At 42.6% G+C, this 205,647-nt stretch overlaps 6 protein-coding genes and 2 pseudogenes across 10 annotated transcripts; 2 read left to right on the top strand and 6 right to left on the bottom strand.

The window, feature by feature from the left end:
* Positions 1 to 23,269: 23,269 nt before the first annotated feature.
* On the top strand, positions 23,270 to 70,891 carry LOC139368101 (leucine zipper putative tumor suppressor 2 homolog). Of its 3 annotated transcripts, XM_071106669.1 has the most exons (6): positions 23,270 to 23,474; positions 47,013 to 47,122; positions 60,875 to 61,465; positions 61,632 to 62,237; positions 62,557 to 62,826; positions 68,474 to 70,891. In XM_071106669.1, the coding sequence occupies exons 3-6, from the start codon at positions 60,908 to 60,910 to the stop codon at positions 69,224 to 69,226; spliced, it is 2,187 nt and encodes a 728-aa protein (XP_070962770.1). In that variant the 5' UTR covers positions 23,270 to 23,474; positions 47,013 to 47,122; positions 60,875 to 60,907; the 3' UTR covers positions 69,227 to 70,891. The 3 variants fall into 3 exon arrangements, with proteins under 3 accessions (XP_070962770.1, XP_070962771.1, XP_070962772.1); XM_071106670.1 differs by lacking the exons at positions 23,270 to 23,474; positions 47,013 to 47,122 and adding an exon at positions 51,626 to 51,917; XM_071106671.1 differs by lacking the exons at positions 23,270 to 23,474; positions 47,013 to 47,122 and adding an exon at positions 51,838 to 51,923 and having other exon boundaries at positions 68,474 to 69,428.
* Positions 70,892 to 70,907: 16 nt separating this feature from the next.
* LOC139368099 (PDZ domain-containing protein 7-like) lies at positions 70,908 to 85,029 on the bottom strand. 2 transcript variants are annotated; one of them, XM_071106667.1, is made up of 17 exons: positions 84,994 to 85,029; positions 84,011 to 84,132; positions 83,624 to 83,861; positions 83,145 to 83,282; positions 77,709 to 77,883; positions 76,784 to 76,966; positions 76,453 to 76,600; positions 75,614 to 75,674; positions 75,019 to 75,432; positions 74,712 to 74,876; positions 74,386 to 74,507; positions 74,192 to 74,283; positions 73,920 to 74,011; positions 73,749 to 73,820; positions 72,919 to 73,527; positions 72,581 to 72,681; positions 70,908 to 72,061 (listed from the first exon to the last, which is right to left on the bottom strand). In XM_071106667.1, exons 3-17 carry the CDS (start codon positions 83,781 to 83,783, stop codon positions 71,918 to 71,920), a joined length of 2,676 nt encoding a protein of 891 aa, XP_070962768.1. In that variant the 5' UTR covers positions 83,784 to 83,861; positions 84,011 to 84,132; positions 84,994 to 85,029; the 3' UTR covers positions 70,908 to 71,917. The 2 variants fall into 2 exon arrangements, with proteins under 2 accessions (XP_070962768.1, XP_070962769.1); XM_071106668.1 differs by lacking the exons at positions 83,624 to 83,861; positions 84,011 to 84,132; positions 84,994 to 85,029 and having other exon boundaries at positions 77,709 to 77,878; positions 83,145 to 83,230.
* A 420-nt stretch (positions 85,030 to 85,449) lies between these two features.
* On the bottom strand, positions 85,450 to 92,477 carry LOC139368100 (peroxiredoxin-like 2A; annotated as a pseudogene).
* Positions 92,478 to 92,823: 346 nt separating this feature from the next.
* Positions 92,824 to 95,767, bottom strand: LOC139368098 (peroxiredoxin-like 2A; annotated as a pseudogene).
* A 299-nt stretch (positions 95,768 to 96,066) lies between these two features.
* LOC139368097 (DPY30 domain containing 2) lies at positions 96,067 to 107,917 on the bottom strand. 2 transcript variants are annotated; one of them, XM_071106664.1, is made up of 9 exons: positions 107,899 to 107,917; positions 107,692 to 107,734; positions 107,445 to 107,595; positions 106,997 to 107,128; positions 105,682 to 105,786; positions 104,700 to 104,843; positions 104,089 to 104,232; positions 96,462 to 96,638; positions 96,067 to 96,299 (listed from the first exon to the last, which is right to left on the bottom strand). In XM_071106664.1, exons 3-9 carry the CDS (start codon positions 107,589 to 107,591, stop codon positions 96,270 to 96,272), a joined length of 879 nt encoding a protein of 292 aa, XP_070962765.1. In that variant the 5' UTR covers positions 107,592 to 107,595; positions 107,692 to 107,734; positions 107,899 to 107,917; the 3' UTR covers positions 96,067 to 96,269. The 2 variants fall into 2 exon arrangements, with proteins under 2 accessions (XP_070962765.1, XP_070962767.1); XM_071106666.1 differs by lacking the exon at positions 104,700 to 104,843.
* Positions 107,918 to 109,779: 1,862 nt separating this feature from the next.
* Positions 109,780 to 127,283, top strand: LOC139368095 (S-adenosylmethionine synthase-like). The gene is made up of 9 exons (XM_071106662.1): positions 109,780 to 110,113; positions 119,309 to 119,386; positions 120,531 to 120,653; positions 120,861 to 120,973; positions 121,063 to 121,206; positions 124,424 to 124,642; positions 125,192 to 125,374; positions 125,497 to 125,630; positions 125,890 to 127,283. Exons 1-9 carry the CDS (start codon positions 110,026 to 110,028, stop codon positions 125,990 to 125,992), a joined length of 1,185 nt encoding a protein of 394 aa, XP_070962763.1. The 5' UTR covers positions 109,780 to 110,025; the 3' UTR covers positions 125,993 to 127,283.
* Positions 126,604 to 159,139, bottom strand: LOC139368096 (transmembrane protein 150A-like). The gene is made up of 9 exons (XM_071106663.1): positions 159,104 to 159,139; positions 158,492 to 158,638; positions 158,151 to 158,379; positions 153,624 to 153,671; positions 145,260 to 145,346; positions 140,407 to 140,474; positions 137,453 to 137,580; positions 129,078 to 129,255; positions 126,604 to 128,867 (listed from the first exon to the last, which is right to left on the bottom strand). The coding sequence occupies exons 3-9, from the start codon at positions 158,213 to 158,215 to the stop codon at positions 128,620 to 128,622; spliced, it is 822 nt and encodes a 273-aa protein (XP_070962764.1). The 5' UTR covers positions 158,216 to 158,379; positions 158,492 to 158,638; positions 159,104 to 159,139; the 3' UTR covers positions 126,604 to 128,619.
* Positions 159,140 to 163,689: 4,550 nt separating this feature from the next.
* On the bottom strand, positions 163,690 to 186,214 carry LOC139367489 (very long chain fatty acid elongase 6-like). The gene is made up of 4 exons (XM_071105716.1): positions 185,895 to 186,214; positions 178,998 to 179,129; positions 167,792 to 167,943; positions 163,690 to 166,740 (listed from the first exon to the last, which is right to left on the bottom strand). Exons 1-4 carry the CDS (start codon positions 185,984 to 185,986, stop codon positions 166,304 to 166,306), a joined length of 813 nt encoding a protein of 270 aa, XP_070961817.1. The 5' UTR covers positions 185,987 to 186,214; the 3' UTR covers positions 163,690 to 166,303.
* Positions 186,215 to 205,647: the final 19,433 nt, after the last annotated feature.

Raw genomic sequence — 205,647 nt, 5'->3', positions numbered from 1 at the left:
AGCTCTGTGCTCATTCAACTTACTGACATCTGGAGAAGGAGAGGAGGATGGAACCCATCAGAGCAGCAACTTAATTATGGAGGAGGCAAAGCACGAGATCTTTGTAACCACAGGAATTTCACTTATCAAACTCAAGTGTCTTGACTGTTTCAGAATATAAGGGAAATTGGCAATAGCTCATAATCTCCTCACGCAAATCTAAAGGTTTATCTTCAGAGAGCTTATATGTTATGTACATGTACTGTGCACTTCATCTAACACAAGCATAGAGCTATGCAGATATAGCAGGAGTCTCAACAATCTCGTTTACCCCATGAAGCCTCTATACTGCTCTTTTCTAATACAAGGTTGGTGGGGATGGATATGCAGAGTTCTTCGGTCCATTAACTCATTTTGAGATCAAGGCAACTATGTGGACAAAGCTGGAGGTACAGTGCCTTACAGCCCAAATTTAAAATGGAGGACATTTTGATTTTGTGTCACTAGCCTACACACAATACCCCATAATGTCAAAGTGGAATTATGTCTTTAGAAATTCTTACAAATTAATAAAAAATGAAAAGCTGAAAAGTATTGAATAAATAAGTATTCAACCTCTTTGTTATGGCAAGCTTTAATAAGTTCAGGATTTGCTTAAAAAGTCACATAAGTTGTATGGACTCACACTGTGTGAAATAATAGTGTTTAACATGATTTTTGAATGACTACCTCATCGCTGTACCTCGCACATACATCTGTAAGGTCCCTTAGTCGAGCAGTGAATTTCAAACACAGATTCAACCACAAAGACCAGGAAGATTTTCCAATGCCTCGTGGGAAAGTGAACTTATTGGTAGATAGGTTTAAAAAAAAATGTCACTTCAAAGATACAGGCGTCCTTCCTAACTCAGTTACCGGAGAGGAAGGAAACCGCTCAGGGATTTCACCATGATGTCAATGGTTACTTTAAAACAGTTACAGAGTTTATGGCTCTGATAGGAGAAAACTGAAAATGGATCAACAACATTGTAGGAACTCCATAATATTAACCTAAATGACAGAGTGAAAAGAAGGAAGCCTGTACAGAATAAAAAATATTCCAAAACACGCATTCTGTTTGCAATAAGGCACTAAAGTAAAAGTGGAAAAAATGTGGCAAGGAAATTAACTTTGTCCTGAATACAAAGTGTTATGTTTGGGGCAAATACAACACATCACTGAGTACCACTCTTCATATTTTCAAGCATGGTGGTGGCTGCATCATGTTATGGGTATGCTTGTCATCGGCAAGGACTAGGGAGTTTTTTGGGGTGCATAGCAAGAAATGGAATAGAGCTGAGCCAAGGCAAATTCCTATTTCAGTCTGCAATCCAACAGACACTGGGAGACAAATTCATCTTTCAGCAGGACAATAACCTAAAACAAGGCCAAATATACACAGGAGCTGCTTACCAAAATGACATTGAATGTACCTAAGTAGCCTAGTTAAAGTTTTGCCTTGAAAATCTATGGAAAGACTTGAAAATGGCTGTCGAGCAATGATCAACTACCAACTTCACACCCTTTCAAGTATTTAATACAAGAATCCAGGTGTGCAATGCTCTTAGAGACTTACCCAAAAAGACTCACAGCTGTAATCGCTGCCAAAGGTGATTCTAACATGTATTGACTCAGGGGTGTGATTATTTATGTAAATAAGACATTTCTGTTCTTTCTTTGAGTTCCTTCCTTCATTACATCTAGATCTTTTATTTCTCTCTCTTTCATGATCCTTCCTTCTTCATCATGACATTAATATTTCAATTAAACAACCTGGTTTCTGCTTTACACTTCAGGGAATTTTGTTTTTGTTTCATACTGTGTGCTTCCATCTATATAATGTATATAATAAAACTTGTTTTTTGGGGGGGCATAATTACATTAGTCTATTTCTCTGTGTACTTCATGCTTAGTAAGGGCGTTATGCACCCCAAAAATCTGATGGGGCACAAGGTACGTTAGGATGGCTGGGGGATGGTCCGGAGGGGGCTATGCCCCCAATCCGTAAATTGGAGAATTTTGCACTTTTCAACACCTGAAACAGTTTTTTTCCTGCAATCTAGAGACATAATCATTATGCTTAATTCTATGTAAAAAAACATGTATATTTTTCTGCATATCTAAGCATACCACTCAAGCTGTCTGTATCCTCCTGACTGGAGGTTATTGTTTTAAAGAAACAAAATATGCTTCTCTGCATCTCTGCTAAAATCTGGGTAAAAGATTGAAAGGAATGTATCTTATTCAGTACACGTATTTCTTGTATTTCTACCAACCTTGCCAGAAGACATGCCTGCTAAGATAGTTAGACAAGCTAGCTACTCTAACTTGATTGATAGCCTGAAATGGCTTCTTGGTACCTAATTACGAAGTTGGGAGATTGGGCTAATTAAAGCCAACTTCATAAAATTGGCTAGTAGTATTACAGAATTATAATTTTTTTAATTATAATCATATATTTTAAACAGGACAAATATGTGCCCCTTATGGGCATGATGCCTCTGATGCTTAGTGTAGCATGCAGGACAGGTCTATGACTAAACTCCCTCATAGCCACATTGCAGGCTCAGATTAGATGGGGATGAAGAAATTCTCTCCTCCCCTCTACTCTCCTCTCTCCTTTGGTTGTGAAGACATCAGGGGGATAATATCTTTCCGTCTGAATAACTCGTGTGCGCTTGGCATGTTTGATCCACGTGATCCTCCATCCTGAAAGCGCTTTAGAAGAGGATACACAACCGTTCAAAAGTTTGGGGTCACTTAAATATTTTCTTGCTTTTGAAAGAAAAGCACATTTTTGGTCCATTAAAATAACATCAAATTGATCAGAAATACAGTGTGGACGTTGTTAATATTGTAAATGACTGTTGTAGCTGGAAAACGGCTGATTTTTTTATGGAATATCTACATAGGTGTACAGAGGCTCATTATCAGCAACCATCACTCCTGTGTTCCAATGGCACGTTGTGTTAGCTAATCCAAGTTTATCATTTTAAAAGGCTAATTGATCATTCGAAAACCCTTTTGCAGTTATGTTAGCACAGCTGAAAACTGTGGTGCTGATTAAAGAAGCAGTAAAACTGGCCTTCTTCAGACTAGTTGAGTATCTGGAGCATCATCCTTTGTGGGTTCAATTACAGCTCAAAATGGCCAGAAACAAAGACCTATCTTATGAAACTCTTCAGTCTATTCTTGTTCTGAGAAATGAAGGCTATTGCATGCAAGAAATTGCCAAGAAACTGAAGATCTATTTTAACGCTGTGTACTACTCCCTTCACAGAACAGTGCAAACTGGCTCTAACCTGAATAGAAAGTGGAATGGGAGGCCCCGGTGCACAACTGAGCAAGAGGACAAGTACATTAGAGTGTCTAGTTTGCGAAACAGACGCCTCACAAGACCTCAACTGGCGGCTTCATTAAATAGTACCCACATAACACCGGTCTCAACGTCAACAGTGAAGAGGCGACTCCGAGATGCTGACCTTCTAGGCAGAGTTGCAAAGAAAAAGCCATATCTCAGACTGGCCAATAAAAATAAAAGATTAAGATGGACAAAACAACACAGACACTGGCCATCATCCCGGAGTCGCCACTTCACTGTTGAAGTTGAGAAAGAAATAGCTTTTATTTTAAAAACAAGGGCATTTCTGAGTGACTCCAAACTTTTGAACGGCAGTGTATGTGTTCTCTATGTATATAATAACCATATGGAGATCCTCCCCTCTGTATTCCCGGTCAGTCCCCAACCACAGGAAGGCTCATGTTTCTGCTCATTATGTCAATTTGACATTGCTGTTTGCTGGCTGTGTGTGTGACTGTGAGATGTACAGATGTAGGATCTTAATTTGAGGCAGTTTGCTACAGCAAGAAAATTATCCTGCAACAACACGAAATGTGAATTATTATGTGGATTATAATTAATTGACTTTTTTGTAGGGGTTGACACATTTTTCGTAAGGGAAAATCAAGTCTGACATTTCAAAGTGGAAATTACAGACTTCAGAAGCCTTTTCAAAAATGACCAGTTTTACATTTCCTGCATTGCAAGAAAGTTCTCCTGCAACAAGGCATTCAAATGAAGATCCTACATCTGTAGATTAAACTGTTAATTGAATGTTGCAGAAAAATTATACTGATGTCTTATTAATTGTCACAGAGATTGTATTACAGTTCTATTGATATTAGTACTATTTTTTTAAGTTGTGCTAACTTGTATCTATTGAAACTTAAGTTTAGTTGTAACAGTTTTCTTCTGGGGAAAGAGAGGCGGACCAAAATGCAGCGTGGTTAGTTTTGTGCATCTTTAATAAAGATGAAAGTACAACAATCTACACACACAAAAAAAAAAACAGTCCTATCTGGTGCCACAAAGACAGGAACAATCACCCACTAAACCCAACACAAAACAGGCTACCTAAATATGGTTCCCAATCAGAGACAATGACTAACACCTGCCTCTGATTGAGAACCATATCAGGCCAAACATAGAAATAGACAAACCAGACACACAACATAGAATGCCCACCCAGCTCATGTCCTGACCAACACTAAAACCAGGAAAACACACACGAACGAAGGTCAGAACGTGACATTAGTCAACTCAGCTTGATCTACTGAGTTGACAAAACTTTTTTTTTTTTCTTTTTTTTGAATTTTACCCCTTTTTCTCCCCAATTTCGTAGTATCCAATTGTTGTAGTAGCTACTATCTTGTCTCATCGCTACAACTCCCGTACGGGCTCGGGAGAGACGAAGGTTGAAAGTTATGCGTCCTCCGATACACAACCAACCAAGCCGCTGCTTCTTTAACACAGCGCACATCCAACCCGGAAGCCAGCCGCACCAATGCGCCGGAGGAAACACCGTGCACCTGGCCACCTTGGTTAGCGTACACTGCGCCCAGCCCGCCACAGGAGTCGCTGGTGCGCGATGAGACAAGGACACCCCTACCGACCAAGCCCTCCCTAACCCGGGCGACGCTAGGCCAATTGTGCGTCGCCCCACGGACCTCCCGGTCGCGGCCGGTTACGACAGAGCCTGGGCGCGAACCCAGGACTCTGATGGCACAGCCCTTAACCACTGCGCCACCCGGGAGGCCCCCAAAACTTAAATATTTAAGGCAGCAGGGTAACTGATCTTTTCAAATGTAATTTCAAAACAATTTTTTTGATTCATCAGATTTTTGGGGGATTTTGTCAAGCAACTAGTTACCGACAAAAAAACACAATGATGCCATGATATCTGTGTTAATATGGAGGAATGAAATATAATATATATTTTGTATACTAGTAGTGCACAGCTAAACTGAAAATGCACACAGTAGTGCACATTGTGATTAAAGCACCAAATTTGGTGTAGATGAAGATACATGTACCCTGAAATGTACCCTGGTATATATATATATATATATATATATATATATATATATATATATATATATATATATATATATATATATATATATATATATATATATATATATAAGATATTAAAACATTACTCAAACATTTAAATACATATTTAGCTTCCAGTCAATGTCTCTATGCCAAGTTGAGAGTCTCATCTTTCAGATGCAATTGGAACAGAGTTGATAGTTCTAACTTAGGAACAATATGGGCTAAAAGTCTGATGGCACCATGTCGCCTCTACAGGGCCGGATTAACAAATCATAGGCAGTAATGTTCTGTAAACAAATCCATGCACCAAGATGCAATTCTATGCATGGTAAATTTACTGTTGAAGAAAAAGCCGATTTATAATAAGCCATAATAACATTTGTGATGTGGTATAGGCTACAGTCAGTTGATCAAAGGCATTTTTAGGATTTCCACACAAGGGGCCTTTTTTTGTTAGGGTTTGGAAAGAATCTGCCTTTTAAGAACACATTTCATGCAATTCTACCTCATTTACATGACAGAAGACATTAGCGTCTCTGTCCCTCTCTCTCGCCCTCTCCATCTCTTTTGTAACGAACAGCCATATTGTTGTCAGTCCGCTAGGTCTGCCTTCAATGACTCGATCTCGGTCTTCAAAGTTTGAAATAAATGAATAAATAATGAAACCAATTTGTGTAGTACTGAATCATAAGTAAGGCTCGGGTTTTTGCAGATGCAAGAAGGTTACAACTGTTCAGAATGATGATATGATACAAGGTTATGATTAAGAAGTTGACTGTTAATTGACGTGATAGGTCACCTTTTAGAGTTTAATTTGGGAGATGGTACCGTGGTGCGCCAGATTCCAATTAGTTATTTGTTACATTATTAATTTAATTTGGTAACAATTAAACATAGTTAGTTGATTAGATAAATAACAGTCATCAGATGGATGTTAAAGTCAAGTCACGACAACGTAGGCGGCAGGGTAGCCTAGTGGTTAGAGTGTTGGACTAGTAACCGGAAGGTTTCAAGTTCAAACCCCCTAGCTGACAAGGTACAAATCTGTCGTTCAGGCAGTTAACCCACTGTTCCTAGGCCGTCATTGAAAATAAGAATTTGTTCGTAACTGACTTGCCTCGTTAAATAAAGGTCAAATAAAAAAATAAAAATAAAACGTGTAACTGAAGAGAAATACCACAAGTGGACACAGAATAGCAACTGGGATGGATCCTGAGGAAAATGTGGCTTACCAGTGAACCTCTGAGTATTAATACTGTGTCTCAGAAGTTTCTGTCTATGACTGATGCAACCTGAAAAAGCATTAAAGACTGAATTAGGAATTAGGCACTTTAGGCTACAGTAAACAGGCTTTTTCTTCAACAGTAAATTTACCATGCATAGAATTGCATCTGGTTTTTGCCAGACTGCACAGTAGCCTATGAAACATATACATTTAAAACAGTATTTTGTTGATGCTGTGTAGTTATTTTTAGAATATAGTTCTCGGTTTACAGTAGTGATGGACAGCTGGAGGCATTTTGAAACATGTTTTTAAACAGTTGTTTTTCACAAGTGTAGCAGGTTGTGAACTCTGCAAACAACATTTCCACTCTGAGAATGAATGTTAAATGACTGTAATTAATACATTAATTCAATACATTGGAATACAAAAGAAGCCATCAACCCATGATGGGTTATTAGCAGGACAATAGGCTCTTGCCAAGAAGGACATCAAGGAGGAGGGTAGGAAAGGAGGACAGGTGGGGCATTGTATTTAAAGACACTGCACAGTAGCCTAATAAACATTTGCATTTTGAAATAGTTTGTCTTTTTATCGAATTCAATAATATATTTCTACCACGGTAGATGCTATGTTTTTGGGAATGGCGAAGCCATAAAGCCTCTGCTACATATGTTTCACATATTTTGAATGAATTTCTGAATTCAATTGCTTTAGCCGACATGTTGCGGGTTATTCATTGTTTAATTATTCAAGGTTCCTTTCTCAATAGCCTACCCGGGTGTGGTCAACTTTTTCAGCACCGTTTCGCGCTGCTTTGAGACAAGCGTGGCGATTGTCTTGATAAATCAATTGATTTGTATTTCAACTGAATCTCTCTTTGGGTATTGGTTAGCCTACAATTGGGGTGTGGAATGTTTGGATTATTTTGCTCTTCACTCGCAGTCACTTACTCTTCACTCTTCACTTGCAGTCACCTACAGTAGGCCTACTCCTGACCTGTCACGGTGTACAGCACCATATTCTCCTAACGGAAACCCTGAGGGCTACATAGGCTACTGTAAAAGGCATTTGAGTTTTAATTGGAATAGAAACACCAAAATATGAATCTAATTAATTAAACTACATTTCTAAAAATTCATCCCATATAGACTGTTCTAACAAAAAAAGGTTTTAAAGTCTTTAGTACAGTCAAAATTAAAAACAGTGAAATGCACTCCTGAATTCAATCGCTTTCGCCGATATGTTGCAGTTTATTCATTGTTTCATTATTCAAGGCTCACTTTGTTATTTCATGTTATAACTAAAATGCTTGACTGTATTTAAAAGACATGAATGACTTGTATCCTTTGCCAATAAGTATTTTACGCTAAAGCAGCTACAGTAAACAGGACTCTTAGGACTAGAGCTCCATGTCATTTCAATAACTTAGCTTGTCAAAGATGCCTTCTGGTGGGCAAACTAGCCCTAATGGCAACAATGGCTGACAGTTAAATAACATGCCCGCAAGCTGTGCTGCAGTATGACGCAACTTTTAAAGGAAGATCCACTGTAGGCTACAGTAAGCTACTGAATAACATTTCCAATGGCACACTGATTCACCTAATGATGAGTCAGGGTACTACTCATAGGGTACTACTCACGTCATGGCAATAGCCTATCTCAAGATGAGCTACTTTGAAAAACAGTGCTGCAGTTCCCAATAAACTGAGAGTTGAGGTAAAAAAAAAAATATTGGGTCGACAGACAGATTAGTCTTTTCTTTTCAGCAGTACGCATTTGCTTTCCAAACTGTATGTTTTTCCGATTGTATTTGAAATCTGCAAATGGCAAACCTACAGCTGCAACCAACCATAGTAATATAATCCGTAGATTGCAGTTCCCCTTCATGTCAGGACTGGCAGCCAATACGTCATTGTTAGTGTACCCATGAGTTTATTAACAGTCAAATTGCCAGGGTAAGAAGATCCAAAACCCTTCTATTGATTATATGACCACAACACAACAAGTTGTGTACTTGGCCCTGCATGCTGCCCAAACTGCTGCTTTCCCAACTGTAGGCATAGTATATGTTATGGTGTGGGGTGCATTGCCATGGCATGGTTTAGGGCCACTTGTAGAATCAATGCCAGGGTGCATTTAAGCTGTTCTGGCAGCTTGTGGTGGACTAAACATCCCTTTAAGATGCTTTATGTTGGTGTTTCCTTTATTTTGACAGGTACCTGTATTATTCTTTTTTAAACTATTAAACCTCTCTTGCTAAATTATACTCTCCGGTGTATTTTGAAGAAAGTGGTTGGATTTAAAAAAATATATCATACAAATAAAAGTATGTCATATATTTTTTTTGCCTACATGCTTGGGCCCAGCCCCTGATTCACAATTGACCAGACACAGTGGTGTAAAGTATTTAAGTAGTACTTTAAAGTATTTTTACTGAAGTAGTTTTTTGGGGTATCTGTACTTGACTATTTATATTTTTTACAACTTTTACTTTTACTTCAATACATTCCTAAAGAATATTATATACTTTTTACTCCATACATTTTCCCTGAAACCCAAAAGTACTCGTTACATTTTGAATGCTTAGCGGGACAGAAAATGGTCCAATTCGCACTCTTATCAAGAGAATATCCCTGGTCATCCCTACTAATCTGGCAGACTCACGAAACACAAATGCTTTGTTTTTAAATGATGTCTGAGTGTTGTAGTGTGACCCTGGCTATCCATAAATAAATAAAAACAACAAAACTGTGCTGTCTGTTTTGCTTAATATAAGGATTTTTTTTATTTTTCATACTTTTACTTTTGATACTTACGTATATTTTAGCAACTACATTTACTTTTGATACTTAAGTATATTTAAAACCAAATACTTTTAGGATTTTATTCAAGTAGTATTTTACTGGGTGACTTTCACTTTTACTTGAGTCCTTTTCTATTAAGGTATCTTTACTTTTACTCAAGTATGAGAATTGTGTACTTTTTCCGATCACTGCCCAGACTGACCAGTAATACTGGTCAGTCTGGGCAGTGATCGGAAAAAGTACACAATTCTCATTATGCAGTTTATTTTTTCAAGTATCCGTTAGCCAATCAAGGCAGGGCCCCCCAGTTACCCATGTGGGCCCCCCAGTTACCCATGTGGGCCCCCTACCTCCTCTCCTCCCCCATCTGATGATTAGCAGAGCAGCGGCAGGCAGCAGCAGGCTGTCTACTCTCATTGAGAGCGGGCTCCTGAGTCCTCCTGTGGTTGGCGGTTGCAGTAAAAAAAGACTCAATACATACAGTACTACATACTGAACAAAATTATAAACTCAACATGTAAAGTGTTGTTCCCATGTTTCATGAACTGAAGTAAAAGATCCCAGAAATGTTCCATATGCACAAAGATGCTTATTTTTCTCGCATTTTGTGCAGAGATTAGTTTACATCCCTGTACTGAGCATTTATCTTTTGCCAAGATAATCCATCCACCTGAAAGATGTGGCATATGAAGAAGCTGATTAAACAGCATGGTCATTACACAGGTGAACCTTGTACTGGTGACAATAAAAGACCACTCTTAAATGTGCCGCTTTGTCACACAACACAATGCCATAGATGTTTAAAGTTTTGAGGGCAGCGATTACAGCATTGAGTCTTCTTGGGTATGACGCTACAAGCTTGGCACACCTGTATTTGGGGAGTTTCTCCCATTTTTCTCTGCAGATCCTCTCAATCTCTGTCATGCTGGATGGGGAGCATCGCTGCACAGCTATTTTCAGGTCTTTCCAGAGATGTTCGATCAGGTTTAAGTCCAGGCTCTGGCTGGGCAACTCAAAGACATTCAGAGACTTGTCCCGAAGCCACTCCTGCATTGTCTTCGCTGTGTGCTTAGGATCGTTGTCCTGTTGGAAGTTGAACCTTCACCCCAGTCAGAGTTCCTGAGCACTCTGGAGCAGGCTTTCATCAAGGATCTCTCTGTACTTTGCACCGTTCATCTTTGCCAGGTTTCCTCCAGACTAGGCATTCAGGCCAAAGAGTTCATTCTTGGTTTTATCAGACTAGAGAATCTCTGAGAGTCCTTTAGGTGCCGTTTGACAAACTCCAAGCGGGCTGTCATGTGCCTTGTATGTACTGAGGAGGGGCTTCCGTCTGGCCACTCTACCATAAAGGCCTGATTAATGGAGTGCTACAGAGATGGTTGTCCTTCTGGAAGGTTCTCCCATCTCCTCAGAGGAACTCTAGAGCTCTGTCAGAGTGACCATCAGGTTCTTGGTCACCTCCCTGACAAAGGCCCTTCTCCCTTGATTGCGCAGTTTGGCCAGGCCTTCAGCTCTAGGAAGAGTCTTGATGGTTCCAAACATTTTCCTTTTAAGAATGATGGAGGCCACTGTGATCTTAGGGACCTTCAACGCTGCAGAACTGTTTTGGTACCCTTCCGTGCCTCTACACAATCCTGTCTCGGAGCTCTACGGACAATTCCTTCGACCTCATGGCTTGGTTTCTGCTCTGACATGCACTGTCCACTGTGGGACCTTATATAGACAGTTGTGTGCCTTTCCAAAGCATGTCCAAACAATCAAATTTACCCCAGGTGGACTCCAATCAAGTTGTAGAAACATCTCAAGGATGATCAATGGAACAGGATGCACCTGAGCTCAATTTCGAGTCTCATAGCAAAGGGTCTGAAAAGTAATGTAAATAAGGTATTTCAGTTTTTCATTTCAAATAAATTGGCAAAAATGTCTAATAACCTGTTTTTGCTTTGGTATTATTGGGTATTGTGTGTAGATTGCTGAGGGGGGAATTTTTTTTTAGAAAAAGGCTGTAACGTAACAAATTATAGAAAAATTCAAGTGGTCTGAATACTTTCCGAAGGAACTGTATATATTGCATACTTATTTTGCATACTGTAAAAAAATAAATGTTACAGCTTGACAGACAGTGTCGCTTTGCAATCATTACCAATTTCGGTTAAAAATGACCCTAGTTGACACTTTTAGGGTTAAATAAAGTAAGCTTTGAGGTCTGAGCTGTAAAGACCTTGATGTGTCACACAGGACTGGACCTGAGTGAAAGCAGCTTGATATGAGCTGGATCCCTCTGTGGATGCCTGTCCTGGTGTGTTCTCTCTGTATGTCTGTCCGTCTGTCTCTAGCTGTTACTGGAGACAAAAAGGTCATCTGACGCATGATGCTTACTTCTGCCTGCCCTACACATTTCCTTTGGTCACGTTCTACCTGCCCTACACATCCTGGTCACAAAGCCTCCCTTCCTAGCACCAATTGCCCGTGTAGATCACAGATCTTGATCTACAGTTACTTCAACTCTGTGAAGTGTACACACAGTTTACTGAAGCCTCACATGGTTTGCTGTCATAGGTTGTCAGTGCTTCATGTTCGCCTGGCCATGGACTCCCACTGACAGCGCTGTGCTCTGCACTCACATACAAACTGTACTCGACCGCCTGCATTTAGCATTTGAACACAACAGGAGGCCTTCTGGAGACAGAAAGCCAAGCGGGGCTGGGACCAGTCTTACATAATGTGAGACCCAGAGAGACTGCTAGGCTTAATGTGTGCGTGCACCTTCAGGGTGGACATGGACGCAATATAATCCCGAGCCCTGTGGGAGAGGGAGTGTGAGTGGCCCCCGCAAACTATCACAACCACTTTTCCACAGAGGTGGAAAAGGGGGTGTTTAGGAGATTTCAGGGTAGAGGGGCTGGCATTGGGCTAATAATAGGTGGGTAATTAAATGCTGCGGTCAGACCATTGGAGGCTTAGGAGTTGGGGTATGGCGAGAGGGAGGGAGGGTAAAGGGGATAATGAGTCTGGAAGCTGTGGAGTGGGGCTTTAACAAGGAGTAGAAGGGGCCACCTAACTCTGTGAGGACACACAAAAAACTTATCGGCTGGAGTGGGGGCCTCATACTACTAATAAGGGGGCATTGAAAATGACTACTGCACGCTGAATGAGTGAGGACCTCGCCAGGCCTCTTATACCTCACACCAGAAGGCTTCACAGACTGAGGGGGGAGAGAGTGCGAAAGAGAGCTGTACTCAGCTAAAAAAAGAGTAGATAATACTCCAGACCCCCCCCCCCCAAAAAAAGCAAATTGAATTCACTCTCAAATTAGGCATCTGTACAGGCACCTTCAAAGTGGGCCCTAGTAAGCCTAATCCACTATTCCTAAACACATGCGCTGCATATGCCGAGAGATCATTGGCTCTGTACATATGCTACTCACCACCATGAAAGCCCGTGTGCAGCATATGTACAGAGCCAACGATCTCTCGGCACAGCAGTTAATTGCAGCATTATCGGCATATGCCATGTCCCAGAAGCCGATTACCTAACAGTGCAGTGTCCAACCCCAATGGTCCCCATAAATATACCCACAAAATATGACAACCTGTCTATTATGTATGAGTGAGGGCAATTTTGCAATCTTTCAGTCCATTATGTCTCCTAAAGTGATGACTGTGGAGAATGACTTGGTAAGGTAGAGAGCAGTACTGTAGACTGTGTAATGCATGGAGTTTTACTATGCATCAAAGGTGGTATTTTTTCTTTCTGTTTTGAAATAATGTGTCATTCTGTATTGGATAAAATGACCAACATCCTCAGCTCATTTGATCTGAAACACAGTACAAAATGAAACGTTACAGAAAAATCCATATGGTGTTGTAGTTCAGTTACCTAAAGACTAATAAACCTGGCCTCAAAGTAAGTGCGCCATTCACTGGATGACAAAGCAATTTAACTGGCCCTCTGATTGGCTAAGCGGGAAAGTTGGCTCGGTTAGAACACCTTTGTCTCCAAGCCGGTCAAGTTTCCAGCTCCAGGCAGTAATCCCAAGACTGATGCCTGTAGAATCACCACAGATTAACAAAAAATGTCAATTATCATATCGAATGGCACATTCTGACCGTGCAATGACTTTGAAAATAACCCCTTTTACTATCCCCATTTCCCAGTTGTTGTCCCAATTGTTAATTTACAAGCACATTAGTGAATACCAAATAATACAGTTATTCAATGCTTTATTGATTAAAATGCAGGATTATGGATAATGACACAACTGAGCTTGTTTTTACTCCAAGGAAAACAGATGGAAATTTCATTTATAATCAACTTATTCTGATTAGGGACATGATCCATGCCATATGCCCTCCTTACCTCGAAAATGAATTCTAGAATATAACCACCATAACAACAACAATTTAGCAGAAGTTTTGCCATGGTTATTCACAGTATACGAAACAGCTTTCCTTCTAATTTCTCTTTTCATAACGTGATGGCAAAAATAAACAGGCATGCTTATGTCTGTAACGTCCCAGTCACATGCTGATTAACATTTGTTTTATTTTGGCACAGGGCATTTACAAATTCAAATGTAGGACAAACTATGAATACATTAGAATAACATTTCATTAAAGCTCCCTGGAAGTGTTGACAAAGCAACTTGGAGTAGTTATTTCCCTCATGGTTCAGTGTTATATAGACTAGTCTCTCATGTGAGACATTTGGACCAGAATAATGGGAACATCAGTTAAGTCCGCCTTTAGAGTGGTTAAAGAAGGATTTTTAAACCCTAGAGATTGTGTATGTGTGCCATTCAAAGGGTGAAATCAAATTCTATTGGTCACATACACATATTTAGCAGATGTTATTGCGGTTGTAGCGAAATGCTTGTGTTCCTAGCTCCAACACTGCAGTAATATCTAATTCACAACTATACACATACATCTAAAAGTAAAAGAATGGAATTAAGAAATATATAAATATTAGGACAAGCAATGTCGGAGTCCGGAGTATATATATATATATATATATATATGTATATATGATTGGAAGTATAGACATTATGGACAGTATGTGTATAGATGATTTAGTATATCTGTAGAATACGTAGGATAGACTAGTATATACACAGCAATACTTGAATAGGATGGCATTGACTAGAATACAGTATATTCATATGAAATGAGTAAAACAGTAAGTAAACATTATTAAAGTGACCAGTGATTCCATGTCTATGTATATTGGGCAGCAACCTCTAAGGTGCAGGGTTGAGTAGCCGGCTATTGACAGGGACTACGTTCAGGGCAGGGTACTGGGTGGAGGCCGGCTAGTGATGGCTATTTAACAGTCTGATGGCCTTGAGATAGAAGCTGTTTTTCAGTCTCTCAGTCCCACCTGTACTGACCTCACCATCTGGAAGATAACGGGGTGAACAGGCTGTGGCTCGGGTGGTTTATGTCCTTGATGATATTTTTGGCCATCCTGTGACATCTGGTGCTCTATAGGTGTCCTGGAGGGCAGGCAGTTTGCCCCGGATGATGCGTTGGGCAGACTGCACCACCCTCTGGAGAGCCCTGCGGTTGTGGGCGGTGCAGTTGCCGTACCAGGCGGTGATGCAGCCCGACAGGATGAGCTCAATAGCGCATCTATAATAGTCTGTAAGGGTCTTAGGGGCCAAGCCAAATTTCTGTGTGGGTGGACAATTACAGATTGTCAGTGATGTGTACGCTGAGGAACTTTGAGCTTTTCACCTTATCTACTGTGGCCCCGTCAATGTGGATGGGGCGCGCTCCCTCTGCTGTGTCCTGAAGTCCACGATCAGCTCCTTCGTTTTGTTGACATTGAGGGAGAGATAATTTTCCTGGCACCACTCCGTCAGGGCCCTCACCTCCTCCCTGTAGGCTGTCTCGTCATTGCTAGTAATCAGGCCTACTACTGTTGTGTTGTCTGCAAACTGGATGATTGTGTTGGAGGCGTGCGTGGCCACGCAGTTATGGGTGAACAGGGAGTACAGGAGGGGGCTGAGCACGCACCCTTGTGGGGCCCCTGAGTTGAGGATCAGCGTAGTGGAGGTGTTGTTTCCTACCTTCATCACCTGGGGTCGGCCAATCAGGGTTCCAACCCAGGGCCCCAAGCTTAATGATGAGCTTGGATAGAACTATGGCGTTGAAGGCTGAGCTGGAGTCAAGCATTCTTACATAGGTATTCCTCTTGTCCAGACGGGATAGGGCAGTGTGCAGTGCGATGGCGATTGCATCGTCTGTGGATCTATTGGGGCGGTGTGCAAATTGAATTGGCTCTAGGGTGGCCGGTAAGGTGGAGGTGATATGATCCTTAACTAGTCTTTCAAAGTACTTCATGATGACATAAGTAAGTGCTACGGAACGATAGTAATTTAGTTCAGTTACCTTTGCTTTCTTGGATACAGGAACAATGGTGGACATCTTGAAGCATGTGGGGACAGCAGACACTCCAGCCATCTGATCTGCGCATGCTATGAGGACGCGGCTAGGGATGCCGTCTTGACCGGCAGCCTTGCAAGGGTTGACACTCTTAAATGTGTTACTCACGTTGGCCATGGAGAATGAGACCCCACAGTCCTCGGGAACAGCCCGCGTCGGTGGCACTGTGTTATCCTCAAAGCGGGTGAAGAAGGTGTTAAGCTTGTTCGGGAGCAAGATGGTGTCCGTGATGTGGCTGGTTTTCCCTTTGTAATCCGTGATTGTCTGGAGTCCCTGCCACATAAAAATCAAATCATATGTATTGGTCACATACACATGGTTTGCAGATGTTATTGCGAGTGTTGCGAAGTGCTTGTGCTTCTAGTACCGACAGTGCAGCAATATCTAACAAGTAATATCTAACAATTCCACAACAAATACCTAATGGAATAAGGAATGGAATGTAATAAGAATATATTAATATATGGGTGAGCAATGACAGAGCGGCATAGGCTAAGATGCAATAGATAGCGTAGAAAACAGTATATACACATGAGATGAGTAATGCAAGATATGTAAATAGTATTAAAGCAGCATTATTAAAGTGACTAGTGTTCCATTGATTAAAATGGCCAATGATTTCAAGTCTGTATGTAGGCAGCAGCCTCTCTGTCCTAGTGATTGCTGTTTAACTGTCTGATAGCCTTGAGATAGAAGCTATTTTTCAGTCTCTCGGTCCCCGCTTTGATGCATTTGTACTGACCTCGCCTTCTGGTAGCGGGGTGAACAGTCAGTGGCTCGGGTGGTTGTTGTCCTTGATGATCTTTTTGGCCTTCCTGTGACATCGGGTGCTGTAGGTGTCCTGGAAGGCAGGTAGTTTACCCAGTTGATGTGTTGTGCAGACTGAACCACCCTCTGGAGAGCCCTGCGGTTGTGGAAGGTGCAGTTGCCGTACCAGGCGGTGATGCAGCCTGACAGGATGCTCTCAATAGTGAATCTGTAAAAGTTTGTGAGGGTTTTAGGTGCCAAGCCAAATTTCTTCAGACTCCTGAGGTTGAAGAGGCGCTGTTGCGCCTTCTTCAACACACTGTCTGTGTGGGTGGACCATTTCAGTTTGTCAGTGATGTGTCCACATTCTCCACTACTGTCCCATCAATGTGGATAGGGGTATGCTCCCTCTGCTGTTTCCTGAAGTCCACAATCATGTCCTTTGTTTTGTTGACATGAGAGGTTATTTTCCCTGACAGCACACTCTGAGTGCCCTCACCTCCTCCCAGTAGGCTGTCTCGTCGTTGTTGGTAATCAAGCCTACTACTGTTGTGCCGTCTGCAAACTTGATGATTGAGTTGGAGGTGTGCATGGCCACGCAGTCATGGGTGAACAGGGAGTACAGGACAGGGCTGAGTACGCACACTTGTGGGGACCCAGTGTTGAGGATCAGTGAAGTAGAGAGGGGGCGGCCTGGGGGCAGCCCGCCAGGAAGTCCAGGACCCAATTGCACAGGGCGGGGTTGAGAACCAGGGCCTCAAGCTTAATGATGAGCTTGGAGGGTACTATGGTGTTGAATGCTGAGCTACGGTATAGTCAATGAACAGAATTTTTACATCCAGTTGAAGTCTGAAGTTTACATACACCTTAGCCAAATACATTTAAACTCAGTTTTTCACAATTCGTAACATTTAATCCTAGTAAATATTCCCTGTCTTAGGTCAGTTAAAATAAAGTGGCGATCCTAAGAATGTGAAATGTCAGAATAATAGTAGAGAGAATGATTTATTTCAGCTTTTATTTATTTCATCACAGAAGTTTACAAACATGCAGTTGCAAACCGTAGTCTGGCTTTTTCATGGCGGTTTTGGAGCAGTGGCTTCTTCCTTGCCGAGCGGCCTTTCAGGTTATGTCGATATAGGACTCGTTTTACTGTGGATATAGATACTTTTGTACCTGTTTCCTCCAGCATCTTCACAAGGTCCTTTGTTGTTGTTCTGGGATTGATTTGCACTTTTTGCACCAAAGTACGTTAATCTCTAGGAGACAGAACGAGTCTCCTTCCTGAGCGGTATGACGGCTGCGTGGTCCCGTGGTGTTTATACTTGCGTACTATTGTTTGTACAGATGAACGTGGTACCTTCAGGTGTTTGGAAATTGCTCCCATGGATGAACCAGACTTGTGGAGGTCTACAATTATACTGAGGTCTTGGTTGATTTCTTTTGGTTGTCCCATGATGTCAAGCAAAGAGGCACTGAGTTTGAAGGTAGGCCTTGAAATACATCCACAGGTACACCTCCAATTGACTCAAATGATGTCGATTAGCCTATCAGAAGCATCTAAAGCACTGAGCAAGACAAATATTTAAGTGCCTTTCAAGGCGGTATGGTAGTAGGTGCCAGGCGCACTGGTTTGTGTCAAGAACTCCAACACTGCTGGGTTTTTCCACACTCAACAGTTTCCCATGTGTTTCAAGAATGGTCCACCACCCAAAGGACATCCATCCAACTTGACACTGTGAGGAAGCCCACAGTTGGAGGAGGGGGTGATCATTTTGGTATTTGATTTGGAATTTTAAGACCCCTTGAAGTATCCCAAAAATATATTTAAAAAATATATATATACTGGTATTAGCCCATACAAAAGCACTGAATTAGAGATTCACTACATGGAACAACAGAAAATCACAAAAAATAAAAAGGAAGTTTGTTCTGAAGTGTCTGTCCTGTATCTGAGAGATGTAAGAAATATCAGGAAACAGTTTATTTGAACCCCTTATTTGGGGAATTTAATAGTCTCCATATACAGCACCAGTCAAAAGTTTGGACACACCTACTCATTCAAGGGTTTTTCTTTATTTTTACTATTTTCTACATTGTAGAATAATAGTGAAGACTTAAAAACTATGAAATAACACATATGGAATAATTTAGTAACCAAAATAGTGTCAGAAAATCTAAATATATTTTAGATTTTTCAAAGTAGCCACCCTTTGACTTCATGACAGCTTTGTACACTCTTGGCATTCTCTCAACCATCTTCATGAGGAATACTTTTACAACAGTTTTGAAGGAGTTCCCACATAAGCTGAGCATTTGTTGGCTGCTTTTTCTTCACTCTGCGGTCCAACTCAACACAAAAGGTTGGGTGATTGTCGAGTCCAGGTCATCTGATGCAGCACTCCATCACTCTCCTTCTTGGTCAAATAGCCCTTACACTGCCTGGAGATGTGTTGGGTCATTGACCTGTTGAAAAACAAATGATCGTTCCACTAAGCGCAAACCAGATGGGATGGCGTATCACTGGAGAATGCTGTGGTAACCGTGCTGGTTAAGTGTGTCTTGAATTCTAAATAAATCACTGACAGTGTCACCAGCAAAGCACCCACACACCATCACACATCCTCCTCCATGCTTCACGGTGGGAACCACACATGCGGAGATCATTCGTTCACCTACTCTGAATCTCACAAAGATACGGTGGTTGGAACCAGAAATCTCAAATTTGAACTCATCAGACCAAAGGACAGATTTCTACCGGTTTAATGTCCATTGCTTGTGTTTCTTGGCCCAAGCAAGTCTCTTATTCTTAGTGGTGTCCTTTAGTAGTGGTTTCTTTGCAGCAATTTGACCATGAAGGCCAGATTCATGCAGTCTCCTCTGAACAGTTGATGTTGAGATGTGTCTGTTACTTTAACTCTGTGAAGCATTTATTTGGGCTGCAATCTGAGGTGCAGTTAACTGAACTTATCCTCTGCAGCAGAGGTAACTCTGCGTCTTCCTTTCATGTGGCGGTCCTCATGAGAGCCAGTTTCATCATAGCGCTTGATGGTTTTTGCGACTACACTTGAAGAAAATGTCAAAGTTTTTGACATTTTCCGTATTGACTGACCTTCTTGTCTTAAAGTAATGATGAACTGTCGTTTCTCTTTGCTTATTTGAGCTGTTCTTGCTGTAATATGGACTTAGGCTTTTACCAAATAGGGCTGTCTGCTGTATACCACCCCTACCTTGTCACAAGACAACTGATTGGCTCAAACGCATAACATGTACTTTTAACAAGGCACACCTGTTAATTGAAATGCATTCCAGGTGACTACCTTGTGAAGCTGGTTGATAGAATGCCAAGAGCGTGCAAAGATGTCATCAAGGCAAAGTACGGCTGCTTTGAAGAATCTCAAATATAAAATATATTTTGATTTGTTTAACACTTTTTGCTTACTACATGATTCCATATGTGTTTTTTCATAGTTTTAATGTCTTCACTACTATTCTACAATGTATAAAATATTAAAAATAAAGAAAAACCCTTGAATGAGTAGCTGTGTCCAACGTTTTCCTGGTACTGTTTTACTTCCATAAATGTTTTCAACTGGTACAGGGGGACCTTCAGACAAGTCTTGTGATTCATGTTTTGTATACTCAGTGTATGTAAGGGACGAACTATGGAGTGCTAAAGAAACCCCCCTGTCATAACATTCTAATGGTTTGAGATGGGTTTATGTAATCTTGTTTGCTCTATTTACTTTGAATAGAGAAGTATGTAAGGGATGAATTAAGGAGCGCTGAAGAAACCCACTGTCATAACATTCCAATGGTTTGACATGGGTTTATGTAATGTTGTTTGCTCTGTTTATTTTGAGTAAACAGAGCAATAGCTTGAGCTTCAGTCCTGGTTTGGTTATAACGTTGTGTCTTTCACCATGCCTGCTTGTAAATACCTTTAGGTTACTACATATTTAACCTGCCCCCACCTGAGCTGAAAATACAAAAAATATAATCTCCAATGTACTAAGATGTTCCCTATCCATTTCAGAGAGCAGGCTGGTAAGAAAAGCCACGTAAAAAACAATTTGCATTCTGTTGGAAATAGTCTCCCTAATCATATGCATGATAATAGTAATAAGCTTACATCCAAAACCACTTACAGTTACCACATTCATAATTGTATCTGGTTCATGTGGGAATGGAACCCACATAACATGCTCCAATTAACACGGGATCGCACTACATGAGCATTACACACTAGCATGTATCACTAGGGCTGGGACTTGCAGGGCCAGACAAAACAGGCTGCTAAGCTGGTAGGAGAGTAGATCACATGATAGGTGATTTTATGCTGTCCTGAGTTCCCAGCATTGTGTCAGAGTGGCCGAGCAAGGTAAAAAAGGTAGGCAGGCATTGGTTTCAGGTTTCAGGGCGTCTGCAGAGATACAGTGTTGAATGCATTGAGGGGAAAGGTCACTGATGTAACCTGGTCCCCGATCTGTTTGTGCTGTATAGCTAACTCCTATGGTCGTTGTCATGGCATGTTTGGTATGAAAATAACCATAGGAGTTGTCAAAACAGCACAAACAGATCTGGGACCAGATTGGGTGAAGCAAGTGGCCATCCTAAGTGTTCTACACACGTCATGTTATGTGATAAACAAAAGCAGCAAGAGGGTGTATGGTCAAACCCTGTATCAACATTATAGAACATCGCTGGCATGGTGTGTTTACCCTATTCAACTGATCATATCCATGTGTAAAAATTGGCTGTGTGAATCTTTGTGAGTTAATATTGCAGAAGCCACAGAGCGGCCATTTTGAGTTAAATTAGTTATTGGCCGATTACTTTAGGATGATTATTTCCATTCAGCAATTTTTGAGAGGAATAAACCCACTGGATACAGTGGAACCCATTATCACTCAAATTACAGCTTAGCAGGCTGTTTTGCAATGATAAACATCTTGAGCATGCAGCCCTGTCTAAAGTAAGTGAGAGCAGTGGAAAGACAAAAACACAAAAAGTCTCATTGCTCATACTGCAACTGAGATAGAGAAGATCCAGTGGTTTGCAGGGCCTCATTGTTAATAGATACACGTGCATACAATCTACACAATTATCAATTACTGTAACAAAACGGCTCTTCAAATTCTCCTGTGGTCAAATAAGTAGGCCTATGGTTGAATGACCTATGGTTGAATGACCCTCATACATTGATTTGTAGGGGAGAGTGGGGTAAACTGAGACCTTTTTTTTTTACATTCAGCATCGCTCCATCAATTGGAATATAGCATTCTTTCTAACAATATCTACATATATTTAAAGATGTTGTGTATCCCTGGAAATAATCTGAATTCATGTAAAGTCTACAGTTTTGAAAAATAGCTTGTCACTTTTGAAAAAAAGTGGTCTCTTGGCACAATTTACCCCGGGTTTGGGGTAACAAACACTTTGTACTTTTTTAACATAGGCCAGGCTCTATTATTACCTCACATTCCGGTGATAATGCCTTACTTTACACCTGGGAAGAAAACGTTTCAATTTGCTCAACTTACCCCGTGGCCATTGGCTCAATTTACCCCAAGGCAAACATGTTAACTATATTAGCCCACACAGCTACAAGGATGCACTTTCATGCTAGGTTTAGGACCTCATATTGAAGCTTATAGAGACCCCAACTGATGTATAGAACAATCTTGAAATTATTTACTTTGGTTTAAATTACACGCATCATGAAACCTCTAACACAATAAATTAATTTGACTTGGTTAAAATACGTTTTTTAGACCGAACTTGCTTACCACTTTTTCCAATTAGTTTCTTTACCGAACCATACACAAAATGATTAATGTATGTGTATACATGGGGCGTGGTAGGTTACTGTAATTTGGACCCGGTAAGGGGTCATGCCAAGTTCAAGAATAAAAACTTCTGCCTGTTGAAGAAAAATATCATTGCTTGCATTGAATTCAACTACTACAGTATATTGTGGCCTTGTTTCATTTTAGTGAATAAAGGATTGTCAATGTGAAGAGGGAGTTGTCAGGTATGACCAGGGGGGTATATTACAAAGCAGGATTAAGGATGATTTACACACATACCGGTATCAGAGTTTCGCTTTTTTAACATTATTTAACATTATTTCTGGTTGCTTATCAAAGTTAGCTGGCTAACTCGTTGAACCCGCTTTGCAGTGTAGGCTTAGTTTACCCCGTTTGGTTTTACATATTTAGAATAGACGGGAACCGGTTGTGCTAGAACAGGTAGGGAAAATGGGTCACTTCTCTTCAGGACAAACAATTTGGATTTTATAATGACGTCACCTGTTAATTTACTTGTGTTTTATAGTAGCCAATGGAAGTTAGAGTGACGTGCCTAGAAGTGTAATATCTTATATTGAAGGTCACTGTCGATGGTTCTGAGAGACTGTTGTTATTGTCAGGAAATCATATAAATTTCCACTTGTCTGTGTTTCACTGCACATTCAGCATCTAAAAAACAGCAGTCGTAGACAAGAGACCCATTCTTCAGTTCACTGGTCATCACATTACTTCAGCCAGTGGTGGTGAAGCTATGGTTGGCAGCCAATTGGGGGCTGGGCTCAGAGTCAGACGGAGACGGAACGGGAATTTTTCTACAAGCATCTGACCTGAACAGTGTGCTGGGGCGCTCACATCAAAAACACGCGCCATCGCTATACACAAGGAGGAAGACACGGAAATTCTACGCTCGAAAAATCGTTTTCGGCTACAAATTATAGATTAAAAATTAGAACACCGGCGCCAAACAGTTTATAAATAATTTACTTTACTGTCAACCTCCTCCTGAGCTGTGCATCGAGGCTTTTCATGGTAAGTTTTTATTTATTTAAATAACTGGTACAATGCCACAGCCAGCGTTGCTATTCTTTCTCGAGCTTGTGAAAATAACGATCAAGAGTGACTTTGTTATAACACACCAAATATGTTGTGTAATAATGTACGTTTATCGTAGTTTTTGTTCACAAAAGACAGTCCCATATGGGATTAGTCGAAACGTTGAAAGGCAGCAGCGTAGGCTCAGTCTAACTCCTTTTTATTTATTTTGACGCAGGTGTAGGCTGTCCATTTATACATTGCTTCTTTAAAAAAAGAAAGAACTTGGCTTCTCTGATAAACATACCTATGTATACTTTCATGCATGTCATTTTCATCATGGCAGGTTTGACTGACCTTTTGCCTTTATCAATCAAATGTATTTATAAAGCCCTTTTTTACATCAGAAGTTGTCACAAAGTGCTTATACAGAAATCGGGCCTACAAACCCTAAAGAGCAAAAAAAATGCAGATGTAGAAGCATGGTGGCTAGGAAAAACTCTACAAAGGCAGGACCCTAGGAAGAAACCTAGAGGAACCAGGCTCTATTCAGGGGTTGGTAATTCCAGTCCTTGAGGGCCTGATTGGTGTCACAGATTTGCCCCAGCTAACACACCTGACTCCAATAATCACCTAATCATGATCTTCAGTTTTGAATGCAATTTGATTAATCAGCTGTGTTTGCTAGGGATGAAGTGAAAGTGTGACACTAATCAGGCCCTTGAGGACTGGAGTTGCCCACCCCTGCATGTGGTGGCCAGTCCTAATCTGGCTGTGCCAGGTGGAGTGGAGATTATAAGAGTATATGCTCATTAAGGCCAGATTGTTATTCGTTCAAATGTTCATAGAGAACCAGCAGGGTCACATAATATCCTTATGCAGATAAATTAATAATGCAAAGTTCACAGTCAATAACTGTCTCTGGACAGGGATGCATAATGTTGTTAGTCAAGTTGTTTGGGATGCTTGTGTGGCACAGGGGTGGTGCTGACAGGTAGGATAGAACCTGCGGTAGACCTACCTTAAAGGTAGATTAATAGCCTATTTATTTTGGTCCTTTTGTTTTTCTCTATTTAAGACTTATATTAGCATTTATCAGACTTTACTGGTTGGGTGAGTTTTAGACTATGCAACATCCTGATCCCATGTTGCCTGTATAGCCACTTGTGGGAAAAAAAAGTTAACCATCTTTATCTTATCTTGGATCTGAACTGAGTACAGTTCCTTTGTAATTCATCCATACAGGGGTTTTGGGTACTCTTTTGTTGTCGTGTGTCAGACCTTGCTCTCCGTTAAACAAAACTGTTCTATTTGATTTATTAGGATCCCCATTAGATGCCGCCAATGGCAACAGCTAGTCTTACTGGGGTCTGACACATAACGAAAAGACATTACAGACAAAAGATTACCATTTACATACACACACGTTAATGTTTTTAAATGTATCTATCAGTTACACATACAGTGTACATACACACAACAAGTAGGTCACATGGGGGAGAGGCGTTGTGCCGTGAGGTGTTGCTTTATTTGTTTTTTGAAACCAGGTTTGCTGTTCACTTGCCCTATATAAAGTGGAAGGGAGCCTTGTATAATACTGTACATTTTCTTGAATTTGTTCTGGACCTGGGGACTCTGAAAAGACCCTGGTGGCCTGTCTGGTGGAGGAAGTGTGTGTGTGTGTCATTGCTGTGTGTATGTTGACTATGCAAACCATTTGGAATTTCCAACCCATTTAATGTTTCTTTTAAAAACAAGAAGTGACGCAGCTCTTAGCCAAGAGAGACTGGCATGCATAGTGTTAATATTAGCCCTATGATTACAATGAAGAGCAAGTCGTGCCGCTCTGTTCTGGGCCAGCTGCAGCTTAACTAGATCTTTCTTTGCAGAACTTGACCATATGACTGGACAATAATCAAGATAAGATAAAAATTAGAGCCTTCAGGACTTGCTTTGTGGAGTATGGTGTCAAAGTCTCAACTTCTTCAACAGCCACACCATTCATTACCAGATGCAGCTGAGTTCTAGAACATAGGGAATGATTTGTACCAAATACAATGCTCTTAGTTTCAGAGATGTTCAGGAACAGTTTATTACTGGCCACCCATTCCAAAACATACGGCAACTCTTTGTTAAGGGTTTCAGTGACTTCATTAGCTATGGTTGCTGATGCGTGTATGGTTAAATCATCAGCATACATGGACACACATGCTTTGTTTAATGCCTGTGGCAGGTCATTGGTAAAATTAGAAAAGAGTAGAGGGCCTAGAGAGCTGCCCTGCAGTACACCACACTTTACATGTTTAACATTAGTTAAGATTCCATTAATGAAAACACTGAGATTGCAATATCGTGGATTCAAATGAATCAGAGGTTGAAAAGCCATAACACACGTTTTCTAAACAACATTATGGTCAATAATATCAAAGGCTGCACTAAAATCTAATAGTACAGCTCTCACAATCTTATTATACATGTCTTACAACCAATTATCAGTCTGTGTATGTGGATAAGACTCTTCTCTGTGTGTGTCTGCCAGTGGAGGTTCTTCAGAGGAGGAAGGGGAGGACCATCCTCAGTGAATTTCAGAAAAATTAATAGTGAATATATTCTCCTTTTTAGATAAAACTACACTAAATATATTCATGTCATCAAATAATTGATTAAAACACACTACTGTTCTACAGTAGCCTCAACAGCACTCTGGGATAGAACCATGGTGTAGCCAGGGGTGGGCAAATCCAGTCCTCAGGGGCCTGATTGGTATCAGTCTTTCCCCAGCCCCAACTAACACACCTGACTCCAATAATCACCTAATCGTGATTTCAGTTTAGAATTACATTTGATTAATCAGCTGTGTTTGCTAGGGATGGAGAAAAAGTGTGACACCAATCAGGCCCCCGAGGACTGGAATTGCCCACCCCTGGTGTAGCTGAAGAACAGCTAGTTTCTATCCTCTGGGTACATTGACAACAACTTAGGAGGCTCATGGTTCTCACCATCTTCCATAGAATTACACAGTAGTTATGACAACTTTTGGAGGACATCCTCCAAGCTATCAGCGCTCTTGCAGTGTGAACTGACATGTTGTGGACCCAATAAAAGGATCAGAGAATGAATCTAGTACTAAAAGCATAAGCTACAGCTAGCTAGCACTGCAGTGAATAAAATGTGATGAGAGATTTTGTAAAAAAAAAAATCTTCTCACTTACCTAGCTAGCGAGTAGTTGAACCTACTCAAATACCCGGCTCAAAGACCGAGGGATGCTATGTTAGCTAGCTGGCTATGGATATCCAAAACTGGAACTCTTCTAAGTCAATGTACGTTTTGGGCTATTATTAATTTATTGCCACTGGTGCCCGCTGGTGTAACTGCTTGCTTGCTGTACACTGTACTGCATCATTGTAGCAGGTTTATTAATGTGTTAGTTCTAGTAGATGGCTATGTTGACTATATCGTTAGGTGACAACGATGTAAGCTATGTGTATCAGTTAGTGGTTATGGTGTGAAGGTTTGGCTTGGGAAGGTTTTTTCGCCTAGTCACAGACAGCTGTTGTACTGCGCACTGAAGTCCACAAGCGAAAGGAAAAGGTGAGAGGAGGAGAGCACATAGATGCATGAAGGAATTATACAACGAGAAAATCATCATGGTGTTTGTATGTGGCTGCTATGAAAGTGAACTGTGTTTGTGCTGATCAAGGGTGTATTCATTCCACTGATTCTGTTATACAATGTTCCTTGAACGAAAGCAAACGGAACGAAATTTGGATAAACGTACCTGAATTTTCCAATAGAAACTCTCATTTGCAACTGTTTTATTAATGATAACAGCCCAGATCAGCTAGATGCAGGCAAGAGTGTGCCAAGTGGTATTGGATTTGTCACTGTCTGGATTACGCAAATGTTTCTCTCTTCCTGTTGTAGCATTATCATTATGGGTATAGGGAACATTTCAGTATCGTGTCGTAGCCTAAACCAATCGATGTTACATTGAGGTGGGTGAATGGAATATGAATGACAGTCATCCAATATGCTGTAATAGAAATAAGGCCATGCTCATAAAAAGTGTCCTCCCTCATCTTGACCGCCACTAGTGTACAGTGGGGCAAAAAAGTATTTAGTCAGCCACCAATTGTGCAAGTTCTCCCACTTAAAAAGATGAGAGGCCTGTAATTTTCATCATAGGTACACTTCAACTATGACAGACAAAATTAGAAAAAAATGCAGAAAATCACATTGTAGGATTTAATGAATTTATTTGCAAATTATGGTGGAAAATAAGTATTTGGTCAATAACAAAAGTTTATCTCAATACTTTGTTATATACCCTTTGTTGGCAATGACAGAGGTCAAATGTTAACTGTAAGTCTTCACAAGGTTTTAACACACTGTTGCTGGTATTTTGGCCCACTCCTCCATGCAGATCTCCTCTAGAGCAGTGATGTTTTGGGGCTGTTGCTGGGCAACACCGACTTTCAACTCCCTCCAAAGATTGTCTATGGGGTTGAGATCTGGAGACTGGCTAGGCCACTCCAGGACCGTGATATGCTTCGTACGAAGCCACTCCTTGGTTGCCCGGGCAGTGTGTTTGGGATCATTGTCATGCTGAAAGACCCAGCCACGTTTCATCTTCAATGCCCTTGCTGATGGAAGGAGGTTTTCACTCAAAATCTCACGATACATGGCCCCATTCATTCTTTCCTTTACACGGATCAGTCGTCCTGGTCCCTTTGCAGAAAAACAGCCCCAAAGCATGATGTTTCCACCCCCATGCTTCACAGTAGGTATGGTGTTCTTTGGATGCAACTCAGCATTCTTTGTCCTCCAAACACGACGAGTTGAGTTTTTACCAAAAAGTTCTATTCTGGTTTCATCTGACCATATGACATTCTCCCAATCTTCTTCTGGATCATCCAAATGCTCTCTAGCAAACTTCAGACGGGCCTGGACATGTACTGGCTTAAGCAGGGGGACACGTCTGGCACTGCAGGATTTGAGTCCCTGGCGGCGTAGTGTGTTACTGATGGTAGGCTTTGTTGCTCTCTGCAGGTCATTCACTAGGTCCCCCCGTGTGGTTCTGGGATTTCTGCTCACCGTTCTTGTGATAATTTTGACCCCACGGGGTGAGATCTTGCGTGGAGCCCCAGATCGAGTGAGATTATCAGTGGTCTTGTATGTCTTCCATTTCCTAAATTGCTCCCACAGTTGATTTCTTCAAACCAAGCTGCTTACCTATTGCAGATTCAGTCTTCCCAGCCTGGTGCAGGTCTACAATTTTGTTTCTGGTGTCCTTTGACAGCTCTTTGGTCTTGGCCATAGTGGAGATTGGAGTGTGACTGTTTGAGGTTGTGGACAGGTGTGTCTTATACTGATAACAAGTTCAAACAGGTGCCATTAATACAGGTAATGAGTGGAGGACCAAGGAGCCTCTTTAAAGAAGAAGTTACAGGTCTGTGAGAGCCAGAAATCTTGCTTGTTTGTAGGTGACCAAATACTTATTTTCCAACATAATTTGCAAATAAATTCATAAAAAATCCTACAATGTGATTTTCTGGATTTTTTTTCTTCTCATTTTGTCTGTCATAGTTGAAGTGTATCTATGATGAAATTTGCAGGCCTCTCATCTTTTTAAGTGGGAGAACTTGCACAATTGGTGGCTGACTAAATACTTTTTTGCCCCACTATGTGGATACCACAACCCCTATTACAAAAACATGTTTTCCCCCTCATCAATCTACACACAAAGCAAAAACAGGTTTTTAGATTACATTTTTAAAAACCACCATATTTACATAAGTATTCAGACCCTTTGCTATGAGATTCAAAATTGAGCTCCGGTGCATCCTGTTTCCATTGATCATCCTTCAGCTATTTCTACAACTTGATTGGAGCCCACCTGTGGTAAATTAATTTGATTGGACATGATTTGGAAAGGCACATAACTGTCTATATAAGGTCCCACAGTTGACAGTGCATGTCTGAGCAGAAACTAAGCCATGAGGTCGAAGGAATTGTCCGTAGAGCTCCGAGACAGGATTGTGTAGAGGCAAAGATCTGGGGAAGGGTACCAAACAATTTCTGCAGCATTGAAGGTCCCCAAGAACGAAGTGGCCTCCATCATTCTTAAACGGAAGAATTTTGGAACCACCAAGGCACCTAATGGACTCTCAGGCCATGAGAAACAAGATTCTCTGGCCTGATGAAACCAAGATTGAACTCTTTGGCCTGAATGCCAAGCGTCACGTCTGGAGGAGACCTGGCATCATCCTTACGGTGAAGCGTGGTGGCAGCATTATGCTGTGTGCATGTTTTTCAGCTGCAGGGACTGGGAGATTAGTCAGGATCGAGGGGAAAGATGAACGGAGTAAAACCCGCTCAGGACCTCAACCTGAGGTGAAGGTTCACCTTTCAACAGGACAACGACCCTAAGCACACAGCCAAGACAAAGCAGGAGTGGCTTCGGGACAAGTAGCCTAGGGGCGGCAGGGTAGCATAGTGGTTAGAGCGTTGGACTAGTAACCGGAAGGTTGCAAGTTCAAACCCCCGAGCTGTCGTTCTGCCCCTGAACAGGCAGTTAACCCACTGTTCCTAGGCCGTCATTGAAAATAAGAATTTGTTCTTAACTGACTTGCCTAGTTAAACAAAGGTACAATAAAAATAAAATCAAGTCTCTGAATGTCCTTGATTGGCCTTGCCTGAGCCCGGACTTGAACCCGATCGAACATCTCTGGAGAGACCTGAAAATAGCTGTGCGCCGATGCTCCCCATCCAACCTGACAGCTTGAGAGGATCTGCAGAGAGGAATGGGAGAAACCCCCCAAATACAGGTGTGCCAAGCTTGTAGTATCATACCCAAGAAGACTGTCATTCCTGCTGTCATTCCTGCTTCAACAAAGTACTGAGTAAAGGGTCTGTATGTAAATGTGATATTTCAGTTTTTTATTTTCAATACATTTGCTAAAACGTTTTTGCTTTGTCATTATGAGGTTTCTGCTAAATTAATGATGGGGAAAAAATAATTTAATCCATTTTAGAATAAAAATGTGGAAAAAGTGAAGGGGCCTAAATACTTTCCGAATTCACTGTATGTACAACCTCTGGGGAAATGCAATGATTTATCTGAAATCTTTCCCTTTTTCCCCATTCTCCTCGCTACAGTGAGAGACAGTGTTTTAATACTTTGAAAATGTGTCCTTCCATTACACCCCCCCCCCCCTCCTCCTCCTGTATTTATTTCTCAGCAAAATCATTGACTTCTGTTGGTGCGTTTGTTTTATGGTTTAGCAGTATATGTTCTGCTTTGTATGTATGAAACACCAGGGAGCAGGCTTTAGATGTGCTTCACTGAGGCAATCATCACGCAAAAGAGGCTGCATGTCTTGTAATTAATGATGCTAAAAATATAATAACTCATCCGGGCTCAAGGACCCAAGGGAATTTGAGACTGGATCTGAGAGAACTACTGTAATTTTTTTGTACTGTGATCAAGTTCATTTGGGTAACCTGCAATACTGTACTGTATGTAGAATTTGTTTGACTATTTCACTTGCTTGAAATAGGGACCAGAACAAAGGGTGAGGTAGAGGGCATTGTCAATAATTGAAAGCAGTGTTTGTCTGTGAGCATTTTGCTGTGTCATGGAGAAATTCCCCTTGTGGGCCTGAAAGATGCTTGGGAAATATGAGGAAGAGGGTTTGTGTTGTTTATTTTAACCTGGGCCTTGTCCAGTTTCCTGTTCAGTGGATGACCTGCTTGTGTAAGGGATACTTAGGTTTTTCCCTCGAAAGACATTGAAACTGAAGGTCAAGTCCCTCTAGACTTGCCATCATTGTCTGTTTGTATAACAGGGTGAATATAGTGGCATTTTTTTTATTTCAAGGTTTGCTGTAGTTAATTTCAAAGGGAGCATCTTGTAAAGTGCTTACACAAGTCATTTTCCCTGTCTTCAGGATCTGTGAGTTGGCTAGTTTGTTTCTGTCCCACTGCCGCATCAACCTCCTGTTTCTCATTGTAATTAGTGATGTTGCATAGTTTCCTTCCCACTCACCTCACCACAATATGTTAAACAGTTTGAAACAACAACAAGGCCATGGAGGAAACTTCATGTTCTTTGTATATTTGGGTTGGGAGAAGTCTATGAAATTCCTCAATCGTTTACGAGTAAAGGGAGGTCTGAGCTGAGCTCTATCAGACTGAAAAGACGAGCACTTCAGGGAGGCTCGGCCCTTAACCTAAAGGCTAATTAAAGGTTCTGTGTGTGCCTACCGCCTACCTACTTTTATCTGTATGTGTCTGTAAAAGATCTGTCAACAGTACTACTTCCTCTACAATGGATCCCTTTTCAATGCCTGATGACACAGACCGAGGCGGGCCACCGTCTTACCCTCAGGCTTTAGTGATGTTCTCAGCATTAAGCTAAGTGAACAGCTGGGCCACACAGCTTTCTGAAGGGCACTGTGACAGGGGACAGTCAAGGGGGCCGGTTAATGAGGGTTCTCACTCCCTGGGAAAGGTTAATGATGGTATTTTGAGATCAAATGTTGGTATAAGATCCAGAAGATTTTTTTCATTAAAGGCTGACTGTCATGTATCATCTTCAGGAGGCAGGAGTTTTTCCTGGTCAGGTCACGATGTGGTTAGGATTAACTAATGGTCTTGAACAAAAAAAAGTCCATCTGAAATGTCTGGGTTGTGTAGTGTACCCCGACGCAGTGCATCTCTGCCTCATGTAAGGAGCTCTCGCACCCTCAACTTTTTCGCTCCAAGTCATCTCCCTGCGTGTCACAGACAGACAGTATACGAACCCCAATTTCTCCTAACCGTACACAATCTGTGCTCCACCACCACTGAAACCGCATTACCCTCTATCTTCCTCCAATGCTTTCTCTTCCTCTTCTCAGGCTCGACTTTAACCCGGCATCCATGTAAGCACTTTGACAAGTGGCCCAGGAACTGCTGGGCTGGAGCTGGAAATTAGATTTACAGTTTGGTAAACATTCCCGATAAGACGTCAGACTAGGCGACTAGTGGAATTTGCTACCTTATTGCATTTTTGCACTGACTGTCGATTTGTCACCAGTTTTATAATCTGTAGTGATTGAATTTGTTTCAATGGATAGTAAAATGCAATTTTAGTGATGGTCATTTCAGTACAGTTTTGTTGATTATTGCAGATATTATTACAGAAAGCCCTAGAAAGCTAGGACCCAGGGGCTGTTTGTAGTGGACAGGTTTTTTTGTTCTTCTTTGGGCCTGAGCCTTTCTTCTTATTTCCAAAATCAAAGGAATGAGGTCTGCAGATTTCAGTCAATGAGTTTTTACACTACTTAATACCCTGTCTGGGGATTTTTGTTTTTTATGTTCTGGTTACTGTAAATTCAGATGAATACAAACTGTTGAGGTTGAAAAACAAAATGGTATTTTTTGTGATCAAATGTATTTTATTTTGTAATAATAATTGTCAGCAAACATGAATACAAGATGAAGTTACACCCCTCCCCCCTTCCCACATCCTAATCCAACCCCACTCGAGACCCAAGGGATCAAATTAAATAAACATGTATAAAATAAAAAACAACAACAAAGCAACACATCACAAATTGTTTCAGCGGCAAAAAAACATTGGTTTAAAGTGTGACACAAATGTTATGTTCTTCCTGAGTGCTTTGTGATTGGGCGGTGGTAGTTTGTGTGATGACATTCACAGCTGATGTGGGATGGCCCTCATGTACTGTATTACACTCACTCCTTTTCCCCTTGCTAAAGTTTCCTGCGGTGCTGTGAAGGTATTACCTAGGCTTACGTAACCGGGGTTGTTTTTAAATATACTTTCTCATTGCTAGTGCTGAGCAATTAACCAACATTTTGGTTTTCATTCAACTAACCAGCCGACTTGACTTCGGTTAAATTCTTTCTTTGTGGGGGGTGGCTCAACACACACATTGTGTAGTTTCTCTATAGAGAAATCAGATCAAGCCCAAACTGTGCGACGTACAGTGCATTCGGAAAGTATTCAACCCCCTTGACTTTTTCCACATTTTGTTACGTTACAGCGTTATTCTAAAAAGGGTTAAATTGTTTCTTCCCCCTCATCAATCGACACACAATACCCCATAATGACAAAGCAAAAACAGGTTTGACATTTTTTTTGCAAATCTATTTAAAATAAAAAACATATTACATTTACATATGTATTCAGACCCTTTGCTCAGTACTTTGTTGAACCACCTTTGGCAGTGATTACAGCCTCAAGTCTTTTTTGGGTATGATGCTATAAGCTTGGCACACCTGTATTTAGGGAGTTTCTCGCAGTCTTCTCTGCAGACCCTCTCAAGCTCTGTCCGGTTGGAAGGGGAGCGTCGCTGCACAGCTATTTTCAGGTCTCCAGAAATGTTCGATCAGTTCAAGTCCGGACTCTGACTGGGCCACTCAAGGACATTCAGAGACTTGTCGCGAAGTCCCTCCTGCGTTGTCTTGGCTGTGTGCTTAGGGTTGTTGTCCTGTTGGAAGGTGAACCTTTTACCCAGTCTGAGCGCAATGGAGCAGGTTTTCATCAAGGATCTCGCTGTACTTTGCTCAGTTTATCTTTCCCTCGATCCTGACTAGTCTCCCTGTCCCTGCCGCTGAAAAACATTCCAACAGCATGATGCTGCCACCACCATGCTGCCACCACCATGCTTCACCTTAGGGATGGTGCCAGGTTTCCTTCAGACGTGACACTTGGCATTCAGGCCAAAGAGTTCAATCTTGGATTCATCAGACCAGAACTCTGGAGCTCTGTCAGAGTGACCATCGGGTTCTTGGTCACCCCCCTGACCAAGGCACGTCTCCTCCGATTGCTCAGTTTGACCAGGCGGTCAGCTCTAGGACGAGTCTTGGTGGTTCCAAACTTCGTCCATTTAGGAATGATGGAGGCCACTGTGTTCTTGGGGACCTTCAATGCTGCATACATTTTTTTGGTATCCTTTCCCAGATCTGTGCCTCGACACAATCCTGTCTCGGAGTTCTACTGATGATTCCTTAGACCTCATGGCTTGGTTTGTGAATGGTGGTTAATTAAGCAATAAGGCCCGAAGAGGTGTGGTATATTGGCCATACAGTATTAAATGGTTACTAACGTAAATTAGAGCAGTCAAAATGAGTGTTTTGTCTTACCTGTGGTATACGGTCTGATATCACGATTTTCAGCATTCAGGGCTCGAACCACCCAGTTTATAATAAGTGATAAGCAGTAATGGGCAGTCACTACCATCTTGGGACTTTTATTAAATTGTTTTATTCTCGCATAATGCATTGTTAAAAAAAATAATAGAAACCCGGAAGAAAGTATTTAATAATCAAACGTAAACCGAACTGACCTCCAAAAAGCACTAATTGCTCAGCACTACTCATTGATCTTGCCTGATTAGCCTCCTGCTGAAATAGAAAGTAGCATATATATATATATATACACACACACACACACACACACAAATCCCTAAATCTAACCCCTAAGCCTAAAATAGCATTTTTCCTCATGGGGACCGGCAAAAGGTCCCCACTGGTCCGAATATCCCTTGTTTTATTACCCTTGTGAGGTCTGGTACCCACAAGGATAGTTAAACAAAAACACATGCACACGCGCGTGCGTACACACAATGAAAAACAGACACTGGTCAGGTGTAAGTGACCCTTTTGAAAAGCAGAACTTAATAGCAGTTGTCCTATAGGAAGAAGCTGTTTATGAGATTAGGTTTGATGGGTGAATTGAAGCAAATCGTGTGGTAGGCAGAGGGTGATGCACAGGGCCTGTTGGAGCAGAGGGCTACATGGGGCGCAGACGTGTCATACCGAGGGGAACTGGGTCTGAAGTAATTAGTTTGGAGAGGCGGTCTGCCTACACTGCTGACACACACACACACACACACAGTTTCAGTAGCCCACTGTGCCAGGGTGGGGTGGAAACCAAGTCAGGCTTGAGTTGTTGACTACCGCCCTGTATTCTTCTGATCTCTGTGTTCTTTTCAAATCACCAAGGTAGGAAGTCCTACACTCCACATGATCCTTGATGCAGAATGTGTAGTGTTCTCATATCCCATTTATGGCTAATGTAACAGACATCCTAGTTATTCAACTACATTAAAATGAGCATGTGCTACGACTACGGGAGTATCTATGCAATTCGAAACACAGTCATTGTGTCTAATGATATTCCCTCCCTCCTCGCCAGCCACTTTAATGTACATTGGAATTGAATGGAATTTCCCCTACCCTCTGTTCTCAGGACAGGGGAAATTACTGAGGTTTTTGCTGTAATGATCCTCAATGAGGAAGGATCTCATAGAAAAATAAACTGAGATTGGGACATCTTGGTGCAGAATGCTTTTCTTCTCATGTAGACATCCCTCTTTTTCCTCATAGGATAAGCATGCCAGTGTTCTCCTGGACAGATGCCCGAATAATCTGTGTGCCATTCCTTCCATAAACAAATGCTCTCTATTGGACAGAATGACAAATGTACAGATGTAGGATCTTTAATTTGAGCAAAAATTCCTGTAGTAACAGGATGTGAACGTTTAGTCCATACTGTTGCTTGATCTGTGGTTAGGCTATTATCTGGTCAAAATGAGGCTACATGAAATGTGGAATACTGTCAATATAAGTGTAGGTTAGTGTAGGTTTTCAGTCAATTTATGTAAATCACAAAGGTCATCTGCATAAACATTTTCAGCAACAAAAGATGAATCAAATTAAGATCCTACATCTGTACAAATACTTACAGTTCAGACTTGCTCACACAACCTTGACAGGGGTACCTAGTTTGAACTGTTTGTATTGGAGCTGGTAGAAATGATCCCTAACTGCTTGTCCAGGCTCAGATTGGGAAAATCCTCCTAATGTTTTAAGGTTAGAATTTTGGGTGAAGTAACTTGATCCTAGATTGGTGGTTAGCAAAACCTCTACTACGAGTGTTTACATTACAATCATGTACCAACTGTTGTTTCATCACTTCCTTATTCCCCCTTTGTGGCCTGTGGTAAGGGTGTGGTCCCATCACTGCTTGTCTGAAGCCATTAGCCTGATCCCAGATCTCTTTGTGCTGTATAGCCAACAAACTCCTTGGCACACAGCTGTACAATAACAAACCCTTGTGGTGCGTGTGACGGCAGTGTTTGGACTCAGAGGAAGTGGTGGGCCACCGCCTCTTATCCTGTTGTAGAATGTAGACCTCCACTATGTGGAGAACCCTGGCCAAGACGACCCCCACCCCCTAATTACTTCTCTTCCTGTGCTACATCAAACTTAATTGAAAGAAAATAGCATTTAAACATCTGAAGATGCATAACAGTGAAATAGACAGAATTAGACGTATAAAAAAAAATGTTTTCAACAGGTAATTATTAGCCCACTTTGTCTCTCTAGACTTTAAGGGTGTTTTAGATCGATGGCCATGATCTAAAAAGGATTTGTAGCTTATGTATAGTGTGGAACACAGTACACGGGGAACTGAGATAGAAGGTATAATCTGACTCTGAAGGCTCTGTTTTTGGTGAATTTTGGACGATAGATTGCTGGCTGTCCTTCCTGCAGATTATAGGGCTTAATCTGTCCTCACTTTTTCTCTCCGTTCCTCTAAACCCCAAGCAGTCAATCAACGCAGTCTGTTTTTAGAAGATCTTGACATCTGGTTTTTGGAGGGCTCTTGTCACGCATTCCCACACACACACAATCTAGGTAATTGATGGTTTGCCAAAAATATGTTAATCCAATGTTTTATTAACTGAACAGTGTAAACTTTTGACCTAGAATGGAATGATTACATACACTACATGACCAAAAGTGTGTGGCAACCTGCTTGTCGAACATATCATTCCAAAATCATGGGCATTAATATGGAGTTGGTCCCCCCCTTTGCTGCTACAACAGCCTCCACTCTTCTGGGAAGGCTTTCCACTAGATGTTGGAACATTGCTGCAAGGACTTTCTTACATTCAGCCATGAGCATTATTGAGGTTGGGCACTGATGTTGGTCGATTAGGCCTGGCTCACAGTCGGCGTTCCAATTTATCCCAAAGGTGTTTGATGGGGTTGAGGTCAGGCTCTGTGCAGGCCAGACAAGTTCTTCCATACTGATCTCGACAAACCATTTATGTATGGACCTCACTTTGTGCACAGGATTTTTGTCATGCTGAAACAGGAAAGGGCCTTCCCAAACTGTTGCCACAAAGTTGGAATCACAGAATCGTCTAGAATGTCATTGTATGCTGTAGCGTTAAGATTTCCCTTCACTGGAACTAAAGGGCCCAGCACAAACCATGAAAAACAACCCCAGACCATTATTCCTCCTCTACCCAACTTTACAGTTCGCTACCTGCCCGAATGCATAGTGCTTTCTCCTGGCATCTGCCAAACCCAGATTCGTCCATCAGACTGCGATGGTGAAGGGCGATTCATCACTCCAGAGAACGCATTTCCACTGCTCCAGAGTCCATTGGCGGCGAGCTTTGCACCACTCCAGCCGACACTTGGCACTGCGCATGGTGATCCTAGGCTTGAAGCGCCAGATGAAAAGTTATTGTGCTGACTTTGCTTCCAGAGGCAATTTGGAACTCGGTAGTGAGTGTTGCACAGAGGACAGACAATTTTTACACGTTTCATCACTCTGTGGTCTCGTTCTACGAGCTTGTGTGGCCTACCACTTCGCAGCTGCCGTTCTTGCTCCTAGGCGTTTTCACTTCACAATAAGATCACTTACAGGTGACCGGGGCAGCTCTAGCAGGGCAGGAATTTAAGGAAACTGACTTGTTGGAAAGGTGGCATCCTATGACGGTGCCACGTTGAAAGCCACTGAGCTCTTCAGTAAGGCCATTCTACTGCCAATGTTTGTCTATGGAGATTTCATGGCTGTGTGCTAGATTTTTATACACCTGTCAGCAACGGGTATGGCTGAAATCCAGAAATGAAGGGATGTCCACATATATTTTCATAAGTATTTTATTACATATTTAGATTTAGATTTAGACATATTTAGTCAATTACCGTCACAGCCCTATGTAAAAGAATCAGGACATCATGGACCTGCTGTTTGTGGCAAGACCATCTGAAGCCCCTGCCTGATATGAACTAGTAATTGTAAGGTAGTAAAGTTGTAGACTTTTCTTATTCTCCCTTTGCTGTACATCACACCTTCAGTATGTTATTAGTTACGGGTCGGAAATACTATAAAGTGCATTCGGAAAGTATTCAGACCCCTTAACTTTTTCCACATTTTGTTACGATACAGCCTTATTCTAAAATTGATTAAATTGTTTTTTTCCCCTCATTAAATCTGCACACAATACCCCATAATGACAAAGCAAAAATGTTTTTTTTAGAAATGTTTGCAAGTGTATAAAAATATCACATTTTACACAAGTATTCAGACCCTTTACTCAGTACTTTGATTAAGCACCTTTGGCAGTGATTACAGCCTTGAGTCTTATTGGGTATGACGCTACAAGCTTGGCACACTTGCATTTGGGGAGTTCCTCACATTCTCTTCTGCAGATCCTCTCAAGCTCTGTCAGGTTGGATGGGGAGCGTCGCTGCACGGCGTTTTCAGGTCTCACCAGAGATGTCCGGGCTCTGGCAGGGCCACTCAAGGACATTCAGAGACTTGTCCCGATTCCACTCCTGCGTTGTCTTGGCTGTGTGCTTAGGGTTGTGGTTCTGTTGGAAGGAGAACCTTAGGACCTCAGACTGGGGCAGAGTGCTTTGGAGCAGGTTTTCATCAAGGATCTCTGTACTTTGCTCCGTTCATCTTTGCTTCGATTCTGACTAGTCTCCAAGTTCCTGCCACTGAAAAACATCCCCACGTTGCTGCCACCACCATGCTTCACTGTAGGGATGGTGCCAGGTTTCCCCCAGATATGACGCTTGGCATTCAGGCCAAAGAGTTCAATCTTGGTTTCATCAGGCCAGATAATCTTGTTTCTTTTGGCTAACTCCAAGCGGGCTGTCATGTGCCTTTTTACTGAGGATTGGCTTCCGTCTGGCCACTCTACCATAAAGGCCTTATTGGTGGAGTGAGTTGGGAGAACCTTCCAGAAGGACAACCATCTCCACAGAGGAACTCTGGTGTTCTGTCAGAGTGACCATCAGGTTCTTGGTCACCTCCCTGACCAAGGCCCTTCTCCCCCAATTGCTCATTTTGGTCTGGCGGCCAGCTCTGTGAAGAGTCTTGGTGGTTCCCAACTTCTTCTGTTTAAGAATGATGGAGGCCACTGTGTTCTTGGGGACCTTCAATGCTGCAGACATTTTTTTTGGTACCCTTCCCCAGATCTGTGCCTTGACACAATTCTGTCTCGGAGCTCTACGGACAATTCCTTCGACCTCTAATTTTGCACGCCCAATTTTTCAGTTTTTGATTTGTTAAAAAAGTTTGAAATATCCAATAAATGTCGTTCCACTTCATGATTGTGTCCCACTTGTTGTTGATTCTTCACAAAAAAATAGTTTTATATCTTTATGTTTGAAGCCTGAAATGTGGCAAAAGGTCGCAAAGTTCAAGGGGGCCGAATACTTTCGCAAGGCACTGTATGTGTAAATGTGAATTGAATGTAGGAGAATATAACACAATAGATCTGGTTTAGATAATACAATGAAAAACAAATATTCAGACAAGGGCATTAGCATGAGAAGAATTTACCAGTCCAAAACATGTCCTCTCCGTTCAAAAAATACTTGGGAATCGCTAAATTAATCGTCCTACAACCAATCTCTCTCACTTTTCCGATCAATTTCTTCTAAAATTGTGTGTACACCTGTATATCTAGACTTCGATTTAGCTTTCCCTGACTTAGTCGCCATAATGATTGATATATAAACAGCTGAATCTGCGCATTTACCAAACAATGCTGTGCGTAATATGTGTAGCTCCTTCCGGTATAAAACTTCAATAGCGAATGACTCTCTTTACTCCGGAGTTTACTACATGGGTTGGTCTTCCAACACACAACCATTGCGTATTGCCGTTTACCTCGGCTCATTGGCTATCTACCCAGCTAGGATTTCAAGACGATCAGTGGTCATTGGGTTAAAATACAGTCAATCAACGAAACAGTGGTCATATCATTGGTGCACAGTGATGTCATTACTTGTTGTCTTCAAATCGGTTTCTTTCAGTCAATACGTCCCGCGAAATGGCCCATCAGGTTTGGTTGTGTTGCAAACAAACCATTTGATTGCAATGAAACCAAACATGACTGGAAAAGTCACGTTTTGTGTGGGTATTTACCCTCGAATGTGTCGTCAAATGGAATGAGACGGAATTCATGACACAAGCGGTTCACAAAATGTTTTGTGTTAGGCTATAAAGACGGATTTGATCAAATAAAAGATCATTCATTGTGTAACAATGAGCATTGGGATTGCAAACAGACGAAGATCGTCAAAGGTAAACAATTTATTTTAATGCAGTTTTGATTTTGTTAGCCTGTGCTGGTTGAAATAGTTTTTTTTATGGTGCTCTATCCTCAGATAATCGCATCTTATTCTTTCGCAGTAAATCCTTTTTAAAAGTCTGACAATGCATTTGGATTAGCAAGATTCTAGGCTTTAGATACATGTGAGACACTTGTATTTTCATGAATGTTTAATATGACTATTTATGTAGCGATCACCGTATGTTGTGGAATTTCATTTATTTTTTTTTTTTTTTTTTTTGAATTTTACCCCTTTTCTCCCCAATTTCGTAGTATCCAATTTTTGTAGTAGCTACTATCTTGTCTCATCGCTACAACTCCCGTACGGGCTCGGGAGAGACGAAGGTTGAAAGTCATGCGTCCTCCGATACACAACCAACCAAGCCGCTGCTTCTTTAACACAGCGCACATCCAACCCGGAAGCCAGCCGCACCAATGCGCCGGAGGAAACACCGTGCACCTGGCCACCTTGGTTAGCGTACACTGTGCCCAGCCCGCCACAGGAGTCGCTGGTGCGCGATGAGACAAGGACACCCCTACCGACCAAGCCCTCCCTAACCCGGGCGACGCTAGGCCAATTGTGCGTCGCCCCACGGACCTCGCGGCCGGTTACGACAGAGCCTGGGCGCGAACCCAGGACTCTGATGGCACAGCTGATGTTGTGGAATTTCAGCCCGCTACTGGGTTCCGTGCGCAGAGAGGTTAACAGGTGTGCCTTGTTAAAAGTTTGTGTAATTTCTTTCCTTAATGCATTTTTGACAATCAGTTGTTTTATGACAAGGTAGCATTGGTATACAGAAGACAGCCCTATTAGATAAAAGACAAAGTCCATATTATGGCAACAGCTCAAATAAGCAGAGACAAACATCAGTCCATTATTTTAAGACATGAAGGTCAGTCAATTCGGAAAATGTCAAGAACTTTTGAAAGTTTTTTCAAGTGCAGTCGCAAAAACCATCAAGCACTATGATGAAACTGGCTCTCATGAGGACCACCACAGGAAAGGAAGACCCAGAGTTACCTCTGCTGCAGAGTTCATTAGAGTTACCAGCCTCAGATTGCAGCCAAAATAAAGTAAGACACATCTCAACATCAACTGTTCAGTGGGGACTGTGTGAATCAGGCCTTCATGGTCAAATTATTGCAAAGAAACCACTACTAAAGGACACAAATAATAATAAGAGAATTGCGTGAACCAAAAAACACGAGCAATGGACTTGTGGAAATCTGACCTTTTGGTCTGATGAGTCCAAATTTGAGATTTTTGGTTCCAACCGCTGTGTCTTTGAATCGCAGAGTAGGTGAACGGATGATCTCTGCATGTGTGGTTCCCACCGTGAAGCATGGAGGAGGGGGTGTGATGGTGCTTTGCTGGTGACACGGTCTGTCATTTTTTTAGAATTCAATGCACACACTTAATCAGCATGGCTCCCACAGCATTCTGCAGCAATACCCCATCCCATCGGCTTTGTTCTTAGTGGGACTATCATTTGTTTTTTCAACAGGACAATGAAATAAAAAGAGATTATTTTGTTGAAACAAAGCTACTTATTCACACTAAAGGCGCAATTGGGTACCATATTATTCATGACTTTGCAAAATAGAGCATTAACCAAATACTTCCCCTTTTTAGGTTTATAAGGCCTTGCAAACACCCTTAGTGTTTCACTAAATCAATCAATACAGCTTACGTATCCAGGTGCACCCTTGAATATGAACCTGTGAACCTCTCCCTTCAATAAGATATATTTTAACAGATTGGAGATGGTGAGAGCGATCTATCCTCCATCCTACACTCCTGACAGATCTGGGATTTGAACTCTGTTTACTAGCCCACCTCTTTAACCTCAACTACCTGCCACCCCAAGGTAGCCTGCAATAAAGGCCTGTCGGTGGTAATGGCTCACTGAACAGGTCATTGAGAGGTTAGTGTTATCGATGGCTGTCTGTGAGGGTGCCTGTTCAGCAGATTAATAATGTAATGCAATGGTAAACAGAGGGTTCGCAGTCTCTTTTTGCTCTCTCGCTCTCTGCATGAAGTTTAATCCCCCTCTATCTGGCAGCTGGTAGGGCAATAATGTGGATTACTGCTTCCAATCGATTCAGAGTAGGAGTTGAGAGAGGGCTGGCACAGCTAAGCACCTGTTAATGGTCCGTGTGGGCCAACTATAAACCTCCAGGAGTTACTATTATGTTGTCAAATCATCCAATATGTCTTGTAGCACCTCTCTCCCACACACTGTGTACCCAATGTGGTGTTACCCAACACGGGCATTATATTGCCACAGTGTGATATTTCTGAAGCCAGTATATCGTCATGTGGCTTGAGCTGCATTACGTGTGGGAAGCCACAGTCTTCTTAACACTTCCATCTGCTACCAACATATTTACTCTGCCTGGCTTAAGGAAAAAGTCAATAAATAGGCAGAAGAACAAATTGCAATATTCCTCCGCTTGTAATATAAGAATTGAGGGCTTAGTGAACATCTCTGATCCTGCAAATATCCAGGATATGCACTGAGTACAAAACATTCCGAACATCTGACATAGACTGACAAGGTGAATCCAGGTTACAGCTATGATCCCTTATTGATGTCACTTGTTAAATCCACTTCAATTGGTTTAGATGAAGGAGAGGAGACATTTTTAAGATTTTAGCCTTGCCACAATTGAGAGCAAGACAAAAGATTTATGTGCCTGTGAACGGGAGGGCTGGGCATGTTGATATCCTAACATTCCTCAACGTTATGCCCTATAATGAACTAGGGATGGATACTGTAAATTGATGAATAGAATATCCGAACGGACGTCAGTATTTGATTACTTGAGTGAGTGTTCATTTTTGGAGAACATTTTTCACACCTATTTTAACAATCAAAAAGCTTTGTCTAAATTACATTTAAATTATCATTGTGACATTGTTACGTTAGGTTCTGAAGAAACAGAGTAAAAACTCAAACGGACAACTAGAAGAAGCTTAAACCCAGTTTATTCTCCTCACTGGGTGCCTCAGTTGCAAGCACATTTTGCACACAATCAAACAGGCATTTATGTCAAGATGAGATTAGGGGTGTAACTTCTCAGAACTGCTATCTGTTGCCCAATACTGCCTGACAAAACATCGGCCACACTGATCCTCAACACGGGCCCCTCAGGGGTGCGTGCTCAGTCCCCTCCTGTACTCCCTGTTCACTCATGACTGCACGGCCTGGCACGACTCCAACCCCATCATTAAGTTTGGCGATGACACAACAGTGATCACTTACAAAGACGAGACAGCCTATAGGTAGGAGGTCAGAGACCTGGCCGTGTGGTGCACGGACAACAACCTCTCTCTCAACGTGATCAAGACAAAGGAGATGATTGTGGACTACAGGAGAAAGAGGACCGAGAACACACCCATTCTCATCGACAGGGCTGCAGTGGAGCAGGTTGAGAGCTTCAAGTTCCTTGGTGTCCACATCACCAACAAACTAACATGGGCCGAGCACACCAAGACAGTCGTGAAGAGGGCGTGACAAAACCTATTCCCCCCTCAGGAGACTGAAAATATTTGGCATGGTTTCTCAGATCATCAAAAGGCTCTACAGCTGTACCATCGAGAGCATCCTGACTTGTTGCATCACTGCCTCAACCGAGCAGTTGCCATACCAGGCAGTGATGCAAAGACTACAGCCACCCTAGTCATAGACTATTCTCTCTGCTACCGCACGGCAAGCGGTACCGGAGTGCCAAATCTAGGTCCAAGAGGCTTCTAAACAGCTTCTACCCCCAAGCCATTAGACTCCTGAATTCCTAATCAAAGGGCTACCCAGACTATTTGCAACCTGCACTGTGAATGTTTACATGGTGTGATCAATAAAGAGATGAAAAATTATAATATTTTGTGTTATGACCAATTTATGCTGAAATCCAGGTAATTCTAAAGGGTTCACATACTTTTTCTTCCCACTGTACATGCAGGTAGAGTCATTGAAGTGATTGCATATATGATAACAGAGAGTAGCAGTGGTGTAAAAGAGGGAGCAACTAACTGGTGCCCCCGCACATTGACTCCGTACCGGTACCCCTCTGTATATAGTCTCACTATTGTTATTTTACTGCTGCTATTTAATTACTTGTTACTTTTATTTCTTATCCATATTTTTTTTAACTGCATTGTTGGTTAGGGGCTCGTAAGTAAGCATTTCACTGTAAGGTCTACTATACCTGTTGAATTTGGCGCATGTGACTAATAAAGTTTGATTTAAAATGTTGCGTTGTCTACAGTAGAGCAGTTCCTGCTTATCTGGTGACTTCTCCATGATGTTTATCAGTGACCTCCTGTTCACCTTACTCAACAGACCTGGGTCATAAACTCTGTTCCCCTTTTCTCTTTCAGTAACTTTCACTAACTTTCAACACCAAGTTCCTCTTTACCCTTCCTTGACCCCTAACACATACATTCCTTGTACATGTAAAGTAATAAGTTGAACATGAATAAGTATATTTCAAGCTAGAATCCAACAGTTACCTATAAGGATATACCATAACGTTTGAAATTCTTAATTGAATAAAACAGCCTACCTTTGAATGTAGTTTTTATAATGGTGCGTTGAGCTACTGCTGGGCATTTAGCCCTCCAGTCTGTCCTGACATCGGTATGCTATTTTCCCCTCTTAAAATAGCAATTACAGGCGCGCACCTAATGGAGTTTCCACAATACCTGACACAGTTCAATGGAAAACACTCACCAGAAAACCTTTTTGTATCAGAATCCGTTCCATCATGGTGAAAATCGGACTTCTCTTTCACTGTAGCTGTAAGCCAAAATTACCTGAGAAAAATATGTCCTCTGTTTACCTCTGCCATTTGCATAATTTTGATTAGTCAAGCATTTTTTACAATATTCTTTGGGGTATATCCGAAAAAAGTTAACCATATTATTCTAAAAGTAAAATCATTTCAAATACCCTCCCTATTATGAACCTGGCACTGATTAGCACAGATAGTCAGCCAGAGCAGTGTGGTCGCAAATGGCTGCTTTCACATATGAATGCTGTGTCCAGCATAAGTTTAACCGTAAATTTGTCCCACGTTGCCGCATAAAGAAATTAAGGAATGAAGGATGCATTATCAAAGTATTGGAATGTGGCCCCAGTCCAAAAGGCTGCTGGGAGGAATCCGCTTCACGAGCAGGCTGCCATGGCAACCAGAGGGCTTTATTTCCCATTGGAAGCTCTGTTTGCCGGACTGTCTTGAGTTTCACCCATACTCTGGCACTCAGAGAAAGACAAAAGAGTAGGGGACAGAGGTGCTTTAGAAATGACTAATGAACATAGTGGAGAGGTCAAAGTTGAAGTATTACGTAAATGAGGGCAAACATAAGAAGTGTTCTCTTAAGTTGGCATGGAATTCCCCTCTGTGGTCCTCCTTTATGGGAAGGGGAAAGGGGATACCTAGTCAGTTGCACAACTGAATGCATTCAGAAATGTGTCTTCTGCATTTAACCCAACCCCTCCTGAATCAGGGTAGGCAGCAAAACGTGATGTATACACATCAAACGTCCCAATGCAAAGTTACACCTCACTTTGCCATCTTTCAAGTCATTACATAAGACAGATCAGAATGCCGTAGTCGTGTCGGAAAAGGTTTTTCAGGGCTGTGATGTAATACGGAGGACCTGGCAAGCCAGCCTATTCCCTATAATGTAAACTAACTTCAAATGAAACCAAAATTGTTTGCACTCATGACGACAGGTTTCAATAAAATGTTCAGCCAACTTGCAAGCAAATACTTTGAGAAGATAACCGGAAATTAGATATTTTTTGGTTACTACATAACTGTGTTTATACTTCTAGGTAACCAGATTGTGGTCTTTGACCACACTGTGTTGTTACATTGGTGAGGAGAAACTCATGCTTCCTACCCTTCAAGTATTAACATGATGACTGATTTTCCTTGGAAAGGCTACTTCCACCTTACATGCTGGTGTAGGTTACACACTCAGTTGTGACCTTTCAGATCTTCCAGCTCTGAGTTGGTACTGTAGCAGTTGTAGCTAAGGTCCTGTGTTTTGCTAACTTCAATTTGTCTTTCTGGTTGCTTCTGTAGTCTAGGAGTAGAGCCCCAACAGCGGCAGTGAGTCCCTGGGATGCACAGCCGACCCGTTCCCCCTAATTCTCTCAGGCCTCCAGAAGCTGAAGACCGGCTGCCATTGAGAGGTGAGCGAGCTCAAGAACCCAATGTGCTTCTAATTATATTGTCAATTTACCATTCCATTACTCAGCTGGTTTTCCTAGAAAGCGATGGCTTTCTGGCTTTCACGCATCTTCATTTTGTCCTCTACCTTGAAGTTAGACTCTGGAAACATTCTCAAATTACTACTGACTCTCAGTGGCAATGTTACTTTGGCGCTCACAGCTGCTTTGAATTGTCTTTCTGCTTTCATAACATAAACAGTTTGGAACCATTCTGTTTCTAAGGGTGCTCTCGGATAGAAGCGTTATAGAAGACACGGCAGCGTTGGGGCTATTGCGGACCTATGTATAAGACAATGTAAGGGTGTTTTATATGTTCTTATGATATTTTGTAGAATGCATTATGCCTGTGGGCTTTCAGTAAAGTGTTACCAAGTCAATTTTGAAGTCGCGCAATTGTATCCTCGCACAGGACCTAATTCCAGCTGTTTGAAGTAAGCACTAAGTCACTTAACCACCCTGTAACTGCTGTAACGCTTAAGATCGAGGCGTAACCCCTAATCTCTTTGGCACACAATACTGTAAGTCTGAGTGTGTGTGTGAGTAACTAAGGCGTCTGCTAAGTGAGTACTGTACAGATGTATTAGAGCTCTTACAATAGTGATTTACTCATTTTTATATCCACAAGGGCAACTCCGGCTAATGCCAATAGCTTTTTCTCGTCAACTTCAGTGTAAAGCGATTTAAAAGTGCAAAGCGGTCAACATCTGGCTTGGTTTATTTGTTGGCACATTTGGACTGATTGGTACATTACAAGCCATAGAATTATATTTCTATGGTACTAGCCTTGGAATTGTAACTGAATCAAGTTTATTTTCACTAGTTTTGAATTTCGAGGCTAGGTGATTGGTGACAGAGGGCTTTTTGGGAGAGGGTTGGTTGAGGCAGTTTTGAGGCAAGTTTAGCTCTGGCTCCCCCTGGGAGTGATGTCCCCATGCAGCGATAGCAGACCAGACACTGATGGATTACCTAGCTTTCTGTTGGCCACAGACAGGAGCCCTTGTTATGAAAATATAATGGAGGAACAGCCAGACGGGTACACCGGATTGGCAGGTCGCATTTGTCCTGGGTAATACCTTAAATTTTCCAAGTACAGACTGGAGTGGTGTTTGAATTTTCCTTTTTTTTAAAGGGGTAGATCAGATTTAATATTGCAGATTGTGACTTCTATCAATGTAGTTGTCTGCATCGTTTCATTACCATCAACTGCTCCCATCTATTTTTGAAGACCTTCCAGTTTTGATTTCTAGCTGCCATATGTTTCCGCTGTTTCACAAAACCATTTTTCTTGCATAAACACACAACAACAAGCGAGGTCCGTACAGAATGGAAAACAGCTTCTATCTCAAGGCCATCAGACTGTTTAACAGCCATCACTAACACCGAGAGGCTGCTGCCTACATACAGACTTGAAATCATTGGCCACTTTAATAAATGGATCACTAGTCACTTTAATAATGCCACTTTAATAATGTTTACATACCTCGCATTACTCAACTCATATGTGTATATACTGTATTTTATGCCGCTCTCATTGCTCATCCATATATTTATATATTCTTATTCCATTCCTTTACTTAGATTTGTGAGTTTTAGGTATCTGTTGTGGAATTGTTAGATATTGATGCACTGTCAGCACTAGATGCACTGTCAGCACTAGATGCACTGTCAGCACTAGATGCACAAGCATTTCGCTACGCTCGCAATAACATCTGCTTACCATGTGAAGGTGACCAATAAAATTTGATTTGGATTTGACTAGGTAAATAGATAAAATGATTCTACTATGGGGTTGTCAGATTTTTCCAGTAGGGTCTGGCTCCAGCAGAAACGTTCTCATGCAATAATGCTGTGAGACACAATGTCGAATGGTGCCAGAGAGGCTGGTGAGCAACTGGGCCCATGATTAATTGTCGCCCGGTCTGGACACTGGGGGTGGGGGGGGGGGGGGGGGGTTCTTGTTGTCCAGTCTCCTGCAGATAACTTCTTAGAGCTCTTATAGTACTGGATTGGACCAATACCAGAGGTCAGCTTTCTTTACACCCCTCTCGCAGCCTCCCTTTGGTTTCCCTCAAGGTGAGTGAAGAGCTCTACCTATTCAACACCTCGCTGTATGAAGGACACAAGCAGAACACTGAGCAGTGTGTGACCCACTTGTAGGACTTTTGAGAGAGAGAAGTATGTGCTGTAGCCTACTTCTCTAGCTACCCTACTTTAGTCCACTCTGTCAGACAGCTTAACATTGATTGAAACAGTTTTTCATTGATTGTGGCCAGATGGAGGATTTGCAGGTCAGGGCTGAGGCTGAACGCTGTCTGCCTGGAGGAGTATAGTAGAACTTCTCTGGAAACCGACAGGCTGAAAACAGGGACTGTCAGTAGGTGTTTGGATCTCACTGTCTGTCGAGGCTTCATTAAGAAACTGTAACACACTCAGTGACTGACTGAAGTGGGACCCTGCTATGAACTGTAAAGGGTTATGTTGCTTGTCTGTAGCACATTCCCCTCCCCCGGAAATGAGGCCCTTTATCTTCTTCCCCGGAGTCAGATGAACTCGTGGGTACAACTGTTATGTCTGTGTCCAGTATGAAGGAAGTTAGAGGTAGTTTCATGAGCCAATGCTAATTAGCGTTAGCACAATGACTGGATGTCTATGGGTATCTGCTAGAGTGCTAGCAGACACCATAGACTTCGTCATTATGCTAACATTAGTTAGCAATTGCACTAGTTAGCAACTTGGTTTAAACTGCACGTAGGGTCATAAAAATGGTATCAACCAGTTCATCTGACTCTGGGGAAGTAGATAAGGGGCCTCTGCCAAAATCCCGAATGATCTTGAATAAAAAGGAAACTTATTTATCTTATGAGTTGAACAGACCTTATGTCTTTTACACGTGCATTCATGGGCGCACATACTGTAGATACAGATGTACTATCTTAAAGGGGAGCTGCACTTCCTGATTTGGCCTTTTTTTTTTTTTTTCCATCAGTGCTCATTAAGAAATGCTAGCGGCCATGACTGAAGGCAAACGAGAGTTGTCTTCCGGGCGTGGTTTCATATGGGTGTTTTTTTTGTCTTTGCCATTCAACCACAACAAACAAGGACTGATACAGTTCTATGTGTGGGCTAGAGTAGAGAGGAAGAGGCAAATGGAAAGTAAAGCCAGCGCTGCCCTTGTGTTTAGCCAAGCTTAGCTTGAGGGATAGCTAGCGGCATCTGGCTAGCCTATCTAATGTTAGCTAGCTGATATTTCTCTGTCAAATCACAGTTATGCCAAAGGTAGCGAGAACCAGTGTCTGGAATGTGTTTCATGAGACACATTATCTTGCTATTCGCTAGCATTATCAAATAATGTAGCCAACTAGTGTAACCAACTCACCGTCAGCAACACCACCAGGCACAGTTTGACGGTTGGCAGCCCGCATAACTTGTAGCTAGCGTTGCATTTAATCCATATCCTGGCCATTTGATTCTTGATCAACTTTACAGAAGCCCATTTTCACTAGACTTAGTTATTTCCTGATCAATATATGTATTGCATATCAAGCTACTGCCAAAGATACACCGTGTTGTCTGGGGAATTCGGTTTGCATGGCCTGGTGTGCCAGGTAGGTGGGGTTTGCTCATTTTCAACCATTCCATTGGTCCTCCTAAGGAGAGGTCGCCGCTCGCCCGGGGCACCCGGCCATGCAAAGCGAACTCACCCAGTCTTTTCCATGAAAACACGATGCGACCATGTGTTAATAGGCAAAAGGGGGCATGAATTGACATAATTGGAGTCCAAACCAAACCCAGAAGTTGGTCATGACTCCGTTTTGGACGAGACTGACTTTATAACCAACATTATTCTATTTAAACTATGTAGTAAATTGACACTAGAATAAATGTTTGACTCGAATTGATGAGATACAGGCTGTTTTCAAAAGGAGTTTTCAAGAGCAATTGACCTTTTAATTTGACCAGTTTCCCACAGCAGGGAAAAAATCCTGCAGCAACGGGACATGTGAATTATTATGTCGATTATAATTAATGGACATTTTTATAGGGGTTGATAAATTTCTCGGTAGGGGAAATCAAGTCAGACATTTTTAAGTGGAAATTACAAACTTTTAAAAGCCTTTTTAAAACATGAATATGTGAATAAGTCAGCAAGAACAGAGTGATCAAATTAAGAACTGGCTGTACACGCAATCTGATTAGTTAGGAACGCATGTCTACAGCAACATCACAGGAGCCATAAAACTTGGAAAACTATCCAATATCAGCATGCTGGCCCAGTTTCTTTCTTTCTTTCTTCCCATCCCGATTTAGACAGACTGGAGGAGGGGAGAATTCCCCTTTGACTGGTCTCTCTCTTCCTCCTTTTTATTACTTGAGAAAGGCAGCAAGGCACACTATGCCTAGTGGAGCCTGTTTGGTCAAAGCCACACAGGAGAGAGAGAAGAGGAGAGAGGGCGAGCGAGCAAGAGAGTTGAGAGAGGGGAGGTGGTGCGGGGGAGTGTGTGAGAGAGGGAGAAGGAGGGGTAGAGGAAAAAAGGAAGAGGAGGGACCGGAGCGTCTATCCATATTGGTGGCATTTGGCCTGAGCAATAAGCCGCGTTTGGACTCAGAAGTTTCCCTCAGGACAAGAGACCGACACAGAGCAGCAGGAGGATTGGAACACATTAAAAGTGGATGCGAGTTATCTGGGAGCTGAAAGACTTTGAAGTGAACGAGAGGAGGCCCAGTGCAGAAGCAGTTATGCAAGGGTCATCTTGGGGTACGTGTGAGTAGTAACTCTGTAACGGGGAACGTTGGGGGCTTTGTGAATAGAGCACTGGGAAAAAGGTAGTTTGATGTAAAATAGAAACAGGCGAGATGGGGTTCCCAAAATTGTAGACAGAACATTTGTTGACAAAGTGTGAGCCATGAGGGTTGGCTCTTAGCCTTGATGCCTGGTGGTGTAATTAACTCCTAGAGGTGAATGTTTTTTTTTAATCTCTTTCTTCGATTTTTGTTTAGTCTCACCTACATTAGTTGAATGCATTTTAAGTCAGTTTGAATAAGAGCGTCTGCTTCATGACTAAAATGTGAAGTGATCATTCCGATGACCAGAGTCATCTGAAATGGGATAGTAGCAAGTTTACGGTAAGACAACATCGTATCTATACTATAGATGGCTATTAGCGTGGGAGAGCTTTCTCTGCTCACTGAAACACAAACGATGACAGGCAGAGAAAAGTTATCCTGGAATGTGTGTGTGTGTGTTGTATGTGCGCATGCATGTGAAAAGAGGCCTCTTTTTTTTCTCTCTCACTGGTTTCATTATTATCCGTGCTGCCTCAATTTGTTAGCCCTCAGAGGGAGAGACTGGCATTAAGTATACGTGTAAGACTCACCTCATTATCCATAGAAGCACTATGACAGTCCGTATCACGACGATGGCCTCACAATGTGGGATTTAGCATACAGACCGGGGCTGTGGAAAACAGGTCCATTTTCTTGGATAGGTAGGTTGTCTGTTGGACCAAAATAGCAATGTCACACTTTTCCTCCGTGGTCTACTTTCAGTGTTGGACACTCTCTGAATCAAGATGGAAAGGGGGAGGGAGATGGAGAAGAAGAGAGAGTGGATTAGATTGGAAGGGAGATGTAGAGTGGAGGATGGGATTTCCAGACAGTTTGTTCCCAACTGCCCATGCACACACTCTCTCTCTTATTTTTCTCACTTTCTGTGATTTTTTTTTTTCTTCTTCCCATTGTTCACTTTCTCACTCACGTGCTCTCACTCATACATCCCAAATCAGAAGTGCTGCTCCTGGTGCCTCTTTCAGTCGGCCTCGAAACCAGACAGTAAAACAGAGCTGTCCTTATTCACGGTCCTGACACATCCCCTCGTGTGTACTGTATTTTTGGGCCCAGATCCCTCTGACTGTGTTGGTGTGTGTATGTGTACAACTGACTCTGAGGAATTCACTGCAACCTCTTGGTTTGTATCAAAGCAAGTTTGCGTGATGTTGCATACAAGCCAAGCAGGGTCCGCTGGGCCTACTGTATGCGTGTGTGTGTCCATGGCGTTTCTGTGTGTAACATCCAATAAATGAGATGCGTTCGTGTTTGGTCTTCTGTGCCTGGTCCCTGTGCTTAGTTGTACACCATGCATGTTTATTTAATGTCAGTTTGAGCATTCAAAGATACGACTTACGAACGTAGCAAATAAGCAAAGTGCTGCTGTTCTGGGGGTGTGGCCTGCACCTACAGTGCCTTGCGAAAGTATTCGTCCCCCTGTAACTTTGCGACCTTTTGCCACATTTCAGGCTTCAAACATTTGTGAAGAATCAACAACAAGTGGGACACAATCATGAAGTGGAACGACATTTATTGGATATTTCAAACTTTTTTAACAAATCAAAAACGGAAAAATTGGGCGTGCAAAATTATTCAGCCCCTTTACTTTCAGTGCAGCAAACTCTCTCCAGAAGTTCAGTGAGGATCTCTGAATGATCCAATGTTGACCTAAATGACTAATGATGATAAATACAATCCACCTGTGTGTAATCAAGTCTCCATATAAATGCACCTGCACTGTGATGGTCACAGAGGTCCGTCAAAAGCGCAGAGAGCATCATGAAGAACAAGGAACACACCAGGCAGGTCCGAGATACTGTTGTGAAGAAGTTTAAAGCCGGATTTGGATACAAAAAGATTTCCCAAGCTTTAAACATCCCAAGGAGCACTGTGCAAGCGATAATTTTGAAATGGAAGGAGTATCAGACCACTGCAAATCTACCAAGACCTGGCCGTCCCTCTAAACTTTCAGCTCATACAAGGAGAAGACTGATCAGAGATGCAGCCAAGAGGCCCATGATCACTCTGGATGAACTGCAGAGATCTACAGCTGAGGTGGGAGACTCTGTCCATAGGACAACAATCAGTCGTATATTGCACAAATCTGGCCTTTATGGAAGAGTGGCAAGAAGAAAGCCATTTCTTAAAGATATCCATAAAAAGTGTCGTTTAAAGTTTGCCACAAGCCACCTGGGAGACACACCAAACATGTGTAAGAAGGTGCTCTGGTCAGATGAAACCAAAATTTAACTTTTTGGCAACAATGCAAAACGTTATGTTTGCCGTAAAAGCAACACAGCTCATCACCCTGAACACACCATCCCCACTGTCAAACATAGTGGTGGCAGCATCATGGTTTGGGCCTGCTTTTCTTCAGCAGGGACAGGGAAGATGGTTAAAATTGATGGGAAGATGGATGGAGCCAAATAAAGGACCATTCTGGAAGAGAACCTGATGGAGTCTGCAAAAGACCTGAGACTGGGACGGAGATTTGTCTTCCAACAAGACAATGATCCAAAACATAAAGCAAAATCTACAATGGAATGGTTCAAAAATAAACATATCCAGGTGTTAGAATGGCCAAGTCAAAGTCCAGACCTGAATCCAATCGAGAATCTGTGGAAAGAACTGAAGACTGCTGTTCACAAATGCTCTCCATCCAACCTCACTGAGCTCGAGCTGTTTTGCAAGGAGGAATGGGAAAAAATGTCAGTCTCTCGATGTGCAAAACTGATAGAGACATACCCCAAGCGACTTACAGCTGTAATCGCAGCAAAAGGTGGCGCTACAAAGTATTAACTTAAGGGGGCTGAATAATTTTGCACGCCCAATTTTTCAGTTTTTGATTTGTTAAAAAAGTTTGGAATATCCAATAAATATCGTTCCACTTCATGATTGTGTCCCACTTGTTGTTGATTCTTCACAAAAAAATACAGTTTTATATCTTTATGTTTGAAGCCTGAAATGTGGCAAAAGGTCGCAAAGTTCAAGGGGGCCGAATACTTTCGCAAGGCACTGTATCAGTCCAGCAGTCTATAACCCGCTGCATCTGGAGAAGGAAAGGTAAACGCTAAGGTGTTTTCACTTTTGACCAAATCTGCCAATGGGCATGTTCATTTAATTACTTGTTATGCTGTATAAAAAATACCTGAGGGGTAAGCTGCCATTACTTTATTGCCCATGACTGAGCACCCCTATAGCCATGTCATGTGACTGAGCGTTGCCATTCAGTGGTTATTAAATCACGGTGGACTGGAGCTCTTCCACCTACCGGTGATACTGAACCCACTGACCACTACCTTCTCTGACCACTTGTTTCTCTCAGGGAAACAAGTGGTTTTAGCCGATGTGCCTGCAAATGGCTATTTCTGCGGGAGTGTCTGTCTGCCTGTCTGAATACATCCTAGGCATTTCCCAGAGAGACAATTTGCTCAGAGAACGTCTTCGAAGCTGCAGGCAGCTGAGTTGAATGAGAAATATACCTGTATTTTGGTGCCAATTGCCTCCATGACAAAGCAGCACTGACTCCCATGGTTATTGGTTGAACTAGGCCTACAGTACGTGAGTCAGTGTGATCGGTCTATCTGGCCTCCTTCAGAGGCTTTGAGACACTAAGGCGTGTCTTCGTAAATTCACTCTGGAGTGTCAGAGTGCGCTCTGGGCCATTCGTAAATTCGGAGCGCTGTCAGATTGTTCGTTCGTAAATTCGGAGCGCTTAGCTCTCGGAGTCTTCAGAGTGCCACACGACCTCTGGCTGAGGAGTAGGGTTACTTCCTTGCCTAATAAATCAGAATTTGGTACCAGTTCTTGGAATACAGTCTGAAGCAAAGCACTGAAAAGCATGAACATTTTCCTTGCGAGCCAGAATGTTAAATGAAATTATACTGAACAAAAATATAAACCCAACATGCAACAATGTCAAAGATTTCACCTAGTTACAGTTCATATAAAGAAATCAGTCAATTGAAATAAATTCATTAGGCCCTAATCTATGGATTTCACATGACTGGGAATATAGATATGCATCTGTTGGTCACACAGATACATTTAAAAAAAGATAAGGGTGTGGATCAGAAAACCAGTCAGTATCTGGTGTGACCACCATTTGCCTCATGCAGCACGACATCTCCTTCTCATAGAGTTGATCAGACTGTTGATTGTGGCCTGTGGAGTGTTGTCCCACTCCTCTTCAATGGCTGTGCTGGATATCGGTGGGAACAGGAACCCGCTGTCGTACACATCGATCCAGAGCCACCCAAACATGCTCAATGGGTGACATGTCTGGTGAGTATGCAGTCTGTGGCAGAACTGGGACATTTTCAGCTTCCAGGAATTGTATACAGATCCTTGCGACATGGGGCCATTATCATGCTGAAACATGAGGTGATGGCGGCGGATGAATGGAATGATAATGGGCCTTAGGATCTCGTCACAGTATCTCTGTGCATTCAAATTGCCATCGATAAAATGCAATTGTGGTCGTTGTCTTTAGCGTATGCACTGCCCATGCTATAACCCCACCACCACCATAGGGCACTCTGTTCACAATGATGACATCAGCAAACCGCTCGTCCCACACGACGCCATACACGTGGTCCGCGGTTGTGAGGCTGGTTGAATGTACTGCCAAATTATTTAACACAACATAGGAGGTGGCTCATGGTAGAGAAATGAACATAAAGTTCTCTGGCAACAGCTCTAGTGGACATTCTTGTCAATTTATTTTTTATATATTGCGACAAAAACAACAAAGTTACACATGGGATAAACAAACGTACAGTCAATAACACAATAGAAAAATCTATATACAGTGTGTGTAAATGTAGAAAGATTAGGGAGGTAAGGCAATAAATAGGCCATAGTGGCAAAATAATTACAATTTAGCAATGACACTGGAGTGATAGATGTGCAGATGATGATGTGCAAGTAGAGATACTGGGGTGCAAAAGAGCAAAAATAAATAACAATATGGGGATGAGGTAGTTAATTGCACACTCCCTCAACTTGAGAAATCTGTGGCATTGGGTTGTTGGAGAAAACGTAACATTTTAGTGGCCTTTTGTCTCCAGCACAAGGTGCACCTGTGTAATGAGCATGGAAAAGGGCAACCAGCAAACATATATCCTAACAAATGGTGTGTTGAAGGTTTAGTGCACTACTGATTTATTTTATTTAAGCAGGGAGTCACATTGAGATGAGAATCTATTTTCAAGATATGCAGATTTCCATGCCTTTGGAATACTTCCTGATAACAATGTTAAATAAAAAAGGTTGGCTACTGAGCCAGCAATAAGGGGTGCTGCACACATAAGCAGACCAGGCTCTAAATGATCAGCCCCTGCTGATTTTTTTTGTGGCTAATGTTAACAAAGCATCCAGGACTTCTTCATCAGTGAATTTCTGAAAAGAAAACTCCTGACCAGCATTTTCAGTATCATTTCAATAGATTTTCACCATCTACATCCAAACGACTCTTTTCAAGAGCTGGCTTTGAAATACATTCAAATATAAAGCCTGCGGAGATAAAATGGTCCTTAAATGCATTAATGATATCAATTTGTCAGTAATAGGGCCAGAACCTAAATCAATTTCTTGGGGGAGAGACGAGGAGACATAACCCTTCAGTGATTTAACAGCTTTCCAGAATTTAGTTGGGTTCCCTGTACATTCAGATAGTGTGTTAACATAATAATCTGATTTGGCTTTTTTTACACTAGTTTTACACACAGATTTCTCAATCGCCTAAAAGACTGCCAGTCTGGGCCCGAGTCTGTGAATCTAGCTTTGGCCCAGGCAGCATCTCTGTTGTGTATGACTTCAGATAGCTCTGGACTGAACCAAGGGCAAGACCGATTTTTAAACATGCTCCCTTTAAAAAAACAGAGAATTATCTACAATACCATTGAAAACATATTTGAAGTGGTTCAAAGCCAACTCTGGGTCAGGTATAGATGCAATACAATCAAAGTCACCAAAATAAAGGTCACAAAGGCTAATTCTTCTTGTTGATAAAACAAGGTTTGGATCGAGGCATCTGTATATCCCTGATACATACAATGGGACAGTGGTCACTAATATCTAAAGCAAATAGCCCACTTCCAGCATATTTCTCTGGAGTTTTTGTAAATATGAGGTCAAACCAAGTTGATTTCGTAGGGTCCTGTTAAAGTTTGGACAGTGGTCTTTGTAATCAGCTGGGTCAAATTTTAAATGAGTACAAAAATATTTTAAACAGTCCGCATCCTTCGTTCCCCATGCAAGATTCAAATCTTCGGCGATCAACACCTCTGGGGTAATAACAATTGCAATTAAATCAGTGAATTCGTTTAGTACACACTTCTTGGCGGAGAGTGGAAGAGATTCCTAGAACTGTTATTTTTGGGTGTGAACCCAACTGAAGACTTAAAGCCAACAATTCAAATAGTTTAGGACTGGAGGTAGCCTTTAACAGAGACAAAAAATATTCCTTGTGTAAATAGCAACACCACCACCTTTGCCTTTCCTATCAGCCCTGAACACATTGTAACCATCCATAGAAACGTCAGAGTCCAGGGTTTCACCAGTTAACCAGGTCTCAGATACAATAAAAATATCAGGATCTGCCTGAGAGACCCAGATCTTGACATGATCCATTTCAGGTAATAAACTACGAATATTAAGATGTAAAAATGTCAAACCTTTTCTGTATTTAAAATCATACGGAGTTTCAATACAAGTCGGATTACTTTGAGATTTCAGGAGACTCAAAGATTGGATTATGCCTATTAGGAACATGAAACAAAGTAGGAATAGCAAGGACATTTCTCCGGTTAGCATCATTTGGCATGTTACCACTTTCAGATACAACATGTGGAACTCTCATAGAGACCAAAGAGGAGATGGTAAAAACTGACTTACATGTAATGCTAATATTGTCCTCGCATCAATTTAGTTGACCAAGAACCATCCCAATGTTTGATGACAACATCCAGGAGCCATTTTCACCCAGGTGAATTCTGTCTTCCACAAAGTAGTCAGGCCAATTCCAGAAGGAGTCAAAATTGTCGACGAAGGACATGCCCGGGTCCTTGGTCAGACGCATTGACCATTGTTGAAGAGACCGGCTAGGTATTAAGGCGGCTAGGTATTAAGGCGGCTAGGTATTAAGGCGGCTAGGTATTAAGGCGGCTAGGTATTAAGGCGGCTAGGTATTAAGGCGGCTAGGTATTAAGGCGGCTAGGTATTAAGGCGGCTAGGTATTAAGGCGGCTAGGTATTAAGGCGGCCGGCTAGGTATTAAGGCGGCTAGGTATTAACGCCCGGCTAGGTATTAAGGCATTTTGTTACATTACAACCTTGTTACATTACAACCTTGTTCTAAAATTGATTAAATACACATTTTTCCTCATCAATCTAAATACAACATCCCATAATGACAAAGCGAAAACAGAAATACATTATTTACAAACATATTCAGACCCTTTTGCAATGAGACTACAGTATACTGCATACTTTACTGTATGTAGTATTTCTGTTTGACATACAACTGCCCTAACTCTCAGTTATGATCGGATCAAATAAATAGGGATCACTTATTACCCCTCCACTCTGTGCTAATTAGAATGTCATAATCACAGATAAACCTTAGTGGTAGGCTGTTTGTCTTGGCAAGGTAGCATCGCCAGCAGTGCCCATCTGGTGCCAAGCTGGCTGGCTGGCTGTAATTAATGAGGAGCTGGCTGGTTGATAGACACGCCACAGTCCCATTTAATCACTGTCCTGGTCTTAACACACGTGTGTGTGTGTGTGTGGAAAATGACTTGACATAGTTTAGGGCTAGTGCAGTATCTGGATTTAGATCCTGACTTCACAGCGTTCTGACACTGAACTGTCTCCAACAGGACACATCTGTCCCTGGGACCTCGTTATGCTTTGGATGACTCCTACAGCAGTGATGATTTATTTAAAATGCACACCAGATTTTTTTTTTAAATGAGGTGGGGCCATTTCCTGCAATCTAGAGCCTTAAATGATTGAAAAGCGCCACAGCCAGTCCACAAGGTGGCACAGCGCCCCTCTTACGTTCTTTGGGGAGAACCCTGACACAGCTGGGTGGCCTGCAAAACACGAAGCGTGACCTCGCCATCATGCGCCATTTCCCGTGTACCATTGTTCTCCCCTCACCACCAGACGGTGTGCCTTGAGACTGATGATGTCACGGTCGATCTGTGTAGTGTTGCTGTTTTGGATGAGATCACCGTTTGGGAGGAGATGGTTGCCATGGTGTGCGCATACGTGTGTGTACGATGTCATTACCAATTGAATACCCTAGGATTTTGTCATTCACTCCCCCTAACATTGTTTTGAAAGGAGGTTGAAGGGATGTAGGGAGACAGACAGTCGCCTCGCTTCCCATCACGAGGACCATGTCAGGGGCTATTTGCCATGAGATGAGACTGTGCCTTTGCTGTCTCAGGCATCGAAAGCCATAGGCCTGAAGCCCATGTTTGTGCTGCTTGAAAGGGCTATGTAAATGAGTTGGCTCTGTCTGTGTGGCTACTGGATGTTTAACTGTAGGAGGAGAACATATTTTGTTTGTATTCGTGCAGTCTTTATGGTTTTACCAGGGTCACAGAAAGTTCACAGACACGCTTTCTCTGTAATGTAGAATATGTTACATGAACATAGAAGCATGTCTGTGAACATTCTTCAGGTCATCTCTAAGACATTTCTATCTGCAACGTTCAGAACTCTGAGCCCTCCTGAACACGACCCTGGATGGCTCCATAGTCCAGACAAGCTGTACATTCCTAATATTTCTACTGTTTCACTTTGTTTTTGTTTTGCTACATTGATAGTTCCCATTCATCTGACTGACTGTGTCCCTCTGTTTCTACCTCTGTCCCCCCAGATTGTGTGGCTGTCCCACTGAGCAGCAGCCACCATGGCCCTGATTCAGGCTCCACCCATGCCGGCTGAGCGTCACCACACCCCCGGCCTCAACGGATCCCCCCGCCGCCACCCCTCTGCCTCCCACACGCCCACTAACCGCCCCTCCACCTCACCCGCCTCCAACTCCCAGGAGGCCATGGGCTCCGTCAGCAGCCTCATCGCCCACCGCCCCGGCCCGTCCTACCTGGAGTGTCAATACCGGCCCGTTGATATTGGTCCCGAGCCGGGAACTTCCAGGCTCCACAGAACCACATTGGGGGCCACTTCTTGCCTGGGCTCCTCTGACACATCCCAGGATCCACTGCTCAGTAGCCTCACTCCGCCTGGCAACAGAAAGCCCTTTATGGTGATTGGCTCCAGTAAGGACAGCGGGACCAATGGGAATTACTCGTATCTGAACCAGCACTATGTGGGGGACTGGAATGACAACCATGTGGCTAACGGAAGCCCAAGGACCGGGATTGACACTGAGGGGCAGCTGGGGAGCCTCAACGGGAATGTAGGAGGAGCCCCGCCCAAACTGGTCCTCGTATCGGGGAAGCTGGAGAAGGTGAGTATGATCCTGTCCAGGCTATATGGTACAGTCATTCAGTTTCCTCTATATTTACAGTAGATCAATCTACTCTCACAGTAACAAAATTAGAAAAAATAAATGAAACATTCACTGAATATACATTATTTACAACCTCTTACCCAACAATTGTCTCACCCCTCAGAACATGGAGAAAACAGTAATCCGGCCCACCGCCTTCAAACCAGTCATCCCCAAGAGCCGCAACTCCATGCAGTACCTCTCCCCTCGCCACGACCGGGCCAGCCTATCAGACAGCCAGAACAATCTCAACCTGTTGTCACCTGGTAGCCAGACGGACATTCTGTCGCCCTGCTCGGAGAAACGCACCTCCCACAGCGGCGGGCGCCACGTGGGCGGGGGCAGTCAGACCTGCTCCATGTCTGACTCGGGCCGGAACTCCCTGTCGAGCCTGCCACCCTATGGCAGCATCCCCTACAATCTGCCGCCCGCAGACACCCCGCTTGGCAGTGGCCACCTAGAGCCCATGAAGACGGCGCCCGGCAATGTGCACGGGCACTCCAACTCGGATAGTGGGCGCTCCTCGTCCAGTAAGAGCACAGGGTCGGGGTCGCTGAGCGGGCGCGTCCAGCCTCTGTCGGACAGTGGGTCGAGCGGGCGGTCGCCAGCCCCCGTGGAGGGGGGGTACGAGGGGGTGGTGAGGGACCTGGAGGATAAGCTGAGGGAGAGAGACGTGGAGCTGCAGCAGCTCCGAGACAACCTGGACGAGAACGAGATGGCCATTTGTCAGGTACATGGCGGCGTAAATGGACCAGAGAGCATTAGACACAATCCTCTTCCTTCACATATTCTAAAACACATGAAGGCATGCAAGCGCACGTACACATGCACGCACCTGGCACGCAGACCATGATCCATCACGCACAAAATGACAAATGTCTTGACATACTTGGACACTCAAACCATTACAATCACTATACACACACGCAGGCAGGCAGGCATGCACGCACGCACACACACACAATGCAACCCTCACACAATGCCACCCTCACCTACCCAACCCTTCTACCCGGTCTCCCTCTCCCCCTGTCTCCTCTCTCCCCCCCCAGGTGTATGAGGAGAAGCAGAAGCGCTGTGAGCTGGAGCTGGAGGAGCTGCGTCAGACCTGCGCCACGCGGATGCAGACACACTCCCAGAAGGCCCAGCGTGCCCAGCAGGTGCTCCAGCTGCAGGTCTTCCAGCTGCAGCAGGAGAAGAAGAAGCTCCAGGAGGACTTCAGCCAGCTGCTGCAGGAGAGGGAGCAGCTGGAGGAGCGCTGCACCTCTTACGAGCATGAGAAGATCGACCTAGGGCCCCGGCTGGAGGAGACCAAGTGGGAGGTGAGGTGGGCCTTTAATACTGTCTGTGGCGGCCCCATTCCAAATTCACTCCTAGTCCCTACCTCCTGGGCCTTGGCACTTTAGTATATCTTGTAGACAAAGCGGATGCGGTAGAGACAGTGGATTTTACACAATCCATAAATACCACTGTAACCCCTTTTTGAGTAATTGTTGTAGTCTAGTACAAACAGTCTGCTCTGTAAGATGCTGGCGGGCAAGAGTCTGGCTCGGTGTCGCATCGTCATCAATCACATAACAAAGACTCTCTCTCTCTCTCCTTTATATATACACACTACCGTTCAAAAGTTTGGGGTCACTTAGAAATGTCCTTGTTTCTGAAAGAGAACCACATTTTTTGTGCATTTGAAATAACATCAAATTGATCAGAAAAACAGTGTAGACATTGTTATTGTTGTAAATGACTATTGTAGCTGAGAATATATATTTTTTGTTGAATATCTACATAGGCGTACATTATCAGCGCAAACTGGCTCTAACCAGAATGGAAAGAGTGGGATGCCCCGGTACGCAACTGAGCAAGAGGACAAGTACATTAGTGTCTAGTTTGAGAAACAGACGCCTCTCACAAGTCCTCAACTGGCAGGTTCATTAAATAGTACCAGCAAAACACCAGTCTCAACGTCAACAATGAAGAGGCAAGACACCGGAATGCTGACCTTCTAGGCAGAGTTCCTCTGTCCAGTGTCTGTGTTATTTTGCCCCCTTCTTAATCTTTTCTTGTTATTGGCCAGTCTGAGAGATGGCTTTTTCTTTACAACTCTGCCTAGAAGGTCAGCATCCCGGTGACGCCTCTTCACTGTTGATGTTGAGACTGGTGTTTTGCTGGTACTATTTAATGAAGCTGAAGTTGAGGACTTGTGAGGCGTCTGTTTCTCAAACACTCTAATGTACTTGTCCTCTTGTTCAGTTGTGCACCGGGGCCTCCCACTCCTCTTTATTTTCTGGTTAGAGTTAGTTTACACTGTCCTCTGAAGGGACAGCGTTGTACGAGATCTCCAGTTTCAACTTCTCACATGGAATAGTCTTCATTTCTCAGAACAAGAATACCCTGACGAGTTTCATAAGATAGGTCTTTGTTTCTGGCCATTTTGAGCCTGTAATTGAACCCACAAAGGATGATGCTCCAGATACTCAACTAGTCTGAAGAAGGCCTGTTTTTATTGCTTCTTTAATCAGGTCAACAGTTTTCAGCTGTGCTAACATAATTGCAAAATGGTTTTCTAATGATCAATTAGCTTTTTAAAATGATAAACTTGGATTTGCTATGAGACTCGAAATTGAGCTCAGGTGCATCCTGTTTTCATTGATCATCCTTGATGTTTCTACAACTTGATTGGAGTCCACCTGTGGTAAATTCAATTGATTGGACATGATTTGGAAAGGCAGACATGTGTGCTCCGAGACAGGACTGTATTGAGGCACAAATCTGGGGAAGGGTACCCAAACATTTCTGCAGCATTGAAGGTCCCCTGGGGCGGCAGGGTAGCCTAGTGGTTAGAGCGTTGGACTAGTAACCGGAAGGTTGTAAGCTCGGGGGTTTAAACTTGCAAGGTACAAATCTGTCGTTCTGCCCCTGAACAGGCAGTTAACCCACTGTTCCTAGGCCGTCATTGAAAATAAGAATTTGTTCTTAATTGACTTGCCTATTTAAATAAAGGTCAAATAAAAAAACACAGTGGCCTCATCATTCTTAAATGGAAGACGTTTGGAACCACCAAGACTTCCTAGAGCTGGCTGCCCGCCAACCTGAGCAATCGGGGGAGAACAGAGAGATCCTTGATGAAAACCTGCTCAGGACCTCTGACTTGGGTGAAGGTTCACCTTCCAACAGGACAACGACCCTAAGCACATAGCCGAGACAACGCAGGAGTGGCTTTGGGACAAGTCTCTGAATGTCCTTGAGTGGCCCAGCCAGATTCCGGACTTGAACCCGATCAAACATCTCTGGAGAGACCTGAAAATAGCTCCCCATCCAACCTGACCGAGCGATCTGCAGAGACAAATAGGAGAAACTCCCCAAATATAGGTGTGCCAAGCTTGTAGCGTCACACCCAAGAAGACTAATATTAAATCATATTAAAGACATAAAAAATATGAAATAACATCTATGGAATCATTTAGTAACCAAAAATAACCAAAATAAAAATATATATTTTTCAGATGCCTTGACAGCTTTGCACACTTTTGGCATTCTCTCAACCAGCTTCATGAGGTAGCCACCTGGAATGCATTTGAATTAACAGGTGGATTTGTTCAAAGTTAATTTGTGGAATTTCTTTCATCAATGTGTTTGAGACAATCAGTTGTGTTGTGACAAGGTAGGAGTGATATAAAGAAGATAGCCCTATTTGGTCAATAAGCAAAGAGAAAGGACAGACCATCATTACTTTAAGACATGAAGGTCAGTCAATACGCAACATTTCAAGAACTTTTCAAGTTTCTTCAAGTGCAGTCGCAAAAACCATCAAGCGCTATGATGAAACTGTCTCTCAGGAGGACCACCACAGGAATGGAAGACCCAGAGTTACCTCTGCTGCAGAGGATAAGTTCATTAGAGTTATACCAGCCTCAGAAATTGCAGCCCAAATAAATGCTTCGGAGTTCAAGTAACAAACACATCTCAACATCCAACTGTTCAGAGGAGACTGTGTGAATCAGGACTTCATGGTTGAATTGCTGCAAAGAAACCACAACTAAAGGACACCAACAAGAAGAAACTTGCTTGGGCCAAGAAACACAAGCAATGGACATTAGATTGGTGGAAATCTGTCCTTTGGTCTGATGATTTTTGGTTCTAACCGCCGTGTCTTGAGATGCAGGGTAGGTGAATGGATGATCTCCGCATGTGTGGTTCCCACTGTGAGGCATGGAGGAGGTGTGGGGGTGCTTTGCTGGTGACACTGTCAGTGATTTATTTAGGTTTCAAGGCACACTTATCCAGCACGGCTACCACCGCATTCTGCAGAGATACGCCATCCCATCTGGTTTGCACGACATTCATTTGTATTTCAGCAAGACTTTGACCCAACACACCTCCAGGCTTGTAAGGGCTAGATGACCAAAAAGGAGAGTGATGGAGTGCTGCATCAGATGACCTGTGCTCCAAAATCACCCGACTTCAACCCAATTGAGATTGTTTGGGATTAGTTGTACCGCAGAGTGAAGGAAAAGCAACCAACAAGTGCTCAGCGAATGTGGGAACTCCTTCAAGACTGTTGGAAAAGCATTCCAGATGAAGCTGGTTGAGAGAATGCCAAGAGGGTGCAAAGCTGTCATCAAGGCAAAGGGTGGCTACTTTGAAGAATCTCAAATATATGATCTATTTTGACTTGTTTAGCAATTTTTTGGGTTACTACATGATTCCATATGTTATTTCATAGTTTTAATGTCCTCACTATTATTCTACAATGTAGAAAATAGGAGAAATAAAGAAAAACCCTCGAATGGATAGGTGTCCAAACTTTTGACTGGTACTGTATGTAAACGTGATATTTCAGTTTTTTTTTATTTTTATAAATTTGCAAAAATGTCTAAACATGTTTTTTGCTTTGTCGTTATGGGGTATTGTATGCAGATTGAGGGGGGGGGGGGGAAACCATTTTAATCCATTTTAAAATAAGACTAATGTAACAAAATGTGGAAAAAGTCAAGGGGTCTGAATACTTTCCGAATGCACTTTATATTGTCATATATCTTAATATATTCATAGGACTTGGTGTGATTCCTTTATATATTAATGATGGGTCGTTCACGAACGAACGGCTCTTTTTGAACAGATCTTTTTGGTGAATGTCGGGAACCGAATCGCATTTGTGAAAGAGCCGTTCATTTCACTCCCTGATTTTACATACTGTTACAACTGCTTTTTAAGCTCACGATTTATCTGCAGATAAGTTATAAAAACATTCTGTAATTCCTCACTGCAGGAACAATCGAAAGTGAGGAGAGAGACTCTATTCTGGTCCACATGCATTTTTTTCAGTGTATTCAAATGTCTTCATATTATTTTGCGTGGCCGTCTAATTATTTGGTCAGGTAAAAATGTATTTGAACTCGGATGTCACGATCTGACACGGCAGGCAACTTTATAGGTTTAACATAAGATAGTTGCTATTTTTGTCATGGTTTTGTCATGGCATGGTACATTTCTAAGCACTAATGAACGAAGAGCCGTTTGTGAGCCAAATGGACAGTTCTTTTAGCTGAACGGAGCCAAATGATCCGGCTCACCAAAAAGACTCGGAATGCCCATCACTACTATACACTGTGTGTGTAAGAAAACATTAGGAACACCTGCTTTTTCCATGACGCAGACCAGGGATGGGCAACTCCAGTCCTCGGGGGCCGGGGTGGTGTCACACTTTTCTCCGTCCCTAGCAAACACTGCTGATTTTAAAGTAATTGCGTTCTAAACTGAAGATCGTGATTAGTTGAAAATTGAAGTCAGGTGTGTTAGCTGGGGAAAAAGCGTGACGCCAATCAGGCCCTCGAGGACTGGAGTTGCCCACCCCTGACAAACTAACCAGGTGAAAGCTATGAGCCCTTATTGATCCACTTCAATCAGTGCAGATGAAGGGGAGGAGATCGGTGAAAGAAGGATTTTTAAGCCTTGACATGGATTGTGTATGTGTGCCATTCAGAGGGTGAATGGGGGGGAAAAAATCTAAAGATTTAAGTGCCTTTGAACGGGGTATGGTAGTGCCAGGCGCACAGGTTTGAGTGTGTCGAGTGTCAAGAACTGCAACGCTGCTGTTTTTTTCACGCTGCGTATCAAGAATGGTCCATCACCCAAAGGACATCGAGCCAACTTGACACCAGCATTGGAGTCAGCATGGGCCAGCATCCCTGTGGAACGCTTTCGACACCTTGTTGTCTATGCCCTGACAGACATCTCTGTATGCCCATCGCAAGACCCACTGGTTGATGCTTTATTTATAAAACCCTCTTAGGCCTCACTCCCCCCTATCTGAGATATCTACTGCAGTTCTCATCCTCCACATACAACACCCGTTCTGCCAGTCACATTCTGTTTAAGGTCCCCAAAGTGCACATATCCCTGGGTCGCTCCTCTTTTCAGTTCGTTGCAGCTAGCGGCTGGAACGAGCTGCAACAAACACCCCCAACTGGACAGTTTTATTTCAATCTCTTCATTCAAAGACTCAATCATGGACACTGTTACTGACAGTTGTGGCTGCTTTGCGTGATGTATTGTTGTCTCTACCTTCTTGCCCATTGTGCTGTTGTCTGTGCCCAATAATGTTTACCATGTTTTGTGCTGCTACCATGTTGTGTTGCTACCATGCAGTGTTGTCATGTGTTTCTGCCTTGCTATGTTGTCTTATGTCTCTCTTTATGTAGGTGTGTGGTCTCTCTTATTGTGATGTGTTTTGTCCTATATTTATTGTGTGTGTGTAATATATTTTAATCCCAGGCCCCCGTCCCCTTTTGGTAGGCCTTTATTGTAAATAAGAATTAGTTCTTAACTGACTTGCCTAGTTAAATAAAGGGTAGATAAAATAAAAAATGTAGGCTGTTCTGAGGGCGAAAGGGGGTGCAACTCAATATTAGGAAGGTGTTCCTAATGTTGTGTACACTGTGTATATGACACTAGTTGTGTTTCCTACAGGTGTGTCAGAAGTCTGGGGAGATCTCCTTGCTGAAGCAGCAGCTGAAGGATGTCCAGGGGGAGCTGGCTCAGCGCGTGGGGGAGATTGTCTCTCTGCGTGGCCAGCTTCGGGACTCCCGTGGCGAGCTCGCCACAAGCCAGGCCCTGCTACAAGAGGCCACCTCTGCCGGCCGCCTGCGTACCCTGGAGCTGGAGGTGTGCCAGAACGAGCTGCAGCGCCGCAAGAGTGAGGCCCAGCTCCTCCGCCAGAAGGTGGGCCGTCTGGAGGAGGAGACGGCCCGCCTCCGCCCTGACGCCGCGGCCAATCAGACAAGCCCCCAGGCCCCCGCCCACAATGGTAGTGGAGGCAGGCAGTGCCAGGCCTTCCCTGAGGGGGAGGAGCCACATTTGTTGACCTATGAGAGCGACGAGGCCAAGGCCAAGCGGGCCTATGAGAGCGAGGCCCTCCAAAGCCTCCGGGTGCAGATGGAGAGTCTGAGGGCGGAGTTAGCCACAGAACGCCAGCGGGGGGAGGAGCAGGCGTGCAGCTTTGAGCAGGAGCACAGGGTCTGGCAGGAGGAAAAGGACAAGGTGATCCAGTACCAGAAACAGCTGCAGCAGAACTACGTGGGGATGTACCGGAAGAACCGGGAGCTGGAGGGAATGCTGCGGGAGCTCAGTCTAGAACTGGAGACCCGGGACGAGCTGGAGGAGCAGGACGAAGGCAGCGGCAACGAGATCAACTTTGACGAGATCACCGCTACTGAGATCTGACACCACCACCTTCTCTCTCTGTGTGTCTCCCTCTCTCTATCCGCCATATGCATGTGATCCACTAGGAGCATCTACAGGAAGCCAAGAGAGCCTCTATAATTGCTTAGTAGGTCACTTCAGAATCCTTCAGGAGGTCTCCATCAGGGTCAGTATGGTATGTAGCAGTCTTTTTATAGTTGGTCTACTCTGCCTATGTTCCTGCGCTTCCACTTCGTCTCACAAATGTCTTATTATGGTTGACTCCCTCTTGCTAATGTCGACGCACGCGCACACACACTTCCACAAAAGAATGCGCACACACACACAGCGGCTGTTTCTAGTCTATATTTCAAAATGCAGTTGGAGCATGGACATTCTAAGCAGATATGACTCATTTGGTTTGTTTCCTTACCTTTTTAAGATTAAGCTGGGCTTATTGTGTTAAATCTAATAGAAGACTAACAACATCTCTAAGACCTTGATATTAAGCACACTAACGTACCACTGCGACAAGCAGCTTTGGAGGGTTGAATTTATTGGGCCTTTCTGGAACTGGAGCAACCCAATTTCAGCCCTTATTGGCTTTAAATCGTACAAACGCAGTGTGATCTGATGTGACAGTGGGGGAGTACGCTGACCCGGGAGAGTGATGGTGGAGTCAGATGAGTCTCGTACAGCGTGGAGGAGATAAATCCTGTCTTTCTGTGGTATTCACTGAACATCATGTAACTCCTCCTATTCCCTAGAAATGTGTCCTTCCTCCTTATTCACTGTGTGTGTTCTTGGGAGGTAGAGCCTGATAACACGTTTCTTCTGAGTGTTCTCAAATACAACAGGTTCATTGGCACAAAAAAAAGAAGGGAAGCGCTTCAATGTTACGATTACCAAAGGTCTCCTCATTCCATGACATATTTGAGTATCTAAATATGGACATTAGTGATCTCGAATTTCCCTATTACACACACACACACACACACACACACACACACACAGGATGTCATTTCATTCGGAATCTGCACAGTATCTTCAGCGAGCAAAACGGACACTGTGGAAATTCAAAAGGAAACATGTCATTAAAGCACACTCCGATATGCTTTCTATTGTTGTGAAGATAATCTGCTTTCCCTTTTTGTGATCTGTCTCTCGCAGAAGTACAATAGCATGGATGGATTCATCTCTGTGGATCGTTGTTTCTCTGAAAATATTTGTATGCAGCTCTGGCCGTTTTGTGAACGTGCTTTTTGTACAGGTGAGAGGAGCTTGGTCTTTTATAAAGTCAAATTAGACTGGCCAAACTATGACTGTTATCTTTTCAAATTCTGTATAAAGAAGTACACCCCTTCACAAAAGAAAGACACTTACTGTAAATGTCCCCCATATCGCTGTTAACCCTTCATTGTAGATATCCCTAGTACTGACAAATCACATATGGGGAAATATAGATATGATCTATTTCAAAATAAACATAGCCACTGTGAATAGACCAAAGCAATGTCCCATGTCCTGTTGGGTCCTTACAGTACCATGTCTGCATATTGACGTTTGAGTGAATGCCTCTTCCATGGTTCAATATTCCATTTTTTTTAAATCCACAGTATTTGTATGAAGACATTAAATGTATATTTTCATGCTGTAAATGTATTGTACCAACTGACTGTTTTTAATAAAACCATTGATAAAAACGCATAGCTGCTTTTAAATGGCTTACTGATTTGACATCTGTTAGATGCTCTTTATTTTATGTTAAGTCCTGTTTATACAGTGTGCTAACATGTCACTCTCCTGTACCCAGATTGTGTGGCCTGTAGACATTTTCACCAAGAATTGGAGAAACTCAGGTCATGTTTACACCTGACATTAACATGTGACTTTACAATCAAGAGGAACACTATCAGTTTATGGCTCGGTGTGTCTATACATGGTAATAACATTACCATCAACTGACAGGTGGATCCAAGCCTGCCATCTTCTGGTCACAAGCAGGTGTGCTAGCCACTGCTCCACACTGGCTCAGACCATAGCCAATGATAAAGGCCTCTAGTGGCCAAAAGGCTGTAATTAGCATGAGCTGATCCCTCCTGGTGAGACTGGAGTCATGTTCAACTGAGTCATCAGGAGAGATCTGCCAATCTTGAAGAAGAAAATTGACTACTTCAAAATGGAGATTGCCTCAATGGTGCTGCCCATGCTGTCACAGGCGCTATAATGGCACATAGAGGACTCATCTTTGTCTATCTATCGCTATGGCTCGGACAGACACCATTTGTTCAGTTCACAGGGGTCCTGGAAGGCACTCGGATTACAGTTTGCATAAATTAGCCAGTGTGTTTAAATGACTTAAGTAAAGTATTGTCCTAAGAAATATGTGTATTTATTTTACATCATTTGTGAAAGTCTAATGTGATAATTAATACATTATAACAAATAATGAAAAGTGAAAGATTGTGTGAACTGGCGCTTTAGGCCAGCACACACATCACTGGCTGCTGGTTCCCATGGCAGCAGGTCTCTTAGTCCCTTCATTTGATTGACTAGATCCTTCTTGTTCACCATAGAGGAAACAGGAGTTTCCTATTAACCCACAGAATTCCTTCAGATCGTCACTTTTCACTCCTCACTCTTCTCCCCTTCTTCCAACACACTGTAGTTCTGTTTGTGTTGTTTCTAGTCTCTTTAGGTCTTGGGCCTCCAGGTCAAAGACCCAGTCTTGGGTCAAGGGCTTTTGGGGACTTTGACTATAAACACCATGGGGTCTTTGGCCTTGTTGCTGAAAGCCCTGCGAATGATCTCCACAGCGTGGGGGTGAGTCACGCCCTGCAGGGACACTCCATCCACTGACACCAGCTCAAATCCAGCCTGGGGATGCAACCAGAGGAAGGAAGGTTAGAGAGAATAAATTTGTCTTGTGCATGCTCTGTTGCTCTAGTTTGTGCACAAACACGCACACACACACATTGCCGTCTTTCAATTCAACATCACGTTACGTTGTTATTTGAGCTCAAAAACATAATTCTGATTGCATTGCTCTCTGTTCTCTTTCTATAATGTGGTGCCAGCGTCTAAATGCACCGGTTCAAAACAATCTAAACTCCCCCCTCCCTCTACTCTGCCCTCAAATAAAAGAGCTCCTCCATAAGGCTTATTATAACAAGGATCTCTTGAGATGACCTTGGGCCTCTATCTCATCACTATGTTTGATTTCATCCCTAGCTACATTCATATTTCCATTAATCAGGTCAATTCAAATTAGTTGGAAAAGATCTGAATGGAATGTGTGGTGTGATGTTTATAAGGTGAAATGCTTATTTGAATGGTGGTTTATGGGTCATGTTGCAATGAGACCGGTTGTAGCCTTAGAGTTTAGAACAGGTGTACCTTCAGGACTTCACACGTGGAGGCGGCTCCTCCTGGGAAGATCTTCTCTATCTTCACCACCGGCTGCACCTTAGACTCCATCCCACCAGAGATACTGATCCCTGGACCAGTAAAACAAAGGCATTATTACATACGTAATCAATCAAAAATGTGTTGAATTGTATGAGTGAAACATCACATTTGCATTGGCTCTGTTGTAAGAGCTACTTTGCTGACCCCTTTCTCTGTAATATGCATTTATGAATGAATTATTATAGAAGTACTGGAGGTGCAACTGTTTGGTAAACCATGAGGACGGCAAGCTGACAAAGTGACATAGGAATTTTACACAAACTCACCCAGTGACTGCTTAGTCTTGGAGATGCTGACGGTTTTGAACTCGTACTCTATGACCGAAGCGCTGCCATTGAGGCCATTCTCAGAGGAGCTGGGATGACCGTTCACCCGCTCCCTTCCCAACCCCTCTGCTGTGAAGTCAGCGTCCAGGCCAGAGCCAAACACCTGGGACAACGGGGGCCTGCTGCGTCGAGGAGCGCTCTGCAGAGTGAACACAGTTTCTTTCTCCTTTTTACCCTTGGAAGTCCCATTCCTGAAGGGAGACCTCCCCCGCTCTGAGATGGTATCTCCCTGGTCCATTGACACATCAAAGTGGACGGAGCGGACCGTACCACTGTGTCCTCGTAGCGGGGAGTGGGGGTCGGTGGTATTGCTGTGGGCCAGCAGCCAGTTGGGGAGCAGGGGGCTGACGGAGAGAGGACGGAGGGAGTTTGAGGAGGCGTAGCCATCCACTGGGACGTCCAGCAGGGGGGGGAATGCTCTGGAGGTATGGGTGTGCTGCTGCCGGGGACTCTGGGACGCAGACAGACGCAGCCGCTCTAGCTCCTCCAGCAGCTGGCTCTCCCTCTCCACCTCCTGGGCACTGTGGAGCTCAAAGCCACCCTGGAAGTCTACATGGGGATTCAGGAGTCAGTAACAACCAAGATCCTGGAGAGCAGACTTGTGTTCCAACACGACTTTAAAACCAGTTTCCATTAATCATGGTCTTCAACCTGAACCACAATTAGTTGAATCAGGTGTGACGGTGCCGGGCTGGAACAAAAGCCCGCACTTCCTCCCCAAAGAATGAATTAAAGAAACACTGCTATACTGTAGATGGGACCGTACTGACCTGGAATGGGGGTGATGAGGTGTCGCCTGGGGGCTCGTCCAGACTGGGGGGAGCGCAGAAGTGGGGATCTGACTACATGATAAAGGGGGAATTTAAAGAATGGAAACGCTTTCCTTTTAAATGTATGGGTAGTGTGTACATTACTCTATGAATATGCATGTCTTTCCTCACCAGAACGGTACTTCAAGATATCATAGGCCTCCACTTCGAATGGAACCACCATATTGTTGAAAAGCCCTAGGTCAGCTGGAGGCAGCAGCATTCTAAAGCGGGAGACAGAGTTATTAGCTTATAAAAACAACAGGATTGTTTTCATTGTCCAGTCATCAAATAATTGGATTTGTGAGTTAAGCCGAATGCTAAATCCGTCAACTGGCCGCTCCCCTTCCTATCTAAATCCTTAAAGTGAATGTTGTTACTATTATTGTTGCCTCTCTGTGTACCTGATCTCTCTCAGCAGCAGCAGCTTCTCAGGCCGGTCCAGCACGGCCAGCAGGTGGCGCACCAGGTTCTCCACCACACGCTCTGTTATGTACTGCAAGAAAATAGTGACTATAACACACAGCATGCAAAAATCCATGGAATAAGGATGATAACAGTTCATATTTTCGGTGCCCCTCCTGCCCAGGCCCCATACCCGTCGGCAGGTCTTCATGACGGAGGCCACCTCGTCCTCACTCAGCAGCCTGCGGGCCATGCCCTCCACCACCCCCAGCATCTCTGGGTCCGGCCCGCTGGGTCTGCGCCTGCGCTCCCCATCTAGGGACATAACCAACACCCAGCTGATTGTAGAATACCAACTGAACTCTATAACAAACTAACCCTGGTTTTAGCCATACTTATACTCACAGACACATTGACTCACAATGACAGAGTAAAACTCCGGTTGAAATAACAGCTAGTTGCACCATTGACTAACATTATTCTCTTATAGTCTACAGGATCATTGAAGGTACTACTAACCTCCACCTGCCCCAGATTTGGGGGGGGACTTGGAGCGCCCCTTGGAGGTGTCTCTCCTGCGACCCCTGAACAGCAGGTTGACAAAGGTCTTGGAGCGCTGTAGGGTGCTCCTCTCAGGATTCTTCCCTCCTTTCTGCTGTTTCCTCTGCTTCGTCTGCTTCACCTCTATGGCAGGACAGGAAGGAGACAGGGCCTCAACCAAACCAGACTACACTCAGTCATTTTACAAAAACAGGTTCTTCTGAGTTGTCCAATCGTTGCAGTAAACTCCCTTTCTATCTAAACCAGTCCACCACTCTGGCCTCACCTGCTACAGTGACCTGGCTCTGGGAGCGATGGATGGGCTGACTCGGTCTACTGAGGGCCATTAGGACGGCCGTTTTGGGGGACTCTCCTCTCCCCCTGCCTCCCTCCCCCCGGATGACCGAGTCCTGCAGGAGGGTGGTGGCCCCCAGGCTGTGGCTAGTGTCCGCACCCATCCTGTGAGGCGAGGGGTCGGTCTGGATGGCGGTGTCAGTGCACTGGCCAGACCCAGACATCTGGTCCTCAGTAGAGATACAGACGTCCACCATGTCCATGCCGAAGGGCAGGCTGGGGGGGAACATGACCTGAGACAGTCCGCTCAGAGAGGAGATGGGAGTCCCAGAGGACAAGGATGAGGCAGAGGAGTTGGAGTCCGAGCCCTGGGAGGAAGACTGCCGAGTCCCATTGCCACTGGCCACTGAGAGGGAGGAGACACACACATCAGCACAGATAGTGTTTGTTTTGGATTGTTTGTGCGGAAAATATATATTCAAAAATAAAAGTTACCAAAAGTCACCAGTGGCACGTTGCTTTCTTAAATAATTCAAAAACACACCTGAAACATAATATAGGCTACATGAGGTAAGATGGTTACATACACTTGTTAAGCCATCTGTATTCTGCCACCATCTCCTTGTAGGCAGGGTATCGTCCCGCTTCCTGCAAAGATGCGGCCAGAGATATGCAAATAGGTTACAGTAGAGTTCTTGACCCGTTCACAGGATCAAGAGTAACTCTAGAACCACAAAGACAGAGTCATATATAACGTAGAGAAAGAGCAGCAAAAAGGTCCACACGTCCACAACAAGCATATATTCCACCTTTGACATGCTTCGTACTGTTATTTTCCCTAGTACTGGTAATAGTGTTTCCCTTTTTAAAGAGGGGCCAAGGCGAGGTAAAGAATTGGAGAACATTAAGGTACAAAACGCGCCTGTGTGCTTTTGATCATCACCTGATCCTGGCCCGAGCTGCCTGGTGAATAATGCATGCGGCCTGGCTATTTTTCACAGGGTGAAACCCAACCCGCCACAGGTAAAGTGAGCGAGCAATATTACGACTGTACGCCAGCTGTCTGCCCTGCCACGCAACCTGCTCTCTTGGTGTGTGTACTGTAGTAACGGTGTCAGTGTGTGTGTGAGAGAGAGGGAGAGACACCGTGAGTGACTGTGTGGGCCATTTTCACTGATTATTACAATTGGGCTACACACTTTCTCAATGGAGAGTAGTCATGGTTCATTCTGGAAGGTGATACACCTTCATTACCAGGTCATCAATACACCAAGAAGCATGGATCTCCACGCGTAAATATGAACGCAGCGGTGGAAAGAAATCTACAACAGTCTCATTTGGATCTATATTGAATCTCAGGCTCTAATAGTCTGTTTTCAAAGTCTTCGAAGTTCAAGGTAGAAGGTCAAAGGTCAACCTCACTCACCTTGATGGTCAGCATGATGTGTGTGTGGCTCTTCAGCACCTCCACGGCACTGCTGTGGCTGATGTCCTCAAAGCTTACGCCGTTGGCCGCAAGGATCTGGTCGCCCATATTGATGCCGTTCCGTTCACCCAGACCGCCAGGATCCAATCTGACACAGCACACATCATAATATCACTAAACAGAGCAGGGCATAAGAGTCCGGCACAGCACAGGAAATACAGACACTGCAAACTAAGCAAGGATTTAAATTCTGAATTCAAAAAGCGAGTTCAACTTTATTTCTAATGATTTCTTTGTTTCTCAAGCCGGAAATGTTGCAGTATGAGCCTACTTGGAGACGTAGATGCCCAGGCCGAACTCCTTGCCCCCTCGGATGTTGAAGCCCAGGCAGTAGTCATCTGAGGTGGTGTAGATGTGGATGATCCTCCGCAGGGCCCCATCTGAGCTGGCCACCGAGGCGGAGGGTGTACGCCCACTCTCCTCCACCACCATCCTACCGTGGATCAGATCCACCCTGCAATGGAGATGGGGTCAAATGGGGTCAAATGTTTTCGTGACGTATACTGGCACATATGGATACACACTGCTTTATTATGAGTAATCAAACCATTGATATATACTGAGTGTACAAAACATTATGCTCTTTCCATGAGACTGACCAGGTGAATCCAGTTGAAATCTATGATCCCTTAATAATGTCACTTGTTAAATGCACTTCAAATCAGTGTAGATGAAGGGGAGGAGACGGGTTAAAGAAGGATTTTTAAGCCTTGAGACAACTGAGACATGGATTGTGTATGTGCCATTCAGAGGGTGAATGGGCAAGACAAAATATTGAAGTGCCTTTAGACGGGGTATGGTAGTAGGTGCCAGGCACACGGGTTTGAGTCTGTCAAGAACTGCAACGCTGCTGTTTTTTTTTACACTCAACACTCGGTGTATACTGGTGCATAAGGATATACACTGCAATAGAGTTATACTCACTAACATTTAGGCTAGGAGTAATCAAACCATTGATATATATATATATATATACTGTATACATGTATCAAATACATGATCAGACCTATTTAAGTACTTAGACAGAACTATGGAATTTAAGTTGCTAATTAGATAAAGCTTTATTGACAGGATTCTAACTAGACACAATCGAATCAGTAAGACAATTCAAGGGGTGAAAGGAACTCACAATTCCAAACTGTGGCTCTGAATTGACAGACAAAATGTGTAATTTATAATCGGAGGTCTGTGCTTACCAGGTTGTCTTCTCTTTGGAGTAGCGGATACCGGGTACTTTGCCCACACGTCTCACCACCATCCTCAGTCTGTTGTTCCCTGTCAGGACTTTAACTGCACTGCTCATAGTGATGCTCTCCAAGCTCACCCCATTCACTTCCACCAGCTTGTCCCCTACACACAGGCCTGCCTGCTCTGTGGACATATGCAGTGCATTCGTAAAGTATTCGGACCCCATGACTTTTTCCACATTTTGTTACGTTGCAGCCTTATTCTTCTAAAATATATATATTTTTAAATCCATAAGTATTCAGACCCTTTACTCAGTACTTTAAAGCCCCTATGGCAGCGATTACAGCCTCAAGTCTTCTTGGGTATGACGCTATAAGCTTGGCACACCTGTATTTAGGGAGTTTCTCCCATCCTTTTCTGCAGATCCTCTCAAGCTCTGTCAGGTAGGATGGGGAGCGTCGCTGCACAGCTATGCTCGATCGGGTTCAAGTCCGGACTCTGGCTGGGCCACTCAAGGACATTCAGAGATAAATTGCCATTGTAAAAATGGCGCCGGAGCAGAAGGCAGACGTTTTACGTGCCCCCAACCGATTGTGTATTTGTTCGTTTATGTGCGTTGTTTAACTTATTTTTGTACTTATTTTGTACATAATGTTGCCGCTACCATCTCTTATGACCGAAAATAACTTCTAGACATCAGGACTGCGATGACTCACCACGGACTAGCAGAATCCTTTTTCCTCTTTCACGACTCCGACGAGCCCGAGGCGGAGGATATACGGCTCCCTCTGGAACAGGCTCCGACCCCAGTGATCTGCGTGAAGAGGAGGTGGAGAAAGAGAGGCCGGAGGGCGAGCTGCCTTCTGAGGAGTAGGAGGTGATCGAATAAACCCCCACTCCCCTCAATTCTGCTCGCAAACATGCAATCTTTGAACAATAACATGGACGAGTTATTGGGAAGATTAAACTACCGACGGGACATTAAAAACTGTAACATCTTATGCTTCACGGAGTCGTGGCTGAGCGACGACAATATCAACATACAGCTGGCTGGTTATGCGATGTACCGGCAGGATAGAACAGCGGCGTCTGGTAAGACAAGGGTCGGCGGTCTATGTATTTTTGTAAACAACAGCTGGTGCACGATTATCTAAGGAAGTCTTGAGCCATTTTTTGTTTCAACTGCCCACATTACCAGAGGCGTAGCTGTTTACATACCACCACAGTCAGAGGCTGGCACTAAGCATTGCATGAGCTGTATTCCGCCATAAGCAAACAAGAAAACGCTCACCCAGAGGCGGCACTCCTAATGCAGGGACACTGAAATCAGTTTTACCTCATTTCTATCAACATGTTAAATGTGACACCAGAGGGAAAAGAACTCTGGACCACCTATACTCCACACACAGAGATGCATACAACACTCTCACTCGCCCTCCATTTGGCAAGTCTGACCATAATTCTATCCTCCTGATTCCTGCTTACAAGCTAAAATTAAAGCAGGAAGCACCAGTGACTAGATCAATAAAAAAGTGGTCAGATGAAGCAGATGCTAAGCTACAGGACTCTTTCGCTAGCACAGACTGAAATATGTTCAGGGATTCCTCCAATGGCATTGAGGAGTACACCACATCTGTCATTGACTTCATCAATAAGTGCATCGATGACGTCGTCAACCATAGTGACTGTACGTACAAGTCGGAAGTTTACATACACCTTAGCCAAATACATTTAAACTCTGTCTTGGTCAGTTAGGATCACCACTTTATTTAAAGAATGTGAAATGTTAGAATAATAGTAGAGGGTGATTTATTTCAGCTTTTATTTATTTCATCACATTCCCAGTGAGTCAGAAGTTTACAAACGCTCAATTAGTATTTGGTAGCATTGCCTTTAAATTGTTTAACTTGGGTCAAACGTTTCGGGTAGCCTTCCACAAGCTTCCCACAATAAGTTGGGTGAATTTTGGCCCATTCCTCCTGACAGAGCTGGTGTAACTGAGTCAGGTTAGTAGGCCTCCTTGCTTGGACACACTTTTTCAGTTCTGCCCACAAATGTTCTATGGGATTGAGGTCAGGGCTTTGTGATGGCCACTCCAATACCATGACTTTGTTGTCCTTAAGACATTTTGCCACAACTTTGGAAGTATGCTTGGGGGTCATTGTCCATTTGGAAGACCCGTTTGCGACCCAAACTTTAAGTTCCTGACTGATGTCTTGAGATGTTGCTTCAATATATCCACATAATTTTCCTTCCCTCATGATGCCATTTATTTTGTGAAGTGCACCAGTCCCTCCTGCAGCAAAGCACCCCAACAACATGATGCTGCCACCCCCGTGCTTCACTGTTGGGATGGTGTTCTTCAGGTTGCAAGCCTCCCCTTTTTTCCTCCAAACATAACGATGGTCATTATGGCCAAACAGTTATATTATTGTGTCATCAGACCAGAGGACATTTCTCCAAAAAGTACGATCATTGTCCCCATGTGCAGTTGCAAACCGTAGTCTGGCTTTTTTATGGCGATTTTGGAGCAGTGGCTTCTTCCTTGCTGAGCGGCCTTCCAGGTTATGTCGATATAGGACTCGTTTTACTGTGACTATAGATACTTTTGTACCTGTTTCCTCCAGCATCTTCACAAGGTCCTTTGCTGTTGTTCTGGGATTGATTTGCACTTTTTGCACCAAAGTACGTTCATCTCTAGGAGACAGAACACGTCTCCTTCCTGAGCGGTATGACGGCTGCTTGGTCCCATGGTGCTTATACTTGCGTACTATTGTTTGTAAAGATGAAAGTGGTACCTTCAAGCGTTTGGAAATTGCTCCCAATGATGAACCAGACTTGTGGAGGTCTACAAACCATTACAGACTAGAAAGGGAAGCACAGCCGAGAGCTGCCCAGTGACACGAGCCTACTGGATGAGCTAAACCACCTATGTGAGAATGCTATTCATTGATGACAGCTCAGCGTCGTGCCCTCAAAGCTCATCAATAAGCTAAGGACCCTGGGACCAAACACTTCCCTCTGCAACTGGATCATGGACTTCCTGACGGGCTGCCCCAGACATCTGCCACGCTGACCCTGACCGTGCTCAGCCCCCTCCTGGTGCTCAGCCCCCTCCTGTACTCCCTGTTCACTCATGACTGCACGGCCAGGCACGACTCAACACCATCATTAAATTTGGCAATGACACAACAGTAGGCCTGATCACCGACAACAACGAGACAGCCTATAGGGAGGAGGTCAGAGACCTGGCCGTGTGGTGCCAGGACAACAACCTCTCCCTCAATGTGATCAAGATAAAGGAGATGATTGAGGATTACAGGAAAAAGAGGACCGAGCATGCCCCCATTCTCATCGACGGGGATGCAGTGGAGCAGGTTGAGAGCTTCAAGTTCCTTGGTGTCCACATCACCAACAAACTAACATGATCCAAGCACACTATGACAGTCGTGAAGCGGTCATGACAAAACCTATTCCCCCTCAGGAGACTGAAAATATTTGGCATGGGTCCTCAGATCATCAAAAGGTTCTACAGCTGCACCATCGAGAGCATCACTGCCTGGTATGGCAACTGCTCGGCCTCCGACCGCAAGGCACTACAGAGGGTAGTGCAAACGGCCCAGTACATCACTGGGGCCAGGCTTCCTGCCATCCAGGACCTCTGTACCAGGCGGTGTCAGAGGAAGGCCCTGAAAATTGTCAAAGACTCCAGCCGCCCTAGTCATAGACTGTTCTCTCTGCTACCACATGGCAAGTGGTACTGGAGTGCCAAGTCTAGGTCCAAGAGGCTTCTAAACAGCTTCTACCCCCAAGCCATAAGACTCCTGAACATCTAGTCAAATGGCCACCCAGACTATTCACATTGCCCCCCCCCCCCTCTCCACACCACTGCCACTCTCTGTTGTCATCTATGCATAGTCAATTTAATTAACTCTGTCTACATGTACATACTACCTCAACTAACCGGTGCCCTTACACATTGACTCTGTACCGGCACATCCCTGTATATATTATTTTTTACTGCTCCTCTTTAATTACCTGTTACTTTTCTCTTATTCTTATCCATGTTTTTTTTAACCTGCACTGTCGGTTAGGGGCTCGTAAGTGTGTCTCGGCACTGTAAGGTCTACACCTGTTGATTTGTCCCAAAGTCACTCCTGCGTTGTCTTGGCTGTGTGTTTAGGGCTCTTGTCCTGTTGGAATGTGAACCTTCTCCCCAGTCTGAGGTCCTGAGCGCTCTGGAGCAGGTTTTCATCAAGGATCTCTCTGTACTTTGCTCCGTTCATCTGTCCCTCGATCCTGACTAGTCTCCCAGTCCCTGCCGCTGAATAACATACCCACAGCATGATGCTTCCACCACCATGCTTCACCGTAAGGATGGTGCCAGGTTTCCTCCAGACGTGAAGCTTGGCATTCAGGCCAAAGAGTTCAATCTTGGTTTCAACAGACCAGAGAATCTTGTTTATCATGGTCTGAGAGTCCTTTCGGTGCCTTTTGGCAAACTCCAAGCATGCTGTCATGTGCCCTTTACTGAGGAGTGGCTTCCTTCTGGCCACTCCAACATAAAGGCGTGATTGGTGGAGTGCTGCAGAGATGGTTGTCCTTCTGGAAGGTTCTTCATCAACACAAAGGAACTCTGGAGCACTGTCAGAGTCACCATCGGGTTCTTGGTCACCTCCCTGACCAAGGCCCTTCTCCCCCGATTGCTTAGTTTGACAGGGATGGCAGCTCTAGGAAGAGTCTTGGTGGTTCCAAACATCTTCCATTTAAGAATGATGGAGGCCACTGTGTTCTTGGGGACCTTCAATGCTGCAGAAATCTTTTGGTACCCTTCCCCAGATCTGTGCCTTGACACAATCCTGTCTCGAAGCTCTACAGACAATTCCTTCGACCTCTTGACTTGGTTTATGTCTAACAAAAACCGTCAACTGTGGAACCTTATATAGACAGGTGTGTGCCTTTCCAAATCATGTCCAATCAATTTAATTTATCACAGGTGGACTCCAATCAAGTTGTAGAAACATCTCAAGGATGATCAATGGAAACAGGATGCACCTGAGCTCAATTATGAGTCTCATTTCAAAGGGTCTGAATACTTAAATATTTGCATTTATTTATTTGTAAACATTTCTAAAAACCTATTTTCGCTTTGTTGTTATGGGGTAGTGTGTGTAGATTGATGATGGGAAAAAACTATTTAATACGTTACAACCTTATTCTAAAATGTAACAAAATGTGGAAGACGTCAAGGGGTCTGAATACTTTCCGAATGCACTGTACAGTACATGCATGGACACAGACATGCAGATGCTCACACACACACAGTTGGTCTCTCAATTTAAAAACAGTCAAGGTAGAACTGTGTCACTCATGTTATGTCACACCTGTCATGTGTAGACTAAATGTGTAACACAGATATATAGTTGTCTGGATGTATTGCTTACCTGCGGAGCTGTTGTCCTCTACCTTGCTGACAAAGATGCTGAGGCCGTGCTCTGAGCCTCCACGCACGCTGAAGCCCAGCCTGCCGTCCTCACTCTTATCCACTGTGACCGTATGGATGTCCTCACTGTCATCTCCACCTGACAAACACGTGATAGATCAATACAGATACTACCAGGTGAACTCCAAGAGGAAATTCTGTTGTAAGTTTGAGTGACACTTTGACAATATAAGGGATCACAAAAAGGCACCTTTTGCCTGTATGTCTTACAGAGTTAATTTTATGCCACAATTTATAATCTGTCTTCAAAGAGCTGAACACATTAATTAAGAAAACAAATGGTGCTTAACTTGTCTGTGTAGCAGTATATGGATTGTAATGAGGGGAAGCCTATATGCCAGACACTGGTCATGCCTTAGAGGGCACGATGATCTGATCTGAGCCAATCTCTGGTGTGGTGTATCAGAGAAGCAGCCTCACCGTCCACAGGAGAGTTGATGAGGATGACCCGGCCCATGGGGGAGGAAGATCGGATTCCCCGGCGCTGCTGCTGCTTCCGGAGGAGGTGGTGCGTAGCCGTGCCTGACCTCTGAGTCCCGGGGGCTGCGTCCCTGCGGGAGGGGTCTGACGAGTGAGCCATGGCCAGGAGCTGGGTCCTCTTTCACACACGCCTACCCAGTACACACTCCTCCAGGGGCTCAGCGCTGGATGAAGGAGCCTAGAACAGAAGGAGATGGAGGCTCAGGGTTGATGAAACCAGATAATAGTACAATTCAATGGCTTGAAATTGTCATAAATGCATGCACCCGAAGCCAGAACATAAACTAGCAGAATATATTGGCACGATTGAGTAGCATGGTAACTTACCAGTGCAGATGGGTGGTTTGTGACATGTTGGCATACCCTCCTCCTCCCTGGACTCACACTCTGGTCCATTCCTGGCCATGGTGAATCTCACTCCCCCGCCTAACACCATGAGAAACACAGACCTGTCCAGTGTATGCAGTAGGTCAGATATCATGCAGGGTCAGATACCTCATCCAATTTGAATAACCAACCAAATGTTATGTGCGAACTGATACGGATACATGTTGCTCAATTATTTCCAAACATGCTGCAATTTTTTAGATCATATCGACTGTAGGTTAAGCAATGATGAGCGGCTGAGCTCTTTTTTGATAACGGGTTCTTAAGCTTACTTTCATCAACATGCCTGACCCAATTACAGACACGATGTCACATGCTTTCGATGCCATGGATACCTTGGACTAAACTTAACCCAATGCGTGATAAACCCAATGCGTGATAAACCCGGTGTCGTCATGAAGGAGGATTTCCCCCATGCGCCTACGGCTTGTTGGGACCTTGGACAGCGACGTTGAACTAACTGCGTAAATATAATGCGCTGTAGGCAGCATTATGTTACTCAAGCATCCAAACTACTGGCATGTAAAGTAGGCCGGCCTTAAAGTACACTTTCCTTACTATCATATATTTTATTAGAGATGCGTTATCTGCGTAGTTCGTCAACAACAGCAACAGCCTGGGAGCTGTACAATAGCCTACAATAGCCTACCGTGGCATGTCTTGCCATTTCTATATAGCCTAATTAAAATAAATAAATAAAATAAAGCACTCCGACAAAATGAATGGTACGGCTAATAAATACATTTATAAAAACTAAAGCGTTGATATTGTGCAGATATTCACCAGCACCATTTCACCAGCAATGACTGACTACTAAGTTGCTGGAAGGTGTTAACGTTACATTTAATTCACTCGACAGCATACAGATATCCTAGGATAAACTCAGGCTATTGTTTTACCGGATGTTTAAATTTGAACATTACCTTTGTCCATGTTGTGTTGAATGACCTAGCTCACCTGGGAAAAGCGCAAAGCTATCGAAGTCCCGCCCTCTCCATCAATGTGATTGGATGTCTTCATTTTGACTGGGACACAAAACTGCTTTCAGATTGGCTGCTGAACCAGCTCATCGTTCCTCTGCGTAGGAAATACAGGTAGGCAACTCATGGCAAATAGGCATACTATATCCTAATATTATGAGCCATATTTTTATAAAAGCCATAATAATCCATTTCGATATCAAATAAAGGTATTTGATCAAATCCACTGTGTCCTGACATAAAAGCAGTCTTCATTTAGAGCGTTGGGCCAGTAACCGAAAGGTTGCCGAATCGAATCCCCGAACAGACGAGGGAAAAATCTGTCGTTCTGCCCCTGGTATCCCCCTTTCCCCATTGTTAATGTTTTTGTTATTACATTGTCTAAATGATACTCCAGGGGAAACAAAAGGCTCAGTTTATTGTCCGTGAGGGTATACAGTACAATGAAACACAATTTTATCAGCCTGCCTGGTATGAGCTGGTTGGAGTGGTGGAACTGAGTGTGATGCATCAGCTCTGGTCGCTCAACAGTTTAGACCCAGACCATCATTAACACACTCACAGAACTACAACACCTTCAGCATTGTTAGAAGACATATCTAACATAGCGAAGTGACTTGTGCAACACACCCTTACTGAACACTGAGGTCAAAATAGATCTATATACTTCCTTTATGTTTTCTTTGTATACAAATCAGACATTTTTCTTAGCTTCTGTATATTGTTGAACAACATTTTTACGCATCATGTAAAGTGTTGGTCCCATGTTTCATGAGCTGAAATAAAAGATCCCAGAAATGTTCCACATGCACGTAAAGCTTATTTCTCTCAAATATTGTGCACAAAGTTGTTTACGTCCCTGTTAGTGAGCATGTATCCTTTGGCAGTGGGGTTATGGTATGGGCAGGCATAAACTAAGAACAACGAACACAATTGCATTTTATCGATGGCAATTTGAACACAGAAAAATACCCTGACAAGATCCTGTTGCCATCATGAGGCCCATTTTTGTTTAAGGTACAGTACCAGTCAAAAGTTTGGACACACCTACTCATTCAAGGGTTTTTCTTTATTTGGACTATTTCTACATTGTAGAATAATAGTGAATACATCAAAACTATAAAATAGCACATGTTGAATCATGTAGTAACCAACAAAGTGTTAAACAAATCAAAATATAAAATATATTAGATTCTTCAAAGTAGCCACCCTTTGCCTTGATGACAGCTTTGCACACTGTTGGCATTCTCTCAACCAGCTTCACCTGGAATGCTTTTCCAACAGTCATGAAGGAGTTCCCATATATGCTGAGCACTTGTTGGCTGCTTTTCCTTCACTCTGCAGCCCAACTCATCCCAAACCATCTAAATTGGGTTGAGATCGGGTGGTTGTGGAGGCCAGGTCATCTGATGCAGCACTCCATCACTTTCCTTCTTGGTCAAATAGCTCTTACACAGCCTGGAGGTGTTGTGTCATTGTCCTGTTGAAAAACAAATGATAGTCCCACTGAGCGCAAACCAGATGGGATGGTGAATCGCTGCAGAATGCTGTGGTAGCCATGCTGGTTAAGTGTGCCTTGAATTCTAAATAAATCACAGACTGTGTCACCAGCAAATAACCATCACACCTCCTCCTCCATGCTTCACGGTGGGAACCACACAATTGGAGATCATCCACTCAAAAAGACAGAGGTTGGAACAAAAAATCTACAATTTGGACTCATTAGACCAAAGGACAGATTTCCACCGGTCTAACGTTCATTTCTCGTGTTTCTTAGCCCAAACAAGTCTCTTCTTCTTATCGGTGTCCTTAGTAGTGGTTTCTTTGCAGCAATTCAACCATGAAGGCCTGATTTCATGCAGCTCCTCTGTACAGTTGATGTTAAAATGTGTCTGTTAATTGAACTCTGTTAAGCATTTATTTGGGCTGTAATTTCTGAGGCTGGGAACTCTAATGAACTTATCCTCTGCGGCAGAGGTAACTCTGGGTCTTCCTTTCCTGTGGCATTCCTCATGAGAGCCAGTTTCATCATAGCGCTTGATGGTTTTTGCGACTGCACTTGGAGAAACTTTCAACGTTCTTGATTGACTGACCTTCATGTTTTAAAGTAATGATGGGCTGTTGTTTCTCTTTTCTTATTTGAGCTGTTCTTGTCATAATATGGATTTAGTCTTTTTTGCCTGTATACCAACCCTAACTTGTCACAACATAACTGATTGGCTCCAACACATTAAGGAAATACATTCCACAATGAACTTTTAAGAAGGAACACCTGTTCATTGAAATGCATTCCAGGTGACTACCTCATGAAGCTGGTTGAGAGAATGCCAAGAGTGTGCAAAGCTGTCATCAAGGCAAAGGGTGGCTACTTTGAAGAATCAAACATTTAAAATATATTTAGGTGTCCAAACTTTTGACTGGTACTGTATCTGTGACCAACATAGGCATATCTGTATTCCCAGTCATGTGATATTGCCTAATGAATGTATTTAAATTGATTGATTTCCTCATATGAACTGTAACTCAGTTAAATCTTTGAAATTGTTGCATTTATATTTTTGTTCAGTATACAATAATATGTCAAATTAGTTTGTGACATACAGTACATGTACACTACTTCTGAGGCCTTGACTTCACGGCCATCTTTCAATATCTTTTCTATTTCCCCTTCTTGATCTTCTTTGCCGCCTGCAGGACAGAGGGATGGTCAGCTTTGTCCCCAAACTCCTTCTCCCGGTGCTCCAGCAGAATACCCTTCAGAATAACACACAACATTTAAAATATATATGATTCACTAAAAACAAATGTAAACTCATATGATGAAACCAGTAGGGGAAATGAGGAACTTACCTGTTTCCCTGCTCCAATCACATAAACACCACCGAGGATGAAGCCCTCCCCCTTCTTGTTACCCTGGTAACCCTTCTTCCTGGCTCGAAGGAGGTTCTGCCACACCCCCAGACGAGCCAGACCAAGACCCAGTCCCATCCTCCTCGGCTTGGGACCATAGAAACATTGCTGTAAAAGACAGCTTCCTATCATTAAGTCTTTCTCACATTACCTGAATGGAGAAAAGTTCAGCGAATATAACTGACCTTCTCATCCACAAAAATCTCCCCATTGAAGTAGGGTCTGAAGTTCTGGATCTCTGTGCCGATGTCCTCCTTCACTACGGCATACAGAGAGACCCCAAGCTCCTCCAGCTGGGGCTTCAGAGAGGACAGCTCAGCGGCCTCCTGGAGAATGAGTATATGTGCACAATTCCATGAGTATACACAGCCACATATATACAGCATGCATACACACTCATACCCCTACAAATATACTGTACCTCTCTGCACAAGGATCATCCGGGGCGCCTCACAGCCATGAGTACCGCACCAGTCTTTTCCCACAGACTCCTGGCTTTAACAGTCTTATCTGCCGAGACACAACCAACAATATTGCACACAGTAGTAAGAAGCTTTCGGGTGTATACGTTACATATTTAAATTAACACTGCCACTGAATCAAAGACCACTCCACTGCTGGGAGATTATTCTAGAAGTGCTTTTCCTTTGAAAGCTAAATCAGCTGATGAAAGTTAATCAGTAAAGCTTTTGTTTTGGTCTCACTGGCTGCGGGTGTTGATTTGAGCTCCATGTTCTCCAAGTGCTCCAGAGTGGACGGGGCTAACTTGGTCAGGAACAGGTCAGTGTTGGCCAAGATAAGGCCAGACAGCCAGACAACCAGCACGCCGAGGCCCACAGACCAAACACTGAGGGACAGGGGCTCCCCCTCCAGGAGGAAAGACAGCACTGCAGGGACAGACAACTGATTAAAAAGGTCCAATGCAGACGTTTTTATCTTAACATCAAATCATTTCTGGGTAACAATTAAAGTAGCTTACTGTGATTGTTTTCAATTCAAATGGTCAAAAAGAAACAAAAAAAGCTTCGTAGCAAAGAGAAATTTCTCAAGCAAGAATCTTACTAGGACTGTCTGGAAGTGGTCTTAAGTGAGGAGGGGTAAACAGAACATTTGCTGTTGTTGGCAGAGAGGTTAACTCTTTCTTATTGGTCTATTAACTTATTTACTTCATGGTGATGTCACAATGGAAAGCCAAAACAGAGAAAAACATTGTTTTTGACTGCACTGGGCCTTCAACACACTGCCTGAACAGGGGCAGAACGACCTTGTCAGCTCAGGGGTTTGAACTTGCAATCTTCTGGTTAATAGTCCAACACTCTAACCACTAGGCTACCCTGCCGCCCTGACTGTAGGCCTATAACCACTCACATATAGTGTGCTATAGTATAAACTCCTGCAGAATTATGCATTTCTCGCAGTAAAATGATACTGCTGTTAATTTGGCTCAAGGAACAGCAGTGGAAAATATTAATTTATTCCAGCGTCTCTTGATAAAATGCAAATGTGGGTGTAATGTGTTATCGTTGACACTTACGCAAGCAGACAGGCGATTTAGACTATATACACATAAAATATGCACTCAATACAAACTTAAGTTTTACACTACATGATCAAAAGTATGTGGTAGCCTAGCAGGGTAGCCTAGTGGTTAGAGCGTTGGACTAGTAACCGGAAGGTTGCAAGTTCAAACCACTGAGCTGTCGTTCTGAACAGGCAGTTAACCCACTGTTCCTAGGCCGTCATTGAAAATAAGAATTTGTTCTTAACTGACTTGCCCTAGTTAAATAAAGGTATAAAAAAAATGTGGACATGTCGAACAGCTCATTCCAAAGTCATGGGCATTAATATGGAGTTGGTCCCGCCTTTGCTGCTATAACAGCCTCCACTGTTCTGGGAAGGTTTTCCACTCGCTGTTGGAACATTGCTGCTGGGACTTGCTTCCATTCAGCCACAGAGCATTAGTGAAGTCGAGCACAGATGTTGGGTGATTAGGCCTGGCTCACAGTCGGTGTTCCAATTTATCCCAAATGGGTTTGAGGTCAGGGCTCTGTGCAGGCCAGTCAAGTTCTTCCACACAGATCTTTGTGCACAGGGGAAATGTCATGCTGAAATAGGAAAGGGTCTTCCCGAAACTGTTGCCACAAAGTTGGAAAAACAGAATAATCTAGAATGTATGCGTTAAGATTTCCCTTCACTGGAACTAAGGGGCCTAGCCCAAACCATCAACAACCATTATTCCCCCTCCACCTAAATGTACAGTTGCCACTATGCATTGGGGCAGATAACTTTCTCCTGGTATCCACCAAACCTAGATTTGTCCATTGGGCTGCAGAGAGCTTTACACCACTCCAGCTGAAGCTTGGCATTGCGCATGGCTTAGGCTTGTGTGCGTGCGGCTGCTCGGCCATTTCATGACACTCCCACCAAACAGTTATTGTGCGGATGTTGCTTCCAGAGGCAGTTTGAAACTCGGTAGTGAGTGTCCCAACCGAGGACTGACGATTTTTACAAACTACAAGCTTCAGCACTCAGAGGTCCCGTTCTGTGAGCTTGTGTGGCCTACCACTTCACAGCTGAGCCATTGTTGCCCCTAGACATTTTCACTTCACAATAAAAGCACTGATGACATTTGGCACAGGACCAATCTCCACTGTTTTGATGCCTGCCTATACCTTAACCCCACTGCCACCATGGGGCACTCTGTTCACATCAGCAAACTGCTCGCCCACATGACAAATTCTTTAAAATGACATTATGGTAGAAAAATTAACATTAAATTATTTGGCAACAGCTCTGGTGGACATTCCTGCAGTCAGTATGCCATTTGCACACACCCTCAAAACTTGAGACATCTGTAGCATTGTGTTGTGACAAAACCACACATTTTAGAGTGGCCTTTTATTGTCCCCAGCACAAGGGGCACCTGTGTAATGATCATGCTATTTAATCAGCTTCTTGATAATCCATCCACTTGACTGGTGTGGCATATGCTGGCAAAGGAGAAAATGCTCACTAACAGGGACATAAACAAATGTGCGCAACATTTTAAATAAGCTTTTTGTGCATATGGAAAATGTTTGGGATTTTTGTATTTCAGCTCATGAAACCACCACTTTACATGGTGTTTATATTTTTGTTCAGGGGAGATTAACGCATTTATTCTATCAATGTAAAGACATTCTGGTGAGCACTACTGTATTTGGTCTTCTGGGGCAACAAGTTGGGCTATGCCAGAAAAGCTGCATGCATCTAACTATAATAGACAAATGGCCTACCAAAAGTTGGAAATTACTCACTTTTTGGACGTCTTAAGCGCAGGCATTTTATCAGGGTTTCTCAACCGTGATCCCCTTTTCGGGTAATTGTAAACTAGATTTATGCAGAAACAGAGTACTTGAATAGCCCAAATAACAGGATATCGGTGCGCATACAAGCGTGGTCAGTTGTATACACTTTCTAAATCCTCATGGATTTAAAAGGAATCGGTTGGGGCGGGGTAATATTTGTCAGCCCATTCCTCTGAGATCTATGAATGGACGTGTACAAGTTCATAAAGGTATTGGTGTACTTGAAGCCAATGAGAACCTGATTTGCTCGGGTAGAATTCCAGATGACCCCCCCTCCCGTTTCTGTAACAGTACATTTCCTAACTGAGGAGCCATGGTGTTGCCTTTGCCCTGGTTGATTCAAGGGCACATTGTGTCCCAACCATGACTCAGTTCTTCTGATAAGGCTCCATTTGTATTATCTCATGAAAGCAGTCTCTCAGAAAAAAAGGTCACGGATACAGGCCTTCAGACATGTACACTGCATCACAATCCCCTCGATTGGACACAGCTACATTTTGTAAGCTGTAGATCACATCTTATGTGACATTGCAAAATGTCATGTATACACAAAAAAAAACACCTGAATCAGGACAGGGCTATTAACCAATATATCAAAACCGGATTAATCAATTCTGAAACATTTCTGCTTAGTTATTTGGGCAGTTGCAAAACAGAGCAAGGTCCTTTTGGGAAGGGGGAGGTGACAGCCATAGTATCACTGACAAGCACACACATTGGGCGTTCACAGCATGTTAAGGAAAATGAGCCGATTACCCAAAACGTAAAATGTAGATGTACTGCTGTATCCAAGACAGTCAAAGTTGGCCAAACAAATACATGCGTTTACCACTAGTAACCCTACAGTCACTAAGCATTTAAAGAGACAATTGAGTGTGGCAGCTGATGTACAAGTGGCAGACTTAAAAGTTGAAGCGCAAGGAGTCTACCATTCTTCATACATTTACATTGTATAAAATCCCTGTATAGACAGTCACTGAGTCAACTTGTTTACCTCTAGTTCTGAAAATAAGTGCACATGCATTAATAAGTATCATATTTAAGGCCTAAGAGAAAATAATACCAACTTGTTGCTGTAGATTTCCCAGGACATAGAACAATAGACAGGACATGCAGTGTTGCTCCCTCTGCTTCAGTTTGTCGTCTGTCCAACAGTGTGAAGTCCGGATGTCACACCCTATACTCGCCACTTAAACAGGAGGCTGCCAGAGGGTCATTTGAATGATTGAGAATTCAGCCAATCACAGCCCTTACACACTATAAAAATACATTGACTGACTTTAAGGAGCCTAGAGATAGCCTAGGTCTTATTAAAACAGTCAAGACAAATGCACATCATTAAACACTGAACCTAACTAATTGTAGTTGCCAATATAACCAAAACATGAGTCACATTAACAATAAGATTTACTACATGAGCAGTCAATATGGTTAAATTAGAGACATTTCTGAAACAGACATGTGAAAAAGTGTCAAGTCAATCATTAAACTAGCCAGAGAAAAGAGATCAGAGAGGTACTAATGCATAACAAGATCTTTATTGTCAAACAGAGTTCTTTCAGGTCCTCAGGTAGCCCGTCTGCTGTGTGTCGACCAAATGGGGAGACTTGCGTGTAAAGCATCAAGTCTGGTCACTCAACAGAGTTTAGACACAGACCATCATAAACACACGCCGACAGCCCAACACAGCACCTACACATCAGCAGGACAAGCCCCTGCAGATCCCAGAGAGAACACGGCAACTACAAACAAGACGGCATCTACCTCCTAAATTGGGTGGAATTTGCTTCAGTTTCTTTCACATTACTTCTCCAAAGACAAGTTCAGTTTGTACTTTTCTGGCAGCATTCAGGACATCCAGAATGTTGACCTTATCCCCGAACTCCATCTCCCTGTGCTCCAGCAGTACACCCTGCAGACGAAAAAGATATTGGCTTTGGTGGCGCCATTTGATTAATTTAGCCAGCATTTCCCTCAAAACACTTATTTTACTACCCATGCATCAGTGAGATGGCGAAATGAATATTTCCTGAGAAGACCTACCTGCTGGCCTGCTCCAATGACGAACACCCCACCCAGCACAAAGCCTTCTCCAAACACATTTCCTAAGAAGCCGTTCTTGAAGGCTCGCAGGCCATTCATCCACACGCCCAGACGGAGAAACGCCAACAGACCCATCTTACGCTCGCGGGGCCCATAGAAACATCTCTGTGACAAAAACAGAAGGCTTTGGAGTTACAACAAATTTCTCTATTCATAGTGCAATAATCATGTCAGATTAGATAATGTGGTGTTACATAACTAGTTGAGATATGACCCACAATGGCACTGATTGGACAAGAGGATTCATTTCCTGTAAATTAGACTGAAATTCAGCCTTATGCACCTTTTCATCAATGAAGATCTCCCCATTGAAGTAGGGTCTGAAGTTCTGGATCTCTGTGCCGATGTCCTCCTTCACTACGGCATACAGAGAGACCCCAAGCTCCTCCAGCTGGGGCTTCAGAGAGGACAGCTCAGCGGCCTCCTGGAGGATTACACCACATAAGCCAATTGTCAAATGACAGACACAGGGCCTAGATCAGACCACAGCCCGGCAGAAGAAATCATGAAGTAGCCTATATTGATATGCAGCAAATGTAATGACATTGAAGTCCCAGTGTTGAGGTCAAAAGATTTGAGTTATGGCAGTGTTGATTCTAACGGGGTGATTTAAATTGACACCACCTGCGGTGAATACCTGCAGGCAACAGGTAGCCCAGTGGTTAGAGCTTTGGGCCAGTCGCTGGGTCAGATACCCAAGCTGACAATGAGCCCTTGAGCAAAGCACTTAACCCTAATTTTCTCTAGGGGCCACCATACTACTATGGCTAACCCTGTAAACCACCACATGCAGCCATCTGGTGTATGTGACAAATCAAATGAAGTATTATTTGGGTCAGTGGAATCCACGACACATTGTGTTCTTATGACTGTTGACGTTAATACGAGTGTCTCATATCCCAGCATGCTTTGATGCAGGTCGATTTTTTACAATTGTTTTTTTTATAGCTGTGTGTCTGCATACACATTGACTAAGATAATAAACAATTCTAAACTAATAAAATCGGTTTGATGAAAGCCTAATGCAACAATCATGTCTGTCACTAGAAAACATGGTACTTGTACCTCAAATTCATTCAGAACACACACCGGGAAATAAATACGCAAATAAGGATTTATATCTCAGTGTTACTGTTAACATCAAATCAATTCTGTAATAAAGTGTTTACAAACGCAGAGGTAGACAGTGACTCAAACTATACCTCTCTGCACAAAAATCATCCAGGCCGCCTTACTGCCATGATAACTGCTCCAGACTTCTCCCATAAACATTTGGCCTTCAAAGGCTTACGCGCTAAGTGAGAAAGAAGTTGCAAGGTTTAAAATTAAGCAAATTCATGTCACGGGTTGCATGGAAACCCGACGTTGTGGGGCAGAACTTAACATTTAGATCTGGACAGTTACCCCAAGAACTCTACAAGACAGAATGTTGAATAAAATTATATTTGAACACACTTTACCGGTTGTCCGTGCAGTTAGTCCTTTTGGCGGTAGGAATGGGAGACAATTATAATTTCCTGTCGATACGTTAAGTCAACCGCCAAAAGGACCAAATTCACTGACAACCCGTAAGGTATGTTAAAATAAGTTTATTAAATATTGTGGCTCGTCGAGGTCATGAGGGGAAACTGGCATGATTCAAAATGCTATTTTCTGCCCGATTTGATTCAAAAATCGGGTTCAGGCAAGGCTATTTCAATTCAGATAGGCCTATGGGGAAAATTGCAATTGTCACCAATACATTCTGTGACCATCCATTGTACACCAATACGTCAGATAACACAATACATTTTTTTTAAAGTATTTTAGAAACATACCTCCTGTCAATGGTTTGAGGTCAGTCTCCTCTAAATGTTTGAGGGTGGCTCTCGATGGCTGCGTCAAAAACAAGTCGCTGAAAGAGCGCAAACCAGTAGCGATTAAGGTAACAACTGCGCCCAATGACTGGACCACAACATCCATCGCAAAATTTGTCTTTGTATCGAAATAGGGACAGAACTTCAACACGAACCACTCTTGGCCCATAAACACGCTCAACAATGGAGGCACGCGGTCAACCCTTGGCATAGATTGGCCCCTTATGACTCACACGTTGCAGGCTGGGTTTAAATCCCCGAATAATTAAATCCAGCCCAATCGTTGTTTTGATATTTCACAAGTTATTTCGAAAGTACATAGATAAATGTCATGTGAGCTATTCAGTCGCTGTCTCGCCAGCAAAGTGATTGGATTGATGCCGCACAGGCATGGCCAATTACACTGCGTTAAAGATGCGATTTGACAGGCAGCCCAATTCTGATATTTTGTCACTTATTGGTCTTTTGCCCAATCAGATCCGCTCTGAAAATAACTGACGTGAAAAGATCTGATGTGATTGGTCAAAATACCAATGGAACATTTTCAGAATTGGGCTGCCTGTTTAAACGCAGCCTCAGAATGGCGCTATCACCATCAACCAAGTGGCACATCCATCTGTAGCGTTCAAAGAGCACATGATAAACTGATCATATCTAGTGTCCTGCCTACTGCCATAGTTTTTCTAACTAGAAGAACCAGAAAAATAATCACCACATCAATTAAACATTTGACTGCTTAAATGGCATTCAATGGCATTCATAATAAATACAATTGGAAGCACAACTTTACACAAATTTATTAAAAGCAAACTGAATAGACATTTTGTTAAATTTACATATTTATCTCCCTCTTGGGGACATCATGCATTTCATTAGGCGGCAGTCGAGCTTCTCTACTGATTTATAAGATGTAGAATGTTATAACATATTGATCTTTAGGCTATCATTGCATTTGAACTAACGTCTTCGTCCAGATAATGTAGGAAAATTATCATTCCACATCTTAGTTGTCCTCCTCTTCCTCATCTTCCTCCTGAAAAAAAAGAACTGGGTTTAGATGGAACTGATACACTGTTTATACCTGTTTTCCTTAGTCATTCACTCTTGAGAATGTCTTCTTATATGTTATGCATGCTATCATTGTAGTTGAACAGTGTAAATGTCTTTCGAAAACAAAAGCCTTCTCCATGTTAACCTTCTCCTTGGCTTGGTCATCAGGAGTTGTATGTTCAAGTGTCCCCTGTGACATCTCCGCTCCCTCCTCCACTCCCTCCTCAGATTGCGTCACATCGGGTCTGACATCATCACTCTCTGAGGCTGCCCCTTCTTGTGTGCGATCAATAGTGTCACTTGGGACAGGGTTATCGGTCTCCTATGTTGAGTTTGTCAGAGGGAAACTGGTTGAGTAATAAAACATGTTTTAAGCCTGCCTCTGACATCACATGCAATATCGCCTTCTCCTCTGATATTCTGATCCCTGTCTGTTAATTCTTGGTTGACTGAACACCTCACAACACCTTCCTCCTTCAGACTTGACTCCTCATTCTGTCTTGTCTAGGCATACAGTAACAACCAAAAGTAAAGACACACCTACTCATTCAAGGGTTTTTCTTTATTTTTTAGTATTTTCTACATTGTGGAATAATAGTGAAGACATCAAAACTATGAAATTACACATATGGAATCATGTAGTAACCAGAAAAGTGTTTAACAAATCAAAATATATTTTATAAGTAGCCACCCTTTGCCTTGATGACAGCTTTGCACAATAGGCATTCTCTCAACCATGCTTCATGAGGTAGGCACCTAGAATGCATTTCAATTAACAGGTGTGCCTTGTTAAAAGTTAATTTGTGAAATTTCTTTCCTTCTTAATGAGTTTGAGCCAATCAATTGTGCTGTGATAAGGTAGGGGTGGTATACAGAAGATAGCACTATTTAAAATCAAATCAAATTTTCTTAGTCACATGCGCCGAATACAACAGGTGTAGATCTTACAGTGAAATGCTTACTTACGAGCCACTAACTAACAGTGCTGTTTCAAAAAATACGGATAAGAATAAGATAAAAGTAACAATTAAAGAGCAGCAGTAAAAATATATACAGTGCCTTGCGAAAGTATTCGGCCCCCTTGAACTTTGCGACCTTTTGCCACATTTCAGGCTTCAAACATAAAGATATAAAACTGTATTTTTTTGTGAAGAATCAACAACAAGTGGGACACAATCATGAAGTGGAACGACATTTATTGGATATTTCAAACTTTTTTAACAAATCAAAAACTGAAAAATTGGGCGTACAAAATTATTCAGCCCCTTTACTTTCAGTGCAGCAAACTCTCTCCAGAAGTTCAGTGAGGATCTCTGAATGATCCAATGTTGACCTAAATGACTAATGATGATAAATACAATCCACCTGTGTGTAATCAAGTCTCCGTATAAATGCACCTGCACTGTGATAGTCTCAGAGGTCCGTTAAAAGCGCAGAAAGCATCATGAAGAACAAGGAACACACCAGGCAGGTCCGAGATACTGTTGTGAAGAAGTTTAAAGCCAGATTTGGATTCAAAAAGATTTCCCAAGCTTTAAACATCCCAAGGAGCACTTTGCAAGCGAAAATATTGAAATGGAAGGAGTATCAGACCACTGCAAATCTACCAAGACCTGGCCGTCCCTGTAAACTTTCAGCTCAGACAAGGAGAAGACTGATCAGAGATGCAGCCAAGAGGCCCATGATCACTCTGGATGAACTGCAGAGATCTACAGCTGAGGTGGGAGACTCTCAACAATCAGTCGTATATTGCACAAATCTGGCCTTTATGGAAGAGTGGCAAGAAGAAAGCCATTTCTTAAAGATATCCATAAAAAGTGTTGTTTAAAGTTTGCCACAAGCCACCTGGGAGACACACCAAACATGTGGAAGAAGGTGCACTGGTCAGATGAAACCAAAATTGAACTTTTTGGCAACAATGCAAAACGTTATGTTTGGCGTAAAAGCAACACAGCTGAACACACCATCCCCACTGTCAAACATGGTGGTGGCAGGGACAGGGAAGATGGTTAAAATTGATGGGAAGATGGATGGAGCCAAATACAGGAACATTCTGGAAGAAAACCTGATGGAGTCTGCAAAAGACCTGAGACTGGGACGGAGATTTGTCTTCCAACAAGACAATGATCCAAAACATAAAGCAAAATCTACAATGGAATGGTTCAAAAATAAACATATCCAGGTGTTAGAATGGCCAAGTCAAAGTCCAGACCTGAATCCAATCGAGAATCTGTGGAAAGAACTGAAAACTGCTGTTCACAAATGCTCTCCATCCAACCTCACTGAGCTCGAGCTGTTTTGCAAGGAGGAATGGGAAAAAATTTCAGTCTCTCGATGTGCAAAACTGATAGAGACATACCCCAAGCGACTTACAGCTGTAATCGCAGCAAAAGGTGGCGCTACAAAGTATTAACTTAAGGGGGCTGAATAATTTTGCACGCCCAATTTTTCAGTTTTTGATTTGTTAAAAAAGTTTGAAATATCCAATAAATGTCGTTCCACTTCATGATTGTGTCCCACTTGTGGTTGATTCTTCACAAAAAAAATACAGTTTTATATCTTTATGTTTGAAGCCTGAAATGTGGCAAAAGGTCGCAAAGTTCAAGGGGGCCGAATACTTTCGCAAGGCACTGTATATAAATACAGGGGGGTGCTGGTTAGTTGAGGTAGTATGTATGTGTAGTTAATTATAGTTAATTAAAGTGACTATGCATAGATGACAACAGAGAGTGGCAGTGGTGTGGAGAGGGGGGGAAATGCAAATAGTCTGGGTAGCCATTTGACTAGATGTTCAGGAGTCTTATGGCTTAGGGGTAGAAGCTGATTAGAAGCCTCTTGAACCTAGACTTGGCGCTCCGGTACCGCTTGCCGTGCGGTAGCAGAGAGAACAGTCTATGACTAGGGTTGCTGGAGTCTTTGACAATTTAGAGGGCTTTCCTCTGACACCGTCTGGTATAGAGGTCCTGGATGGCAGGAAGCTTGGCCCCAGTGATGTACTGGGCCGTTCGCACTACCCTCTGTAGTGCCTTGTGGTCGGAGGCCGAGCAGTTGCCATACCAGGCAGTGATGCAACCAGTCAGGATGCTCTCGATGGTGCAGCTGTAGAACCTTTTGATGATCTGAGGACCCATGCCAAATCTTTTCAGTCTCCTGAGGGGGAATAGGTTTGTCGTGCCCGCGTCACTACTGTCATGGTGTGCTTGGACCATGTTAGTTTATTGGTGATGTGGACACCAAGGAACTTGAAGCTCTCAACCTGCTCCACTGCAGCCCCGTCGATGAGAATGGAGGTGTGCTCGGTCCTGTTTGTCCTATAGTCCACAATTATCTCCTTTGTCTTGATCATATTGAGGGAGAGGTTATTGTCCTGGCACCACACGGTCACGTCTCTGACCTCATCCCTATAGGCTGTCTCGTTGTTGTCGGTGATCAGGCCTACTGCTGTGTCATCTGCAAATGTAATGATGGTGTTGGAGTTGTGCCTGGCCATGCAGTCATGAGTGAACAGGGAGTACAGGAGGGGGCTGAGCATGCACCCCTGAGGGGCCCCCTGTGTTGAGGATCAGCGTGGCGGATGTGTTGTTACCTACCCTTACTACCTGGGGCGGCCTGTCAGGAAGTCCAGGATCCAGTTACAGAGGGAGGTCTTTAGTCCCGGGGCCCTTAGCTTATTGATGAGCTTTGAGGGTACTATGGTGTTGAACGCTGAGCTGTAGTCAATGAATAGCATTCTCGCATAGGTGTTCCTTTTGTCCAGGTGGGAAAGGGCAGTGTTGAGTGCAATAGAGACAGCATCATCTGTGGATCTGTTAGGGCGGAATGCAAATTGGAGTGGGTCTAGGGTTCCTGGGATGATGGTGTTGATGTGAGCCATAACCAGCTTTTCAAAGCACTTCATGGCTACAGACGTGAGTGCTACAGGTCGGTAGACATTTAGGCAGGTTACCTTAGTGTTCTTGGGCACAGGCACTATGGTGGTCTGCTTAAAACATCTTGGTATTACAGACTCGGACAGGGAGAGGTTGAAAATGGCAGTGAAGTACTTGCTAGTTGGTCAGCGCATGCTCGCAGTACACGTCCTGGTAATCCGTCTGGCCCTGCAGCCTTGTGACTGTTGACCTGTCTAAAGGTCTTACTCACATCGGCTGCGGAGAGCGTGATCACACGGTCTTCCAGTACAGCTGGGGCTCTCATGCATGTTTCAGTGTGATTTGTCTCGAAGCGAGCATAGAAGTAGTTTAGCTCGTCCGGCAGGCTTGTGTCACTGGGCAGCCCTAGGCTGTGCTTCCCTTTGTAGACTGTAATGGTTTGCGGGCCCTGCCACATCTGCCGAGCGTCAGTGCCGGTGTAGTACGACTCGATCTCAGTCCTGTATTGACGTTTTGCCTGTTTGATGGTTCGTCGGAGGGCATAGCAGGATTTCTTATAAGCCTCCGGGTTAGAGTCCCGCTCCTTGAAAGTGGCAGCTGTAGCCTTTAGCTCAGTGCGGATGCTGCCTGTAATCCATGGCTTCTGGTTGGGGTATGTACGTACGGTCACTGTGGGGACGACGTCATCGATGCACTCCTCAATTCCATCGGAGGTATCCCGGAACATATTCCAGTCTGTGCTAGCAAAACAGTCCTGTAGCTTAGCATCTGCGTCATCTGACCACTTTTTTATTGATCTAGTCACTGGTGCTTCCTGCTTTAATTTTTGCTTGAAAGCAGGAATCAGGAGGATGGAATTATGGTCAGATTTGCCAAATGGAGGGCAAGGGAGAGCTTTGTATGCATCTCTGTGTGTGGAGTATAGATGGTCCAGAGTTATTTTCCCTCTGGTTGCACATTTAACATGCTGATAGAAATTTGGTAAAACTGATTTAAGTTTCCCTGCATTAAAATCCCCGGATATTAAGAGCGCCGCCTCTGGGTGAGCGTTTTCTTGTTTGCTTATGGCGGAATACAGCTCATTCAATGCTTAGTGCCAGCCTCTGACTGTGGTGGTATGTAAACAGCTACAAAGAATATAGATGAAAACTCTCTCGGTAGGTAGTGTGGTCTGCAGCTTATCATGAGAAACTCTACCTCAGGCGAGCAATAGCTTGAGACTTCCTTAAATATCGTGCACCAGCTGTTGTTTACAAAAATAGATAGACCGCCGCCCCTTGTCTTACCAGACGCCGCTGTTCTATCCTGCCGGTACATCGTATAACCAGCCAGCTGTATGTTGATATTGTCGTCACTCAGCCACGACTCCATGAAGCATAAAATGTTACAGTTTTTAATGTCCCGTTGGTAGTTTAATCTTCCCAATAACCCATCCATTTTATTGTCCAAAGATTGCATGTTTGCTAGCAGAATTTAGGGGAGTGGGGGTTTATTAGATCACCTCTGACTTCTCAGAAGGCAGCCCGTTCTCCGGCCTCTCTTTCTCTACCTCCTCTTCATGCAGATCACTGGGGTCGGGGCCTGTTCCAGAGGGAGCCGTATATCCTCCGCCTCGGGCTCGTCGGTGTCGTGAAAGAAGAAAAAGGATTCTGCTAGTCCATGGTGAGTAATCGCAGTCCTGATGTCTAGAAGTTATTTTCGGTCATAAGAGACGGTAGAGGCAACATTATGTACAAAAATAGTAAAGAAATAAGTTACAAACAGCGCAGATAAACAAACAAAAAAACACAATCGATTGGGGGCACGTAAAACGTCTGCCTTCTCCTGCGGCAAGAACAGCTCAAATAAGCAAAGAGGAACGACAGTCCATCATTACTTTAAGACATGAAGGTCAGTCAATGCGGAACATTTCAAGAACTTTGAATGTTTCTTCAAGTGCAGTCGAAACTGGCTCTCATGAGGACCACCACAGGAAAGAAAGACCCAGGCTGCGTTTCAAACTCATAAAAGACACACCCTCGTCCACTTACCCTCGCCTTATGCCCTTGGGGGAATCCCCGCAGACATATTTGTTGTCGGTCCAAATGATTAGCCAAGCAAGGGAAATTTGCAATGTGAGCCCCTCAGCCCTCGTTTTTAATGGAGTTTGCGAGAGTACAATTATGTTCACTTCGGTGCATGAAACGCCCCATAATTCAATTTGCGATGTTTGTACATCCACTAAGAAAAGTCTGCCAAAACTTAAACCCTCAACGTCAATATGGAGTAAATAAGTAAAAGATTGTGCTACTAATGCACATACACGTCTCGTAAAAGTAATTATGTTTTTGATTGGTTAGCTTTTGGAAATTAATTTGCTAGCTATCATACAGTAGGTATATATTAATAATGATATAGTTAATATAAGTAGACATGCAATCATAATTGACTGAATCGCATATAAAGCACCCACAAGCTGGCTGAAAGCACAATCAACGCGGGATGAACGATTGAAAAATTTCCGGGCAAGGGCGGTCCATTTAAAAATCATTCCTTCCTCCCTCGCCCTGCAAATGTATACTCGTCAGACGTCATGATACGTCATCAGAAGTGTCCACATCATTTGAGGGCTAAGGGAATAGGATGGGTCTTTTAAGTGTTTGGAATGCAGCCTCTCTGCTGCAGAGGATAAGTTCATTAGAGTTTCCAGACTCCAGAAATTGCAGGCCAAATAAATGCTTCACAGGGTTCAAGTAACAGACACATCTCAACATCAACTGTTCAGAGGAGACTGAGTGAAACAGGCCTTCATGATCGAATTGCTGCAAAGAAACCACTACTAAATGACACCAATAAGAAGAGGCTTGAGCCGAGAAACACAAGTAATGGACATTAGACTGGTGGAAATCTGTCCTTTGGTCTGACGAGTACCAAATTTGAGATTTTTGGTTCCAACCGACGTGTCTTTGTGAGACGCAGAGTAGGTGAACGGATGTTATGATCATGTGTGGTTCCAACCGTGAGGCATGGAGGGGGAGGTGTGATGTGTGGGGCTGCTTTGCTGGTGACACTGTCAGTGATTTATTTAGAATTCAAAGCACACTTAACCAGCATGCCATCCCATCTGGTTTGCACTTAGTTGGACTATCATTTATTTTTCAATAGTATAATGACCCAACACACCTCCAGGCTGTGTAAGGACTATTTGACAAATTAGGAGCGTGATCTAGTCCTGCATCAGTTGACCTGGCCTCCACCTGGCCTCCACCTGGCCTCCACCTGGCCTTCACCTGGCCTCCACCTGGCCTCCACCTGGCCTCCACAGTCAACCGAACTCAACCCAATTGAGATGGTTTGTGAGGAGTTGAGGCCGCAGAGTGAAGGAAAAGCAGCCGACAAGTGCTCAGCATATGTTGGAACTCCTTCAAGACTGTTGGAAAAGTATTCCAGGTGAAGCTGGTTGGGAGAATGTCAAGAGTGTGCAAAGCTGTCATCAAGGTAAAGGGTGGCTACTTTGAAGAATCTCAAATATAAAATATATTTAGATTTGTTTAACACTTTTTTGGTTACTACATGATTCAATATGTGTTATTTCATAGTTCTGATGTCTTCACTATTATTCTACAATGTAAAAAATAGTAAAAGTAAAGAAAAGCCCTTGAATGAGTAGGTGTGTCCAAACTTTTGACTGGTACTGTATTTTATTTTCTTCTCTGGCACTCATTTCACCGTGATCTTTCCTCTCTCTTCTCCTGGTTTGTCATCCCTTTATTTTGTCTTTCCTTCCCTGAATGAATATGATTTTGTCAATTGCTACGTCTTTGGGTAAAAACAGATGGTAGACATCCTCAGCATATCTCTAAAAACACAAATACATAATCAACCATTTTAATCTGTCTTGGGTGTGTCACATGAAGCCATCACCTTCTCTTGGTCCTGATGTTCCTGTCCCTCCTCAGACATAGTCTCATCTGGTTTGACATCATCATTCTCTGGTCCTGAGGTTGGCTCTACTTGTGTAGAATCAGCAGGTTCACTAGTTTCAGGTTTATCAGGTTCATCAGTCACCTGTTAAAAATGTTTTTGGAAGAAAAATGACTGGGTTCAGTTCACTGAATGTATTTATTCTCTCTCGTCTTCTGGTGTTGTTCGATAATAGTGTGACTGTCTGGCTAAAAATGTCCTCACTGCATCTCAAAAGGAAGATATTTTTTAAGGTTGATTATTCAGCTTTCCTGATTCTTTTATTCTTGCTCCTACCATTTTTTCATTCATTCAGTCCTGAAATCAATATTGACTGTCTCTTTCAGTCCTGAAAACAACATTGACTGTCTCCCAAGACACAATGACTTGTCTTCTTTTCAGTAATCTATGACCTTTACTGTGCACTTGTCCAATGTATCCCTTCTGTCTTGTCTGGACATTCCTCCCTCTCTTGTCTGGCACACATTTATCCATGTTCTTTCCTATCTCTTTTTCTAATTTGTTATTTCTCATGTCCCTCGTTTCAGTCTGTGTTTGGTATGAGCCATCACCTTATTTTGGTCTTGATGAAGAGGTTTGTGTTTGTCTTGTGGATCCTCAGTTTGTCCCCCTTCATCATTCTCTGGTGCTGAGGTTGACTCTACCTCTATTTGTGTACATTCATCAGGTTCACTAGTTTCAGGTTGATCAGTCACCTGGTGACCAGTTTGTGAGACAAAACAATATTAGAATCATTGCAGCCATTCATCCACATCTGTAGATTTCTAGTCCTCCTGCTCTCAGCTCTAGCCTGCACGTCTAGCCTTTCTGAATCAAATGTTTTGACCTCAGGGAGAGGGCAAGCCATGCAAAGAATGTGCTGAAGCAGTCATCATCAGCCAATGGACAGAACCGGAATAGCCCTCGGATGATACAGAGGTGCGAAAGAAATGGTTACCTAGAGAGGATAGTATAGCAGCCACCAAAGGCACACAGATTTTAGCGGAGTATTCTTGAGCTCTGGGACGGATGTCACCTCCTGTTTGGTGTTATCTTTGTCTTGAACTTCTTCAGTGACCTGCTCATTTTCAGAGTTGGAGGTGGTGGATACTTCTGATTTCAACGGCTCATTCTCCATGACACCTGGTGATATGACCCCGGTGGTCTGACTCTGACCAGACCTTGTAGGGTCCTCTTGAAATATCTGATGATGTGTTGATGAGATTAAACCCTGGACGATAAAATTCTCAACTCTCTGTTCCTAATCTATATTTCAAAATGCAGTTGAAGCTCTCTTGTGAACATCTAGTCAAAACATGGGCATTCTAAACATATATTACTAATTTGGTTTGTTTTCTTACCATTTTGAGATTACACTGGGCTTATTACGCTAAATCTAATTTAAGACGACCAACATTTATAAGACATCACAGATTCCCTGATATTAAGCATACACAAAAACATACAATCTATCAAAAATGGTTTTGAAAACAACACATGAAAACGTTATATCTGAGGAACTGAGGAAGTCTTAAAATTCTACAAAAACCATACCCCATCATCGCCCTCCTCCACTGCAGCAAGCGTTGGAGGGTTTAATTTCTTGGGCCTTTCTGAAACTGGAGCTGGCGGAGGCGTCGCAGGTATTTCCTCAACTTCCTGAAAAGATAACAACACAATTTCAACCCTCATGGGCTTTAAATCGTACACACAAACACACACACAGGGCTGGTCCTCGCCGTGCTGCCACCCTAGGCGAGACCCAAAAATGGCGCCCTCTGCAAAACTAGAATAATCCCAGTAAGCAAAATTACATTGAAAAGACGTCTAAAATACGGATTTTCCAGACGTTGAAGATAGGTTCTGAATAGGTTCTGAATAACAGGTGAAAATGTATTTTCCGTATGTTTAAAATACATATTTCCCAGGATGTTGAAAAAGCATATTTCCCAGGATGTTGAAAAAGCATATTTTCTGGATGTTGAAAAATACGTATTTTCCAGACATTGAAATATGGTTCCTTTTTTCTGAATGAAAGTTGAAAATACTTATTTTACAGATGTTGAAAATACTTATTTTACAGTTGAAAATATGTATTTTCCAGACGTTGAAAATATGTATTTTCCAGATGTTGAAATCAGGCAACAAAAAAAAATCTGAATGAAAGTTGAAAATAAGTCATTTATAAACTATGTTTGAGCCAAATCAAGGCTGGTTCAGACCGCACCAAACAGTAGTCCTGGTTCCTGTGACTAATGAATTTGGATATTTAATCTCTGAATATCAGCTACCCAACTCTATCAGGAGTTATCGTGAGCCTATTTGCAATGTGTTTACACAGTGGGAAATGCAGAAGTATTTATTTTTCACTATGACCAGCTTTTCAAAAATGTACGGATACAAACTTGAAACCACTGATAATGACAATGGGGTGAAACTCCTGGACAACAGTTGTGATTGTCCATGACATATTGTCCATTTTACTTTGACCTGTCCTGTTTTTAGGAGATGTTGTTTGTTAACATGACAGCACATTTTTTATTTGATTTATCGTCATTTAGGTTAGGCTATTTGATCGGAGAAACCTGCATGATGTAAAAAGTGTCAGTCTCATTACATTGTCATACATTTTATCTCCAGCCTGTGGGCGCTGCTTATCAGGGCAGCATCAGCACTCACCTAAAAAGCCCATATGCCACTGGTTTTGAGAAATTGTCATTGTCTTTGGGCAGAATTATGTGAGGTTTTATGTGGAGGTGCGTCTTGGTCAGTTTAGAAAATGCCGCCCTCGTCAATCTGCCGCCTAATCCTGCCTAATGAACGGGCCGGCTGTGCACACACACACACACACACACACACACACACATACTTTTGTTTCTTTGGGATCTTCTGGGACTTCCCCTGTGATTTTATATTCTTCCTCCTTCATCTGCCTCATGTGCACTGCCTCATCTATGGCTTTCTGCTGCTCCTGCTCCAGTTGCTGCTGGAGGGCCTTTTTCTGCAATGATCAGAGATATTCCAATAATATCACAATACTAGCTTAATGATTGTGTACTCAAGTGTTTTTATAGTCCCGTTATCTAGCAACATTGAATGACAGTATAGGCTCAGAAAAGTATGCATGCAGGTAGTTAATCAAATCAAACTTTATTTGTCACATGTGCCGAATACAACAGGTAAACAACAATGCAGTTTCAAGAAAAATATTTACTAAATAAACTAATGCACCAACACATACCAAAGAGCGCGTCTGAATGAGATTGCCTAGACAACATTTGGATATAGGCTGCAATAGTCTGAACATCATTACTCACTCTCTCCTCATTGTCCATGTTTTCTTTATACTTGTAAATCCACTGTGCAAGAAATTCGATCGGGTCCATGGGGCGAAGCTCGGCCACCTCGGCTAATCCTTCTATGAGACATTTTCCCATACCCCTTTTCAAGTATTCTGAGTCCATTTTCCTGTATGCAAGAAAATGCCATAATGTATGAACACAGTAGCTACAAATGTCAGCTAAGACAACAGGGGTACAAAATATGTTCTACTTAATTTTTTACCTTTAGCTCAGGCGTTATTGTTGCGTTACGCTAGCTATCGAACCTATGAAAAATAAAACAAGGTTTTCAGTGTAAAACGTTCCTATTTGACTGTAAATACTTTGTAAACAAAATGTGTCTACACAAAAGAGCATTGTTACTTTAATGTTAATATTTTATAATAGGATAAACTGACTCCAAATAGAATTGTTTTGAAACCAGACCCACCTGTCTTTTTCGTTTTAGAGCGTCCGGATATGTATTTTATCTCCATGGTAACGGTGCTACTTCATACATCTTTCCTCCAACTTTGTTGAGAAGGTTCCGTTTTGTAGTAAGAAGTAGAGCTTGCAAAGATGTACCACGTGCATTTTATTTCATAAAAAAAATATATAGACTATAATTTAATTGAAATGACATATACTGTCACCAATTACAAGGTATACCACATATTAAGCCTGTATTTCAACCCATTTATACTTCAGTAATGGTTTTATAGGCCTGTGTGAGCTAACTAATTCCATTACTAATTGAAACAAAAGGTATCTTATACCTTTTGTTCTATATGTAGTTAGGGTGCATGCTACAGTATTTACCTATTCATCTATGACCATACAGCTGTACATTACGTTAGGACAGGGAATCCATATAATTATTAGCAATTAGTAATTTAATAAGATCTGGGAGTCAGTGATTTGGGTTGCTATGAGGTTTCAGTTGCTTGTCTGCATTAAGTTTGAAACACACACACACCTTTTTCACTGCACTCAGCAGAGATACGGTTTGTGATGCTTATCAGTAATCCAATGCTCTTGTTTTGGTTGTCACATATTTTCGGGTTTAGGGTTCATGAAATCAGAGATTGTCGGTGAGGTACAGCGGGATCCAACCAACACACCCTGCAGGCAGCTGCCACATTCCCCATAATAGCTGAGGAGGAAAGGGGATCTCAGCCCTATGCACGCTGCCGCTGCTTAGCGGTCACACCAGCAATCATCTCACCAACACCTGACCCAGATCCCCAAGCACCACCACATTCCAAAGAGCACGTCTGGATGAGGACATTTGAATTGGAAAGGGACATTTGAATTGCATTAGTAATGGGAAATTGTAGGCTATTGGACACTTTATTAATATTACAATACCACTTCATTTAGACTGTTGCATCCATTACTATATTTCTAGTGTACTCCATACAGGATGGATACCATGGGACAGTTCATATTTGAGAAGCTCATGTTCAAGTTTTTCTTACTTTTCACACTTTGGAAGCTCTTGGAGGTGCAAATATTCATGTAGGCCTATACCATTTAAGTCCACGGTGTAGTGCAAAATCAAATCCCACTTTAATTGGGCTGTTGGATAACTTGTCAGACAATCTAATTATGTACACCTAGAGCGAGAGTCATTATTCTTTGGTTTGACCTCTGTCTGAACTCTGACCCCACTCTATGTTGTCATTACAGTATGGGGCCAGGGTCAGCGATGTCTTGTAGCAGATGGATTGACAAGAAAATCAACTCAAACATGAAACTCTCATATGTTTCATTTTTTAAGAAACAAGCAATGCTTTATCCTTAACACTTCTTGTCCATTCTAAAAAAAATACATGTAAATAATTTGATGGTTCATCATTTAATGCTCAACTGAATGCATTGCATCATGCTGTATAGTGCCTAGTTTCAATCAGGCATGTCTTCATTAGAAGCATGGATTCCAGCAGCTACTGCCAGGGCTGGGCTTATAACTCTACCGGGTCTGTCTCTGTGTACACAGGCACAGTGATCCCGCCAGGAAAGTGAGGGGCCCCTTGTGACAAAAAGAGAGAGAATAGGGGGGGAAAGACAGGAGAAGCCACTCCATAAAATGAATATACATTTTTCACAGTAATATAATACACCACTCCATGTGGTGACTTTCTATGAACAGGGCATTCATTGAATAAACCTCAAGTAACCTCAAGTAAGAGAGTGTTTGAATGAAAGGGTCCGCTGCTCAGCACACGAGGAGTTAAAAACAAGTTTATCCTGGAAATTGTAATCCCTCTCTCCCTCTTTCCCTCTTCTGAATGGTCTAACCCACCGGTTCACATGACCCCCACCCCCTTTCACGGAGAGTGTATGAGTGTGTGTGCATGAGTGTGTATGTTGTCCTTGCCTTATATAGAGGAAAGTTGTGGCTCCAGTAAAGTCTCCCACATTCCCTCTCTCCTCCCTCTTTCTCTCTTAGCCTCTTGCGTAGAAGGACGCAGTAGCTGGTACAGCAGCCTCTCTGCTCAACCCGTCATTTACTATAGTATTTAGGCTTTTTAGCCTACTCTAACTTCCTCTGCATCGTTGAGCTGCTCAGATCACAATGAACGGGCCAGTGGACGGATTGTATGACGCTGAGCACTATGGGTCATTCATGTTTACCTCTGAATCTGTGGGAGAAGGACACCCAGGTGAGTAGACAGCTCTAGTCTGGATACCATAACACCACTATGCCTTTGCATGGTCCCCATGAAACAGAACAGAACCATAGAATGTCATGCACTGCATCAATAGAAAGTTTGTTTTCTTCTTCGAGATCCCACCGCTGACACCAATGGGTTTTATGAATTAGTTGTACTTGTATTTGAATGGTTGCTTATGCCATGCAGGAAGAAGCGGAAGGAGGAGACACAAAGGAGCGGATTCACTAAGAGTTTGCACCATGTAAACTGAGAGGAAACATATTGAGAAAGTACAGAAGTTGTCAGTAGAATTGGATGCCTGCACAATTCAATCAAACTGGGAGCATGCTACAGAGGTGCTGTAGAGACATACCATTGACAATTTATGGATGCATGTGTTGCTGTTACTCTCCAGTTACTCCAGTAGGACGGGTCAAGCAAATGGAAGGGGACGGTGGTATAATATACTTTCACCTCTGTTGACATACAGTAGGCCTACTATATTCCTGACAGTACTTACAGTACTAACTGCTACTCTGAATGTGTAATTATGAATATAAATATTGATACATACTTGCCAAAGCACCCTCTCTCTCTTTCTTGCTCCCTTCAATATAGTATGATGTATATTCCAAACTAGAGGAGGCTGCTGAGGGAAGGATGGCTCATAATAATGGCTAGAACGGATGGAATGGCATCAAACACCTAGAAACCACCAACCTCCTGTGCTCCACACATAATTACACATACACCCGGAGCAGTGGCATGCAACTTAGGCAACATATGCCCTAACACCTGCCTCATGATGGCCAAGTACCTTCTCTGCATTTAATGTCACAATGTGTTCAGAGACAACTTGATCTGCTCACATATCAATTACTGTATCACACTTTCCCTCACTAATTATGGTATGCTCTCATGAATGTCTCACGTTAAAAACACCACTCATTACATGGTTAATACATGTTTTGATATGCATGTTTTGATATATCTGTTGGTCACAGATACCTTTTTAAAAAAAGGTAGGCGCGTGGATCAGAAAACAAGTCACTATCTGCTGTGACCACCATTTGCCTCATGCAGCGCAACATTGCATTCAAGTAGAGTTGAACAGGCTGTTGAATGTGGCCTGTGGAATGTTATCCCACTCCTTTTCAATGGCTGTGCGAAGTTGCTGGATATTGGCGGGAACTGGAACACGCTACCATTCACGTCAATCCAGAGCATCCCAAACATGCTCAAGTGGTGAGTGTGCAGGCCATGGAAGCATTGGGATATTTTCAGCTTCCAGGCATTGTGTACAGATCCTTTCGACATGGGGCCGTGCATTATCATGCTGAAACATGAGATGATGGCGGCAGAGCATTGGCACGACAATGCCCCTCTGGATCTCGTCACGGTATCTCTGTGCATTAAAATTGCCATCATTAAAATGCAATTGTGTTCATTGTCCCTAGTTTATGCCTGCCCATTCCATAACCTCACCGCCACCATGGGACACTCTGTTCACAACGTCAGCAAACTGCTCGCTCACACGATGCTATACACGTGGCCTGCGGTTGTGAGGCCGGTTGGAGGTACTAACAGATTCTCTAAAATGATGTTGGAGGCGGCTTTTGGTAGAGAAATTAACATTAAATTATTTGGCAACAGCTCTGGTGGACATTCCTGCAGTCAGCATGCCAATTGCACGCTCCCTCAACACTTAAGACATCTGTGGCATTGTGTTGTGTGACAAAACTGCACATTTTAGAGAGGCCTTTTATTCTCCCCAGGACAAGGTGCAAATTTGTGCACAATATTTGAGAGAAATAAGCTCGTATGGATGATTTCTGGGATTTTTTTATTTCAGCTCAGGAATCATGGGGCTAACACTACTTGTTGCGTTTATATTTTTGTTCAGTGTAAATGGGTGAAAACCAGAAACATAAGGGTTACAAACATAACAATTAAGCAAAATATGTATTTATTTAGATTGACGGGTGAAGACTGAATATCTCATATCTCTTTAAATGAAGGCATATCAACATCAATCAAAGAATATAACACAAATGATTGTGAATATGAAATAGTTTGAACACTCAACCTCCTTGTGAAGTTTACACAATATGTTGATATATGCACATATATGGTGGTGTATATTGACGGGTGGGGAGGAAAACACGCTACAGAGGTATGCATTAACAGAACTAAAGCTATTCCGAGGGTTGGAGCACCTAATATGAGCCAACCAAGAGTAGTACTCTGACGGAAGGGTGAAATATAATCTAGGTCTTGACTTGGCTTCTGCCATGTGCAGCAAAAGGTCAAGCCAGGAAACTACCTCATCAACTTCAGGAGGTTCATTATGGTCAGTTACAGTGTCTTCAGAAAGTATTCATGCCCATTGACTTATTCCACATTTTGTTGTGTTACAGCCTGAATTCAACATTTATTAAATATTTTTTTCTTACCCATCTACACACAATACCCCATAATGACAAAGTGAAAATGTGTTTTTAGATTTCTTTTGCAAATCTATTGAAAATCGAATAGAGAAATATTACATTTACATACCCCCAACCAAGCAAAAAGACACTAACTGCTAATTTGTTTGAAAATGAGTTAATGTCATTTTTGCTACATTAAATACATGCTTAATCATGTAGACATGTATCCTACCTCTATTGTATTGTGTTTTGGAGAAAATGGGGGTCATGTTAACTGCATAAAGTTACTGTGAGACCAAGGTAAATAAAAGCAATTTTTCTCAGTTCCATGCAATGAGCAGGTACTGCCTTTTTGCTTGGTCGGGTAGCATAAGTATTCACACCCCTGAGTCAATACTTTGTAGATGCACCTTCGGTGGTGATTAGAGCTTTGAATAATCTTGGGTATGTCTGTATCAGCTTTACACATCTGGATTTGGGGATTTTCTCCCATTCTTCCTAGCAGATATTCTCAAGCTCTGTTAGGTTAGATGGGGAGTGATGGTTAACAGCAATCTTCAAGTCTTTCATGTTTTTAGACATTTTTGCAAATGTATTGAAAATGAAATTCAGAAATATCTACTTTACATGAAGTACAACTACAATAAAACAATAAAACTACAATACCTCTCGCCATCTGGCCATCTGGCTTCCCTGTTCCACTTTACATGAAGTACAACTACAATAAAACAATAAAACTACAATACCTCTTTCGCCATCTGGCCATCTGGCTTCCCTGTTCCACTTTACATGAAGTACAACTACAATAAAACAATAAAACTACAATACCTCTTTCGCCATCTGGCCATCTGGCTTCCCTGTTCCACTTTACATGAAGTACAACTACAATAAAACAATAAAACTACAATACCTCTTTCGCCATCTGGCCATCTGGCTTCCCTGTTCCACTTTACATGAAGTACAACTACAATAAAACAATAAAACTACAATACCTCTTTCGCCATCTGGCCATCTGGCTTCCCTGTTCCATCTACTGCACCCTATGATCACTTGGCTACATAGCTGATGCCTGCTGGACTGTTCATTAATCACGGTACTCCATTTAGTTTATTTTTGTTTATATGTCGGCCCCAGCCTTGAACTCAGGCCCTGTGTGTAGTTAACCGACCCTCTCTGCCCATTCATCACCATTTTACCTGTTGTTGTCTTAACTGATTAGCTGTTGTTGTCTTACCCGTTGTTGTCTTAGCTAGCTCTGCCAATCAATACTTGTGATTGCTTCATGTCTCTCTCAAATGTCAATATTTCTTATACACTGTTGTTTAGGATAGTTATCATTGTTTTAGTTTACTGCGGAGCTACTTGTCCCACTCAACATGCCTCAGATACCTTCTTTGTCCCACCTCCCACACATGCGGTGACCTCACCCAGCATAACTAGCCCGACCAGAGATGCAACCTCTCTTATCATCACTCGGTGCCTGGGTTTACCTCCACTGTACCCGCACCCCACCATACCCCTGTCTGTACATTATGCCCTGAATCTATTTTACCACGGCCAGAAATCTGCTCCTTTTATTCTCTGTCCCCAACGCACAAGACGACCAGTTTTGACAGCCTTTAGCCGTACCATCCTACTCCTCCTCTGTTCCTCGGATGATGTGGAGGTTAACCCAGACCCTGCGTGTCCCCAGGCACTCTCATTTCTTGACTTCTGTAACCGAAAAGCCTTGGTTTCATGCATGTTAACATCAGAAGCCTCCTCACTAAGTTTGTTTTACTCAATGCTTTAGCACACTCCGCCAACCCTGATGTCCTTGCCGTGTCTGAATCCTGGTTTAGGAAACCCCCCAAAATTCTGAGATTTCCATAGCGAACTACAACATTTTCCATCAAGATAGAACTGCCAAAGGGGGAGGAGTTGCAATCTACTCCAGAGATAGCCTGCAAAGTTCTGTCATACTTTCCAGGTCTATGCCCAAACAGTTCGAGCTTCTAATTTTTAAAATTAATCTCTCCAGAAATAAGTCTCTCACTGTTGCCGCCTGTTATAGACCCCCCCTCAGCTCCCAGCTGTGCCCTGGACACCATATGTGAATTGTTTGCCCCCATCTATCTTCAGAGTTCGTTCTGTTAGGTGACCTAAACTGGGATATGCTTAACACCCCGGTAGTCCTACAATCTAAGCTAGATGCCCTCAATCTTACACAAATTATCAAGGAACCCACCAGGTACAACCCTAAATCTGTAAACATGGGCACCCTCATAGATATTATCCTGACCAACTTGCCCTCCAAATACACCTCAACCAGGATCTCAGCGATCACTGCTTCATTGCCTGCATCCTCTATGGGTCCGCGGTCAAATGACCACCCCTCCTCACAGTCAAACTCTCCCTAAAACACTTCTGCGAGCAGGCTTTTCTAATCGACCTGGCCAGGGTATCCTGGAAGGATATTGACCTCATCCCGTCAGTAGAGGATGCCTGGTCGTTCTTTAAAAGTGCTTTCCTCACCATCTAAAATAAGCATGCTCCTTTCAAAAAATGTAGAACTAAAAACAGATATATCCCTTGGTTCACTCCAGACCTGACTGCCCTCGATCAGCACAAAAACATCCTATGGCGGACTGCACTAGCATCGAATAGTCGCCGCGATATGCAACTTTTCAGGAAGTCAGGAACCAATACACGCAGTCAATCAGGAAAGCAAAGGCTAGCTTTTTCAAACAGAAATTTGCATCCTGTAGCTCTAACTCCAAAATGTTTTGGGACACTGTAAAGTCCATGAAGAATAAGATCACCTCCTCCCAGCTGCCCACTGCACTGAGGCTAGGTAACACTGTCACCACTGATAAATCCACGATAATCGAGAATTTCAATAAACATTTCTTTACGGCTGGCCATGCTTTCCTCCTGGCTACCCCAACACTGGCCAACAGCTCCGCAACCCCCTCAGCTACTTGTCCAAGCCTCCCCAGCTTCTCCTTCCCCCAAATCCAGTTAGCAGATGTTCTGAAAGAGCTGCAAAACCCGGACCCGTACAAATCAGCTGGGCTAGACAATCTGGACCCTCTCTTTCTAAAATTATCCGCCGCCATTGTTGCAACCCCTATTACCAGTCTGTTCAACCTCTCTTTCGTATCGTCCGAGATCCCTAAAGATTGGAAAGCTGCCGTCATCTCCATCTTCAAAGGGGGTGACACTCTAGACCCAAACTGTTATAGACCTATATCCATCCTGCCCTGCCTTTCAAAAGTATTCGAAAGCCAAGCTAATAAACAGATCACTGACCAATTTGAATCCCACCATACCTTCTCCACTGTGCAATCCGGTTTTCGAGCTGGTCACGGGTGCACCTCAGCCACGCTCAAGGTACTAAACGATATCATAACCGCCATCGATAAAAGACAGTACTGTGCAGCTGTCTTCATCGACCTGGCCAAGGCTTTAGACTCTGTCAATCACGTTATTCTTATCGGCAGACTCAGCAGCCTTGGTTTCTCAAATGACTGCCTCGCCTGGTTCACCAACTACTTCTCAGACAGAGTTCAGTGTGTCAAATTGGAGGGCCTGTTGTCCGGACCTCTGGCAGTCTCTATGGGGGTACCACAGGGTTCAATTCTCGGGCCGACTCTTTTCTTTGTATATATCAACGATGTCGCTCTTGCTGTGGGTGATTCCCTGATCCACCTCTATGCAGACGTCACCATTCTGTATACATCTGTCCCTTCTTTGGACACTGTGTTAACTAACCTCCAAACAAGCTTCAATGCCATACAACACTCCTTCCGTGGCCTCCAACTGCTCTTAAACGCTAGTAAAACTAAATGCATGCTTTTGAACCGTTCGCTGCCCGCACCTGCCCACCCGACTAGCATCACTACTCTATACGGTACTGAATTAGAATATGTGGATAACTACAAATACCTAGGTGTCTGGCTAGACTCTCCTTCCAGACTCATATTTAACATCTCCAATCCAAAATTAAATCTAAAATTGGCTTCCTATTTCGCAACAAAGCCTCCTTCACTCACGCCTCCAAACATACCTTCATAAAACTGACTCCTAGCGATCCTCGACTTCAGCGATGTCATTTACAAAATAGCTTCCAACACTCTACTCAACAAACTGGATGCAGTCTATCACAGTGCCATCTGTTTTGTCACCAAAGCCCCTTATATCATCCACCACTGCGACCTGTATGCTCTAAACGGCTGGTCCTCGCTACATATTCGTCGCCAGACCCACTGGCTCCAGGGCATCTATAAGTCTATGCTAGGTAAAGTTCCGCCTTATCTCTGCTCACTGGTCACGATAACAACCCCCCCGTAGTACGCGCTCCAGCTGGTATATCTCACTGGTCATCCCCAAAGCCAATACCTCCTTTGGCCGCCTTTCCTTCCAGTTCTCTGCTGCCAATGACTGTAACGAATTGCAAATATTGCTGAAGCTGGAGACTTACATTTCCCTCACTAACATTAAACATCAGCTATCTGAGCAGCTAACTGATCGCTGCAGCTGTACATAGCCCATCTTTAAATAACCACCCTGTCACGTTCTGACCTTTATTTCCTTTGTTTTGTCTTTATTTAGTATGGTCAGGGTATGAGTTAGAGTGGGCAGTCTATGTTTGTTTTTCTATGTTTGGTTTCTGTTTCGGCCTAGTATGGTTCTCAATCAGAGGCAGTTGTCTCTGATTGAGAATCATACTTAGGTAGCCTGGGTTTCACTGTTGGTTTGTGGGTGTTTGTTTCCGTGTGAGTGTTTGTCGCCACACGGTACTGTTTCGGTTTTAGTTTTCATCACATCGTTTATTGTTTTGTATTTCAGTGTTCAGTTCGTTTTTAATAAATCGTCATGAACACTTACCACGCTGCATCTTGGTCCGATCCTTACTCCTCTTCAGACGAAGATGAAATCTACCGTTACACACCCAATCTACCTACCTCATCCCCATATTTTTTTTAATGTACTTTTCTGCTCTTTTGCACACCAGTATTTCTACTTGCACATCACCATCTGCTCATCTATCACTCCAGTGTTAATTTGCTAAATTGTAATTACTTCGCTACTATGGCCTATTTATTGCCTTACCTCCTCACGCCATTTGCACACACTGTATATAGACTTTATTTTTTTCTATTGTGTTATTGACTGTGCGCTTGTTTATTCCATGTGTGCAGGGGCAAATGTTAGTTGAGGTAATTTGTACATGTAGGTAGGGGTGAAGTTACTATGCATAGATAATAAACAGCGAGTAGCAGCAGTGTACAAAGGGGGGGGGGGGTCAGCAGTCTTATGGCTTGGGGGTAGAAGCTGTTTAAGCCTTTTGGTCCTAGACCTGGTGCTCTGGTACCGCTTGCCGTGCGGTAGCAGAGAAAACAGTCTATGACTTGGGTCTATGACTCTTTGACAATTTTATGGGCTTTCCTCTGACACCGCCTTTTATATTGATCCTGGATGGCAGGACGCTTGGCCCCAGTGATGTACTGGGCCGTACGCACTACCCTCTGTAGCGCCTTACGGTCAGCTGCCGAGCAGTTGCCATACCAGGCGGTGATGCAACTGGTCAGGATGCTCTCGATGGTGCAGCTGTAGAACATTTTGAGGATCTGTGTGCCCATGCTAAATCTTTTCAGTCTCCTGGGGGGGAATAGATTTTGTTGTGCACTCTTCACGACTGTCTTTGTGTGTTTGGACTATAATAGTTTGTTGGTGATGTGGACACTAAGGAACTTGAAACTCTCAACCCACTCCACTACATCCCTGTCGATGTTAATGGGGTCCTGTTTATCTTTCCCTCGATCCTGACTAGTCTCCCAGTCCCTGCCGCTGAAAAACATCCCCACAGCATGATGCTGCCACCACAATTCTTTACCGTAGGGATGGTGCCAGGTTTCCTCCAGACGTGATGCTTGGCATTCAGGCCAAAGAGTTCAATCTTGGTTTCATCAGACCAGAGAATCTTGTTTCTCATGGTCTGAGAGTCCTTTAGGTGCTGTTTGGCAAACCAAGCGGGCTGTCATGTGCCTTTTACTGACGAGTGTCTTCCGTCTGGCCACTCTACCACGAAGACCTGATTGGAGTGCTGCAGAGATGGACAATTCCTTCGACCTCATGGATTGGTTTTTCCTCTGAAATGCACTTTCAACTGTGGGACCTTATATAGACAGGTGTGTGCCTTTCCAAATCATGTCCCATCAATTTAATTGACCACAGGTGGACTCCAATCAAGTTGTAGAAACATCAAGGATGATCAATGGAAACAGGATGCACCTGAGCTCAATTTTGACTCTCAAAGCAAAGGGGCTGAGTTCATATGTAAATAAGGTATTTCTGGTTTTTATTTTTAATACATTTGCAACAAAAAACAACAACATTTTCTTGCTTTGTCATTACGGGGTATTGTGTGTAGATTGATGATTATTCTTTAAAAAAAATCTATTTTAGAATAGGTTTGTAACGTAACAAAATGTGGAAAAAGGGAATGGGTCTGAATACTTTCCGAATGCACTGTAAGTCAAGGGGTATGAATACTTTCTGTACAACACCTACAGTAGCAACCTGATCAAGAGTTTTGGACCTCTTGGTGTAGCTGTTAAGGTGTTGGACTGACAGCCACAGTTTGACTTCCTATCAGGCTAATCCCCCAAATACACTCCCGGGTTTATTAATAATCTACATCCCGTTGCATTACCAAACAATTATGCAAACAGAGTCAAGGCTACATTGTTGACATTGACAAATTAATGACATTACAACATTTTTTTCCCAGATAAGATATGTGACCAGATTAGTGACGCTGTGCTGGATGCTCACCTGAAGCAGGATCCAGATGCCAAGGTGGCCTGTGGTGAGTTGAGGAGAACATCTCACCTCTATATAGCAGCAGAGGACAAACTTCTCAGCCTTTGATCAGGGATGTACCGATGTAGAACTTGATCACCTTTTTGCAGGAGAACCTTTCCTGCAATGCAGAACATTTAACACATGTAATGTATTTGAGGTTTAAAAAGGCTTCTGAATTTTGTAATTCCCACTTTTCAGAATTAAAAAATGTATCAACCCTCTACAAAAATTATCATTATAATCCACACAATAAGTCACATTTCCTGTTGGTGAGCGTCTCAGAGTAGGAGGAGTGCTGATCTAGGATCACCTTTGGCTAAAAGTTCACAATGATTATGAGCGCTCCTATTTTGAGACGCTTGATTCATACAGACCCAGATGCTGTTGAAGTTCTTCAGTCTTTGGCCTGAGCATGGATTATTTACTGAAACGACGGGCCGTCTTTCTCAAAATGTTATACTCTTTTCAGGAAAATGTACACTGAGTGTACAAAACATTATGAACATGACATAGACTGACCAGGTGAATCCAAGTGAAAGCTATAATCCCTTATTGATGTCACCTGTTAAATCCACTTCAATCTGTGTAGATGATGGGGAGGAGACGGGTTAAAGAATGATTTTTAAGCCTTAAGACAGTAGAGACATGGATTGTGTATGTGTGCCATTCAGAGGGTGAAGGGGCAAGACAAGGTTTAAGTGCCTTTGAATGGGGTATGGTAGTAGGTGTCAGGCGTACCGGTTTCTGTCAAGAATTGCAACGCTGCTGGGCTTTTCAGGCTCAACGGCTTCTGGTGTGTATCAAGCAGTGGCGGCTGCTGAGGGGAGGACGGCACATAATAATGGCTGGAACAGAGCTAATGGAATGGCATCAAACACATGGAAACCATTCCACTCATTCTGCTCCAGCCATTGCCACGAGCCCGTCCTCCTGTGGTATCAAGAATGGTCCACCACCCAAAGGACATCCAGCCAACTTGACACAACTGTGGGAAGCATTGGAGTCAACGTCTACACCTTGTAGAGTCCATGCTGAGGCTGTTCTGAGGACAAAAAGGGGGTGCAAAAAGGTGTCCTAATGTTTTGTACACTCGTTGTATGATCATCAGGCATATGGTCAGCATTCTAACCATTGTGTGTTGTGAACAGAGACTGTGTGTAAGACCGGCATGGTGCTACTCTGCGGGGAGATTACATCTCGGGCCAACGTGGACTACCAGACGATTGTGAGGGATACCATCAGGCAAATCGGCTATGACAACTCAGATAAAGGTAATATTGGACTAGGATAAATCATTTCCTCTACCCTAGTACAGTATATATGACATTGGCCTCCCACTACCCTTTTCTTTTCATCATGAGTTGTCATAGCCCAGGTGTGCACAACATACCCACCCCCCCACCCAGGCAGGGCCAGATTAAGTTAGTTAAATCCGGCCCACATGGCAGTTATTGCATGTCATGTTTCACTCCCCTCAGGTTTTGACTATAAGACCTGTAACGTGCTGGTGGCTCTGGAGCAGCAGTCCCCTGACATCGCCCAGGGAGTTCACATTGACCGGATGGAGAATGACATTGGAGCAGGAGACCAGGTGATTAAACAGATCCTTCAACAATTGGGGTCTGAGGCATTAGGTGTGTGAGGTGATGTTATTCTAAACTGCCTGTGCTTGGTTTGCAGGGTCTGATGTTTGGCTATGCCACTGATGAGACCGAGGAGTGCATGCCTCTCACCATCGTCCTCGCCCACAAACTCAATGCCAAGATGGCTGAATTGAGGCGGAACGGCACTGTCCCCTGGCTCCGCCCTGACTCCAAGACACAGGTATGATGATGGTTAAGCTCAAAGATGGGCAGTATTTCGGATCCATGTATTTGAAATATGCATTTCAATAACTTTTGAGTATGTTGTCAATTGTATTACCATGGGCTGAACTACACTCCAATGTATTTTGTAACAAGATACTTTCGAGAGCTGTAATTTGTATTTACAAAATACTTTTCTACACTGATTTTTTTAGAGGTTCACCATTTTGTGGCCCCCCTTTCACCCATGATTGGTATCAGAAGTTTGATAGCACTATGGTGTGATAAGACCATCTGCAAAATTAACTAAATATAAATGTGTGTGTAAAAATGGACAATTGCAAAGCATGCTGTGTATTACTTGAATGAGCTCCCCCCCCCCCGAAAAAAAACAATCTAGAAGGGATACAGCAAAACTGACTTTTCGTACCAGGTTTAAGGAGAACTTACGCAGCAGGTTAGGAAAATTAATGTAGCAGGCTAGGAGAATTAAGTTAAACTGTATCCCATCTAGATTTGACATTATAAGGCCAATAATAGTACCCAGTGTGCTTTGCAGTTCATTTTGATATATACATTTAGGTTATTTCGCAGACACTATTATACAAAGTGACTTACGGTGAGTGCATTCAACTAAGGCAGAATAACAACAACATATCACAGTCATAGCAAGTCAAAGGTTTCAGTAGACATTACTGAGAAGGTTGTTGCTGTTCTGGCCGGTTAATTGCAAATGTATTTGCGTATTTTAACATACAAATACATGTATTTTAATTAAATACATTTCAAAATACAAGTATTTTGTAGTTTATTATGATACATTGATCTTTCCGGTATTTTGTCATTTTTGACCATCCCTGGTTATGTTCTGACTGATGAGCCTGGAGCCGATCTTTGTTATCATTCCATTATACATCAGTTAGGTGTTTTCATAAATGGCCATTGAACATGAACCCTCTCAATGCAACAGGAGCTCACCTCTTTTGGAGACCCACTGTCCCTTGCTTTCCAATATCCAGTCTTTAATAAACACACACACACACACACACACACACACACACACACACACACACACACACACACACACACACACACACACACACACACACACACACACACACACACACACACACACACACACACACACACACACACACACACACACACACACACACACACACACATTCATGTGCACATCCTCACAAGTCAAGGTGATTGCCTTTAAAGTCAAATGGACTGGAAGCTATTCTTGTGTTTACACTGAACCCAGTCATAGATATTGGTTTATACCGTGACCATGATGACATTGAGAACATGGATTCCAAGGCCTGGACTCTTCCGTGGTCTGTTTTACTCTCCTCCCCCATCTTCCCATGGACAACTCTCATTGGTCTTTAGGGGAGACCGTTGTCCATCTGTCCCACAAGGGCCCTTGGGAAAAGCTTCAGCACTAAAGTGTTTTTTTTTTTGGAATCTGAGAACTGAGAACTCTCAAGTGCTATTTGGAGTTCCAGGGGTTCAGTGGCGACGAAAGTGAAGTGTGCCACATTTCATCTTGGCGCAGGAGATCTATCAAATCTAATTTTATTTGTCACTTGCTTCGTAAAACAACAGGTGCACACTCTTGGCATTTTCTCAACCAGCTTCAGCTGGAATGCTTTTCCAACAGTCTTGAAGGAGTTCCCACATATGCTGAGCACTTGTTGGCTGCTTTTCCTTCACTCTGTGGTCCAACTCATCCCAAACCATCTCAATTGATTGTGATTGTGGAGGCCAGGTCGTCTGATGCAGCACTCCACCACTCTCCTTCTTGGTAAATTTGACCATGAAGGCCTGATTCACGCAGTCTCCTCTGAACAGTTGATGTTGAGATGTGTCTGTTACTTGAACTCTGTGAAGCATTTATTTGGGCTGCAATTTCTGAGGCTGGTAACTCTAATGAAATTATCCTCTGCAGCAGAGGTAACTCTGAGTCTTCCTTTCCTGTGGCGGTCCTTGTTAGAGGCAGTTTCATCAAAGCGTTTTCAAAGTTCTTGAAATTTTCAGTATTTACTGACCTTCGTGTTTTAAAGTAATGATGGTCTGTCATTTCTCTTTGCTTATTTGAGCTGTTCTTGCCATAATACGGACTTGGTCTTTTACCAAATAGGGCTATCTTCTGTATACCACCCCTACCTGGTCACAACACAACTGATTGGCTCAAATGCTTTTAAGAAGGAAAGAAATTCCACAAATGAACTTTTAACAAGGGACACCTGTTAATTGAAATGCATTCCAGGTGACTACCTCATGAAGCTGGTTGAGAGAATGCCAAGAGTGTGCAACACTGTCATCAAGGCAAAGGGTGGCTACTTTGAAGAATCTCAAAAATAAAATAGATTTTGATTTGTTTAACACTTTTCTGATTGCTAAATGATTCCATATGTGTTACTTTATAGTTTTGATGTCTTCACTATTATTCTACGATGTAGAAAATAGTCAAAATAAAGAAAAACCCTTGAATGAGTAGGTGTGTCCAAACCTTTGACTGGTACTGTATGTGCCAAGTTGCTCTCTCAGAGTATCATAATGGACATGCAACTTTGAATTTCTCCACTTGCGCTCTGCCTTCCTGTAATTTCTCTTCAATTTATTTGTTTCCTCACTCATCCGAGGGGCTGCGTTTGGATGTGTCCTTTTTCAACTTAACTGGAACTATGGCATCAATGGTTGCCCTTAGTTTGCTATTAAAGTTATCACAAGAGGAAGGCAGAATAGGTGGAGGAGTATTGTTCATACACTCAATAAAATCTGTGGCAACTTCAGAGGTAAAATAATGTTTCTTAAGAATGCATTCAGTAATACCCTGTGCTATGGGCAACAAGGTAGTAAAAAATACAGATAAAGTAACATCAACAATAGAGGATATGTCAGTAGAAAGCCCCTTGGTAATAACCAGGTCCAGAGTATGGCCGTGGTTATGGGTGGGCCCAGCACCATGTTGGATAAAGTCCATAGAGCTCAAAATATTAATAAATTCAATGGCCTTGTAGTCAGATTCTTTGTCAACATGAATATTAAAATCCCCCAACACAATGATTTTATCGCAGTTCTCAGGCTTTTGTTCCAGCCCAACAGTAACACCTGATATAAGTAAGTATGGCTCAGAATGAAGATTAGTCATTTGATTAGATATTATTTTAAAGATGTGTTAGTGCTGGGCTGGAAAACTCTCCCCTCACGCCCCTTCTCTCTAGGTGACAGTTCACTACACCCAGGAGAACGGGGCGGTGATCCCTCGTAGAGTTCACACAGTGGTCATCTCAGTGCAGCACGACGACTACGTGAGCCTGGAAGAGCAGAAGGAGATACTGAAGGAGAAGGTCATCAAGGCCGTTGTGCCGGCCAGGTACCTGGACGACAACACCATCTATCACCTGCAGCCCAGCGGACGCTTTGTGATTGGCGGGCCCCAGGTAACCATTATCATGGTCCCATTTGTTAGGTTCTAACAATCCCGGTTGAGCTATTAGAGGCCACATAGGTTTTTTACATTTTAGTTATTTAGCAGATGCTCTTATCCAATTTAGGGTTAAATGCCTTGCTCAAGGGCACATCGGCAGATGTTTCACCTAGTCAGCTCGGGGATTCGAGCCAGCGACCGTCCGGTTACTGGCCCAACGCTCTCAACCACTAGGCTACCTGCCGCCCCCTCACCTCTTTAAGCCAAGGTGGCTGTTCCTCCCTCCACTAAGGAGATCTCCTGACCTTACTTTATCTACTTCCAGTTCACTTCAAGTTATCAGTAAGAGTTCCTTCCTCTCCAGCAGCTCAGTTACAAAGGATGGTTGGGTCTTTGTAGTGTCTGGGTGGTGATCCGTGTAGAATCCATAGCCTGTCAACACGCAAAGTATCTGCTTGAATCATTTTATTTTATTGATGACGAGTTCATCATTTCATATGTGTGAAGGATACAACCTGTCTTTGTCCGCTTTCAAACATTCATACATCTCTGTTTATGAAAGGGTGATGCTGGGGTAACCGGTAGGAAGATCATTGTGGACACATATGGTGGCTGGGGTGCCCACGGTGGCGGGGCCTTCTCTGGTAAGGACTACACCAAGGTGGACCGGTCTGCCGCCTACGCCGCACGCTGGGTCGCCAAGTCCCTGGTCAAGTCCAATCTGTGCAGGAGGGTGCTGGTGCAGGTGAGAGATTCAACCGTATACTTCTCTAAACTTTGGACACTGTCAACCGAACCGAAGTAAACAATGCCTGTCATTTCTATTGGAACTGAGGAGTTGATATCCTGTGCGTGTTTGTGATCCAGGTGTCCTATGCCATTGGAGTGGCAGCACCATTGTCTATTTCCCTGTTCACCTATGGGTCCTCCCAGAAGAGTGAGAAGGAGCTGCTGCATATTGTCAACAAGAACTTTGACCTCCGGCCTGGGGTCATTGTCAGGTGGGACAATATTCTTGTCAATTTCCCCTCAGTCATACATAAAGTTTTTCCTGATCACTCAACCAGGCCATGAGAAATTCTGGGCCTTAGTTATAAGCAACAAATAGGTTCCAGAGTTTTTCCTGATCAGGTCACATGCTAAGAAAATCTTATTGTTCTAGTCTTGTGTGCTCGTGTGTATGTAAATATTCCCTGTCGTCAACACTAAGTGGCAGCAATGGGATTTGACTGGAATACCTTGCTGGATATTTGTCCACAGAGACCTGGACCTGAAAAGGCCCATCTATCAGAAGACGGCCTGCTACGGCCACTTTGGCAGGAAGGAGTTTCCCTGGGAGGTGGCCAAGAACCTCAACTTCTAGTGTGTGGTGCGGTAGGCAACGGGCAACGGTGACATGGGCAGCTGTCTATGTTGACCAGTACACGACAGCCATGCTGGCAGCTGTTAGGGGTACAGGGGAGGGTGGGCAAGGTTGGAGTAAGGGGGAGTGTACTCTCTCTCGCTCTCTCTTTGGCTGAAAACTGAAAACCCAAACATCTCGGTCATAAGATAAGGGGCGGTGGCTATGACCTCAATGGCCATCAGATATGTGAGATGGCTGATTGGCATTTTCAAAGTATTTTTAACATATACTACACACCCCCATACATGTGGCTTGTCTCACAAACACAACCTCCTTTTTGGTGCAGTTTTCATTTTTGTTTGTTTTCAGTAATGCCTAAAACATGGATAAAAAAGAAATTGGGTTAACTACACTTGTCCTGTTGTAACCGCTAAAACCGCCTGTTGTTATTATGCAAATGACCAAATCTAAAGGTAGAATAGCCATACTTTACGTAGCAGTTACATTTACTTTAAGGCCCAATGCAGCTGTTTTTTAAAATTATCTCAATATCAAAAAGAATGTGGGTAACAATTAAACACCTTACTATAGTAGTTCAAATTAAAATGGTCAAATAGCTTTTTTTGTGAGCAAAAAACAGTGGTCTGAGTGAGGGACCTAATTGGAGGGGCCTAATGTGGAAAGGATATGCATCCTGAAAAATAACTGTTATTGGCAGAGAGTATTGTATTTTCAACAATATGATACAAAACACAGAAAACTATTTTGACTGCACTGGGTCTTTTAATACTAGTTGATACCATCAAAGAACACCTGTTAACTACACTCTATTTGACATGCTGTGATTGACATGTGAAGTGGTGTTCCTTCTTAATTCCTTTTATCCAAACTTTTTCTAACAAAATTCAGGGAAGGGTTTTCAAGTAAGGCTGATCAATTAGAGGTTCAATAGTATAGTTGAGTGCTTTGTGAAGCTTCGTTCAAATCAAGGCACTAATACACAAAATCTCTTGGAAAGAGACACACGACTTCTACATGCTTTTATGTTAGAACGCTTTTATTGTAGAGATATTACCAGAGGCAGGGCTAGCTTTTTCTGAGCGTGAAGGGTTTAGAGTAAAATGGTATGTCGCCACATTTTGGTTCAATGTAGAAAAAAACGTCTGAGAATGTTGTGTCAGTGCTGTTACCTTGTCCCGATTGCTGTAACTGCTCGGAAACCAGATGAACTCAGATCCTTCAAATACAGTTTGTCAATAGATAACAGGAAAATGTAAATAGGGTTTTGAACAATAAAACATGAACTGTATACGTCTTTTCATCAGTCTCTATAAGAGTTCATTCTCAGAAAAGGGTTTTATTCTTTGCTGGTGCATTGATAATGCCTTAAAGTAATAATCCACTCAAACTATCTATTGGTATTTGTTTCATTAGTCCACTGTTGACACAGTCCCAAAATGCCTTGCATGTCAGAAATCAAGTTTTCGAGATATGGAACTTTCAAAACGCTAATTGTCATAGCCGGTGTGATACATTTTGTATCTCTGCCTGCTTGAACAGCAATTGATCTGATTGGCATGAAACATTGACTAGATAGAAGACAGCTCAGAGATAAAAAAAAACAAACAGATTCTAGACGATAAATAGACAGATTTAGATCAAGTAAAAAATGTGTCTATATTTGCATTAATACCTGAAGAATTGAACAGCATACATAAAATAACATGTTTGTATTAACATTTCTTCTTCTTGTCATCAATTTGGTACAAGGATACACGTTCAAAGTGATTCACTTCTCTTGTTTGCTTCCTTTCTCACTGTAACACTTTCTCTGCATCGGATGACACTGCAACAAAACCATTGATCAGGGGGCCCTCTACTGGTTTCAATGTGTAACACACAACACCAAATAAAGGTTTTCAGACTCCTCACAAAATGAAACAACAAGGGTCACTGCACCTGAACCGAACCTCCCTTTACCCTATTTGCTTATATTTCATACAATACAACAATCAAACCTCTGATATAAAACAAATATCTCTGAGCACAGAAAACAACAATACCTCTTTTGTTTGACTTTAACTTCCCTTTAAGTTCCTGTTAAAAGGCACTGAACAGCTGGTGATGTAACAGATTTTCCTGAGTAGAAACAATGCGATGCAGAGTTCAGTGTCTGAATGGCCAAACATAATAACACAGGTACTGACCCAGCCATATTCTGCTTAGTCATTAAAGATTTTTCAGGCACTCAATCAAGACATTGGATCTGATTCACGGCAAGCGAACAAGTTCTCGTAATCAAGAGTGATTACGTATTGATGAAAGGAAAAGACAGGGAAGGTGTGTGTGTGTGTGTGCACCTGCCTGTGTTCCTTCCAAAAGGCACTTGTAACATATGTTTGCAATCCACCCTGTACTGTCTACTGCAACGCAGTGCAAATATGGCAATAACATGATATTAGTCTTTGGTCAATGGTTAGAAAAGCTTTGGGTGCTTTAGCTATGTGCAATACCGAGCAGGTCCATTTGGAGGGTGTGTCGTCCTCATGCCCTTTGGTGGTCTGTGATTGGTCAGTGATCCACTCTTCCCACTCCAACCCTGTTTGTGATTGGTCAGTGGGCACAGAAGCCTGCCTTTGATAGGCCTACAGCATTGCTATGCCATCTGGTTGGTAGTGGTGGTTGGGCCCTCCTGCCTCCTCGGCCTTGTGGTCACTGCTGGAAAAGCCCTGGACACCCCCTCTGGCCAGCACCATAAGGGTATCCCCGGACATGTCCCCAAACTCAAAGGCAAAGGTCCCAAAGAAGAGCATGATGATGATGCAGAAGAGCCACTCAAAGATGGCGGAGGCGTGTTGCAGGGCAAAGCTCTCCTGGACAAAGAAGACACCGCCTGGGAGGGACAGAGGGTTAAGGAGAACAACAGCACCTATCTAGACAGAGGGACTACTGAGAGATAGCATGTGGAAACACACTTTGCGTGCACACACACACACACACACACACACACTTTATCCAGCAGGGGGCCATGTAACACATACGTACTTCCTTCATGTCTCTCTGACTCTCTCTCTCTTACAGTGACGACCAGTGTAAAGGATACTGAAGACCAGGGTGATGAAGGCTAGCAAGCTCATCCCCAGTCGAAGGTGGCCCACGTTATATTCTCTCTGGGTCTTCGCCAGCCGGTAGGTCAGGGCTGACTGCAGACACACAAACAGGATACTGGTGGGAAAAGCCACCCCTGCACCCACGTAGTGAAGCACTTTGGCATAATCCACCTGGAACACAATTACATCAATGTTTATTTACGACACATAGATGGACGTACGTGTACTTCAAACGCACATACGGACACAGAAGCGCATGCACGCACACACGCATGGGTGAGCATGACCCAACAACACTACACTCTTAGAAAAGAGGGTTCCAAAACCGTTCTTTCGACTGTCCCCATTGGAGAATCCCTTTTTGGTTCCAGGGAGAATCCTTATGGCTGTGGAACGGGTTCTACATGAAACCCCAAAAGGGTTCTACCTGGAATCCCAAGGGTTCTACCTGGAACCGAAAAAGGGTTATTCAAAGGGTTCTCCTATGCGGAGAGTATAGTCACTGTCAACAGGGTATTACTCTGACACAAAAGGACTCGTTTCCAGGAAAAGAGAACAATGGATGGATCAGAATAACACTCTAAACCAGAGGAGCTTCAGTATAACCATTCAAAAAGACAGCTGCGAGCAGCAATGAACAGGGGATCACAGGATGACAGAAAGGACACCAGATCAGTTGGATAAGAAAGCGAGCACTCTATCATGTCGGAACTATCTTCCTTTATATGCCCTTAGGGAAAGCATTACCATGTTTCTCTCTCAATACCACAAGGATGACACAAATGCTGTAAGTTGGTTATCTTTGAATGCAGCGGGTAATCATTCTTAAAGTCATTACTTAATCTATTGAGCTATATATTGAATGGAGCGACAATCTCAAAAGCATTCAAGTCTGATGTAATGTGTCAAAATAGAACACATGGAGTGAATCTGACATATGGTTCATGAGGAGAAGATGATTGCGGATGATTTTGAGCATTAGCGTTACATATACAAAGTGAGTTTTTTAGATAACAGTTTTTTTAGATATCAATACCAAATTCAGTGTGGTTCATCGTAGTGAGGTCTATGATTGCTATGACAAGTTTCAAGTTGATAGGCCAATATGGAGCGGATTTACAGTGGTTTAAATGGACACAAAAAAATCTGTTTTTTGATTTGTCAATAACTCTGCCATGTGCTAATATGCATCTGCCCGATATAATGTGGCCGTCTTTGAATGCGTCAATGTTATTTTCTCAAAATATTTAGTGGCTATTGTGATTAGTCCAAAGACCAAATTTGCAGTGAATCTGACTTTTAGTCCATGAGAGATTTTGTATTATGATTTTAAGCATTAGCATTACATAGTCAAAAAGTGAATTGTTAATAGTTTCCTTAATTTTTAAGATATCAATGTCAAACTTAACTTGGTCCATCGTGGCAATAGCTTTGATGACCCTAAAAAGTTTGATGTTGTTAGGCCTTGTGGGGTGGATTTACGAAAGATTTACGAAAGACACGTAAAATCTGAAATCCTAATTTATCAATAACTCAGCCATCTCTTAATCAATCCCTTAGCTTTTATCAAACTAAGTTAAGAGATGTACCATGGGCTACAAGATGGAGGAAAATCTATCCTGGCGGACCTTATGAGTCCTTGAGGCAAATTTGTTCAGCATGAGGAAAAGCACCTACATGCAAAAGTTCAAGTCTCTAGGTCAAACAAGGTAACGGATATGAGGGTTGAAGTAAGACTACTTATAACAGCGCCATCTATAGGCCACTCTGTGCAATTATTTTTGACCAAGTTACTCATGGCCTCTAGTTCCTGTGTGCTAAATTAGAAAAAAGTGACCAATGTATGCTGTTGAAAGTTTGAAACACACCCCTGTATTGACGTATGAGAATCCTCTTTAGTATATTGATTACACAAATACAATAAGGTCAACTGTATGATAGGCTGAGGTGGTAGAGATGTTCACACTCCAAAACCACAGGGTGGGGAACCTGCACCAGGTCTAGAGTTCATGACCTTCTAGAGTTTTCTTTAGCTGGGGGACAGTCTGCCTTCACTTAACCACCTGGAATAAGATTGACAGTAGGGTTGTCCAAATTTTTGTGACATGTGAGATACTTTACAGATTCTACAGTAACCTATTCCCAGTACCAAACAGACTCCTAGCTTCTACTGTATGGCATTACGAGTATCGAATCCTCTCAAAGGTGCCTATGGCAGAAGGAGCTTGGAGTTGTTTCTCAACCGGATAACAGTCACTCTTGTAAAGGGATTCCTGCTATACATAAACTCCCCGCGTAGGTGTATCCCATCCACAAACACCGGGTGATATGTCAAAAGTGCTGAAGTAGTTCCTCACATCCACTATGGCTTTAGCCCTGTTGGCACTGTGACAAACAGTGTTCAAAAATGTTAACCTTCATGGGTACACACTGTCACCAAATAGTACACATGTACATGTACATACAGTCCTCACCATACTTATTGGGATAGTGGAGCTAAAATAAAAATGTTGTCTCTATACTCTAGAATTTTGGATTTGAGATCAAATGATAGTACAGAATGTCATATTTTATTTTAGGGTATTTTCATATATATCTGTTGTCTGTATGTCTTCCTGAAACGTAAATGAATGGTGTCTGGAGTGATTTTCTTTTTAAATGAGCAGAGAAGATGTTTCTGAACACTTCTAAATTCATTGTGATGCTGCCACGACTAAGAAAATTCCTGAACGGATTATGAATAATCATGAGTATGAAAATTACAGCGGCTACAACAACAGATTATCCTCTCATCTTTGTGCCTCTGTAATTTGCTCACTCGTCATTATTCATGATTCATTCACGATTTTTCCGAATCATGGCAGCGTCCAAATGAATGCCTTCTATCCTCACTTACAAAGTGACTCCAAAATGACACCCAACATCTTTCACCATACAGTTACTATTGAGCAATACCCAAAACACAGCCAAAACAAACGGCAAACAAGTTTGAAGAGTCGCAAGACACCAAATACTAGACCAAATACTAGACCAAATACTAGACCAAATACTAGACCAAATACTAGACCAAATACTAGACCAAATACTAGACCAAATACTAGACCAAATACAAAATGTTTGACTACTTCAATACGCTATAAGTGAATTTGTCAAAATACTTATGATTTCTTCAAATGGGGGGACCAAATACATAAAGTGCTTTCATTTCTAAATGGTTAAACAGATATGTAATGAAAAACCTCAAATAAAAGATGACATTCTTTATTTTCGACTCATATCAATCATGTTATCTAAAATCCAAAATGCTGAAGTAGAGAGACAAAATAAAAATGTTAGCTTTACTGTCCAAATGCATATGGTGAGGACTGTAATTTACACACCCCCACACACATGGTTCATTATATAAGCGAAGGGCTCCTTCATCATGGCCAGGGAGGAGAGTCTGCAGGCCAATCAGGACCCAGCAAGAAGAGGAGGAATACACACACAACCAGGGCTGGTGGGACACAGAAGTGTGAAGACAAATATGTACAGACACAGCACATTTTAGGCACTCGTACCCTACCTGGCCCCCGATGGCTTGTAAACACACGTGGATTTCCCTGTTATGCCATCACACACCCGATACACACACACACAGACACATGTATAACTCTGAGGTAATTGCGCAACAATTGGGACAGCAATTGTCCAAACTGGTAGAGGCATATAAATGACACTGAATATACAAAATATTAAGAACACCCGCTCTTTTCATGACAAAGACTGACCAGCTGAATACACCCCAAGTGTGGTGAAAAGGTGTTGATTTCACAAACATTTTTTTTTGAGAGCTGTCATTGCTGACCTGTCTGCACATGCCCACACAAAAATACTGTCACTTAAAAGGTCCAATGTAGCTGTTTTTATCGCAATAATTATTTATTTTGACTTTTCTACATTGTAGAATAATAGTGAAGACATCACAACTATGAAATAACACATATGGAATTATGTAGTAACCCCCAAAAAGTTAAACCAATCTAAAAATATTTTTGATTTTCGATTCTTCAAAGTAGCCACCCTTTGCCTTGATGACAGTTTTGCACACTTGGCATTCTCTCACCTGGAATACATTTAAACTAATAGGTGTGCTTTGTTAAAAGTTATTTCATGGAATTTCTTTCCTACTTAATTCATTTGAGCCAATCAGTTGTTGTGACAAGGTAGGGTTGATATACAGAAGATAGCCCTATTTGTTAAAAGACCAAGTCCATATTATGGCAAGAACAGCTCAAATAAGGAACTCCCGAACACTGTCGACCAGTCACTCTTCTATCCATCGCATTCAGCACATGTACAAAACCTCAGAACTCTGGGAACAGAGTGTGATTGTGATGAAAATAAACTCTCTTATCTAAATCTGCATTTAGAATGTCTGTATTACTTCATGGCCACAAAAGGCAGACATTGTGGCTTAAAAGAAGGTACAGCAGTGTACACTCTCTGGCTATTGGCCAGTAGTTTGAAAACTCCAGAAGACTATGTTCACTACAATATATGCTCCTATGTTCGGTTTCCCTAGCCACGTGGGATGGGCCTCTTTTTCCAAGGGATGGTCCTCTTCTTCAGGGCACTAGGCAGAATAAGGACAGCTCCCTCCCGTCACAAGAGCCCAAGTCCTGAGATTGACCTTCAGAAGCCTACTGAGTGTAGGAACACAGCAGCTTGCCAAAACCTCCTGTTTGCAAGACCTTACCAAAGGCCTTTCTAGAGGCCTGCCTAGAAATGATCAGGAGGGATGTTTTTGGAAGGCCTACAAAGAGATGATTGCCTGTGGGGGAGATTGAGATCAGATGCGTTGAAAGAAGACAATGTGTTACTGAACGAGACCGCACCCACAGCCAGGCTGTGGAGTACCCAGAGTGCACAGAGCTAGAGCTGCAGGAATTAGGGATCAGTGGTGGAAAAAGTACTACAACCTCATACTTGAGTAAAAGTAAATACGTTAGTAGAAAATGACTCAAGTAAAAGTGAGTCACCCAGTAAAATACTACTTGAATAAAAGTCTAAACATATTTGGTTTTAAATATACAACTATCAAAAGTAAAAGTAAAAGTATGAACAATTAAAAAATCCTTATATTAAGCAAACCAGACGACACAATGTTCCTGTTTTATTTATTTGTGGATAGCCAGGGTCACAATCCAACACTCAGACATCGTTTAAAAACAAAGCATTTGTGTTTAGGGAGTCTGCCAGATCAGAGGCAGTAGGGATGCTCTCTTGATAAGTGTGCGAATTTGACCATTTTCTGTCCTGCTAAGCATACAAAATGTAACGAGTACTTTTGGGTGTCAGGGAAAATGTATGGGGTAAAAAGTACATAATTTTCTTTAGGAATGTAGTGAAGTAAAAGTAAAAGTTGTCAAAAATATAAATAGTAAAGTAAAATAAAGCATTAATACGGCTGCAGCGTCCTTATAAGGGCAACGAAGTGGCAGAGTGATGGAGGTGCAAACCATGAATAGAAATTAATGGAATTCCACATTATTTCAATTAAATGTTTAAGGACAAAATTAAGTAACATTAAAACTTAGCTCACATAATATAAATTAAAAGTATGCATTAAGGTGTCTGTAATAGAATATCATTTTTTTTTTACATTAGTGGAGTGCCAGGATTGAGGTGCAGTGGCTTTAAAACAGTGCCCCTCTCAGTCATCTAGTGCATATAGTGCCTTCGGAAAGTATTGAGACCCCTTGACTTTTTCCACATTTTGTTACGTTACAGCCTTATTCGAAAATTGATTGACAAAAAAATTCCCTCATCAATCTACACACAATAACCCATAATAACAAAGCAAAACCGGGATTTTAGAAAAGTTTGCTAATTTATAAAAAATGTAAAAACAGAAATATGAACATTTACATAAGTATTCAGACCCTTTGCTCAGTACTTTGTTGAAGAACCTTTGGCAGCGATAATAGCATTGAGTCTTCTTGGGTTTGACGCTACAAGCTTGGCACACCTGTATTGGGGAGTTTCTCCCATTATTCTCTGCCGATCCTCTCAAGCTCTGTCAGGTTGGATGGGGAGTGGCGCTGCACAGCTATTTTCAGGTCTCTCTAGAGATTTTTGATCGGGTTCAAGACCAGGCTCTGGCTGGGCCACTCAAGGACATTCAGAGACTTGTCCCGAAACAACTCCTGCATTGTCTTGGCTGTGGGCTTAGGGTCGTTGTCGTGTTGGAAGGGTAACCTTCGCCCCAGTCTGAGGTCTTGAGCGCTCTGGAGCAGGTTTTTATCAAGGATCTCTCTGTACTTTGCACCGTTCATCTTTCCCTCGATCCTGACTAGTCACCCAGTCCCTGCCGCTGAAAAACATTCCCGCAGCATGATGCTGCCACCACCATGCTTCAACGTAGGGATGGTGCCAGGTTTCCTCCAGACTTGAACCTTGGCGTTTGGCCAATCTTGGTTTCAACAGACCAGAGAATCTTGTTTCTCATGGTCTGAGAGTCCTTTGTGTGCCTTTTGGTAAACTCCAAGTGGGCTGTCATGTGCCCTTTACTGAGGAGTGGCTTCCGTCTGGACACTCTACCATAAAAGCCTTATTGGTGGAGTGCTGCAGAGATGGCTGTCCTTCTGGAAGGTTCTCCCATCTCCACAGAGGAACTCTGTGGTTTTTGCTCTGACATGAACTGTCAACTGTGGGACCTTTAATAGACAGGTGTGTTCCTTTCCAAATCAATTCCAATCAATTTAATTTACCACATGTGGATTCCAATTAAGTTGTAAAAACATCTCTGAGCTCAATTTCAAGTCTCATAGCAAAGGGTCTGAATACTTAAGTAAATAAGGTATCTGTTTTTTATTTGTAATAATTTGCAAAACATTCTAAAAACCTGTTTTCGCTTTGTCATTATGGGGTATTGTGTGTAGATTGCTGAGATTTAAAAAACATTTTTTTGAATAAGGCTGAAACGTAACAGCCTTATTCTAATTTTTTATGCCACTAGAGATTCTGGGTTTGAGCCCAGGCTCTGTGGGCTGCGAGCTGCGCCCGGGAGACCCATGGGGTGGCGCAAAATTGGCCTAGCGTCGTCTGGGTTAGGGGAGGGTTTAACTAGCAGGGATGTCCTTGTTCCATTGCGTACTAGTGACCCCTGTGGCGGGCTGGGTGCAGTGCACGCTGACACGGGCGCCAGGTGTATGGTGTTTCCTCCGACACATTTGTGCGGGTGGCTTCTGGGTTAAGTGGGCAAAAAGAATGTGGAAAAAATCAAGGGGTCTGAATACTTTCTGAAGGCACTGTCTGTAAATATTTGGAAGATACTTGGTAGGCAGAGCATTAATTTTCTCCTCCCCTCTGTCATTCTACAATCAGTAAATCACAACTTTTTTTTTTTGTGTGTGTGTGTGTGAATTTTACCCCTTTTTTCTCCCCAATTTGTGGTATCCAATTGTTAGTAGCTACTATCTTGTCTCATCGCTACAACTCCCGTACGGGCTCGGGAGAGACGAAGGTTGAAAGTCATGCGTCCTCCGATACACAACCCAACCAAGCCGCACTGCTTCTTAACACAGCCGCACCAATGTGTCGGAGGAAACACACCTGGCAACATTGGTTAGCGCGCACTGCGCCCGGCCCGCCACAGGAGTCGCTGGTGCGCGATGAGACAAGGACATCCCTACCGGCCAAACCCTCCCAGTAAATCACAACTTGAAGGGGAATGGTTTAGTGGTGCGCTTCGCACCAGAAAGATGGGCCTTGGTTCAAAGAAAACAGATGTCTACGGATATTTGACAGAATCAGTATGTGATGTTGAAGAGAATGTTGTTTCCCTATGTTAGAAAGAGGCCAAGGAGACCTTGGTTTGCCATGGCACCCACCTACAAAACAGTGATCTCTCAGTGGTCTTTCACTTGCATCTCATCAACCTGCACTTGGATTAACTAGCTGTCAAAGTGAATGTTTTCTACAGACTACAGAGCACCCACAGAGGACAATTTCCCTGTTTTTGAGGACTTACTGGGAACATCAAACAACTAGCACCGCTTCAATAAAGTCATTGTGATTTACAATGCCCGGATGTAGTGAAAATCCCACAGGCTATGATAGTGATCAGTTATTTTAAATTTATGTAATACAGTAGTGAAATCTTATGCAATCATACAAACAATGGACTTGCTGCCTTAGTTAAGAAATGTGGAGTTGCATCTTGTTACTATCGACCACACCAGTAGCCTACACAGCCTATACAGTGGTCAAACCTGAACACAGGCCTCTAACAGTTGAGCACATTCCACCTTCATCCAACACTTCACAAGAGCCATTTAGTGACAGAGATGCTCCACTGTGTGAGTGACGTCAGTTCTGTTCTTACCTGGAAGTTGCCCACCATAATGAGTCCTGCAGCACAGATCCAGCCAGTGGAAAGGCCGGCAGTGTTAAGGACACAGTTCTGGTGCTTCTCTATGACGTGGGCATACCGCAGCAGCCCTATCAAAATCACTGAGGGCGGGAGGAGAAACAAAACAAACATTTTTATTTTCACCTATCTATCAAGCAGACAGAACCACTCATCTGGTGACGGCTCACTATCAAATCTGCCAGAGCATGGAATCAACAAGAAACAACACTCTACATGTACCTCTTGCAGAGTAGGGAGTAGTCCACTCTTGGATATTGAGTTGCAAGATGGAAAAGCAGATAGAATGTGCATAACACTATGCCAAGAAGTGCCGTCTCTGCCGAGTTGTTAAGAACTGGAAACCAAGTTGTGTGCAGATTCCTAATGGCTCTGTAAGAAACTGGCCAGTGAAGACTTTGCTGCAGCCGTACAGCACTTCCAAGAGCAGCAAACTGTTCTCCCAAAAATCCATTGGATGGAAATAGGTTCACATCTGGTGTCCATCTCACCACCAAGCGAGTGTTTAGATGTGCGTGTTGTCAATACAGTGATAATACAGCAGATAATGCGATAAAAATCCCTGTTTGCTAGTGATTCTTTGGCAAATTCACTAGTTAGGACACAGTGAGGGATCTACTTTGTGGCCGGGGTTTCAGACGTTACCATTCTTCTCATCGCAACTCCACACCAAGCGCCAGAGTTAAGTAAACGCTCTCGCAGTGTGTGTGCTCAAACAAAAACGAACCATCCCTTTGTGGCTTCTGGTGGTGTGCTTTGTTCACGTGTTTGAGTACGTGATCGCTAGCACTTTGTGCCGCATTCAACCCCCAAGCAGTGCCTCTAACCGCTCCCCGACATAAGAGAGCCCTGTTCAAACAAACTGAACCGTGGGGGGTATTAAATGCACTGTTTGATAAGACTGTTATGTAATAATCACTTCAAAACCTGTCCATTCTAACTTTGTTCTAACTTCAAACTGGTAAGGACAGTACAAATGATACAATTGCAAATACTGTACATACACCGTAATGGATCCAGATATATGATATATCCATGTTCATACTGTATGCCCTTTGGCAAACATTTTGGCACATAAATCAATCTGAAAAGAGACCATTTGAACAGGGTATAAGCTAATCATACAGGGTATAAGCTAATCATAGGTTTTTTAGGTCTCCAATGCAGTCCTTATAGGGAAAATTCCTTGACAGTTAAGGTTTCTAAGGATGAATATTCCAAAAAAGCCAATACACTCTGCGTCCATGATTGGCTTTGAAGCACAAACAAAACAACCAAAATAGCTGGTTTCAAGAGGTTTTGGCAGAGAAACAGCACTGCTGTAATTGCCCATGATCGGGCTGCAGCGGTTAGTTCATGTGGTGTCGGAGTGGGGGACACACACAGAAAGTTCTCCTTTCAGGGGGTGGAGTAAAAGGGGCGAGGGGGGGCATGGGGGGGCATAGACTTCTGTTTGTGGAACAGAGACCTTGTTAGATTCACAGCCACAGCTGGAAAAACATCGACCTGGAGCTTTTGGTATTTTTGATATTCTATTAGGATCCCCATTAGCTGTTGCAAAAGCAGCAGCTACTCTTCCTGGAGTCCATACAAAACATGAATACAGAACATTAATAGACAAGAACAGCTCAAGGACAGAACTACATCAGAACTACATTTTAAAAAGGCACACGTAGCCTACATATCAATACATAAACACAAACTATCTAGCTTTAACAACTACATTTAGGGATGCCCAGTGAAGCAAACTACTATTACTTTTACAGTGAAAGAGGATGACAGAACTACAGACATCCCTGACAGTTACGTACAGTGTATTGGGTATGACTATGAGTGAGTGGATAGCTAACAGAGTAGTCATCGATCTACATCGTAATCCAAACTCGAACAATTTGCCGCCATTTTGCCACCAAATCATTTTATCTGGTCTCAGTGCCGTCAGTGCATTAGCTTCTTATGGCTGGGGTGCAGTATTGAGCAGCTTGGATGAATAAGGTGCCCAGAGTAAACTGCCTGCTACTCATGCCCAGAAGCTAAGATATGCATATCATTAGTATATTTGGATAGAAAACACTCTGACGTTTCTAAAACCATTTGAATGATGTCTGTGAGTATAACAGAACTCATATGGCCAAATCCAACCAGGAAGTGGGAAATCTGAGGTGTGTAGGTTTTCAAGCCTTTGCTTATCCAATATACAGTGTAAAATTTGGTCCGATTGCACTTCCTAAGGCTTCCACTAGATGTCAACAGTCTTTAGAACCTTGTTTCAGGCTTCTACTGTGAAGGGGGAGCGAATAAAAGCTGTTTTGAGTCAGGTGTCTGGCAGAATGCCATGAGCTAAGTCTCGCGCGCGGCCGTTAGCACGAGCTCTGTTCCTTTTCATTTCTAAAGACAAAGGAATTGTCCGGTTGGAATATTATTGCAGATTTATGATAAAAACATCCTAAAGATTGATTCTATACATCGTTTGACATGTTTCTACGAACTGTAATGGAACTGTCGTCTGAACTAAGTGCCTGCAACTTGTGAATTTGGATTTGTGAACTAAACGAGCGAACAAAAAATAGGTATTTGGACAGAAATTATGGACTTTATCGAACAAAACAAACATTTATTGTGGAACTGGGATTCCTGGGAGTGCATTCCTATGAAGATCATCAAAGGTAAGTGAATATTTATAATGCTATTTCTGACTTCTGTTTACTCCACAACATGGCGTGTATCCGTATGGTTTGTTTTGGTCGCTGAGCGCTGTACTCAGATTATTCCATGGTGTGCTTCCGCTGTAAATATTTTTTGAAATCTGAAACGAGTTGCATTAAGATGACGACACCGCATGCTGATAATGGACCTATGATGCATCACCCTTCCTATTCAAAATAAACATGAGTTTCACTGGTACATACCCATGAAGGATCCGGTACTGCAGATGAGGCTGAAGAAGCAACTCTCAGGGGGAAGGGTGCCACACTTACTGCAATGAAAACAGAGGGAGGGAGGGATCAGTTAGTGTCTGAACTCTGCGGTACTGAAATAGACCCGGCCATGTTTCCCTTGGCAAAAGCAACAGACCAACCTCATGTAGATGGGTAACATGGTGAGCAGATTCTTTGGAAGCCAAGCTCGACCACACAGCTGGAAATATTGGCTGCATTTCAGTACGCTCAGTACTACAACTGATTCATCCCTCCTTCTGTGGCACCCTTCCATGCAATAAAGCCGCAAGTGAACATCAAATCTGGTTTCCAAAAAACATACACAACGCCTCTCCCACATGTGACCTACTTGTGGTGTGTATGTACTGACACGTATGTGTAACTGATGTAACTGATAGACACACACACACACACACACACACACACACACACACACACACACACACACACACACACACACACACACACTACATGTTAATGTTTTTAAATGTATGACATTTTAAAGTCCCCTGTAAGACTAGCTGTCTCCATTTGCTTTGGCTAATAAGGATCCTAAAGAACCAAATCAAACTCTCAAACTCGTTCCTTCTCTTCTTTCCGTAGTCTGCACTTACAGTTGAAGTCGGAAGTTTACATACAACTTAGCCAAATACATTTAAATTCAGTTTCACAATTCCTGACATTTAATCAGAGTAAAAATTCCCTGTCTTAGGCCAGTTAGGATCACCACTTTATTTTAAAAATGTGAAATGTCAGAATAATAGTAGAAAGAATTATTTATTCCAGCTTTTATTTCTTTCATCACATTCCCAGTGGGTCAGAAGTTTACATACACTCAATTAGTATTTGGTAGCATTGCCTTTAAATTGTTTAACTTGGGTCAAACGTTTTGGGTAGCCTTCCACAAGTTTCCCACAGTAAATTGGGTGAATTTTGGCCCATTCCTCCTGACAGAGCTGGTGTGACTGAGTCAGGTTTGTAGGCCTCCTTGCTCGCACACGCTTTTTCAGTTCTGCCCACAAATTTTCTTGAGGATTGAGGTCAGGGCTTTGTGATGGCCACTCCAATACCTGGACTTTGTTGTCCTTAAAGCCATTTTGCCACAACTTTGGAAGTATGCTTGGGGTCATTGTCCATTTGGAAGACCCATTTGCGACCAAGCTTTAACTTCCTGACTGATGTCTTGAGATGTTGCTTCAATATATCCACAATTTCCCTCCCTCATGATGCCATCTATTTTGTGAAGTGCACCAGTCCCTCCTGCAGCAAGGCACCCCCCACAACATGATGCTGCCACCCCCATGCTTCACGGTTGGGATGATGTTCTTCGGCTTGCAAGCCTCCCTCCTTTTCCTCCATATATAACAATGGTCATTATGGCCAAGCAGTTCTATTTTTGTTTCATCAGACCAGAGGACACTTCTCCAAAAAGTACAATCTTTGTCCCCATGTGCAGTTTCAAACCGTAGTCTGGCTTTTTTATGGCGGTTTTGGAGCAGTGGTTTCTTCCTTGCTGAGTGGCCTTTCAGGTTATGTTGATATATGACTTGTTTTACTGTGGATATAGATACTTTTGTACCTGTTTCCTCCAGCATCTTCACAAGGTCCTTTGCTGTTGTTCTGGGATTGATTTGCACTTTTCGCACCAAAGTACGTTCTTCTCTAGGAGACAGAACGCGTCTCCTTCCTGAGCGGTATGACGGCTGCATGGTCTCATGGTGTTTATACTTGCGTACTATTGTTTGTACAGATGAACGTGGTATCTTCAGGAGTTTGGAAATTGCTCCCAAGGATGAACCAGACTTGTGGAGGTCTACAATTTTTTTTCTGAGGTCTTGGCTGATTTCTATTGATTTTCTCATGATGGAATTGTGATACAGTGAATTATAAGTGAAATAATCTGTCGGTAAACAATTGTTGGAAAAATTACTTGTGTCATGCACAAAGTAGATGTGCATGACACAAGTAACCTAACCGACTTGCCAAAACTATAGTTTGCTAAAAATCAATTTGTGGAGTGGTTGAAAAACGAGTTTTAATGACTCCAACCTAAGTGTATGTAAACGTCAGACTTCAACTGTACATGTAAAAGTCCCCGTAGGTGTCCACCGCATTGCATTCACCTATCCTGTGTTTTCAGATCCGTGCAGATGAGAGGAAGGAGACTATGAGAGGTTATTGAGGAAAACATGCATGGATCAAGGAGCATGTGTAGATCATTGAGAGAATCCGAACATGGGAAAAACAATATCTCACTTTCCCACACACAGGTCAAAACCTTTCACAGTACAAAACCGTGACCAGTGCACAGAAACCCAGTCACCCACCCACAGACTAACGCCTTCATAAAAGATCAAGCATAACACTTCTTGTTGACATTTGTCTTGTCACCATTGTGACGTTTCAAAGGCTCACAGAGGATCCACTAAACAAAATGTTTCCCTTCCTGCCAGTGCCAGGCCAGTAAGTGTGTGCATATCTCGCTATCTCTCTCTCTCACGCACGCACGCACGCACGCACACACACACACATTTAACAAACACACACGCACAAACCACACAGCCAAGGACAAGCTGTGTGTTGTGTAGACATATTCCTGTTATTCTGTAGATGAAGGGGGAGAAAACTTAGCCTGGCGACCCACGTGACTCACGGCGCAGGGAGAGCTGTGAACACACTAGTCTGGAAAGGAGGCAGTTTTTTAATGCGATATTCGCTCAGAAATTGTGCGGCGGGTTTGATTGGCTCTCTTAAATATTTTAGACCTCTCGTTGTTTGAATTTTAAAATCTAACAGTTGTAATGGAAGGGGGGCGGTGCTCGAGGTCTGTGTTTTGCTTCGCATGTTTTTTTGAGGAAGACATAAACCAGTAAAAGCACAGCCCCCTTCGTCATTGACACTTTGTGCCGACAACATCAAATAGCCATCCCAGACTCTGAAGTCAGGAGGACTTTGAGAGTTAGGTGTTAGCCAGACTAGTGAAACCCAGGCTACATAAGAAGGAAAACAGAAAGGTGAAAAAATGAAAGATGAAAAAGACAATAGGGGATATTTAATGACAGCAGCAACAGGCCATGAAGACCTTGCTCTCCTTGCTGCCTGTTATGTACATTCACTTCATGTACACCATGCGCTTGCTTTGTGTACTGGTAAATGGCAGATGCATTGATCATTCGTTTAACATAATGGATGACCTCGACCTCAACCAAACAACATGCAGCTCAACTCACAGGGCAAATTGTATATAGTGTAGCATAGTTGTTTACTGGTACTGTGTACATATGCAGTGTAGGCTTCTGTTAGTGTGCGGAGGTAAATATGAATGAAACAGTACAGCAAGGTACAGACTAGAGGTCAACCGATAAATCGGAATGGCCGATTAATTAGGGCCGATTTCAAGTTTTCATAACAATCGGAAATCGGTATTTTTGAGCGCAGATTTCTGATTATTTTTAAATATTTTTTTATACCTTTTATTTAACTAGGCAAGTCAGTTAAGAACACATTCTTATTTTCAATGACGGCCTAGGAACTGTGGGTTAACTGCCTTGTTCAGGGGCAGAACGACAGATTTTCACCTTGTCAGCTCAGGGTTCCAATCTTGCAACCGCACAGTTAACTAGTCCAACGGTCTAACCATTGCACTCCACGAGTAGGCTGCCTGTTACGCGAATGCAGTAGAAGCCAAGGTAAATTGCTAGCTAGCATTAAACTTATCTTATAAAAAACAATCAATCATAATCACTAGTTATTTATAACTACTAATCCAGTTTAGCAGGCAATATTAACCAGGTGAAATTGTGTCATTTCTCTTGTGTTCATTGCACGCAGAGTCAGGGTATATGCAACAGTTTGGGCTGCCTTGCTCATTGCGAACTAATTTGCCAGAATTTTACGTCTTTATGACATACATTGAAGGTTGTGCAATGTAACAAGAATATTTAGACTTAGGGATGCCACCCATAGATAAAATACCGAACGGTTCCGTATTTCACTGAAATAATAAATGTTTTGTTTTCGAAATGATAGTTTCCGGATTCGATCATATTAATGACCAAAGGCTCGTATTTCTGTGTGTTATTATGTTATAATTAAGTCTGATTTGATAGAGCAGTCTGACTGAGCAGCAGCAGGCCCGTAATCATTCATTCAAACAGCACTTTGGTGCGTTTTGCCAGCAGCTCTTCGCAAGCACAGCGCTGTTTATGACTTCAAGCCTATCAGCCTAATGGCTGGTGTAACCAATGTGAAATGGCTAGCTAGTGTGGCTGTTGTCGATGTGTTCCTGGTTCGAGCCCAGGTAGGGGCGAGGAGGGGGACGGAAGGTATACTGTTACACTGGCAATACTATAGTGCCTATAAGAACATCCAATAGTCAAAGATATATGAAATACAAATGGTATAGAGAGAAATAGTCCTATAAATACTATATTAACTAGAACCTAAAACCTCTTACCTTGGAATATTGAAGTCTCATGTTAAAAGGAACCACCAACTTTCATATGTTCTCATGTTCTGAGCAAGGAACTTAAACGTTAGCTTTTTTACATGGCACACATTTTTACATGGCACATATTACTTTCTTCTCCAACACTTTGTTTTTGCATTATTTAAACCAAATTGAACATGTTTCATTATTTATTTGAGGCTAAATTGATTTTATTGATGTTTTATATTAAGTTAAAATAAGTGTTAATTCAGTATTGTTTTTTAATCGGCTGATTAATCGGTATCTGCCTTTTTGGTCCTCCAATAATCGGTATCGGTATTGAAAAATCATAATCGGTCGACCTCTAGTACAGACAGTGTAATACGGTACTGACCTGATGAGTGGGACATTGTCCAGGGTACAGCACAGCTCAGGACCCCTCTGTAGAGACAGCTTCTCCTCACACGACTGATTATACAGCCTGGATGAAGAAAAAAAAACATAGACCTTTACATTACACTTTTGCTATCAAATGGAACATACTTTACCCACTGGGCAAAAACTAGGTGAATCAATGTTGTTTCCATGTCATTTCCACAAAATAATACAATTTGATGAAGTTGCATCAACAAGGAAAACTGATTGGATTTTCAAAAAGTAATCAACGTAAGGGAATTTAGACTTTTTTTCACCCAACTTTTTTTGTTGATTTCACGTTAAATTCATGTTAGTTGACAACTCAACCAAATGTAAATCAAAACTAGACGTTGAACTGACATTTGTGCCCAGTGGATAACTTTTCTGAGGGAATTGTATTTCTTATTAAGGCATATTTGCAGATGGAACTATTGCATAATCCGCCTTAGACAGGTGGCTATCCTGAATGGACTGTGTGACCTTTGTGAGGTGAGATGAGAGCATAAAGTCACCCATTAGTTATGCTTCGACTCATGCAAAGTCTGGATCAGAATGCGTCCCCACCGAACACCCACCACTACTAAAGTAAACACATCTCGCATAACACTATTGTGAGGACAGACACTGGGAGACGAGAAGCAAGTGCAGGGAGTGAACATTTAATAAATTACTGAGGAGCAACAAACAAGGACAGCGTCTGGACAGGGGAAACATAACAACAATAATGCTGACACAGGGATCAAACCAAGGAACAGACAGATATAGGAAGGGCAATCAATAAAGTAATGGAGTCCAGGTGAGTCCAAAGATGCGCTGGTGCACGTAATGATGGGCAGTCTGGCGCCCTTGAGCGAGCGGGAGCAGGCGTGACAGTACCCCCCCCCCCAGTCCCACCTGGGCAAGCCTGACGGGCCGGCTGGGACATGGGAGTCTGACGAGTCGGTTGAGGCATGGGAGCCTGACGATCCCGCTGAGGTGTGGGAGCCTGACGAGCCGGCTGAGGCGTGGGAGCCTGACAAGCTGTCTGAGGCATGACTTAGGATGTGAGCGTGATGAGCCGGCTGAGGCATGGGAGCCTGACAACCCGGCTGAGGCATGACATGGGATGGGAGCCTGCCTGGCCGGCAGAAGCATGGGAGCCCGACAAGCCAGCTGAGGCATGACGTGGGATGGGAGCCTCCCACTTGATGGATGACAGTATTTGTTGATGGGTGCTTGGAAGAACATGGGTGCTTGGAAGATGCAGGTACTGAGGCAGGTACTGTTGTATTACATGTGTCTGTCTACTGATCAGAGTACACTTTATCTTGTAGGATTTCTAGAATATTTATACATCAAAAACAATTTATTTTATTTTAAATTTGACCCCTTTTTCACCCCAATTTTGTGGTATCCAATTGTTTTAGTAGTTACTATCTTGTCTCATCGCTATAACTCCTGTACGGGCTCGGGAGAGACGAAGGTTGAAAGTCATGCGTCCTCCGATACACAACCCAACCAAGCCGCACTGCTTCTTAACACAGAGCGCTTTCAACCCGGAAGCCAGCCGCACCAATGTGTCGAAGGAAACACCGTGCACCTGGCAACCTTGGTTAGCGTGCACTGCGCCCCGCCCGCCACAGGAGTCGCTGGTGCGCGATGAGACAAGGAGATCCCTACCGGCCAAACCCTCCCTAACCCGGACGACGCTAGGCCAATTGTGCATCGCCCCACGGACCTCCTGGTCGCGGCCGGTTTACGACAGAGCCTGGGCGCGAACCCAGAGTCTGTGAAGTGCACTTGAGTTTTCATCAGCTGTGGATCTGTTGACGCGGTATACAAATTGGAGTGGGTCCAAGGTGTCTGGGATGATGGTGTTTATATGTGGCATGACCAGCCTTTCAAAGCACTTCATAATTACAGGTGTGAGTGCTACAGGGCAATAGTATTTTAGGCAGGTTAGCTTGGAGTTCTTGGGAACAGGGACAATGGTGGTGAACTTGAAACATGTTGGGATTACAGACTGGGGCAAGGATATACATTTGAGTCTAGACACATGCCACTTGATCTGTGCCTGCTAGTGGCGCAGGAGATGTGATGATAAAGTGAGGTAGAATGTTTTTAAGTCTCCCCATGCGGACACAGGGGACCATTATGTTATTTCGGCCTCACATTGATTTTACCTAGAAAGTGCCACACACAGTTGTAGACTTCCACTCAAGACAATCAGAAGCAATTTCAGTAATTCTATAATCTTTATCAAAACCCCAAAATTCCTGCTGACGTATGTGCTTTAAATGTCAAACCAGCAAACTGATTTTGAACGGTTATGAACCAGCTCTTGCAAAAGGGCAAGAGAAACCGTACCTTCTCAACAAGTCTGCTTATTCAACATTAATTCGGGAGAAATTTGATAATTTATGGCTGGCTCGTTTCACAAGAGGGAATAGTCCATCTTTTCTCAGCCTACATCAACAAGGCCCCCCTCTAGACTTCCTGAGCCCGACTGCCTTATTCAAACATAGTGAGGCATGAGAGAAACAGGGTGAGGGAGAAATGGAGAGAGGATGGAGATGGAGACAAATTTGGAGAACATAGAGAGAAATAGTATGGGAGAGGGGAGAAACGAGAGCATGTGGAGAGAGAGAGAGGAGTAATGGGTTAATTATGGGAAAGCAGGGATGGGAAGCAACTTTTTGGGGAAAGGCAATAGCATGCAAATTCTTTTAGGAGTGGGAGAATTACTTCTGTGGTATGTGTGAAGTAAACAGGGATTAAACATGCCAGGGTGCTACATTAATTCCAAGCTATTCCCACAAGCAGCAGACCTGCCCAAGTAAAAACAAACAACTATTCCAAACCCATACCTGCACTATACCTGCACATTTGACTGTAAGGAGCATTCTACTGACACTCCTTAAACAGGGAATTCCAATCAAAGTTCATTGGTCGCGTACACAGTTTAGTGGATGTTATAGCGGGTGCGGTGAAATGCTTAAGTTGCTAGTTTTTAACAATCCAATAAGATGCCAAACAAGTACACAAATATTCACTTTAAAATGTTTTTGATGGGCCTCCCGGGTGGCGCAGTGGTTAAGGGCCTTGTAGCTTAGCATCTGCTTCATCGGACCACTTCCGTATTGAGGGCGTCATTGGTACTTCCTGTTTGAGTTTTCGCTTCTAAGCAGGAATCAGGAGGACAGAATAGAATAGAGGATAGTTATTGTCAGATTTGCCAAATGGAGGGCGAGAGAGAGCTTTGTACGTGTCTCTGTGGGGAGTAAAGGTGATCCATATATATATATTTTTTTATGAGATAAAACGGATTTCAGTTTTCCTGCGTTAAAGTCTCTGGCTACTAAGAGCGCCGCTTCTGGATTAGCATCTTCTTGTTTGCTTATGGTCTTCTACAACTCGTTGAGTGCTGTCTTAGTGCCAGCATCTGGTTGTGGTGGTAAATAGACCTATACAAAGAATATAGATTAAAACTCTCTTGGCAAATAGTATGGTCTACAGCTTATCAGGAGGTACACTAACTCAGGCGAGCAAAACCTTAATATTAAAGATCGTGCACCAGTTGTTGTTGACAAGAGACGCACACCACCACCTACGATCTTACCAGAGGCTGCCGTTCTGTCTTGCCGAAAGCACGGAAAACCCAGCTAACTGTATATTGTCCATGTCCTTGTTCAGCCACGACTCGGTGAAACATAGGATATTACAATTTTGAATGTCCCTTTGATAGGATAGTCTTGAACGGAGCTCATCCAGTTTATTCTCCAGCGTTCGCCTGTAGAACAGAGGCTAAAGGCAAATGAACCACTCGCCTACGCAGTCTCGCCAGGCATCAAGCTCTTCGACCTCTGTAATGGCGTCTCCTCTTCATACGAATGATGGGGATTTGGGCCTGGTCCGGGAAGAGCAGTATATCCTTCGTGTCCAACTCATTAAATAAAAAATCCTCGTCCAGTTTGAGGTGAGTTATCGCTGTTCTGATGTCCAGACGCTCTTTTCCATCATAGGAAAAGATGGCGGAAACATTATCTACAAAAAAAGTTCAAAACAGCACAAAAACACACACAAAATAGCACAATTGGTCAGGAGCCCATAAAATGGCGGCCATCCACTCCAGTACAATTATATCTTGTCCACACACAATGCACAGTCATGAAGAGGACACGACAGCGCTTCTTCCCCCCCTAAGAGGCTGAAAAGATTTGTCATGGGCCCTCAGATCCTCAAAAGTTCTACAGCTGCACCATCAAGAGCATCTTGACATACAGTATTGCATCACCGTTTGGTATTGCACCGTCCTCGACCACAAAGCGCTACAGAGGGTGGTGAGGACAGCCCAGTAAATCACTCCCTGCAATCCAGGAACTCTAGATCAGGCGGTGTCAGAGGAAGGCCCAAAAAATTGCGAAAGACTCCTGCCACCCCAGTCATAAACTGTTCACTCTGCTACTGTCCAGAAAACAATACCGGCGCATCGGCTCTCAGACCAAGACGGCTCTCTCTCCGAGACAGCTTCTACCCCCAAGCCATAAGACTGCTAAATAGTTCATTAAAAGGTTAACCAAACTATCTGCACTGACCTTATCTTGCAGTGATTCTATGCACACTCACAAGATTATATACACACTACATACACACTCACTCACACACATTACACTGACACTCCCACACAAACCCACACACATTCACTACATATGCACACATAAAACACACGCATACCGACAAAACACAAACAGACCTGCACACACACTCATCAAATGCTGCTCTTACTTTTTCCAACAGTTGTTTACAGGCAGATTATTTCACTTATAATTCACTGTATTAAAATGCCAGTGGGTGAGAAGTTTACATACACTAAGTTGACTGTGCCTTTAAAAAGCTTGGAAAATTCCAGAAAATCAGCTTCTGATAGGCGATTGACATAATTTGAGCCAATAGGAGGTGTACCCGTGAATGTATTTCAAGGCCTACCTTCAAACTCATTGCCTCTTTGCTTGACGTCATGGGAAAATCAAAAGAAATCAGCCAAGAACAAAAAAAAATTGTAGACCTACACTGGTGTGATTCATTCTTGGGAGCAATTTTCAAATGTCTGAAGGTACTGCGTTCATCTGTACAAGTATAAACACCATGGGACCACTCAGCTGTCATACCGCTCAGAAAGGAGATGCGTTCTGTCTCCTAGAGATGAACGTACTTTGGTGCGAAAAGTGCAAATCAATCCCAGAACAACAGCAAAGGACCTTGTGAAGATGCTGGAGAAAACAGGTACAAAAGTATCTATATCCACAGTAAAACGAGTTCTATATCAACATAACCTGAAAGGCCGCTCAGCGAGGAAGAAGCCACTGCTCCAAAACCGCCATAAAAAAGCCAGACTACGGTTTGCAACTGGACAAAGATCGTACTTTTTGGAGAAATGTCCTCTGGTCTGATGAAACAAAAATAGAACTGTTTGGCCATAATGACCATTGTTATGTTTGGACGAAAAAGGGGGAGGCTTGCAAGCCGAAGAACACCATCCCAACTGTGAAGCACAGGGGTGGCAGCACATTGTTGTGGGGGTGCTTTGCTGCAGGAGGGACTGGTGCACTTCACAAAATAGATGGCATCATGAGGAAGGAAAATGATGTGGATATATTGAAGCAACATCTCAAGACATCAGTCAGGAAGTTAAAACTTGGTCGCAAATGGGTTTTCCAAATGGACAAGCATACTTCCAAAGTTGTGGCAAAATGGCTTAAGGACAACAAAGTCAAGGTATTGGAGAGGCCATCACAAACCCCTGACTTCAATCCTAGAGAAAATATATGGGCAGAACTGAAAAAGTGTGTGCTAGCAAGGAGGCAAGAAGGCAATGCTACCAAATAATAATTGAGTGTATGTAAACTTCTGACCCACTGGGAATGTGATGAAATAAATAAAAGCTGAAATAAATCATTCTCTCTACTATTATTCTGACATTTCACATTCTTAAAATAAAGTGGTGTTCCTAACTGACCTAAGACAGGGAATTTTTACTAGGATTAAATGTCAGGAATTGTGAAAAACTGAGTTTAAATGTATTTGTCTAAGGTGAATTTAAACTTCCGACTTCAACTGTATCTACCTCAAATATCTCGTCCCCCTGCTCATTGATCTTGTACTGGTACTTCCTGTATATAACGCCATTCTTGTGTATTTTATTCCTCTAATGTTACTATTTTTAGTTTTATTTAATTATTCCTTTTTAACTCTGCGTCGTTGGGAAGGGGTCGTAAGGATTTCATGGTAAAGTCTGCACCCGTTGTATTCGGCGCATGTGACACATACAATTTGATTTTGATTTGATTCATGGTGTGTTTAGGACCTGCTGAACACACCATGTACCTAGTGTGATGTTTATCCACGTAGATACAAACTATGCCGTAACATCATACCCTACAGGCCTGCGAGGATAACAACAATACCTTTTCTGGGGTTATCACCTTTACAAATAAATCCATTTTCAATGACAAACCAAATCAGTGACGACACAACAGTTGAAGTTTGGGCAACCGTTATCCCACTAGGCACAAACTGATTGAATCAACGTTGTTTCAACGTAAATTGTCAACGTATTGCAACGTGGAATCTATGTGGAAAATACATTGAATTTGAAAAAAGTAATCAACTGTTGTTATGCGAGTCTTTTGAGGGTGACATTTCAACCACAGGATTATGTCATAATGGTAACCAAATTTCAACATAGACAAACCTAAAACAACGTCTGATCTTCAACGTTTGGAAAGTGGATCTATCTACAGCTACCTTTAGGTCTCCCATCCAAGGTTTAAACCAAGCCCAGCCCTGCTTAGCTACTGTATGATATTTGTCACGTACTATTAACATGGTGCTATTGTGAGAAGGATTGTTGAGAGGTCTCCAGTTATAAAGTAAATAGATTCACTGTTGATTTCAAAGGGTAGGTTTAACAGAACAAATGAAATGTGACCATACTTTATCACTCATTTCATAAATTATGCTATTTACGCCTATATAGCATTTACAAAGTCAACAACAACTATCATTTCAATTCAATCCTAGAGTTTAAAGCTCTAGTTGATTTTAAATGTAATGATATTTAGTGATATTGAATTATTTTTGGTTGTCAACGCAACCAAATATCAACGTATATCTACGTGGATAAACATCAACCCTTATCCCAGTCTGATCATCCTTATCCCAGTCTGCTGTTCCCACATGCGTCAAGAGGGCCACCATTGTTCCTGTTCCCAAGAAAGCAAAGGTAACTGAGCTAAATGACTACTGCCCCGTAGCACTCACTTCCGTCATCATGAAGTGCTTTGAGAGACTAGTCAAGGACCATATCACCTCCACCCTACCTGACACCCTAGACCCACTCCAATTTGCTTACCGCCCCAATAAGTCCACAGACGACGCAATCGCAACCACACTGCACACTGCCCTAATCCATCTGGACAAGAGGAATACCTATGTGAGAATGCTACATTAATTTACATACTCATCTCATATGTATATACTGTACTCGATACAATCTACTACATCTTGCCTATACAAATTAATAATCGATATGTTGGATTCACATCTCCATCTCAACCAAAAATAATAAAAGTTAAAGAATAGGACTAAATCAAATCAAACTTGATTGAAAGTGCATTTAAAGTTTGATTTAGTTATATTCTTTAACTTAGATGTTTGGTTGAAATGGAGACGTGAATCCAACATATCAATTTTTCATTTGTAGACAAACTGGAATAAAAACCAGACTAAGTCAGTGGCACAGTGGAACTATCCAAGCAGAAGATACACCTCCTTCAAATGTTGACATTTGTTTGCGTTGACAACCAAACACAATTCAATAGAACTTTTGAAATACAACAAATAGCCTATTAACGTGTTCACAAATGATATGTTGGATTCACGTCTCCAATTCAACCAAATAAACACAATATCTGACAATGTATTCCCATTTGAACTTTGCTGTGCTTTTAAATGGTTGGATGGAAATTCCACAGACTTTTTTTCTTTGAGTGGGTAAATAGGTTTTAATCTCATTGATCAACGTCCCAACCAAATATTACCCAATTATCCATGTTGAAATGACGTGTTGTGCCCACTGGGATCCTTCTCTATCTCTGAGCCCCAAAAAAATGACACCAACTGAAAGAGTATCAGTTCTCTTTGTTGTGGATAATGACATGTGGTGAGCTCATGCATTTCAGTTGAATGAATTCAGTTGTATAACTTACAAGGTATCCCCCTTTCCCCCTTCTGCTATAGATAATGACACTGATTATGGGTGAGTCAACATTATCATTAGAGAGTTGATTATAAAGTACAGTACCAGTTATCCACGGGGCAGACATGCTGGTTGTAGAGGGCCATGGCATATCTGAAAATAAAATAGAGACACGTTTTTATCCAAGTGTTACATAGTCAATAGAACGACAAGTTAGAGTGCTCAGAACGAGTAGAATAGCAAAGAGTTGCAGCCTGACTTCCCACTAGCTGGGAAAAATTCTAGGAGTGTATTGCACTAGCCTTAATACAAAACTAGATGTTAATCTTCGTTTCATGCAATAGCTACATCCCAACGCTATGAACCCCACAACGGTTCTGCAGACTCATCAGTTGGTGGTTCCGATGCCTTTGTCACTTAGTAACATATTAATTAACATATTAATTAGGGTCATAGTTTCGAGTTTCCAGACCCAGTTTGCTGCAGTCAAAAGATGTCCGCATGAATTAGTGCACAGCCACCTCCATGGCCAGTGGTCTAATTGTACATGTCTTGTGGACATCCTTTGACTGTAGCAAACTGGGTCTGCACTATGCATTCCTCTTTCTCTGAAGGTTATCTGTCAACGGCTAACCGGCTCCAAACAACAACGCGACCACGACTCCAGAGAGTTCAGCCCTCGGGCAGCAGTCTCTTATCTGACGGTTGACAATAGGCTACTGAAGAGAGAACATTGGGTTTCAACCACTACATATCAGGATCAGATCACGCGGTGTTCTCGTGGACACCCACTGGATATCATAATGTACGCAAAACAGAGTTGCATAATAGACTGACACTGATGGGGCACTGGGTTCTGATGAGATCACATAGAGGATCACCCCCAAAAGAACATGCTGACACAGCAACATGAAGAGACGTTTAAAAGTTTCACCATTCCGTTTGAGAACCTCTATTCAATATCTATTGGTTGCAGGGGATGATAATGCGGAAATGCTTAGGTCATGCCTATCGATACCTCCTTCGCTTAGGTGAGCAAACAAATATAGGGGGGGGGGGGGGGGGGGGGTTGACCTTCTGGAGAAAAGCAGAAATCCTGACAGAAATCCTGTCAGACGTGAGGGGGCACACCTAAAATTAATGCAACTCATTGGCTGAGGCCATGTGGCCTAACCAGTAATAACTCCCTATATAATTGGTTAGGAAAACTTGGGACCCTAATGATCACACATCACATCACATTGAATAGCATACTTCTGTTGTGCTTAACTTAGTTACTCAGATTAAATCTTTATAAGACCTTCTCTGAAGACATCTCTCCTACAGTAAATACACAACCCTTTTTGACAAAGGACTCATGCTGTGCCCAAGCTAAACATACTATAGTGTAGGTCTCTGGGTTACGTACGGCAGTAGTAGACCCATAAACCCACAGGCAGGCAGGTGTTAAGTGTCTATGAAACAGCAGGTCTGGAAACAGCCTGGCCTGGGGTTGCCAAGCAGGGTTACTATCGCAGTCTCAGACAGGAGAGACAGGGAAACTTTTGAAAATGGTTGTGAAGAGAAATTGAGCGCCCACGATACAGGGGTTCCATAAGATACAGTACAGTAGAATGTACTATGTTTTGTCACACTGGACACAGAGAGAGAGAGAGAGAGAGAGAGAGAGAGAGAGAGAGAGAGAGAGAGAGAGAGAGAGAGAGTTGAGGGTGGACATAAACAGTAACCGACCTAAAATGCGTATGAAAAAAGGGGTGTGCCTCATCTCTCATGGAAACTCATCGCAGCCTGCATACCTGAGATCTCTCTGCACCCTTTGGAATACAAGGAAGCCTTTATGCTGTACTTTTAGAAGAAGAAAAAAAGGTCCTACAGTATCTAGAAACTAAAAAGTTCCAGGTAGAAAGAACCCTTTTGAGTCCAGGTAGAATAACCCTTTTGGGTTCCATGAGGAACCCTTTCCACTGAGGGATCTCCATGGAACCCAAAAGGACTCAATCTGAAACCAAAAAGAGTTACTACTTGGAACCAAAAAGGGTTATCTAATGGTGACAGTCGAATAACCGGAACCTTTTTTTTTCTACGAGTGTGCAACACACAGTCCCCAATTCTGAGTTGATAGAAGTTGCACCTAAATGCTGGTACAGGGTCAGATATTATTTGTCCTCCAATGCTTACAGTTAGGATTTGGGCTTGGGTTATCTGATCCTAGATCTGAGAAGTGACATTCTTGACTTGGCTGGGTTGCAATGTCCATTCTATTTAGTGTGCCTGTGGACCTTGGCCTCATCCAGGGGTTTACTGTAGAGTCGCTCTCTCATTTGCAAGGACCTGAAGTCAACAGTTAGCTAGAGAGTTGTGTTATCTAGCGCTTCTGTGAAATTCCCAGAGTTTAATGACCTCAACAAAAACACTCTTTCATTTCAAGGAGCACTAGAGAGTGCTGGCCAAGCCCCACACCTCACAAGTATAACCTGATACTCCACTGGGTCCCTGGGAAAAATAACTAGAAAATTCTGTAAAGAATGTATATTTATTTGTTCAAAACTATTGTATCTATTGCCTGTGGTGTAGATGTTTGTGTCTGTGTGTTTTGGGGGGGGATTCCATCAAGTCTAACCAGTCACTCAGCACTTTTCGAGGATAACAACTTCTTATCTTAAGACGGGCAGGTGAGAGGAGATGTCCAAACACATGATCTTCCCAAGCATGGTGGCTTTGCCAGATAAGGTAGCAGACAAACATAATGTATCCTATCTATCTCAGAAGCTCTCTGAGCAGACAACTACGGTGCGTCAACTCCTGTGTGTGAGGCTACACAGCACAAATCTCTTCTGAGAGAGAGAATGTTTTTATGTGTGCTGTTTTTTTGAACAGAACATTGGACAAATGACAGCAACGTGCTGAATTATGAGTTCAACTTACATGAAATAAAAATGGTAATACAAACATAAATGCATGTTCATCGTCAAATGTTCAGCAGGCCAACCATAGCAGAGGAAAAGCTCAGTCCTGCAGTGGATCAGTTCCAGTTTAGTTGAAGAGCGGGTCTGGTGAAGTGTCTTACAGGTAGAGTTCTACTATCTTTGTGATACCAAACTATTGTATAACATCAAGCCTTTCAGCTCCGCTCAATAATGCGATAGATAAAGTGAGATGTGGGGTTACTACTGTACAGTACAATTAAAAGAGAACGTTCAAGAAAGAACCTCTAGATTAGAGCCTCTCTCGACTTCAGGAGCGGACTGGGACCAGAAATCAGTCCTGGCATTTCTGACACACTGGCCCATTTTTTTTAGTTGAGTCCCCCACACAGGCCATTTTTTTCCTTTGAGGCCATTATTAGCCAAACAATGATCATTTTGCACACAAAAAATCAGAGTTACATAGGCCCACTGGGATAAAAATGGACCAGCCCATCTGGCATTTGCCCAAAATGCCAGATGGCCAGTCCGCCCATGGTGTGCTTGTCTCATGACTATTCTGAGACTTCCCTGGAACTAATATTATGTTCAGGAGGTCTTTCTTGTAAAAGAGATTTCTAGTCTCAATGAGACTAACCTGGTAAAATAAAGGTTAAATAAGAGGTATGGGTCTCTACTGCTCTGGCCCTCTGGCGGTGCATTCCACTGTAGCAGTGATCACAGCAAGCCCAGGCATCCCCTCCGTCTGAACACCAGTCACACACAGCTGGCGCTAACACGTGGGACGGTACACAGCCTTTTTATTGATTTACCCTCCCTTTCTTTAACCTATTATCCCTTTACTTACTTACTCTTCCACTCAATCTCCAACTCAGCTGTCCCTCTCGCTCTTTTTTGGCCGTCTTCTTGGCTTTTTCATTGCCTTTTCTCACAAACTACATTTGTAATATGCAGGGGAATAGATTCTCAAGAGGCCTGATAAATCCCCAATGAATATTTCGCAATAACCATCTCTAAAATTACAGCCAAGGGAACCTGATACCATCTGACCACCTCAATCCAACCCACAGACAGATGCCAAAGGGTACATCAACCCATAATAACAGGTCTTCTAACTCATTTCATCCATACAGGCTGCCTTTATTGCCAGTTGTTTCAATGTAAAGGGTAATTAACACTTTTGTGGCAGGAGTGCAATTAAGACACTAGCTGAATAGAGGGATGGGGAGGCCCAACAGGATTTGCTTGAATTTAGATGTTTGATTCATATCAGTCAGCAAGTAATCCATGGCCATAGAGAGAAATGTTGGCTTTCCATCACCTTATTTTTCAGCTTAACTTAATTTAACTTAAGGCTTCTCAAACTCAACGAAGTTCATACTTTTTCGACACAGTCTTTCAAACAGTCTCAGGTGTAGTTCCATGTTTTTTCTTTGTCTTTACAGACAACTTGACCGAAGATCACTAAGGTTTCAGTCTTGTAGAATTGTAACTGTATCAAAGGTGACAATTTGGTACAATCTGCAGTTATGCACATTGTGGAAGACCTTGGGACAGCATACCCTACCCTCTATATATACTCACAACACAATAGGGAAATATGACTGGGGTTCCTCAAGAATACACAATACAATACTTGTCTTGTTGAGATCCGAAGAAAAAAAAACAGAACACTTTTACTTGTACTTCTTAGTTAGGTTATACTTACACAACCCATATCCCAGTGATGGTGAGGACAGGAAGGCTGATAGGTATGATCACCCAAATAGACATGTTGATCACTTTGGTCTATGTGGTCCACTAGGTACCTGTACCTCCCGAGGAAAAAATGGGATAAATCCACTTCTCTCTCCCTCTTCAAGTTCAGTGATTGAAGTCCTTCAGGCAGTCCATAACAGGCATGCCTTCCATAGCAAACATCAGGACTGATTAAGAATCTGTAATGAAACACGTGTATTATGGTTATTGCATTATAACGTAATAACATAGACGTATGGATAAAGGTAGCGTACAGTAGGAGGGCAAGGGCAGACGGAGTTTCCATCATACCTTTGCACCTTTCTAGGAAATCGTTCAAGATCTGTAGCTAGTTCTCCCAAATCCGGAAAAAGATATGTCCCAGAACATTTTCCAGAAGTGTAGATTTCTTCTCTGGTCGTTTGCTTAACGTGTTTCGAAGCAAATCATATACAATTCCTGTGTTAAAGAGAGGCGAGATCAGATTTAATGCTGCTGTTCATTCGTTCGCCTTTTTTTTTTGCTTCGGGAGATGTGTCTGTCTCCGCTGCGAAAAAAGTATGTAAAGAGAGCCAGCTGTTGCACCTAACTCCTCCCACGAAGGAGAGCTTTTTGAAGGGAAAAAAAGAATAAAATGACAAGACAATACATCCCAGTAGCTTATCAGTGATCTGCGACATATTTTGTTATTTTCTTCTCTATTTCTAAATGTGCTGTACTCTTGTTTTTTCAAATACTGCCTCACTACAATACTACAATAAAGTGTCTCTCTCCCATGCAATCTCCACATATGCCATTGTTCAAACAGATGCAGTTATTCAAACCTATCAAAAAAGTGCGATAAGATAAATAAACAAGAGTATACGTGCGTGTGGTGTGTGTGAGACAATCATCATTCTCGGACGTCAGAGAGTGGTACTCTACCTACTTGCTTGTCGTAAAGATGCAAAATGTCCGTTCATCATTAATTAAAAGCTCTGTACATGCTCTTCATAAATCACTGATATGTGGCATTGTTTATAAGCACATCTACAGATTACTCGTTGCTGTAGTGAGATGAGGTGAAGTTCTTGGATCGCCACTAGTTCTGAGAATCGTTGTCACAACTGCATTCAAGGCATTTACTTAGTCCGCAGAGCACTACAACAGACCTGCCACCCGAGAATAGCGGTTTATGTTGTTTTCTTTTCTATTCATTTTTCTTGAATGAGTTTGGTACAGTGGTGTTTCTCGGGTAAATAAAATACAGTGTGAGTGTGGGGGCTCACGCGGCAGCGGCGGTAACTCACGTGCACCGTGGTTAACTAACACGCTTGATTGAATATGGCCGCGTCGGCACCGCACTGCATTTAAACACTTTTTTAAAGAAATGAAAGAACAGAAGACAACAGAACACAACATTCAGAGTAGTCTAGCCATGAAAGAGATGACTGAAGAGTCAGAAGAAGGTTAGACATTTTACAGACAGTTTTGTGTATACACTCTTGGGGGGGGGGTATAGAAGCTTAAAGGTTTATTCGGCTGTCCCCATAGGAAAACCCTTTGATTAACCCTTTTTTGTTGCAGGGGGAGCCCAATTAGAACACTTTCTACAGAGGGTTCTACATGGACCCCAATGTCCCAACTTGTGTCCCAACCTGAAACCAAAAAGGGTTCTCCTATGGGGACAACTGAAGAACCCTTTTGGAACCCTCTTTTCTAAGTGTGTAGGCCTAAGACATGTTTTATGCAATTTTTAGTCCATGTGCCCGTTGCCTAACTTCAGGACCACCACAACTACGAGATTCTGTTGGGACATTGGAATGATTTGTACCAGGCCAAATTAATGTCCCAACAGAATCCCTTAGATGCCGTCCTGAAGCTATCCGTTGCCCAAACATTAGATCTCGTCGACATATTACGCTAAAATGACTGGCTGGGCCTACCTCTTTAGCACACTTTCCCATGTCAGAAGGTAGCCAAGGCCCTATCCCTAGGGGGCTATCCATAATCGGTGGACGGTTCCAAGCAGTGCACAAGAAGAATGTATTAGGCCTAAATCCCATTTTCAGATGCTACCCTCTACCTAAATCAAACATGGATGCCAATGCATACTGAACAAAAATATCAACTCAACATGTAACAATATAAACTTTTACTGACTTACAGTTCATATAAGGAAATCAGTCAATTGAATAAATTCATTGTGCCCTAATCTATGAATTTCAAATGACTGGGCAGGGGTGCAGCCAGAATGAGTTTTTCCCCACAAAAGGGCTTTATTACAGACAGAAACACTCCTCAGTTTCATCAGCTGTCTGGGTGGCTGGTCTCAGACGATCCCGCAGGTGAAGAAGCCGGATGTGGAGGTCCTGGGCTGGCGTGGTTACACGTGGTCTGCGGTTGTGAGGCTGGTTGGACATGCTGCCAAATTCTCTAAAACAACGTTGGAGGTGGCTTTTGGTAGAGAAATGAACATTAAATTCTCTGGCAACAGCTCGGATGGACGTTCCTGCAGTCAGCATGCCAACTGCACGCTCCCTCAAAACTTGAGACATCTGTGGCATTGTGTTATGTGACAAAACTGCACATTTTAGTGGCCTTTTATTGTCCCCAGCACAAGGTGCACCTGTGTAATGATCATGCTGTTAAATCACCTTCTTGAAATGTCACACCTGTAAAGCGGATGGATTATCTTGGCAAAGGAGAAATGCTCACTAACAGGGATGTAAACAAATTTGTGCACAAAATTGGAGAGAAATACATTTTTTGTGTGTATGGAACATTTCTGGTATCTTTTATTTCAGTTCGTGAAACATGGGACCACTACATGTTGTGTTTAAAAAAAATGTTAAAATTTTTGTTCAGTATAGTAATTTTTAAAAAATAAAATAATTATATACATTATTATTGGGATACCAATGTTGCATTCTCACTTTGCGCGCACACCTGTCTGTGGTTGACACCTGCCTTTTGTTATCTAAGGAGACCCACAAAAAGGGTGTATGCGCAGTGCTGCCACAGACAGGAAGTCAATGCCATCTTAAATTCATATTGACTCATTTTGATTTAATACTTTTTTGTGCACTGCTTGGTAATGTAGGCCTAAATGATTATTAAAATAAACTTAATTCATTCAATAAATACATGATGAATGTTGATCTAGAGTGTAGGCCTACAATAGAGTATGTCACTCTGACTCTGTGCAGCTATAGGCCTACTACCCAACTTGCTAAACTTATTGTATGGTAAGGATTCTACACAGTTTAAATCCTCCAGAAGCTTCTGTGGACTGAAATGTAATGACTAGAATGGAAAGCTGCTATTGTTTGTACTGAAAGTCATATACAGAATCTCATAATCGGATGATGTATCCACGTAATGTATCTCCTCCCTTTCATATAGTATCCTCCGATTCATCCCAAAGTCCCCCTTTGACCCCCTCCATGGTATAGACCAGACTATTATAATGGAAGACTAATCCCATTGTTTCCACAGGAGGGCAGTAACTACTCAGCTGGACTTTAATCACATCATGAATCCCATCTTCCTGTAAAGAAACTCAAATCCAAGGGTGATGGGGAATTAGACGGTTTGGATTACATGGAAGAAGCCAGAAGGTAACAGACTGAAAGTGCTGTAGGACATGTCACAGTAAACACAGGCACACAGAGGATCTGGTAGTAGTAAGCTTTTGGGGTGTCACACGAAATGTTGTTAGGTAAGCCATTGTGAGAATTCCTCAGTAAGAAACCACTGGACCTGTCTCGCTCAGAAATTGTATCTGAGTGATGTTCCCTCTGTGTCAGGGATTTGGAACAACTTCATTTGCATTTTCTGTTTTGGTAGCAGCAGATATCAGCAGCTCTGCCAGCTTGGCTACCATCTTGTTCACTCCCAAGAGGCTATCATGAGCATTAGAGAAAATAACCCCATACCTACTGTAAAATATGCTGGTGGATCTTTGATGTTATGGGGCTATTTTGCTTCCACTGGTCCTGGGGCCCTTGTTAAGAGCAACTGCACCATGAACTTTACCCAGTACCTTTACATTTTAGCCCAAAACCTGGTTGTCTCTGCCAGGAGTTTGAAACTTGGCCGCAAGTGTATCTTCCAACAAGACAATAACCCTATTACAATCCACAAAGAAATGGTTAATTGACCACCAAATCAACGTTTTGCAATGGCCATCTGTATCCGGACTTGAAAACCTGTGGTTTGAATTGAAGAGGGCAGTCCACAAGCGCAGACAAAGGATATCAAGGATCTGGAAAAATTCTGTATGGAGGAATGGTCTAAGATCCCTCCCCACGTGTTCTCCAATCTCATAAAACATTTTAGAAAAAGGCTCAGTGCCGTTATCCTCACAAGGTGAGGTATTGAAAAGTATTGAAAACAGGGGTGCAGTCAATTTAACATATTTTTGAGAGAAAAAAAGATTACTTGTTAAACAATATCTATTTTTTAGTATAAAATAATGTTTTTGAGAATACAATATACAGGTAACTGTCACATGAAGGAAACATCCAACATACTGTAGAGTGTCTTAATAGGACATTAGGTCACCATGTCACGCCTGTCGTCAGAAGGAGTGGACCAAAGCACAGCGTGGAAAGTGTTCATGATTATTTAGTTACCAAAAAACACTTGAGCAAAATAACAAAGTGAAAAAAAAACCCAAAAGAGACCAGTTCTGTCAGATAATGACACGAAACAGAAAACAACTACCCACAAAACACAGGTGGGAAAAAGGCTGCCTAAGTATGATTCCCAATCAGAGACAACGATAGACAGCTGCCTCTGATTGGGAACCACACTCGGCCAAAAACAAAGAAATAGAAAACATAGAAATAAAGAAACTAGAATGCCCACCCTAGTCACACCCTGGCCTAACCAAAATAGAGAATAAAAACCTCTCTATGGCCAGGGCGTGTAACACCATGAGCAAGAACTACTTCAATACACCTTGGCATAGAAGTGTCTGGAACTCTATTGGATGGATGCGACACCATTCTTCTACAAGAAATTCCATCATTTGGTGTTTTGTTGATGGTGGTAGAAAACGCTGTCTGTCGCCATTCCAGAATCTCCCATAAGTGTTCAATTGGGTTGAGATCTGATGACTGAGACACACACACACACACACACTTTAAACCCCCTATGCTCCTTTGTGACCCCTCTTTCAAAGTCACTGAGATCTATTCTTCTTGCCATGGGAGCCAAAATAATGGGCAACTGTGAATTTTTATACATGACCCTAAGCATGATGGGATGTTTATTGTTTAATTAACTCAGGAACCACACCTGTGTGGAAGCACCTGCTTTCAATATACTTTATATCCCTCATTTACTCAAGCGTTTCCTTTTACCTGTAGCTCAGTATTTGTAGAATTAATTTTATACCGTCTTTTTTGCTCATCTTTCTCAAAGGTGCCAATCCTTTTGGATCTGACTGTACATGTGCATATGCATCCAACAAAGACGCACAGATGTAGTTCAGATTTCAGCAAGAATGAAACAATTAATACGTCTTTCAAAACAGACATGAATTTATTGTTTTGACATTTAAAATCTGCACATTGAAACATTAAAGCCCTTAAGACATTTTTTTTTCCCCTTTGATATCAGTTACGCACTAGACAGCATACTCACAGGGATGCTGTTCTCTTACACTTTGCATCAGCAAAGACAATACACAAACAATAACTCTGCTCACATTTACTTAACAGAGTAGAAATCTGCTGAAGCTTCATTTTGGCACACGAATCAATGTATTAGAAACGGAGTTTATACCCTGTGCATTATCGTTGTGATATTTTACAACTAAAATGCAACCGTCGGCTTCAAGGTGGAGGGTGGACAACATTTATAATGTCACATCATGATCATAATATCAGCATTATTGACACAACAACAGCCAAGTGAAAGAAATGTACTTTGCAGATTTAGTACGGCCTTTAAAAAATACTCACACTTCTAAACACTGCTAAGCTCATTGGACTAGTCTATAATAATGGTAGTACAGTATGTGCCTGCTCCAGCATCAGGTGTTACAGCTGAGTCATATGATGCGTATTACATAAGGGCAGTGTAACTCCTTCATAAACACAACATTATAATAGGATTAGAAGCACTATTTCAAGGAAATTATTGAAAAAAACTTCACATTCAGCACTATCCCAACATCAACATACGTGAAAATGGCATGTTTCTATGTTTTGTAGTCAAAAAGATGAAGGAAGGTACGTTTTTCCAATGGCATCATCTGGTGTGATTTCAACCAATGATGAGTAGGCATTGCCTACTACTTAGTTAAAATCACACGATGCACACCAGATGATGCATGATGTTGGAGTAGTGCTGGAAATTATGGATATGAAGTTGAACAATTTTGAAATTCCCCTTTAAGACATTTGGCGACTACCAGTTGTGTAAAGGCTAGACTGTCTCACTTTGTGTTGGAAGCTAATAAACCCACCGATAGAGTATGAGATCTATGACACTTGAAGTCACAGCTTGGGTTATGGGGGTTATAAGTAGGGCTTATGAAGGCAAGTGTTAGGCAAGTGTTAGTGGTTACCATTACCCTTCAAAAGACTCCCTGTACTTTACGCCATGGTAACTACTCTCAGTGTGATACAAAAATACATTAAAGAACATGTGCTCACACCAGTATGGCTCTAGGATTATGGGTAGGAGGGAGATAATACAGTACAGCTCTATAATAAACATAAAGGAAGACACACACAAGCTGCCAAGGGTTAAAACTCACGAGTGGTTAGGTGTGCTTACAAGACACTCCTTTCTGCATCTACTAGATTTCTAGACAACAACAAAAACTATTTCGCTGTCTTGACCTGAGCCCCTATCCAATCTACACTGGTGGTCATATTTAAAATAGGAGGAAAGAAAAAGGAATGTGTATTTTTGTGTAACGTTATAACCTATCCTGCTATCCTTGGTTTTCATACTGGTATATAAGAATATGGATATTTTCTTCTACCATGTAGTAAAGGAATATCTATCAAATGTGAAAATCAAAAAAGTTGACCTCTTAGACTCAAATAGTTCTTACATGACAATGCAACTCTTATCACACAGACATTATGATAACCTTCGTGACCTTCCCTTTAAGAAGCAAAGATAACCTCCATGACCTTTCCCTTTAAGAAGCAATGTGGTGCCAGGGGACTTCCCTTTCTTTAATGAACAGATGTAGAAAGACTTAAAAAAACAAAAACAATATAGTGCATTGTTGTGATGTAAAGAAAACTGTTTAAAATACAAAAGTGCAAAACTCAAACTGCACAATTTAAGACAGGCAGAACTTAGTGAGTCACACTATTTCCTGGTACACTTTAAGTACCACCAGAGACTTGATATTTTAAGAAAATAAATACATTCTTAAGATATATTATTTACAATGGACACATTGTTCTGAGTGTCAATCCCTTCAGTGCTCCTCCCACCCATTCCCAGAAAATTCCCTACAACTAAAACAGAAAAATTATCCTTCGTTCATGCCTTTTTATCATCACTTCAATATACTTCCTATAAGTTAGTGAGAGAATTCTCAGTGCTGGTCTAAAAAGCACCAGATTTCAAAAGGAGTCTTTCTTTCTGTATGAATGAACACCTGCGACTGTCAAATTCAATGAACGTGCAGACTGCAAACGCGGTTGTAAACTGCCCTTGGAGACGCCTCAGGCCACATATGGTTGTTTTTCACTGGACTCTGACTGAAGCAGCCGGTCAAAGAGATTGATTAACGAAGCCAAGAAATCAAAATGAAGCGAGTAGTACATTAGTCAAACACAACCTGACCTCTCTCTCTATCTGTCTACTCCCTTTCTTTCATCCATCGATCATAGTATATTAAACTGTGTTGACCACTGGTTCCCCGGTCCACTCTCAACGACCGTTCTATTATCATGTAATCCATGGTTCTAGTTCGTTAGATAAGCTACAGCTTTACAAAGTCGTGGGTGGGGGAAAGAAATGGCTTGTCACAATTGCCGTGGACCCAGCAACCATTAAAATCAGTTGTGACTCACATCATGGCACGACGTCGATATTCTTCTCAATTAGGCACACACTCTAATATGACTTGCCCAGTGTGCAACTTGCCTCTGACGAATCCGGCCCCTACTCGGCCTTGGATCCCTTGCCAACCTTGTAAGTGGCGCCCTTGAGGTAGGACTTGTAGAAGAACGAGGCGAACAGGACCAGGTAGCTGAGGTACATGAGCGAGCCCCAGGCGATGTTGGGCATGTAGGAGGGACAGCGCACTTCGTGCATCCAGTGGTAGACCAAGCCTAAGACAGCAAGCCCCATCATCATCTGCATGATCTGGGTGGCCGTGATGACCATGGCGCAGGGTCGCGGCACCCGGTAGCCCGCAGCCCGGGCAGCGTAGTAGGTGTACATGAAGGAGTGGACCAGGTAGTTCATGGTCATGAACCAGCCGCCGCCTGCCACCTGGTCCTTGTAGGAGTACCAGGAGTAGACCAGCACTGTGATGTGGTGGTACCAATGGAGGAAGATGAGGCGCTGCTTACGGAGCACGATGAACACCGTGTCACCTGAGGGAGGGAGGGAGGGAGGGAGGGAGGGAGGGAGGGAGGGAGGGAGGGAGGGAGGGAGGGAGGGAGGGAGGGAGGGAGGGAGGGAGGGAGGGAGAAATCACTTAGTTATACTCTGACGTTTGATCACTTTCACTCTCTTTCAAGCACTAGTGACCACACACAGTAGAAGACAAACATTGTGAGGAATGGATATGTGGACCTCACTTCCAAAAATGACCTGGAAAGAAGGGATGTCTGTTTGTGGTCCTCAAAAAGTACAGTAAAGCGCTGCACACACACACACACACACACACACACACACACACACACACGCACACACACACACACACACACACACACACACACACACACACACACACACACACACACACACACGCACACACACACACACGCACACACACACACACACACACACACACACACACACACACACACACACACACACACACACACACACACACACACACCATATTAGGAAGCATACAACAACATCCTAACACACTCCAATAAACTCAAACCACACACCCTGTACAGTACAAACTATACAGGTTTAATATATTGAACATCGGTCCCATTCTAGAACGCGAGCATGACCATCCTGTCAGTCAGCATCTCTGTCCATTTACCAGCGCTTTTGCATCCCCTGTCTGACTGACAGATAGGCATAAGTGACTAGATTACTGCTCTGGGAGGGGAAATGGCATCACCTTGCAGCCACATAGCCCTTGAGGTAATAGGCTGCTGATCAATGTAGGTGCACTAGAAACTTCCAAGTGCTTCCGGAATCACATAAATAGACAAATTGTTTCAAGTTTGTTTTTTTGTCCTGCACCAGCCTCCTTCTCTCTGATTTGCCCTCTGACATAATTGACCAATTACAACCCCCTCCATCTCTCCCATTCGTGGGCCAGGGTCACAATGAGTATATAGAATTGTCTTGTATAGATCAGCTCGCATTATTCTACACTGCATGACAAAGTATGTCTGTTCCACATGACATATCTATCTGAAGCATTCAGAACGGGACCCTATTTGGGACATTCCTTACCCAGCTCTGGGGCCTTGCTCAGGACGAAGGCGTAGGCCCAGAACTTGCTGACAGGGGCGCTGTAGAAGCTGGTGTCACACACCGACTGCTTAAAACCACTTTTGTTGAGGACATGGAACATGTACCAACCGGTTCTGACCGCTCCGATGATACTGTGGAATGAAGCACATAGATTTACTAAAGAGATAGTGTCAAGTGCATCACCGCCTGGTATGGCAACTGACTATATGGCACTACAGAGGGTAGTGCGTAAGGCCCAGTACATCACTGGGGCCAAGCTTGCTGCCATCCAGGACCTACAGTTGAAGTTGGAAGTTTACATACACCTTAGCCAATTACATTTAAACTCAAGTTTTTTACAATTCCTAACATTTAACCCAAGTAACAATTCCCTGTCTTAGGTCAGTTAGGATCACTGACAGTGGGGATGGTGTGTTCAGGGTGATGAGCTGTGTTGCTTTTACGCCAAACATAACGTTTTGCATTGTTGCCAAAAAGTTTAATTTTGTTTTCATCTGACCAGAGCACCTTCTTCCACATGTTTGGTGTGTCTCCCAGGTGGCTTGTGGCAAACTTTAAACAACACTTTTTATGGATATCTTTAAGAAATGGCTTTCTTCTTGCCACTCTTCCATAATGGCCAGATTTGTGCAATATACGACTGATTGTTGTCCTATGGACAGAGTCTCCCACCTCAGCTGTAGATCTCTGCAGTTCATCCAGAGTGATCATGGGCCTCTTGGCTGCATCTCTGATCAGTCTTCTCCTTGTATGAGCTGAAAGTTTAGAGGGATGGCCAGGTCTTGGTAGATTTGCAGTGGTCTGATACTCCTTCCATTTCAATATTATCGCTTGCACAGTGCTCCTTGGGATGTTTAAAGCTTGGGAAATCTTTTTGTATCCAAATCCGGCTTTAAACTTCTTCACAACAGTATCTCGGACCTGCCTGGTGTGTTCCTTGTTCTTCATTAACAGACCTCTGAGACTATCACAGTGCAGGTGCATTTATACGGAGACTTGATTACACACAGGTGGATTGTATTTATCATCATTAGTCATTTAGGTCAACATTGGATCATTCAGAGATCCTCACTGAACTTCTGGAGAGAGTTTGCTGCACTGAAAGTAAAGGGGCTGAATAATTTTGCACGCCCAATTTTTCAGTTTTTGATTTGTTAAAAAAGTTTGAAATATCCAATAAATGTCGTTCCACTTCATGATTGTGTCCCACTTGCTGTTGATTCTTCACAAAAAAATACAGTTTTATATCTTTATGTTTGAAGCCTGAAATGTGGCAAAAGGTCGCAAAGTTCAAGGGGGCCGAATACTTTCGCAAGGCACTGTATATAGCCTCGGTATTGTTATTTTATTGTGTTACTTTTTATTTTATTTTTTACTTTAGTATATTTAATAAATATTTTCTTAACACTATTTCTTGAACTGCATTGTTGGTTAAGGGTTTCACGGTAAGGTTGTATCCGTTGTATACCTGTTGTATTCGGCGCATGGGATAAAATAAAAGTGTATTTGATTTGCTCAGTCTAACTATAGGGAATTCACAGTTGCATTCAAGTAATTGTTATAGGAAAAAACTTCAACACAAGTATAATGCCCATGGTCGATCAGAGTTGACTATAAGTAAGTATTTTTGTACACGAAAATCAGCTCATATTTCTATCTTGCTGCTATACGATACACCTGAACTGTCAGCTTTGTGGTTGTCATAACGTAATGCAAAATACATCACTCAACTATATTTTATACTGTCAGCTTTGCGGTGCCATGATGCAAAGTGATATAGCTCTCAACTATATGAACGGTCACTGTTGCGGTTGCCATGGCGCTCGAAATCTGAAACCAAGACAAACGAGATAAGACATATCAGTGGGTCACATCTCCAGCTGCATGTCCCCAGAATAAGAAATATGAAATACACAATAAAGTAAGTAGGTAAGCAGACAATATACAGGAAATATTTAAAAAGTCAGTTCCAATACCATATTTACAGTACTGTGCAAGGATACTGGAGTGATGGAGGTAGATATGTATAGGGGTAAGGTGACTAGGCAACAGGATATAAGATAAACAGAGTAGCAGCAGCTTGCATGTGAGAGGGGGTGTGAGAGGGGGTGTGCGGATGTGTAGAGTCAGTATAAATGTATGTGCATATTATGTGTGAGTGAGAAAATGATGGCGTGAGTGTTTGTGTGTGTGTTGGAGTGACAGTGTGTGTGAGTGTGCATAGAGACAGTGCAAATACTGAAATAAAAGGTCAATAAAGATACAAGGTAAACTCGGTCCGTGTAGCTATTTTGCTAGGTATTTATCAGTCGTATTGCTTGGGGATAGAAGCTGTTCAAGAGTGTGTTGGTACCTGTCAGTGTCAGTTGGTGTCAGACGTGGTAATTCATTACCTATAACTAGCTTATCAATGGTAACTACCTACCTATACATTATCTATGGTAACTACCTAACACCAACATCATCATTGGTAACTACCTACCTATACATTATCTATGGTATCTACCTAACACCAACATTGGTAACTACCTATCTATACATTATCTATGGTATCTACCTAACACCAACATCATCATTGGTAACTACCTATCTACACATTATCTATGGTAACTACCTAACACCAACATCATAATTGGTAACTACCTATCAATACATTCTCTATGGCAGGGGTGTCAAAGTCAAATGGACGGAGGGCCAAATAAAAAAATCAGCTACAAGACGAGGGCCGGACTGTTCGAATGTTCATTGAAAAATTTTTAAATGACGCATATAGTCTAGTGAACCTAATTGAACCTACTGAAAACCTAACAAATATATTACAATATGATCAGATAAATAAAGCAATATTTTCTTATGGCTCTGTCAGTAATCTTTAATTTTCAACAGACACAAAAGACAAATTTCCTTTATATAAATATCCCCATAACATGAACATTAAATGAAAGAAACCGGTATTCAAGGCACCATCAGTAGACTATATTTTCTATTTTAGCAAAAGTGGGCTAAATTTACTTCAAAGAAAAAACAATAATAGCAATTTTCTATCATCCACTCAACTGAAATATTTTTTAAATATAATTGGATTGAAATACAAAAAAATAAAGTGCAAAAATCTATTAATCAAAAACAACACTTTGTTTAAGGAGAAGTAACATGCAGTGAAAACAAATATTAAATTTTAACTTTTAAACTTGAACTGAGTAAAAACTCTAAATATGTGATTGCACAGTAATGTTCACTTGTTTGAGGTTGAGGGTGATACTTGGTGGTGTCCCATCTTTTCCACAAGTTCATCAATGTTCGGGATAAGGCTCTGAGCTGAAGAAATCCTCAGAATTGAGTGGAGGTGTTCAGCAGTAAGTCGACTTCTGTGTGATGTTTTGTTCAGGTTCATCAAAGAAAACAGTTGTTCACACAGGTATGTGCTGCCAAACATAGACAACGTTTGAGCAGCCTGGATGCGCAGCTGGGGCATTGTGCCGGGGAGGAAACGGGCGAACTCCGCAGCACCCACTGCCGCATATTTTGCCCTCAGTGCATCATTGCATTGGAGGTCAATCAACTCCATTTGGAGGTTTGGTGGTGAGCTTTCCACGTCAACAGCAAATGGGTTACCGAGCAGTTCCAACCTGCTTTTTTGTGCTTCAAAGTCAGCAAATCGGCGTCGAAAGTCAGCGGCAAGCATACCTATTTTATCAGCCAACTGTGTGCTCGGGAACGCACTGGTAGAGAGCTTCTCTTTCATGGTCTGGCAGCTGGGAAAGTGGCTCAAATTTTCTTTCCGCATCTGCGTCTCCCACAGAGTCAGTTTGGTTTTAAATGCCTTCACTGTACTGTACATATCAGAGATGACACGATCCCGACCCTGCAGCTGCAAGTTTATTGCATTCAGATGACTCGTAATGTCACACAGAAAAGCCATTTCACACAGAAACATTTCGTCTCGGAGTTGTGTTGTGTCTTTCCCTTTGCTGTCCAAGAACAGACAAATCTCCTCACGAAGCTCGAAACATCTTTGAAGCACCTTTCCCTGGCTTAGCCATCGCACCTCTGTGTGATAAGGCAAATCACCATGCTCCGTTTCTAACTCCGTCAGAAATGCCTTGAACTGGCGGTGATTCAAACCTTTGGCTCTGATAAAGTTAACTGTGCGCGTGATGATGCTCATTACATGCTCCATTTTCAAGGCTTTACCGCACAACGCTTCCTGGTGTATGATACAATGATAAGCTGTCAGCTCACCTGTCGCGTTTTCCTCTTGCATCTTTTCCCGTATCTTCGCCACCAGTCCGCTCCTGTGTCCACACATCGCAGGTGCTCCGTCGGTTGTCAAACCCACGAGTTTTTCCCAAGGCAGCTCCATCTCATTTACACATCTTGACACCTCTTCATACAAATCATGCCCCGTAGTTGTGCCATGCATAGGACGTAAAGCCAAAAACTCCTCTGTCACGCTTAGGTTGGAGTCCACTCCGCGGATGAAAATTGACAACTGGGCAATGTCAGAAATGTCGGTGCTCTCATCCACAGCCAAGGAATATGCAATAAAATCTTTTCCCTTTTTCACAAGCTGCTCTTTTAGATTGATGGACAACTGGTCTACTCTCTCGGCAATGGTGTTTCTGCTCAGACTCACATTTAAAAAGAGTTGCCTTTTTTCTGGGCAAACTTCGTCACAAACTTTAATCATGCAGTTTTTGATGAAATCCCCCTCCGTAAATGGCCGGGCTGATTTAGCGATCTCTTCTGCCAAAATAAAACTGGCCTTGACAGCAGCCTGGCCTTGTGATTTGGCTTTTTTGAACAGAGCCTGTCGAGATTTGAGGCCTCGTTTTAATTCCTCTGCCTTTTGTAGCCTTTGTTCCATGTCCATATTCTTGTTTTTGTCCGCGTGTTTCGTTTCATAATGTCGTCTCAGATTATACTCTTTCAGTACCGCCACACTTTCTCCACACAGAAGACACACAGGTTTTCCAGCTACCTTCGTGAACATATACTCCGACTCCCACCTTGTTTGAAACCCCCGGTTCTCAGTATCCACCTTCCGTTTTGCCATTTTTGATGGGTATCTGAAAGTTAATTTTACTGTGATGCTGACGACTGCTGTGCCAATAAATATTGAAATGAAGCAGCCTACTGCTCGGTGCGTCACCTTTGCATTGTGGGAAATGTAGTATTGGTGCGTGTAAAAGATCTGCGGGCTGCCGGCTTGCTGCGGGCCGGTTCTAATAATAAATCAAGATCATCCCAGGGGCCGTAAAAAACCTTCTTGCGGGCCGGATGTGGCCCGCGGGCCTTGACTCTGACATATGTGCTCTATGGTAACTAACACCAACATCATCATTGGTAACTACCTATCTACACATTATCTATGGTAACTACCTAACACCAACATCATAATTGGTAACTACCTATCAATACATTCTCTATGGTAACTAACACCAACATCATCATTGGTAACTACCTATCAATACAGTATCAATGGTAACTACCTAACACCAACATCATCATTGGTAACTACCTATCTATACATTATCTATGATAACTAACACCAACATCATCATTGGTAACTACCTATCAATACAGTATCAATGGTAACTACCTAACACCAACATCATCTTTAAGGAACTACCTATCTATTACAGGCCAGTAGCCTACTTTTAAAAACCCCATGTGGTAGAACGTTGCAGTGGTGGTGCAGTAATGAATATATGAAGTGTTTCATATGCCGAGGACACGTTATCCTGTCCAGCCAGCAGCAGTGGGATTGAGTGGGCAGGTTAAACCCACGGCTCTGTGATTAGGATTAACAGCTGGCTCAGCAGAGGGCATGGGCACAGATGATGATGATGATGCACCTCTGTGGCACACCAAAACAGCCCTGACTCCTCCTTAACTCACAGACAACATTTCGACAGTTTTGGAAACTTTAGAGTGTTTTCTATCCTAATCTGTCAATTATATGTATATTCTAGCATCTGGTCCTGAGAAATAGGCCGTTTACTTTGGGAACGTTATTTTTCCAAACATAAAAATAGTGCCCCCTAGCTTCAAGAGGCCAACAGTGCAGTTAAAAGAAGAGTTTTAAAAATATTTCCCAAGTAGACTAATATAAAAAGTCATAATTAAAAGTAACACAATAAGAATAACAATAACGAGGCTATATACAGGGGGCACCGGTACCAAGTCAGTGTGCGGGGGCACAGGTTAGTTGAGGTCATTTGTACATGTAGGTGGGGGTGAAGTGACTATGCACAGATAATAAACAGCGAGTAGCAGCAGTGTACAAAGGGGGGGGGTCAATGTAAATTGTCCAGTGGCGATTTTATTAATTGTTCAGCAGTCTTATGACAGTCGTGAAGAGGGCACGCCAAAGCCTATTCCCCCTCAGGAGACTGAAAAGATTTGGCATGGGTCCTCAGATCCTCAAAGGTTCTACAGCTGCACCATCAAGAGCATTCTGACTGGTTGCATCACTGCCTAGAATGGCAACTGCTCGGCCTCCGACCACAAGGCACTACAGAGGGTAGTGCGTACGGCCCAGTACATCACTGGGGCCAAGCTTCCTGCCATCCAGGACCTCTATACCAGGTGGTGTCAGAGGAAGGCCCTAAAAATTGTCAAAGACTCCAGCCACCCTAGTCATAGACTGTTCTCTCTGCTTCCGCACGGCAAGCAATACCGGAGTGCCAAGTCTAGGACTAAGAGGCTTCTATCCCCAAGCCATAAGACTCCTGAACAGCCAATCAAAGGGCTACCCAGACCCCTCTTTTACGCTGCTGCTACTCTCTGTTTATTATCTATGCATAGTTACTTTAACTGTACCTACATGTACATATTACCAAAATTACCTCAACTAACCGGTGCCCCCGCACATTGACTCTGTACCGGTACCCCCTGTATATAGCCTCGCTATTGTTATTTTACTGCTGCTGTTTAACTATATTATTTTCAATTTCTTTCTTAACTTTTACTTAACTTGTTGAAGCATTGTTGGTTAAGGGCTTGTAAGTAGGGATGCACAATATATCGGTGAACATATCGAAATCGGCCGATATTAGCTAAAAATGCCAACATCGGTATTGGCCCGATGTTTAGTTTAACGCCAATGTTAAAAACCAATGTCAAAGCTACAGTAACGCCACGTTAAATGTTGCACTACACGTGCAACACAGCATTCCTAACCTAGCCCACAATGTCTGCTGTGTGGATCGAGTAGTCAACAAGTTGAGCAGTCATTTGAAAGAGTAAGAACATTTCAGCAAGACATCTCAAAGGCGAAATCCATTAAAGCCAACATAATGTTATTCATTGCCCTTGACAATCAACCGTCCTCTGTCGTGGGTGATGTCGGCTTTCACCGACTGGTCGAGCACCGGTACACACTACCAAGTTCGCTATTTTTCAGATTTTGCCCTACCGGAGTTACACTGTTATGCGTCACTGCTATTAGCTTCACGACATAGATACTATGGAATGCAGTTTGGGTCTTTGCGTGTCAAAAAAGATACAGTAGCACTGTCAAAGCTGTACAAAAAAAGTCTGCAAACAAGCAAACGCCGGCCACGAACCATGTGTTTACAATACCGCATTGGTAATAAAGAAAAATTTGTTCGACCACAACTTCTGGGGTAGCTAGCTTAATCTTGGTACCTAGCTAGCACCAATACAACCAGGCTGAAAACAATGACCAGTAGAAACTGCAGTCATTTTCATTATTCTTAGCAATGATTTAGGAATCCTTGTGAGTAAGTATTAGCTAGGTTGCCACTTGTTGTTTGCCCATTGAAATTAAACTTCAGTTCATGAAAATAAATAGTTAGCCAGCTACTTAACCCTGTTGCCCAAACCTAACGTTATAAGCAGCCAGCTAGCTTCATCTGGCTAGTGATGCTCGACCGGACCGGGTTATGTGTTGTGAAGCTAGCCACAATAAGGATTAGGCAGAATAGTAAAATTTGCGGTTTGCCTTCAAAATAAAAGTATGTCATTGACAGTGATGCAAATGAATACAAATAGTAGAAGTATGCCATACTTTTATTTTGAAGGCTAACTGCAAAGTCCACTATTGTGACTAATTCTTACTGTGGCTAGCTTCACATAGATGGGTCTGACCACCATTAATCAAATAAGAACTGTCTTATAAATTAGGGTTATTTTAGATGATGACACCTAGCTATATAGTTAGCTAACTAGCTATAGCTACTGAAACAAATGTTTTTGGAGAAGAACATTGTTTGCATCCATGAGCTAGCTAGCTTTTTTTTATGACCAGCACTGTAGGTGTGCGAGACAACTTTACCAGCATCATAGCATACGCATCTATGAATCGTTGTGACATGAAATACGAGTGATAGTGTAATCAATGTTTAATAACTACGTAAAAAATGTCTGAACGTGTTAAATTATTATGTGACGTACAGTCATATTCAGGTCCTGATTAGTGTTATTTGAATTGTCAAATAGTGTTACTTGACGTAGACGTAAAATAACACTATTTGACACGTCAAATAACACTATATTTTTTCAGAACCAAAGACCCAAACGGCGTTCCATAGAAATCCTGGTTGAGAATGAAACGACTGAACAAATGAACAACGAAACAACACAGCAAGTAAGTGAAAGAAATAGGTTGTGATTATGTTTTACTGGTAATGGGGAGATACGTAAAATAACTTTTTGGTCAGTGTGGTGTGTGTGTGTAACCTTTATTTAACTAGGCAAGTCAGTTAAGAACAAATTCTTACTTACAATGACGGCCCGGACGACACTGGGCTAATTTTGCGTCGCCCTATGGGACTCCCAATCACGGCCGGATGTGATACTGGATTAGAACTAGGGACTGGAGTGACGCCTCTTGCACTGAGATGCAGTGCCTTACACCTCTGCGTCCATGTGTGTTTGTTAACTATTTAACTGTACTAGAATGCTTAAAAGGACGCAAAAAAGGTTTAATATCGGTTATCAGTATTGTTTTTTTTTGGCAAGGAAAATATCGGATATCGGCCAAAAATGTAATATCGGTGCATCACTACTTGTAAGTAAGCATTTCACTGTAAGGTCTACTACACCTGTTGTATTCGGCGCATGTGACAAATACAATTTGATTTGATTTGACAGCCACAGAATCCTTTTGGAATCCTTGTTCTAAAAGTGTAACTGTAATGATCCTAAAACTGCATTATCAGACACTAATTCTTCTTTGTGTAGTAAGTGTGTACAGATGGCATTGCCAACGAATCCGCGAAATAATGTGTTGACAGTTGACCTGAACATTCTCTCAAGTAGACACATTTCTACAGTACATTATAAACAAAATGTCCTACAAGTGTTTCTAATCTCCTGAACTTAAATGTAGATGTTTACTTTAAATCTGCACAAAGAATCTCCTTCTCCTGGATGTCCTTGGAGAAGAGGTGTTATAAAGGTGAAGTTTGGAGATATCGAGCTAGAAATCACTATTTTTACGTAGTTCATGTGTGTTTGGTTTAAACACTGTTTCGGTAAATTCTGAGAGAGAACTAGTTCCAAACACATCAAAAAAATAAACGTCAACTGCGTTTATTTTCAGCAAACTTAACATGTGTAAATATTTGAATGAACATAACAAGATTCAACAACTGAGACATAAACTGAACAAGTTCCACAGACATGTGATTAACATAAATTAAATAATGTGTCCCTGAACAAAGGGGTCAAAATCAAAAGTAACAGTCAGTATCTGGTGTGGCCACCAGCTGTATTAAGTACTGTAGTGCATCTCCTCCTCAAGGACTGCACCAGATTTGCCAGTTCTTGCTGTGAGATGTTACCCCACTCTTCCACCAAGGCACCTGCAAGTTCCCGGACATTTCTCGGGGGAATGGTCCGAGCTCTCACCCTCTGATCCAACAGGTCCCAGACGTGCTCAATGGGATTGAGATCCGGGCTCTTCGTTGACCATGCCAGAACACTGATATTCCTGTCTTGCAGAAAATCATGCACAGAACGAGCAGTATGGCTGGTGGCATTGTCATGCTGGAGGGTCAAGTCAGGATGAGCCTGCAGGAAGGGTACCACATGAGGGAGGAGGATGTCTTCCCTGTAAACACACAGTGTTGAAATTGCAGGCAATGACAACAAGCTCAGTCAGATGATGCTGTGACACACCGCCCCAGACCATGACGGACCCTCCACCTCCAAATCGATCCCGCTCCAGAGTACAGGCCTTCGTGTAACGCTCATTACTTTGACGATAAACGCAAATCCGACTATCACCCCTGGTGAGAAAAAACCGCGACTCGTCAATGAAGAGCACTTTTTGCCAGTCCTGTCTGGTCCAGCGACGGTGGGTTTGTGCCCACAGGCGACGTTGTTGCCGGTGATGTCTGGTGAGGACCTGCCTTACAACAAGCCTACAAGCCCTCAGTCCTGCCTCTCTCAGCCTACTGTGGACAGTCTGAGCACTGATGGAGGGATTGTGCGTTCCTGGTGTAACTCGGGCAGTTGTTTTCCATCCTGTACCTGTCCCGCAGGTGTGATGTTCGGATGTACCGATCCTGTGCAGGTGTGTTACACGTGGTCTGCCATTGCGAGGACGATCAGCTGTCCGTCATGTCTCCCTGTAGCGCTGTCTTAGGCGTCTCACAGTACGGACATTGCAATTTATTGCCCTGGCCACATCTGCAGTCCTCATGTCTCCTTGCAGCATGCCTAAGGCACGTTCACGCAGATGAGCAGGCACCCTGGGCATCTTTCTTTTGGGGTTTTTCAGAGTCAGTAGAAAGGCCTCTTTAGTGTCCTAAGTTTTCATAACTGTGACCTTAATTGCCTACCGTCTGTAATCTGTTAGTGTCTTAACGACCGCTCCACAGGTGTATGTTCCTTAATTGTTTATGGTTCATTGAACAAGCATGGGAAACAGTGTTTAAACCCTTTACAATTAAGATCTGTGAAGATATTTGGATTTTTACGAATTATCTTTGAAAGACAGGGTCCTGAAAAATGGAGTATATATACAAACATTTTTGTGGACAACATTTCCCTTGCTGAGGTTAGCAAGGATGAGGGAGGATAACGAGGCTAACCACCACCAACGTTCAGAAAGAGCTTCAATCACAATAATTGGTTGATTGATTGGTTTGATGATGCCTAAAAAAACACATAAAGTGATATACTGAAACACAGTGGTCAGTGTGTCACTCACCTGAAGATGGCCAGACTGAGTGACCAGAGGACGAGGGGTCGACGCAGGTTTAGCTTGGGCCTCTCTCTCATGAAGTGTTGGCCCCCGAAGATGATCGCAGCATACAGCCCACAGAACATAAAGGACTTGCTCCTATTAAGGAGAAAATATTAAAAACATGTCACCGAACCAGTTCACAAGTGATTACTGTAACTACCAGTGTCCTAGGTCAGGATTTAGATGAGAGCAGGGTGGAAATGCAAACAAGCTTTAATCTAGTTTAAACTCCAACAATGCATATACGTGATCAATGATCATTGTGAATGGATGAGTCAGTCTTTAGCAGACTTTTGGGATTGGCACTGCAGTTGACATTTCTAGTTCCTTTTGCCTGGTGGCAGTACGCTGAATGTACACAGCAAGCCACGAGGCGAGCTAAGCTAAACTCAATCATCTACAGTTGAAGTCGGAAGTTTACATACTGTACACCTTAGCCAAATACATTTCAACTCAGTTTTTCACAATTCCTGACATTTAATCAGAGTAAAAATTCCCTGTTTTAGGTCAGTTGGGATCACCACTTTATTTTAAGAATGTGAAATGTCAGAATAATTTATTTCAGCTTTCATCACATTCCCAGTGGGTCAGAAGTTTACATACACTCAATTAGTATTTGGTAGCATTGCCTTTAAATTGTTTAACTTGGCCTCCCGGGTGGAGCAGTGGTCTAAGGCCACCAGAGACCCTGGGTTCGAGCCCAGGCTCTGTTGCAGCGATGGATGCGCGCTGTGTTAAGAAGCAGTGCGGCTTGGTTGGGTTGTGTTTCGGAGGACGCGTGGCTCTCGACTTTCGTCTCTCCCGAGCCCGTACCGGAGTTGTAGCGACGAGACAAGACAGTAACTACTAACAATTTGATACCACGAAATTGGGGAGACAAAGGGGGTAAATTTTTTTTGTTTAACTTGAGTCAAATGTTTCGGGTAGCCTTCCACAAGCTTACCACATTAAGTTGGGTGAATTTTGTCCCATTCCTCCTGACAAAGCTGGTGTAACTGAGTCAGGTTTGTAGGCTCCTTGCTCGCACATGCTTTTTCAGTTCTGCCCATACATTTTCTATGGGATTGAGGTCAGGGCTTTGTGATGGCCGCTCCAATACATTTACTTTGTTGTCCTGAAGCAATTTTGCCACAACTTTGGAAGTATGCTTAGGGTCATTGTCCATTTGGAAGACCCATTTGCGACCAAGCTTTAACTTCCTGACTGATGTCTTGAGATGTTGCTTCAATATATCCACATAATTTCCCTCACTCATGATGTCATCTATTTTGTGAAGTCAACCAGTCCCTCCTGCAGCAAAGCACCCCCACAACATGATGCTACCACCTCTGTGCTTCACGGTTGGGATGGGGTTCTTTGGCTTGCAAGCCTCCCCCTTTTTCCTCCAAACACAACGATGGTCATTATGGCCAAACAGTTATATTTTTGTTTCATCAGACCAGAGGACATTTCTCCCAAAAGTACGATCTTTGTCCCCATGTGCAGTTGCAAACCGTTGTCTGGCTTTTCTTTGGTGGTTTTGGAGCAGTGGCTGAGCAGTTGCTGAGCGGCCTTTCAGGTTGTGTTGATATAGAACTTATTTTACTGTGGATATAGATATTGTACCCGTTTCCTCCAGCATCTTCACAAGGTCCTTTGCTGTTGTTCTGGGATTGATTTTCACTTTTCGCACCAAAGTACGTTCATCTCTAGGAGACAGAACGCGTCTCCTTCCTGAGCAGTAGGACAGCTGCGTGGTCCCATGGTGTTTATACTTGCATACCTTTATTTGTACAGATGAACGTGGTATCTTCAGGCGTTTGGGAATTGCTCCCAATGATGAACCAATTTTTTTTCTCATGTCTTGGCTGATTTCTTTTGATTTTCCCATGATGTCAAGCAAAGAGGCACTGAGTTTGAAGGTAGGCCTTGAAAAACATCCACAGGTACACCTCCAATTGACTCAAATTATGTCAATTAGCCTATCAGAAGCTTCTATAGCCATGACATCATTTTCTGGAATTTTCCAAGCTGTTTAAAGGCACAGTCAACTTAGTGTATGTAAACTTCTGACCCACTGGACATGTGATACAGTGAATTATAAGTGAAATAATCTGTCTGCAAACAATGGTTGGAAAAATTACTTGTGTCATGTACAAAGTAGATGTCCTCAAGAAATTTGTGGAGTGGTTGAAAATCAACTTTTAATGACTCCAACCTAAGTGTATGTAAACTTCCGACTTCAACTGTATATAAATTCATACTATTAAAAAAGATTACAGAGATCAACAGAGATCAGGATTGGGCTGGTCCACTGGGCACATGGCAGTGACATGGCCTGTAGACCACTCCAACTTCTGTCCATTCATGCCAAGGCTCTATTTTACAGTCCCCATCCCCATTCGTAGTCATGGAGCCAAGGACTACCCGAGTTGAGATGTTGACATACTGACCAGAACTTCTACTACTGCAGCCCGTGGGTAATGAGGCAATTAGATTGAGTAAACATCACTCCGGTCTAAAATCAACTGTGAGGCTATGTGAAAACAGCTGGGAGCGGGTTGCAGTAAGAATACTAGACAGATCACTGACTGGACAATTGTTTTTACCAAAAAGTTAAATTGAGGTCGAAAAGGGCTGAATACTAAAAAGCGATGATGTGTGTACTGCAGAGGGGGTTTACTTTGAGGACAGACCAGATGACCAATCCAGATTGACAGAGCATATTAGACTGGGAAGATGTTGTTGTTTGACCCAGTTTAGTAGGGCTATATACATTGCTAAATACAGTAGGGCTTCAGTGGTCATTCTCTGTCTGTCCCAAAGGGAGGATGAAACTGTCATTAGACTGATGAAGGATTCTATAGGGAGGCATTAAGAGCAATAACACCACTGTGTCTATGCATCACAGCGAGGGAATGTGTGATGGCCAATACCGAGGGAGAGAGAGATAATGAAGCGACAAGAAGCAGTCATTGTATCCTTTTGAGATGAAGGACTCAGGACAAATACAATGTGTGGGGCACCATCTTTTACTCCTCGAAAAAGAGAAAGGGGGGTCATGTGGGAGCAAATGTTCCCAGAAAGCAGAAGTCTAGCCCATTAATTACAGTCGTAGGCCTGGATGTCACATGCAATCAAAGCATTGGTTTCCCTGTGCTGCACTAGATGTGGTTTTAAGCTTCTCCGGCTCCTCCCCTTTTGATGCTTTGCTGTAGCCTACACACATCAGCTCGATCTGAGGAATGCATGGGCAGGGTGAAACAGGGTGAATTTACTTGGCCAGCACTGCACATTTACAGGAGCGTATTCACTACGGGAAACGGTTTACCGTTTAAGAATGAAACGGAAGCAGACAGAGCAAAACAAGAGTTTCTATTGGACAAATTCAGATAGGTCCTTCCCCGTTTCGTTCTGTTTTAGAGTTTTGCAGCAGCAAAACGTTTCTTGAATATACCCCTGGACTTTTACAATACACATTTGACAGCTTGCTTGCCACTGAAACTGAAACACAACACTGTCTCTCAGTCAGAAAATGCAAACAAGGAGCCAGAGTAAGTCTGTGCAAGAATGCGGTCTTACTAGGTCTCTACGTTTCCTTAGTGATATGTTAACCACAGACAAAAATGACTCCCTTTTTCCACACACATTTCCATTGGACACAAAGAGAAACACTTGAGACCTACACTAATTTGATGGGGAGAAGTGACATGCCTTTGGGTTATATTAAATATAAATATGATATTAAAACAGTTACAAAATGTAGGCCTATTGATATCCTAATGTATTTACACCTATGTATTTAACAGTAATCATCACATTTGATATTTAGTAATCATTCATTGCATGTGACTGCATGTACATGTTACACAAACTGAAGTGAACAGCAGTATGACAGGCTATACATTGAGTTTCCCGTCATATTGTAGTAACGATGGCCGCGTTCCTATGCTTAAGACTTTGCTGACGCCTGACAGATCTAACAACGCCCAGATAGTTACTCGAAAGTATCAGCTGACCACATGATATGTTATAGCAATTTCTCAGTTGATGACACAGTCGATGACGTGGCCAGAACCATAGGTTGTTGCATCACCTTGCCTTTCGCCGTGGAACTCGCCCATTGGTCGTGTTCCCCTGCTCAGACGTTGCATTCATCAACCAATGGTTACGTGCCATGTCATCGACTGTGCTTTCGGGCACCAGATTGCGATAACATATGACGTGGTTATCTGATACCTATCCAGGCGTTGTAAGATCTGGCATGTGTTAGCCATGCCGAGTCCCCAACAACTGGTTGTTATGTTTTTCATGGGAAATGAAAAGAGAGCTAGTAAAGAGACTTCTGCTTTTGGACGTTAACAAGGCGACACTCCATCGTAACTCCTCCTCCACATTTACTGGATTGGTTGAACAGTGCAGAAGGGAACCTTCTTCTCATCAAGACCAGTATGTAGGGGGATCTAGCTTATTTTCCACCTGCTACGCTAGGTTAGGCATGCATCAGCAACACCTGGGCAGAGGAAAGCGTCCAAAGGGATGGCTTCCGCATCATGCGATGGATCGAAGGTTGTTTTAACGTTCATAAAACATAGCCGGTTATCAACAAACCATGCACATGAAAACTGAAGGTAAGTTCAGACGGTCACATCCTCAATGACATCTGAAAATGGGCGGGAGAACAATAATAAGTATATCAATTTACAGTAGCAGAGCCATCTGGCAATTCTGGCAAATGCCAGGTGGGCTGGACCATTTTCTCGTTGGGTGGGCTGGTCGAAATTGACACACACAAAAAATATATACACTACCGTTCAAACATTTGAGGTCACTTAGAAATGTCCTTTGTTTTTGAAAGAAAAGCACATTTTTGGTCCATTAAAATAACATCAAATTGATCAGAAATACAGTGTAGACATGGTTAATGTTGTAAATGACTATTGTAGCTGGAAATGACAGATTTTTCATGGAAATCTACATAGGCCCATTATCAGCAACCATCACTCCTGTGTTCCAATGGCGAATTGTGTTAGCTAATCCAAGTTTATCATTTTAAAAGGCTAATTGATCATTAGAAAATACTTTTGCAATTATGTTAGCACAGCTGAAAACTGTTGTTCTAATTAAAGAAGTAATCAAACTGGCCTTCTTTAGACTAGTTGAGTATCTGGAGCATCAGCATTTGTGGGTTCAATTACAGGCTCAAAATGGCCAGAAACAAAGAACTATCTTCTGAAGTTACCCCAAACTTTTGAACGGTAGTGTACATATATGTTACTTTTTTTGGGGCATGGCCTGCAGCCCATGTTATTTTTAAAAGATTGAGCAATTTCTCTATTATATTAATCTATAATGAGCCTTTGGCTGATCAGTGGGCAACGGCCTGCACCCATACCCAGATGGGCCAGCCCGTTTTTCTGACAGGCTGAGCTGAGGTCACTCAAACTCATATTCAAAGTCAAATGTAGCATCAGCAAAGAGAACTGCTCCAACTCATCAGTTAGATAGCCAAGCTCATGGATTGTAAAACAAAAAATGGAAACATTTAGTAGAAAGAGCACATTCTACAATTTCAGCTTCCTTTTTTGGGGCGGCTAAAACGATGATTTGGTCAAACAATTATCCTCATGATTCCGGTAATGAAAGTGTCTGCCCTGCCCCTGTGCCTGTTTCACTGGGGCCTGCTGCTGTAATGAGCTAGCCACGATCCTCTTTCCTGTGCGCTAGAGAGAAAAATGTGTTCTGATCGTATAACATTTCAAAACGCAATTGTGGGGAAAACACAGCTTTGGATGCTTCGTCCCCGTGTCCCTGTCAAAGAGAGGAGGGCTTCAGCTTTCTGTAGGTATCATTGTTATTTCTAATGGATGAATACATGGCTATTAGCAGTGGGTATCATATTAATCTAGTTCATGTGTTTTGAGTTTCCATTTCCTCAGGTGTTGAACCCCAAATTAATTAGCCAATGATATTAGTTAGTGCACATAAAGATGTATGTAATTCATCTCTATTGACCACAAAAAAATCTGGAAATTAGTCATATTTTGAAAGTATAATACAACAACTATGACCTAAGTCATTAGCTTGGCTTTTATAACATATACATGTTAAGCAGAAATGGAGACAGACAGAGAACAAGAAGAAGCACAGTGACAGCAGAGAAGATGCTGAGACAGACAGACAGCACAACAGGGAGGGAAACGAAATGGCTAGAGCAGAGGCCCAGTTATAGTGGAGAGTTGTATCTCCAGTGATGTTTTTACATATTGTATTTGTTGTAAACATAAGCTGGTTAAAAAAGAGGAGGACCATGTCCCGCCAGTCACGAGAACAGAAATGGCTGAGAAACGCTGTACTGCACCGCCAATGTTATGTGTTAGCATTACTGCCTGTGTCTAAGTAGGGTTTGTAGAGACAGAGTGTAGTAGAGTGTATTTGTCGTGATGGGTTGTGTGTGCATGGTTGGTGGTGAGTTGGTGGCACACCCAGTGATGTGGTCTAGTAAAATGCCAGGGTCGAATTCTTGTCCCAGTCTCCCCCTGTACAGTATCCTCAAATATAATTATATCTGTAGTAGCCTTATGTATACATTATTGACTAAACGTTACTTTGTAGCATAATCAAAACCCACACAACACATTGTATGCACTCTTCAGTAGCCTATGAATGGAAAAAGTAAGCGACAGTTAGGAATCAAATTGACGAATGTGGGCAATAAAAAAATGTGCCTGCATGGCGTGTAGGCTAAATAATGACATTGTGTGTGGATGAGAGCTCAGCCAACATTGGCGGCGACGGGGGGATAATTCGCCGGCTTTAGACCACGTAGGCTAGGCTACTCTTTTATCCAGATGTGTTTGGTTGAATTGGTAGTCTACTTACCAGTTTTCTTGCATCCATTCGAGAGCCCCCTTTTCATCGAATTTTCTTTCGAAATCGTATTCTGCAAGTGGGATGTTCTCTGTCTCGTTCATTTTCGTAACAATGTCAGTTTCTTCCCGTTAAAACTCCTGGTCTATGTTTTCACCCTTTTAACATTTATCAAACTGCTTTAAAAAGCCCACAATTAATTTAACAAACCAACAGATTGCAACTGAATTCTCTCCGTTTCAGATGTACTTCCCGACTGTCACTCACGCACGGTGGCCGAGCGCGAGCACGTCCCGGTGACTGTATGGCCTTGTTATAATGTCTATGTGTATACGGACTGTATACGGACTGAAACGGAAAGTGATGGAAGGAGAGAAGGCGGAGCTTGAATCAGACGTCTAGTCGTGCTCTCATGGTGCTCTCGACTGGATGGTCAATCAATGACTAGGATTTGCCTCATGATTGAAACATAGGCCAAATCGTTCACATGTTTCATTCAGTTTGACTGATTCACACACAACGACCTACCTGTCTGAAAGTAGGCTACCCTATGCCAAACATATTGAGTCCCCTCTAGGGATGCGTTTTTCAGTCAGACAGGGAATAGTTATATTATCAGTTATGCACTATTAATAAACATTGAATGAACTGTCAAGAGCTGCATACACTTGGCAACTATTGTCAAAGGTAGTCCTATAGAAATTACACTGCCTACTAATTGCCCACAGAGACCAATGCATTAATTACAATGGCGACTTATCAGCAGCACCTGCAGGGTTTGTGTAATCATACTATGTCCTGCATATCCCAATTTGTATTTAGTCCTTGATTTGAGTAAAATGGTGCATAGGGATTACTGAATAATTATTACAAAATCAATATGCCCAGGCCTGTCATTTTATCACTGCATAATATAACAGAAATACACATTCAAATGTGGGGACGTTTGCCATGCCATCTGTTGATAGTTTGCACCTATGCACCAAATTGAAATTCTGTTGCATTTCAAAAGTGCGTGTACAATTCTGTTCACACCTAATCAAAGACAAATAAACCATTGAATACAATGGTGTCTTATCAGCAGCACCTGCAAGGTTTGTGTGGTCAAACTATGTCCCACATATCCCAATCTGTATGTACTCCCTGATTTGAGTAAAAGGGTGCTGAGTCATTTTTAAATATGAGTAAGAAAAAGAAAATCAGCATAGGGATCAGGGGCAGATTGGCCATCTGGCAATTCTGGTAAAAGCCAGATGGGCCGGAAATATTTTTTGGGGGAGTGGGCTGGTTGAAATTGACACACCCAAAAATATTTTGGCCTGGTCATTTTTTTTAAATATACTAATCTACGTATAAAGAGCCTTTGGCTGATCAGTGGGCAACGACTGTCCCTGCTACAAAGATGGACCATCCCGGTTTTCAAACTCACATTCAAAGTCAAACGCGGCATTAGCAAAAAGACCTGCTCCGACTCCACAGGAATATTAGACATGTAGGTACATATAAGTGTCTTATATCGGTTGATAGCTTAAATTCTTGTTAATCTAACTGCTCTGTCCGATTTACAGTAGCTATTACAGCAAAAACATGCCATGCGATTGTTTGAGGATGGTGTCCCCACATCAAAATATTTTTTACACCGGCACAGGTTTCATAAATTCTCAAATAGTGATTAAATATTCACTTCCTCTGATTTGTCATCCAAAGGGTCTCAGATATAACATGTAGTATCATTTGTTGAATAAAATCCTTCTTTATATCCCAAAAAGTCAGTTTAGTTGGCGCCATCGATTTGAGTAATCCACTCGTTCAACATGCAGAGAAAGGAATCTGAAAATAGATTTTAGCAGGTGCATCCTGTCTTCATGGCGCGTGCAAACACGAATTTCCAAGACTGTGTCCCTGGACTAAAACTGATATTTCTTATTCGTTTTTCAAGCCTGAAACCTTGAACATAGACTGCTGACACCCTGTGGAAGCCATAGGAATTGCATACAGGGCTAATTTTCAGTATGACCTTATACTTGCCATTCTAAGATGGTCTCTCAAATTTTTTTTATTCCAGTTGGTTTTTCTTTGGATTTTCTCCTACCATATCTAATGTGTTATATTCTCCTACATTATTTTAACATTTCTACAAAACTCTAAGTGTTGTCTTTCCAATGGTACCTATTATATGCATATCCTGGCTTCAGGGCCTGAGCAACAGGCAGTTTACTTTGAGCACGTCATTCAGGCGGAAATTGAGAAAAAAAGGGGCCTAGCCCGAAGTTAATTGGGGAGAACGGGCTCGTGGTAATAGCTGGAGAGAATGAGTGGAATGGTATCAAGTACATCAAACACATTGCCTATAAAAGTAGAAAGAGCACATTCTACATTGTCACCTCACTCCAAATATCCTATTTTGAGGGGGCTGCTGCTGTGATGAGAGAGAATAAATGCATTCTGAACATATAACATTTCAAAATGTAATTGCACAGCTTTGGAAGAAAAACACAGTTTTGGAAGCTTCGTCCCCTTGTCCCTGTTGAAGAGAGGAGGGTCTCAGCTTTCTGTTGGTACAATGTTTATTTCTCAACTTTCCATATTCAGCTTAATAGCAATTATTTTACAATCAACTATTTTATATGGATATGGAGCGGCACATGAGCGATATGCGAACCGGCCATTGCGAGGGCATAGGCTTATAGGTTTCATAGATAGTAGTTTACAACTGCAGTTTTTTTTTAGGACATTACATTTATTGTAGGTCGAATACATGGCTACTAGCAGTGGGTATTATATTTAGAGTTAGCAATCTAGTTAATGGGTTTTGAGTTTCCATTTATTTCGGTGTTGAACACCAAATTAATTTGGTTATGATATTAGTTAGTGCATATAAAGATGTATGCAATTCATGTCTATTGAAAATTCTGGAGTCCTATTTAGACTATATAATATAGCAACTATAGTTTAATTGTCAACCCAAAATTCATGTCAAGCACTGGATTAGGTTGAACATCCAAAATATCTTGAGTCTTGCATTCCTGCTTGGACGTGTTAGATGAAACAACTTATTTCTGTCACGGTTTTCTTCCTGGGAAGGAGAGGCGGACCAAAACGCAGCGTGGTTATAGTTCATGGTTCTTTAATAAGAAAATTCAACTATGAACAAACTACAAAACAATAAACGTGAAAACCGAAACAGCCCTATCTGGTGCAGTAAACACAAAGACAGGAAACAATCACCCACAAAATACCCAAAGAATATGGCTGCCTAAATATAGTTCCCAATCAGAGACAACAATAAACACCTGCCTCTGATTGAGAACCAATCTAGGCAACCATAGACTTACCTAGACACCTAAACTGAACACAACCCCATAAATCTACAAAAACCCCTAGACAAGATAAATCCCCCATATCACACCCTGGCCTAAACAAAATAATAAAGAAAACAAAGATAACTAAGGCCAGGGCGTGACAATTTCTTTAATACCTCAGTAGAGTTATTACTACACTTCTTAATAAATCACTATGAATGACTAAATAAGATGATTACTCCTGAATTGGGTCCAACCAAATCACCAAATCATGGACTAGTGCCCCCAACAGTAAAAGTTAGAGGCACCAGTGACACCAGGGGAAAATGTTAGTCTGGAATCCTGTAGTAATTAGCACTTAGGGTAGGTGTTGATTCAGGGAAACACACATGACACGCACTCATTTGCAATTTAGCATAAAGGCTGGTTTTACAGTCCGTCTATTGACATGTCTGTAGACGATTGTCGTAGAGACATCATGAACATTCTATTGTCGCCTGACATCAAACTTGTCGTTGTCGTTAGGAAAAGGTACACAAAACGACATCCTCTGCGTGACAACAGCTCCAAATAGCATTCTTTTCTATTTTAACACCAATAAACCCATCCGTTTAAAAATTAATTTAGCAAATGTCAACCTAGCAAGCCAGGCAACTAAAAGCAATTTTCGAAACAATCTTTTGGTTTGTTGCTACCTTGTTAGCGCGCTAGCTAGCTGGCTAGCCAGTTCAAATAATGAGTATAACTGACAACATCTTAACTTTAGTTACTTTTTATTAATTATTACAGGAAAATAAATCCACAACAACAGAATTATTAAGTTATTAAGTTAATGCAAGCTTACAGAAAATAGCTTACCGCCACAGTGCGGCAAAATAAAAGTAGATCATTCTATCAGAGAATTTTAGAACTCCTACATCATCTTGTCACAGAAGGATTTGGTCTGGTTGCTGTGGCAGTCCGATAACCATGACAACAAACCTTGCAACAGTCACAGAGACTTTCAACTTTTTTCATGTCTGTGCGACAAGGTAACCGACAGTTGCAACCACATTCTAAAAACATTCCACCGGAGAATAAATTAAATGTTGTTTTGACTAGCGACACTTGTCACATTCTAATTGTCCACAGACATGTCTTTAGACCAAATATGAACCGGCCTTAAGTAGATATCTTGACTTTTATAACTTATAAGGCTTAAGCAGGCAGACAGACAGACAGACAACAAGAAGCACAGAGTGACAGCAGAGAAGATGCTGAGACAGATAGACAGCATAACAGGGAGGTGAACATAATGGCTAGAGCAGAGGCCCAGTTATAGTGGTGAGTTGTGAGTTGTATCTCCAGCTGGTTAGAAAAGATGAGGTAGACCATGTCTCTGTTGCCAGATAATGTAATGTTAATTTCTCTACAATAAACAGCCAACATAATTTTTGAGAATTTGGCAGTATGTCCAAGCAGAACACATTTAACCACACCAGCCCAGGACCACCACATCCGGCTTCTTCATCTGCGGGATCGTCTGAGACAAGCCACCTAGACAGATGATGAAACTGAGGAGTATTTCTGTTTTGAATGAAGACTTTTGTCGGGAAAACTCATTCTGATTGGCTGCGCCTTGCTCCCCAGTCCCAGTTCCAGTCCACCATTGATAGGGATTACTGAATAATTATTTCCAGTCTAAGCTTGCATCCACTACAGCGGAACAGCAAGAGGAACTGCCCCTCCCTACCTTCAGGCTATGCTCAAACCCAACACCCCAACACCTATGGGAGGGCAGCTCCCAATCAGCCAAGTCCAAGCTCTTCTCTGTCTTGGCACCCCAATTGTGGAACGAGCTTCCCCCTGAAGCTAGGACAGCAGAGTCCTAGCCCATCTCCCGAAAACATCTGAGACCCTACCTCTTCAAAGAGTATCTTAAATAATCCCACAGCACCCCCCTCCCCCATGGCTACCCCTCTTTTGTGAACTAATACTCGCACTTAACTTTGTTCACCCTCTGACTATTCTGATAGCTACTTTATTGAAGAAAAATGTACTTACTATGACTGTGATATGTGTGTCCCACCTAGCTATCTTAAGATGAATGCACTAACTGTAAATTGCTCTGGGTGAGAGCTTCTGCTAAATCCCTAAAATTGTAATTGTAAAAGCTTTAAAGTATTCCCACACATTTGGCATAATACATGTTCGACCAGAATGATGTTAGCCAGAAGATGTGGCCAACAGTTTATCCAATAATGCTGTGGGAATTTGAGTTCGGTCACATTCACCAACCCATGTTTAGAAGACTGGCTAATAACCTACTGGTAGGAGAATGATGCCATCTTCTGGACAAAACTGAGACGTGCTAGGGCAGTGGTTCCCAACCCTTTTCAGTTATTGTACCACCAACTGAATTTATCTCTGCCCGGAGTACCCCTGAAGTACCCCCTCATGTGCATTTTACCAGTAGGACTATGGTCTCATGACTCTTCTCAAGTACCCCATGTGGATAGGCCAAGTACCCCCCAGGGCTCCTAGTACCCCTGGTTGGGTACAACTGTGTTAGGGTGTCATAGTGTGGGATAATGTGTCTGCAGATACAGTATGTTATAACTCAAGAATTAAACACATAAAACAATGCATAATAAATGCACTTGGGATAAGCCTTGTTATATCACTTACACTAACAGTACAACAACAACAGCAGACAGATGTCATCCCAAATTAATTAAAAAACATTTTAGAAGTAACCTAGATGCACAATCCACAGAGGAGTTCTCATGGAATAGAACGAATATTGTTCGTTTGAGGACAAAGTGAAGAACAGGATGTGAAAGTTAGAACAAGGCCTCATGGTGTGCTTTTTACCAGGCATGGCGCCAGGGCTGCTGGCATGAGTCTCTCCGCTCTCAACCAACCTCCCTGCCCTTTGGTTTACTTATTACATCATCCCCTGAAGCCAACGGGTGGCGGTAAGCAGTGCCACACACTGACCGAGACAGTGGGAGTTACTGCTCAGTTACCTGGGGACATGATGATCCACCAGCGCAGTGCACATTTTCTTCTATCCCAGCACTAACACACCAGTTTCAACTTGGTGTCAATTATTATATTTTTCAGTGGAATGTATTACTGTAAGTACAGCGTTTTTTTTTTCTTGACCAATTCCTTACCAGCATCGCCTTGCAAAGATGGGTCAGTCACTCATTACCAGGGAAACCAGTGAAGCAGCATTCCATTCTTTGCAGTTGCCTGTCACGTCCATAATTTCAAAAAAGGCCTATATTGAGGTGTGTGTGTGTGTGTGTGTGTGTGTGTGTGTGTGTGTGTGTGTGTGTGTGTGTGTGTGTGTGTGTGTGTGTGTGTGTGTGTGTGTGTGTGTGTGTGTGTGTGTGTGTGTGTGTGTGTGTGTGTGTGTGTGTGTGCGAGAGGTGAGACAGGCAGTACCACCATCAGTGCATATTCACCAACAGTTAGTTGTCTGAGGCTGATTTGATATTGATGATTTGTTTACTTGTATACCAAATATACCAGATATTGTTGTTGTGGTGGAGGCCAAAGGGAGGTGCTCATTTTGGAAGTGGGTTGCTCTTTTGACTTCTACATGGAGCAGACCTTTGCTGCCAAGTTGCTAAAATATTGGCGTCCCGAGTGGTGCAGCGGTCTAAGGCACTGCATCACAGTACTTGAGGTGTCACTACAGCCCCGGGTTCGTTCCCAGGCTCTGTCACAGCCGGCCGTGACCAGGAGACCCATGAGGCAGCGCACAATTAGCCCAGTACTGTCTGGGTTAGGGGAGGTTTTGGCCGGCCAGGATTTCCTTGTCCCATTGCGCTCCAGCGACTGCTTGTGGCGTGCCGGGCGCTTGCAAGCTGATTTCGGTCGGCAGTTGTACAGTGTTTCCTCTGACACATTGGTGCGGCTGGCGTCTGGGTTAAGCAAGCAGTGTGTCAAGAAGCAGTGCGACTTGGAAGGGACGTGTCTCAGAGGACGTATGGCTCTCAGCCTTCGCCTCTCCAGAGTCCGTACGGGAGTTGCAGTGATGGGACAAGACTTTAACTACCAATTGGGGTAAAAGTACAAAAATAAATCAATAAATAAAAAGTGCCATCCCATTGTGTCACACCTGCACAGCCTTGGCTATCAGTGCAAACATGTGGTGCTGACATTTGGGAGTCTCGGCCATGTACATAGGCTGACAGTAGGTGGCCTTCAGATTGCTGGCCTGCATAGGACAAAGGCAAAACAGCTAGCAAGGAACTGCTCAGTGTCAGCAGTCGATGGCAGCCTAGCTTTATGAAGAAGAAGGCGCTTTCTATATCCAAAAGTGTCCAGATATCTGTGTCCTTTGAAATGTTGGAGTCCTTCTCGACTGTAATGTCATTTGTGGGTTCAAATTAAGTATTTAAAACAAAAGAATACAGTATCTTGCCTTTCTTACTGCACCTGACTTAAATCCTAGCCTCTTGCCTGTACTACTAGCTATATCTATGAGGGGGTTCCACACTCTCATCAGGAACTTTCCATAGAAAGTTCAAATACATATTTTGCTTATCTCAGGTTTTCATCCAGGAGTATGTTGTGTAAATCAATAGAAATATGAGTAACACCTATTGTACCCATAAGCAAAATCATGTCATACATATGTAGGATCTTAATTTGAACCAGTTTGCTACAGCAGGGGAAAAAATCATGCAGCAACATGAAATGTGAATTATTGTGTGGATTATAGTTAATGTAAAAAAAACTGTAGGGGTTTATACATTTTTCGTTAGGGAAAATCAAGTCTGTCATTTTTAAGTGGAAAATACAAACTATAGAAGCCTTGTTAAACCTCAAATACACTACAATTTTGCATTACCTGTGCAGGAAAACAATTCTCAGCAATAAAAGTGTAATCAAATTAAGATCCTACATCTGTACATCAATGTGACATCCCCTTATCGGTGATTTTCGATAAAGCCTGTGAGTCCCAGAACATCCCCAGTCTCTCAGTGTCAGACAAATCTTTGCCAACAGCATTGCCATCAAATGACATCATTCTGTAGTCTAGCGAGTCTACTGTTCACTGATCCCTCCGCACAACACCTGAATAATTTGTCATACCTGCAAACTAATAACAGTCTTGGCTGCAGTGACTGAGCATAGGCTCGAGCTGGTAGGGAGGGTGTGATATGTTGTGAGCGTGATCTAGTGTGTTGTGATGTCTGGAAGGATAGATGATCCTACTGAATGTTGCAGTAGACACTCTACTGCTGGGATCGTCAACTAGATTCAACAGCGGGACAATTTTTTCTTGAGCGGATGGTCAGGGGGACGGAACTTAATTATTGACTGCAAATTGACCACAAGAAGCCCAAACAGATATAATACTTGACTAAAACGTCATCATTTCAAACCTTGCTTACATTTGTATACGATCAGACATATATATATATATATATATATATATATATATATATATCCCAGCCAGCACATAATGTTCTGAGAATCACATGTTTCTTAGAGATTGGTAAGAGCCTTGTTGGTTATTTTGCACACAACCTTCCCACAACGTTCTGAAAATGGTGCGGGATAGTTGCTTGGCTTTGGAACATTCTCACCACATTTAAGGAACTTGACAAAATAACATTATATTCTTAGTATTTCATGACGTAAAAGTTCAAACATGGTTACATACACTTATGTTGGAGTCATTAAAACTCGTTTTAACTCGTCACTCCACAAATTTCTTGTAAACAAACTATAGTTTTGGCAAGTCAGTTAGGACATCTACTTTGTGCATGACACAAGTCATTTTTCCAACAATTGTTTACAGACAGATTATTTCACTTATAATTCACTGTATCACAATTCCAGTGGTTTAGAAGTGTACATGCACTAAGTTGACTAAGTTTAAACAGCTCGGAAAATTCCAGAAAATGATGTCATGGCTTTTGAAGCTTCTGATAGGATAATTGACACCATTTGAGTCAATTGGAGGTGTACCTGTGGATGTATTTCAAGGCCAACCTTCAAACTCAGTGCCTCTTTTCTTGACATCATGGGAAAATCAAAAGAAATCAGCCAAGACCTCAGAAAAAAAATGGTGGACCTCAAAGAGTCTGGTTCATCCATGGGAGCAATTTCCAAACACCTGAAGGTACCACGTTCATCTGTACAAACAATAGTATGCAAGTATAAACACCATGGGACCACGCAGCCGTCATACCGCTCAGGAAGGAGACGCGTTCTGTCTCCTAGAGATGAACGTACTTTGGTGCGAAAAGTGCAAATCAATCCCAGAAGAACAGCAAAGGACCTTGTGAAGATGCTGGAGGAAACAGGTACAAAAGTATCTATATCCACAGTAAAACGAGTCCTATATCATCATAACCTGAAAGGCCGCTCAGCAAGGAACAAGCCACTGCTCCAAAACCGCCATAAAAAAAGCCAGACCATGGTTTGAAACTGCACATGGGGACAAAGATCGTACTTTTTGGAGAAATTTCCTCTGGTCTGATGAAACAAAAATAGAACTGTTTGGCCATAATGACCATTGTTATGTTTGGAGGAAAAAGGGGGAGGCTTGCAAGCTGAAGAACACCATCCCAACCGTGAAGCATGGGGGTGGCAGCATCATGTTGTGGGGGGTGCCTTGCTGCAGGAGGGACTGGTGCACTTCACAAAATAGATGGCATCATAAGGTAGGAAAATGATGTGAATATATTGAAGCAACATCTCAAGACATCAGTCAGGAAGTTAAAGCTTGGTCACAAATGGGTCTTCCAAATGAACAATGACCCCAAGCATACTTCCAAAGTTGTGGCAAAATGGCTTAAGGACAACAAAGTCAAGGTATTGGAGTGGCCATCACAAAGCCCTGACTTCAATCCTATAGAAAACTTGTGGGCAGAACTGAAAAAACATGTGCAAGCAAGGAGGCCTACAAACCTGACTCAGTTACACCAGCTCTGTCACGAGGAATTGGACAAAATTCACCCAACTTATTGTGGGAAGCTTGTGGAAGGCTACCCAAAACGTTTGACCCATGTTAAACAATTTAAAGGCACTGCTACCAAATACTAATCGAGTGTATGTAAACGTCTGACCCACTGGGAATGTGATGAAAGAAATAAAAGCTGAAAACAATTATTCTCTCTACTATTATTCTGACATTTCACATTCTTAAAATAAAGTGGTGATCCTAACTGACCTAAGACAGGGAATTTTTACTCTGAATAGATATCAGGGATTGTGAAAAACTGAGTTTAAATGTATTTAGCAAAGGTGTATGTAAACTTCCGACTTCAACTGTACATTCCATTCTTAGCATCAACAAAACTTTCTCTATCCTCTATCTTGTTAAGTTTGTTCAAGTGTGTACTAATTGGCCACACCTGATCTTAACAGTGTTTGTTTCCTTTGAAATGGAATCTGTTGGAATAGACTAAAATGAGCAGCTTTGTATCAGTTAAAAAAACATGGCATGGTAGCTCCATCCTGGTGGTGTGTTTGGTTATGGAATATATTTTTCACAGTGGTTTAGATGGTATAATGGTTCTCTACACTATACTTTCTTGTTTTATCACAAACTGAAATTAGGCAAACAATGAGAATTTTTGCAAACAGGAAATGGCGGAGCGATTTCTGCATAGTGCATCTTTAATAAAAACCTCCCTGGAAAACTTTTTGGGAACCATAGTAAAACAGAACAATAGAACCTCCCTGCAACCTATAAAATAATTTTCCCAGAAGAGGCAGGAATTTTCACTTTCATTTTCAGAACGTTTAAAAAACATTGAATTTTACCTGTCAGGAAACTCATGGCTTCATTCCCAGAACCAATGGGACAACAAAAACGTAAAAGGAACCAAATGTGCTAACTGGGTTATTTCCCCCAAAAAAATTTTACCCACTGGCCAAATTCGGCATGCGGGCCACCAGTTGGGGAACCCTGCTCTACCAACATCTTTCCTTCCTATTAAAAAAAACCCTGAAGGAACTGTCCATTTCAGAACCACATACCATCGCCTTTGCGTATCTATTTCAGGTAACGTCTATTTCAACCTGACGACCCCATACCTGATGGGACTCGACTTGGGAAGCTCGACGATCAGCTCGAAGATGAGCTCGTCTGTATGCGGATAACAGCGTCTGCATGCCAATAACAGCGTGTTGCCTGCAGTACGCCGGTGTAATAGGCTACCCATCGCCCATCCGTGGGCTATGCCGTCAGACCGACTCACCGATACCGTGCTGTCCTTCTGCAACGTTTAGCCTTCCAAATGTCCCGGTAAGTGTCCAGCAAGTGTCACGTTTTACACCTTCGCATGTAATTAATCAACAGGACGTCACGTTCCTGTGCAAGTCATTGTTATAGATAATAGGTGAAATATCAAATGGGAAAAGTAGCCTTCTACTCAAATTTATCAATGACTAATATCAATTAAGAATAACTTGACGCTCGGGACATTCATTGAGCCATGTTTTCGTGGTGTACCTGTAAAATGTGCAACCTCTAAAAAAGGTCGTGAAGTGTCGTCGACGTTGCTGTAATTTAACTGTATCTATCTTTCACCATTCTTTTTTTTTTATCGCATTGCATATTTTAGTCATACACATTGGTATTAAGTTTTGGTCTTAAGTGGAAAAGTTATGTGTGATTGACGACTGTGGCATATTGATTGTGAGCTAGCTACGTGAGGAGAATGTAAATGAATACTTTTACCATCAGGATGTCTGTATCAGGCAGGCCAGGCTAATTGAGAGTTTATAATATCTACTCAATATAATAGAGTATTTTGAAGCAGAAAATATTGACATTAAATATTTTGTATTAAATCTGTGTAAATACACATAATTGTTTAATTTAGTGAGAAATACCTCTGTAACATTTGACAACTGCATTTTCAGAAATTGCCACAGTGAGTGGCCGTGAGTTTCTGCGATTGTCAAATTGCTATTGTCAACATACATAAAATGACTAGTCTACATGGAATATTGAATTAGTTCTACATCAGATGAGGTCTTGCTATAACTTAGCATGTAGAGAGGCCTAGTAGATGTATGCTGATGATGATGAATTATACTGCAGAGACTGCTCACTACTGCAGCTGCCTTAGGGGAGAAGGCTACATGACCATTCCAGGACCACTGTCAAATGCCTCCTAGGAGGAGCTCTCTCCCCTACTACTACAGCCAGCTGAAAGTATCTGTCTTAATTTGTTGCACTTTATGAAGCGCTTTCACCCAGCCTGATCTCATAGACTAGACATAACATAGTGCATAAATAAATGTCAATCCAGGACACTTAAATTAGTATGATATGTTACGTTTGGTAGGGTTACATAAGACAGAAGGTTACTTTAGGCAAAAATGAAAGGACTGGATGGGTGGGCGTATATAATGCGAACGTCACAGACAACTTTAGTAACTTTGCAACTACTCAGCCTGTTAGCTAACCCTTCCCCTAACCCTAACCTTAACCCTTTTAGCTAACCCTTCAACTAACCTTAACCCTTTAAACCTAACTCGTAACCTTAACTCTAACCTTAACCCTAACCCCTAACCTAACCCCTAGCCTAGCTAACATTAGCCACCTAAGAATTGCCTGTGCTGAAAGCATCTATATTGGTCCACTAATACAGGACTAGTAAAGGCCCAGTGCACTACTTTTGTGAAAGAATTTAAACTAAATGTATTTGAGTGTTTACCAGCATTTATAACTTGAGTCTGATAATTACCTGTACAAAATAGTTAATCTGATAATACTTGTGGAATATACAAATATTTGCTTGATATATGTTTTTCAGTTTCTTTAAATATTTTGCAAATGCAACTTATCTAGAGAAACTTACAGTATTGTGTGCATACATTTTTGTACTGGTCTCCTGTGGGAATCAAACCCACAACCCTAGCATTGCAAGTACCATGCTCTACCAACTGAGCCACGTCATCTCATCACAAACCACTTGATGTATCAATGTGCTCAATTACTGTATTGTGCGTTGCTTTTTTAATGGCGATGGAAAGTCTACAGGTACAAACCTAGATGAACAACCTATGTACAATACGGTAATGTACATTTACATTAAGTGGTTTGTAAGGATGTCAAATTAATACTGCACAAAAAGTGGCTGTTTTCCATGTTATTTGATGTGGATGTTTTGTGTCTTTGCCCATAACGTAGCTCATTTTAATGTAAATGTTTGAGGACAGGGTTTTGTTCTTTTCTTACAATTCCAACTATTGAATCCTGCAAGATACTGTTCTTAATTATACAACTACCTTTTTTGCCAAAGCTGAGATGCTACAGATGTCATTATTGGTTTGCTATCCAAGTAAAGGCCCAGTGCACTCGTTTTCTGAAAAAAATAACAAAATATATTTAATATATATTGTTTTACAATTTTTTTTAAATTCAGATTTTTCAGGCTGCAGCGCCCTCAGTACTCCTACTTTCTGCGTCTATGTACCTAGCTAACGTTAGCAAAAATAAATTGGAATTCATAACATATCATAAGTTTAGAAAATTCATAACATATTGTACGAATTTGCAATTTGCAACATTTGTACGAATTGCAATTCGTAACATATCATTCAAATTGTATTCATAACATATCATACGCAATGGATGATGGACATCCACAAATTACTACATACCATACAAAACATAACATATCATACAGAATGGAGTGTCTTGGATTTACATACAGAATGATACGAAATGCTCTGAGACCAGGTTGCAACTTTCCCTGAGCTCTTGCTCTGTCACAATGCAACTGTATCACTGTATTACCAATGTTATTGTCCTCCTCACCTCCTAAATACATTGGTTGTTCCAACAATAAGGTGCCTTTTGAGTAGTGTAACTTGGTAGAAAAATGTGTTTTCTTTCAGCTTATTTTAACATTCTTTCATAATCAACAACAAAAAAATAATCCAATTTTAGGAGGTTACTAAGTGCCTATTAAGTGCCTAATAAAGTAACAGGGTTGACGACTTCATCACCTATAAATCCCCTTGTGACAGGGGGAATGGAAGCTTGTTGTGTGTGACAGGGGGAATGGCCGCTTGTTGTGTCAGCAGGGAGGGGCAATTGAATGCAAGCTCCACTAAAACATTGTTAAAACATTTCTAGCCTGTCCATATATGGTTAACCGCGTTGACATGTTATGTTCTACCAACTCAGTTTTCCACCATAAAATGGCCAAAATGAGTAGAACCAGCTCACCTGCTATAAGTTGTTTAATGTCTCTTTACATTTGTTTTTAAGCAATAGTTTCACCATATTAAAACGAGAGTTCAGTTCACGTAACAGGGTTGACCTAAACATTAGGTATAGGGTTTTTTTGACAATAAAATTAAGCACTAATAAAATAAATAATAATCTTCAGAAATGGCTTTGTCAACAGCAACAAAAAATAGCTACGGCTTTACAATGATAGCGAAAACTTGAAGAAATGCAGGGTTAAGTGGGTTTAAATATTCCTAGAAGTCACAGAGGATGCACAGAAGGACATGTTAAAATGATGAATTTTGGCACTTTAGCAAGTCCTTATTCATATTACAAATCAGATTGATTGAAATGTCCATATGGTCTATATTAATGGGCACTTCATTTAATAATACAGGCTTTTAAAATCCAATATTTGTTCACAAATTCTACTTAAAAAACATCACAGAAAAAAGGCACTTGTTTCGTGGAACGACCCACCTATAGACACAGTAGCGTGTACACACACACACATACACACACACACACACACACACAGATCTTCTTCATTAACTTTGCAGTTCTGCTTGCCATTGCATTTCCCCACAGAATAAATTGCTCAGCAGTTAACCAGTATCCATAGATTTCAGATGTACAAGAAGCCTTTCATATTATCCCTGCAAACCTGCGGCAAAAACTTAAGTTGAATGGTTATACCTCATTGAATCAAATCAAATCCAATCAAATTTTATTGGTCACATACACATGGTCAGCAGATGTTATTGCGAGTGTAGCGAAATGCTTGTGCTTCTAGTTCCGACAGTGCAGTAATATCTTACAAGTAATCTAATAATTACACAATAACTACCTAATACACACAAATCTAAGTAAAGGAAGGGAATAAGAATATATACATATAAATATATGGATGAGCAATGACCGAGCAGCATAGGCAAGATGCAATAGATGGTATAAAATACAGTATATACATATGCGATCAGTAATGCAAAATATGTAAACATTATTAAAGTGGCATTATTAAAGTGACTAGTGATCCATTTATTAATGTGGCCAATGATTTCAAGTCTGTATGTAGGCAGCAGCCTCCCTGTGTTAGTGATGGCTGTTTAACAGTCTGGTGGCCTTGAGATAGAAGCTTTTTTTCAGTCTCTCGGTCCCAGCTTTGATACACCTTGCCTTCTGGATGGTAGCGGAGTGAACAGGCAGTGGCTCAGGTGGTTGTTGTCCTTGATGATCTTTTTAGCCTTTCTGTGACATCGGGTGCTGTAGGTGTACTGGAGGGCAGGTAGTTTGCCCCCAGTGATCCGTTGTGCAGACCACACCACCCTCTGGAGAGCCCTGCGGTTATGGGCGGTGCAGTTGCCGTACCGGGTGGTGATGCAGCCCGACAGGATGCTCTCAATTGTGCATCTGTAGGGTTTTGGGTGACAAGCCAAATTTCCTCAGCCTCCTGAGGTTGAAGGGGCGCTGTTGCACCTTCTTCACCACACTGTCTGTTCGGGTGGACCATTTCAGTTTGTTCGTGATGTGTATGCCGAGAGACTTAAAACTTTCCACCTTCTCCACTGCTGTCCCGTCAATGTGGATAGGGGGTTGTTCCCTCTGCTGTTTCCTGAAGTCCATCATCATCTCCTTTGTTTTTTTGACGTTGCGTGAGAGGTTGTTTTCCTGACACCACACTCCGAGTGCCCTCACCTCCTGCCTATATAATGTCTCGTCATTGTTGGTAATCAAGCCAACTACTGTTGTTTCATCTGCAAACTTGATGATTGAGTTGGAGGCGGGCAGTCATGGGTGAACAGGGAGTACAGGAGGGGGCTGAGTACACACCTTTGTGGGGCCCCAGTGTTGAGGATCAGTGAAGCGGAGATGTTGTTTCCTACCTTCACCACCTGGGGCCGGCCCATCAGGAAGTCCAGCACCCAATTGCACAGGGCGGGGGTTGAGACACAGGGCTTCAAGCTTAATTATGAGCTTGGAAGGTACTATGGTGTTGAATGCTGAGCTGTAGTCAATGAATGGCATTTTTACATAGGTATTCCTCTTGTCCAGATGGGTTAGGGCAGAGTGCAGTGTGATGGCGATTGCATCGTCTGTGGACCTATTGGGACGGTAAGGAAATTGAAGTGGGTCTAGGGTGACAGGTAAGGTGGAGGTGATATGATCCTTGATTAGTCTCTCAAAGCACTTCATGATGACAGAAGTGAGTGCTACGGGGCGATAGTCATTAAGTTCAGTTACCTTTGCCTTCTTGGGTACAGGAACAATGGTGGCAATCTTGAAGGATGTGGGGACAGCAGACTGGGATAGGGAGAGAATGAATATGTCCGTAAACACACCAGCCAGCTGGTCTGCGCATGCTCTGAGGACGCGGCTAGGGATGCCATCTGGGCCGGCAGCCTTGCAAGAGTTAACTCATTTAAATGTCTTACTCACGTCGGCCATGGAGAAGGAGATCCCACAGTCCTTTGTAGCGGGCCGCAAAGAAGGTGTTTAGTTTGTCTGGAAGCAAGACGTCGGTGTCCGCGACGTGTCTGGTTTTCTTTTTGTAGTCCGTGATTGTCTGTAGACCCTGCCACATACTTCTCGTGTCTGAGCTGTTGAATTGCGACTCCACTTTGTCTCTATACTGACATTTCACTTGTTTGATTGACTTGCGGAGGGAATAACTACACTGTTTGTATTCTGACATATTCAGCTTTCCAGGGTTAAATGCGGTGAATGCATTAACACTGTTATGTAGAAAAACTAGTGTCTGACAGGATAAATGTAGACAAACTAGTATCTGACAGGATAAAATCAATTTCAATCTGGTGGTTTATTGATGACATATTGAACACAAATCGAAAAAGATCTCTGTAGGGTAAGGCCCAGGTTGAAAACTAAATTGGGCGGTTGCACTGTATATCTTAAAATGATTTGTCTATTTGTGTACTGGGGGGTTGATTTGCGAACAATGCAGGAACATAATAGCTGTGAAGAATTATCCACCACAGATTGTATCCAACATCATGCCATAACATGTGTTCTAGAGCTGGGATGAAATGGATGGCAGCACTAACCCAATCGATTCTCGGTGTAACAGCAGATGTGATTGTCTGCTGACCTCTCTATCTCATGTTGTTTAGACAGGCTGAGAGAACAGACCATTGGTGACTGATCAAGCCTGAGAGATTATTTTGTCTTCCTCCCACGTCTTCAATTTGTTTTCTTCCCACACACAAAATGCATACTACTGTGCTCTGAGCACACAATTTGGAGCACGGGAGGGGTCGGCGTATGAGTCCAAATCAATGTATGCGAAACGGAGCACTGAGGGCACTTCTCGAATACGCTCTCCGTTTGTACATATTTTGAAGCATGCATAGATGCAAGCTTCAACGGAAAGTATGCAAAGAAATAGGATGCAACCACATATAAAAAACGATTCAAATTTTCAATAGAGCTAACTGGCTAGCTACTACTGTTAGCTAGCCTGATAGCTACAAATGATTGTTAGCTAGCTACCCATGAAGAATTGACATCTACTGTACCTTGCTTAGATAGTTTTTGCCTGTTCTGCTAGCTGGCTGTTCTGCTAGCTGGCTAGCTAGATTACAACGATTCACATATCTAGCTGATAATTATGAAGTAAAATGTTTGCGTTTGTCTATTTCTTGTTTTGTCTCTATTGTTGCCATTGTCCTGGCTGGAAGAAGGTTCAGTGAATGGGGAGATACAGCGTGAGGTAATACAGTAGGGGGAGTGCGAGTGCTTCTCAAATGTAATATTTTATGCTTTCTCCACCCTAGTCCTCACAAGAATGTACTCAAGAGACCGTCCTCGAATAATGTACTTGGAGCATGAGAGTGTGCAGCACGGTAGTATGCATATTGAGAAACACCCACTGTTTCTCACTCATTCGCACTAACCCTTATCCCTTTGTCTTTTCCATCACTTTGTCTTATTGTGTTTTCCGTTTGAAATAATTGGATGGCTAAGGAGCTCATAGACTGTGGAGTCATATTCATCCCACGAAGAGGCTCCAGACCGTGCTGCTAATTTTAAACAGGTGGATGTAAGAGTTATTGAGCAGTATTGTTGTTGCTGTTTATTTTGATTGCTTTCAGCCTATCATCAGGCTAATCTTTAGAAAGTCTTGACATTTACAGAATACATACAAAATGCATATAAATACAATCAAAATACAATCAAAACCATGGACAATATGGTTAAACCGAACAAGCTATAGCACAATGTATGGGGGTGGTGCTGCTGGCACTAAAGAGGGCGGTTACCATTTGGAGACTGCGATTATGGCAAGCGTTAGCATTTCACATTCCTGCTGCTTTCCCTATCATGAGGGACAGAATTAGCACAATCTGTGGAGCCATCTTGGCTTTGCTGCAGATGGAGGGCTTTGCAGTAGCCCGTATTCCCTGTGTGATTAATGAAACTAAAACCTGTTAAAGAGCCACTCTGTTGTTGTTAGAACCGAAGTGCCTCCTCTGCTGCTTTGTTAGTTAGAGCTGTGTATTGGCCTGAGAGAGTCAAGCGGTTTTAGCTTGCATACTTGGCATGTGTGAGATGTTTTTTTAAAGATTTCATTGCCAGGAATGGATTTTGTAGTCTGTTCTTTGATAGTCGCGCAGGACTGTCCTTTGGAGAGTCCTGTGTGACAGCCAAATGTATATCACCCGACATGTCGGCGGCGTGCATGACATTTTAGTCATTTAGCAGACACTCTTATCCAGAGCAACTTACAGGAGCAATTAAGGCTAAGTGCCTTGCTCAAAGGCACATCAACAGATTTGTCACCCAGTTGGCTCATACTTCTAATGCCAATTGAGGCGTTGATGTCCAAAAGTATTTGACTTCTTAAGCATCCCTTTTAGCCACAGTCTGTCCAGCTTTGATCATCATCGATACAATCGATTCTTGATCCTACACAAGATAAGCCAAATGGTATACTTCTCCAAAACATTTTTGAAAGATTGATAGAGAGGAACTAACCCCATGCCACAGCAATCAAGATAATCCTACAGTTTGATTGGCTTTAACATTATTTGTTTGAAACACTTTCTTTTTACAGTGGGCTATATGAAGGCAGCTTAAGCTTCGGTGTATTTAAACCCCCTCCGCGTGCATTTGCCTTCTGGAGTGCTGACACTGCTCAAAGGTAAAAGCTGGCTTCAGTGGTGTGTTTTGGTGCAGTCTGCAGAGATGGCTTGGGCTGTTGTGATAGTTGACAGGACCCTATGAATTCTGATGTCTGTTATGA

This window comes from Oncorhynchus clarkii, chromosome 16, assembly GCF_045791955.1.
Source record: "Oncorhynchus clarkii lewisi isolate Uvic-CL-2024 chromosome 16, UVic_Ocla_1.0, whole genome shotgun sequence".
Lineage (NCBI taxonomy): Eukaryota > Metazoa > Chordata > Actinopteri > Salmoniformes > Salmonidae > Oncorhynchus > Oncorhynchus clarkii.
Note: the sequence above shows the minus strand (reverse complement) of the source record. Positions and strands in the feature narration are given on the sequence as shown.

Bases quoted from the DNA above. Each gene is read 5' to 3' on its own strand.
- LOC139368096 (XM_071106663.1), bottom strand. From the start codon at position 158,215: ATGTCTATTTGGGTGATCATACCTATCAGCCTTCCTGTCCTCACCATC. The intron at 153,672-158,150 runs GTAAGTATAACC...TTTTATTTTCAG, and splicing joins ATCACTGGGATATGGGTTGT to ATATGCCATGGCCCTCTACA. The intron at 129,256-137,452 runs GTAAGAACAGAA...ATTGTGTTCCAG, and splicing joins TTATGGTGGGCAACTTCCAG to GTGGATTATGCCAAAGTGCT.
- LOC139368095 (XM_071106662.1), top strand. From the start codon at position 110,026: ATGAACGGGCCAGTGGACGGATTGTATGACGCTGAGCACTATGGGTCA. The intron at 110,114-119,308 runs GTGAGTAGACAG...TTTTTTTCCCAG, and splicing joins TGTGGGAGAAGGACACCCAG to ATAAGATATGTGACCAGATT. The intron at 119,387-120,530 runs GTGAGTTGAGGA...TGTTGTGAACAG, and splicing joins AGATGCCAAGGTGGCCTGTG to AGACTGTGTGTAAGACCGGC.
- LOC139368099 (XM_071106667.1), bottom strand. From the start codon at position 83,783: ATGGCTCACTCGTCAGACCCCTCCCGCAGGGACGCAGCCCCCGGGACT. The intron at 77,884-83,144 runs GTAAGCAATACA...ATATGTCCACAG, and splicing joins AGAGGACAACAGCTCCGCAG to AGCAGGCAGGCCTGTGTGTA. The intron at 75,675-76,452 runs GTGAGTGAGGTT...GCATCTTTGCAG, and splicing joins ACATCATGCTGACCATCAAG to GAAGCGGGACGATACCCTGC.
- LOC139368097 (XM_071106664.1), bottom strand. From the start codon at position 107,591: ATGGACTCAGAATACTTGAAAAGGGGTATGGGAAAATGTCTCATAGAA. The intron at 104,233-104,699 runs GTGATGGCTCAT...CATTTTTAACAG, and splicing joins TTCATCAAGACCAAAATAAG to GTGACTGATGAACCTGATAA. The intron at 96,300-96,461 runs GTTAACATGGAG...CTTTTTTTTCAG, and splicing joins ATGACCAAGCCAAGGAGAAG to GAGGAAGATGAGGAAGAGGA.
- LOC139368101 (XM_071106669.1), top strand. From the start codon at position 60,908: ATGGCCCTGATTCAGGCTCCACCCATGCCGGCTGAGCGTCACCACACC. The intron at 61,466-61,631 runs GTGAGTATGATC...CTCACCCCTCAG, and splicing joins TATCGGGGAAGCTGGAGAAG to AACATGGAGAAAACAGTAAT. The intron at 62,238-62,556 runs GTACATGGCGGC...CTCCCCCCCCAG, and splicing joins ACGAGATGGCCATTTGTCAG to GTGTATGAGGAGAAGCAGAA.
- LOC139367489 (XM_071105716.1), bottom strand. From the start codon at position 185,986: ATGAACGAGACAGAGAACATCCCACTTGCAGAATACGATTTCGAAAGA. The intron at 179,130-185,894 runs GTAAGTAGACTA...TCTCCTTAATAG, and splicing joins GAATGGATGCAAGAAAACTG to GAGCAAGTCCTTTATGTTCT. The intron at 166,741-167,791 runs GTAAGGAATGTC...TCCCTCCCTCAG, and splicing joins GAGCAAGGCCCCAGAGCTGG to GTGACACGGTGTTCATCGTG.